Source organism: Homo sapiens, chromosome 14, assembly GCF_000001405.40.
Source record: "Homo sapiens chromosome 14, GRCh38.p14 Primary Assembly".
NCBI lineage: Eukaryota > Metazoa > Chordata > Mammalia > Primates > Hominidae > Homo > Homo sapiens.
In genome coordinates, this window is record NC_000014.9 from 103907700 (window position 1) to 104184307 (window position 276608).

General features: G+C 50.1%; 6 protein-coding genes, 1 long non-coding RNA gene, 2 other non-coding genes and 1 pseudogene across 38 annotated transcripts, besides 17 other annotated features; 6 read left to right on the forward strand and 4 right to left on the reverse strand.

Annotated features, from left to right (window-relative positions):
• Positions 3087 to 3587: an enhancer, noted in NCBI's record as "H3K4me1 hESC enhancer chr14:104377123-104377623 (GRCh37/hg19 assembly coordinates)". NCBI's record gives its function as "activates a minimal SCP1, AML or CMV promoter by ChIP-STARR-seq in naive H9 embryonic stem cells {active_cell/tissue: H9 hESC(naive)}" and the evidence as "EXISTENCE:reporter gene assay evidence [ECO:0000049][PMID:30033119]".
• On the reverse strand, positions 4589 to 13830 carry ATP5MJ (ATP synthase membrane subunit j). 2 transcript variants are annotated; one of them, NM_001127393.2, is made up of 5 exons: positions 13771 to 13830; positions 13241 to 13509; positions 7367 to 7490; positions 6262 to 6285; positions 4589 to 4995 (listed from the first exon to the last, which is right to left on the reverse strand). In NM_001127393.2, the coding sequence occupies exons 2-5, from the start codon at positions 13289 to 13291 to the stop codon at positions 4967 to 4969; spliced, it is 228 nt and encodes a 75-aa protein (NP_001120865.1). In that variant the 5' UTR covers positions 13292 to 13509; positions 13771 to 13830; the 3' UTR covers positions 4589 to 4966. The 2 variants fall into 2 exon arrangements, with proteins under 2 accessions (NP_001120865.1, NP_004885.1); NM_004894.3 differs by lacking the exon at positions 13241 to 13509.
• Positions 13485 to 14160: an enhancer, noted in NCBI's record as "H3K27ac-H3K4me1 hESC enhancer chr14:104387521-104388196 (GRCh37/hg19 assembly coordinates)". NCBI's record gives its function as "activates a minimal SCP1, AML or CMV promoter by ChIP-STARR-seq in naive H9 embryonic stem cells {active_cell/tissue: H9 hESC(naive)}" and the evidence as "EXISTENCE:reporter gene assay evidence [ECO:0000049][PMID:30033119]".
• Positions 13795 to 13967: a silencer, noted in NCBI's record as "fragment chr14:104387831-104388003 (GRCh37/hg19 assembly coordinates)". NCBI's record gives its function as "represses an EF-1alpha promoter that drives an FKBP-Casp9 reporter gene in an ReSE screen in K562 erythroleukemia cells {active_cell/tissue: K562}" and the evidence as "EXISTENCE:reporter gene assay evidence [ECO:0000049][PMID:32094911]".
• Positions 13854 to 14023: a silencer, noted in NCBI's record as "silent region_6183". NCBI's record gives its function as "represses an Ori minimal core promoter by ATAC-STARR-seq in GM12878 lymphoblastoid cells {active_cell/tissue: GM12878}" and the evidence as "EXISTENCE:reporter gene assay evidence [ECO:0000049][PMID:35858748]".
• TDRD9 (tudor domain containing 9) lies at positions 20757 to 144968 on the forward strand. Of its 12 annotated transcripts, XM_006720019.4 has the most exons (37): positions 20757 to 21025; positions 47965 to 48071; positions 55380 to 55477; positions 57634 to 57855; positions 59010 to 59132; positions 62842 to 62922; positions 67690 to 67854; positions 78518 to 78621; positions 83461 to 83525; positions 86633 to 86687; positions 86820 to 86904; positions 88051 to 88108; positions 90925 to 91029; positions 96539 to 96636; positions 97575 to 97706; positions 98690 to 98855; positions 98947 to 99010; positions 99083 to 99146; positions 99461 to 99505; positions 100714 to 100767; positions 107026 to 107142; positions 108282 to 108389; positions 110393 to 110493; positions 114458 to 114631; positions 116870 to 116981; positions 117865 to 118077; positions 118348 to 118437; positions 118980 to 119240; positions 123409 to 123564; positions 124318 to 124388; positions 126261 to 126370; positions 127261 to 127357; positions 132497 to 132635; positions 134370 to 134488; positions 141909 to 141981; positions 142166 to 142238; positions 144282 to 144968. In XM_006720019.4, exons 1-36 carry the CDS (start codon positions 20811 to 20813, stop codon positions 142208 to 142210), a joined length of 4092 nt encoding a protein of 1363 aa, XP_006720082.1. In that variant the 5' UTR covers positions 20757 to 20810; the 3' UTR covers positions 142211 to 142238; positions 144282 to 144968. The 12 variants fall into 12 exon arrangements, with proteins under 12 accessions (XP_006720082.1, NP_694591.2, XP_005267366.1 ...); NM_153046.3 differs by lacking the exon at positions 142166 to 142238; XM_011536398.4 differs by lacking the exons at positions 20757 to 21025; positions 142166 to 142238 and adding an exon at positions 24137 to 24254.
• On the reverse strand, positions 32727 to 34830 carry RD3L (RD3 like). The gene is made up of 3 exons (NM_001257268.2): positions 34393 to 34830; positions 33698 to 34003; positions 32727 to 33404 (listed from the first exon to the last, which is right to left on the reverse strand). Exons 2-3 carry the CDS (start codon positions 33994 to 33996, stop codon positions 33107 to 33109), a joined length of 597 nt encoding a protein of 198 aa, NP_001244197.1. The 5' UTR covers positions 33997 to 34003; positions 34393 to 34830; the 3' UTR covers positions 32727 to 33106.
• RN7SL634P (RNA, 7SL, cytoplasmic 634, pseudogene) lies at positions 105943 to 106234 on the forward strand (annotated as a pseudogene).
• Positions 109198 to 110397: an enhancer, noted in NCBI's record as "BRD4-independent group 4 enhancer chr14:104483234-104484433 (GRCh37/hg19 assembly coordinates)". NCBI's record gives its function as "activates an origin of replication core promoter dependent on BRD2, P300/CBP, MED14 and CDK7 cofactors, and independent of BRD4, by STARR-seq in HCT116 cells {active_cell/tissue: HCT116}" and the evidence as "EXISTENCE:reporter gene assay evidence [ECO:0000049][PMID:35650434]".
• Positions 144969 to 173153: 28185 nt separating the features above from the next.
• Positions 173154 to 175996, forward strand: LOC124903408 (uncharacterized). Its single transcript, XM_047432050.1, has 2 exons — positions 173154 to 173929; positions 175161 to 175996. Exons 1-2 carry the CDS (start codon positions 173154 to 173156, stop codon positions 175234 to 175236), a joined length of 852 nt encoding a protein of 283 aa, XP_047288006.1. The 3' UTR covers positions 175237 to 175996.
• Positions 175997 to 178000: 2004 nt separating this feature from the next.
• Positions 178001 to 207883, forward strand: ASPG (asparaginase). Of its 17 annotated transcripts, none has more exons than NM_001080464.3 (16): positions 178001 to 178153; positions 184934 to 185042; positions 185792 to 185903; positions 187832 to 187957; positions 189855 to 189938; positions 191154 to 191280; positions 195864 to 195976; positions 196605 to 196787; positions 196923 to 197036; positions 197629 to 197751; positions 199100 to 199195; positions 199483 to 199646; positions 201530 to 201616; positions 203803 to 203902; positions 204221 to 204301; positions 204825 to 207883. In NM_001080464.3, the coding sequence occupies exons 1-16, from the start codon at positions 178072 to 178074 to the stop codon at positions 204843 to 204845; spliced, it is 1722 nt and encodes a 573-aa protein (NP_001073933.2). In that variant the 5' UTR covers positions 178001 to 178071; the 3' UTR covers positions 204846 to 207883. The 17 variants fall into 17 exon arrangements, with proteins under 17 accessions (NP_001073933.2, XP_047287312.1, XP_005267647.1 ...); XM_047431356.1 differs by lacking the exon at positions 203803 to 203902 and adding an exon at positions 200699 to 200795 and having other exon boundaries at positions 204825 to 205596; XM_005267590.5 differs by having other exon boundaries at positions 204807 to 205010.
• A 1822-nt stretch (positions 207884 to 209705) lies between these two features.
• Positions 209706 to 209815, forward strand: MIR203A (microRNA 203a). Its single transcript, NR_029620.1, has one exon. It is a non-coding gene; the product is annotated as a microRNA 203a (primary transcript).
• MIR203B (microRNA 203b) lies at positions 209719 to 209804 on the reverse strand. The gene has a single exon (NR_039859.1). It is a non-coding gene; the product is annotated as a microRNA 203b (primary transcript).
• Positions 226799 to 227298: an enhancer, noted in NCBI's record as "H3K4me1 hESC enhancer chr14:104600835-104601334 (GRCh37/hg19 assembly coordinates)". NCBI's record gives its function as "activates a minimal SCP1, AML or CMV promoter by ChIP-STARR-seq in primed H9 embryonic stem cells {active_cell/tissue: H9 hESC(primed)}" and the evidence as "EXISTENCE:reporter gene assay evidence [ECO:0000049][PMID:30033119]".
• On the reverse strand, positions 227084 to 230930 carry KIF26A-DT (KIF26A divergent transcript). Its single transcript, NR_158217.1, has 3 exons — positions 229831 to 230930; positions 229168 to 229543; positions 227084 to 227473 (listed from the first exon to the last, which is right to left on the reverse strand). It is a non-coding gene; the product is annotated as a KIF26A divergent transcript (long non-coding RNA).
• Positions 227907 to 228480: an enhancer, noted in NCBI's record as "H3K4me1 hESC enhancer chr14:104601943-104602516 (GRCh37/hg19 assembly coordinates)". NCBI's record gives its function as "activates a minimal SCP1, AML or CMV promoter by ChIP-STARR-seq in naive H9 embryonic stem cells {active_cell/tissue: H9 hESC(naive)}" and the evidence as "EXISTENCE:reporter gene assay evidence [ECO:0000049][PMID:30033119]".
• Positions 228767 to 229478: an enhancer, noted in NCBI's record as "H3K27ac-H3K4me1 hESC enhancer chr14:104602803-104603514 (GRCh37/hg19 assembly coordinates)". NCBI's record gives its function as "activates a minimal SCP1, AML or CMV promoter by ChIP-STARR-seq in naive H9 embryonic stem cells {active_cell/tissue: H9 hESC(naive)}" and the evidence as "EXISTENCE:reporter gene assay evidence [ECO:0000049][PMID:30033119]".
• Positions 229479 to 230190: an enhancer, noted in NCBI's record as "H3K27ac-H3K4me1 hESC enhancer chr14:104603515-104604226 (GRCh37/hg19 assembly coordinates)". NCBI's record gives its function as "activates a minimal SCP1, AML or CMV promoter by ChIP-STARR-seq in naive H9 embryonic stem cells {active_cell/tissue: H9 hESC(naive)}" and the evidence as "EXISTENCE:reporter gene assay evidence [ECO:0000049][PMID:30033119]".
• Positions 229887 to 230056: a silencer, noted in NCBI's record as "silent region_6184". NCBI's record gives its function as "represses an Ori minimal core promoter by ATAC-STARR-seq in GM12878 lymphoblastoid cells {active_cell/tissue: GM12878}" and the evidence as "EXISTENCE:reporter gene assay evidence [ECO:0000049][PMID:35858748]".
• KIF26A (kinesin family member 26A) lies at positions 230888 to 273195 on the forward strand. Of its 2 annotated transcripts, NM_015656.2 has the most exons (15): positions 230888 to 231065; positions 231344 to 231589; positions 244316 to 244762; positions 250056 to 250243; positions 259160 to 259349; positions 264024 to 264236; positions 264876 to 264969; positions 265278 to 265540; positions 265631 to 265814; positions 266007 to 266169; positions 266449 to 266611; positions 267283 to 270199; positions 270851 to 271056; positions 271537 to 271687; positions 271910 to 273195. In NM_015656.2, the coding sequence occupies exons 1-15, from the start codon at positions 231024 to 231026 to the stop codon at positions 272089 to 272091; spliced, it is 5649 nt and encodes a 1882-aa protein (NP_056471.1). In that variant the 5' UTR covers positions 230888 to 231023; the 3' UTR covers positions 272092 to 273195. The 2 variants fall into 2 exon arrangements, with proteins under 2 accessions (NP_056471.1, XP_011534943.1); XM_011536641.3 differs by lacking the exons at positions 230888 to 231065; positions 231344 to 231589; positions 250056 to 250243 and having other exon boundaries at positions 244695 to 244762.
• Positions 240946 to 241461: an enhancer, noted in NCBI's record as "H3K27ac-H3K4me1 hESC enhancer chr14:104614982-104615497 (GRCh37/hg19 assembly coordinates)". NCBI's record gives its function as "activates a minimal SCP1, AML or CMV promoter by ChIP-STARR-seq in primed H9 embryonic stem cells {active_cell/tissue: H9 hESC(primed)}" and the evidence as "EXISTENCE:reporter gene assay evidence [ECO:0000049][PMID:30033119]".
• Positions 243523 to 244036: an enhancer, noted in NCBI's record as "H3K4me1 hESC enhancer chr14:104617559-104618072 (GRCh37/hg19 assembly coordinates)". NCBI's record gives its function as "activates a minimal SCP1, AML or CMV promoter by ChIP-STARR-seq in naive H9 embryonic stem cells {active_cell/tissue: H9 hESC(naive)}" and the evidence as "EXISTENCE:reporter gene assay evidence [ECO:0000049][PMID:30033119]".
• Positions 246582 to 247082: an enhancer, noted in NCBI's record as "H3K4me1 hESC enhancer chr14:104620618-104621118 (GRCh37/hg19 assembly coordinates)". NCBI's record gives its function as "activates a minimal SCP1, AML or CMV promoter by ChIP-STARR-seq in naive H9 embryonic stem cells {active_cell/tissue: H9 hESC(naive)}" and the evidence as "EXISTENCE:reporter gene assay evidence [ECO:0000049][PMID:30033119]".
• Positions 247083 to 247583: an enhancer, noted in NCBI's record as "H3K4me1 hESC enhancer chr14:104621119-104621619 (GRCh37/hg19 assembly coordinates)". NCBI's record gives its function as "activates a minimal SCP1, AML or CMV promoter by ChIP-STARR-seq in naive and primed H9 embryonic stem cells {active_cell/tissue: H9 hESC(naive and primed)}" and the evidence as "EXISTENCE:reporter gene assay evidence [ECO:0000049][PMID:30033119]".
• Positions 261151 to 261863: an enhancer, noted in NCBI's record as "H3K27ac-H3K4me1 hESC enhancer chr14:104635187-104635899 (GRCh37/hg19 assembly coordinates)". NCBI's record gives its function as "activates a minimal SCP1, AML or CMV promoter by ChIP-STARR-seq in primed H9 embryonic stem cells {active_cell/tissue: H9 hESC(primed)}" and the evidence as "EXISTENCE:reporter gene assay evidence [ECO:0000049][PMID:30033119]".
• Positions 264005 to 264718: an enhancer, noted in NCBI's record as "H3K27ac-H3K4me1 hESC enhancer chr14:104638041-104638754 (GRCh37/hg19 assembly coordinates)". NCBI's record gives its function as "activates a minimal SCP1, AML or CMV promoter by ChIP-STARR-seq in naive H9 embryonic stem cells {active_cell/tissue: H9 hESC(naive)}" and the evidence as "EXISTENCE:reporter gene assay evidence [ECO:0000049][PMID:30033119]".
• Positions 271497 to 272031: an enhancer, noted in NCBI's record as "H3K27ac-H3K4me1 hESC enhancer chr14:104645533-104646067 (GRCh37/hg19 assembly coordinates)". NCBI's record gives its function as "activates a minimal SCP1, AML or CMV promoter by ChIP-STARR-seq in primed H9 embryonic stem cells {active_cell/tissue: H9 hESC(primed)}" and the evidence as "EXISTENCE:reporter gene assay evidence [ECO:0000049][PMID:30033119]".
• Positions 273196 to 276608: the final 3413 nt, after the last annotated feature.

The following is a 276608-nucleotide window of genomic DNA, read 5'->3' on the forward strand; positions in this document are numbered from 1 at the left end:
GCTGGGCGTGGTGGCGCATGCCTGTAATCCCAGCTACTCGGGAGGCTGAAAGGAGAATCGCTTGAACCCGGGAGGTGGAGGTTGTGGTGAGCTGAGATCGCACTATTGCACTCCAGCCTGGGCAACAAGAGCCATAAAGATGGCAGAAAAGACTGAATGTATTACCATATTTGAAAAGAAAAAAAGGCTGGGCGAGGTGGCTCACGCCTGTAATTCCAACACTTTGGGAGGCCGAGGCGGGCGGATCACGAGGTCAGGAGATCGAGACCATCCTGGCTAACACAGTGAAACCCTGTCTCTAATAAAAATACAAAAAATTAGCCACGCGTGGTGGCGGGCGCCTGTAGTTCCAGCTATTCGGGAGGCTGAGGCAGGAGAATGGTGTGAAACCGGGAGGCAGAGCTTGCAGTGAGCCGAGACTGCGCCACTGCACTCCAGCCTGGGCAAGAGAGCAAGACTCCATCTCAAAAAAAAAAAAAAAGAAAAAAAAGAAAAAAAAGCAGATCAGGAAGACAGCATGGAAACATTTATAACCATGAACATTTCAGTCCTGAGTTGTAGTTTTAAAAATGTTTTTATAACCATAAAAAATTCAGTCTGGAGTTGTAAATTTAGTTTAAAAAGTAAGGTTTTTTTGGGGGGGAGGGGCAAGGTCTCACTCTGCCACCTGGAATGCACAACCCTAGCTCACTGCAGCCTTGGTTACCCAGGCTCAAACGATCCTCCCACCTCAGCCTCCTGAGTAGCTTGGATTACAGGCGTGAGCTGTCACAGCCAGCTAATTTTAAAATTTACTTGTAGAGACAGGGTTCTGCCATGTTGCCCAGGCTGGTCTCAAACTCCTGGCCTCAAGCAATCCTCCGGCCTAGGCCTCCCAAAGTGCTGGAATTACAGGCATAAGCCACTGTGCCTGGTTTAAAAAATAAGTTTTTATTCCTAACTAAATGAGAGTTTTCTGACATTTTCCCTCTAGACTTAGGTGTTCATTAACTCTGGCCTATATTACATCATTCTTTAAGAGGGAAAACAAGTGAAAAAGCTGAGACTTCCTTTGTAGTAAGAGACATCAGGGGAGCGGTTGTTGTGAAGAGTGGTGATGAGACAGTCACTGTCTGACAGAGCCGCCCGCAGAGTCGTTACCTTCATTTCCTGGGGCTGCACAGTGCCAGCTTCTCAAACAGGTATTATAATACTAACACAGGCTTCCATCACATGGCTTTTTTTTTAAAGTATTTTTAAAAACTTTTTATTGGGAAAAGTTAAAATGTATGCAGAGTGAATTCTGTAATGCACTTCTAGACGTCCACCCCCTACCCTCTACACAATTACCGATCTCATCCCATCTAGAGACTCCGTCCCCCCAATCTGTTTTGACTGGCTAGTATTTGCTGGTGTATCTTAAAGTACATCCTAGGTATCATTTCACACCTACATAATTGCGCCTGCATTTCTTTCTTTTTTCTTTTTGAGACAGAGTCTCTGTCGCCCAGGCTGGAGTGCAATGGCACGATCTCGGCTCACTGCAACCTCCGCCTCCTGGGTTCAAGCAATTCTTATGCCTCAGCCTCCCAAGTAGCTGTGATTACAGGTGCGTGCCACCACGCCTGGCTAGTTTTTGTATTTTTAGTAGAGACACGGTTTCACCATGTTGGCCAGGCTGGTCTTGAACCCCTGACCTCAGATGATCCACTGTGCCCGGCCTGCACCTCCATTTCTAAAACCAAAGAAATTTTCTTTAATAACTACAATACCACTATTGTGGTGGTGATCACCTAATAAGATTAACACTTCAACATCACTTAACACCCAGTCCACGTTCACATTTCTCTGTACGTACCAGAAATGCCTCTTGGTGGCTGGTTTGTCTGAAGGGTGGAAGCAGGGTCCGTGCTCAGAGCTGGCTGTTGAGCAGGTGCTGTGCTTGCTCCAAGGCCCGTGTGCAGCGAGGCCTGATGCTGGCGCCCGTCAGACGGTTCCTAACAGCACAGACGTCCAGGATTGTGTCTGCCAAGCACTGGCACTGTGTGTCTGCAGGTCTGTTCTCTAGCCTCTGTGTTCAGGGAGTGAAGAGAACGTGTGCTAACCACCGCCGCATCCCCGACGGCAACGCACGCCCAGCACAGGTGAAGGAGCTCTCTGAAGCCACGCTGTGGTCCGAGTCCCGATTCTGAAGCGGGTCAGATTTTGAATCCTGGCCAACCAGTTAACTAGTTGGTTTGTTAGCCAGGTAGTTATCCTCTAGTACAAACTACTTATCCTGTCTGGGCATCCATTTCTTCAGCTGTGAAATGGGGTGATGGTATGGGCTCACGGGTTATTGTGCAGATAAAAATGAAGCAGACTACGGCCTGGCACCCCGGAACTCGGGATCCGTTAGCTTGACAGAGACAACTCCCTTGAGGGTGGCAGGAAGCACACCCTCCAAAGCCTCTGGTTGGGGTGCGTGTACCCCTGGGATACAGTGACAATCAAGAAGAAACACCATGCCTTCTCCTAGAGTCTCATCTGAGGCTAACTTAGAGCACGTTGTTTAAAATGACACCTTCAGCTGCCTGTGAGCCACTTCCTCTCCTCCCAGCCTTTGTCGTTACTCTGCAGCACAGCTGAGCACTGCATTAAGTCAGAGCAGCACGAATGCGTAGGCTTTGGGACAAAAAGCCTCTGGGATTCCTTCCTGAACTGGCCCTGCCCACTCCCGTGGCTCTCTGTGCATACCTCTTGCCCATTGGCACCGCCCTCCAAATGCTCCTTTCAACAGATCCTCCTGGCCCCGTGCTCCTCGCCCACGGGGAAGCCCAGGTGACATTCTCTAGCTCCACCTACAGGCTGCCTTCGGGACAAGACCTGGTTGTTTCCAAAACCCCGAGGGATTCAGTGTGTGAGTGAGTTCTGGGATAGCAAATGCAATTATTTTTTGTTTTCTTTTTGAGACAGGGTCTCGTTCTGTCGCCCATGCTGGAATGCAGTGGTGTGATCTTGGCTCACTGCAGTCTCGACCTAAGCTCAAACAATCCTCAAGCATCAGCCTCCCCAGTAGCTGGGATTACAGGCGCACACCGCTACGCCTGGATAATTTTTGTTATTTTTTGTAGAGATGGGGTTTCGCCATGTTGCCCAGGCTGATCTCAAACTCCTGGGTTCAAGCGATCTGCCCGCCTCAGCCTCCCAAAGTGCAGGCGTGAGCCACTGGGCCCAACCTACCCTGGTAATTTGCCAAAGGAAGCCTTAAGTAGTAAAGGGAGAAGAGGAATGGCCCAGCCTTTGTGGGGAAGCCCTCCTGGGTCAGACACATCAATCTCTGCTTCCGGGGGTGAGGTGGGGGGTGGGGGTGGGGAGGGCAGCTCCCATCCGTCCTCACCTCCCTTTGGAGGAGAGTTCAGGTTCTGGGGGTTCAAGTCCTAGCCCCAGTGCTTGCTAACTGCGACATCTGTAGCGTGTTACTGCCTCTCAGCCTGTTTCCTGTTCTGAAAGTCAGGGCCTGTACTGATGCCTCACTAGGTTCTAAGGTGGACTAAATGCACTAAGATGCGTGACACAGGGCTGGAGCCTGGTGCCAGTGCAGTGGATGTGAAGGCTGTGATAGGGCAGGCCTGGGTTCTTTGTATCATTAGAAATTTTCCAGCTGGGGTCCTGGCATCCGCATGTCCTGGATGCTTGTTAGACATACAAGTTCTTGGGCTCCTTCCTACAGCAGTGCAATCAGAACACTGGGGCCCAGCTGGCTGTTAGGGCCTTCCAGGTGATTCTAATGCACTCTCAAGCCTGAGCAGCTGGGCAGATGGATAATTTTAAAGGTAGGGCCTTTCTGTACCACAGCAGATTCATCTTCTGGAGGCAGAAGAGAACAAAATACGTTCGCAGGAAAAATGTGATTCCTGTGTCAGAACCAAACCCTCTGAATCTCACACGACCTGACGCTGACTTCCACTGATGCTGTGTAATGCTTTCCTGCAAACTTCTCACACAGCCCAACAACCCTGAGGCTGTTGGAGGAAGCCATGACAGGTTTTGGTTGTCTTACAAAAGAAACTGAGGCTCAGAGAGATCTCCGTCATCTGTTGGACATCTACCATGGGCCAGACCTAATGAGGCTAAATGCCAGAGACACAGATGATAAACAGGATGGTCTCAAGAGGACAGGACACCCAGGGTGCAGCCACCACCCCCATTCCACAGCTGCTCTCCTACCCACCTGCAGAGTGCCAGATTTCAAACTGGACTCACTTTTACCCCCATGCTTGCTGCTTTAGAATCTTTTTAGCGCACAATTTAGGGATCTTGGTAATTGTCTTAGATGGAGACAAATATTATGCAGTATGCATTTGATACTAGCCTAACTAGAATCAATTGGCTTTTTTTTTCAATTGGCTTATTATGTACTTTGCCTTGTGATTATTTCCTGATGCAATATTCTCCTACAGCTTATAATTTCAACTACTATGTCATTGAATGCTACCTTATTTCTAAAGGACTTCATAGTTTAAATCTTTCTCTTATTTATCCTCATAATAACTGTAAGTTAGAGCTTACATAATTAACATCTCCATTTTCCAAATAAGAAAACAAGAGGCTCAGAGAGGCCACAAGATAAGTAGCAGGATCAAGTTTAATAAACGTTTATTGAGCAGTAGAATACAAGTGAGTGCCTGGATCCTGATCACCAAGTCCTGTACAACTGAGGTAATTATTTCACAATGATGGGTGGCTCAGTGAGATTCTGATTGCATGCGCTGCATGACAAATTATCTACTCAGAGTATGCCTGACACGCCGGAGGGGCTGAGGGGGAACACACTGAAAGCAGTACCAGGTAGCAGTGCATCTCACAGATCCATTTATTCATGCCATGAAGTAAACGGTACTTATACAAGTGTACAGTGACGTTCCACGCTCCCCATCTAACACGGCTTGCTGAAATTTACAGGCAGACTGACGTTTTCTTTCACATGTACTCCAAGTAAATCTGGTTAGTGATGACCAGGAGCAGGCGCTGAAGCTTTTGAAAGAGATGCATATATAAATATGATTTAAGAAGGAAGGAACAAGTTGGATGTAATTTATTAAACAAGTATCAAAAGAAGTTGATCAACAGTCCAAAAAGATAAATGACACCTTTCAATACTATTGAAAAGTAGGATTATTTCTATATGAAACACCCAGAGTGCTTAAGGGTTCATGTAATGACAGCAGACAGGCAGTGGTCACCCACAGCGCAAAGAGAGAGGCAGGGAAACACCTCCTCCTCAAACTCATGTAGCCAGTCCTGGGTTTGTGTAACATTCAAATGGCTACAGTTTCATTGTCACTCTGGCATAAATTTATAAGGCGCTTTCTTTCAAAATACATTAAAGGCCAGGCGCAGTGGCTCACGCCTGTAATCCCAACACTTTGGGAGGCCAAGGCAGGTGGATCACCTGAGGTAGGAGTTTGAAACCAGCCGGCCAACCCCATCTCTACTAAAAATACAAAAAATTAGCCGGGTATGGTGGCGGGCACCTGTAATCCCAGCTACTTGGGAGGCTAAGGCAGGAGAATTGCTTGAACCTGGAAGGCGGAGGTTGCAGTGAGCCAAGATTGTGCCACTGCACTCCAGCCTGGGCAACACAGCGAGACTCTGTCTCAAAAAAAAAAAAACCCAAAAAACAAAACCAAACCATTAAAAACACATCATTACGGGTAGGCTGAGGCGGGTGGATCACAAGGTCAGGAGATCCAGACCATCCTGGCTATGTGAAACCCTATCTCTACTAAAAATACAAAACATTAGCCAGGCGTGGCGGCAGGTGCCTGTAGTCCCAGCTACTCAGAAGGCTGAGGCAGGAGAACGGCATGAACCTGGGAGGCGGAGCTTGCAGTGAGCTGAGATCGCAGCACTGCAGTCCAGCCTGGGCGACAGAGCGAGGCTCCGTCTCAAAAAACAATAAACAAAATAAAACGACATCATTAGGGAACTTCTAGGACAGCATGCTTGCACAGCTCACTTGTGCTTCCCTATTGGTGATGATATCGACTACCTCTAATTAATCCATTCCTCTATTACTCCTGGAAGTTTTACTTGATCCACTTGACTATAAAAAGCAGAAATTCAGAATTCTCTTTCCCAGCAGGCATAGCAAACTTCAAGCTGTGAAGCATTTCAACTGCACCTTACATATATACTGAACTGTGTTTCGATTTCAATTGAGAACAACGATATACCTTGTCCTGAAAAGACATGATGCTGTTTTCCATTCCCAACCATTTTCAGAAGCAAAAATCTTACCTTTCAAAGCCTTACTTCTTTTATCTAAAATAAAAGGAAGGAAAAAAAAGCAGTCATATCAATGCTTTACAAAAATGCCTTTGTCAAAATTAACATTTAGCTGAAGGCATTGTAGCTTAGGTAAAGCAATTCAGGAAGCTTTCAGAAAATGTCTTATAGCCAAGAAATGGTAAAATTCCTACCAAAGATGTTCTATGAACAGCTAACAGCCCTTTCAAATTTGCAGGGCTCCTTACCTTCTACAATGTCCTAAACTTTAGTCTTGCAGCATAAAGTTTTCTCTTTTCTCTTTGTAATCAATGGCTTAGTAACATGTGATTGGGCCACACTGCTCTGCTCTACTGAGAACCAAGTGGTTATTCCTCCCCTCCAAATTTTTTTACAAACAAATTTCAAATATTCAGAACAGTTGAAAAGGTGCAATGAAATACCACATACCATGAACCCATACCTTAAATATTTTAGCCTTCATCTCTTAAAACGAATGTAATACCACTTTCACACCTAAGAAAACTCACAATTCTGATATTAAAGTCTTGTTCAAAGTTCCCCAATTGGGCCAGGTGTTGTGGCTCACGCTTGTTAATTCCAGCACTTTGGGAAGCCAAGATTGGAGGACTGCTTGAGCCCAGGAGTTCAAGACCAGCCTGGGTAACATGGCAAAACCCCATCTCTACAAAAAAAAAAAGTACAAAAAAAAAATTAGCTAGGTGTGGTGGTGTTGGGCATAGTGACGGGCACCTGTGGTCCTAGCTACTTGGCAGGCTGAGGTGGGAGAATCACCTGAAATCACCTGAGCCTAGGAGGTGGAGGCTGCAGTGAACCATGATCGTGCCATTGCACTCCAGCCTGGGCGTCAGAGTGAGAGACTGTCTCCAAAAAAAAAAAAAAAAAAAAGAAAAGAAAAGAAAAAAAAAATTCCCCACTGTCCCCAAATGTCTTTTATAGCTGACATGTGCTCCCTGTATTTTTTACGAAGGACTGTAGGTAGCTCTAATGTTCATACCTAGTTAGAACCCATAGTTCCTTTACAATGTGAATTGTGATTCTTTTTGAAAATAATTTTCTTCCTGACCTCAGAAAAATCAAACATAAGGAAACGTACCAGCAGCCCGGATTTTATAAACGATGAAGCCCATCAGCCCCATTCCTATCCAAATCTCCTGGTAAACTTTGGTGTAGTAGGGCTTCATGGGGATCCATATGTTTTTAATAATACTTTGAAGCATCTGAAAATGAACACAGTGATTAAAAATTAGAATGATGATTGCTTTAAACCTAACTGGTAAAAGATTTTAATTTGTTAAGTTCAACCCCATTTCCCATGACTGCTAGGGAGCCTCGCCTGTGTCAGATGTCAGACCCGTTCTGCACTCACAGGGGACTCACACCTCTTTTTTTTTTAAGGTGGAGTCTCACTCTGTCACCCAGGCTGGAGTGCAGTGGCACAATCTTGGCTCACTGCAACCTCTGACTCCCAGGTTCAAGTGATTCTCCTGCCTCAGCCTCCCGAGTAGCTGGGACTACAGATGCGTGCCACCACGCCTGGCTAATTTTTGTATTTTTAGTAGAGAGAGGGTTTTGCCATGTTGGCCAGGCTGGTCTCGAACTCCTGAGTGCAGGCGATCTGCCTTGCTTTGGCCTCCCAAAGTGCTGAGATTATAGGTGTGAGCCACTGTGCCTGGCCATTTTTTTTTTTTTTTTTTAAAGCAGAGATGGGGTTTTACCACATTGGTCAGGCTGGTCTCAAACTCCTGACCTCAAGTGATCTGCCCACCTTGGCCTCCCAAAGTGCTAGGATTACGGTGTGAGCCACAGGGCCCGGCCTGGGACTCATGCTTTCCACAGCTCTTCCAACTCAACCCATCCCCAGGGCCCCCTCCTCCCACCTTTGGCCATCCTAGCCACTTCTCCTTCCTTACATCACAGAGCTCATCCAGCACCTCTCCCACCCTGATGCCATGCCCTGAACTGCACATGACTCTAATGTCTAAATCGAAAAATTAGTATCTTCTCATCGTCATGTAATGAATGTCGCATTCGAAGCTGAAAAAGAATATGGCCAGGGCATGGTGATTTCCTTGTGAAACTAATGCCAGGCTCAGCACACTCTGATCAGCTGTATCTCCATCTTGAAGTCTATTGCTAAATACAAAACAGATGACATAAGACAACGAGGTCACTTCATAATAACTGCCAATTAAGATAGAACTTATTTAATCAATAAAGGTAGTTACTTAATGAATTACTGAATTTGATTGGGAAAAGCCATTAAATTCCAAACTTACAGTTTGCTTGTATGTGCAGGTCTCAAAATAATGCTTTTTGTTACTTTTACAATTTACTCTCTACTATAGACCGCAAATTAGATGCCCTCATTTTCATTTTAATATGCTTTTTAACATCTGAAGTGGTCCATTAAACTACAGTCAAATAGCTGTCAGGAGTGACTAGATCTAAGCACTTCTCATTTCACTTGGAAACTGCTTTGGTTGGGTGTGGTGGCTCATGCCTGTAATCCCAGCGCTTTGGGAGGCTGATGTGGGAGGGTCACTTGAGTCCAGGAGCTCGAGACTAATTTGGGTAACATAGGGAGACCCCGTCTCTACAAAACATAAAAAATTAACCAGGTGTGGTGGTGCTTGCCTGGCTAATTTTTTATGTTAGTCACAGCTATTGGAAGACTGAGGTGGGAAGACTGCTTGAGCTTGGGTGGTTGAAGATGCAGTAAGCCATGATCACACCACTGCACTGCAGCCTGGGTGACAAAGTGAGACTCTGTCTCAAAAAAGAAAGAAAGAACTGCGCGTTGGCTGCGGCTGTAATGCTGCCTCCACCCCTCCCTCCCTCCACCCACTCACTGCTCCTTTCACATCACTGCTCAGGATCCAAAGAATCCGAATGCTCGGCAGTGTGCTCCCTTTCCCACACTGCGCAGCTGTGTGTGTCAGCTTTACCGCACTGAATCCTTCACAAGCCCAACCTAGTCAAAGGTCAAATGGCGGCCCTCAAATCACTGAAACCCGGATCGTGTGGTCATTTATTCACTTGGCAAATGTGCACTGAGCATGTACTAGGTGCCAGACATTGTTTTAGGAGCTGAGAAACAATAAAGGGTCAGGATATCTGGGAGAGGAATCCTCGGCATTGGCAGAGACTCCGAGGTCAGAATGAACTCGGAGAGCTGGAAGGAATAGGGAGGCCACAGTGCCAGATTCAAATCCTGGCTGTCACTTACTAGCTAACTTAAACCGCTTAAGTTTTCTCATCTGTAAAACAGGGATAAAAACAGGATCCACCTCAAGGGGTTGTTATGGAGAATAACATAGAATAACTCTATGTCAAATGTTGAGTGTCTGGTACTGTATATTAAATGCTTGTTACATAAAATACCATGGCTGGACTATGGGAAGGAAGATGGGCCATGTCATTTAAGGGCCTTGGAGGCTAGCATAGAATTTAGCTTTTATTCTAAAACTGTTCTCTAAATTTAACAACTTTTTTTTTTTTTGCTTTAGGGTTTTTTTGTTTCCCGTTTTGACAATATGAAGAAAATTCAGTTTAGAATCTGGAACTGGCCTGGATGGGATTCGAGGGCAGCTGGTGGGGGCTGCAGAGCCCCTTCGATTCCTCCCCCACCGTGGGAGCTAAGCTACTGGACAGAGGAGCACCAACAGGGCACCGAACCAGGAACTAAGTTAGTGTCTTGAGTCAGGCAAGAATGGGGAGGCCAGGCCGGAGCTACAGCAGGGACTGCCCTGATTGTGGTTAGTTCTGTCTCTAGCCCTTTAACAGCATTTTAAAAGTGCTTTTCGTACTTACTTCCTACACTGCTTCCCACTCCTATAAAGTGGGTACTTGGAGAAAGCTCCTATAAAGCGGGTACTCGGATCCCGCAGCAGGTTAGCAGGACTGCACTCACACCAAATCTGTACGTCATGCTCCTGATGACGAGAACCTACCTCCAACACCTGCTTTCCTGCTCTTCCCTATGAGAGGACTTATTTAGGCAAGGATGGTCGTGAGGGTGGCCTGAGGTCTGACCTTGCAGGATGCGACTGTGTCCTTCTCCTGGAACACCTTGCAGATAGTCCGCCCTCAAATTTCCTGTCCTCAAGCTACTCGAATGCTCTGACAGTGTGAGGTTCCAAGAAACGAACAGCCCTGCTTTGGGAATATGTCACAGATGATCCAAACAAGACCCAGAGGAGGTTTCTGGAAGCCCCAGACTAGGAGTTCAGAGGCATGGAGTGAATCCCTTGTCTCTCAGCAACGACTGGGAAGGAAGCATTCTACAGGACCGATGGGTTTGGAAGCCTGGGAATCCTGGGCTCCAACACCAGCTCTGCCTGGTCAGCTCTCAACTGTGGGCAAGTCCCTTTAGCTGTTGTTTCAGAGGTTTTTTTTTTTCTCTTTTTTGAGACGGAGTCTCGCTCTGTCACCCAGGCTGGAGTGCAGTGGCGGATCTCGGCTCATTGCAAGCTCCGCCTCCCGGGTTCACACCATTCTCCTGCCTCAGCCTCCCGAGTAGCTGGGACTACAGGTGCCCGCCACCACGCCTGGCTAATTTTTTGTATTTTTAGTAGAGACTTGGTTTCACTGTGTTAGTCAGGATGGTCTCGATCTCCTGACCTTGTGTTCTGCCCGCCTCGGCCTCCCAAAGTGCAGGGATTACAGGCGTGGGCCACCAGGCTCAACCCAGAGGTTTCTTTTTCTGTGAAACAGGGATACCTCCACCTGCCCCCAGAGGGCTGTCAATGCAATTCAAAGAGGAAACCAAGGCCGGGAGCGGTAGCTCACGCCTGTAATTCCAGCACTTTGGGGGTCCAAGGCAGGGAGATCAAGAGGTCAGGAGATCAAGACCATCCTGGCTAACACGGTGAAACCCCGTCTCTACTAAAAATACAAAAAATTAGCCGGGCGTGGTGGCGGGCGCCTGTAGTCCCAGCTACTCGGAAGGCCGAGGCAGGAGAATGGCGTGAACCCGGGAGGCGGAGCTTGCAGTGAGCCAAGATTGCACCACTGCACTCCAGCCTGGGTGACAGAGCGAGACTCCATCTCAAAAACAAAAACAAAGGAGAAACCTAAAGGACCCAGCCTAGTGCCTAGTGCCTGGTACGGAATAAAAATCCAGAGAATGGACTGGGCACGGTGGCTTACGCCTATAATCCCAGCATCTCGGGAGGCCAAGGTGGGCGGATCACTTAAGGTCAGTAGTTTGAGACCAGCCTGGCTAACATGGCGAAACCATCTCTACTAAAAATACAAAAACTAGCTGGGCATGGTGGTGGGCGCCTGTAATCCCAGCTACTCGGGAGGCTGAGGCAGGAGAATCGCTTGAACCCGGGAGGCGGAGCTTGCAGTGAGCCAAGATCGTGCCACTGCACTCCAGCCTGGGCAACAAGACACTCCCCCTTTATCTTAAAAAAAAAAAAAAAAAAAGAATTCAGTGACTGATCACAGCAGTAACAGAATTGATACAAATATCCAGTTCATGGCTATAATTAATACTAAGCCACTGGGACTCTAACAAGAAGGAAGGCTTAAAAAGACGCCCTCATTTAGGCCAGGTAGGGGCTTTGGACAGAACAAGGTAAGATGAGGGTCTATAAGGAAAAGGGCAAAGTAAACTGGGAGGGTACAATGACTACGGTAAGAAGGGACTAAAGAAACTGAGTCATGCTGACATTGTGCTCCGGGCCCAGGCACCCTGGTATGGTCTCCTTACAAAATTACCCTTAGTCCCCAGTGCAACAGGGGCCTGCTATTCAGTAGCTTGCAAATACCTTTCCCTTCCTTTCCCCTTGACTTCAGTTGCCATATTTGCCTGGACAAGTGACATGTTCCCAATACATAATAAAACGAGGGCCCCCCCTTTTTTTTTTTAGACAGAGTTTCAGTTGGTCATCAGGCTGGAGTGCAATGGTGCGATCGCGGCTCACTGCAACCTCCGCCTCCCGGGTGCAAGCGATTCTCCTGCCTCAGCCTCCCGAGTAGCTGGGACTACAAGAGGCCGCCACCACACCCAGCTAATTTTTGTATTTTTAGTAGAAACGGGGTTTCACCATGTTGGCCAGGATGGTCTCGGTCTCTTAACCTCGTGATCCGCCCGCCTCAGCCTCCCAAAGGGCTGGGATTACAGGCGTGAACCACCGCGTCCGGCCCCTACTTTTTTTTTTTTTTTGAGACAGTCTCGCTTTGTCACCCAGGCTGGAATGCAGTGACGCGATCTCGGCTCACTGCAACCTCCGCCTCCAGGGTTCAAGCGATTGTCCTGCCTCAGCCTCCTGAGTAGCTGGGAAGCTGGGACTACAGGCGCGTGCCACCACACTGGGCTAATTTTTTGTATTTTTGGTAAAGACGGGGTTTCACCGTGTTAGTCAGGATGGTCTCGATCTCTTGACCTCGTGATCCGCCCGCCTCGGCCTCCCAAAGTGCTGGGATTACAGGCGTGAGCCACCGCGCCCAGCTACATATTCCCAACACATAATAAAACGACAGCCCCTACTTTTTTTTTTTTTTTTTTTTTTAAGACGGAGTTTCACTCGGTCATCAGGCTGGAATGCAATGGCGCGATCTCGGCTCACTGCAACCTCCGCCTACCGAGTGCAAGCGATTCTCCTGCCTCAGCCTCCCGAGTAGCTGGGACTACAGGTGCCTGCCACCACACCCAGCTAATTTTTGTATTTTTAGTAGAGACGGCGTTTCACCATGTTGGTAAGGATGGTCTCGATCTCTTGACCTCGTGATCCGCCCGCCTCAGCCTCCCAAAGGGCTGGGATTACAGGCGTGAACCACCGCGCCCGGCCGGCCCCTTTCTTGAGTCCATTCTGCCCAGGCACATTTCCTAGCTGTGTGTGTCAGTTTTACAGCACCAGACCTTTTAAAAATCCATCTTATTCATAGGCCAAACGTGTGTCTACTGTATCCACTTAAGTCTGCAAAGTTTTGGCACATTACATTAAGGGCGAACTATTACCTGACACTGGAAATGGGAAATGTCTGACCCGCGAGTTCCATACAATTTCATTCAGCACCGTATGATCTCTTTTCAGCTTCCCTGTTGCCTCACCCAAGTTGTCATGTACAGCATAACGTGGAGGGCAGTGTGGCGCAAGGAAACTTGAGTTATAAAGGAGAGAAGGGACTGGATGTGGAGTCAGAGTTCTTGGCTTGGACTCTGGCTTCTCTAACTCTGCGTAGCCTCTGGGTTAGGCAGCTGAACCTCTCAAGGCCAAGGTACGCTCCCTGTCAAAACCGTGGGAGAATTCAGGTGCACTGAGCGCGTTAAGGCCAAGGAGGGAAACGCGGCGCAGGCCTAGGCGATGCTTCCCTCTGGCAACCGACCCTGGCCTACCTCCCTTCAGAGAAGGGAAAGCCGGGCAGAAAAGCAGGCGCGTGCCGGCGGAGGGGTGGAACCCCAAGATCAGCTGGGGCCAAGGCGGCTTCTCGCCCTCCCGCCCCCGCCGTCTCGCACCTCGGGAGCCAGGTCCAGGTCCCCGTACTCACCTTGGCGCAGGACAGACGGCTCAGAACGCACCACAAATCTGCAGCCAACTCGGAAAGGTCACCGAGCGCGCAGGCGCGCGCAGGGGATGCCGGGAAGGCGGAAGCAGCAGAGACGCCGCAAGGCCAGAGTGCCTCCCCAGCGGCGCCTCCGCACCACAGCGCCCCCGGCGGCCGCCTGGTGTCGCAGGCAAGAAGGGGCGGGGAGAGGGTGCGTTAGGGGTGTGCCCGCGTGTGTCACTGTGGGCTGGCTAATCCTCCACATCTTCCCACGACTGATGGGTTTCCTGGGACGCGGGACCTTCAACGCTGAAACTAGGAAAGTTCTAGACATACCGGGAGGGTTGGTTAACCTAAGAAAAGGGACCCTCTTTACTGTGACGTTAAAGACTAAGTCAAGTCTCCCATTTCAGTGGTGTGTCTTGTCCCTTTCTATTGTTAATTATTTAGCTCTGCATGTATAAAATATATATATTTGGAGACGGAGTCTCACTCTGTCGCCCACGCTGCAGTGCAGTGGCGCGATCTCGGCTCACTGCAACCTCCGCCTCCCGGGTTCAAGCGGTTCTCGTGCCTCAGCTTCCTGAATAGCTGGGATTACAGGCGCTGGTCACCAAGCCCAGCTAGTTTTTGTATTTTTAGCAAAGACGGGGTTTCACCATGTTGGCCAGGCTGGTCTTGAACTCCTGACCTCAGGTGATCCACCTGCCTCAGCCTCCCAAAGTGCTGGGATTACAGGCTTGAGCCACCGCGCCCGGCCTGCTCTGCATATTTTTATGTCTGTATTCTGTGCATATTCTTCTCAGCAGATAATATAAAACTTCCACAGGGGCTCCAGACACTGGGCTTAATAGTCTTAAAAATATATATATATATATATATTTTTTTTTTCAGAAATATTTTCCAGTAGAGAACTAGAAATCATAAAAGAAAAAAATTTAGCGAGCGGATCACCTGAGGTCAGGAGTTCAAGACCAGCCTGGCCGACATGGCGAAACCCCATCTCTACTAAAAATACAAAAATTAGCCGGGCTTGGTGGTGGGCGCCTGTAATCCCAACTGCTCAGGAAGCTGGGGCAGGAGAATCACTTGAACCCGGAGGGCAGGGGTTGCAGTGAGCCGAGATCTTTGCACTCCAGCCTGGGCGACAAGAGTGAAACGCCATCTCAAAAAAAAAAAAAAAAAAAAAAAAGCCAAATAAAAATTGGATGGAGGCTGGGCGCAGTGGCTCAGCACTTTGGGAGGCCTGTAATCTGTAATCTTAGCACTTTGGGAGGCCAAAGCAGGCAAACTGCTTGAGTTCAGGAGTTTGAGACCAGCCTGGCTAACATGGTGAAACCCCTTCTCTACTAAAAATACAAAAATTAGCTGGGTGTGGTGGTGGTGCGCACCTGTAATTCCAGGTACTTGGGAGGCTGAGGCAGGAGAATCGCTTGAACCCTGGAGGTGGAGGCTGCAGTGAGCTGAGATGGCGCCACTGTATTCCAGCTTGGGCGACAGAGCGAGACTCTGTCTCAAACAAACAAAACAAAAAATTGGATGGATTTGGCAGATTAGACAGTTAAAGAATAAACTGCAAGATCGAAGAAGCCATTCAGAAAATAAGAGGGATACAGCAGGAAAGATACCAATCATATGGGTAATTGGTATCTTAGAAGGAAATTAAAGAGGTGAGGCAGAAATATCTGAAGAGCTAATGGCTGAGAATTTTCCAAAAGTGATGAGAAAAAAATCATGCCAAAGATTCAAAAAGCCTTACAGAGGCCAGGCGCGGTGGCTTACGCCTGTAATCCCAGCACTTTAGGAGGCCAAGGCGGGCGGATCACCACACCATCCTGGCTAACACGGTGAAACCCCGTCTCTACCAAAAATACAAAAAAATTAGCTGGGTGTGGTGGTGGGTGCCTGTAGTCCCAGCTACTCCGGAGGCTGAGTGAGAGAATGGCGTGAGCCCGGGAGGCGGAGCTTGCAGTGAGCAGAGATGGCGCCACTGCACTCCAGCCAGGGAAACAGAGCAAGACTCCGTCTCAAAAACAAAAACAAAAAACAAAAAACAAACAAAAAGCCTTACAGAAACCAAGCAGGCAGATAAATAAAAATAAATCAATACCTTGAAATCTCACAATAAAGCCATAGAAAAGATAAAGATAAAATCTCAAAGAAAGTAACCACCAATCAAGAATTCTATACACAGGGAATTCTATACACAGGGAAATTGGCATTCAGAAAAGAAGGTAAAATAAAGACAGTTAAGGACAAACTAAGAGGAAATCGTGCTAGGCATGGTGGCTCATGCTTGTAATCCCAGCACTTTGGGAGGACTGCTTGAGCCCAGAATTTTGAGACCAGCCTGGCCAATGTATTAAGATCCCATCTTTAAAGGAAAAAAAAAAAGAGGAAATTATTAGGTTTTGAAGGGAAGGCAAGGGTTAAAGACAGACAAGACAGACACACACACACAGAGGGAGGGGGGGAGGGGAGAGGGGAGAGAGATGGTGGCTTCAACAGCAACACAGGTTTATTGCCAGCAAAAACCCGTGGAGCGGATAACCAGTTTAGTGCCCGAGCTCACTGCCGCTTCCAGGCTGGGGTAATTATAGGTCTGGGCTGGATGGGTCTGGGCAGTATGGCTTGCTGCCTGGCAGGATGTGATAAGGATGTTCCCGCAGTCAGGCAGTTGGGCAGGATGTTTCTTATGGTCAGAGCCCCCATGGAATGTTTCACTCCGACCAGGGTCTGTGAAATGGTGGGGGGTTTATAAAATGGTGCAGCTAGGACTGAAATAATCACAAGCAGATCCACAGTAAAATAAATGTTCATTATTCAGGCACAAGGAAAACGAGCTCAGATGTGTCAAGATAAAATAATAAAAGGCTCAAGATCCAGTTAAAATCATTTTTTTTCTTTTTTGAGATGGAGTCTTGCTGTGTCGCCCAGGCTGGAGTGCAGTGGTGCGATCTTTGAAAATGTAAAAGTGTTATTCCTCTCACACACACACACACACACACACACACACACAATGTTTTTTGGAAAACATAGTGACGTTTTAGAAAAATACACTGTTTAACATCAAACGGGTTTATCATTTTAAAATAAATAAGTAAAAACATTTCTCAGTTGTAATCCCTGATAGACATAACCCACATAAACAAAATCTCTTTAGGGTCCTCAGCAACTTTTAAGAGTGTAAAGGGGTTCTGAGACAGAACCAGGTTTGAGAACCACTGTCCTATAGTAAAAATGTTTTAGAGTTTTAGATTTATAATGACTTATAACACTGCTGAGGACGAGAACAAGCATTTAGGAAAAACTTAAGGAAGAACATCATGGAGAGCTGCTTCAAGACAGAGCTTCTGAACTTCCAACTAGACTTGAGATCAATAGACTTTGCTATGTTGCCCAGGCTGGTCTTGAACTGCTGGCCTCAAGTGATCCTCCCACCTTGACCTCTCAAAGTGTCAGAATTACAGGCGTGAGCCACTGTGCTCAGACCAAGAGAGTTTTAATGTCTTTAGTTTCAAATCCAAAACACCCTAAGAAACGCACATCTTAAAAAAAAAAAACAACCAAATGTTTCTTTTTTTTTTTTTTTTTTTTTTGAGATAGAGTCTTGCTCTGTCGCCCAGGCTGGAGCACAGTGGCGTGATCTTGGCTCACTGCAAGCTCTGCCTCCCGGGTTCACGCCATTCTCCTGCCTCAGCCTCCCAAGTAGCTGGGACTACAGGCGCCCGCCACCACGCCAGGCTAATTTTTTGTATTTTTAGTAGAGATGGTTTTTCACCGAGTTAGCCAGGATGGTGTCGATCTCCTGACCTCGTGATCCGCCCGCCTTAGCCCCCCAAAGTGCTGGGATTACCGGTGTGAGCCACTGCGCCCGGCCAAAAAAACCTAAATGTTTAAGGAAAGGGCCACTCCAGCAGATTTATTCAAAGTGCAGAATGTTGCATCTTGTGGTAGGAAGGCTGGAGAAGACAGCAAGCTACTTCGAGCACAGCTTCCTCTGCTTTGAGGAGAGTGCTGCTGAATGGCACCAACACCATTTGTAACTGCTCTCAGCTGTTAGTTTCCCCTTTTTGGTGGACGCTCAAATGCTCAGTGAATGCAAATATGCAAAACCTTCCCAAAATACCATGGCTCACTAGGGGTTCAGTGGCCTTCCCATGTGTTCTGGCCTAGATGTGACAAGTCCATGAAGATCTATCTGATGTCAAGCTGTTTCTTGTTTCTTTTTTCTTTTTTGAGACAGAGTCTTGCTCTGCCGCCCAGGCTGGAGTGCAGTGGTGCGATCTTGGCTCACTGCAACCTGCACCTCCTGGGTTCGAGCGATTCTCCTGCCTCAGCCTCCCGAGTAGCTGGGATTACAGGTGCGCGCCACTACACCCAGCTAATTTTTGTATTTTTAGTAGAGATGGGGTTTCATCATGTTGGTCAGGCTGGTCTTGAACTCCTGACCTCACGATCTGCCCACCTCAGCCTCCCAAAGTGCTGGGATTACAGTCGTGAGCCACCGCGCCCAGCCCAAGCTGTTTCTTTTAACTCTGAACTTTGGACAGCAATGCAAGGTGAACTTGACCAAGTGAGTTGGGAGCACCGAGAACTACTGAATCAAATGAAAGGTGCTCAAAGCCATTCAGTCTGTGATGATTCAGAATGTTAACTAGTGTTTGGTCAGGAAACACTATGGCAACTTTCCAAATTGGCAAATTTCCAAAGAAGCATCAAGAGAGTATCTTTGGATTGCAATTAAAAAAAAAATCAAAACTCAGAAGGATTAGCTAGTAGCCCAAAAGATCAAAGAATATAGAAAATGCCCCCCAGAAAATGTTTTTGAAAAGCATCTTCCACTTAAAATCGTATTCATTGTGACATCAACAAAGGATGACAGCACACGGTAACAGCAACATCCTAGAAAAACAGGCCAGGCGCGGTGGCTCACGCCTATGATCCCAGCATTTTGGGAGGCCGAGGCGGGCGGATCATGAGGTCAGGAGATTGAGACCTTCCTAGCCAACATGGTGAAACCCCGTCTCTACTAAAATACAAAAAATTAGCCAGCCATGGTGGTGCATGCTTGTAGTCCCAGCTACTCCGGAGGATGAGGCAGGAGAATTGCTTGAACCTGGGAGGCAGAGGTTGCAGTGAGCTATCGCGCCACTGCACTCCAGCCTGGTGACAGAGCAAGACTCCGTCTCAAAACAACAACAAAAAACAAAACAAAACAAGTGTGAGTTCTGGAGTTGCTTCAAGTGGTTTCAATATATTTTGTAAAATTTTGAATTATGTCCTAGCCTCCACATACAGTGTGAAGTTACAATATTTTCCAATCAATGCTGAATGACATACCATGAGTCTCAATTACTTTATGATTACCTTTTTTCTTATTTTTTGAAAAACATGACTGGGCATGGTGGTTCATGCTTGTAGTCTCAACACTTTGGGAGGCCAAGGGCTCCCAAACAGATTGCTTGAGCCCAGGAGCTTGAGACTGGCCTGGGCAACACAGCGAAACCCCTGTCTGTACTAAAAATATAAAAAATTAGCCGGTGTGGTGGTGGCGTGAGCCTGTAGTTCCAGCTATGCAGGAGGTTGTGGTGGGAGCATCACCTGAGCCCCCGAAGTTGAGGCTGCAGTGAGCCCTGATTGCAGCACGGCACTCCAGCCTCAGCGACAGGAGTGAGACCCTGCCTCAAAAGAAAAAAGAAAAGCAAGTTATTTCTTCCTGGCAAAGTGTGTTGAGGCACTTTTGGGAACCTGTCGTATTTGGCAGAGTCCTAATATGAGGTCTAGAGCTCATTATGCCAGGATTTGGAGCCAGAACTCCTGGCTTAGTATGATTATGGGTTCAATTTTTGAGACACCAATAGCTCAACCTACCTGCCTGATTTCTGTCTACAGTGTTTTCAAACCGCCCTCTTATTTGCCACTGCTTGGGCTTTACACTGCTGATTAGAGCCATGCTCTCGATACCGTCTCTGTATTTGTTCACATGGCTCTTTCCTGAGAGCCCACATGGGCCAGATAGATCCTGCCCTGGCCAGTGAGGGGGACACACCCCAGGCAGGTGGCCATGTCTCTCTTCTGACCCTCCCTTCCCTTGCACACGTGGCTGCCTTCCCGTGCATCCTTTGTTGATTTCTTCCCGCGGCTCCTTCTTTTGGGGAGTTTGCTAGGGCTCTGTTCTCCACCCTCACTCTTCTAGAGCTCGGCCGGGACCACCTCAGCCTGTATCTTTGGTCCATGTGATCGCCTGGACCTCCTGTCCGCACCTGTTTGTGTCCAGCTGTGAGTCTGACACCGCCGCCTGAGACACCGGTTTAGGAAGGAAGATGAATTCAGTTATGATCCGGCTGCAAAGAACTTCTCCCAGATCCTCACCTCAGCCATCAGGGCCGCCTGCCCTCCCCTATAACCCTGGGTGGTCCTCCGTCTGGCGCATTCCCCCGTATCCTGCAGGGGTCTGCCTGGCGTTACTTTCTCCGAGACCTTCCTGACCTTCTTCTTGCCCCTCTCCCCCCATATTAGGTGCAAGGATGTCCTGGTACGTCTGACCCACGAACGCAAATCCCTTCTCTGGTTTGCCTTCCATCTCCTCACCCTGAGGTGCTCAAGAAACGTATGTAGGGTCCCGGTCCGCTCAAAGCGCACAAACCTCCGAGGCAGCAGCCTCTAAATAGAGAGGCCAGGGAGTGACCGGAGGGCATTTTCTTGTACACACAGGGGTTGCCACGGAACTCCCGTGAAACAGACTCCCGGGCCAGCCGCGGCGCTCAAGCTTCCCCTGAGGTCCTAGAAAGGCTCACCCTGGGCTCGCTCGGGGCGGCGGCTCCCGGCAGGCCTAGCGCGGCGGGGCGGGGCCGGCGGCACGAGGACCAGGCAGCGCGGGCAGCACGCGCCCGGGCCGGAGCCCGCCCACAAGGGCGCGCGGCGCGTTCTGATTGGAAGGCCTCGAGCGGGGGCGGGGCTTCCAGGGTGCGCTTCCGCCGTCGCCTGTTCCCGCCGCGGAGACCCGGCAGTTGGGGGATGCCGACGCCTGGGCCTTGAGGATGCTGCGGAAGCTCACCATCGAGCAGATCAACGACTGGTTCACCATCGGCAAGACGGTGACCAATGTGGAGCTGCTGGGCGCGCCGCCCGCCTTCCCGGCAGGGGCGGCCAGGGAGGAGGTGCAGCGCCAGGACGTGGCCCCCGGCGCTGGTCCCGCGGCCCAGGCTCCGGCTCTGGCCCAAGCTCCGGCCCGGCCGGCCGCTGCGTTCGAAAGGTAGGACGCGGGCGGGGCGGAGGCGGCTGGAGGGCGGCCGGGCGAGGCCTGGCGACGAGGGCACGGGCCATCCAGATCCTTCTCGCGAGCCCGTGCCCTCTCGCGGGGCTCCAGGGACCCCTGACCGTCCAGGGCGAGTGGTCACTACACAACCCGACGCGCGGCCCAGAGCGGTGCCTGTAAGGAAGCTGAGCTAGAGGTTTTTTTTTTTTTTTTTTTTTCAGTTCTTAATGTTTAACAGACTAGTTTTTGAGGCACTCAGGTTTTCAGGATAACGGAGCGGAGGGCAGAGGTCCCATAGGCCCCTTCCCTCCCAGAGTTTCCCCTGTGAGCATCTGCGTAAGGTGTGGGTATTTGTGACAGTCGGCGAACCTGCATCGCTGCGTCTTCGTCACCCGGAGGCCATCGTTACAGGAGGGTTCACGCCTCGTACTGGACGTTCTGTGGGTTTGGACAAACGCCTAACGTCACGCATTACAGAGTTCACTGACCTACAGATCTTCTCGGCCCCACTGTTCCTGCCTCCCTTTCCCTACACCACGTGGAAACCACTGATTTTTTTACTGTCTCCATAATTTTGCTTTTCCATACTGTCATCTAGTTGGAATCACACAGTATGTGTAGCCTTTTTGATGGGTTTCTGTCACTTAGTATTAGTATGCATTTGGGGGTTCCTCCATGCCTTTCCATGGTTTGATAGCTTCTTTCCTTTTAGCACTGATTAATATTCCACTGTCTGGATGTACCACAGTTTATCTCCATTCACCTACTGAAGGAGAGCTTGGTTGCTTCCAAGTTCTCCCCCCACCCCCCGAGATGGAGTCTCACTTTGTTACCCAGGCTGGAGTGGAGTGGCGCCATCTCGCCTCACTGCAATCTCCCCCTCCTAGGTTCAAGCGATTCTCCTGCCTCAGCCTCCCGAGTAGCTGAGGCTACAGGCATATGCCACCACGCCTGGCTAATTTTTGTATTTTTAATAGAGACAGGGTTTCACCATGTTGGCCAGGCTAGTCTAGAACTCCTGACCTCAGGTGATCTGCCCACCTCAGCCTCCCAAAGTGCTGGGATTACAGGCGTGAGCCACTGCGCCCGGCCTGCTTCCAAGTTTTGGCAAGGTTTTTGTGTGGACATAAGTTTTCAACTCATTGGGTAAATACCAAGGAGTGCAAATGCTGAATCTTTGTTAAGTTTCACAGACTCCCTCCTCATCTCACTATTCTTTAAGTAGCTACCATCAGTTACTCTGTTCACTTGATTTGGGTGGAAATAAAAAGCAAGAGTATATCCTCTGTTTTTAGAGGAAAGACGTAGATTTGGTGAGTAGAAACACCTGCTCCCTCTTCTCGCTCTTTAAAAAGGCCCTGGGAGAAGTACTTCCAGCTTGGAGTATCTCCGTCACTCTTGCTCAGTCCCCAAGTCCAGCACGCTTTACAGTTGAGAAGGTGGTTTTGTTTTTCTTTTTCTTGGTTTTTTTTTTTTGAGACATAGTTTCGCTCTTGTTGCCCAGGCTGGAGTGCAGTGGCGCAATGTTGGCTCACCACAAACCTCCGCCTCCTGGGTTCAAGCGATTCTCCTGCCTTGGCCTCCCGAGTAGCTGGGATTACTGGCGTGTGCCACCACGCCCAGCTTATTTTGTATTTTTAGTAGAGACAGCATTTCACCTTGTTGGCCAGGTCGGTCTGACCTTGTGGTCCACCCATGTCGGCCTCCCAAAGTGCTGGGATTCCAGGTGTGAGTCACCGTGCCTGGCTTTATTTTTCTTTTTTAAAGTTACTCTTGTTTGTTAGTCTTGTCTGATTTGATGGATAGGCCCAGACTCTGGGTCAAGCTTTCGTGGGTTGCTTCAAGCCTTTGTAGAGTTCTTTCAAGTACACCTTTGGGATCTTTGGTAAATTTGGTTCTTAGAGGCATAGGGGGGACCGAGAGACCCCTTGTGCAACTTTGGAGTTGCTGTTTGTATGTTTGCACACTTTACTTCCTTGAGCTACTCTGGTAAATGATCCTGTGGGCCGCCTCCCCTACTTAATGGTCCATCACTTACTCCTTAGTTTTAACGGTGTGAACAGCATTGCTATTAAATAACCCATTGTAATATTGGAAGTAAATTATTATTGACCTTGTCAGAAAGTATAGATTTAAGTGCCATTTTAAGCACTAAGGACAAGTTTTTAAGATTTCTAGTCCTTCATGGACTGAGACTTTTATAAAATCAATAAAAATGAATTTTCAGAGCAATGAAATGAAAAAAGACAACATACTAATCGCAGTTAAAAAATTATTAGATTCAATCTGGGTGTGGTGGCTCCCACCTGTAATCCCAGCACTTTGGGAGTCCAAGGTGGGCAGATCATTTGAGGTCAGGAGTTCCAAGACCAGCCTGGCCAACATGGTGAAACCCTGTCTCTACCAAAAAAAAAAACAAAAATTTGCCCAGCATGGTGGTTTGTGCCTGCCGCCCCAGCTACTCAGGAGGCTGAGGTGGGAGAATTGCTTGAGTCCCTGAGGCAGAGGTTGCAGTAAGCTGAGATTGTGCCACTGCACTCCAGCCTGGGTGACAGAATGAGACCCTGTCTCAAAAAAAAAAAAAAAATTCAACATATGTAAAATTACTTTGTGAAATTGATGTAAACATTTTAACTTCTGTATTTAACCAGTGACAGGCAATGTTGGTCTATGAGTAGTGCTAGTTTTGATGAAATTCTTCTGGAAGTAGCTTCCTGGGCTCTAGGTGCATATGTATTCAATGCCAGAGTTTCCAGCACGTAGCAGGCACTCAGCTAAATATAGCTATATTATTGAATCCGCACAACAACACTTTGAGGTTGATGGCTTTATCATCAACTGATTCTTTCATGATTTTGTAGATGAAGCAATAGGTTTTGGTGGTAAAGTGACTTGCCCAACTTCCTGTAGCAAATGGTGGTGATGGGAAGAATGACTCCCCCAAAGATGTTCACTGGAACCTGTGACTATGTAATGTTACATGGTGAAAGAGATTTCGCAGCTGTAATTAAGGTTACAGATCATAGGACAGGAAGATTAGCTAGATTGTCTGAGTGGGCCCAGTCTGATCACATGAGCCCTTAAAAGCAGAGAACTTTCTCAGGCTGGAGTCAGATAAATTTGAAATGAGAGATTTGAAATATCATTGCTCGGAGGGGCCACATGGAAAGCATGAGAATGGAATATGGGCAGCTAGGAGCAAAGACTGGATCCCACTTGACAGCAGGTAAGGAAATGGGTACCTCAGTCCTACAATTGCAAGGGACTGAGTTTGCAAGGGACTGATCCTACAATTGCAAGGGCCTGGTTTTGGCCAACAACCTGAATGCACTGCCAGTAGGGAACGCAACTCTGCTAACACCTTGATTTAGCTTTAGGAAACCCTAAGCAGGGGATCCAGTTGAGTTCACCTGGACTTGTAATTAATTTGCCTTGTTTGAAACTGCTATGTTTTTGCGATTTGTTGAGGCAGCACTGCATTAGGGTACAAATCTGGTGGCAGAGCTGGGTTCGGATTGGGGTGAGCCGACCTGTGAACCCCGCACGGTGCCTGGCACATAGTGGATACTTGGATACTTGTTGAATGTTATTTTTCCCAGTGAAGGAGAGTGTTGAGTGAGGCATTGACATTAGTGAGAGAACATTTGACATAGGGGAGGGATGGCTTTTTTTCTTTTTGAGACGGAGTCTCGCTCTGTCGCCCAGGCTGGAGTGTAGTGGCGCCATCTCGGCTCACTGCAAGCTCTGCCTCCCGGGTTCACACCATTCTGCTGCCTCAGCCTCCTGAGTAGCTGGGACTACAGGCGCCCGCCACCACAGCCGGCTAATTTTTTGTATTTTTAGTAGAGACGGGGTTTCACCGTGTTAGCCAGGATGGTCTCGATCTCCTGGCCTCGTGATCTGCCTGCCTCGGCCTTCCAAAGTGCTGGGATTACAGGCGTGAGGTACTGCGCCCGGCCGGGAGGGATGGCTTTTATAAGCATAGGGTATTGCACAGTTAAAATGTATTTGTTAGAGATAGTCACTCAATGGTAAAATTAGTGTACACCAAGTCACTGCAGTCCGGTCTGAGAGAGTGTTGTTAAATCAGCTTAATGATTAAATCAGCTTAAATCAGCAGAAGAACATGGGCAATTTTTTTTTTAATCAGCTTAATGAGTAGTGACCACCAGCATTAAAAAATAAATAGAAAATGCCAGACTACATCATAGGTAGTTCAGACAAGAATTGCCGGAGATGGTGTGGGCGCCTGTGGGTCCCAGCATGAATCTTGCTCATGCTGAAGGTGAGTAACACCTTACTCACGATGAAGGTGTTGCCGGAGTGCCTGTGGGGAACAATTTATAAATTTTGTTTCCAGTGATTTTTACGGATTTCCCCATGTCTCCTCTTCCACATGGTACTGTATTTTACTCTTTGATGGTGATTATTCTTTCTGTTATCCTTACATTCTCGTGTCTTCACCTTGGCATATGAAGAAGAAAACCTCAGTGGCTGTGATATACCATTTTGAGCATTCTCCAGTGTGTAGCACCAGCTTTCCTGTGGATTGCAGCCCATGGCTGGGAGCCTTGCGTCACTCCCAGCTTCCTTCTGCCTTGTGTTTCTTTGTGCTTTCTGCCGTGTACTTTCCTGTCTTCACAGCTCACGTTAACTCCTGGCTCATGAAGATCTTACTTAATTCTCGCTTTTGTGTCTTTGACTGTTCAACACCTTATTAAAATGTTCTTTGTCTTTGGGAAGCCTTCATCATAGGAAGCTTTCAGATTTCCACTATCTGGTGATTACTTTCTTCTAGTTCCCTAATTTATTTTATTTTATTTCATTTTACTATTATTATTTTAAAAAATATTATTTAAAAAAACAGACAGGGTTTTGCCATGTTGCCCAGGCTTGTCTCAAACTCCTGAGCTCAAGCAATCTGCCTGCCTCGGCCTCCCAAAGTGCTGGGATTACAGGTGTGAGCCACCGCATCTGGCCCAGGTCCCTAAGTCTTGGTTTTTGCACTTGTCTCTTACTGAAGTTGAATGCCTGCTGTATTGGGCATTGTGTCAGGTGACACAGGAAATGAGCCGTCTCGGCCCTTCTGACAGATGGGGGAAGTTAAGATCAGAGAAGTTGAAGTTTACTTTGTCCTAAGTCCACATACCTATTATATTGTAGAATGGGTGTGTTGGACTCCAAGGCATGTTGCTTTTTTCTTTTTGTCTTGTTGCCTTTTGGTATTCAGGCCTCACATAGATGTTAGTGTATGACTCTGTAACTCTCCAAGAATTCCTATTTTCTGTTCACCCACAAAATCCACTTTTTTTTTTTCTTGCTCTGTCACCCAGGCTGGAGTGCAGTGCTGCTGTGCATAGCTCGCTGCAGCCTTGAACTCCTGTGCTCAAGCAATTTTCCTTCCTCAGTCTCCCAAGTAGCTGGGACTACAGGCACGTGCCAGCATGCCTGGCTAATTTATTTTTTGTAAAGATGGTGTCTCACTATGTTGCCTATGCTGGTGTCAAACTCCTGGGCTCAAGCAGTCCTCTCCTCTGGGCCTCCCAAAATGCTGGGATTATAGGAATGAGCCACTGCCCTGGCCAAAGTCCACATTTTTAAGACCTTTTGGTCGTTTAACAGATTTCATTTATTCAGTAATTTTCCCATTGATTAAAAAAGTGCTGGTGCATGTTCTCTGTATGTACTATGTGCAGCTGGAGTAGAGTGTTTGAAAGGGAGAGAATAGGTGTGGTCACGGAGCTAACAGGAGATCAAGAGGTATGTCCTAGCCGAGCACGGTGGCTCATGCCTGTAATCCCAGCACTTTGGGAGGCCGAGGCGGGTGGATCATGAAGTCAGGAGATGGAGACCATCCTGGCTAATACAGTGAAACCCCGTCTCTACTAAAAATACAAAAAATTAGCCGGGCGTGGTGGTGGGCGGGCGCCTGTAGTCCCCGCTACTCGGGAGGCTGAGGCAGGAGAATGGTGTGAACCCGGCAGGCGGAGCTTGCAGTGAGCTGAGATGGCGCCACTGCACTCCAGCCTGGGCGACAGAGGTGAGTGGATTGAAGTGGGGCAAGGACAGGAGCAGGGTGGTCAGGGAAGAATCTCTTGATGTCCTCTGTGATGGTTAACTTTGTGTGTCAACTTGGCTGGGTGACAGTGCCCAGATATTTGGTCAGACACTACTGTGGATGTTTTTTGAAGGTGTTTTTTAGATGAGACTAACATTGCAAATCTGTGGACTTTGGGTAAAGCAGTTGATGCTCCTTGAGGTAGGAGGGCCTCGTCCAGTCAGTTGAAGACCTGAATGCAGCGAAGACTGATTTTCCCTGACCAAGAAGAAACTGTGTCAGCCGACTGACTTTGGACTCGGACTGCAACCCTTTCCTGGGTCTCCAGCTAGCTGGCCTATCCTGCAGATTTTGGACTTGTACCTCTATAGCTATGGGAGCTAATTCCTTAAAATAAATTTCTTTCTCCACATCTTGTTGATTCTGTTTCTTTAGAGAACTATGACTGACACATCATTCAAGCAAGAGATAGGATGGTGGCTTAGACCAGGCAGGTAGCTGAGAGTGGAGGATGTGGGGTGTGGTAAGCAATGGTGGCATTTGGGACATGTTCTTAAGCTAGAGGCAAGGACTCTGTAGCTGGAGCAAGTGTAGGATGTGAGTGGGGGAGCAATCACAGGTGACACCAAGGTTTCTGGCCTAGCAAGTGACAGGTGTTGCCTTCAGGTAAGGAAGGCGAGACTGCACGAGGAATTAGTTTGTGGGGGGATACCAGGATTGATTTTGAACATGTTCACTTTAAAATGCCTGTTAGACAGCAGTACATGTAGGTGGTCTGGAGTTGAGGAAGGAAGTCTGGCAGAGCTAGACACTGGGAAGTTTAACTTCGAGAATGATGAGATCCCTTAACTAGGATGTATCCTAGTGAGTGGGTGTAGAGAGAAGGGCCCACCTGGGGTGCTTCAGTGTTTATAGGTGGATGAGTTGCAGTGAGAAAAGGAGACTGAGAACAAGTGGTCAGAGGGACACCAGGTGAGTGAGGCCCACTTTAATCAACAGCTTGCTTAGTGCCCTGCACACGCATATCTTAACACTTTCATGGGAATGATTTTGTATATTATTTTTCCCACATAAGAACTTATTAAGGGTACAGATTATCAGGGAATCTCCACCTCTTGGTGCAGTACCTGACATAGTAGGAACTCAGATATTTGTTTGAATGAATGACCTAGGAGGTCACAATAATAATAATAATTTTTTTTTACAAGAGGGAGGGCAGGGCATTTGGTGAGTAGATAAGTGTGGCAGAGTGATGTTACCTATTTACCATGTGAAAATGGAAGCAAGGTAATTACTGGTGATAATTATTATTTTCAGATGGGGTCTCCCTCTGTTGCCCCACATGGAATGCAGTGGCACAATAACGTTTCACTGCAGCCTTGACGTGGGCTCAAGTGATCCTCCCTTGATCCTCCCAACTCAGTCTCCTGAGTAGCTGGGACCACAGGTGCATGCTGCCATGCCTGACAAATTAAAAAAATGTTTTTGGAGACATGGGATTTCACTATGTTACCCAGGCTGGTCTCAAATTCCTGGGCTCAAGTGATCTTCCCACCTTGGCCTCCCAAAGTGCTAGGATTATGGGCATGAGCCACCATGCTCAACCTAGGAGACCCCAGTTATTGAATGCTTACAATATGTCATGTCCTTATTCTAGACATGGTGAGAGTTGCTTCCTCATGCAGTCCTGTCTTGATTGAATCATAAATCTCTGTCTTACTCCTCAAGCCATGGTGGATTTTCCTAAGGAGTGTATCAGAGTGTGTATATGGGTATACAATCAAACAATAAAAATCACAATATCCTGGCAAGTGTACGATAAAATATTTCCAGAATATGGGTGCTTCTCACAGTTTACATAGTCACCACTCTAGACCAAACCACTGCTGTCATCTCTTGCCTGGATTATTGCATAAACCTTCTATGTTTGGTCTCCTGACTTTTCAACCTTACTCCCCAGTAATCTAGCACCTAGAAGAATGCCTGGCATGATGTAGATGCTTAGTTAATATTTGTTGAATGATGGCCTGGCATAGTGGCTCATGCCTGTAATCCCAGTGCTTTGGGAAGCTGAGGTGGGAGGATCACTTGAGGCCGGGAATTCGAGACTAGCCTGGGCAACATAGGGAGACCCTGTCTCTACAAAATATTAAAAAATTAGCCGGGTGTTGTGGTGCCTGCCTGTAGTCCCAGCTACTTGGCAGGCTGACTCAGAAGGATCATTTGAAGCCAGGAGTTCAAGGCTGCAGTGAGCTATGATTGCACCACTGCACGCCTGGGCAACAGAGCAAGAGCCTGTCTCTTTAAAAACAATTGTTGAATGAACAAATTCTTGAGTAAACCTTCACACCTGAGGTTCTTTGAGCACATGTGTGATCTCCTGTGGCATCGACTGCTGTTAGGATAAAATTTCATCTGACTCTGCATCTAGGCTTGGCGAGCGTTCCTCCATTGGGCATCTCCTTGTCTGCTGCTCTCGCTGTGCTCTGGTCACATTGGCATTTTTTCTGTGTCTTGAAGATAGCAAGCTAATTCCCACCTTGCAGCTTCCACACTGACTCTTCTGTATTCAGTGCTTCCCGTCGCTCCCTTCCCATTGCAGGCTCCTTTCTTCATTTGGGACCCTGTTCAGATACCTCCTTAGAGGAGTTTCCTGTGACCTCCGTAGCTAAAGCAGCCCTCCCCTCCCTTCTTTCCCAGTCTCTCTAGTCTTTTAAACAACTTTTTAACCTTCTCCAAGTACTGAACTCCTGCCTCCATCCAGTCTTGTTTGTGATAGCCAAAACCCAGCCCTTCCAGTTACCTTTGGATTGTGATTGTGTTTTTGGCCCCTCCCCCATCCCAAGGGGGGACCAGAATGATTCTGAGATTTCTGGCTTGTAGAGTTGAGTACATGGGTGGTGCTGTCATTTACTGAGATAGAAAATACTAGTTGATGAAATGTTTGAAGAATTATGCTTTTAGAGGGTGTGTGTGTGTATTGGTACTAGCTGGTTCCTTTCTTGAATTCTGTTTGTTCCTTTAGAACACAAAAAATTCTCTATGACTTTGGTTTTGAACATGTTGATTTTCTTTTTTTTTTAATTTTCTTTTTTGAATGGAGTATACTGAAGGATGAACATGTTGATTTTAAGTTGCCTGTGAGCATCCAAGAGGAGGTGTCACAGGCAATTGGTTCTGTGCATTTGGAGCTCAGAGCTCAGTTGGGGAAGGGACACGGCAGCCTGGATGTGAATCTCCTCTCTGCCAATGAGCAAGCCATTGGACGTATCTGAGGCAGTTTGCTCATCTGTCATATGGGGATAGTATCACCTACTTTATAAGGTTACGATGAAATGAGAATGCACTCGTAGTGCTTAGTATGTGCCTGGTGTGTAAGAGAATTACTTTAATATTATTAAATGGATTGGGCTGGCTAGTAATGCTACCTCGAGAGCCTATTATATGTCGGGGATTGTGCAGAATGCTTTTATGTGGATTCATTTATTCTTTCTATTCCCTAGCTAAATATTGTAGCTCCTGAACGAATGCTGCTTTTTCTTGATAAAACACACCTGAAACATTCCAGTCGTCCCCTTCCCACCTGTGCCCCATATATGTGTGTGTGTGTGTGTGTGTGTGTGTGTGTGTATATATATATATATATATATATATATTTTTTTTTTTTTTTTGAGATGGTGTCTCGCTCTGTTGCGCAGGCTGGAGTGCAATGGCGTGATCTTGGCTCACTGCAACCTCTGCCTCCCGGGTTCATGCCATTCTCCTGCCTCAGCCTCCCAAGTAGCTGGGACTACAGGCGCCAGCTACCATGCCCAGCTAATTTTTATATTTTTAGTAGAGATGGGGTTTCTCTATGTTGGCCAGGATGGTCTCAATCTCTTGACCTTGTGATTCGCCCGCCTCGGCCTCCCAAAGTGCTGGGATTACAGGCGTGAGCCACCGTGCCCGGCCCCCCTTTATATTTTCAATCCTGATTCCTTTGCCAGCTTTAGGTATTATAAATAGCCTAGTGTATAAAAACATGGATCTGTCACTATTCAGGAAGTTATTTGTATTAAAATTTCTATTTGATTTATAGGTTTTCCAGAAATAACTACAGTTTTAAATGACGTATACCAATACCCTCACAGGATATGAGTATTAGGTTTGCCAACAACAAAGTGAGAGATGGAAACTCAAAACTTAATATATTTTTCCTTTCTTTTTTCAAGCTTGGGTGGAAAATTAATTAATTGCATGTGGGTGACTTAGAGTGGCTAGGATTCGTTTTCATCCTGAACTGTCCATAGCTGCTTCAGTCACCAGAAGCTTTTTGCCGGGAGTTATTTCTCCCTGTCTGAATACAGAGGATGACCCTCTCTTGGAAGTGGTATGGTGTTGTCCAGTGGCTGCTTGAGGAGCCTTGGAGAGTGAAGGAAATGATTTGCATCTCTTCATGGCATATATTTCCTGGTATGTATGGTGGGATGACCAATTCTAGTACCGGGCTTCATATACAAACTTCACGTTCTCCTTGTTTCTTTAAATGAAAATTTTGTTCTCACCATTAAGGCACTGATATTTTCTTAAAACTCACGTTTGCTACTTACTGTATTCACTGCACAATAAGCAGTTGTGTACTTTTCGGGGCATTTATCTCTCCCACACACAGTTTCCACTCTAGGAAATCTTACAGTGACTGAAGAAGCCAAAGGTAGTATGTAGGAAAACTGAAAATCTCAGAGCAGGAATGAGAGGTGTCTTTATTTTAAATCTGCTTGGGACTGTGTTTGTCCTGTTAAACCCTGATCAGGTGGGTTGCATTACGTGATTGGGATTTAAGACCAAATAGAGGTCAGTTGAAAATGGTACACAAGTTGGCCAAGAACGCAGGGAGAATAAAGTTAGGAGGGTTTTTTTTTTTTTTTTTTTTTTTTTTTGTGGTGTATATTTAGTTCTAGTCTTTTTGAAAAAAAGTGTTTTTTTTTTTTTTTTTTTTTGAGACAAGGTCTTTCTCTGTTGCCCAGATTGGAGTGCAGTGGTGTGATCATAGCTCACTGCAGCCTTTAACTCCTGGGCTCCAGTGAGCTTCCTGCTTCAACCTCCTGAGTAGCTGGGACTACAGGTATGTGCCACCACACCCAGCTAGTTCCAATTTTGATACGTATATTTTTTTCTTTTTAGATGAAAGAAAACCAGTAAATCTTCAAATATAAAGTTATAATTAGGTTCCTTGGACTTAACTTTAAGAATGAATTGTATCACTTTATAAAAAAAATCTGACTAATGTATAATTTCCTACTTTTAATAAAGTTATGAAAAGCCAGATTTTGTATATTAAATATTTTGCTATTTCACCAGAGTATAAGTTTAAATTATTCACCAACAGTGAATGTTTTTCTTTGAGAGTAGCAGCTACTCATGTTGCTAAATCAGTCTATTTATCTTTACTGATAGAGCTGAGTTTTATTACACGTTCCCTTAATGTTGAGCTTAAAAGTACTGTGATTAAAACCAAAGCTGAGCGTTGGGTTAAAGCCCTGCTTCATTTTTAAACTGCATGATATTTTTTCCCTCACCGCCCTTCTCCCCATCCCCTGCTGAGAATGATCGTATAATGGGATGTTGACTTCTCATTTCTGTTATGTTGTAAAGATAGGATTCGTATTAATAATTTATTTAATTCTATATGTAGCTTCATTGTAGAATAAAAGTCAAGGTTAATATCTAAGTTTTGTACAGAATTTGTCAGACTTCATACTAAAGTTGCTTTAGTTCCTGTGAGGTGGGTTTGAGGTATAAGAAAATACTGCAAACATTTTTTCAAAATACTTAGGAAACATTTTAGTTAAAAGCATACTATTCAATGAAAACATAGCATGTTTAGAGTGGTTAAAAAAAGAACACTATTTAAAACATAGGCTACATCCACAGGATACTGACCTTGTAACAAAGAAAAACTTGAAGTCACATCACTTTTTCTTATTCTTAATATTAGGAGTTCTAAGGTGTTCATAAAAACCCCTCTAGTTGTAAGTAACTTAACTAGATGGGTGATAATATGGTAGGTTCCATATTCTGTGTGAGAACACTGGGAACCTGTCCTTTGTGTTTTTGTCTACGTAACTGGAAATGGTGGGTATTTCATCTTTGTCTGCCCTCTTGGAGCTGTCACCTTGGATCACAGAAGGAGCAGAGCAGTCCATGCTCCCTGAGTCCTCCAGGTCCTCTTGCTCACTCCCTCTGTCAGAGCTGCTTAGGAAGTCTTTCAGAACTTGCTTGAAGATGTAGACTATTTCCCATGGCAGTACATCATTTTCTGCCAAAACTTCTCGAAATCTAGAGGGGAAATGGTAATGAATATTCAGTTTAGAACATTTTTTGTTATATCTCTTTATCTCCAAAATACAGCTTGAATAATGTATACAAGTTACCCACCTTTTGAGTATTTTGCATGTTGTTTTAAAATTATGCTTCTAGTAAAGAAATTTTAAATGTAATTTAAAACAATTGCTCACCAGACATCTACACAGTTAAAGAATTTACATGATAGAATACAGTTTCTAGTCAAAATATATGAGGAACTTGGACTTAGCAGTAGCAGGAATCATAAGAGAACATAGTATTTTTACCTGCTGAGAATAGTTCCAGTTTGGCAAGGTTGAACTTGTGAGCAAAGAACTTCAAGTTGTCTTTGTTCAGTCACTGGGATAGTTGTGTGGGGATTCTGGTAGTTTCTGAGCCAGTTGTAATCCACACCTGTTTTTTTCACTTTTTGTTCATTTTCGATTTCTTGTATTAATCTCTCTCGCTCCTTTAGGTGCCATTTTAATTCCCGAAGCAGAGTCTTTGTCACTATGTCTGAGCCAGGATAGTGTGTGGGTTTGTAGGAATCGTTTTTGGGCCATTTCATCCAGCCAAAAAGTGGCATTTTTAGCCTATGGAAATATTTTCACTTGTTTATTTGCTCAAAATGTTATGTTCTTCTGAGCAAATATTTGTTTCTTTACAATAAATTTGCCCGAAAAGTGCACGATTTTTTTTCACATTTAGCTATGCAGGTCAAAATAAGATTAGAACATGGATTAACGTCTTAATTTTTAACTAGGTCAGTGGCAGAAACCAAGCTTTGAAAATGCTTTTATGTAGCTTAGCAGAAATTAGATATACAAAGTCAGAGATAACATATAGACTGAATGATATCCGAAAATAACACTAACACTTGCTGTGAAAAGTTCTTAAGAGACTTAAAATATTAATGTCGGGGCAAGTGCTGCCTACAGATACTTTTGATTTATGTTTTGGACAGAAAAGGTTTAAAGCTTACCTGTTAAGTTGATGGGCTGATGTGATGTTGCCAAAGAGTTGACTGAAGTTGGTGACGAAGCTGTGTTTCACTGGGACGTATCTTGCTCTCCTAGGTGTGTCCTCTGTAGAAGGAATGCGCCACCTTATTTACCCACCGAAACTGTATTTGAAATAAATAACTTTCTGTGTTAGGAATGAGGCTGTGATGTCTTCATTTGGAGAGAATGCTCATTAATTCACCTTGTAAGTAAGCTAGAAGAAATGACAAAAATAACTGACTATTTAATCTTCACAAGTTATATAATGGTCTGCCTTTTCAATGTAGCTCAGTCTATTTGAAAAAAATGCCAGCAGCTATAGATGCTGGTCCTAAATGCATTCCGACATGTCTTTGGTAGTGAAACGAAGAATGGTCGTCTAAAGCACCATAGATGCGCTCCGAGCTAGAGTGAAGACTGTCGCGTGATGTGATGCTTTGCTGTGCATAGCTGTAGGTCACAGTTTAGTGCTGTATTTTTATGCCTGTAGAGCTCTAAAAATAGCCACGTTGCTTTTATTCTTCAGCTTAACTTTCAGGCCATTTGGAAGCCGGGTCACTGTCCCCTCTAGTGAAAACAGGAAAAATAGATTAGACTTGACTATTTGCAAAACATACATTCTGAGAAAACTCATTGTAATTGAGTGAAATAGGTAAAGAATGCTGATGTGAATTATAATTGTGAAATATTTAGCAAATGTTACATTTTGTATTCATTTTGGTTTTTTCAAAATAGTTAAATTTGTATATTTAAGCAAGTTGAAATGCTAGGGGACATAATAAACAGCTAGATAACTTTAAAATATACTTTATAATCTCTGAAAATATGGTAATAAGGCAGTAATTGGTTGTCAGGGAAAAATAGAGGCATAAGAACATACAAAATTCTAAACAAAATCTTATAATTCATCGTAGAAAAATCATTTTCGTGTTTTTTTTTTGGAGCTGAGGATGAAAAACTTATATTTACTATTTAGGTGCATATTGGTTTGTAATGGTCATTATTGTGCTATTTCTTTTTTCTTTCTTTCTTTTTTTTGAGACAGAGTCACGTTGTGTCACCCAGGCTGTAGTGCAGTGGCATGATCACGGCTCACTGTAGCCTCGACCTCCTGGGCTCAAGTGATCCTCCCACCTCAGCCCCCTGAATAGCCAGGACCATAGGTGCATGCCACCACAGGTGCATGCTACGGCATGCCTGGCTAGTTTAAAAAAATATATACACACGCACATATGTACATACATATATGTTTTATATATGTACATATGTGTATGTATTTTATATATGTACATATATGTATATATACACATAAGTATATATACGCATATGTATATGTATTATATATGTATATATAAATATACACACATATATAATACACACATATATACACACACACATACATTTCTTTTTTTTTTTTTTTTGTAGAAATAAGGTCTCCCTGTGTTGCCCAGGCTGGTCCGTAAACTGGGCTCAAGTAATCCACCTGCCTCAGCCTCCCAAAGTGCTGGGATTACAGGCATGAGCCACTGCGCTGGCCTGTGCTAATTTCCTATGCAAGTGTTTGTCTTTTGCTAAAGAGTAGATAGTATAAAAGGTCTTTTACTCCCCAGTTCTCTGTGAAACGACTGCATAGTGGTTTTCCCTTTTATAGTATTTGTTTCTTCTGTTGCTTTTCCTTTCAAGTGAGCCATGAAGAGTAGACGTTGTTTACATCAGACTTGCATGTCATGCATGACCCAGAGTGACGTGTGTGGCCACCCTACAGCTCCTGTTGCTTAGATGTTAGAAAAAGCCAGATGTCAGGACTGATTATTGTCAACTGGAAGGTTTTCACATGACATTGCATATACTGTTAGGAGAAGGAAAGGAGTAAAGTTTATGATGACAGAAGTGTCCTACCAAATTTTATACTAAAATTACAGCGAATCTTGCCGCATACTCCTTTGAATAACCTCCTTGTTACTGCATAAATTTTTTTCCTCTGAAATGGTAACAAAAATATCAGAACATATTGGATATGGAACTTAAGCCAAATTTCTGTTCAAGGCCCTCTGCAGTCTCACATTATCCCTCCTTCAAGGCCCTCTACAGTCTTACGTTATCCCTCCTTACCTGGCTTGCTTTCTTGCTCGACCCTAGAGCACACCTTTTGTTTCAGCCAGGCCACGTTGCCCCCTGACGCTTGCCATGCTTACTTCTGATCCTTCAGCTTTGGTTCAACTGTTTTTTCTCTTCTGAAAAGCTGCTTCTTTGTGTTTTTCATGTATCCACATAGTAATTCTCTTTTTCATGGACCAGCTCAAATACCAACTGATTTTTTCCTTCAACCTGAGGGTCAATGTGAACATCTTCCTTGGCCCTTCTTTTCCTTTGAACTCTGATTTTATTTATCTTCACTGTTAAACTTATAGAAAGACTGGTTTGGTCTGTGTTTCTGTTCTCTCTCCACCCCGCCCCCCACCCTTTTTTTTTTGAGATGGAGTCTTGCTCTGTCGCCCAGGCTGGAGTGCAGTGGCGTGATCTTGGCTCACTGCAACCTCTGCCTCCTGAGTTCAAGTGATTCTTGTGCCTCAGCCTCCCTCGTAGCTGGGATTACAGGCGTGCACCACCACACTCAGCTAATTTTTGTATTTTTAGTAGAGATGGGGTTTTGCCATGTTGGCCAGCTGGTCTTGAACTCCTGACTTCAAGTGATCTGTTCGTCTTGGCCTCCCAAAGTGCTGGGATTACAGGCGTGAGCCACCGTGCCCGGCTTCTTTTCCCTTTTTCCTAATGCTTTCCAATTAGATCCTGCTGTGTCCTCTACTGTAATTGCTGGCTTTCAGTCACTTAACAGATATCTATTGACTGTCTGCCAGGGCCTGAATAGTTAGGGGCTGGGGTGTAGCAGTGAACAAGAAAGACCTAGTTCCTACTCCCAAGGAGCCAGCCTCCAAATGTGAAGACAAATATAAGTACACAAATCAGTAAGGTAATTATAGATGGTCATAATCTATTAATATACTTGGAACACTTCTCCCACTTAGAACTGGAGGTCAGAGAAGACCTTTTTGGGTAGGAGGTATCCTTTTAACAGAGATTTAGAGATCAATGAGCTAGCCACTGGAAGAGCTTCTTGAAGGCAATCTTCCTTCTCCACTTACTTGTTTGACACCTTTCTTGCCATTGAAACCATTACCAAAGACCTTTTCAGAACTTTTCTTACCACCTTAACTCACATTGAGTATACCTTCCTTTGAAGTTAATTGTGTAAACCAATTTTTCTAGTACTTAGTGTGTGCTACTTGCCTTACAGATTTTATTTTGTCCTGTCTCCTGAGATTATCAGATTGAAGTAGAGACCCAAATAATTCTCTGATTACAGTATTTCTTCTACTGCTGTGTAGATAGAGAACATAAATATTTGTAAGCAAAGGTAAGGAAGTATCTTGGATTGTATTTATCTTACATTATAATGAGTTGAAAAAATGAATTGTTTCTGATGAATTGCAAACTTCCTAGGATATTTTGTGTGGACGACATAAAGCTTAAGCTGTTAGGTCCTTTGCTTTTTGGTCATTGTCATAGTTTTCTAGTTTACACCTTGTTAGCTAAGTATTAAATTTTATAAGACTTAAAATGAAATAGGACCGTATCATGCATAATATATGTGTGTCTATGTAAAATTTTAAGATCTGTAAGGAAGTACATAAAAAGAAAAGTTTAGAAAGACAAAATTTTGGAACCTTGAAAAGCAAGCTAAGGAGCCAGACATAACTTTTTATATATTACAATCAGGGCTGCTTTATATAGTATTCAACAGCACTTGATTGCAATCAAAGAAGGATTTTTCATTGTGGGAAGACTCATATCTTTCTGTTTTTTTTTTTCTTTTTTTGAGACAAGGTATTGCTCACCTAGGCTAGAGTACAGTGGCATGGTCATAGCTCACTGCAGCCTCAGCCTCCTGGGCTCAAGAGATTCTCCCACCTCAGCCTCTCAAGTAGCTGGGACTATAGGCACGTGCCACCATGCCTGACTAATTTTTAAATGTTTGGTGGAGACTGGGTCTCACTCACCATGTTGCCCAGGCTGGTCCTGAACTCCTGGGTACAAGCAATCCTCCCACCTCAGCCTCCCAGTGTGCTGGGATTATAGGCATGAGCCACTGTGCCCAACCTGTTTTTAATTCATTTTGCTACTGAATTAAAAGTTCTGGGTTATTGATTCATTTTTCTTAAGGTAAAAAGTACATTTCTGTGGAGTTGTTCATATTAAAAACTCTCAACAAACTAGAAATAGAAGGAAACTACTAGCATAATAAAAGCCATATGTGAAAAGCCCACAGCTAACATCATACTCAATGGAAGATTGAAAGCTTTTCCTCTAAGATCAGGAACAAGGTGAGGTTGCCGCCTTTCACCACTTTTACTTAACTTAGTACTAGAATTTCTAGCCAGAGCAATCAAGGAAGATTAAGAAATAAAATGCATCCAAATTACAAAGGAAGAAGTAACATTATCTCTGTTTGCAGATGATATAATTTTATATGTAGAAACCCCTAAAGATTCCACAAAAACCTGTCAGAACTAATAATTGAATTCAGCAAAGTAGCAGTCTACAAAGTTAACACACAAAATTCAGTCTCATTTCTATACCCTAACAATGAACAATCTAAAAAGGAAATTACAAAACTATTCTATTGGTAATAGCATCAAAAAGAATAAAATACTCAGGGATTAACCAAAGAAGTGAAAGTCTGGACAATGAGAAGTGCAAAACATTGCTGAAAGAAATTAAAAACATAAGTAAATGGAAATACATCCTCTATTCATGGATTGGAAGACAATATTGTTAAAATGTCAGTACTACACGATGTGATCTACAGATTCAATGCAATCTCTGCCAAAATCCTAATGACTTTTTTTTCATAAATGGAAAAATCCATCCTGAAATTCATATGGAATGTCAAGGAACCCTGAATAGTCAAAACAATCTTGAAAAAGAAGTACAAAGCTGGAAGACTCACATTTCCTGATTTTTAAATTACTACAAAGCTACAATCATCAAAACAGTATGGTATTGGCATAAAGACGCATAGACCAATGGAGTAGAGAGCCCAGAAATAAACCCTCACATACATGGTCAATAATTTTCAGTAAGGGTGCCAACACCAATTAAGGGGAAAAGGACAGTTTGTTTTTTTTGTTTGTTTGTTTGTTTTGTTTTTTTTGTTTTTTTGTTTTTTTTTGTTTTTTTAGATGGAGTCTCTCTCTGTCGCCCAGGCTGAAGTGCAGTGGCGATTTCTACTCACTGCAAGCTCTGTCCCCCAGGTTCATGCCATTCTCCTGCCTTAGCCTCCCGAGTAGCTGGGACTACAGGCGCCCGCCACCACGCCCGGCTAATTTTTTTGTATTTTTAGTAGAGATGGGGTTTCACCGTGTTTGCCAGATGGTCTGGATCTCCTGACCTCGTGATCCACCCGCCTTGGCCTCCCAAAGTGCTGGGATTACAGGCATGAGCCACCGTGCCTGGCCAGGACAGTCTTTTCAGCAAATGATGCTGAGAATAGTGGAAATCCACAGGCAAAAAAATGAAATTGGATTACTACTTTACACCATATACAAAAATTAAGTTGAAATGGATTAAAGCTCAAAAGTAAGACCTAAAACTGCAAAACCCTTAGGGGAAAACTGAGGGCACAAACTTCACATCGTATGTGGCAATAATTTCTTGGATATGACACCAAAGGCACAGGCAACAAAAGAAGAAAGACAAATTGGACTTGAAAGATTTGTATATCAAAAAACTGAACAGTAAAAAGGCAGCTCACAAGATGGAGAAATATTTGCAAATCATGTATCTGAAAAGGGATTAATACATAGAATGTATAGAGATTTCCCAAAATGCAACAAGAAAAAAACAGATTTTTATTTTTTTAAGAGGGAGGGTCTCACTCTGTTGCCTAGGCTGGAGTGCAGTGGTGCAATCATAGCTCACTGCAGTCTCGACCTCCTAGGCTTAAGGGATCCTTCTGCCTCAGCCTTCCAAGTAGTTGGGACTATAGGTGTGCAGCAGCGTGCCTGCTATTTTTTTTTTTTATTTTTTGTAGAGACAGGGTCTTACTATGTTGCTCAGGCTGGTCTTGAACTCCTGGTTTCAAGTGATCCTCCCACCTTCACCTCCCAAAGTGCTGGGAGTATAGGCATGAGTCATTGCACCCGGCAAAAAAGTTGATTCAAAATTGGCAAAACAGGAGTTGGTGAGGATGTGGAGAAATTGGAACCCCTGTGTACTGTTGGTGAGAATGTAAAATGGTGGGGCTGCTGTGGAAAACAGTATGGTGGATCTTCAAAAAATTAAAAATAGAATTACTATATGATCCAGCAATTTCACTTTTGGGTATATACCCAGAAAAGTTTAAAGGAAGACCTTGAAGAGATGTTTGTACACCTGTGTTCATAACATCATTATTCACAATAGCTAAAACGTGGAAGCAACCTGAGTGTCCATATCCATAGAAAGGAGTATTACTCAGCCTTGAAAAGGAAGAAAATTCTGACATACGCTCTGACATAGATGAACCTTGAGGACATTATGCTAAATAAGCCAGTCACAAAAGGACAGATACTTTAGCCAGGCACTATGGAGTGTGCCTGTAGTTCCTTCTACTTAGGAGGCTGAGATGGGAGGATTGCATGAGCCCAGAAGTTTAAGGCTGCAGTGAGCTATAATTGCACCACTGCACTCCAGCTTGGGCAACAGAGCAAGACCCTGTGACAGAGTGAGACTCCATCTCAAAAAAAAAAAAAAAAAAATCCTTGAAAGGACAAATACTCTGTGATTCCACTTATATGAGATTCCCTAAAGGAGTCAATATCATAGGGCCAGAAAGTAGAATGGTATTTGTTGGTGGCTAGGAATAGAGGGAAATGGGGAGTTATTGTTTAATGGGTACAGAGATTGTTTTACAAGATGAAGATTTCTGGAGATGGATGGTGGTGAAGGTTGCATAACATGAATGTATTTAATACCACTGAACTGTACACTTAAAAATAGTTAAGATGGAGGATACCTTTGTTGAAAGAATTGTGAATAGCATGATTCATTTCTAGCAGAGGCTAAGTTTAGGACAGCAGCTTCCATTGAGAAGTCTTTCTGTGTCATGAATAGCATTTTAATGACCTCTTGGCTCACATAAGCAAACAACAGGGATGTATCTGCTATGAAAATCCATGAAGCAGGGGTCTAGATGAGATTATATGATGATGTCTTGCAATGTGTAATTCATTTTGCTAGTAGAAGAATTCTTTGTAGAAGTTGGCAGATTGAAGTGTTTTTCAGGGGAGTAAATCCTCCAAACAAAAACAATCCAAAATATAGTCAGTTCAAGTCCTGATTTTAGTTCTACTTTGACCTCTGATTATAAACAATTTCATGTATGTTCTTACTGCTTCTGGTTATGCCACCCAGGGAGTCGTGCAATATGCATAACACAATGGTCAACCTCATATATTTGTGATTGCAACAATAACTTTGAAGGTTATGACTCATGAAGACACAGAAGCTCTAAACGCTGGCTTTGCCAATTTATTTTATTTTATTTTTGAAACAGGGTCTCACTCAGTCGCCCATGCTGGAGTGCCATGGCAGGATCTCGGCTCACTGCAACATCCGCCTCCCAGGTTCAAGTGATTCTCCTGCCTCAGCCTCCCGAGTAGCTGGGATTACAGGCGCCCGCCCCACCACTGCACCTGGCTAATTTTTGTATTTTTAGTAGAGACGGGGTTTCAACATTTTGGTCTCGAACTCCCGACCTCAGGTGATCCGCCCGCCTCGTCCTCCCAAAGTGCTGGGATTACAGGCATGAGCCACCATGCCCGGCCAGCTTTGCCAATTTAAACAAATCAGGCCCTGCCCTGCCCTGCCCTGCCCTCTTCTGTTTCCTTCCTTCCCTTTTTTTTTTTCTTTTGATGGGCCCTGCCCTCTTTCCTTCCTTCCTTTTTTTTTTTTTTTTTTGATGGAGTTTCGCTCTTGTTGCCCAGGCTGGAGTGCCGTGGCGCAATCTCAGCTCACCGCAACCTCCGCCTCCCAGGTTCAAGCGATTCTCCTGCCTCAGCCTCCCTAGTAGCTGGGATTATAGGCACGTGCCACCATGCCTGGCTAATTTTGTTATTTTTAGTAGAGACAGGGTTTCTCCATGTTGGTTAGGCTGGGCTTGAACTCCCGACCTCAGGTGATCCAACTGCCTCAGCCTCCCAAAGTGCTGGGATTACAGGCATGAGCCACCGCATACGGCCGGTTTCTATTTCATAATCAAATAAATGTCCCTTCTTCCACCACAATGATTAAACTATGTATTTGGTTCCAGGAGGTATTTTCTTTGTCAGTTATTGTGCTGAGCAATTTAATCTTGAATTTAGAAACTAATCTTCTTATGAAGAACACAGGAAGATGACGCCAGGTCTAGGACTTGGAAGTCTGCATTATGGAAGGATATGGAAATGTGACATTTGATCACGGGAGGTTAGAGAGAATGTTAGAGGTTCAGTCTAGTAAATAATGGACCAGATACACTATGTGAATGAAATATTGTGTACCTCATCTATTTGCTCATCAAACGCTTAGCAAAAACCGCATGTGTGAAATGTGTCAGAGTCAAAATGGAGTCATTAATGTTAAAACCCTGACGAACAGAGCCAGGGAAGGCCATGAAGAGAGGAGTCTCACACTTGTATGTTTTATAACAAAAAAGACTCTACAAAACCCACAACCTTGCACAAAGGCCATCACAACCTTTCTAAAAGAATATTTCTCCAAGGACATCTGCCCAGCCACTGCTTGACCAGCTTCAGACTAGCATCACCCTGTTTGTGATCTTTGTAGCCAAGGATAATTATTTCAGAACAATTGTGTACTACTAATTTTTCCCTTTAAAACCTTTGTCTTTCTTTACTTCCCTGAATACACAAATCATTTACTGTGCTATGTGTAATTCCCATCGCAATGCTTTATTCCCAAATAAAGATCTTTCCTTGTTAAAAAACCAACAAAAAAAATCCATCAATTTTTCAGAGAGTGCCCTAAACACAATTTTATATGCCTCACTGGTTGTTAGGTTATTCCTGCACTTGACTTTATCATTGTTTACTACTAGTAAAAAGCAGCATTGCCAAATAATCCCTGATTTTCCCCTAAAATGATGTTAAGCTTTTTGAAAAGTTCAGGTTAAACTTACTGTTGTTAGATTAATGTATTTGTTGCTTCCCTTTATCTGGAATGTGTCATTAGCTTTTTTATTTTAACCCCCTTTAATTCTTAATTCCATGACTTAAGGTTTGAGAGCTAAACACTGGGACTTCTGGATAACACACTGATAGTTTGCATAATTATAATCGGCATTGTACATAGAAAGGATATGGCTACCTTTTGTTAAATCTGCACTTTCTAAATATCAAAAAAGGGAAATGAAGTATAAATTTTTGTATAATCTGTTTGAAACATTTTATTTGCTTAATATTAGGGCTTTGCCCCTTTCCTGTAAGTCTCTTGGGATCCTGTGTAGAAGCTGTTCTCATTAAACACCAGTTAAGTCCATTCTCTGGTACTAGCTACTAATTCAGTTTTATATTCTACTTCACAATTTAAATAAACTGAAATATTTCTTTTTTTTTCTTTTTTCTTTTCTTTTTTTTGAGACGGAGTCTTGCTGTGTCGCCCAGGCTGGAGTGCAGTGGCGTGATCTCGGCTCACTGCAAGCTCCGCCTCCCGAGTTCACGCCGTTCTCCTGCCTCAGCCTCCGGAGTAGCTGGGACCACAGGCGCCCGCCACCATGCCAGGCTAATTTTTTTTGTATTTTTAGTAGAGACGGGGTTTCACCTTATTAGCCAGGGTGGTCTCGATCTCCTGACCTTGTGATCCGCCCGCCTCGGCCTCCCAAAGTGCTGGGATTACCGGCGTGAGCCACCATGCCCAGCCATAAAAGGAAATATTTTTTAAAAAAAGTAGTTAAGATGGCAAGTTTTATGTTATATATATACACGTATATATATATATGTATATACGTGTATATATGTGTATATATGTGTGTGCGTGTGTGTGTATATATATATATATATATATATATATATATTTTTTTTTTTTTTTTTTTTTTTTTTTTTTTTTTTTTTGAGGCAGAGTCTCGCTCGTTCGCCCAGGCTGGAGTGCAGTGGTGCGATCTCAGCTCACTGCAAGCTCCGCCTCCCGGGTTCACGCCAATCTTCCTGCCTCAGCTTCCCGAGTATCTGGGACTACAGGCGCCCGCCACCACCCCTGGCTAATTTTTTGTATTTTTAGTAGAGACGGGGTTTCACCGTGTTAGCCAGGATGGTCTTGATCTCTTGACCTCGTGATCCGCCCACCTCGGCCTCCCAAAGTGCTGGGATTACAGGCATGAGCCACTGTGCTCGGCCTTATGTTATATATATTTGCCACAATAAAAAGATTGAAAAAAATGCAGTTAATATTTAAGGAGAAACTGATATTGAATTTCTTTTTTTCAGTATTTTAATTAAAATACTACTGCATTTACCTTTTAAAGTTAAAAGTCACATTTCTATGCGTTTCATTCTTATCTTAGTGATTTATAGGAATTCTCTCTCTTTTTTTTTTTTTTTTTTTTTTTTTTAAAGACAGAGTCTCACTCTGTCGCCCAGGCTGGAGTGCAGTGGTGCGATCTTGGTGTACTGCAACCTCTGCCTCTAGGTTTCAGGCAAATTCTCCTGCCTCAGTCTCCCGAGTAGCTGGGATTACAGGTGCTCGCCACCACGTTGGGCTAAATTTTGTATTTTTAGTAGAGATGAGGTTTCACCATGTTGGCCAGGCTGGTCTCAAACTCCTGACCTCAGGTGATCCACCCGCCTCGACCTCCTAAAGTGCTAGGATTACAGGCGTGAGCCACCGTGCCCAGCCAGGAATTAAAGTTTTGCTGCAAATGTTTTCTTTCAGATGATCACCTGCTCCCCTTCACCTGGTCAGAGCCATGCTGTTAAACTAAAAGTCAGATATTGTTATTTCTCTCTCTGCTCAAAACCCATCTTATTCAGAACAAAAGCCAAAATCTTTATAATTACTCCCAGCTCCTCCCTGATACTTCCAGCTCTTCTCCATACCCTTCTGCTCCCTACCCTCCATTTCTCATCATCCTCTTCCCGCCCCCTCCTGTGGGAGCCACCCAGGCATCTTGACTCTCTCAGCTGCACCTGGTACACTGTTATTGTTGAGTGAATTAATGAGTAAATGTCAGGCAAACAGTAACCAGAGGAATGCTGATATTTTGGAACAGGTAAAAGTTGGCTTTGATGCAAACAGCATTTTATTAAAGTGTATTAGACAGGATTCTCCAGAGAAACAGGACTAATAAGATATATATAGATCTGTAAGAGGGGGAGATTGGTGATGACACTTGGTGCACGTGATTATGGAGGCTGAGACGTCTCACTATATACCTTCTGCAAGCTGGAGAAGAAGGAAAGTTGGTGGTGAAATTCAGTCTGAATTTGAAGGCCTGGGAACCAGGGTAACTGATGCTGTAACTCCCAATCCAAGACAAAGCCTGAGAACCTGGGATGGGAGATGGCTGGTGTGAATCTCGGAGCCTGAGGGTCTGAGAATCAGGAACTCTAGTGTCCCAGGGCAGGAGAGACTGGATGTCCCAGTTCAAAAAGAGAGTATTTACCCTTCCTTATCCTTTTTGTTCTGCCCGGGTGGACTCTCAGTGGACTCGGTAATGCCCATCCATGTTACTGAGGCAGGTCTTCTTTACTCAGCCTACTGATTCAAATGCTAACCTCTTCCTGAAACACCCTGACACAGCCAGAAAAAATGTTTTACCAGCTATCTGGGCATCCCTTGGCCCAGTCAAGTTGACATAAAATTAATCATTACATAAAGTTTGTCTCAAATTTCAAGAATCAGTATCATATAGTCTCTTTGACAACAGTGCATTTAAACCAGACACTGATGAGGAAAACATAGTTGATAGCATATAATACATATCACAATTGTCTTTTTTCACTTAATATTCTGGACATGTTTATCTATTGGCATGAATAGAGCCATGACACTTTCAAAATGATACACATTAACTAAGGTATGCCATTGTTTTAGCTTGTCCCCTGTTGGACATGTTTTTCAGGTTTTAATTATTACAAATATTATGAAAATATACCCTTCCTCCCTGGAATCCTTAATAGCGTCACCCGATTTTAATTTTGTCCACATCTCTAATCAGCATCTTACGTATCTATTATGTCTCCTTCACAAGAATGGTAGTTTCATGTGGGCAAGGACTTTGTTTTGTTTCCTGCTATATCTTTAGTGTTGGAGACAGTGCCTTTTGTGCAGTAGGTGTTCAGTAAGTATTTGCTAAACAAATGAATGTTTCCATGCATGTCTTTGCACGTGCTTCGTTTACATGTGCTGATGTTTAACAAAGATTCTGAGGAAAAGTTGGATTGTAGGAGACGTGTGTTTTAAGTTTTGGTTAGTTTTTAGTTTTTATTTGATTTATTTTTTTTGAGATGGAATGTGGCTCTGTTGCCCAGGCTGGAGTGCAGTGGCACCATCTTGGCTCACTGCAACCTCCGCCTCCTGGGTTTAAGTGATTCTGCTACCTTAGCCTCTCGAGTAGCTGGGATTACAGGGACCTGCCACCACACCCAGTTAATTTTTGTATTTTTAGTAGAGACAGGGTTTCACCATGTTGGCCAGGCTGGTCTTGAACTCCTGACCTCAAGTGATCCGCCCGCCTTGGTCTCCCAAAGTGCTGGGATTACAGGCGTGAGCCACTGTGCCTAGGCTGTTTATTTTTTTTTTGAAACAGGGTCTCGCTTTGTTGCCTAGGCTGGAGTGCAGTGGCATAATCTTGGCTCACTGCAACCTCCACTTCCTGACTCAAGGGATCCTCCAGCCCCAGCCTGCTGAGTAGCTGGGACCACAGGCATGAGCCCACACCCGGCTCATTTCTATATTTTTTATAGAGATGGGGTTTCACCATGTTGCCCAGGCTGGTCTCGAACTTCTGAGCACAAAGTGATCCAGCCGCCTTGGCCTCCCAAAGTGCTGGGATTACAGGTGTGAACCACCATGCCTGGCTGTTTTAAGTTTTAATTAGCTGATTTCAGCTACTCAGGAGGTTGAGGTGGGAGGATTGCTTGAACTTAGGAGGTTGAGGTTACAGTGAGCTATGATCACAGCACTGTACTCTAGCCTGGGTGACAGAGAGAGACCTTGCCTCAAAAAAATGATACTGCAAACTACCCTTCAGAATAAGTGGTCATACCCATTTACCATAAATGTATCTCTCCTCATAAATATTCTGAAAATATTTGCTCTTTTTGCCAATTTGATGGGTGAAAAAATGGTTTGTCATTGTTTTAATTTGCATCTGCCTGGTAACTGAGTTTGAGTGTATATTCATTTGTTTATTGACTATTTGCATTTTTTCCTGTGACTTAATGTGAAAAACTTGTCTAGTACACAAGGGTTTCTTGGCTTTTTGGAAATAGTATACTAACTTTTACTATTCTTTTCAGGTCACTCAGCCAAAGGAGCTCAGAAGTAGAGTATATTAACAAATACAGACAGCTCGAAGCACAAGAGCTTGATGTGTGTCGCAGTGTCCAACCAACCAGTGGGCCAGGTAAACAGGTCTCTTTAAATATTTTAGATAGGATGCATGAGTGGTTCACATGCTAAAATATTAGGTTCATAGTGCATGCCTGTAATTCCAGCTACTCAGGAGGCTGAGGTGGGAGGATCACTTAAGGCCAGGAATTTAACACTAGCCTGGGCAACATGGTGACACTCTGTCTCTACAAAAAATAAAAAAACTAGCTGGATGTGGTGGTGTACATCTGTAATCCCAGCTACTCGGGAGGCTGAGGTGAGAGGGTCACTTGAGGCTAGGAGTTCAGGTTCATCCTGGGCAACATACGGAGACCCTCTCTTTAAAAAAAAAAAAAAAAAAAAAAAAAAAAAAAAATATATATATATATATATATATATATATATATATATATAATTATTAGGCCAGGCGCAGTGGCTCATGCCTGTAATCCCAGCACTTTGGGAGGCCGAGGCAGGTGGATCACGAGGTCAGGAGATTGAGACCATCCTGACCAACAGGGTAAAACCCCGTCTCTACTAAAAATACAAAAATTAGCTGGGTGTGGTGGCGTGTGCCTGTAATCTCAGCTACATGGGAGGCTGAGGCAGGAGAATCACTTGAACCTGGGAGGCAGAGATTACAGTGAGCCAAGATCGTGCCACTGCATTCCAGCCTGGCAACAGAGTGAGACTCCGTCTCAAAAAAAAGAAAAAATTATTAGAAGCCTTTAAGAAATATAGTGGCGAATACAAAAATTAGCCGAGCATGGTGGTGCATGCCTGTAGTCCCAGCTACTGGAGAGGCTGAGGCAAGAGAATCGCTTGAACTGGGAGGCAGAGGTTGCAGTGAGCTGAGATCATCCTAAATAGTCTGTTCTTCGGAAGACTAATAATGGTTTCTTACCTTGCTATTAATTAAAACTACTTTTTTTTTTTTACAATAAAGATATTAAAATGACATTTTAAACAATGCAGAAATGTATAAAATAAAAAAGTAAAAGGTCCTTCTTAAATTCCCAGTTCCCAAGAGTACAACTGTTCAGAGTTCACCGTTAGTTACTTTCTGTGAGTATGGAGTTTTTTTCTGAGCAAATTATCTTACTAGCACCAGGCCCTATTCATATGCTAGAAGTTATCTTTTGATTTTTTTTGCTTTATGAGAGGTCATCTGTCATAGATTTCTGCTAGTTCAGTTGAGAAGCTCTGCCTCCTGTCCTGCCATCCTGCGTATTAGTGTGCTCAGAGTCGGGCACAAATGTGGGTTCAAGTAACACTTTCTTTTTTAGCCTTTTAAAAAGTATGAAATACAGTCAATACATAATAGTAGATTAATCCTTATCATTCTTGGGATTGATTTAGGCTTCTTGACTATACCAATTAGTACCTTTTAATTAGTCTAGGAAAATTCTGAGCCATCATCTATGGCCCACTCTTTCATTTAGTTTTGTGTTTTTCATTTTTTTGGTCAGTGTGCTCTGTTCTGGTTAATTTCTGCTAGATCTATCACCTTAAGGTAAAAGCAGCCTTTGGTTGTTTGCCTCCCTTTCTGTGTTCTTGCCTCATCACAGGCTTTGGCCTGATGTCTCCTTGCTATTTCATCAGCCCTTTGGTGCTTTTAAGGAGAGGTTTGTGTATTTCATCTAACATCTTTAGTTGATCTCAGGAAGGAGATTTGTCTGAACAACCCAGTGTATTAACAGAAGTGAGCATTCACAGTGTATGTTATCTCTGGTCCAATTTCTACTTATGCTAAGAAAAGTACAAAGTTGTACGTATAAGAATGTTTATTGAATTGTTACTTAATCTATGGGAAGTCTTAAGAATCTCCTATATGCCAGTGAACAGAGGATTGGTGACTTTGGTCTTTTGTACAAAGGAAGAGTACTGTGCAGCTTTGGAGGTAGGAAGTAGCCGTATGTGTTATTGTGGAAAGAGAGCCATCATCTAATACTTCTGTTTGGAAAGCACATTAGTTAGTTTATAGATGACTCTGTGTGATGTGATCCTTCTTGTCACACTCACGTACTGGCCCAGGGGCACAGGCAGCAGCCCGGCACACCCTGCGTGCTGGGCCTGTAGCGTGCCGGATGGATTACCACTCTTTAGGACTAGCTAGATTACAAATGAATGCCTGAAACTCGAAGTGTCTGTTCTCATACTTTTAAGTTCATATGTGAAACTCTCTTTGCTTTCTTTATGCATGGTATCATAATATATTTGGGGCTTTTCTCTGGGCAGTCGGATCAACTATGGCTTTGGCTATTTATGGAGGTTTGGGCTACTTAGCCACTGACATTTATCAAGGTGTGTTCCAGGGACTGTATGAGACAGCGAGAATATGACAAGTAAAAAAGACTTTAACTCTGATCATCTCTGATCATTGTAGAGATGATCATTTAGTCATCCAGTTACACAAATAAATGCTTTTTGGAAATAAGTTATCTGAAAGCCAGCTCTATGGGGGTGTAAAACAAGGATTTGACTTGGGCTGTGGTGTCAGGAAAGTAACAGTTGAGCTTTGATCTGAAGGGTGAGTGGACCTTACTGAGGCAGTGTGGGGGTGCAGGGAGGGAAATGTGTGCAGAGGCCTTGTGCTGGGAGGAAGCCTGGTATTCCAGCCCTGAAAGAGGGGCCAGTGCTGCTAGGGAGTAGACAGTGGGTGTGGGAGGGCTGGGCAGGGTCAGCTGGAGGCTAATAGCCTCCTAAAGAGGTCCATGTTCTAATCCCCAGGACCTGTGAATATATCACCTTCATGGTAAAGGGGTCTTTGCAGATGCAAATTAAGGATCTTGAGATGGGAAGATTTTCCAGGTGGGCCTAATGTCATCACAGGGTTTTTCCTAGAGGGAAGCAGGAAGATCAGTCAGTAGTAGATGTGACAACAGAAGTCATAGGTTGGAGTGATACAAGGAAGAGGCCATGAGCCAATGCAGGCAGCTTCTCCATGGCTGATAAGGCAAGGGAATAGATTCTTCTTTACAGAGCCTCCGGAAGGATCCAGCAGCCATGCCAACACCTTGTCCTTCTCATCTTTGAACCTCTGCTTCCAGAACTGTAAGAGAATAAATGCATGTTTTAAGCCACTAAGTTTGAGGTAAAATGTGACAGCAGCAGTAAAAAACTAACACACTTGTATTGGATGAGGTTGGATGAGATAGGCAAGACTAGTAATAGGGCCTGTGGGCTGTAACGAAGAGTTTTGGTCTTAATACTCAGAGCAGTGGGAAGGTATGAAAGTTTCCATGCTTTTCTTGGGATGACTGTGAAGGGAGGAAGAGGGTGTCATGTGTTTAGATTTGTGTTTTACAAAAAGTGCTTTGGTCATATTTTTGAGAGTTGATTGGAGGGGGCCAGAGTGGACCTGAGGAGAATTGGAGGCATTGTCCTAGTCCAGGTGAGACTTGATGGTGTCTTTGACAGAGGATGGCAGTGGAGGAGGAGAGCCAGTTGAAGGACAAACCGGACAGGAATTGGTGATGCCTTGGACACAGGGTGAGGGAGGAGGCCACAGGAGGCAGAGAGGTGCTGTCCACTTCTTTTTCCTTGAGATGAGGTCTTGCTATGTTGCCCAGGTAGGCCTTGAACTCCTAGACTCAAGTGATCCTCCAGCCTCAGCTTCCTGAATAGCTGGGACTGTAAACATGTCACCGTCATGTCTGCTAAATGTTTTGAAGTGTTGAAGTGCCTCTGGAGCACTGAAGAAGTAAGGTCAGGTTATCGTGTGTGTGTGTGTGTGTGTGTGTGTATGTATACATACACACACACACACACAGACACAAAGCTATTTCTATGTCTATTTCTATTAAAACCATGAGATTACACTGATGCCTCTAATTCCAGTCCAGTGCCACAGGTTTCAGCATGAACATTTTGTTATATCCAGTTATAAAATAATTTGATTCAAAACACTTTTGATTTTGGCCTGATACAGGTGTTATTTCACTTATAAGTATTAAAAATTATTTCTAAATAGAAATCCAAGGACACCCATTCAGTGAATTTCTATCGATTACAGTAGAATCATTTTACATGGTTAAAGATTAATCATTTTTTAAAAACTGAGATTTATTTGCATTGATAAATGAAATCTTTCCTTACAGTGTGAGCCTAGTTCTAGGTTGTCGACTCCTGAAGGGTTCTGTTGCTTTCACACAACAATTTGAATTTGTCCTGGGATACAGTCTTTAGATTGTAGTTAAATTCCACAGTGCTGCCTCCTTTTAAATGTGGTGATATATTTAGTGGCTGTTTTCATCCTCCTTTTAGCTTTTCTTCTGGTTTTAAGAGAATGGCCTATGTGGAATGTCTAATAACCGAAAGAGAAACATTATTCTTCCTTCAAGTTAATTTTGTATTCAGAATACTAGTCCATATTTGGAGAAAGTCATATATAATTATCTATTTGGAAGATTTAATTTTATGGTTACATCAGTAATCCAGTAATTAAAATTATTTTCTGTAATATATAGTGTGTAGATTTGAAGATAAGTCTTAAGTTCACCATGTGAACTGACATACTTACCAGTTAAAATTCCTTACATGCTGTTTAGAACCTCTAGGTGCTGAACTTTTTGGTTAGATTTCATATTTGGTTGATGGTGATATAGTGATATGTCTTAGTGAAGAGAACTAGCAATTTTTATGGCTTCCAGTTTTCCCCAGTTCATGTAAAACATTGTGTTGTTAATCATGTAGGATAAAGAGACAGCAAGAAAATAAGAATAGTCAATTTTAAGGTTGAGCTGGTCCTCATGCCGTTTTTGGATTTTTGCTTTGTTGTATGTAGTTTGTTGATTTGCCTTAAATTATCCGTGATGGATTTCCTTCTTATTCTGTTGCTGATGCAAAGGTGCGAGAGCCACACAGCTGGGAACATTTCTGCTGTTTGGTTTCCTGTCTGCCCTTTGGCAGTGTACGCGGAGGCAGGACTTGATTTGTGCTGGGTCTGCTTCAGCCAGTGACCTAAAAATGTCAGCTTGTGTTTTGCGTTACATGGAGAAGGGGCTATGGTATAGACAGTACCGTTAGGACTTCTGGCATTTTTTCTTGTAAAATTTCTGTCTTTAAGTAGCAGTCTTCAAAATGCATGTAATCAAGTAATGTAAGCCAATATTGTCTAAGTAACAGGGCTTGTTTAGCGGCATGTGAGCCAGGGCTTGAAGTCTTTTAGCAAAACGAACGTGGCTGCAGCCTTTTTCGTCTTTCTAAAAGAATCTTTGTCACCTTCTTTCCCCTTTGAGTAGCTCTTCCTCAGCTTCTTACTCCCACCCTGTTCCTCACTAGAATACTTGCCTCTCCCTTTGTCTGCATGCTGTGTCTGGGCTCAGGGCCTTCTTTCTCTCAGTCCAGTTCACAAGGGCCATGGGGATTCTCTTCCCCTTCTTTCATTATGTTCAAGAAGGCCTAGGTATATTAACTGGGAAAACAAGAAGGCATCAGTAATTACCATAGCACTGAGAAGAGGAATGGAAGGAAAGTGAGACGTGATAATGGAAAGAAAATCCCTGTTTTAGTAAACTTGGCAATCACTAGTTAGGCTGATTAGAAGATTAAAAAGCCATAGGTCAGGCGTGGTGGCTCATGCCTGTAATCTCAGCAATTTGAGAGGCCGAGATCAGGAGTTCAAGACCAGCCTGACCAACATGGTGAAACCCCATCTCTACTAAAAATACAAAAATTAGCCGGGTGTGGTGGTGGGCACCTGTAATCCCAGCTACTCAGGAGGCTGAGGGAGGAGAATCGCTTGAACCCAGGAGGCAGAGGTTGCAGTGAGCCGAGATCGCGCCACTGCACTCCAGCCTGGGGGACAGAGCAAGACTCTGTCCAGAAAAAGAAAAAAGAAAAAGAAAAAAGGAAAAAAAAAAAAGCCATATCGGCAGGACAGCTTTCCTGAGTTAGGGGTCACTAATATTTTAGGAAGAACATACTCACAAAGAAGCTATTTTTGCTTTGAGAAAGTATGACAGATCTGGTTCCTCTGTTTATATAATTGAGAACAGGGACCACGTAACTTTGATTCAAATGTGGGAAAATAGCCACATTTTAATTACATGTTATTAGACCAGTTAGGAAAATGGGAATATATGTAGGGAAAAGATGTAGGAAAACAAGAGAGAAGCCTGGTTGTGTGTTTTATTAGGAAAGGCCGAGGGTGACACAGCAGGAGATGCTGGTCAGAAACAAGGGGCTGATAGGAAGGGAAGGTGAGTCGTGGGGTAAGGGAATGAGTGCGGTGCTAAATTTGGCTAAGAGTTTATTTTGGAAGTAAAACTTATTTCCCAGCAAAAGTTTGTCTTCCGTGAGTTTTGATGATTTGCCAGTTTGTCAAGTGATGACCAGAGGTTTAGAATTTGTAGTGCAGCCAGAGAGCAGGGCATGTTTTTACAAGAGGGCAGAGAAGTGTGCCTGGTCAGAGCTCTGTGTCATGTATCCTGAGCAGAGGCAAGCTGCCTGCTTTCCTGATACCTGTATTTCATAAATTGTTTGATTTATTTATTGCTATCACTGATGTATTTTAGTAGCAGGGAATGCACACTTAAATTGATGCATTCTGTTGAAATTTCAAGGAAAAGTTTTCTCTTTAACTGTTTTGGTACCACTGAATCAGCAATGAGTGCGTGTTTTACAGGCCTGTTTTAGAAGGCAGTGCTGAGCTTGCAATATTGGTGGCTGTGATGGAGGGATAGAATGTTCTCAGTTTGCTTTTATACAAGATTAATAGTGGGCTGCTAAGGGAAGTTTCTTAAGAAATTAAACTTTTTATTTTAGATTCGGGGGTGCATGTTCAGGTTTGTTACAAGAGTATATTGGGTGATGCTGAGGTTTGGGCTTCCACTGATCCCATCACCTGTATAGTGAACACAGTACCCAGTAGGAAGTTTTTCAGCCCTTGCCCCTCCCTCCCTCTTCTTCTTGGAGTCCCTAGTGTCTGTTATTCCCATCTTTATGTTCGTGTGTACCCAAGGTTTAGCTCCCAGTTGTGAGAACATTTAATATTTGGTTTTCTGTTTCTGTGTTAATTTGCTTAGATGGCCTCCAGCTACATCCATGTTGCTTGCTGCAAAGGACATGATTTCATTCTTTTTTATGGCTGCATATTATTCCATGGTGTATATGTACCATGTTTTCTTTATCCAATCCACCATTGATGGATACCTATGTTCGTTCCATGTCTTTGGTATTGCCCTGATGGCAGTTTTAGCCTGTAGAAAATGTATTTTTGTATTTGAGTGTGTGTGTGTGTGTGTGTGTGTGTGTATGCTGTATCTATAGATTAGAACATTGAGTTATCTTTTTCCAGATAAGAAATGGCATTGTATTTGTTTGTTTTGCCTTAATCCAGGTCCAAGGCCATCTTTGGCTAAATTAAGCAGTGTGACATGCATCCCAGGGACAACTTATAAATATCCTGATTTGCCTATAAGTCGATACAAGGAAGAGGTAAAATTGTTTTGTTATACTGTAATTTTGCTGTTTGAATACATGTCTGAGGCCCAATACTTTTGGTTTCTAATTTGAAAGTTACCAGTTGCCAGGTGAACACTTCTGTGGTGTACAAGGTTCTGTGGTGGATAAGAGGAGGGTGTGCTCAGGCCAACCTGCAGATGATTTTGTGTAGTAACCATATCGATGGCTTTTCTTTTGATCTGTGCTTTAATTTCTTTAGTCTTCGCCTGAGTACATCTTCTAACATTTAGTTTATCTAGTCTTTCCTTCCTCAAAATATCTGCAAGTAAACACTTAGTCTTCCCCAGGAGAGCTTCTTGTTTAAATAAACTCACTGCTAAATGTTTTTATGAAGCAAATGACATACCCTAGCATTTCCACTGGGTTTTCTTTACAGCGTTGGCCCTTTCTCTGCCTGTTGATTAATGTAATCAATCATTGACATACCATTGTATTAACAATGCCAGGCAGATGTAACAGTAGGACGATTAAGTTCCTAATTACTTGCGTGTTATTAAGCATCGTTAAGAGTAAGCGTATCGGAACCTTTATTAACTGGAAGAAGGAGTTACAGATAAAACTAGAAATGTTTCAAATTTAATTTTTACTTTGCTTTAGAGTAAATCATGCAACTAAAAATTAGAGGCCAGTATTCAAATTAATTTGTATTTCCTGACCATATCAATTGTTAGAAGGATAAGAGCTTAAATAAGTTTAGAGTGGAGGTCGGGGAGTTCTGGAGGAGGAATTTGAGTGGAGTTTTAAAAATGCTGCATATAATCTGTAAGTGGAAAAGTGGAAGTTACTTGTTTCCAAATATGTCTGGAGGTGGGAGGATCACTTGAGGCCAGGAGTTCCAGACCAGCCTGGGCAACATAGCAAGACCTCATCTCTACAAAACACACCCCCCAAAATTAGTGGAATATGGTGGCACGTGCCTGTGGTCCTGGCTTGGGATGCTGAGGTGGCAGGATGGCTTGAGCTTAGGAGGTCAAAGCTGCAGTGAGCCATGATTGTGCCACTGCACTCCAGCCTGGGTGACAGAGCTAGAGCCTGTGTCTAAAAATAAATAAACAGATATTTAATAGATAAAAATATGTCTGAAGAATTTAAGATGACATTTTAAAACCACTTGAATGTAGTAACAGCTCTTTTTCTCATGTTCAGTAGAATTATTTGCAGATTCATTACAAAATGTTAATAGAAACTTGGGAAGAGTCATAGAAATCTAATTTTACATTTTCATTTTTACAGAAGCAGTTGAGACCCAGGAAGCTGGAGTTAACCTGGCCTGGTTTTTCCACAGCTATCACTAGTTACTATTTTTTTTGTTGTTGTTTTTGTTTTTTTGTTTGTTTGTTTTGAGATGGAGGCTTGCTCTGTCGCCAGGCTGGAGTGCAGTGGCACGATCTTGGCTCACTGCAACCTCTGTCTCCAGGGTTCAAGCAATTCTCCTGCTTCAACCTCCCAAGTAGCTGGGACTACAGGCGCGCTACCATGCCCAGCTAATTTTTGTATTTTTAGTAGAAGCAGGGTTTCACCATATTGGCCAGAATGGTCTCGATCTCTTGACCTCGTGATCCGCCCGCCTTGGCCTCCCAGAGTGCTGGGATTGCAGATGTGAGCCACCTGTGCCCAGCCACTAATTACTGTTAAATAGGTAGTAGAGTTGCATTTAAGTGTGGCAACCGTTTGTCGCCTCCTTGCTCTCTTGTGTTGTGTTTAGAATGGTTAATTAATAACTTTAAGCAATTTGGGAAATTGCTGGTAATCCCAGCAATTTGGGAGGCTGAGGCAGGCGGATCACTTGATGTCAGGAGTTCAAGACCAGCCTGGCCAACACGGTGAAAGAAACCCTGTCTCTACCAGAAATACAAAAATTAGCTGGGTGTGGTGGTACACGCCTGTAGTCCCAGCTACTTGAGAGGCTGAGGCATGAGAATCGTTTGAACTCAGGAGACAGAGGTTGCAGTGAGCCGAGATTGCGCCCCTGCACTCCAGGCTGGGCAACAGAGCGAGACTCCATCTCAAACAAAACAAAACAAAACTTTAAGATGAAAGAAAAATAAATCCTGAAAGACTTCTTAATATAGGTGATACTTTACATTGCCATTTTGTGCTGATTTTGAAAGAATTTTTTAAATTTCTAGGTTGTGTCTTTGATAGAAAGTAATTCCGTGGTGATTATCCATGGGGCCACGGGAAGCGGTAAAAGCACTCAGCTCCCGCAGTATATCTTGGACCACTACGTTCAGCGCTCCGCCTACTGCAGCATTGTGGTCACCCAGCCCCGGAAGATAGGGGCAAGCAGCATCGCCAGGTGGATCAGTAAAGAGCGTGCCTGGACCCTGGGAGGTGTGGTGGGCTACCAGGTGAGACTGGGAGGGAGGGAGGGACTAAGAGAGCCAGCTGTCTCTCTATTCCTTAATTTTATTAAGTTTTTTTCTGTGTAAGTTGATAGTATGTGACCATTTTCTGCTGAAAATTAGTTGTGTCTCATGCCTGTAATCCCAGCACTTTGGGAGACCGAGGCAGGCGGATCACATTAGGTCGGGAGTTTGAGAGCAGCCTGGCCAACATGGTGAAACTCCGTCTCTACTAAAAATACAAAAATTAGCCGGATGTGGTGGTGCATGCCTGTAGTCCCAGCTACTCGGGAGGCTGTGGCAGGAGAATTGCTTGAACCCGGGAGGCAGAGGTTGCAGTGAGCCAAGCTTGCGCCACTGCACTCCAGCATGGGCAACAGAGTGAGACTCTGTCTCAAAACAAAAAACAAACAAACAAACAAAAAAAGAAACCAGCTGCTTATAGAAGAGAACTGTGGCATAATTTTAAAAAGCAGTGAAACAGAATTTCTTGAAAATAAGGCTGGGCATGGCGGCTCACGCCTGTAATCCCAGCACTTTGGGAGGCTGAGGCGGGCAGATCACTTGAGGTCAGAAGTTTGAGACCAGCCTGGCCAACATGGTGAAACCCCCTCTCTACTAAAAATACAAAAATTAGCCAGGCATGATGGCACATGCCTGTGATTCCAGCTACTCAGGAGGCTGGGGTATGAGAATTGCTTGAACCCGGGAGGCAGAGGTTGCAGTGAGCTGAGATCATGCCACTGCACTCCAACTTGGGTGACAAAGTGAGACTCTGTTTCGAAAAGAAAAAAAGAATTTCTTGAAAATAAATTGTAATTTCTTTCCAGTTGAATAGGAAAGCAGTAAGAATTCTCATGCTTATGGCTTTTATAATTTTATCTTTTTAATTATATCTGTAATCTAGAAGATGTCTTGATACACAATTGTTTTAACATAAAAATGTTATAGCAGTGTGATTAGATGAGCCAACCCCTGCCGCCCTCCCCCCAAAAAAGAAGAAAATAATTGACTTGAGAATGTCACTTTTAATTTGGAGCCTGTGTATCTTTCGAAATACCTTAATTTTTCATTCCCTTTCTTACCCCCATTATATTAATAAAATGGACATAACTTTTTTTTTCTCTTTTTTCCTTTCCTTTTTCCTTCTCCAATTTTAGGTAGGGCTAGAGAAAATAGCAACAGAGGACACCAGGCTAATTTATATGACAACTGGAGTCCTGCTTCAGAAAATAGTTAGTGCCAAGAGTTTGATGGAATTCACACATATCATCATTGATGAAGTAAGTGATGTCATCTACTTGTAAAGGTCATATTTATCTCTCTTAAAAAAACTCTCAGAGTATTGTGAACCCTGTCTTTGTGCCTGTCTCAGCTTTCTTTATTTTTTCCTTCCCCTTTACTTTCTGGACTTTTCTCAGTAAGGATGGAATGTTTTTTGATTTTGTTTATATTTTAAACATGAGTTTTTTGGTGGGGAATGTTGTGTTTGAATAACTTTCCCAAGAACTTTGGTACTGGTTCTTAAACTCTTGTGTTTTAAACCTTATCAGTAATTCTGTTTGGGAAGCTTGACTTATTTCTAGAGGAATTAGACACATCAGCAAATAAATAGGATTTGTGAGAGGTTGTGAGACAAGGGTAGGGTGTTTAATAGAGTCTGAAATCAAACCATTTGGGCAACGGGCTCATGCCTGTAATCCCGATACTCTGGGAGGCCAAGGTGGGTGGATCACTTGAGGTCAGGAGTTCGAGACCAACCTGGCCAACATGGTGAAACCCATCTCTACTAAAAATACAAAAAAAAAAAAAAAAAAAAAAAAAAGATTAGCTGGGTGCGGTGGCACACACCTATAGTCCCAGCTACTTGAGAGGCTGAGGTGGGAGAATAACTTGAACCTGGGAGATGGAGGTTGCAGTGAGCTGAGTTTGTGCCACTGCCCTTCAGCCTGGGCAACAGAGTGAGACTGCGTTGGAAAACAACAATAACAACCAAAAGGATAAACCCATTTGGGCAACTGTTTAGGGTAGTGTCTCTGCACTCTATTTTGATGCATGGGATAACGAATAATACAACATATACTCCAGGCAAAGCTGAGTCAGTGCGTTTGTGATCTTATGTACAGGCACTTGGTTTTAAATTATTGTAGGGCATTTGGTGGGAGAGTAGGAGAGGGTGAAAATGATCTACTGTTTCTTACAAAATAGGGTGATATATAATACGGTTCAGAATTTTTCTTTATGACTTATGGTAGTTTTGAATATCTTTATAGTAGGTAGAGACAAATTCAGATTTAATAGATAATATGCCAAAAGATGGCATTATGAAGGTTGTAATAGTTATTCATTGGGCTTTTTAGTATAATTGAGCCCACTTTACATAAAAGGAAACTAAAGTTTAAGGAAGTTCAGTGCTCAGGCCACAAGTAATTAGTGATGTTGCTGGGTTCATCCCTGGGTAGTTTACTCTAGAGGCTGTGGTGCTGGTGCCTACATTTATTTTCTGTGTGTCTGACATATTTCTCTGCCTACGTGGCCTTTGCACACCCATACTTGAGTGACACAGATAAATCCATCAATGCTGTGTTACTGACTATATCCTTTTCTCAAGCTCTGCCTTAATAGCTGAGCAAAAGTTAGCTCCTCTCTTCGAGAGCTTGCCCTACTGGGGAGCGGTAACCAACAGAAGACCATCGCGCCATCACGGCAGCTTCCTGCTCTGCCTCTGTCTGGTGCGGTGTCAGCACCTTGTAGATGCCCCAGGGATTATTTGCTTCATAAATGAATGGACTGGATTCAACTACCTGAAGTTTTAGGTTTACATATAGTATCGTTTGCATTATCTGGGATTATTTGAATTTCAAAACAAATACAAGAACAAAAGTTGAAGATAGCCAGCCAGTTTAAAATGGAATAATGTTTTAAACTTTCCAGCTCTTAAGGATAAAGTAGCTTGGGCCGGGCACGGTGGCTCACACCTGTAATCCCAGCACTTTGGGAGGCCGAGGTGGGCGGATCACGAGGATTTGTGAGATCAGGAGATCGAGACCATCCTGGCTAACATGGTGAAACCCCATCTCTACTAAAAATACAAAAAATTAGCCGGGCGTGGTGGCGGGCGCCTGTAGTCCCAGCTACTCAGGAGGCTGAGGCAGGAGAATGGCGTGAACCCGGGAGGCAGAGGTTGCAGTGAGCTGAGATTGCGCCACTGCACTCCAGCCTGGGCGACAGAGTGAGACTCTGTCTCAAAAAAAAAGAATAAAGTAGCTTGGCCGGGTGCGGTGGCTCACGCCTATAATCTCAGCACTTTGGGAGGCCGAGGTGGGCGGATCACCAGGTCAGGAGATTGAGACCATCTTGGCTAACACGATGAAACCCCGTCTCTACTAAAAATACAAAAAATTAGCCGGGCATGGTGGCGGGCACCTGTAGTCCCAGCTACTCGGGAGGCTGAGGCCGGAGAATGGCGTGAACCCGGGAGGCGGAGCTTGCAGTGAGCGGAGATCGCGTCACTGCACTCCAGCCTGGGCTACAGAATAAGACTCTGTGTAAAAAAAAAAAAGCAAAAAAAAAACCCCCCAAAAAAAACTAGCTTTAAGCAAATCATTCATTCAATAAACTTTTTTTTTTTTTTTGAGTACTGCTATGGAAAAGGTGCCTCCTAAGGGGCTGAGGTTATAAAGATGAGTACTAGGGAGACCCATCTGCTGATGTGTGTATGTTTATGTGTTAGAAAGGCTGGTGTAGGGATCCTGGAGCCAGTGGGTTGCGGGGCAGAGGGAAGATGATGGGTGTGTGAACTCAGAAGAGACTGCCACAAGCTGAGGAGAGCTCACTTTGGGGCTTTTTGCTGATGATAGCCTTGATTTTTCTTCTCAAGTAAAAGAGAGGATGTTTGTGCTGAGGAAATGTTCTGAAGTCAAGTGACAGCATGAGATTTATGATGATGTTAAATACCTTTTAGCTACTGATTTTTGTTTTTCTTTTCTCTATGCTACTTCTCTAGACATCTCCTTCAGTGGGAAGTTCAGAAGATAGTAGGGCCTGGAATAGAATTACTTACAGAATAAATCCTTACACCTCTTACACTGAGGAAAGGAGAACTCCCTCTTTGAAACTTAGTAATTATCTCTCCACTTCGGCTGAGAAATGTCCCAGAATAGAATCTTACCGTCCCCTTGTACATTGATGTTTCCTAAGTTCTAGAGTAACTGGCTTCTTTAGAACAGTAGCAGGCTGCCTAGCCCTTGGGTGCTAGCTGGTTCTGGGGTGGGGCGGGGTGGGGGGGCTGTGGGTCCTGGGGTGGCTCTGACTGTGAGGTCTCTGTCTGAGGAGGGCTGCAAGGTCTGTCTGAGGTGCTGCCTCCCTGACTGCTGTCCCCGAGTGTCAGTGCTACTGACCTCGGGTCCTAACCTTGCTCTGGTTTACCTGTTTGTGACTGACCCAGCTTTTCCAGGACCAGCCCTTGCCCACCCTTGTGAGCTGCAGTTATGCACATCATGGAATGTGTCCTGTAGGGGTCACATGGCTCCCGGTCAGTGTTAGACTGGCACATCTTCTTCCCTGTGCTTGCTTGCTCAGATGACAGTGTACCTGCAGGCCTGGCAGGGGTTGTGGCAAGGAGGGGCCATGGGAGGCTGGCCCAGTGGTTCTCTGTGCTTGAGGTAGGTGGAGAGGTTTCTGGTTGTCACAGTGACCTTGGGCACAGTTGGCAGTAAATGAGCAGGGGCGAGGGTGCAGAACATTACTCTGCCGTCTCTCAGGGGGCCCTAAGGAGAAACACTGGGGGCCGTGACTGAGTGGGTGGTCTGTGGTCTGTTGGCCGATGCTCTTTGCTTCCTCTTAACCAGGAGTGATACTAGCCCCCTGAGGAACTGCATTTAGCAGAGAGAACTGGTTTAGTCCCCAGTCCCCCAGTGGTGCCTTTCTGTCAGCAGTGTCATGTGTGTTGCCTGATGCCATGTGGGGGGTGCCCCCTTTTTTATTTTGTAGGTACACGAACGAACAGAAGAAATGGATTTCCTGCTATTGGTAGTCCGCAAACTCTTAAGAACAAATTCACGTTTTGTGAAGGTAAATTTGATTTCATGAGTAACAGACATATTTAGGATTAAGATTCATTGTTTAGTTTTGTTTCTCTCTATAGTCTGTTGGTGTCTATAGAGCATTCTGGGACCCCGGACAGATACTAAAATCTGAGGATCCTCAAGTGCCTTATATGAAATGGCATAGTAAAGTATTTGCATGTAGCCTATGCACATCTTCCCATATGCTCTAAGTCACCTCTAGGTTATCTACAATACTGAATATAATGTAAATGCCATGTAAATAGTTGCTATACTCTATTTTTTAAATTTGTATTTTTATTTTTTCTGAATATTTTTGATTTTCAGTTGGTTGAATCTGCAAATGCAGAATCTGGATACAGAGGGCTGACTGTATTTTTTTTTTTTGAGACGGAGTCTAGCTCTGTCGCCCAGGCTGGAGTGCAGTGGCGTGATCTCGGCTCACTGCAAGCTCCGCCTCCTGGGTTCATGCCATTCTCCTGCCTCAGCCTCCCAAGTAGCTGGGACTACAGGCACCCACCACCAAGCCCAGCTAATTTTTTGTATTTTTAGTAGAGGCGGGGTTTCATCGTGTTAGCCAGGATGGTCTTGATCTCCTGACCTCGTGATCCGCCCGCCTTGGCCTCCCAAATTGCTGGGATTACAGGTGTGAGCCACCGCGCCTGGCCCAGGGCTGTTTGTTTGTTTGTTTACTTATTTATTTATTTTGAGATGGAGTCTCACTCTGTTGCCCAGGGTGGAGTGCAGTGGTGCGATCTCAGCTCACTGCCACCTCCGCCTCCCAGGTTCAAGCAATTCTCATGCCTCAGCCTCTTGAGTAGCTGGGACTACAGGCACCCACCACCATGCCAGGCTAATTTTTTTTTTGTAGTTTTTGGTATAGATGGGGTTTTGCACCAGGCTGGTCTTGAACTCCTGACCTCAACTGATTTGCTTGCTTTGGTCTTCCAAAGGGCTGTGATTACAGATGTGAGCCACTGCACTTGGCCGGGCTGACTGTATTTTAACAGAAACATTTGAAACTGATGACGCTTAAAATTCATGATCATGTGTAGTACACCAGATCTTGCCAGGAAGCCAACTAAGGGGCATTCTTTTATGAACAGAGTACGGATACTTTTTGGTTATTATGTTGCCTTAAACTCTCATATTTTCTCCAGGCTGCAGAAAATGGTCTAGTTGACTATAATGACATGCTGGGTTTTGAGCTTTGCTTTTGGTTGAATAAGTACCACAGTTTAAAGGTATGTGAATGAAGCTGGGTGGTACAGTGGCTCACGCCTGTAATCCCAGCAGTTTGGGGGGCAAAGGTGGGCAGATTGCTTGAGCCCAAGGAGATCAAGACCAGCCTGGGCAACATGGTGAAACCCCATCTCTACAAAAAATACAAAAACTAGCTGGACATAGTGGTGTGTGTCTGTGGTCCCAGCTACTTGGGAGGCTGACGGAGGATTGCTTGAGCCTGGGAGGTCCAGGCTGCAGTGAACTGTGATTGCGCCACTGCACTCCAGCCTGGGTAACAGATGAGACCCTGTCTCAAGAATTAGCCGGGCGTGGTGGCGGGCGCCTGTAATCCCAGCTACTTGGGAGGCTGAGGCAGGAGAATTGCTTGAAGCCGGGAAGCGGAGGTTGCAGTGAGCCGAGATTGTGCCACTGCACTCCAGCCTGGGCAACAGAGAGAGACTGCATTTAAAAAAAAAAACAAAAACAAAACAAAAAGTAAGTGAATGAATCTGCAGTCCCTGTGTTCGAAATAGCACCAAAGTGCATTGAAATTTGAGAACAGAGTATGTACTAGTATTTGAGAGACGTAAGTAGAGTTAACTGAAAGTTGATGGGAATGATAAATATCATTTACTTCTTATTTGAACAAAAAGGAAGAAGGTGTGAACTAGGCCAAAATGGCGAAGGGTTTAGAATAATTGTGCAGTCTAAATAAGTCTACTCATAGGTCGACCTTAACCCAGCTGTGCTAAGCAGAGGTCTGTGGGAAACAGCTTGATAAAAGGCCGCATGGTTGGGTTATTCAGTTATTCTATGATGGGGCTGCTTTGGAAAGCAGTTGCTTTCTAAACCATAAAGCATTTTGTCTTCAAGTGTTTATTTGTTGAGGAAAACATTTCTCTTTCTCTTTCCCATGTCCCCAGGTGGGGAAGCTTCTGCCTTAGGATGTTCATATTTTCACTGGGTGGGTGCTGAATGAATGGAACTCGACACTTGCAATCAGTTGTCTTATTGCTTGAGGTGACTATGAAATGAATGAGAGAATTTGGCTATTTCAGTCCTTTTTGGAATCTTAACCAAGCTGCCATTGAAGATTATTCACATTGAGACCTTTCTTGAATGTCATTTAAGACTCTTCTTTTTTACTCAAGTCAGAATAATGAGTTGGTTACACATTTTTTAGTTTTCAATGGTAAAAAGAGTTAGACAAGTGTTAGTGGATTAACAAAACCCTACACTGATGGACATGTTGGTAAGGAATTTGGTACTTATAAGTTGTAAGATATGGTTGGTCAGTTTCACTGTGTTCATGATTTATTAACAAATACGTGAAGCAGCATATTTTCTCGATATAGAAACTTATATGGTACATGTAGTTGGGCCAAGAAATTAGACACCATATTCTAGGTGGTTTTGTAAGAGGTTTTTAAAAAACTCTCAAAAAATCTGTATCAGCTTTTAAAGAGAGTGCCGCTGTCAAGAGGACCTGGGTGTGGGGCACGGGCACATGGGCTTTAAGGCCTCCCCTTTCCTCTCCCCCCAACCTTTAGGTCCCTGTGGTTCCCCCGACCTGGCTTCCTCTCACTGCCTCCTCTATACCATCCTCCAGCCACTGACCTTGTTGTCACCTCTTGCTGACTGGACTCAGCTCAGGCCCACTCCAGACAGGCAGTTGTCTTGGGTGTCTGCTGACTTGCCTGTTTGGAGAAGAGGCAGAGGGCTGCCGGGGAGGGTGGATGAGGGAGGCTGGTGGCCAGGCTGAGTCCTGCTTGCTCCCTGCATTCCAGGCTTGGCCTCTTGTTTGCAGGCTGCACTCTGTGTCCTGCAGTTCACTGGCCTCGTCGTTCCTTAAAACCCAGTTTAGAGATCATTTATGGTGACTGGGGTGTGTCCCTTAGGAGCCTCTCTTCCACTCCAAGTGGCTTCTGAGAGCATTCTTTTTAACTTCAGACATCTCAAAATGAGTTTTAGTCTGTACAGTTTTTACCATTTGTATCTCATTCCAAAGGGGAAAATACAGATGTTTTCTTTACTCAATAACTGCAACAACAATGCTTATATGAAATGTTTACTTTTTGGCTGGGTGTGGTGGCTCATGCCTGTAATCCCAGCACTTTGGGAGGCCGAGGTGGGCAGATCGCCTGAGCTCACAAGTGTGAGACTGGCCTGGGCAACATGGCGAAACCCTGCCTCTACAAAAAACAGTCACAAAAATTAGCCAGGTGTGGTGGTGCACACATGTAGTCCTACCTACCTCAGAGGCTGAGGTGAGAGGATCACTGAAGCCCAGGAGGCTGAGGTTGCAGTGAGCTGACATCACACCACTGCACTCCAGCCTGGGTGGTAGAGCCAGAACTTGTCTCAAAAATAAAAAAGTTTACTTTTTGGCTAGGATTTCCTCTTAGATACCTCTACTTGCGATGTACAGTAGGTGGTGAGCAGCCAGCCGGACTGCTGTGCCCACTCCCCACGTAGCATTATGGAGACTGCTGAGCTGGGAGACCCTCCATAATCAGCCACTTTCTCCTGGCACGTCTCGGGCTGTATGCACTGCTCCTGTCATTCATGGCTGAGTTTCTTAAGGATATCATTTCATATTTGCTTTTTGACAAAACTGGAAGCTGCAGTCAGTCATCTTGCCCCAGTCTGGGGTTGTTCCTCTGCTCCTGCACCACTGTCGTCCTGGGACTTCTCCAGTTTCTTGAGTTGGAGCTAGAGTTTTCTAGATCCCGTTTTCTTTGCTGGCTTACTCTGTCATTTCTCTGGAACACATCATAGAGTAACTTATTCTTTTTAATTTATTTTTTATTTTTGTTTTTAGAAACAGGATCTTGCTCTGTTGCCCAGGCTAGAGTGCAGTGGTGTGATCATAGATCACTGCAGCCTCGACCTCCTTGGCTCCAGTGATCCTCCCACCTCAGCCTCTTGAGTAGCTGGGACTACAAGAGGGCACCATCATGCCCAGCTATTTTTAAATTTTTTGTAATGATGGGGTCTTGCTATGTTGCCCAGGCTGGTTTTAAACTCTTGGCCCAAGATTACAGGCATGAGCCACGGCACCTGGCCTTACTCTTTTTTTAAAATTTATTTTTAATTAATTAATTTATTTTTTTGTAGAGACAGTGGTCTCATGTTGTTGCTCAGGCTGGTCTTGTACTCCTGGGCTCAAGTGGTCCTCCTGCCTCAGCCTCCCAAAGTGCTGGGATTATAGGTGTGAGCCACAGTATCTTTGTTTACCTGGGCCTTATTCTTTTTTAAAATTAGTCTCCTGATGCAAAGTTTTCTTTCAGAAAAATGGTTTTAATTTACCCTTATTGGAGATGAAATTTATCATTTGAAAAGGTACTCGAAGAGAAATAGTAAAAGTTGGTATCTCTGAACATTGTTTAAACTACAATAATTACACTAGAGATTAAATCAGGGTGGTCTGTTTAAAGTCTCAAAAGTTGTTAGATAAGGAGTGAAGCAGAAGAAAAGCCTGCAGTTTTAGAAGTATTTAATTTGTGATGATTCTCATTGTTTTATTTGAATGTTTTCTCTTACTCTGTAGGTGGTCCTGATGTCGGCTACCATCAGCTGTAAAGAGTTTGCAGACTACTTTGCTGTTCCTGTTCAAAACAAGATGAATCCTGCATATATTTTTGAAGTGGAAGGCAAGCCCCATTCAGTTGAAGAGTATTATCTTAATGATTTGGAGCACATTCATCATAGCAAGGTATGTTAGAATGTGCTGTTTCTTTTATAGTGAGCGTACTCTTGTATTGGATCAAACCTGCATTCATCACCTATGATTGTAAGGCCCTGCGAGAAAATTATTATTTTAAAATTGATGCATACTAAGTGTACATATTTATGGAGTATAGTGTGGTATTTTGATACATAGGTATAATGTGTCATGATCAAGTCAAGGTAATTAGCAAATCCATCATCTCCAACATTTATCATTGTTAATTATCTTTAACATTTATCTTTGTGGTGGGAACATTTAAAATCCTCTCTTCTAGCTATTTGAAAATAAACGATAAGTTTTTGTCAACTGTAGTCACCCCACGGTGCTCTAGAACACGAAAACTGGGCGTAGTGGTGGGGGTCTGTAGTTCCAGCCATAGTGGGACCCTCATCTCTCTTTAAAAAGGACACTAGAAGTTATTTCTTATCTAGCTATAATTTTCTGTCCATTAACCAACCTCTTCCTATTTCCCCCCCTTCCCAGCCTCTAGTAACTTCTTTTCTACTTTCTCCTTCCGTGAGATCAGCCTTCTTAGCGTCCAAATTTGAATGAGAATGTGTGGTATTTATCTTTCTGTGCCTGACTTATTTCACTAACTTCACTCAGCCATGTTGCCCAGAATGATAGGATTTTATTCTTTTTTCATGGCTGAGTAGTATTTAATTGTGTGTATATACTATATTTTCTTTATCCATTCATCTCTTTTTTTTCTTTTTTTTTTTCGAGACAGAGTCTTGCTCTGTTGCCTAGGCTGGAGTGCAGTGGCGCGATCTCAGCTCACTGCAAGCTCTGCCTTCCAGGTTCACACCATTCTCCTGCCTCAGCCTCCCAAATAGCTAGGACTACAGGCGTCCGCCACCATGCCTGGCTAATTTTTTGTATTTTTAGTAGAGACGGGGTTTCACTGTGGTCTCAATCCCCTGACCTCATGATCCGCCCGCCTCAGCCTCCCAAAGTGCTGGGATTACAGGCATGAGCCACCGCGCCTGGCCTATCCATTCATCTCTTAATGTACACCTAGGTTGATTCCATATCTTGGCTATGGTGAATAATGCTGCAGTAAACGTGAGAGTGGAGCTATCTCTTCAGCATATTGTTTTTCTTTCCTTTGGAAATATACCCAGTAGTAGGATGGCTAGGCCATATGGTAGTTCTGTTTTTAGTTTTTTTGAGGATCCTCCATACTGTTTTCCATAAACGCTATACTAATTGACATTCCTACCAACAGTATACAAGAGTTCCCCTTTCTTTGCATTTTTGCCAGCATTTGTCATATTTTGTCTTTTATTTTTACTTATTTATTTTAGAGATAGGGTTTTGCTCTGTCACCCAGGCTGGAGTGCAGTGGCACTATCATAGTTCACTGAAACCTTGAAGTCCTGGGCTCAAGCGGTCCTCCTGCCTCAGCCTCCCAAAGTGCTGGGATTACATGTGTGAATCACTGCACCCAGCCTTTATTTGTCTTTTGATAATAGCTATTCTGGCACATGTGAGATAATATCTCAATATGGTTTGGATTTGCATTTCCGTGACAATTGGTGATACTGAGCATTTTTTCCTGTATTAGCCAGTAGTATGCCTTCTGTTTAGAAAAGTCTTTTCAGCTCACTTATTTGCCCATTAAAAAAATTGGATTGTTTGGGCCTGGCGCGGTGGCTTATGTCTGTAATCCCAGCACTTTGGGAGGCCGAGGCCGGTGGATCACCAGGTCAGGAGATCGAGACCATCCTGGCTAACACGGTGAAACCCCGTCTCTACTAAAAATAACCAAAAAATTAGCCGGGCGTGGCGGCAGGTGCCTGTAGTCCCAGCTACTCGGGAAGCTGAGGCAGGAGAATGGCATGAACCCGGGAGGCGGAGCTTGCAGTGAGCCAAGATTGCACCACTGCACTCCAGCCTGGGTGACAGAGAGAGACTCCATCTCAAAAAAAAAAAAAAAAAAAAAAAAAAAAAAATTGGATTGTTTTTTGCTGTTGAGCTCCTTGTATATTCTGGGTATTAATCCCTTGTCAGATGAATAGTTTGCAAATGTTTCCCCCCATTCACTCAGTTGATTTCTTTCTTTTTTTTTTTTTTTTTGCTATGCAGAAGCTTGTTAGTTTGATATAATCCTATTTGTCTACTTTTGCTTTTGCTGTCTGTGCTTTTGAGGTCTTAGCCATCAAATCTTTGTACAAATATATGTCCTGAAGCATTTTCCCTATGTTTTCTGCTAATAGCTTCATAGTTTCAGGATTTAGTTTAAGTCTTAAATCCATTTTGAGTTGATTTTTGTGTATATTGAGAGAGAGGGGTTTAGTTTTATTTTTCTGCATCTGGATATCCAGTGTTCCCAGCACCATTTATTGAAGAGACTGTTCTTTCTCCAGTGAATGTTCTTGATGCCTTTCTTAAAAATCAGTTGGCTGTAAATATGTTATTTTATTTCTGGGTTCTTTATTCTGTTCCATTGATCATCTGTGTGTCTGTTTTTATGCCAATATCATGCTGTTTTGGTTACCATTGCTTTGTAGTATATTTTGAAGTTAGGTAATGTGATGCCTCTTGCTTTGTTCACTTTGCCCAGGATTGCTTTGGCTTGTGAGATCTTTTTTGGTTCCATATGAATTTTAGGATTTTTTTTTTGATTTCTGTGAAGAATGTCATTGGTATTTTGATTGAAATTGTATGAATCTGTACATCACTTTGGGTAGTATAGTCATTTTAATAGTATAAATTCTTCCAATTCATGGCAAGGCACAGTGGCTCACACCTGTAATCTCAGCACTTTGGGAGGCCAAGGTGGGCCGATCACTTGAGCCCAGGAGTTTGAGAAAGAAAGCATAGGGAAAATGCTTCAGGACATCTATTTGTAGTTAACATTTACTTAGTAACACTTAAAAAAACCTACTAACTAAACTTCACTTTATTTGGTTTGACTGTATTTTCCATAATGTCCTTTATTCTGGGATCCCGTCCGGGATGCTACATTAGGTTTGGTCGCGATGTTTCCTTAGGCTCCTCTTGGCTGTGGTAGTTTCTCAGACTTTCCTCATTTTTTAAGACTTTGACGATTTGAAGAGTACTGGTCTTTGACTGATGTTTTTCTCATGGTTAAACTGAGGTTATTGGTTTTGGGGAGGAAGACCACAGGCTGAGGTGCCATTTTTGTCACATATCAAGGGTATACACTATCAACATGACCTTTACTGGTTGTCTTAAGTCTGTTTAATGTTTTTTTTAATTAAAAAATTTAAATTCACACATAATAATTCATGGGGTACATAGTGATGTGATACATACAATGCATGGTGATGAGCTCAGTGTAACTAGCATATCTATTGTATCAAACATTTTTTTGTGTGTGTGTTGGGAACATTCAGTAGCCTCCTATAGCTATTTGAAATTACATATTGTTGTTATCTGTAGAACACTGGAGCTTCCTCCTCCTATCTGGCTGTCCTTTTGTATCCTTTAACAAATCTCCCTATTGCCTCCTCCTTTCCCCTACCCTTCCCAGCCTCTAGTATCTTCTGCTCTACTCTTTACTTCTATTAAACTGTTTTTTAGCTTCCACATGAGAACATGTGGTATTTAACTTTCTGTTCCTGGCTTATTTCACTTAACATAATGTCCTCCAGTTTCATCCATGTTGTTGCAAATGACAGGATTTCACAGTTTTTATGGCTGAATAATACTCCATTGTGTATATATTCTCCATTTTCTTTCTCCATCTGTTGTACACCTAGGTTGATTCCATATCTTGGCTATTGTGAATAGCATTTAACACTGTTATGAAGGAATACCTCAGTCTGGGTAATTTATAAAAGAAAGAGGTTTATTTGGCTCACAGTTCTGCAGGCTATACAAGAACCATGGCACTGGCCTCTGCTCAGGGAGCTGGTGTGTGCAGAGATCACATGGTGAGACTGGAAGAAGGTGGGTGTGCCAGGCTTTTTGTAACAGTCACCTCTCAGGGGGAACTCTGGTAGGAACCAATAACAGTGAGAACTCAGTCTCCCCAAGGGAGGGCATTAATCTATTCATGAGGCATCCGCCCCCATGTCCCACACACCTGCTATTAGGCCCCACCTCCAACACTGGAATCAAATGTCAACATGAGATTTGGAGGGGACAAACTATAGCACTGATGACACAGACTTTGATCACTGGAAAGGTTGTGTTTGCCAGGTTTCTCCATTATGCATTACTGCCTCCTTTCCACATTGTACTCTTGAGAAACAAGTTGCCAGGTGAGGCTCTATTCAAGGTAGGGAGGAGGTAGCACTTACATTTACAACATTTAAACAATTTGCATTTTCTGACTCTTTTTTTTTTTTTTCTTTGAGATTGGGTCTTGCTCTGTTACCTAGGCCGGAGTGCATTGGTGCGATCATAGCTCACTGTAACCTTGAACTCCTTGGCTCAAGAGATTCTCCCATCTCAGCCTTCCAAGAAGCTATGACTACAGATGCATACCACCATGCTTGGCTAATTAAAAAAAATTTTTTTGTGGAGATAGGGTCTTGCTATGTTGTCCAGGCTGATCTTGAACTCCTGTCTGTAGGGACCAGCCCCACAGGGTCGGTGGGTTTTTCTCCCCGTGTGCAGAGATGAGAGATTGTAGAAATAAAGACACAAGACAAAGAGATAAAAGAAAAGACAGCTGGGCCTGGGGGACCACTACCACCAAGACGCAGAGACCAGTAGTGGCCCCGAATGCCAGGCTGCGCTGATATTTATTGGATACAAGACAAAGGGGCAGGGTAAGGAGTGTGAGCCATCTCCAATGATAGGTAAGGTCATGTGGGTCACGTGTCGACTGGACAGGGGGCCCTTCCCTGCCTGGCAGCCAAGGCAGAGAGAGAGAGGAGAGAGAGAGGGAGAGACAGCTTATGCTATTATTTCTGCTTATCAGAGACTTTTAGTACTTTCACTAACTTGCCACTGCTATCTAAAAGGCAGAGCCAGGTGTACAGGATGGAACATGAAAGCAGACTAGGAGTGTGACCACTGAAGCACAGCATCACAGGGAGACGGTTAGGCCTCCGGATAACTGCGGGCGGGCCTAACTGATGTCAAGCCCTCCACAAGAGGTGGAGGAGCAGAGTCTTCTCTAAACTACCCCAGGGAAAGGGAGACTCCCTTTCCCGGTCTGCTGAGTAGCGGGTGTTTTTCCTTGACACTGACGCTACCACTAGACCACGGCTAGACCATGGTCCGCTTGGCAACGGGCGTCTTCCCAGATGCTGGCATTACTGCTAGACCAAGGAGCCCTCTGGTGGCCCTGTCCGGGCATAACAGAAGGCTCGCACTCTTGTCTTCTGGTCACTTCTCACTATGTCCCCTCAGCTCCTGTCTCTGTATGGCCTGGTTTTTCCTAGGTTATGATTGTAGAGCGAGAATTATTATAATATTGGAATAAAGAGTAATTACTACAAACTAATGATTAATGATATTCATACATAATCATATCTAAGATCTATATCTAGTATAACTATTCTTATTTTATATATTTTATTATACTGGAACAGCTCGTGCCCTCGGTCTCTTGCCTCGGCACCTGGGTGGCTTGCCGCCCACACCTGTCCTCAAGTGATCCTCTTGCTTTGGTCTCCTAAAGTGCTGGGATTACAGGCATGAGCCATCATGCCTGGCCTCTGACTAGTTTGAAATGTGAGAGTGATGATGGTTTACCAGTCTTCTTTCCAGCTGGCTGAAGTCTAATTAATTCCTATTGATGTTCATTGTGTATTTTCTGTCAGAGCTCACAACACTTAGATGCTTCCTTGTGGACCCGCTGAGGAGCTGGATCAGGCCTTGCCACTTGCTGTCTGAGCCCGTGTGGTCAAGACAACCCAGCTTCTAGGCACCCAGGGCCCCCTTGCCTCATGGGTGGGTTATGTTCAATAGAATAGAGAATGTCCAGCTTTAGCAAGATTTATCCAACGTCTTGTTTTTGGTACCTGATAGGTGCTCAGTAAATATTTCAGTGAATGAATATGCAACACTTAGCTGTATACAGATGTTCCTTGACTTGTAATGGGGTTATGCCCTGATAAAACCATTGTGAGTTGAAATCATTAAGTTGAAAATGCATTTAATACACCTGTCCTCCTAGCCTACCTTGAATGAGTTCAGAACACTTATTTAGCCTATAGTTGGGCAAAATCACCAAATACAAGGCCTATTTTATAATAAAGTGTTGAATATCTTATGTAACTTATTGAATACTGCACTAAAAGTAAAAAGCAGAGTGGTTTCATATCACTGTAAAGTCTAAAAATATAAGTTAAATCATTGTAAATCAGGGACAGTCTGTGTTAATTTTGAGCTTATAAAAATGGTGTTGTTTTGTATAGATCCTATTATACAGCTTCAGAATCAGAGGACCTTGGTTAAAATTTCAGTTGTGTTACTGTCAGTACTCTTGTCATGTTACCTCACCACACTGTCTGCTGTTACAAGGGAGACTTGTCATGTTACCTCACCACACTGTCTGCTGTTACAAGGGAGAAGCCCCCTTTCTTCATGGAGCACCAGCCGCGCCTCCTGGGTTTCATGTCTCATCCTTCTTACCTTCTTAGGGACCTCATCTGATCTACTGTTTCCCCCTCCCCATTGTCACCATTAGTGTCTCCTTCTCTGCTGTCATTTTCTTGTCCACACTGAAACATAACTGAAGCTCTTTCACCTTTGCGAACACCCACCTTAGGTCTCAGGCTGCTCTCCAGCCGTTGCTGGCCTGTGGACTCTCTCATTCTCTACTTTTCTACCTCCCGCAGGCAATTCATTTATTGCAGGGTGGTGTCCCCTGTTGCCACTCAGACTGCACCTGCCAGGGTCCCTAGTGACCTCCTTGTCGTTAGGAGAGCTCTAGGTAAGTCCTAGACTTACCTGGCCTTTCTGCAATATTTGACACTGTTGGCCACTTCGATTCTTGAAACTCACCCTCTCTTTGGGTTCTGTGGTGGCATCCTGGTTTTTCTGTTACCAGATCTGGCTGTTCCCTTTCAGTGTCCTTTGGAGAGTCCTTTTCATCCTTTATATTCAGCTTCTTAAAAAATTGTGAAAGAGGCCAGGCGTGGTGGCTCATGCCTGTAATCCCAGCACTTTGGGAGGCCGAGGCAGGCGGATCACCTGAGGTTGGGTGTTCGAGACCAGCCTAACACGGAGAAACCCCAACTCTACTAAAAATACAAAATTAGCCAGGTGTGGTGGCACACGCCTGTAATCCCAGCTACTCAGGAGGCTGAGGCAGGAGAATTGCTTGAATCCAGGCGGTAGAGGTTGCGGTGAGCCAAGATCACGCCCTTGCACTCCAGCCTGGACAACAAGAGCGAAACTCCGTTTCAAAAAACAAAACAAAACAAAATTATAAAGAACACACTTAGAAAAAGGGTTACATAAAATGTAAATGTGTACTGTAATGAAATTGTGAAATGATCAACAACCCAGGTCCAGTAGTAGAGCATGCCCCCCGCCCCACCTGGACTCGCTGTGGGTCACTTTTTTTTTTTTTTTTTTTTTTTTTGAGACAGAGCCTTGTTCTGTCATCCAGGCTGGAGTGCAGTGGCGCGATCTCAGCTCATTGTAACCTCTGCCTCCCAGGATTGAGTGATTTTCCTGCCTCAGTCTCCCGAGTAGCTGGGATTACAGGTGTGTGCCCCATGCCCGGTTAATTTTTGTATTTTTAGTAGAGATGGGGTTTCACCATGTTGGCCAGGCTGGTCTTGAACTCCTGACCTCAAATGATCCACCCGGCTCGACCTCCCAAAGTGCTAGGATTACAGGCATGAGCCACCGTGCCCAGCCTAAAAGTCAACTTTTATAAATTATTTGGAAACTAGCTGACTTAATTTACTCTAAGTAAAAATTGGAAAAAAAATTTGCCCCTGTGATTGGCTTCTCTGATCACCTGAAGACTTCTTTTGATTTGTCCTCAACAAAATCAGATGCAATATTCTGCACATAGTGTTTAACAAGTAAAATTATTAATTAAAAAAGCTTCTTACTCTGGGTGAAAAAAACCCAGTATCGCTATAAAATAGATTTTTCAGAAATTTAGAGACATCTGTTGTGCTGGATACTGTAGAAAGATGCTTGTGTAGTTGTGGCCTCAGCTTGGGGAAAGCTGGGCAGTCACACCCATAGTAAATTAGTACCAGTAGAGTGGGGCACTGCTGAAAAGATACCCAAAAATGTGGAAGCCACTTTGGAACTGAGTAACAAGGCAGAGGATGGAACAGTTTGGAGGGCCTAGAAGGAGACAGGAAAATGTGGGAAAGTTTGGAACTTCCTAGAGACTTGTTGAATGGCTTTGAACAAAATGCTGATAGTGATATGGAGAATGAAATCCAGGCTGAGGTGGTTTCAGATGGAGATGAGGAACTTGTTGGGGACTGGAGTAAAGGTGACTCTTGTTATGTTTTAGCAAAGAGACTGGTGGCATTTTGCCCTGCCCTAGAGATTTGTGGAAGTTTGAACTTGAACGAGATGATTTAGAGTATCTGGTGGAAGAAATTTCTAAGCAGCAAGGCATTCAAGAGGTGTCTTGGATGCTGTTAAAGGCATTCAGTTTTAAAAGGGAAACAGAGCATAAAAGTTTGGAAAATTTGCAGCCTGACAATGCAATAGAAAAGAAAATCCCATTTTCTGAGGAGAAGTTCAAGTCAGCTGCATAAATTTGCATAAGTAGTGAGGAGCTAAATGTTAATCTCCAAGACAATGGGGAAAATGTCTCCAGGGCATGTCAGAGGTCTTCACGGCAGCCCCTCACATCACAGGCCTGGAGGCCTAGGAGGAAAAAGTGGTTTCGTGGGCCAGGCTTAGGGCCCCCGTGCTGTGTGCAGCCTAGGGACTTGGTGCCCTGTGTCCCAGCCGCTCCAGTTATGGCTGAAAGAGGCCAACAAAGAGCTCATGCCGTGTCTTCAGAGGGTGCAAGCCTCAAGCCTTGGCAGCCCCCACATGTTGTTAAGCCTGTGGGTGCACAGAAGTCAAGAATTGGGGTTTGGGAACCTCTGCCTACTTTTCAGAGAATGTGTAGAAATGCCTGGATGTCAGGGTAGAAGTTTGCTGCAGGGGCGGAGCTCTCATGGAGAACCTCTGCTAGGGCAGAGCAGAAGGAAATGTGGGGTTCAGGCCTCCACACAGACTCCAACTGGGGCACCACCTAATGGAGCTGTGAGAAGAGGGCCATTGTCTTCCAGACCCCAGAATGATAGATCCACCGACAGCTTGTACCACGCACCTGGAAAAGCTACAGACATTCAATGCCAGCCCATGAAAGCAGCTGGGAGGGAGGCTGTACTCTGCAAAGCCACAGGGGTGGAGCTTCCCAAGACCATGGGAACCCAGCTCTTGCATCAGTGTGACTTGGATGTGAGACATAGAGTCAAAGATCATTTTGGAGCTTTAAGATTTGACTGCCCTGCTGGATTTCAGACTTGCTTGGGACCTGTAGCCCCTTTATTTTGGCCAATTTCTCCCATTTGGAAAGGCTATATTTACCCAATACCTGTACCCCCATTGTATCTAGGAAGTAACTAATTTGCTTTGAGACTTGGGACTATGGACTTTTGAGTTAATGCTGAAATGAGTTAAGACTTTGTGGGGACTGTTGGGAAGGCATGATTGTGTTTTTAAATGTGAGGACATGAGATTTGGGAGGGGCCAGAGGCAGAATGATATGGTTTAGCTGTGTCCCCACCGAAATCTCATTTTGAAATCTCACCTGTTATGGGAGGGACCCAGTGGGAGGTAATTGAATCATGGGGGTAGGTCCTTCCTGTGCTGTTCTTATGATAGTGAGTAAGTCTCATGAAATCCGATGGTTCTGTAAGGGAGAGTTTCCATGCACAAGCTCTCTCTGTCTTCCACCATGATTGTGAGGCTTCCCCAGCCATGTGGAACTGTAAGTCCAGTAAACCTCTTTCTTTTGTAAATTGCCCAGTCTTGGGTATGTCTTTATCAGCAGCATGAAGATGGACTAATGCACAGCCTGACTTGGGGAGTTTGCCGCTTGTGGTTGGTGCCTAGTGTTTGGTAGCGGTGCCTGAGGGGCAAGTTTACATTATCTGGTCTTGGTGTCTTTGCTTTAATAGACAATTAAAAGTAGTAGAGGAACCCGTAAACCTTGGTAGACGGATACCTCATCATGAGGTTATGTTATCACCACACATTGGTAGATACGGATGTGACGTTACAGTTTTCTGGTACTTTTGATATACAAGGTTACTTTTCACACGTGAAATCTTAGGGAAGTCTTAGGGCTCTTTGAGGTGGGGGTTTGACAGAGGGGAAGGGCATTGGCTTTGAGATCAGGAACTCCTCCTGGGTTCCATAGACATTTGGTGTGACTTAATCGATGTCTTCAAAGTAGACATCCTGCCAAACACACTGCCTGTGCATGTCTGGGCTCTCTGAGCCATTCTTGCTCTGGTGACTAGGCGAGGAGATTGATGAGTATGGCACTTTATGTGTCCACTGTCCTGAGCAGTACTTGGCACACAGCACGTGTTCAGACATTGCTGTCAATAAAAACCAAGAACTTTTATTTAGAGAGTTTGTTACAGTGTTGTACTAATGGTGAGAGCCAGTCCCATCCAACGCCAGGTTTCTTCTGTAATCCTGTTTTCGTATTGCGACTTTTTTCTTTCACTGTTTTTAGCTCTCTCCTCATCTCCTGGAGGAACCGGTGATAACTAAGGATATATATGAAGTTGCTGTCTCTCTCATTCAGATGTTTGATGACTTGGATATGAAGGAGAGTGGGTAAGAGATACTTCAGTTGGTAATGCACTTTAATGTATATGTGATTTAAAAAATTATTCATTTGGAAACGTTTTAGTGTTTTTATAAGAAGGTATAACTATAGGTACTTTTTTAGTAGTTACTGTATATATTTTAAAATCAGGTTAGTATTTTGGAATTTTTTTAACTGGAAATATCTATTTTAAATAATTAAAGCCATGCTGAGTGCAGTGTTAGGACTGATAGTTTTAAAAGCTAGGATTTATAGCCTGAAAATAGTTTTTCCAGACATATAGGGGTCTTATCACTCTTAATGCTGGGGTAAAACTTTAAATCCTACATTAGTAGAAACTGTTGAAACTTTCTTTGCATTTGTTTTCATTTACTATAAAGACATATTCTTGACCCTAAGCAATCTCCTTCTGTAATCCAGATGTTCATTCATTTAGCTGGTTCTTTGAAAATTGGAACATTTTCCCTGAGGAACAGTTTTAGGTTATAAGTGGTGACTAGAGTTTATAATTTTAAAAATATGGCTGGGCGCGGTGGCTCATGCCTGTAATCCCAGCACTTTGGGAGGCCGAGGTCGGGGGATCACAAGGTCAGGAGATCAAAACCATCCTGGCCAACATGGTGAAACCCTGTCTCTACTAAAATACAAAAAATTAGCTGGGCATGGTGGTGCGCACCTGTAGTCCCAGCTACTCTGGAGGCTGAGGCAGAGGAATCGCTTGAACCTGGGAGGCAGAGGTTGCAGTAAGCTGAGATCGTGCCACTGCACTCCAGCCTGGTGACAGAGCAAGACTCCATCTCAAAAAATATATACACACACACACACACACACACACACACACACACACACACCATATGATTGAGCCTTTACAGCACTAATTTTACTACATCTGTCTCCATAGTTTTGCCTTTTCCAGGATGTCATGTAGTTGGGAATTATACAGTATGTATCCTTTTCATGTTGTCTTCTTCTACTTAGTAATATGTATTTAGTTCCCCTTATGTCTTTTCATGGCTTAGATAGCTCATTTCTTTTTAGCGCTAAATTCCATTGTCTGGATGTACCTTGTTCATTCATCTTCCAAATTTCCTGCTATGTTCTGCTTTAGCTGTGTCCCATTAGTTCTGCTATGTTGTGTCTTCATTTTCATTCATCTCAGAGTATTTTCTGATTTCCATTTTGATTTTTTCTTTGGCTTATTGGTTTTTAGGAGTGTGTTGTTTAATTTGCACATATTTGTGAATTTCCCCCAATTTTTCCTGTTACACATTTTGAATTTCATTCTATTGTGGTTGGAGAACATATTTTATATTTTTTCTGTTCTTTTAAATTTATGGAGGTTTGTTGCATGCCTAGCATGTAGACTGTTCTGGAGAATATTACACGTGCACTTGAGAATAATGTCACTCATTGTTTTTAGATGGAGTGTTCTATAGATGTCTTTTAGGTATGGTTGACTTACCATATTGTTCAGGTCTTCTACTTCTTGATCTTCTGCCTGGTTGCTCTATATATTATCGAAAATGAGATATTGATGTCCTCAGCAGTTGTTATTGAATTGCCTATTTCTTCAATCTTTTCTGTCAGTTTTTGCTTTATGTATTTTGGTTCTCTGTTGCTAGATGCATATATGTTTATACCTGTTACATCTTCCTGATTGATTCACCCATTTATCATTATAAAATGCACCTCTTATCTCTCGTAACACTTAATTTTAAGACCTATTTTGTGTATTAGTATAGCCATTTCACTTTTCTGTAGTTGCTGTTTGCATGACACATATTTTTTCATTCTTTTACTTTCAGTCTACTTAGTGTCTTTGCATTTAAAGTGTATCTCCTGTAGACAACATATTCTGAGTGGGATATTTTTTTTTTTTAAAGATTGAGTCTTGCTCTGTCACCAGGCTGGAGTGCAGTGGTGTGATCTCAGCTCACTGCAACCTCTGCCTCCTGGGTTCAAGCGATTCTCCTGTCTCAGCCTCCCGAATAGCTGGGACTACAGGCATGTGTCGCCATGTCCAGCTAATTTTTGTATTTTTAGTAGAGACAGGGTTTCACCATGTTGGCCAGGATGGTCTTGATCTCTTGACCTCGTGATGCGCCCGCCTCGGCCTCCCAAAGTGCTGGGATTATAGGTGTGACACCGCGCCTGGCCTGTATTTTTAAAATTAGTCTAACAATCTCTGCCTTTTGATTGGGCTGTTTAATCCATTTATGTTGTTTAATCCATTTACATTTAATTTTGTCACTGATATAGTTGAATTTATGTTGGCCATTTTGCTTTTTGCTTTCTGGATGTCTCATATTCTTTTTGTTCCTCTGTTTCTCTTTTACTGCTTTCTTTTGCATTTAACACATATTTTGCAGTGTAGCATTTTACTTTTTTTTTTTTTTTTTGAGACAAGGTCTCACTGTGTTGAGCAGGCTGGGTACAGTGGAGTGATCATGGCTCACAGCAGCCTCGACCTCATTGGCTCAATTGATCCTCCCACCTCAGCCTTGTGAGTAGCTGGGACTTAGAGGTGCGTGCCACCACACCCTGCTGATTTTTGTATCCGGTTACTTTTAAAATCACCTAAGAAGGAAGGAGGCAAAATATGTATTTACAGTATCTTTTGTTATTAACTAATTACCTTTACCAGTTCTCTTTCTTTGTTCATGTGGATTTGAAATACTCTCTGGGGTCGGCTGTTTTCAGCACAAAAAAACTTCCTTTAGTATTTCTAGTAAGGTGGGTCTGCTAGATACTCTCATTTTTTTATCTGGGACAGTCTTTATTTAGTCTTCATTATTGAGAGTTTTACTGAATACAGGAATCTTGATCGACAGTTGTTTTCTCTTTGAGCACTTTGAATATGTCATCCCACTGCTTTCTGGCTTCCATTGTTTCTTCTGAGAATTCAGCTGTTAATCTTACTGGGGTTTTCTTTGCATGTGGCATGTCATTATCCTCTTGCTGCTTGCAAGATTTCACCTTGTCTTTGAATTTCATTATGGCTTTTATGACTTCCTGTAGGACTGGGACAATAATTGAGCCTTTAATAGGCATTTTCATCTTTCTTTTAAGCCACCTGCTTTTGGATGCATGGTAATACCATTGAATTTCATGAGTCCATTGACTACTAAACTGAGCTCCTTGGCAGGAGGCCATGCTGTGCAGGAAATAATGGAAGCGAGAAAGGCATCTTTAGGTCCATGGATGGGGGTATGACAGGAGCTTTAGGTGCAGAGAAGGCAGACCTGAATCCAGAATAGGATCTGTATCTATTTCCATGAGGGCAAATCAGTATCTTTTTCATGATGGAATCAACCTGTCATCAGCTGGCTGGGCTGGTCCCCCAGGGAATGGTGCCATATTTGGGACTTGGCACTGGCCCTTGCTGTTGTGTGGTTGGCATCCAGCAGTGGTAGCAGCCGGATGAGTCTCATCTCAGGAAAGTGCATGGTGTTGAGTTTGTGTGTAAGCCTTCATCCCTGCTACCTGTCCACTCTGTGCGTTTTCCAACCCTGGAGGGACTGGAGAAGGAGGCTGGGTCACGTCCACAGGCAGGGCCTCTTGCCCGTCTGGTGACTGAAAGCCTTCTCCACTGTGGCTGCCTTATGGGCATTTCTTGGTACCTCTCCATCAGATCTCCTTATTATCAGTCTTGCCATTTCCACATCCCTGACCAGCTGACCAAGCTATTAGCCTCTGCCTATTGATTGGGGTGAACCCAACCTCATGGCCATGTCTCCTTCCACCCAAAGCGGTACCACCAGATGGACGGCCTCACCTCTGCTAACTGGGAAGAGCTCCCTTCCCCACTCACTGTGTGTGAGCCTCTCCTCTGGGTGGGGCTGTGATGCAGCAGATGTTCGCCCCTGGTTGTTGCCAGCATCCCATGCAGGCCCATCTACAAACCAAGGCTGTGTTTTTCATGGTAGTGGCTGCCGCCTGAGGTCATAGGTGTGGCTCACCCTCATAGGGAGAGATGGAGGAGCAGCAGGAGCAGTGACCATGGATGCTGAGCTGCCTGTGCTGCAGTGACTGGTTTACCCCTCACACCCCTTTCTCCTTTGTAGTGACTGTTCCCAGGCATTGCCTGGATTGCCACTGCATGGCTTTTCCATGGCTCCCTCCTCACCTCCCATTACTTCCCCAGAGAGGCCCTTCCCAGCCAGCCCTCCTGAGAGCACTCCATACATGCACCTCCCTTAGCACTGCTTACTGTGTTTCCCTGTGTGTCTCTTTAGGTCTTATTGCTAAATTGAAGGTGCCTTGTCTGTTTTCTTGTTTCCTGTCTGTCTCTCCAGTTAGAATGTAAGCTCCAAAGAGCAAGGAGCTTGTCTTCTTGTTACTGCTGTATCTTACACAGAGGAGGGCCTGGCATGTAGGAAGGGCTCACAGGTTCATGGAAGAATGAAAGTTCTAAATTCACACAAAAGTAAATATATTGACAATAGCAAGGAGGCAAGTAGATGATTTGAGATTTTGGTCTGTACAAATCCTTTCTAATAGTTTGGACTCATGAACATTTAAATTTTGCTTGTAGTTATTTTAAATGTTTTTTACTTTGAAGTTCTTGATTACAATAACTAAATTTCAAGGAAAACTTCTGCAGATAGTAAGTTTTGATAGGAGAAAGTATTGGGAGTCAAAAGGCTTAAGTCCCCTGAATGACCATGGGGCCTTGGATGTTTTCTCATCTTTTTGGGCTTCGTGTTTTCTTATGTAAAATAAGGAACATTACATTGGATGACCTGTAAGAGCCTTTCAGGATTAAAAGCCTGTAATATTAGGATTTTAGAGAAGCAATAGCTGTTATTAGCCTTCATTAATATTTGTGCACATCACATTTTTAACAGGAACAAGGCTTGGTCGGGGGCCCAGTTTGTGTTGGAGCGAAGCAGTGTGTTGGTGTTTTTGCCAGGTAAGAACATCATAATTTTGTGACTTGGAATCATAATACTCTGGAGAGAGGCTAAGTTTGTGCCTAACACAGATTATGAAAGATGGTATTCTCCATAGGACTTTATTCTTTTTACACTTTGAGTATGTGAACAAATGTAACTTTCAGTTTGGCTTTTTATTGTAACCCTTGCATTTCTTTTTTTTTTCCTTTTCCTTTTCCTTTTTCTAGATGGAGTCTTGCTCTGTTGCTAGGCTGGAGTGCAGTGGCACGATCTTGGCTCACTGCAACCTCTGCCTCCCCGGTTCCAGTGATTCTCCTGCCTCAGCTTCCCGAGTAGCTGGGACTACAGGTGCACGCCACCACGCCCGGCTTATTTTTGTATTTTTAGTAGAGATGAGCTTTCACCATGTTGGCCAGGATGGTCTCGATCTCTTGACCTTGTGATCTGCCCGCTGTGGCCTCCCAAAGTGCTGGAATTACAGATGTGAGCCACTGTGCCCGGCCAACCCTTGTATTTCTAAAAAAGATTTCTTATTAATAATTAAGAGTTCAATTTTTTTTTTTTTTTGGAGACAGAGTCTCACTCTGTTGCCCAGGCAGGGGTACAGTGGCAAAATCTTAGCTCACTGCAACCTCTGCCTCCTGGGTTCAAGTGATTCTCCTGCCTAAGCCTCCGAAGTAGCTGGGATTACAGACACGCGCCACCATGCTTGTCTAGAGTTCAGCTTTTTGAAGGCAGTTTTGCCACCTTCGAAATTTCCAGTAAAATATTTGGCTTTGTGAAATTTGCATTTTACATATGTCGTTATAAATGTGAGGTAACTGTCATCAGTTTGCATTGAAAGCTTATTTAGTAATAGTAAAACACACTGTTATTATAACACCGTGAGAATCATCAGGGTAATCCTTGAGTTCCCTTCTCAGTGTTTGAGAAAACAGACTTTTAAAATACCTTTCTGAAAAGATGAATTTATGTTAAATTGTACTTTTTCAAAATTACTTGATGTTTAATTCAAGTGGTATAGCTTGATGAAACATTATGACAATAATTCAAATATTTTCTGTTGTAATATATAGAGCATAAACAGATTTGTTCTTAAAATAATGGAGAATGAAAAACATGCAATGAAAGTAGCTTACTTAATTTTGGAATGCAACATATGAGTTTCAAACTTTTGTCATGTTTTGCTTAGCTGATAAGGATTTGTTTACATGCAGGGAACAACCATGAGCTGACAGTGGGGTGGTGTTGCATGTGCCTTGGTGAATATTTATCAGATGACTTCTGTGTGCATCATATTGTATTAAGGGGAAAACATCACCCAAGTAGAGCCATGTTGATACTGGCTTAAGAACACCTAACATGGGCCGGGCACAGTGCTCACGCCTGGAATCCCAGCACTTTGGGAGGCCGAGGCTTAAGAACACCTAACACGGACGGGCGTGGGGGCTCATGCCTGGAATCCCAGCACTTTGGGAGGCTGAGGTGGGTGGATCACGAGGTCAGGAGATCGAGACCATCCTGGCTAACATGGTGAAACCTCATCTTTACTGAAAATACAAAAAAAATTAGCCGGGCATGGTGGCGGGCACCTGTGGTCCCAGCTATTCGGAAGGCTGAGGCAGGAGAATGGCATGAACCTGGGAGGCGGAGCTTGCAGTGAGCCGAGATCACGCCACTGCACTCCAGCCTGGGAGAAAGAGCGAGACTCCATCTCAAAAAAAAAAAAAAAAAAAAAGAATACCTAACATGAGATAAATACTCTATTTTATTTATTTTTTAAGAAAGGGTCTTGCTGTGTTCCCCAGGCTGGAGTACAGTGGTGTGACCCCGATCACTGCAGCCTCTACCTTCTGGGCTGAAGTGATATTTCCACCTCAGCCTCCCAAGTAGCTGGGACTGCAGGCATGCACCCCCATGCCTGGCCAAATTTTTTTTTTTTTGGTATCTTTTTGTGGAGACGGTTTAACTAGCTTGCACAGGCTAGTCTCGAACTGCTAGGCTCAAGTGATCTCCATGAAGTGATCCACCTGCCTCAGCCTCCCAAAGTGTTGGGATTGCAGGTGTGAGCCACTGCTCCTGGCTGGTAAATACTTTTTACCTGCTAAACATTGCCTGAAGAAAATATTTATAAGTGATATTTTACATTTAGGGTTACTGTCCTTTTAATATGTTCATGTGAATTCAAGTTTGATAGATGTTTATGTGTCAATTGATCTTTTGTGAACAGTTCTATAGTAGTTTTCCAGGACTGCTGTAACAAAGTGCCACAAGCTAAATGCCTTAAAAGAACAGTCATTTATTCTCTCCCTGTTTTGGAGGCTAGATGTTCAAAATCGAGTTGTCAGCAGGGCCATGCTCTTTCTGAGCCTCTTCCTCTTTCCAGCTCCTGGTAGTGGCCGTCAGTCCCTAGTGCTCCTTGACCTGTGGCTACATCACTCCTGTCTCTGTTGTCACATGGCATTCTCTGTTTGTGCCTCTTCCCTTCTTGTATGGATACCAGTCATTTTGGATTAAGGGCTCACCCCATTCCAGTATAACTTCATCTTAACTAATTACATCTGCAATGACTCTATTTCCAAATAACACCACCTTCCGCATTCTGGGGTTAGGACTTCAATACGTCTTTTTAGGGGACACAGTTCAACCCATAACAGACTCAGATTTGAGAATCAGGATGAGGCAAAAGCACCTGCTAGCTTAGCTTTCAGCAAACAGGACGGAGGCCTGATGGAAATGGTTTAGCACATCCTCATGACCAAAACTTTACAAATGTTATTTTTTGATTGTAAAGATTTTGCATGCTCATTATAGAAAATTTAGAAAATCTGGGGGTAAAAAAGGAATACAAAAATTACTCATATAGCTAACACCCACAGGGAGTCACTGCTGTGTAAAGGAAAACTGGAATAATAGGGTTTTTCCCTATATTTTTGAGTTACTACTAATCAATGTCACTGTGTACTTTTACTTGTGTTTCTGGCATATTTAGGCAAAGAGGATAAAGAAGTCAAATAAATTGGTAGGGCCTTCTTTGAAAGATATGCCATTTTAATTTAAAGGTTGGTTTCTAGCAGTAAATACAAACATGTTTATTTCCCTCCTCCACTTTTTTCTTCCCTAGGTCTGGGTGAAATAAATTATATGCATGAACTTCTCACAAGCCTGGTTCATAAAAGGTATGTTGAAAATGATACAGCTGTATTCTTCTAAGCCATTGCATTGTTTCTGCCTTAAATTATCTCAGTATTTATTTTTGTATCTCATGTATATCTATTCTTTATGGAGATTTTATTTTAGTAATTTCTTAGGTTGCAGGTCTATCCACTCCATTCAAGTGTGGCTTTAGAAGAACAGAATAATGTCTTTTTAAGTCCAGTCCCTGGGTACAGAAAGGTAGGAAAACTGGGAAGACAAGTTCTAAGCACTTTAGGTAAATTTTCCTTAGAGACTCTACTCATGAAAAATATTTTCTGGGTGTCGTGGCTCATGCGTGTGTTTCCAGCACTGTGAGAGGCTGAGGTGGGTGAATCATTTGAGCTCAGGAATTTGAGACCAGCCTCATGGCGAAACCCCATCTCTACAAAAAATATAAAAATTACCTGAGTGCAGTGGCATGCACCTGTAGTCCCAGCTACTTGGGAGGCTGAGGTGGGAGACTTGTGCCTGGGAGGTGGAGGCTGCAGTGACCCGAGATCACACTGGTGCACTCCAGCCTGGGTGACAGAACAAGACTGTCTCAAAACAAAAAAAAAAAAGAAAAAAAAATCACATTTCAGCAGTGTGTTCTGTAGTTAGTGGTTACTCACTTAAACAAATATTTACCTAATGAGCCAGGTATGTTGTTTAGTTTTGTGTTTTATTTTGTAAATCAGTTTGCTAAAAAGCTAAGATTTTTTGTTTTCTCAATTCAGGAATTCTGGTGCCTTTTAATTCTTCTTTAGCATTTCTTTAACTTTGGGACTGTTCTCGTGTCCTTGAAACCACTCTGGTGACTCTGGTTAGAAGCCATATTCTAGGTCCTGCTTCAGGAGGATTTCTTTATCTCAGATTATGTGTGAATGATGGAGTTGTTTTAACAAGACCCTTCTAGAGCTGCTTGAGGTGATCAGGGGGCCTGAGTTGACAACGTCGCCCCCCTTGATTGCTTTGGAATCTCTAGGAGCAGCCTTGGGTGGTATTCTAGGGCAAGTACAGGCAACAACCCTTCTTCTAGAAACCTGGTTGTGCCCCTGGGCAATTCCAGGACCCCTCTCCACCCCACCAAAGTTACCACACCAGAAGTCAGGAATAGCTCCCTTTGCCCGTGTCTTGTCTGCCTGTGTTAAAGCCTTTGCTGTGTTGTATGTGGCTGGTTTCCATTCATCAGGGGCTTCTTGATCAATTGTGATGTGTATAAAATAGAAAAATGGCTAATTTTGAAACCTGAGTTCAGTATTTACATTCAGAAGCTTTAAAATAATTTTTGCATTTTTGTAAACTTTGCCTAATGATGTTCGGAATATAGTAGGAATGTCAGCTTTTTTCTTTGATGTTTAACAGATTATTCTGTCCACCAATATTGCAGAGAGTTCTGTCACAGTTCCAGATGTCAAATATGGTAAGATACTTCTCCGTTTACCTCCTGGCATTAGCTGTAGTGCCATATTTATTGGCTTATTCACCTCACTCAGGAATTGTTCTTCTCTTCCTTCCCATCTCCTCCCGTTTTGGAACACAGAATTGAGAAAAGTAGGTTTACGTAGTTTCTCCCATACTCTCAGTTCACCACCACCTCCTCTGAGTGTACCTGTTTCATCCTTTAGGGCAAGCTGGCTCGTCGGAAGTGTTTGGGGTGTTCCACTGGGCCTTGTGGGAAACAGCTTCGGGGCTGCCAGGTGGAGTTCTGTGACTGGAGGGAGGCAGATGTGGGGAGGAGCTCAGGCCATCTCAGCTCTGAAGGTTGCTTGGCAGGACACCATGTCAACTCTGGAGCAGCCCACTTTGTCATCTCATCTTCCACATATGTGTCTGTAATTACTTTGTGAGATTGCTTCATCAATGAGTTTTCTAAATTCATTAATTTATATTTGAAAACCTAACACATGTGTCGGGCACTGTTCTCAGTGCTGGCAGTACAGTGGTGAGTAAGACAAAGTCCAGTCCTCATGGCTGCTACGTTCTGGTGGGAGAGAGAGATGCTTAGCAGGTAAAAAGGTTTTATAATTTCAGGTACAGGTCAATGTTGTGTAGGAAAATAAATCAGGGGAAGGGGTACAGTTATTGGGAAAAATGATCTTTCAGATAGGATCTTTCAGATAGGAATTACCTCTTTGAGGAAGTGACATTTTAATAGAGACCTGGATTAAATGAGGAGCGAGCTATGCAAAAAGGTGGCTGGGGTGTAGGGAACGGGTTTGAGGAGCAGCACACGGCCAGTGTGGCTGGAATGGGTAAACCAGGGCAGATGATAATGAGCAGGTGTTTTGTCTTTGTACCAGCGAAATAGCAGTAAGCAAAATAGACAAAAAGCCTTTGTTCTCATGACACATTCGGGGTGGGTAGATAAGTACAGATATGGAGTAAGTTACATGATGGTGAGTGTATGAAGAAAAAGGGGTTATTGGGTAGGGAGTGTCAGGGAAGCACCATTGAGATTGCAGGTGGAGTGATCAGGGAATGTGACAAGTCACATCCTGAAGGAGGTTAGGGAGGGAGTCGGGTCCATACCTGGCAAAAGAGTGTTTGGGGTAGGAGAAGGCAAGAGTGTGCTTGATGGTTGTGAAACAGCACCATCAAGCAAGGAGGCCAGGGCAGCTGGACCAGTGTGAACGAAGGGGAAACGAGCCAGAAGAGAGGCCTGGGGGTAGCAGGGGCCATGCAGGGCCCATAGGACCTGGTACAACCTTGCTGTGCTGGGCAAGATGGAAAATCGTTGGTAGGTTTTGAAAACAGAAATGACATAACCTGAAGTTCACTTAACAGGATTTCTCTGGGAATAGACTAGAATGAGGCAAAGGAGAGAAAAGGAAGAGACTTAGGAGGGTGTCACAAGAATCTAGGCGACAATGGGTGGTGCTTAGAAAAGGACAGCAGCGGTAGGGGACAGGAGGTGGGGGTAGATCCCAGGGAGATTCTGAAGGCAGAGCTGGGGAGGATGTGCTGAGGTCTCTGATGGAGAAATTGTGAGAGACACATTTGGTCGGCCTCTAGACATGTGGCCTGAGAGACTGGGAGGATGGAGGCTCCTGCGAGATGGTGAAGGCTGTGGAAGGAGCAGGGTGGGGCAGGTGAGGAGCTGGGATTCGGGCTGAGACGTGCTAGATGTTCAGGTGGAGGTGTCATGGAAGCATCTGGCTGTGTGAGCCTGGAGACCAGGGCCAGGGAGCAGCTGGCGGGGGCGTCAGCCCGTGACTGGCGTTGGAAGGCAGGAACCTGGCCAAGCTCTTCTGGGAGTGCACAGAGGGAGGGTGGCCCCGGTGTGTAAAGGTGGGCAGTAAGAGCAGAGGGGCCTCCAGGGCAGTGGGAAGAAAGCCAGTGAACACAGAGGCCTAGACACCCAGTGGGAAAAGGGTCTTGAGGGGATGGAGTGGAGGAGTGCATCAGATGCCCATGGCGGGTCAAGGAGGACCTCCCAACGGGGCTGTTGTCAGTGACCTTGACAAGAGCAGCTTTGGTGGAAGCAAGCGTCTGCTTGGAGTGGGCTCAAGAAAGGATGGGAAGAAATGAACAAAGAACCGGTGGCGGCACACAACACTCCACAGGTGCTTTGCTGTAGGGGAGCAGAGGAAATGGGGCAGTAAGTGAAGGGGTGGCCCAAGGGAGTGAGTGTTGCTGATGGGAGATCCCCAGTGCTTTGCCTGTGTGAGGGGGAAAGGTGTGGTGGAGGGGAGGAGGCAGGCCACAGATGAGGATACTAAAGCGCAGAGACACTCGGCAGCTTATCCAGCCAGGCACACCCACATGCACACTTCTACCCACCCACCCACCCACGCGTACAGATGCACAGATACACACACCCATCCAGACACACACATACCCAGACACCCAGATCCACCCACAGGCACACACAGACGCGGGATTTGAATTCTGGCAGTCCCTTGCATCAGCTGCTCTTCTGTACTGCTGTTGTAATGATGCTCTTTTGGAGAACGTTACTCTTTCGGGTGCAGTCCAGGTAGGCCTTTTTATGACACGTTGGGTCTTACGGGTTATGCATTCTTTACACCTAGAGACTCCCTGTACTCAGCAAGAAAGGATGGGACCAGCAACTCCCCATCCTGGGCGGGAGTGGTCGGTGCGTGGCCAAACGTTTCTGCCTGTTCACTAATTCTTAAGGCTGCATGTTTCAAATGGCTTTATCACTATGCATTGTGATTTATTATGCAATGATCTCTTATTAGCATGGTGTTTACAGTCCTTTTTTTTAAATGGCAGTTATAGATTTTTGTTTGACTAGAACTTTGGTCTGTGATGAAGATACAAATTATCAGAGTCTGCGATTGAGTTGGGCTTCTAAAACCAGCTGTAATCAGAGAAAAGGTAAGACATTTGTGTTAAAGCACAATAATGAGTCATTGGTGACACAGTGGCACATTCAGGTGCTTTTTTTTTTTTTTTCTCTGAGACGGAGTCTTGCTCTGTCGCCCAGGCTGGAAGGCAGTGGCGCGATCTCGGTTCACTGCAAGCTCCGCTTCCCGGGTTCTTGCCATTCTCCTGCCTCAGCCTCCCGAGTTGCTGGGACTACAGGCGCCTGCCACCACGCCTGGCTAATTTTTTGTATTTTTTAGTAGAGACGGGGTTTCGCCGTGTTAGCCAGGATGGTCTTGATCTCCTGACTTTGTGATCCACCCGCTTCAGCCTCCCAAAGTGCTGGGATTACAGGCGTGAGCCACCGTGCCCGGCCATTCAGATGCTTTTCTAAAAAATTCATTTTTTGCACTTTTTACTTAGATATTTCCTTTCTTGGAACGAGTTTTAAGTTTTTAGCAATGGCTTCTCATATTGTCAGAGTGTCCATTTAAATCCATGCTTCTCCTCTCTTCTAATGTATGAGGTCTTTGTACATAATGGATAAACCCCATCATCCTGACACTATGTTTTTTTCTTAAAGTTAAGTTAAAAAATTATTGGTGAAGAACTATGGACACCAAGTGGATCACTTCAGTAATTTTTGATGATTTGATTTCTGTTTAACTTTGATCTTCCTAGGGTTAGTTTTCCTAAAGTGGTTCTGCAGAGAGTTCTGGATTTGCTGCATCAGCCACATGTATCACTGGGCAGAGATGAGGGTGTGTGGGGTCACTTTTGGGGTCTTGGGATGCTTCAACTACAGTGGAGGTATATTCATGACATACCTGGGACAGGTTAAGATCACCTGTGGCAAGAACTGATTTTACAGGACAGCATTCTCAGTGCAGACTGAGAAGTGGCTTTTTTTTTTGTTTGTTTTTTAGAAAACCTTTTGGGAAGGGTAGATAAAAGACCATTTCAAGAATACTAAAATACTAAATACACCCCCCAAAATAATAAAGGCAACATTGATTGAATATTTACCATATGCCAGACATTCTTCTAAGTATTTATTAACTCATTTAATCTTCCTAACAACCCTGTGAGGTAACGTACATGGTGTGTTAATTAAGATTTCCCATTTCTTAGTGAAGCAGTTAGCTGAGAGGCACAGAAATAGTAACTTGCTCAAGGTTATAGTAGGAAGTGGTGGGAATGAGGTTTGAACCCAGAAATCTGGCTTTGGTCTACATTCTTAACCTTTTTGTTATATCACCTCTCCTGAAATGACTTGCCTAGAGAGGGGTTAAGAGAATGACTAAGCAGCTGTTAAAATAGGGTCACAGAGGCCAGGTGCGGTGACTTACACCTGTAATCCCAGCACTTTGGGAGACTGAGGCGGGTAGATGCCTGAGCTTAGGAGTTCGAGACCGGCCTGGACAACATGGCAAAACTCTGTCTCTACCAAAAACACAAAAAATTAGCTGGGTGTGGTGGCTCATACCTGTGGTCCCAGCTACTCAGGAGAGTGAAGTGGGAGGATCACTTGAGCCTGGGAGGTAGAGGTTGAAGTGAGCTGAGATCGCACACACTGTACTCCAGCCTAGGTGACAGAATGAGAGCCCCGTCTCAAAAAAAAAAAAAAAAAAAAAAGTCACAGAGGTTCTCATCACTTTGGAAAAAACTTAAGTATTGTTATAAAGTGAAGAGAAAAAAGGATATTAAACTGTAAACACCTCACTATGTTTAACCACCTCTCCCCTCAAACTTTCTAAAAAACTATGCTTAAAAAATGACTAGAAATAGCTGGGTGTGGTGGCTTGTGCCTGTAATCCCAGCACTTCGGGAGGCTGAGGCTGGTGGATCATTTGAGGTCAGGAGTTCAAGACCAGCCTGGCCAACATGGTGAAACCCTGTCTCTACTAAAAATACAAAAATTTGCTGAGTGTGGTGGCACACACCTGTAATCCCAACTACTTGGGAGGCTGAGTTACGAGAATTGCTTGAACCTGGGAGGTGGAGGTTGCAGTGAGCCTAGATCACGCCACTGCACTCCAGCCTGGGCAACAGAGCAAGACTGTGTCTCAAAAAAAACAAAAACCTCAATAAAAAGTGACTAGAAATAAATATACAAAGATGTTAAAAGTGATTATCTTTGGGTCAGTCTTGGGATTATAGGAGTTTTGTCTACCTTTTTGTATATTCAAAATTTCTATAATTAGATATTTATTATAAAATTTCTTCCTCTATAAGATATTGCAAAAATAGCACATAGAATCCTTTGAATCCTTCTCTTATCTTCCCCTGGAGTAGGACATCTTTATAAGTACAGTCAACCAGGAAATTGACATAGTGTAACACTGTTAGACTATACACCTTGTTTCACAATTTTACCTGTACTGTGTGTATGGTTCTGTGCAGTTTGATCCCATGTGTAAGTTTGTGTAACCACTACTATGATCAGAGCACAGAACTGTCCTGTCCCACTGCTATGCAGGGGTGGCCCTGTGCTGCCCCCTTGCAGCCATACCTGCCCCTAACACTCTGTCTGTCAACTGGTGACCCGTCTTCATCTCTGCAGCTTCGTAATTTCCGGGATGTTAGATAAATGGAATCATACAGTATGTAACCTTTTGAAATTAGCTTTTTCCACTTACCATAGTGTTCTTAGGAGCCATCTAAGCCAATACAAGCTGCACGTAGCAGTGGCTCATTCCTTTTTATTACTAAGTAGTACTCCACTGAACATTTACCTGTTTAAGGACATTTGAGGTTTTTCCAATTCTTGCCGTGTAAATAAAACAGCTGTGAATATTCATGTACAGGTTTTTGTGTGGCCATAAGTTTTCATTTCTCTGGTATAAAAACCCAAGAATATAGTTACTGGGTCATGTGGTAAATCTATGTTTAGTTTCTTTTGTTTTGTTTTGACACGGAGTCTCACTCTGTCGCTGGGCTGGAGTGCAACGACGTGATCTCGGCTCACTGCAACCTTCACCTTCTGGGTTTAAGCAATTCTCCTGCCTCAGCCTCCCGAGTAGCTGGGACTACAGGCATGCCCCACCACGCCCAGCTAATTTTTGTATTTTTAGTAGAGATGGGGTTTCACCATGTTGGCCAGGACGGTCTCCATCTCTTGACCTCGTGATCTGCCTGCCTAGGCTTCCCAAAGTGCTGGGATTACAGGCATGAGCCACTGTGCCCGGCCTATGTTTAGTTTTATAAGGAACTACTGTAAACTCTTTCCATGGTGGCTGTGTCATTTTACATTCCATGAGCAATGTGTGAGATCTGTTTTTTCCGTATCTTTGCCAGCACCACTGTTAAAAGAAAAATTTTGGCCAGACACAGTGGCTCATGCCTGTAATCCCAGCACTTTGGGAGGGTGAGGTGGGCAGACTGCTTGAGCCCAGGAGTTTGAGATCAGCTTGGGCAACATGGCAAAACCCTATCTCTATAAAAAATACAAAAATTAGTCAACCATGATGGCATGCGCCTGTACTCCCAGCTACTCAGTAGGGTGAGGTGGGAGGATAGATTGAGCCTGGGAGGTCAATGCAGTTGAGCCATGATTGCGCCACTGCACTCCAGCCTGGGTGACAGAGTGAGATGCTGTTTCAAAAAAAAAAAAAAAAAAAAGAAAAAAATTTTAGACAAATTAAATTTAACAGAGTTTTAAAGAACAATTTGCAAATTGGTCTGCCCCTGAACTGGAAGAGGTTTAGAGAGACTCTGGTGCTGTTGCGTGGTCAAGGAAGATTTATGAACAGAAAAAGGAAAGTGACGTGTAGAAAATGGAAGTGAGGTACAGAAATGGCCGAATTGACTACACCTGGGCATTGGTCCTCTTTGAATGTGGTTTGAGCAGTTGGTTGCCTTTGATTGGCTGAAACCCGGTGATTGGCATAAGAGTGGGTTATAGTCTTTTTACATATCTAGTTAGGTTATAGTTTACTATATGCAGAGAGACTTTTAGGCTGAACTTAAAATATGTAAGGAGGCATCTTTAGGCTAACCTTTTTTCTTTTCTTTTCTTTTTTTTTTTTCTTTTTGAGACAGAGTCTTGATCTATTGCCAGGCTGGAGTGCAGTGGCGTGATCTCGGCTCACTGCAGTCTCCACCTCCCAGGTTCAAGCAGTTCTCTGCTTCAGCCTCCCAGGTAGCTGGGACTACAGGCGCGCACCCCTATGCCTGTCTAATTTTTGTATTTTTAGTAGAGACAGGGTTTCACCATGTTGGCCAGGATGGTCTCCATCTCTTTACCTCGTGATCTGCCCGCCTCGGCCTCCCAAAGTGCTGGGATTACAGGTGTAGGCTAAACTTAATTTAACAACTTTCCCTTTTGGTCAACCTGTCAAGATTAAGAGGTTGACCAAAACCTTAGGCATTGATGTCACTTTGTCACCATTGTAAATGTGTTTATTTGGTCTCAGATCTCCCTGGGAAGAGATTGAGATTGGCTCAATCTCTTGAGCCAAGAGATTGAGACAGTGAGTTTTGTCAGGTGGGAACAAGGACTTTAAGTTATTTTTTTATAAGGGTTAGAGTAGCGGGGACCTCTTTATGTTGGGATTTTTTATTTTTATTAGTAGGAGAAAAAGACAACTTGGTCTGTTTTAGCATCTATCTTATGCCTTAATAAACAAAAGACAAAGGGTAGATTTAGATAAAAAATTTTAATAGTACCTTTGTTAATCCATAATCAGTCAGAAACAAAACATTGGTTCACCCCTCTTGACCTACATCATAGGTTAAAGAAAACATTGCCAAGAGGCCTTCACCCTTCTAGATAGATATCTTTTGTTAGGATCTAGATCCCCATAGGTGGGGAAAGAATGCTTTTTGGGTTGCCCCATTTCTTTTAAAGCTGCATTTTAAGACTCCCTCCTACCCCTCCCTTCACTCTCTCTCCTTGGACTATTTTATTATGTGTTAGGATAAAAGAGTTGCTACTTCATAGGTGATAGAGTCACAAGAGAGTAGTAGTTTGTGTCATGGTCTCTGTGGGCCAGCCTTGGTTCTGAACCTTCTGCTTGTTCCTCACTCGGTCACGTAATGCGGTGTGGCTGACAGCTGGGAGGGTGCTTTGCAGTGGGGCAAGGAGCTGTGGGAAGCACAGGGTGCTGAGACAGCTCCTCGATGGCATTGTAGGGCCTGTCGCCAACCTCGTGACTTTCTGTTATGTACTGTGCATTTTCAAGAAGGGTGTACTTGGTTTCTGTTGCATATTGGGCCAAGGTTGTTTTCTTCAGAAATATGCATTGGATTTTATAATATTGGTCACTGAATAGAAGTCAGCATTTAGTCTTGTTCTATTTATTCTAATTTTTTAGGATAGTCATTCTTATTTAGAATAATGTTTAAAATAATAACTTATTAAGAATACACTAATGTATTCTAAAGTTTTTACTGACATAGTCTGGTGGAAGATACTTAAGGCTTTGCTTAATTAATATTTAATGACTGTTTAAAAAGATACCTTCATGCTGATGTTAAAGTAATTAATGCCAAACACTGTTTGCACATCTCTCCTTTGAAGGCCGTGCTGGACGAGTGTCTAGAGGGTACTGTTACCGGCTGGTACACAAGGATTTCTGGGACAACTCCATCCCTGATCATGTTGTTCCTGAGATGTTGGTAATTCACTTTGGTCATTGTCAAAGTTTATTTATTTATTTATTTATTTATTTATTTATTTATGAGACGGAGTCTTGCACTGTTGTCTGGACTGGAGTGCACTGGCATGATCTTGGCTCACTGCAATCTGCCTCCCGGGTTTACGCGATTCTGCTGCCTCAGCCTCCCAAGTAGCTGGGATTACAGGCACACACCACCACGCCCAGCTAATTTTTTGTATTTTTAGTAGAGACAGGGTTTCACTGTGTTGGCCAGACTGATCTCGAACTCCTGACCTCGTGATCCGCCCGCCTTGGCCTCCCAAAGTGTCAAAGTTAATTTTTTGTAGATAGTTTTGCCAAATAGTCTAAGTGATATAATTTCTAGTGTCATCTAATTTTGATTCCAGAAAAATCCTTGTCTTGCCACATTCCCCCTCACTCACAATCTGGGCTCACTATTGATTACACATCAGGCTACTGTCTAGGGCGTTACCCACATTTTACAGTTTTAATGAGAGGATGTTTTCTGGTATCTATGGGCTCTATAATAGGATTGTCTTTAAATGCTGCTGTTTTCTATGTCCCTTTATAATGAGTAATTGTGGGATCAGCTTTTTTTCCTTCCTCTTTTCTGTGTCTCTCCCCTTCCTTTGTCCTCCTTCTTTTTTTTCTTCTTTCCCTCTCCCTGCTTTCTTGCTCTCCCACTTTTCAGTCCCTCTTTTCCTTCTCTTTTTTCTTCCTTCTCTCTCCCCATCTTTTTATTTTTCCATCTCTTTCTCTCCTGTTCTTTCTTCTTCTCTCTCCCTTCTCTTCTCTCCCTCCCTCAATCCTCTCCATTTTTCTTTCTTCTCTCCTCTCCTTCTCTCCTCCTCTTTCCCTCTGAAGCACTGGTTATGTGAATCGGCTAACTGATTTAGTTATGTTATTATTTCTAATCTCAGGCTTGTTTCTTTTCAGCGTTGTCCATTAGGAAGCACGATCTTGAAAGTGAAATTACTTGACATGGGTGAGCCGAGAGCTCTGCTGGCCACTGCCCTTTCCCCGCCTGGTCTGAGTGACATTGAGCGCACCATCCTTCTACTAAAGGAGGTAGGACTGCCTGCTGGTTAGTACTGTTGGCATCTGTAGAGCTGTGTTCTACTGTGGCTCCCTCAGTCTGTGCCTCACTTTCCCACTAACTCTGATCCTCCCGCCTCACTTTCCCGCTAACTCTGTTCCTCCTGCCTCACTTTCCCGCTAACTCTGTTCCTCCTGCCTCACTTTCCCGCTAACTCTGTTCCTCAGCCTCCTTCTGGCTTGCTTCATCCATTCCTGGAAACCCTGCTCTTCCTACTTGGGATTCTTTGACTGCACACCTGACTCATACTCTGCTCTTTGAACTTGTAACCGAGGCCTTGGTACAAGCTGTATCCTAGTGTACATACTGTGCTGGGGCTGTGGACGTTCTGCTTCTGACCTTCGAAGTTGAGGATGCTTCTGGTGTTTTACCTTCTTTATTATGATTGATTGATTGATTAACTGGGTCTTGCTCTGTTGCCTAGGCTGGAGCGCAGTGATGCAATCATGGCTTACTGCAGCCTCAAACACTGGGCTCAAGTGACCCTCCCACTGTGGCCTCCCAAGTAGCTGAGACTGAGGTGTGAGCCACCACACTTGGCTGCCTTTAAATATGATACCTCCTTGGGTTTCTATGAAATACACTGTGTCAAGTTAAGGAAGTTTTTCCCCATACATAGTTCAGTAAGGTTTTGTTGACAGTGACAGCTGGGAGATCCTTCACTTAGTACTGTGCATGCCATATTTGTTCAAGAGTGAGGTGAGTAGAATTCTGTGAAAGTCCTTTAGTGTTACCTCCCAGGATCATACTTTTAAAAAAAAAGTAAAATGTGTTCTAAGTTTCAAGGGAAAATTTAAAAAGTTTTTTTTGGTAACATATCAACCTTTCATAAATTGACTTAGAATGTTATTCACCAAAATTAGGTCTTTGTTTCCTGTTTTGGACTCTCCACCTTAAGGGGAAGAAGTATGAGTAAGTCAGTGCTTGATAATAACACTAATTTTATTTTATAAAGGTTGGAGCACTTGCAGTGAGTGGGCAGAGAGAAGATGAAAACCCCCATGATGGTGAATTGACCTTCTTAGGAAGAGTTTTAGCCCAACTTCCTGTAAATCAGCAACTTGGTAAACTCATAGTCCTTGGACATGTATTTGGATGTCTAGATGAATGTCTTATTATAGGTAAGTGTGAGAACAAATAAATGCTAATGGGAAGTTTATATAACACCACTCTCACAATCTTACATTCTTCTTGTTTATTTTTTATGGTTAGCGGCAGCTCTTTCTTTGAAGAATTTTTTTGCAATGCCTTTCCGGCAGCATCTCGATGGATATAGGTACTGAACATTCATATTTTAAAGTGTCACTGTATTTTAATGGTATTGAATGACACTGTTATCTGTTTATAGGAACAAAGTGAATTTCTCTGGCAGTAGCAAGAGTGACTGTATTGCACTTGTTGAGGCATTTAAAGTAAGTTTTCTGTTGTGTAAACCATGAAAGCAGCTACCACAGATTGTTAGTACATTTTCATACCACAAACATATGAGGTAGAGACAGACAATGTTTTATCTAGTGAAAGTATTATCAGGGTTATTGGTGTCCAGTGTTAAATTAACCGTGCTGGAAGAAGTGAGTGAGGTGGAAGTCCAATTTTATGAAATTGATTGAAAAAATTAAATTTGTAAATTTTTATGTTGTAAATTTTCAGGTTTGTTGAAATTGTACTTAAAAAAAATTCAGTGAGCCAACACATTATTTTGAAAGTTTGGATCCTTTATTTTCAGACATGGAAGGCTTGCAGACAGACAGGGGAGCTGCGGTACCCGAAGGTTGGTGAGCCCTTTCCTGCTGCTTTCTAGATGGCTGGGAGTAATGAGAGAAGGACTCTGTCTTGGTACAGTCATAGCGTGTGAATCATGACGGTGCCACCTGCGGCTGGAGTCGAGGTCACTGTCAGTGCTCGCACGGCTGTCCCAAGAGTGGCAGGCCATAATCTCCGCAGACTGGTCCTTTTGCTTCCATCGCTTCTCGGGAGGCCGCTTGCTCTCAGGCCTGTGCTGGAGCTGTGCTGCTTGTTTCATGGCTCCACATTGTACTGATCTTGCCATGGTGTCTGCAGCCTCTTTGGCTGTATTTCATAGCTGTGGGTACTGGGTTGGACGTGTCAGTTCAAAATTGAGGGCCATGTGGCTGCTGTTTCTGTTTTCAGCTCTTTTAGATAACGGGCTTAAAAGAAATGTAATCTGTTACCCTCCATTTTATTGTTTTTTTTTTTTGGTCAGGCTTTGCTGTTCTTCTAAACTTATTTGGTTCAACAGACTGTTTACAGGTCTGCCGTTTCTGTGTGGAGATTTGCTGTGCTTAGATATATCTCTACCAATACATATATGAGTTAGGTGTTTAAAGTCTTTTTTTTTTTTGAGACGGAGTCTCGGTCTGTCGCCCAGGCTGGAGTGCAGTGGCACGATCTTGGCTCACTGCAAGCTCTGTCTCCTGGGCTAACACCATTCTCCTGCTTCAGCCTCCCGAGCAGCTGGGACCACAGGTGCCCGCCACCACACCCAGCTACTTTTTTTGTATTTTTTAGTAGAGATGGGGTTTCACTGTGTTAGCTAGGGTGGTCTCGATCTCCTGACCTTGTGATCTGCCCGCCTCGGCCTCCCAAAGTGGTGGGATTACAGGCGTGAACCACCGCGCCTGGCTTAAAGTCTTTTAAAGGCTCAGCTGTAGTATTTTTCTTGTTGGTATATAATTTGTCAGACATCTTTTTTCAAGATAATCAAGTTATGTCTACCTTTAATTTTTGAGACAGGTGAACTCAGAAGAGTTTCTGTATTGTGTTTATGGTTGAGTATTACGCTCTCTGGCTTCAATGTAAAATTGGATGTACCTGGAGAGGGAGTGCCACTGTCAACTTGAGTAGCTCAGTAATTTACATTCATCATTAAATTTTTGGATGAAATATGTATTAAAGTAGCTAAATTCAGCTCTAATTTATTACCTTAATATTGAGTATTCTGCTTTTATATATTTAAAGGATGAACTTAATTGGGGACGGTTAAATTACATTCAAATCAAGAGAATTAGAGAGGTAAGTTAAGTTTTTTGACCAAATGGATGCAAATAAAGTTGACTTATGAAATATTTATTAAATGACAACAATATTTATTAAGTACGTGGGTAGTAATGAGTATTCCAAGAAGTGTATTTCCTGCCTGTTTCCAGCTTTAGTAGGAGTGTCTCTTGTGTTTTCACCTTTCAGTAGAACTACTTGGGTTTCTAATAAATACTCCTTTTCCAGTTAAGGAATGTATTTCCCCTATGTATACTTTAATGAGGAATGGTTGTGTCATCTTGTTGTATGTCTTTTCAGTATATGTCAGGATAAAGAGATTGGGTGTCGTGGCTCACACCTGTAGTCCCAGCTTCTGGGAAAGCTGAGGTGAGAGGTTTGCATGAGCCTGGGAGGCAGAGGCTTCAGTGAGCCGTGATCGCACCAATATATTCTAGCCTGGGTGACAGAGCGAGAGCCTGTCTTGAAAAAGAAAAAGATAAACATATGGTATTTTAATTTTTTACCCACTAATACAATCTTACATTGCTTAATGACAGGAATACATTCTGAGAAATGAGTAATTACATGGTTTTATCCTTGTGCAAACAGCATAGAACATACTTACACAGACCTAGATGGTATGGCCCACTACACGCCTAGGCTGTATAGTGTAGCCTATGGCTTCTAGGCTGCAAACCTGTACAGCATGTGACTGTATTGAACACTGTAGGCAATTACAACAAAATGGTAAGTATTTCTGTACCTAAACATAACTAAACATAGAAAAGGTGCGGTAAAAATATGGTTATAAAACAGGGTTTCCCAACACCTGGGCCATATTCTCCTTTTGAGAATATAACTAATACCAGATCTCAGGTGGAGCAGTTTCATCCTGAAACCATCCCCATCTACTCCGGCCTGTGGGAAAATTGTCTTTCATGAAACTGGTCCCTGGTGCTAAAAAGGTTAGGGATCACTGGTATAAAAGATAAAAATGGCATACCAATATAGGGAGCTTATGGTGAATGCAGATTGCAGGACTGGAAGTGGTTCTGGGTGAGTCAGTGAGTGAGTGGTGAGGGAATGTGAAGGCCCAGGACACCACTGCACATGACTGTAGACTATAAACAGTGCAGACTTGGGCTACACTAAGTTCATAAAAATTTTTAAAAAATTAATTGTAGCTTAATATAACTTTTTTTAACTTGATAAACTTTTTAATTAAAAAAAATTTTTGGCTCATATTAACACTTAGCTTAAAACACAAACATTGTACAGCTATGCAAAAATATTTTCTTTCTTTATATCCTTATTCTATAAGTTTTTATCTATTTCCTTATTTATTTGGTTTTTGAGCTAGGATCTCACTCTGTTGCCCAGGCTGGAGTGCAATGGCATGATCACAGCTCATAGAAGCCTTGACTTCCTGGGCTCAAGCAATTCTCCTGCCTCAGCCTCTGCAGTAGCTGGAACTACAGGCATATGTCACCACTCGTAATTTGTTTTTTCTTTCTTTCTTTTTTTTTTTTTTTTGAGATGGAGTCTTGCCCTGTCACCCAGGGTGGAGTGCAATGGCACAGTCTCGGCTCACTGTAACCTCTGCCTCCCGGGTTCAAACAATTCTCCTGCCTCAGCCTCCCGAGTAGCTGGGATTACAGGTGTGCGTCACCACGCTTGGCTACTTTTTTGTATTTTTAGTAGAGACAGGGTTTCACCATGTTGGCCAGGCTGGTCTTGAACTCCTGACCTTGTGATCTGCCTGCCTTGGCCTCTCAAAGTGTTGGGATTACAGGTGTGAGCCACTGTGCCTGTCCTAATTTTTTTTATTCTTTTATTTTTTTGTAGAGACAGGGTGTCACTTTGTAGCCCAGACTGGTTTTATCTATTTTAAAAAATAATTTTTATTTGTTAAACTTTTTTGTTAAAAACTAAGACACACATACACATTAGCCTAGGCGTACACAGAGTCAGGATCATCAGTATCACTGTCTTCCGCCTCCACATCTTGTCCACTGGAAGGTCATCAGGGGCAGTAACACATGGAGCTATCATCTCTTACAGTATAATAGTGCCTTCTCCTGGATACCTCCTGAAGGATACCTGCCTGAGACTGTTTTATAATTAACTTTGTTTGTTTCCTTTTTTTTTTTTTTTGCTACTTCTTTCAAGACATGTGAAGTTAATTTAAAAAAAAAATAGGAGTATATACTCTGAAATAATGATGGTATAGTATGATAAATCCATAAGCCAGTAACATAGTTACTATCATTATCAAGTACAGTCATCCCTTGGTATTCACTGGAGGGTTGGTTTCAGGACCCCTGTATACCAAAATTCACGAATACTCAAGTCTTACAGTTGGCCCTGTGGCGCCCATGTGAATAGTCGGCCTTCCATATACTCGGGCTTGCATCCCTCGAATACTGTATTTTTGATCCACATTTGGTTGAGAAAAACCTGCATATAAGTGGGCCCTCGCTGTTCAACCCCATGTTGTTCAGGGGTGAACTGAAATGTACTGTATGTGTTGTATGTGCTAGACTTTCATATGATTGGCAGCACAGTAGGTTTGTTTACACCAGCATCACTGCAGACACGTGAGTAAACGTGTTGCCCTACAACAGCTATGACGTGACCAGGCAACAGGAATTTTCTAGCTCTGTGACGGTCTTATGGGTCCACAGTTCTATACGTGTCCATGGTCAACTGAGACACTGCTATGTGGTGCATGACTTATACATGAATACATGATGGATTTCCCACTGTTGACCCAGCCACGTGTTCTTAGAATAAACTCTGCTTGTTTGTAATGTTTTCTCCCAAAACATTGCTCGGTTCTGATTGCCAATATTTTCTCTAGAATTTTTGCCTCTATATTTATAAGTGAAATTGGCCTCTGGTTTACGTGTGTGTGTGTGCATGTGTGCGCACATGCATGCACAATACTATGAGATGTTGTTATTGATACCACCCTGGTAGGATGAACATCTTTCTGTACCCAGGAACCATTTTAATCAACAGTTTAATAACTAGAAATGTATTTCTTACATATTTGATAGAACACATTCAAAAACACCTTTGGGATTAGTGCCTTTTTGAGGGATCAATTTTAAAAAAAATTTCAATACCCCTGGTAGTTACTGATCCATTCTGGATTCTAATTCTTCTGGAGTCATTTTTGATGAGTTACGTTTTTTCATTCAGGTACCCATTTAATCCAGATCATGAAGTTTATTGATGTATAGTTACACGTAATTTTCTTAATTTCAAATTCATGTCAACTGGTAACACCTTTCTTGTTCTTATTGTTGTGTATTTGTGTACTCTCATTGTTTCTTGATTATATTTGTATATTCAGGGAGTCCCCAAGACCATCCTCAGGTTCACTGATTGGCTAGAAGGACTCACAGAAGTAGAAAAGCTGTTATGCTTATGCTTATGATTTATTTTAGCCAAAGGATATGGATTAAAATCAGCAAAGGTTAAAAAAAAAAAGTGCATGGGAGGAGCCCTGGAGAGACCAGGTGCAGGCTACCAGGTGTCCTTTCCCAGTAGAGTCTTATGGACAGTGATTAATTCTCTCAGCAACAGTGTGCGATGACAGGCATGAAGTATTGCAACCAGGAAGCTCACCTGAGCCTTGGTGTCCTGGGTTTTTATTGAGCACTGGTTATGTAGGCCTAGAGTACCCATGTGACTGACTTTAGTTACTCAGTCTTCAGTCCCTCCAGAGGAAACTGTTACCCTCATGGCCCAAGGCCCCACCGTCAATCATATTCTAGCGTGAACTCTTTTGTGTGGCCCAAGGCCCCAGGTCAGCATGCATACTCTTATCCAGGAGGGTAAGAGTCCCTGGAGGCTTGGCAATGACCTTTCAGGAGCTGGGCCAGGGCCAAGCCTTTCTCTGGAATGTGCATGGTCTGGACAGCCAGGCCTGCTGGATTACTCCTTTACTGCAGAGTCTGCAAGATGCTTCCTTTGTGTTATTGTATTTTCAGAGAGCTTACTCTTAGTTTCATTTGTCAGTTTTCTTGTGTATGTTTTTTGGGAGGGAAGGAGTAGGTGTGGGATTCTAAATCATTGCTTTTTTTTTTTTTCCATTAATTTAGTTCTCCTTTGACTTTTAGTTTACTTCAGTCTTTCTGAAATTAGTATTTATTATTAATAATAATATTTTCAGTCTTTCTAATTAAAAGCATTTAAAGCTATGAATTTTATTATGAGCAGCTTTAGCCACCACATCCTATTGATTTTTGACATTCCTGTCTATAATTTCTTTTAGTGTTGGTTTCCTCTCTGACTAAAGAGTTTATTTTTATTTTTTAGAGACAGGGTCTTTGTCTCCCAGACTGGAATGCAGTGGCATAACCATAGCTCACTGCAGCCTCAAACTCCTGTGCTTAAGCAATCCTCCTGCCTCAGCCTCCTAAAGCTCTGAGAGGTGTGAACCACCGTGCCCAGCCCTGAAATGTTTTTAAATATCTTTTTGTTGTTGTTCATTTCTGATTTTATTGCATTTTAGTATAGAGAGTGGCATAGTCTTGGTTTTTACTTAGTTCACTTACATGTGATTACAGTCACATGAAACAGTTCCATCCCTCAGGGGTACAGAGGCGAGCATCTGAGTGTGCTCTCCCTTGCTTCCCATGTCCCAGGCTTTTCCTCCCTCCACAGAGATAGTGGCTGCTGAGTTTTTCTGTCCTTTCAATTCTTTTTAGTTGTTATTCCCCCCAGTTATGTTCACACTTGTGACTGTATTCTTTTTGTAATTGAGATACTTTTGTGGTGACTTAATTTATGATCAGTTCATAGGTATTTGGAGTTGTGTATTTTCATGTGTGTACATTAAAGTTTGACATTTTGTGTGAAACAGTTTTTATTACAACTGGATATTGATTTTATTTTCCTGTTCGGAGGGACTATTTGGCCATAGGTCACTTACTTTGTTTTTAATCACAAAAGCCGTACATGTTCATGGCAGAGGCTGGGACGTGTTTCAAGGATCTAAAGCAAGGCTGTGGTCATGGCTCTCTGCTATTCTGACCTCTGGGTGGGCACAGTTATGCGTTTGCATTGGTTCCCATCTCAGGGGTGTGTGTTTATAAACAGATCAGGGAGCATATATGATTTTGTATTCTGGTATTTTCTCTAAGTGTTATATTGTTCATCCTTAACATTACTTATTAATTAATTTCTAAGAAGATGATTCTTGCCAGGCATGGTGGCACACGCCTGTATTGCCGGTTGTTTGGGAGGCTGAGGCTGGAGGATCACTTGAGCGTAGGAGTTCTGGGCTGTAGTGCGCCATGCTGATTGGGTGTTGCATTAAACGCAACACTGATGTGGTAACCTCTTGGGAGCCAGGGACCACTGTGTTGCCTAAGGAGGGGTGAACCAGCCAAGTTGGAGCAGGTCAAAACTCCTGTGTTGATCCGTGTGGGATTGTGCCTGTGAATAGCCACTGCACTGTCTAGCCTGGGCAATATAGCAAGATCTTGCCTCTAAAAATAAATTTTAGGCCAGGCATGGTGGCTCACGCCTGTCATCCCAGCACCTTGGGGGGCCGAGGCAGGCGGATCATGAGGTCAGGAGATTGAGACCATCCTGGCTAACACGGTGAAACCCTGTCTCTACTAAAAATACAAAAAATTAGCTGGGCGTGGTGGTGGGTACCTGTAGGCCCAGCTACTCGGGAAGCTGAAGCAGGAGAATGGCGTGAACCTCGGAGGCAGAGCTTGCAGTGAACCAAGCTGTGATCGCGCCACTGCACTCCAGCCTGGACAACAGAGCGAGACTGTCTCAAAAAAAAAAAAAAAAAAAGATAATAATAATAAAAATTTTTAAGAGATTATTTCTTTTTTTTTTTGGAGACAGAATCTTACTCTGCCACCCAGGCTGTAGTACAGTGACACAATCTTGGCTCACTGCAACCGCTGCCCTCCAGTCTCAGGTGATCCTCCCATCTCAGCCTCCCAAGTAGCTGGGACTACAGGTCTGCGCCACCACGCCCAGCTAACTTTGTATTTTTTTTGTAGAGACTGGGTTTCGCCATGTTGCCCGGGCTGGTTTCAAACTCCTGAGTTCAAGTGATCTCCCAACCTTGGCCTCCCAAAGTGCTGGGATTAGAGGTGTGAGTCACCGTGCACAGCCAAAAGATGATTCTTAATTAGCTGCAGTGTTTCATTCTGTAGCTGTGTTTATACTTTACCCGTTGTGCACTTATTTTCTAGTGTTTTCACTGCTCTGATGACATATGTACCTTTGAGACATCAGATTTCAATGTATTTTTCTTAGGTGGCTGAATTATATGAAGAATTGAAGACTAGAATCTCACAGTTCAACATGCATGTTGATTCTCGGCGACCTGTCATGGACCAAGAGTATATATATAAGCAGCGATTCATCCTACAGGTGTGCTGAAGTTTCCTGGATATTTTTTTTCCTGATTCTTTCTGCTTACAAGGTCTTGTGGTCGAGAAACTGCTTATTCCTGCTTTCTGATACAAACCAAACCTCAAAGGAGATTTTAGGTCCATAGTGTTCATACTGCGTTTGGGAACCAGGAAACATTCTTCTTTCATAGTTTGCATTATTTGTTGAGTTGATGATTCACCTAGAGAGTATTTATTGTTTATTTATTAATATTTAATGGATTCAGACCCATTTCTAATTTCCAGGGGAGTGTTTCTATAGAGTACCTGTGTTATCACTGCTTCAGGAGAGATCCTTTTGTTTTAGCTTTTAAGAAAGTGAAGTGCTCTTTATATCGTTCAGTGTATATAGCTATTCCCCTACACTGAAAATATTATTTTAACTTTGGAGGCCATGGATTCAAATTACTAGTAGTTAGCTGGAATGTAGCGAGTGAGAAGTGTGTCCTGGCCAGTGGAGACTGCCTCTGCTGTAGGGTTTCCTAGAAGGGTTGGCTGATGCATACGGAATCAGGTTTGAGGTAGATGCCTATAAACCGGGTGTGCTGGAAATGTGCGAGTGTTTTCCTGGATGTAAAATTGCTCTAAGGCTGGGGGAGTCTTTGGTGGGTGTGTTTCAAACTGGTATGTTTTTATTGAAGAAGGGACTCTTTGCAGAGTGCATTTTAGAGGTGAATAGTGGATGCCAGCCTGCTGCCCTAAATCTGAGTGCTCCAATTGGAGTTTTATCTGAACATCTGAGAGTACCTTGCACATAGATGTGTGTGGGGAGAAGTGGAGAAAGTTGGCCGACCTTGGGGCTTTGTGTGTAGGATGGTTTATGTCCTTGTTCAACTTGCCACTGTTTCCCAAGCCTCATTCTGAGAAGTACTCAAGCTCTTTTGAAGAAAGATGTTTCTGTTAGGTGAAAAAAGTGTTTATTTTTTAGTGTTTCTGTTAGATGAAATTACCAGAATTGTGACTTTCTGCTTGGTTGGTGAAAGGTCTAGTTTTCCATACAAACGATAACCATCTTTTACATTTATGGATGTCATATCATGCTGGGTTGAGATTAGTATATTGGTGAGAATAACTGATAAAATAATGCTGTTACTTCATGAAAATAAATTTCTTTTTCAGGTTGTATTGGCAGGTGCTTTCTATCCAAATTACTTTACTTTTGGACAGCCGGATGAGGAGATGGCGGTGAGGGAGCTGGCTGGCAAGGACCCCAAGACAACTGTCGTGGTAGGTGCTGGGGGCAGGCCGTCCTCTCTGGGGTGTGGTGGGGCAGAACATTTTTGTTCTCTAATTGTTTCTATTCTTGTGAGTCCTAAGTGAATTTTCCCCTGGCGTGAATATTAGGCTTGTTTGGCCTTTTCAGGTGTATCTAGGCTTGTTTGGCCTTTTCATGTGTATCTACTTGTCCCTCAGTCTCTTGCCTCCTTTTACAGACCTGGCCTTATAAGGAAGCCTTGAGAGTTTATACGTTCAAGGTCAATGCTGATTTGATCATGTGCTATTTTGAAGGATTTAAGGCACTTACAAGTTTAAGAACATTTTCTTAATTCACAACTTCATTTCATACAAAATAAAATGTTATTGGTTGGCAGCTGAGTGCTGTGGCTTAAGCCAGTGACCCCCCGACCTGGATGCCCAACAGAACTACCTGGAGAGTGCTTATTTTATTTATATTCGTTGAAATTCAGATCTGAAGGCTCTGCGAGATCTGAGCTAGAAAGTATGCCCTAGAAATCAGCATTCAAGTAGTGTGTACTTTGGGCATATCTAATGATCAGCCACAGGCCCTGACCATTGAATCAGCGTTTGCAACCCAGTTGTTTAAAGCCCAGCAGCAGGGAGACTCACACTGGAAGAAAGCTGAGACTGGACTGTTTTGGATCACTTGGTTCCAGTATGTGCCTGTATCTGATAAGGCGGGGTGAGAAGCGCTTGAAGTTCCTTCGTGTCATATCGTAAGGGCTCAGTCATTGCCAGATTTTATCCTGGTTATTGTTACACCACCACTGTTAGTCCTGAAGAAATAAATAGCTCATAAGGAAAGGGCGCAGATGACTTGAGATTACAACTGGAGGTCTTTGATGAGCACCAAAAGGAGCTGGTGCTCTGGAGATGAGAGAGGCAGCTGAGATACACTTGATACCCGTGGAAGGGACTTTAAAAGGAAGTCATTAGTTTTTTATAGCTACTGAGGATCATTTGATTGGCACCTCTGCTCCTGCTGGCCATCAGGTTTGACTAAGCTCTTTGCTTGGCTTCCTCTCTCACCCCTCTGCCCCTTCGTGGTTTTCTTCCCTCAGCTGTGCGCAAGAGGAAGGGTTCTATAGGTCTCTTCCTCAGACGTCTAGTAGCTATGCCTGCATCCCTCGACCACAGAGAGCCTAGTCTGGGGGCCCAAAATTACCTAGTGTGTACATCATAAAAGCTCAATAATAGCTGGCTTTACTTAGCACTTGAGAGGCTGTGTGTTAGGTACTTTTCATTCTTCTCTGAGCCTCACTCCACCCTTTGAGTTGGGGATTTCTCATGTCATTCTTATTTCATGATGTGGCAGTTGGGTCTCAGGGTAACTCTGTAACTTGCCTAAGGAGACACGCGGATTCAGGGAGTGAGGAGACAGGATCTAACTGGATCTGAGCCCCAGCCCATGCCTTCACTTACATGCCTTCTGTCACGGAGCCCCGTGCAGAGCTGCGCTGGCACAGGAGTTGTCCTGGTCCAGAAGAAAGTATGGAGTGCTTTGCAGAAACCCAGCATGGTACCTTGAGAGTTTATACATTAAAAGTCACTGCCAATTTGATCATGTGCTATTTGGTCTTTCCACTGTGGTGATGAGGAAATACATATTCCTCTCATTAGTTAGACATTTTCCTTTAAAGTTTACATTCCCATTATTCCTTATGTAGAAATATGTTTTGAAAAGAAGTATTTAGTAAGCTTGATTATTTTAAGGGAAAACAGAAGTAAACAAATCTTAATTTTGCTGTATTAGACTTACACCATTTTAACAGGGTTAGAATTAGCCTTTATTTAACATATTTATTATAGAACTTAGTTAGAATTTAAAAGTCTTTAAATGCACTGATCTGTAGAGTTTATATATTATGGTTAAAGATAGTAAACTATGTTTTTAGAAACTAAAACAGTGTGCAGCAGCTTTGAGCTTGTGAATGTTGAAACTATTTTGTTAGCTCTAGTAATCTGCTCTGATTTTGTGTTATATTTTACAGTTGAAACACATTCCTCCCTATGGATTTCTTTACTATAAACAACTACAGTCTCTCTTTAGACAGTGTGGTCAAGTCAAATCCATTGTATTTGATGGTGCAAAGTAAGTATATTTTTGTAATCAACTGCAATTATGAAGGAGGCATAATGATTCAAATGTTTCCAGACGCTGATTGTTAAAACGGAGTGCCCATGGAAATGGGTCCTCCTATGGGCTGCTGCAATTGGCTTTCAGAATGTAGCTTTGGTTTATCTTATGGTCAGAAGCAATTTGTCTTCTCTTTCTGCTAAGTGACCTCCTAAAGGAACTAAGCTGCTGGTTAGTGGTCAAGCATGGTCACTCCAAGAAGGCTCAGTAACTCAGTGTGATGCTAAGGCGGATTCTCTTAAAGTGATCTTCACTTTCACGCACTGGTCTGAGATTTTCTCAGTGAGTCATTAGTAAGAGTTATTTTGTGGGCCATGAAGGTGATCCAAAATAGAGTGTATCTGCTTATAGTTGTCTAAAGCAGATATGTTTTGAATATTTTTGGAAGGCAAACATTGTAAAAACTCAATTTGGCTCTACTTACTGCATGTAAGGAACAAATGTGTGTTTTGGAGCATCACTGAGTTTTTATTTCTAACAGGAAATGTTTATGTACCAAAAAGCCTAAAGTAGGATTTTTAATTTTTAAAGTTAGAAATTTTTTCCAGTGTTCTGTGAATGTTGTATAAATTTTTATTTAACTTTACAAAGCTTTGTAAATAAGAACAAACACTTTTTCTTTAATGTCCAGTTCACTCAAGTTGAACATTAAGTCCATTTTCAATTTGGGGTAATTCCCTCCGGCATTTTAAGTTCCATTTCTATGATTAATATATTGATTTTCTTTGTAGGCCTGTAAATGCTTCATGAGGCAAACACACAACTCCCTAATAAGCAAAACCTTCCTAAGTGCTTTGAACAACTCTTAGAGAATTAATTAAACTTGTAGTGTCTGAACTTTTCTTAAATATTCTGATGTAAATTATAGTAAGATTCTTAGTCACATATATAAAGTAACTTACTTAAAGCTGGAATCACACAGCTAAACTCATTCCTGAATAGTGTGCGTCTGCTTACCTGGGTGAGCTTCCAGTTCTGCATGGATGCTCCTTTGACTGATTTGAGTGGTCAGAAGGCTTGGCTCCCAGAAGATTGCAGCATCTTTGTTCCCTCTTCTTTACAACTGGATTGGGTTCTGTGTTTGTTGCCTGTTCTTCTTGCCTGGGACTTTTTTTTGTTTTATTATTTTTATTTATTTATTTTTGAGACAGAGTCTTGCTCTGTCATCAGGCTGGAGTGCAGTGGCACAATCTCGGCTCACTGCAACCTCCGCCTCCCATTGCCTGGGACCTTTTTTATAGGTGTTTATATCTTTTGCATTCCTCATATTTCCAGCTCTCAAGTCATAATACAAATGTCATACCAATTTTTTGGGGGAAGTAACAGTATTCTTTCTGTACCAGTACCAGTTCTTGGGATTCAAGTATTTAAAGGCAAAGGAAGTTACAGTGATTGAAAGAATAAGAAGTGTATTTCTTTTGGCATAGAGCAGGGGTGACTTCATGTAGACTCTGTGAGGTGCCAAGGGCGCATGGGCAGATGGGCACAGGTGGTACCTGGGCATATCATGTTCTCCCATAAGAAGCTTTCAACTTCGTGGTAGGAGTGGAGAGTCAAATTAGTTTCACAGACATTTGCCTGCTGTGAGATGTCATGGGAAAGGCCTAGAAGGTCAGAAGAAGACATTCTATCTGAGGCCCAATATTAGAGCAGTAACATTAATTTGAGACTTCCTCGGGTAGACGTCGGAGGGTTGTGAGGCCTCGGGCTGGTGCAGTGGCCAGTGCAGAGGTGGTGCAGTAGGGTCAGGTGGTTTTCCAGCAGGAGGCAGTCATTAGCTGATCTTGACAGGGGAAAGCTGAGACTGTGCACACATAGCTGGTAGCCGTTTGGGCAGAGCTGCTCCGTGTCAGATGGAGTCTGTTTTGTGGAGGTCAGGTGCTGACTTTGAGACAGTCTTCTGGCAGACTGATGAGTGTGAACATGACTAGGTGGGCACTTGGAGACCTTTGAGTGGTCTGTCCGGAACTGTGTTTTATGGAACTTACTCAGGGATAAGCGGAAGGTCAAGGTAAGAGGAGTAGAAGCCGGCCTGGAGTCTTTGCAGTAGTCCAAAGCAGAGGTACTGAGATGTGCAGCCAGTATGGTGCTGTTGGACATGAAAAGGAGCCAACAGACGGGAAGGAGGATGTCTTGGATTTGCCTGGTGATTGCATGTGGGGGGCAAAGAAGTGAGAGGAGCCCAAGAGCATCCGGCTTTCCAGCCTGGATGCTGGGGAGGATGCAGCTTCGAGGAGAAGACGCTGAGGTCTGGAGTTTAAAATTACTTCTACGGAGTCTTAGGAGAGACTCTAAAGAAGGGAGATAAAGCAGAAGGGCATGAATCAGGCAGTGGGTGGAAGGAAAATGCGTGCATTTATGAGTGAAGAGGATGGGGCGTGAAGGAGAGCGGAGGAGGCGGAGCGGGTCAGGGTTGATTCATGTACCTGCTCCACACACCTCCCCTGCTGGGCGTCTTTCCAAACTGCTCAAGGTGTACATTTCCAGGAGAGAGCTCATTACAGGACGATTTTTATAGTAGAGGAAGGGGCCCAGGTCTGTTTTTGTGGCTCTGTGATGATGTGGGGACCCAGGGGCATTAGAACTTGCATGCATAGCAAGGTAAACTTGATGCTGTCTTCCTTCTGCCTGGCACATCCAGCAGGCACCTTTTGCTCCATGCCTGCTCCTCATGCCCCAGAGTGGGGCTGGAATGGGACACCGAAATATGGGCTGGGGCAAGAGAGGGCATTTATCAATATTACTTGGTGTTTTATTCTGTTCTCTCGGTGCTATAAAGAAATACCTGAAACTGGGTAATTTATAAAGAAAAGAGGTTTAATTGGCTCATGGTTCTGCAGGCTGTATAGGCTGCTGCTTCTGGGGAGGCCTCAGGAAACTTACAATCATGGTGAAAGGCAAAGGGAAGCTGGCATTTCTTACATGGCTGGAGCGAAAGGAAGAGAGCAAAGGGGAGGTGCTTGTAAACAACCAGATCTCGTGAGAACTCACAAGAACAGCAAGGGGGAAATCGCGCTCACAATCCGGTCACCTCCCACCAGGCCCCTCCTCCAATATTGGAGATTACAATTCGACATGAGATTTGGGCAGGGACACAGATCTAAACCATATCACTTGGCAATCAATTTATATCACTTGGCAATCAATTTATATCACTTGGCAATCAATGGTTTTGGCCCAGGCGCTGTGGCTCAGTCCTGTAATCTCAGCACTTTGGGAGGCTGAGATGGGCAGATCATGAGGTAAGGAGATTGAGACCATCCGGGCCAACATGGTGAAACCCTGTCTCTACTAAAAATACAAAAATTAGCTGGACGTGGTGGCACACGCCTGCAGTCCCAGCTACTCGGGAGGCTGAAGCAGGAGAATCTCTTGAATCTGGGAGGCGGAGGTTGCAGTGAGCCAAGATGACATCCCTGCACTGGCGACAGAGCGAGACTCCATCTCAAAAAAATAAATAAATAAATAAAAATAAATTTAATGCTTTTTTTGAAGGGGAATTACAAAGATCACTGAGCTATATACATTTGTGTGGTTTTCTGTATCTGTTTTATTTTATGATAGTAAAGAAAGACATTCTGTTATAATCATGAAAATTCTTTTGCAATTATGAAAGTAATTATGAAGTAAGATTTCTTTGCCCCAAATTCCATGTGACTTTAGTGTTTATTCTGCATTATATTATACAAGGATGATACTTGGTTTTGGTTTAATGACATGTCATTATAACTTTTATTTCTCTTCAATTAATAATTTTCCATTGGAGAAATTAATACATGTTATTGATTAATTATAAATTGAAGAGTTACTGGCATTTTGAGGAGAGATGTGACAGAATTTCTGTCTTGAGAGAAATGAATATGCAGTTTTTAAACAGATGCCTGATAAATTTATTTTTAAATTTACATTTGTGGAACAGAGCCTTTGTGGAATTCTCACGAAATCCAACAGAGAGATTTAAAACCCTTCCTGCAGTATATATGGCAATTAAGATGTCTCAACTAAAAGTTTCACTTGAACTCAGCGTTCATTCTGCAGAGGAAATTGAAGGGAAGGTGCAAGGCATGAACGTCTCAAAGCTCAGGAACACAAGGTATTTTCGGGAGGGAGGTGGCAGACAGGCCGTGCCTGCTTTCACATTCTCAGGTGCTATTTTTACATGACCGTTGATCTGGCATTGCTTCAGATCATGGTAAAAGCACTGGCTTGGCTGGGTGTGGGGGCTCACGCCACTCATCCAGCACTTTGCGAGGCCGAGGCAGGCAGATCACTTGAGCCCAGGAGTTTGAGACCAGCCTCGCCAACATGATGAAACCCTGTCTGTACTGACAATACAAAAATTAGCCGGGCATGGTCGCACACACCTTTAATCCCACCTACTCGGGAGGCTGAGGCAGGAGAATTGCTTGAACCCAGGAGGCGGAGGTTACAGTCAGCCGAGATTGCACCACTGCACTCCAGCCTGGGCGACAGAACAAGACGCTGTCTTAAAAAATAAATAAATAAATAAATAAATAAATAAATAAAAAAGCACTGGCTTTGTGGTTGAGTGGAGCTGCTGTTGAATCCTGGTTGCATCATCTCCTCACTGTGTGCACTTGGGCACATTACCTAACCTCTCTGAACCTCAGTTTTTTTTCTGTTTAATAGAAATGATACCAGCCGGGTGAGGTGGCTCATGCCTGTAATCCTTGCATTTTGGGAGACCGAGGCGGGAGGATCACTTGAGGTCAGGAGTTCAAAACGAGCCTGGCCGACATGGTGAAACCCCGTCTCTACCAAAAATACAAAAAAATTAGCCGGGTGTGGTGGCGGGCACCTATAATCCCAGCTATGTGGAAGGCTGATGCAGGACAATCAATTAAACCCAGGAGGCAGAGGTTGCAGTGATGAGCTGAGATCACGCCACTGCACTCCACCCTGGGCGACAGAGCGAGACTCCGTCTCAAAAAAAAAAAAAAAAAAAAAAAAAAAAAAGGATACCTATGGTGTAAGGCTGTTGAGAGGATTGAGTGATATCATTGATGTAATTTTTAGTTAAATAGTAGGGATTAAATCTAATGTTAATTTCCTGTCTTCCTAGATAGGATTATGCATTTTGTTTTGCAAATTCTCTTTTTAAGTAATGTGGAATATTTTTTGTCTTCAACACAGCAGTCAGTGGGACATAATGGAGATGCAGCTGGGAGCACCTAGTTGCTTACCAGTGTAAGCTGCCCTTCCTTGCCAAATGGCATCTTTCCCTCCCGCCCAGAGAGTGGTACAGGGCCAGGGCTGTCTGTAGGGCTGGTCAGCCCAGGGCAGGAGCACTTGCTGCATGCAGCTGTCATAACCCTGGTGGATCTTCTTCTCTTGGACCAAACTGAGTCACCCATGGTATTTGTGACAGACTGCTTGCCTTTTGGCCATATCCCCATAGTCACCTATGTGGGAAGTCTCATTTATTATTTCTTAATTGTAGAGTTTTCAGTTCTGGGAGGAACTTAACAGGAATCTGAGGAGTTGGTGGAGGAAGGCAAATCTGTTCCATCTGGTTTCACCCAGTGTGTGACTTTTGGTTTCTGAGAGTTTGGGAGTGTAGTGGGTTCAGTCCTTCATGTAGAGAAGGCCTGTCCTGCTCTAGTGAGGTCAGACTCCACTTACTTTTGTAATCGAATGCTGGGGAGTCACTCATTGCCTGAGTCACTCATTAAAAATAGGTCTGGAGATTGGGAAAAGAGTTGGATCAAGATCTTTCTTATAATTCTTTCTCTTCATTTTAGAATAAAGTATTAGGAAATTTTTATTTTCTGTCAAATTTGTCTTTTGTATTCCAGAAGTTTAGCATTTACTATCTTATTGCCTTTAAGGGAAAATGATATTTTTGGGGTTTATTGGAAAGTCATGTGTGTGTTTTCTAACATAGCATTGAGCCAAGCGTGGATTCTTATAGTTTTCTAAAGGTCAAGGTGCACATTTGAAAACACAAGTTAGGAAACACTGCAGATAATTCTAAATCTCAGACCTTGAAAGTCTAAATTGATAATTTATTTATCTTGATAATACCTTGAAAGTAGATATTCTCTGAGAGTCTTGGCCTTCACAATTATATACTACTTGGAGGGTAGTATATAATTTTTGGGATGTGTACCCCTTCCAGAGCTCTTCAAAAAGCCAGCAGAAATTCATGTTTGAGATGAAATCAAATTTGTCATCTCTGGCTTAGGTATTTTATTGAAATGTTCTTTTCTTGTAGAAATATTAGAATAGTTCAAGTGATAATTTCACATATGTAAATGTGTTTTCTTTGTAAAACTTGATTTTTATTTTAATAAAAATTCGTATTATGTAGGGTGAATGTGGACTTCCAGAAGCAGACGGTAGATCCTATGCAAGTCTCCTTTAACACATCAGACAGGTCCCAGACAGTTACAGATCTCCTTCTAACTATTGATGTCACAGAGGTAAGGATGAAGTAATTGAGCTTTTCCTTCTTCTTAATCTAAAATCATCATGTTGTATACAGGAAGTTTACACACACACACACACACACACACACACACACACACACACAGAACTTGTGCACCTTGGTAATCTTGTTAATGTGGGTGAGTTTGAATTATCACTCTACTTGTTAAATTGAAATATGACTAAAATGGAAATTGAAACATACTTATTCTAGAATCAAAGTTAATTTTTAAAATATCAAGTACATTTAAAATGCTGAAATAAATCAGATTTAACAAGATACATGTTAGAGGAAAAAAAAGTGTGTATATTTTTGAAACAAAGTCTTGCTGTGTTGCCCAGGCTGGAGTGCAGTGGCACGATCTCTGTTCACTGCAACCTCTGCCTTCTGGGTTCAAGCGATTCCCCTGCCTCAGCCTCCTGAGTAGCTGGGATTACAGGTGTGTGCCACCATGCCCGGGTAATTTTTGTGCTTTTGGTAGAGACGGGGTTTTACCACATTGGCCAGGCTGGTCTCGAACTCCTAATCTCTAGTGATCTGCCCACCTCTGCCTCCCAAAGTGCTGGCATTACAGGCGTGAGCCACTGTGCCCCGCCGAAATGCTTATATGACCTCAGAACCTTTATTTATGTAAGAATGAGTCTTGTACCGCCAAGAAAAGGATATATTCCACACATTTCCTTACCTTAGTTCACCAGGGGACCCCCTCTTTTTGTCTCATAAACACCTGTTAAAAACCTGTAAATACTTATGTTCCGAGGATTAACGCTGGTGAGGTGTCGTACAGCACAGGGTGTCAGCCCTATGATTCAAGCTCATTTTCCTCCTTACAAAAGTCCTTTCTAGATTTCATCTCTTCTCCTCCTCTTCCTTTTTAGGTGGTTGAAGTGGGACACTTTTGGGGATACAGGATTGATGAAAACAACTCAGAGATTCTGAAAAAGCTTACTGCTGAAATCAACCAACTGACGCTGGTGCCCTTGCCCACTCACCCACATCCAGACTTGGTCTGTCTGGCACCTTTTGCTGATTTTGATAAACAACGCTACTTTAGAGCTCAAGTCCTTTATGTTTCTGGAAATTCTGCTGAGGTAGGTTTTTCTGTAACAAGTCACTGGAAGGGAAATGAGACAGACAGACGTACAGCAGTTTATCAAATATCTTTTATAATTGTAGGTGGAAATTAAAATAATTGCAGTTAGCAAAGTAGTCTGTTTCCCTCATTGATATGTGGATTTAAGCTCAGGTCACTCCAAGAATTCTATAATTATAGGATTAGAGCAGACTGCTGCATTGCTATTGCTCAGGTAGGGCATTGTTTTTGACCCCGTCGTAAAGTGTATACTTGCTTTATTTTCTAGGTATTCTTTGTAGATTATGGCAATAAGTCTCATGTAGATCTACATCTTTTGATGGAGATTCCCTGTCAATTTCTTGAACTTCCTTTCCAGGTAAGGTAGAGAAGACTCTAGGGAATGAATGCTGCATGCTGGACAGGATTCCTGGGTGGATTCCTGGGTCATATGGTGCCCTGCCTCGGCTTACAGCTAGGGGAGCCAAGGCCCAGGACAGGGAGGGACTTGCTTTGTCACAATAGCCAAATTTGGTTTCTGCTCTTCCAAAAATACATGAAAGGATTCAGATTTAGCAAAAAAAGTTGTTTTAATCCAGTAGTATCTTCTAATACTGTTTCTGAGTTTTCTGGTTATGTTGAAACCAGACAGACTTTTTAGGTAGGCCACAGACATAGTCACACATGCCCTTACCATCAGTATGAAGACAATCTAAAAATTATTCTAAATATTTCTTATTGTTGTTAAAAAGCAAACCAAGTTTCTTTAGGAAATTCTCACTACCCCAACATTAGTTTTATTGGGACTTTTATGAGAATATTATTGAAGGTACATGAACAAGGTCTGTTTTCAGTGGTATTTGGGATGAGTGTTTTGCTTATTTATAAAGCTGTTTGAGCTGTGCCCTTCTGTCCTTGTAGGCTTTGGAATTTAAGATTTGCAAAATGAGACCATCAGCAAAGTCTCTTGTTTGTGGCAAGCACTGGAGTGACGGGGCCAGCCAGTGGTTCGCCTCTCTGGTGAGCGGCTGCACCCTCCTTGTGAAGGTCTTCTCTGTGGTGCACAGCGTCCTGCACGTGGATGTGTACCAGTACTCAGGGGTCCAGGATGCCATCAACATAAGAGACGTCCTCATCCAGCAGGGCTATGCCGAGCTCACGGAGGAGTCCTACGAGTCCAAGGTGTGTGCTTTCGCCGTTGCTGGAGCACGCGTTTGTGTGAGAGAGAACGGGGCAGGCTTTCCTTCCTCTGTGGACCCTGAGATAGGAGGAGGCGGACAGTGTTCCTCTTCACCATTTGGTTTGCTGTACTTGTGTTAAGACTGGTGGCACCAATTTAAATGTCTTCTAGCTTTCTCTGAGACTAAAGTATGGTGGCTGGGTATTGTTTTTGTTGGTGAGTATTGTATTTGTTTGTCTCCTATTTAGCTTATTTTTAAAAATTATTTATTTATTTATTTAACATATTTTTTAGTAGAGATAGGGTCTCCCTGTGTTGCCCAGGTTGGTCTCAAACTCCTGGGCTTAAGGGATCCTCCTGCCTCAGCCTCCCAGAGTACTTCCAGGTGTGAGCCACTGCACCCAGCCTCCTATTCAGCTTTTTATCTTCTTAGGATAGATTTGAAAATGTTCTATATATGTGGGGAGTTTTAAAAATGGATTCCAAGATTTATCTCCCTAATGGAAGTAGTTAATAAAATATTTCAAATATTTCAAGCATTTCAAAACTTCTTTCAACTGTTTCTTTGAAAATCAGTGTTAGAGTTATTTTTCACGATTTAAAGGTTTGAGAGGCCACTTCTTTTTCCTTTTTTAGTTGCCACATAATCATTGTACATATTTATGGGATATAGAGTCATATTTTGATATGTGTATATAATGTATAATGATCAAGTGAGGGTAATTAGCAAATCTGTCACCTCAGACATTTATTATTTCTTTGTGTTGTAAACATTCAAGAACTTTCTTCTAGCTTTTTGAAAATATACCTTATAGTTAACCATATTTACCCCACAGTGCTGCAGAACGCAAGAACCTATTCCTCCAATCTAGCTGTAATTTTGTTTGTTAACCAACTTCTCTCTATTCTCCCCTTCCTGTCTTACCCAGCGTCTAATACCCACAATCCTCCTCTCTACTTCCATTATTTCAATTTTTTTTTAGCTCTTACTCATAAATGAGAACATGTCATATTTATATTTCTGTGCCTGACTTATTTTACTTAACATACCATCCTCCAGGCTCATCCACGTTGCCAAGAATGACAGGATTTTTTCTTTTTGTAGCTGAATGGTATTTTATTCTGTATATACTGCATTTTCAGTATCCATTCATCTGTTGACGGACACCTAGGTTGGTTCTGTATCTTGACTATTGTGACCACTGCTGCAGTAATCACGGGGTACAGGTATCTCTGATGTACTGATTTCCTTTCCTTTGGATAAATATCCAGTAGTGGGATTGCCAGATTGTATGTTCGTACTGTTTTTAGTTTTTTGAGTAACCTTCACACTGTTTTCAATAAAGACTGTATTAATTTACCTTCCCACCAACAGTGTATAAGAGTTCCCTTTTCTCAGCATCCTTACCAGCATTTATTTTTTGTCTTTTTGATAATAGCCATTCTAACTGGGGTGAGATGCTATCTCTCACGATGGTTTTGATTTGAATTTCCCTGATAATTAGTGATGTTGATCATTTTTCATATATTTGTTGGTTATTTGTATGTCTTCTTTTGAGAAATGTCTGTTCAGATGCTTTGCCCACTTTTTAATTGGATTATTTGCTTTTTTGCTGTTTGAGTTCCTTGTGTATTCTGGATGTTATTCCTTTGTCAGATGAGTAGTTTGCAAATATTTTCTCCCATTCTACAGGTTGTCTCTTCATTTTGTTGATTGTTTCCTGTACTATGCAGAAGGTTTTTAGTGTAATATAGTTCCATTTGTCTATTTTTGTTGCCTCTGCTTTTTGAAGTCTTGGCCATAAAATCCTTGCCTAGATCAGTGTACTAAAGTATTTCTCCTTGTTTTCTTCTAGTAGTTTTTTATAGTTTTAGGTCTTACATTTAAGTCTTTAACCCATTTTGAGTTGATTTTTGTATATGTCAAGAGATAGGGGTTTAGTGTTATTCTTCTGCATTTAGATGTCCAGTTTTCCCAGCACCATCTATTGAAGAGACTCTCCTTTCCCCAATGAATGTTCTTGGAGCCTTTGTTGAAAATCAGTTGCCTGTAAATGCGTGGCTTTATTTCTGGGTTCTCTATTCTGTTCCATTGGTCATCTGTGTGTCTGTTTTTATGCCAGTATAATGCTGGTTTGGTTACCGTAGCTTTGTAGTGTATTTCTAAGTCAGGTACTGCGATGTCTCTTGCTTTGTTCTTTTTGCTTAGGATTGCTTTGGCTTTTGGGGTATTTTTTGGTTCCATATGAACTTTAGGATTGTTTTTTCTATTTCTGTGAAGAATGTCATTGGTATTTTGATTGGAGTTGCATTGAATCTGTAGCTCGCTTTGGATAGTATGGTCATTTTAACAATATAAATTCTTCCAATTCATAAACATGAGATGTCTTAATCATTTGTGTCCTCTTCAATTGCTTTAATTGATATTTTGTAGTTTTCATTATAGAGATCATTCACCTCCTTGGTTAAATATATTCCTCGGTATTTTATTTTTGTAGGTATTGTAAATGGGATTGCTTTCTTGATATCTTTTTTAGCTAGTTATTGGTGTATAGAAATGCTACTGATTTTTGTATACTGATTTCTGTATCCTGCAACTTTTCTGAATTCATTTATCAGCTCTAAAAGCTTTTTGGTGGAGTCTTTAGGTTTTTCTATATATAAGATCATGTTATCTGCAAAGAGGGACATTTTGACTTTCTCTTTTCTAATTTGGATGCCCTTTCTTTCTTCCTCTTGCCTAATTTCTCTGGCTAGGACTTCCAGTACTGTGTTGAATATAAATGGTAAAATTGGGCATCCTTGTGTTGTTCTTGTTCTTAGAGGAAAAGATGGCAGTTTTCCCCTCTTCAGTATGGTGTTTGCTGTGGGTTTGTCATGTATGGCCTTTCTTGCGTTGAGATATGTTCCTTCTATACCCAATTTGCTGAGAATTTTTTTATCTTAAAGTAATGCTGAATTTTATCAAGTGCTTTTTCTGCATCTGTTGAGATGATCAGAGAGGCCACTTTTGAAGCTCATGTTGAAGGTCTTTTACTTCTGTTATTTCTGCTGGGGATGAAGAATACTGGGTATCAGGAAGGGACAGTCTAGCAAAATGTTAGCCAGAGTGCTGGCTAAATTCTGTATTTAATTTATATAAAAACACTTCAGGGAATTATGTTAATATTTCCAGTGTAAAACCAAAATTTTACATACAAAAAAGTCCTGTAAAAATGTTTCTTTCTTGCAAACGATAGTAAGAGAAGAAAAAAGAAAATTAAAAAAACTGTAGACCAGGTGCAGTGGCTCACATCTGTAATCCCAGCATTTTGGGAGGCCCAGGTGGGCAGATCACCTGAGGTCAGGAGTTCGAGACCAGCCTGACCAACACGGTGAAATCCCATCTCTACTAAAAATACAAAATTAGCTGGGCATGGTGGTGGGCACCTGTAATCATACTACTCAGGAGGCTGAGGCAGGAGAATTGCTTGAACCTGGGAGGTGGAGGTTGTAGTGAGCTGAGATTGCGCCATTGCACTCCAGCCTGGGCGACAAGAGTGAGACTCCGTCTCAAAGCAAACGAACAAACAAAAACCCCAAAAAACTGTAAAAAATGTTTATTTCTCTTAAATTCTCTAATGGGTAAAATGTTGCAAAGGCTGTCGGATTTCTTTTGTTTGAAGAAATAAGATTGTAAATCCTGTCATATTTCTTTTGTTTGAATCTTAAAATGAACTTGATAAAATTATTTCCCTATACTTTAATCAATGACTTCCAAAATCATCATTCTCAGTAAACTATCGCAAGGACAAAAAACCAAACACCGCATGTTCTCACTCATAGGTGGGAATTGAACAATGAGAACGCATGGACACAGGAAGGGGAACATCACACACTGGGGACTGTTGTGGGGTGAGGGGAGAGGGGAGGGATAGCATCAGGAGATATACCTAATGCTAAATGACGAGTTAATGGGTGCAGCACACCAGCATGGCACATGTATACATATGTAACTAACCTGCACATTGTGCACATGTACCCTAAAACTTAAAGTGTAATAATAATAAAATAAAAATTAATGACATAGAAATCAGAGTAACACTGTGCCTATGAAATATTTTGATTAGTTTGGAAGAAAGTCCTTGTAATATTTTCTTTTAACAAAACAAACTTTTCTTGTTTGTTCAGCAAAGCCATGAAGTTCTCAAGGGCCTCTTTTCCAAGTCAGTAGAAAACATGACAGATGGCTCTGTGCCCTTTCCCATGAAAGACGACGAGAAATATCTCATCCGGATTTTGTTAGAGAGCTTTTCTACCAATAAACTGGGTACTCCAAACTGTAAGGTGATTGTAGGAGTTTTAAAATGTAATTTAAAAGCTTAGTATCATTTTACATTTATGTGCTAGGAGTTGTAGTCAGTAGTCATGGTGGTTTTTTCTTTTCTGGCTTTTAATGCTGTTACTTTTCTCACAATTGATCCTCTTATAATAATAAGAAAAAACCCTGGGGTTTAGTGTTTAGTGGGGTTTAGAGAGAAGCTTTGACTAGTTTTTTTTTTTTTTTTTTTTTTTTAAACCCTCCTGACGTGTGCTTTTTTTGTCGGACTAAAGGAAGCACAGCGTGTGGGTTCAGAGAACTGGTGCCAGCCTTGGACTCCCTGGCTGGCTGTTAGAGCCGGTGCTGCCCGCCTGCTTGGAGAGGAGGGCTGGCCAGGGTGTCTCCTTGTTCAGGGACTCCACTTGTGTTTCCCCAGCCTCTGGTTGTGTGGTCTCAGGTCTACCTGTGCAACTGGGTTGGTCTGCTGCAATTGAAATAATAGTATTTTCACTAAATTGTCAATGATTCCTTTTTTGTTGTCCAAAGGCTTTCTTAACCATATATATCAAGGAATGTTAGTGAAATTGTTGAAGAGAATGAGTTACATCCCAGAAAAATACCTTCTTTAAGGCACTTTTTCTTAACTGAATCATAAAGACATTATGAATGAGATGTCTTTTTTTTTTCCTTTAAAGAATGAGCTGACTTTTGAGTTTTAAAAATTCATGTTAAGTGTTATCTTGCTTATTGGTAACACTTCCTATATTTTGTGCACGCAGGCAGAACTTCACGGGCCTTTTAACCCTTATGAACTAAAGTGCCATAGTTTGACCAGAATATCCAAATTCAGGTATGATTAACTTAAGTTTTCCATGAATTTTTTTTCTCTGCTTTTCTGTTTATAGATCTCATCAGAAAATAATGTATCTTTATATCTAAACTGTTGGAATGTGTTATCTTTTCTTTTCTTTTCTTTTCTTTTTTTTTGAGACAGAGTCTCATTCTGTCATTCAGGCTGGAGTGCAGTGGCGCAATCTTGGCTCACTGCAACCTCCGCCTCCCAGATTCAAGCAATTCTCCTGCCTCAGCCTCCTGAGTAGCTGGGATTACAGGCACGTGCCACCACACCTGGCTAATTTTTGTATTTTTAGTACAGACGGGGTTTCACCACGTTGGTCAGGCTGGTCTCAAACTCCTGACCCTGTGATCCACCTGCCTCGGCCTCCCAAAGTGCTGGGATTACAGGCGTGAGCCACCATGCCCGGCCGGAATGTTATCTTTTCTAACTTCTCATTTCTCTCCCAGCTCCTGATTTGAGGTAGTCTCTCTCTCACACACGTGAAAGCCATTCTATGTAAGACATTTTTGAGTATCTTTTATCAAAGACTACATTTTTTTCTGTTCTTGTTACAATTGTTATTCAGCAAAGCTGTGAGAGCCCACTGTATGCCAGGAGCAGTGTGTGGTTTGGGGCAAACTGTAGTGAACAAGAAACAGTTGTTTGTCTTCATGAAAATTATGGATGCAGTTGGCGGGTGGGGGGCATAGAGGAAGCCGGTAACTACAATATAGGGTGATAGGGCTCTTGATAAGGGCACAGAACATCATGAAAGCATCTAGGGGGCCCAGCCACCCTTGAAAGATCATGGAGCTTTTCCAGAGAAATCTGAGGCCTGGCGGATACAGAGGCGTCAGCCAAGGTGCAGGTGTTGGAGGAAGAGAGGGGAGGTGGGATGAGGGTGGCTCCACTGGCAAGTGCATAGGCCTGAGTTTGAGAGTTTGCACGTGTAACTCGAGTAAGTTTAGTAAGATTGGAGAATTGGGTGGGGGGAAGGGAGGTGCCAAGCTTGTGGTAGACGAGGGCAAACTTTGTAGACTTCATTCTGAAAGGGCCGTGAACCTTACTATGTGCATTTTAAAATGATGCCTTTGGGTAAGTCTTGTCTTCTCAAAATGTCTTCCGGGGAGCACATTGGAAATGCAGATGCCCAGGTCCCCTAGGGCCTTCCAAATGAGCCTGCATTTTCACAAGGCCTCTGGCGATCTGCCTGTGCTTACAGTCTCAGGAGCCCCAGTGTGAAGCCGGCATTGGATTTCAGAGTAGAAAGATCCTCAGGCAGTATTGTGCTTCTGAGGCTGGTCCCTGCTGTAACCCAGGGTGGGAATATGGGAAACTGAGTCCCTGGCAGGAGATACAGAAACAGCTTCACCAGCACTTTCACCTGCTGGAAGCAGCAGGATGGAGCTGCATTAGAGTCAGTGCTGAAGGGAAGAGGAAGAATTAAGGGTGCCCTTGCTGGGGCTGCAGCAGGCTTCTGCTGAGGGGTGACAGAGGAACTGTGGGGTGGACCACACTCAGTTCCCTCTGCCAGGATGCAGGTGATGGCCCTTATGAGTTGACAGTGCAGGACAGAGGGTCTCGAGTGGAGGTGGAGGTTCGGGCATCCCCAGCGTGTGCGTGGTTCCTAAGCCAAGGAGTGGTCGGGATCATGCACGAGGGAGTGGAGAGAGAAGAGGGCTGAGGACCAGCTTGAGGACTCCTGTGTGAAGAGGTGGTCCAGTAAAAGGAGATGTGCAGGAGAGTGGGGGGTTAAATATTTCTTCCCGTCTATCATTGCAGTTGCCCGTTTGTATTTTTGAAATGGGTTGCTTGTGGGTTGGCATAGCACATTGCCTGGTTAGTGGATCAGTCACCCCATCTCCTGGTGCTCCTGCCTTTTAGGTGTGTTTGGATTGAGAAGGAGAGCATCAACTCTGTCATTATCAGTGACGCCCCTGAAGACCTTCACCAGAGAATGCTGGTTGCAGCTTCCCTTTCCATCAATGCGACTGGTAATTTAAAGATCCTGTTTATTCCTTGTCCTCTCTTTTTTCTTTTCCTTGACTTCAGCTACTAGGAACAACTTATCCTATAATTGGTGAACAAGTCTACACTATGTACTATTCTTTTTTTTTCTTTTTTTTTTTTTTTGAGACAGAGTCTTGCTCTGTCGCCCAGGCTAGAGTGCAGTGGCGCGATCTCGGCTCACTGCAAGCTCCACCTCCTGGGTTCACACCATTCTCCTGCCTCAGCCTCCCGAGTAGCTGGGACTACAAGCACCTGCCACCATGCCTGGCTAATTTTTTGTATTTTTAGTAGAGATGGGGTTTCACTGTGTTAGCCAGGATAGTCTTGATCTCCTGACCTCGTGATCCACCCGCCTTGGCCTCCCAAAGTACTGGGATTACAGGCGTGAGCCACCGCGCCCAGCTTACGTGCTGTTCTTTTAGGCCATTTTCTGACTGCTTTGGCTGGTGCGAGGTTACGCGGTGGAGCATTCTCACTTTTCCTTTTATACAAGGATGTGGGAAGTATTAATAATTGACTCCTGGATCTTTCATTCATTCCACCCTGCTTGGCTACAGAGTAGAATACATCCAAGCTCTTGGCCCTGGGAAAAATCCAATAGCCTGATTAGGGGAAAGAGATGCAAAGAGTAACCAAATAGGAGTTATCCCCAAGTGGGGTAAAAGCTTACGCATCATAGCGTAGTGTCTCTCTGTAGGGTACTGTGGAAACAGAGAACAGGGAGTGTGCGTTACTATTGGGGTGGGCCTGTGGGGACTGGACAGACTCAGCAGAGGAGGGGATACCTGCAGATGAGTAGGAGCGGGCCGGGAGGGAACGCTGCCCTGAGCAGCGTGAGTTAATGCCCGATGTTGATTTAGCATGACTTGAACAGGATCTACGATGCTGCTGAGAGAAACCTCTCTGATGCCTCATATCCCTGGCCTCCCGGCTCTCCTCAGCATGTTATTCGCACCGGTGATAGAGTTAAGGTACGGGCATCCCTCTTGTCTATAGGCTTTGTAAAATAAGAACCTGGGCGGGAAAAAACGGGTGCCTCTCCTTGCTCCTTTTGGAAAGAAAGCCTTTATGGAAGCTAGCCATGGCACGTCTCGCTGCTTGGGGTGAAGCCTGTATTGTTATTGATTTATTTATGCTTGGGCTGATTTTGAAAGAAGCTCAGAAAGCTTGTAAAGGTACACACTGTGTCACATAGGAGCTTGAGGCAAAAAAGGGGTAAAATAAATTAAAAATGGAGCTAGGAATGAGGCTCAAAATAAATGTCATGGTGATGGACATCCCATTGTTAATGGGTGGTGAATGTGATTCCAAGTTTTCTGGTGACCAGTTGTCGACAAGAACCCGTCAGTCCCCCTTCTTGTGGTAACCATGACATCAGAAGGCAGATTGCCCAGCAGATTGTAGCTCTTGTTAATGCCACGATTAAGCCAGGATTTCTCCCAGAGACTTTGATAGAGAGGAGTGTGTGATGCCATGAGCAGAGCTCTTAAAGGCACCCTCACAGTGGGGGCTGCTGCCGTGTAAGGTTTTGTTTGCAGACTAGGGATTGACAGAGCATTCTCTGTGGGGAAAGCACTAACATAGGTTTTAGTGGAGCAGTGGGTGGGGGTGGCTAGAAAAGGAGTAATATTTGGGCTTTAGGAACTCACATTCTGCTGGGCAGGATGGAAATGGCCATGACGAGATTGCAGTAGAGGCCTGGTAGCACTTCAAGAGTCGGGGGCATGGAAAGTTACCCTTTTCTTCTTTTCTAGTCAGCTGGTGAGCATGGAGGGGTGGTCCATAGACCTAGAGGGCTAAGTTCAGTCAAGGCAGGTGGAAGGGCCCCACCGTTTACTCAGTCCTTTTTGCCATTACACTTGTTCAGAATCTGACAGTGCAATCTCAAAATGTGTAGTGCTTTTTTTTTTAGTTGTAAGAATATTTTTTTCATTAAAATATGTGCTACTTAGAAAAAGCTGAATGGGAAAAATTAACACATTTTTAAATTTATAGATTTAAATTTAAATAGTATACTTATTTTAAATTTGTATATACATATTTTTATTTAAGATTCTTGTTATACTGTATTCTTTTCCCACAAATACCAGGTTTTTCATATTATGATATCTTTGTAAATATCCATTTTGATAATTGTATCATATATCACTGAATGGGCATATGATGGCTTACAAAAATACCGCCCTGTTTTAATTATACATGCACTTGTTTCTGAGCGGCTCTTGTCTGAAAGGATTGAATATGCCTTTAATTGTTGAAATGTGACCTAATTTTGCAATGATGATGCAGTAAATCCCTCTGTAAGTTCAGGCGTCTTGGAGCCTCGGTGGGGAGACAGATGTGCAGGAACCACACGTGGCAGTGGGATGATCTCATGAGCAAATAGCACGCTGTGCACCTGCAGGCCTGAGGCTTGGCTAGTGCAGAAGCAGGTCCCTTCCTCTCATGGCACTTTGGACGCCCTGCTTGCCTTTTTAACTAGACAAAGCTCCTGCTTCACCTCTTTTAAACACCAGCTTTTGAGGATTTGAATGATATAGTGTGTTATTTTCACAACTCCAGAGTGCAAGCGTTTAGGTTGTAGACATTCAAGAAATACTGACATACTTGGTATTTAAAACACCATCTTTCTAGAAAAAGCACAAGCTTAATAGGAAAAGGTTATATATAACAATACACAGTGCTTTGCTGATTATATTCATTTTGTTGAATTAACTGAAATGTGCCAGATTTGGGACGGTTTATGTGACAGTGTGCGTAAGACTAGTTGTCTTTGAATCCACAGGCTTAACTAGGTGATTATCGGAAAGGTAGCAGGGGGGCCTGGTTGATTTTCCTCCAAACTCTGCCTGCCTCTGAGTAGTTGTATAAGCTTGGTTTTGTTGTTGTTTTTTATTTTGTTGTTGTTTTTTGAGACAGGGTCTCACTCTGTCTCTAAGGTTGGAGTTTTTTTTTTTTAATTTGTTGAGTGAGTAACAACTGTTTTTGAGAAACTTTGAAAGATGACAGCTGTTTGATTTGGGATGAGCATTCTCCTTTCCTTTCACTTTAAATATGCAGTCTTCTGCAGCGAGCAGGAGGGGGGTCTTCAGTACAGAACTGGCCCAGGGGTCCCAGCACTGTGTCTTAGGTGTGTTCCGGAGGGGAGCTGTCCTCCAAAGCCCACAGCTCCTGCGAGCCGCTGCCCCGCCATGCGCCCATGCCCGTTTGCTTCCTTTTGTGAGCCACCTCTCTAATGCGCACCCGCATGGGACTCGTCTCCTGTTCGGGTGGCGTCTGGCTGCTGCACTAGAGGCTGTCCTGGCCCCCCTTGTTAAACGCGAAGCTTGCAGTCTCTGGGTAAAGTCTGTTCTCCCTCCACATGTGTCACTGTCCTGTCACAACTGATTCAACTTTACGACTAAGTGATAATTTTTTACCACCTCTAACATACTCTTTGTACAATAGTGGCAGGAAAGGAAGATGAGCAGAAAACTTAATTTTATCTTGATTTTCAATTTAAAAAGGGGAAGGAGATATGTGTTATGCCCCATTCATAAGCAGAGACATCTAAGTGGAGGCCACTGTCCCCTTCTTTGCCAACTGGCTGTGGACTGACCTAGCTGCCATTTGTCTCCTCTCCTTTGTTCTTTCTGCCATGTGACCTTCACTTGTAGTTGGCCCCTCCATAACTCAGGGTGACTGAGCCTTGGTGCCAGCTTTCCTCTTCCCTTCATCGTGGAGCTGATCCACCACACATCTGTCCCCGGAGTGCGTCACTCCTCTTGCTGCCCCTGTCCTCGAGGTGTTTTCCCTGAACAGTTGGAGTAGTTGATGGTGTCAGCCTGGATTCAGTGGCATCATCATTGTGTACCTTGTGGAGCCCGCCTCCCTGGGTGAGCAGAATGCTCCATGGTAGCAGAGCCTGGCACCTCCAGGATGGGAGCAGACATCTGAGAACACGCTCTTATTGGTGTAGTGACAAGAACACTGTACTCACCTCCTTCCCTTGGTTCTTGGAGCCAGGTTTTGCTACTGGGGAGACTGCCAAATGCTGGCCATGGTTTAGAGGCTAAGTCACGTGTTGAGGGCAGTGCTGTAACCCTGGGAAGATGGTGCTTCTGAACAGGCATGAGAGGGTGGGGGGATCTTTAAACAACAACAACAAGAAGTTCTATCAATTAAAACCTAAAAATTAATATCTACACTTATATGTACCCACAAAAATTAAACAAACAAAAAATTGAATGAGGGTGGATTAAAAGAAGACTCTCACTGTTTAACTGGGTTTTCTGGCTACTGTGGCTAAAAACAAGCTACCCCAAAACTTCAGTGGGCTACAGCAACCTTCTTTGCCTCTGTGGGTGAGGAACTATGTCAGGGTACACAGGGATGGCTTGTTGTGTTCCCAATGTTGGGGCCTCCAGCTGAAGGATTTGGAGGCTGGTGGGTGTCCAGGCTCACATCTGGTGGTTGCTGCTTGCCAGAGACCTCAGTTGCTCTCAGTGAGGACTTCCACAAGTGATCTGTCTGTAGGCTAGTTTGGGTGTCCTCAGCATGGTGGGTTGGTGCTGAGGGTCCTGAGAATGAGCCAGGTGGCAGCTGTCCCTGTTTTTTTGTTTGTTTTTTTGAGTTGGAGTCTCACTCTGTCACCCAGCCTGGAGTGCAGTGGTGCCATCTCAGCTCACTGCAACCTCTGCCTCCAAGTGATCCTCCCACTTCTGCCTCCCAGGTAGCTGAGATTACAGGTGTGCACCACCACACCTGGCTAATTTTTGTATTTTTAGTAGAGAAGGGGTTTCGCCCTGTTGGCCAGGCTTGTCTCAAACTCTTGGCCTCAAGTGATCTGCCCACTTCAGCCTCCCAAAGTGCTGGGATTACAGGCGTGAGCCACCGTGCCCAGTATATTAGTTCATTCTCACACTGCTAATAAAGACATACCCGAGACTGGGTAAATTATAAAGGAAAGAGGTTTAATTGACTCACAGTTCTGCACGACTAGGGAGGCTTCAGGAAACTTACAGTCATGGTGGAAGGGAAAGCAAACACGTTCTTCTTCACATGGTGGCAGCAAGGAGAAGTGCCGAGCAAAAGGGGGAAAAGAAAAGCCCCTTACGAAACCATGAGATTTCATGAGAATTCACTCACCATCACGAGAACAGCATGAGGTTAACCACCCTCATGATTAACTGCCTTCCAGAGGGTCCCTCCCATGACACGTGGGGATTATTTAGGATGAGATTTGGGTGGAGACACAAAGCTTAACCATATCACCTGGCCTGTGTCACCTTTTGTAATCTAGCTGCAGAAGCCACACAGCGTGAGTTTTACTGTAGTCACAGTCACAGCTAGACCACTGTGGCTTCTAGGTCCCACTGTAATTCACAGTGTGGTTGGAAACTACTGAGACGCCTTAGGCAAGGGAGTAACATTGTATTTGTTTTGAAAAGCTACTCCTGTGTGCTATATGGAGAAAAGATTGGAAGAGGCAGGAGTAAGAGATGGGGAATTGGTCGGAAAGTTGTTACCAAGTCCAGGTGAGAAATGGCAGTGGCTTGGACCAGGCTGTTGGCCGCAGCCATGGAGAGGCTATTAGGGAGTGATAAAGGTGACAGGACGTGCCAGTGGTCAGAGGAGGGTGGTGATAAAACTGGGATACAAAACTTTGTAAGTGTGCACCATTGTTTTAGGATGAGAAGGTGGAACATTTTTTTAGGCTTTTACTAAGTGCTAGACTTGTTTGACAGGTCATAAATATGTACATAGCCCTTTCTCCAGAAATCTCCCTAATAAGAATTTAACCCATGGAAAGAATTCGAAGGCAAGGGAAAAAAAAACCCATTCATGATAAAATATTCTTTTCATTATCTTATCTACCACATTAGAAACTTAATAAAGTATTAATACAAATTATTAAGTATTAATAAAAATACTGAATTTACTATTCTTATAACTATATTTTATAACTATATTTTGATTGTGAAAACTGGCAGAAAAATGCACAAGTGAAATTAATTGCTGTACTAGGGCTGGCAGAATTTAGGATAATTTTATCGGTCAATTTTTACATGCTAAAACATATACTTTAACAATTCTGAAATAATGGACTCTTCTGAAAACATTCCATTTAGGATTGATCAGAATGGCAAGTACTATACTGGAGTCCTTTGTGGTTTGGGGTGGAATCCAGCTACAGGGGCTTCCATACTGCCCGAGCACGACATGGAGCTTGCGTTTGACGTTCAATTCAGCGTGGAGGATGTCGTCGAGGTAAGGGTAGTGCAGCATCACGGCACCACAACCCTGTCTCTCTCTGGTTTTGCTTACCTGACAGTGAGTGCAGGGTCTGCTGTGGAGCTCGCGGTGCAGACACACACCTCTGGTCCTGGAGATGTGCACGTTCCTTGTCCCTCCTGGAGTCACCCTCCAGGAGGACCGCTCCTTAACTTGCCAGTTTGATGTATCTTTCCTGTGAAAAGTAACTTCCTGATGGTGCTCTCTGAGTCTCTCATTTGGTGTCTCCTGGCATAAGCTTTTCTGGGCAATCAGCTAAACCACGGGGCTGTAGGGCTGCTGTGGGTCTCATTCCAAGTCAGGAAGTGGAACATCCTTGCTAGTTCTTACTGGGAAAGGAGGACACAAGGTCCTGCCCCTCTGCCCTTCTCCCGGCCTGGTGACCATGCTGAGCAGAGGGCTGGGTCAGCGTGAGTGCAGAGCTGAGCTGCTTGCAGCATTGTCTGGGCACCGCACTAGCTCTGGGGTGAGGTGGCAAGGCAGACAGGGAAACTGTGTAGCAAGTACACAAAGTATTTGTATGTCATTTGAATCTAATAATAGAAATGTGGGCTCGTATTTGTGTACATTAAAAAAGATCTTTCATCGTTATAGTAATTTATTTTTATTGCATTTTACAAAGTGGGAAGACCAAAACTGATCCTTTACCACAAATAGTTTGAGAAATGCTACTTTCTAAGTACTCAGTCGCCTTTCTTTCTTAGAAGTTCCATGAGACGGGTGAGGTTAACATAACCACACTGAAGGGCCGGGGGAAAGGAGGAGCTGCAGAGACAGCTGCCGATGCTCCGGGGGCAGGTATCAGTGTTGTCTCTGCAACTGTTAAGTCATAATTGCCTGGTCACAAGAAGGGGCTTATGGGCTTGAAAATACTCCTTAAGCCATAGACCTAATGGGAAAATGTAAAACTATTAAAGTGCTACAAGCAAATTCAGGAAATCTGTGTGACTTTGGGTGTGGCATGAGTTTATAAATACAACACCCAAAGCACAATCTGTGAAGGGGAAATTGATACGTTTGAATTTATCAAAATTAAAAACTTTTGTTCCGCAAAAGACCCTCTTCAGAGGAAGAAAAGACAAAGTGCACACCAGGAGAAAATAGTTACAGGTTACATATCTGATGAAGGACTTGTATCCACAATATGTAAGGCACTCTTAAAACTCAATTATAAGAAAACAAGCAACAGAATTAAAATACGGATGACAGTAAACCCATGAAAAGATGCTCAGCATCATATGTCATTAGGAAAATGCAAATTGAGACTTCCATGAGATAGCACCACCTACTTACTGGAATGGCTGAAATCCAAAACCTGACAGTAACCAGCAATGGCAAGGAGGTGGTGCAGGGGGACCGGGGACCTTTTGTTCATTGCTGGTGGGAATGCAGATTAGTACCACTATTTTAGAAGACAGTTTCATATGAAGTTAAGCCTGCATCTACCATATGACCCAGGAATCCCATCTGTAGGTATTTATTCAAGAGATTTGAAAACTAGCATCCACATAGAGCTTGTATGTGAATATCAATTGCAGCTTGAGTCATAATTGCTAAAAACTGGGAGCAGTCAAGATGCCTTCAGCAGGCGAGTGGATAAACCATACTGATGACAGAGAATACTAACTCTGAATGCTATGAATTCTCTAACGGGATGAAATTCAGTTACGACGGAGCCTTATGAGTGTTTATGTTGCTGTTCATTTACAGGTTAATATTCTCAGGGCTGCTATTAACAAGCTAGTCTGTGATGGACCAAATGGATGCAAGTGTCTTGGGCCAGAGAGAGTTGCGCAGCTTCAAGACATTGCCCGTCAGAAGCTTTTAGGGTAAGCTGTGTGATGACGCGGGCTTCTTTTCTTCCCAGTCAACTTTCTCAGCTGCCTTGATCATGGCTGTTTTGAATTGTGTAGGCAATGTGACATATTGATCACCTGAAGTGGAGTGCCAGTGCTGGAGGCAGCACTGGGAGGCATCAGAATGTAGGCACGCCCTTCCTGTGGAGAGCAGCACCCTTGTCCTGTGTGTGTGTGTCCCTTGAAGGGACAGCGTGGGCAGGGCATGGGAAGCCACAGTGGGTAATGTGTCACCCACCATTCCTAGTGGTGGGTGTCTTAGGGATTGGGGGAGTCCGGCTTGTAGGATTGGGCCTTACAGAGCTGGGCCTCTCTTGAACCTCTCTGCAGGGGAGGTTGGAGAAGGAGCATTCTGACCTGACTTCCCTGTTTCTCACCTCCTGCTGGACTCTCCATGGGACAAACCAAACCAGAATGCAGACACAAAAGGCTCCTGTTGGTGTAGCCCATGAGCCCAAGGCAGCTTGAGGGCCCCGGGAAGGCCAAGAAGAGTGGGAGTGGTCATGGAGGAGAAACCAGCATTCCACCTACCCAGTCCTGTGCTCCTGCCCCAGAGCCAGTCTCCCTGGGAAGGGCCCGGTCCTTCCTTGCCTGACAGTGTCCTGTGCTGGCTGGGACCTGGACCTCTGTGAAAGCAGGTGGCATCTGGTATCACGGTGACACTTCTCTCCTTCCTATGCCTTTTGGGTTGGTTTCTTTTAGTTTAATAAGCATTTTTTAAAAAGCTATATATAGCTGTCTTAGAAATGGTGAGAAAGGCCAGTTTTAGTTTTCTCTCTTCATTTTCTTTTATATAAAAATATTTTTAATATTTATTTATTTATTTTTAGAGACAGAGTCTCACCCTCTTGCTCAAGCTGAGTGCAGTGGTGCGAGCATGGTTCACTGCAGCTCCAACTCCTTGGCACACATGATCTTCCCACCTCAGCCTCCCTAGTAGCAGGGGCTACAGGTGTGCACCACCACACCTGGCTAATTTTTAAATTTTTTACATAGATGAGGTCTTGCTATGTTGCCCAAGCTGGTAATTTTTTTTTTTTTTTTGAGAATGGAGTCTTGCTCTGTCACCCAGGCTGGAGTGCGATGGCACGATTGCAGCTCACTGCAACCTCCACCTCCCGGGTTCAAGCGATTCTCCTGCCTCAGCATCCAAGTAGCTGGGATTACAGGCACCCACCACCATGCCCAGCTAATTTTTATATTTTTAGTAGAGACAGGATTTCACCATGTTGGTCAGGTGAACTCCTGACCTCAGGCGATCCACCCGCTTCAGCCTCCCAAAGTGCTGGGATTACAGGTGTGAGCCACCATGCCTGGCCAGTAAAAATATTTTTATGTAAAATGTGGGTTGAAGTTTAAGTACACAGGTATATGCCCATGTGGCCAGCACCGAGGTCAGAGCCCCGGTGCTCCTTAGGGTGTGCGGGTGTGGTTGTAGCCACCATCACTCCCTGCCCCCAAAACAAGGGTAACTGTATCCTGCCTTATTATGCCATAGGTAGTAGGTATTGGTTTGTTTGTTTTAACAATTCAATAACTCTAGTGAATTTATAGTTGTGCAGTCTGTCAACACAACCTAGCTCTTCAGCATTTCTGTCATCCAGAGAAGTTTACTCATAAGTATTGTCGGGAAAGGCAGTCTCATGCAGGCAGCCTTTGATCCCCTCTCTGCTGTCTGAGAACAGGCCTTGGGCCTGAAACGCTTCCTTCCCATAAGATTAAGGGTCCTCACAGCCTGTGGGGGGCTCGTCGCCATGTGTGGGAAGATCTTTCCTTGATTCCGGCTCTGCCCTGCTTAAGCCTGTGTGTCATACGGTACCTGGTCAATCCCACCACTGCAGGGATGGGACAGGGCTCTCCTGCTGCCACATAAGAGAGGGGCCTGCAGGCCTGCCTTGTCTTCCGGGAGGTACCCGCTGGCCACAGGGACCGCTGCCAGTCACTAGAGCTGATCCTGTCCTGTTGCCTCCCTCTGTAAGTAAAGGTTCGTTCCAGCCAGGGTCTGACTGTGTGTTTTCCTTGGCGACTCCAAGACAAGATGCAGGGGTGCCCTGACTTCTCCTGGCAGCAGGCAGCAGATGCCACCTGCTTGACTAATATATTAAAACAGAATGTGTCATTGTTTGTACAACCCCATAAATTTACTAAAACTAATCAATTATGTTCCTAAAGTTGATGACTTTTAGGATATGTAAAGTACACCTCAGTAAAGCTGTGTTGAGGATCGAAAGTTCCCCCTGTCCATTTACACGCAGTCTTGTTCCCACCCCAGCCCAGGTACCACTGATCTGCTTTCTGTTTATATATTTGCCTTCTCTGACATTTTTATATATGTGGAATCACATTTTAATTTTAAAATCTGGCTTCTTTCACTTAGCTTAGTACTTTTGAGGTTTATCCATACTGTATCATGTTCCTTTTTACTAAATAATATTTCATTGTTTGTTATGCCACTTTTTTAATCCATTCACCAGTTGATAAAATATTTGGATTATTTCCAGTATTTGGCCATTATGAAGAAAGCTGCTATGAATAGTCACATACAGTCTTTTTGTGAACATGTATTTTTCTCTCGGGAAGATATCTATGAGTGGAGTTGGTAGGTTGTATTGGTAGGTTTATGTTAATCTTTTAAGAAAAGGCCAGGGCCAGACGTATTGGCTTACGCCTGTAATCCCAGCACTTCGGGAGGCTGAGGTGGGCAGATCACCTGAGGTCAGGAGTTCCAGACCAGCCTGGCCAACATGGTAAAACCCTGTCTCTACTAAAAACACAAAAATTAGTAGGGCATGGTGACACACGCCTGTAATCCCAGCTACTTGAGAGGCTGAGGCAGGAGAATTGCTTGAACCCAGGAGGCGGAGGTTGCAGTGAGCCAAGATCACGCCATTGCACTCCAGCCTGGGTGACAACAGCGAAACTCTATCAGGAAAAAAAAAAAAAAGGAAATAGCCAAACTGTTTTCCAAAATAGCTGTACAATGTTACATTTCTACCAGCAACATAGGCTGGCTCTGGCTTCTCCACATTCTCACCAGCACGAGGCACCGGCACGTGTTGTTACTGCAGTCAGTCTGGTGAGTATGGTAGTATCTCATTGTAGCATTAATTTTCGTTTCCTTAATGACTAATGATGTAGAGCAACTTTTTATATTCCTCTTAGCCAGTCATTTATCCTTTTTTTTTTTTTTTTGGTGAAATGTCTGTTCAGATCTTTTGCCCATTTTTAAATTTGTCTTTTCATTATTGAGTTGTAGAAATTGTTTTTAAATTTTAGATACACGTCTTTTATTGGTTAAGTAATTTGCGATTAGTTTCACCATTGTGTAGCTTGTCTTCTTATTTTAATGATGTCTTCCAAAGAACACAAATTTTTAATTTTGATGAAATCTACTTGCTGTGGTTTGAATGTGATATGTTTGAAACCTAATACCCAATGCAACAGTGTTGGAAGGCTGGGCATAATAAGGGGTTGACTGGACTCATGTCATCATTGTGAGAGAGGGTTAGTTATCAAGAGAGTATGGATTGTTGTAAAGTGGGTCTGCCCCGGTGCCTCTTCCTGTCTCAAGTACTCACTTGCCCCTCTGCCATGTCATGATGCAGCAAGAAGGCCCTGGCCAGGTGCTAGAGCCATGCTCCCGCACTTCCCAGCTCCAGAACTGTGAGAAATCAAGTTCTTATCTTTGTAAGTGACCCACTCTCTGGTCTTCAGTTATAACAGGGGAAAATGGACTAAGACACTACTTTATCTTTTTTTTGAGACGGAGTCTTGCTCTGTCGCCCAGGCTGGAGTACAGTGGTGCAGTCTCGACTCACTGCAGCCTCCACCTCCTGGGTTCAAGCGATTCTCCTGCCTCAGCCTCCCGAGTAGCTGGGATTACAGGCACACGCCACCAAGCCCAGCTGATTTTTGTATTTTTAGTAGAGATGGGGTTTCACCATGTTGGCCAGAATGATCTCGATCTCTTGACGTCGTGATCTGCCCGCCTCAGCCTCTCAAAGTGCTGGGATTACAGGGGTGAGCCACCGCGCCTGGCCTACTTTATCTTTTTAAAAAATGAATTATGTTTTCGGTGCTATATCTTAAAAAATCCTTGTTAAACTGAAGGTCACAATCATTTTCTCTCTTTTTGTAATTTTTTATGTTTAGGTTTTTGATCCATTTTGAGATGATTTTGTATGTGGTATGTGATACAAGAGCCTAAAGTCATTTTTTGCATATGAACATCTAGTGGTGATGACATCATTTACTGAAAAGCTATACTTTTACCATTGAATTGCCTTGGTACCTTGGTCAAAAATGAATTGGCCATAAATGTAAAGATTTATTACTGGGTTTTCTGTTTTGTTCAATTACTTTATATCTATCTTTGTACCAGTGCTATACTGTCTTAATTGCTGTAGCATTAGTCCTCCTGTTTTATTCTTTTTCTTTTTCTTTTTTTTTGAGACAGAGTCTTGCTCTGTTGCCCAGGCTGGAGTGCAGTGGCGTGATCTCGGCTCACTGCAAGCTCCGCCCCCCGGGTTCATGCCATTCTCCTGCCTCAGCCTCCTGAGTAGCTGGGACTACAGGTGCCCGCCACCACACCTGGCTAATTTTTTTGTATTTTTAGTAGAGACGGGGTTTCACTGTGTTCGCCAGGATGGTCTCGATCTCCTGACTTTGTGATCCGCCCACCTCGGCCTCCCAAAGTGCTGGGATTACAGGCGTGAGCCACCGCACCTGGCCTGCTCTTTTTCAAAATTATTTTTACTCTTTTATATTCTTTTCCTTTCCATGCAAATTTTTGGATCAGCTTGTCAGTTTGTATAAAAATCCTTGTTGGAATTGTGGTAGGGATTGTGTGGAACCTGTGAGTCAGTTTGGGGAGAATTGCCATCCTAACAGTAGTGAGCCATCCAGTCCATGAAGATGGAGTGTCTGTTCATTTGGGTATTCTCTAATTTCTCTTAATACTGTTTTAGAATTTTCAGTGTGCAGGTCTTGCACTTTAGTTGTTTCTAAATATTTTAGTTCTTTTAATGCTATTGTGAATAAAATTGTTTTCTTAATTTTGTTTTTGAATTTTTTTTAGAAAGGAACAGTTGATTTTTATATATTGGTCTTTTATCCTGTGACCTTGTTAAACTTCTGTATTCTAGTAGTTGTTTGTAGATTCCTTAGGATTTCCTACATACAAGATCATTATTATTATGAAAGCTTTCTTTCTCTAGTAATGCTTCTTGTTTTAAGGCCTATTTTGTCTGATATTAATATAGCTACCCCAGCTCTCTTTAGCTACCATTTGTGAGCTTTTTCTATCCTTTTACTTACAGTATATTTGCAGTTTTGAATTTTTTCAAATATTTTTTTCTGCCTCGTGCCCGCTCTCTTCTCCCCTAGGGAGACATTGCTTTGCACGTCTGTCAGTGCGCTGGTGTTAAACGCGTGCTGACACGGTCGATACGGCCTCACTGGTCTTTGAGGCTCTGGTCACTCTTCTTCAGTCTCTTTCCTTTTTGTGCTTCAGATTGGTTAATTTCTGTTGATCTGTCCTAAGGTTACTGATCCTTTATTATTTCATCTCAGGTCGACGTGGATGCGGTACAGAGAATTTTCCATTTCAGTCATTGTACTTTTCAGCTCTAGGATTTCTGTTGTTTCTTTGGTAGTTTTTAATTTTTATTGAGATTATCCCTGATTCATTGTTATCCTATTTTTAAAAAACTTCTTGGCACCTGTTCACAGTGGCTGCCTTGAGGTCTTTGAGTGCTGAACCCACAGCTGGCCACACACTCAGCCTCTACTGGCTGCTCTTCTGTGTGTGGGCCACACATTCCTGTGTCTTTGATGTCTCCTAATTTTTTTGTTGGAAATTGGGTACTTTAGATAATGTACTGGAGCAGTTCCCCCAGAGCTGCTGTTTTTGGGTTTTGTGGTTTTGTTTGTTTCACTTTAGAAAAGTGCCTAGTCTTAACCTGTAAGTCCATCCCCTGTGATGTGAGGTCACTGATGTCTGGGTTCTGCTGTTTTGTTATGTTTTTAATTTTAATTTTTATAGAAACAAGGTCTCACTTTGTTGCCTAAGCTGGAGTGCAGTGATGTGATCATAGCTCACTGCAGCCTTGAACTCCTGGGCTCTGGCGATCCTCCTGCCTCAGTCTCCCAAGTAGGTAGGGCTACAGGCATATGTGACCACGCCCAGCTCGTTTTGTTTTCTTTATTCTTATTTTTATTTTTTAGCCTGGCTTCCTAGGTGTTGTCCTTGTATCTGATCTGCACAGCTTAGTGCTTAGCCAGTGATCAATCAAAAGTTGTCTTTAAATACTGCCCTGAAGGCTTCTGCCCTTTGCCATTGGAGCTAAGTATGGGTTGAAAAGTGCACTCCAAGTTCAGGCACTTTTTGATTCTTCCCTGGCCTCTATTTTTCTCAGGGCTTCCCAGGTTTTTCCCACGTGTGTGCACCCCTCCATCAGTCAGGGATGTGTGGAGGGCCTGCTCCCCCTCTGTGGCACTCTCCTTTCCAGAGTCTCCCTTTTACCTCCTGAATAGTCTGGTCTGCTGCTGGCCCCAAGCAGGATGTGGCGTGAGGCTGGAAAGCTATGGGCTTTCCCCATCTGTTTCCTTCATTGCTGTTTTTACTGACAATGCTCCAAGTCAAGGTGTGAGGATTTTTCCCCCTCTGATCCAGATCACATAGCCTTTATGGCCCTGGGAGTGCTGTGGTGCTGGGTTCAGGGGCAGGTGTATGGGGTGGGAGCGGCTCCCTACCCCAGCAAGAACTCCACATACTCCACTGTTCTCACCTGGAGCTGGCAGTTTGTCATGAATGAATGCTTCTCAACTTGTTGTTTGCCTTTGCCTTTGGTTAATTTCCAGAGCCTTCAAATGGTTGTTGTTGGTATGTATGTATGTATGTATGTATGTGTGTGTGTGTGTGTGTGTGTGTGTATGTATGTATGTATGTATACAGTTTTGCCTTGTTTTATAGTTTTTTAGTGGGGAGAGGCTCTGCAGAACTCTTTACTCCCTCATTGTTCAAATTCCCTATCTTTTTAAGCTGATGATATTTCCAACTTGTCATGATTGCTTGAGAGCTAATGGTACAAAATGTCCTGTTACATTTCAGAGAACTTGACTCATTCATGTGGTGTGCAGTGCTGGTTGCTAAGGGAACATAGAGACAAGACTAGGTCTTACAGATCTGTCACACTCCATTTCTTTCTGCTTTTGAATATGCCATAGATTAAAATATTTTCTGATCATAACTGCATAAATGTTGACCTTTAAACAGTTTATTCTAGTTCCAATTCTGTGGGAAGCATATAGGATTTAAATCTTTAAAAAAATCACAGCAGTGTTTTCAGTTACTAATATATAATTAAGATAATTTCTTTTTTTTTTAAATTAGTTTGTTCTGTCAGTCAAAACCAAGGGAGAAGATTGTTCCCAAGTGGCATGAAAAGCCCTACGAGTGGAATCAGGTGAGTGGGACGCAGGCTGCTACATGAGCAGAGGCCACGTGGAGGAGGGGACAGGCCCTGGGCAGACCCAGGGTTCAGAGCCAGGGCTGGCCGAGGGTCTGAGAGGCAGAGACAGGAGGCAAAGTGGATGGCTTTGGGGGCCAGCTGGCAAATGTCTCAGACCAGACAGGCTGTTTCTGCACAGTGTCTTCTATGTGATGTCCCGGCAAAGAGTCAGACACCAGGATAACTCACTGCCTGTGAGTTGGGAAAAAAAGGTATGAGGGTCTGGATTGAACCTTCCTGCTCTTGTTGGTCTTTGTGAAATGCACCTTGGCTGTTCCTTCCATGTGGCTGGCTTGGTGGCTTTCGGGCTGTACTGGTTGTTGTCTTTGTCTGCTTGAGCTGCTGTCACAGTGCCACCACGGGTAGGGGCTTAGGAACAGCAGACATTTGTTCTCACAGCTCTGGAGGCTGGAAGTCCTAGGGAAGGTGCCAGTTTGTGGGTCCTTGTGAGGACCTCTGAGGGACATCTGCAGATGGCCACCTTCTCACTGTGCCCTCACGTGAAAGAGAGACGTCCTCTCTTAGGGCACAAATCCCATCCTTGGGGTCCCACCCTTGTGACCTCATCTAACCCTTATCACCTCCCAGAGGCCCCATCTCCAAATAACATCACAGTGGGGGTTCGGGCTTCAGTGAAGGAATTTTCAGGGGCCACAGTTGAGTCATGAAGAAGGACAAAGCCCTTCATAGGCTCCCTGGTACTTCCTGTCTGTAGGGCTAGAAATGGAATAAAATGTGATTTCAGAGAAAGGAGCCCAAAGGAGTTTGGAGATTTAATTCCAGAGCCAGGGATATCTCTAGATACAAAGCAGCAGGGGCAGTCTTCCCCTCCCCTTTGACGATCTAAGTGAGGCTCTGCCTTGGAGGACTGTGTCCCATCCTGCGCCTCAAGGTTGCTCCTGCTGTGAGGCTCGCCTGCTCCCCCTGTGCCCTGTGCCTAGGTCCCTCTTTAGAGACCCCAAGGCTGATCCTGGCAGCCGGCCCCATTGTGTGCAGAGCTCCATGGGCAAGGAGAGGGGCGGCCACACCAGCCCCCATGGCCATCAGGCTCGGTTGGAGTGTCTGAGGGTGACGAACTAGCAGGACTTTGTTTGAAAACAGAATTTCACTTTGAGGTTAGTATGTTTTAGAAAATTTCAGTGTCTTCAAGACCTGTAATGCAATTACCATCCACATTTACATAGGCATGCATGGGAGATTTCTCAGTAAAGCTTGCCATAGTATTAATCATGAATTTATTTATTTGCAGCTTTTATTTTAGATTCAAGGGGTACATGTGCAGCTTTTGTTACTTGGGTAGGTGGCATAATGCTGAGGTTTGAGGTACAATTAATCCCATCACCCAGGTACTAAGCATAGTACCCAATAGGTAGCTTTTCAATCCTTGCCTCCCTCCCCCATCTAGTGGTCCCCGGTGTTTCTTGTTCCCATCTTATGTCCATGAGTACTCAATGTTTAGCTCCACTTTTAGGTGAGAACAGGCAGTATTTGGTTTTCTGTTCCAGCATCAATTCGCTTAAGGTAATGGCCTCCAGCTGCATCCCGATTGCACAATTTCATTCTTTTTAATGGCTGTGTAGTATTCCATGGTATGTGTGTACCACATCTTCTCTATCCAGTCCACTGTTGATGGCCACCTGGGTTGATTCCATGTCTTTGCTATTGTGAATAGTGCTGTGGTGAATATGTAAATGCATGTGTCTTTTTGGTAGAACAATTTGTTTTCTTTTGGACATATACTCAAGTAATGGAATTGCTGGATCAAATGGTAGTTCCGTTTTAAGACCTTTGAGAAATCTCCAAACTGCTTTCCACAGTGGCTGAACTAAGTTGTATTCCCACCAATGGTGTATAAGCATTCTCTTTTCTCTGCAGCCTTGCCAACATCTGTTGTTTTTTTGACTTTTTAATAATAGCTATTCTGACTGGTGTGAGATGGTATTTTGTGGTTTTGATTTGCACTTCTCTGATGATTACTGATGTGTGGAGCATTTTTAAATGTTTTTGGCCCTTCAGTGTCTTCTTTTGAGAAGCGTTCATGTCTTTTGTCCATCTTTAATGGGGTTATTTAAACATGAAATTAAAAATGAATTATCAAACCTATAGTATGAAGTGTGAGAGTAGAGAAGTGTTCTGTAAATATTTTTGGAGAACTGAATTATACTTTGTGCATCCTGGATGTTAATGCATGTGTATTTTATGTCTGGAAAAGCCCTGTCACAGAGCCTGACTGGTCCGCTTGTCTACCCCATTAGGTTGATCCAAAGCTGGTCATGGAGCAGGCCGACCGTGAGAGCAGCAGAGGGAAGAACACCTTTCTCTACCAGCTCCACAAACTGGTTGTGCTCGGCACCTGAGCATGTCCACAGGTGGCCTCCAGCACACCCCTCAGGAAGCTGTGGAGGCTGGATTCCAGGCTCCCTCCGCAGACTGACTTTCCTCTGTGTCTGGGTGTTACAGTCTGTGCCCACTGCATCCTAAAGGCCTTTTCTTTCTTCTTTTCTCTTTGGGTGATAGTCAGAGAGTGGTGTTTTTGTTCAGGTGGGAAGGATTGGAAACTCTAGTCTTTTCTAGAAACAGAAAATCACTGTATTAAATATTTTGGAAAGATTGTTCTGAAAGAAGTCTGTTTGGATAAAGAGCTGTATTTTGCTTTAAATTTATTAAGGTAAATATAAGTAGTTAATCTTAGATGTAAGGTTCCAGAATGTGCTTACATATTCTGTTCTGTTACAGTGATTTAAACCAGTAGTATAGGAAAAAACTTAAAAAAACAAAAAAACCATGTAGTATTTTCTGATTTTTTTTTCCATGAGGGAAAATATCTAATTTTTATAAGACTAAGTTGAGTTATACTTCTTGGTTCACATTTTGGAAATCAGAGATTACAGATTACATGGCCATAGCTTATCTGTGTTAAAACAATAAAAGCATTAAATGAAGTTTCTGTTTCTGACAGTTTTTAGTCAGAGGAGATTAAGATGTATTTAGTTCCAAAAAATCTGAAATTGTACAACTGATACAGGGATACAGACCTCTTTTAAAAGCTCAACTCACATCAGTCAGGGTTTGGTCAGAAGAACAGAGCTGTTGTAAATACAGCAGTGAAAGACGCCAGTGAGCTCGCACGTGAGAGGGAAGTTGTAGGATCAGAGAAATGCTCTGCTTAAACTGACTTGTCCCAGATGGACAATTTGAAGATGGTGAGGAAACAGGAGAAGCGTGTGCATGGGCATCAACTTGGGATCATAAACGGGAGCTTGTGTGGGGTCTTGGAAGCCGTCACATCTTGGGGAGCATTGGCGCTGTGCTGGGCCTCTGTGGGTTCGCTGGCCAGCAGCGGGAAGCTGGCAGATGCCAAGCGGGAAGACCACCAAGCAGCTGTGGTGGCTGGGCAGCACTGCACCCCTGTCACTGGGCCACTGTCCTGGCCTTCTGGGGAATGTGCTTCCCAGCCTTAGGGAGTAAGTGGTCATACCAAGTTGGCACACATGGAGGGCTCTTGGAAGGTTTTGAGCACGTCCAAAACTTGGTTCCGCTTTAAAGTGAAGGTTTTGCCCGTCGTCAGAAAGCCCTCTGAGAAAGCCTCCGGGGAGGGCAGCAGACACTTTGATTGGCTTTTCTCTTTGCTCTGCCGACCTATGAGTACTTAGTCCATGTGGGCAAGGTTACCAAATGTGTGGCCTTAGCAGTAGGGGACACTCACAACAGTCAAGCACTCATTCTGTTCGTTTTTTAACCAGACTTTTAGTAAGTGACTAAAAATTTAGGCCAGGTGCAGTAGCTCACACTTGTAATCCTAGCACTTTGGGAGGCCGAGGTGGGAGGATTGCCTGAGCCCAGGAGTTCAAGGCTGCAGTGAGCTGTGATTGTACCCCTGCGCTACATCCTGGGCAATAGGGCAAGACTCTGTCTCAAAAAACAAAAACAAAAAAATTTAAGTAGTACCAAGAGGCTTGTTTAAAAACAAAAACACCCAACTCTCAAAGGAAACCATACTAACTCTTCCCTATATTTTTCTGGAATTGCTTTCATCTTGCTGAGGAATGTTTTTGTTCTGCTTTTTCATGGTTGCCATCTTAGCCATCAGCTGTTGAGCAGCAGATGAATATTGGCTCCTTCCCACTGTTCTGCACCTCCTTTGCTATCTCTACGCACGGTCACAGCAATATCACTGGCCAGGTCAGTCATTGTGCTTTATAACGTGGATTTTGTAGATAGCAAAGAAAATTATCTTCTGTAAAACCAAGTGGTGCACTTCGACTGCATTGCCTTCCTTATCTATCTTAAGAGGGTACTTGCCTTGTTTGTTTGCAAAATTCTCCTCATATTTAAATACATAATAATGTTCTTAGTATAATAATACATGTCCATGACATAAGATGAAGACATTTGAAAAGGGTCTCTAGTGAAGTCTCTTTCATGCCCAGCCCAAGTGCTCCTCGGAGGCAGTCGTTGTTTCATCCTGGTGCATCCCGTCAGCACGCCCTGTGTTCCACACACTGTCACGGACGCTGAAGATCCACTCCGAGCAAAGTGGCCCAGGTTTCACTGCACTCAGGGAGCAGTGGGTAGAGGCAGATGGTGGTCAAATGCGTCAGGCGACAGAGTGAGAGCTGTCAAGCGGCAGGACAGGAGCGTGCACACTTGTTTTTGCTTTGTGGGCCATGTGGTTGCTGCTGCTGCTGTTCAGCTTTGTGTTGAAGCTCAGGAGTAGCCATAAACAAACGAGCAGGGCTGTGTGCCCGCAAAACCTGATTTATGAGAACAGGCATCAGACTTGAGCTTGGGTCTTAGCTGCTGATCCTGTGATGGGGGGAAGTACAGGGAGTGACACTGCTTTAGAGAAGCAGCTGGGGACAGCCTTTCCCATGTGACATTCAAGCAGAGGCCCGGCCCAGGCTGCACTGGAATAGCTGGGAGGAGATGCGTGAGGCTCCAAGGAGGCAGCAGGCCTGGTGCGTGTGAGGAGCCACCAGGCAGCCCGTGCGGCTGGCACAGAGTGTGGAGGGTACTGGTGGTCAGGCTGGAGAGCAGCCAGGCCAGGTGGGCCACACGCAGGTTTTGGGGTTTACTCTGAGTGAGGTGGGGAGCTCCTGGAGGGTTTTGAACAAGGGAGTGTCATGCCTTGATGACGTTTTGAGAAAGATTATTCTGGCTGCTGCATGGGGCATAGGGTGCAAAACCAGCACAGTTAAGTCCAGGAAGAAACACTGGCGTGCAGCAGGGGTGGGAGCAGTGGAAGGGCAGGGTGGCCAGACAGAATGTGCACCAGAGAGACAGCAGAGTGACCAGAGGCAGGCGTGGCACCACGGCTCAGAGGAGAAGGTTCTTGGAGGCACCATGGTGGTGGGCAGAGTGTTGACCCCCTCCCTGGACATAGTCTGGGGCTGTGTCCATGTCCAAACCCCCACAACTCCCTATAAATGGGACCGTATTTGGGAAAAGGGTTTTTGCCAGTGTGACTGAGTTAAGGATCTCAAAATGAGGTGATTGTCCTGGATTTAAGATGGGACCTGAAGCCAATGACAAATGTCCCGATAGAGGAGAAGGCCAGTGAAGGCAGAGGCTGAGATTGCAGCAATGTGGCCACAGCCACGGAAGACCTGGGGCTGCTGGAGGCTGGGAGAGGCCAGGCCAGGCTCTCTCCAGTGCCTTCGGAGAGAATGTGGGCCCTGGATGCCTTGGTGTGAGAATTCTGGCCTCCAGAACTGTGAGAATCCATTTCTGTTGTAAGCCCCCTGTTTGTGCTTATGTGTCCTGGTGGCCCCAGGAAGAGAATCCAGCCAGTGTCTTCGGGGTCCTTTCGGAGCTCCTTTCTTCATATATGGGCACAAGCCTCTTCATTTTCATGAGTCGTTGCATACTGCACATGCTGATCTCTACCTTGACTTTTCACTGATTGTTGTGGATTGCACTGCTAGATCCTGCACAAAGAGGTGCCTCATTCTTTTTAAGTGCTTCATGGTTATATCATTTTGTTCATGTTTCATAATTAATGACACCCCTGCAACGGGCATTTGGATAGTTTCTAGTCTTACTATTATACACAGTGTTGCAGTGGATGTCCTTGTACACCTGTCATTTCACATGTGTATAATTTATTATAGAATAAATTCCTAGGATTGGGATTACTGAGTCAGAGGGCATTTAGTAAATCACTCCCTTCCTAGATGTTGCCACATTGCTCTCCATAGAGCACACGCTCCCCCCAGCACTATAGGACAGTCCGTACCCAGACTCTCACCCTCCGAGTTAGGACAGTGTTGGACACTTGGGAGATGCCCTTTCTCTCTGGCAGGTGAGTAGTCTTGAGTTTCTCCTTATGAGTGGCCTGAGCATCCTCAGATGCTGAGGACCATTGGCTTCTCCTTGTATGTGAACTGTTTGTATCTTTTGCCAGGCTTTCTTTGTGTTAAAATTGATCTTGTTATGTAGTTTAGTTTATGAATTTTTATGCCGTCTCAAAAAGTGTCTCCCCTAGTTTGAGATTATTAGAATTCTCTCCCATATTTACTTCTAGTACTCTTATGGTTTGATTTTGTACATAAAATTTACTGAGGTAAAATTTACATACAAGGATTGCAAAGGTTGCCTACTAGGTGTTCTTTCAGAATTTCCATAGTTTTAGCTTTTATATTTAGGGCTGTGACCCATTTCAAGTTTTATTTTTAATTTTTTGCTTATTTTGTTTTTTTGGGGGGAGGGGGATCAGCGGTGATGAGAGGTTGATTTGCTTTTCCATACATTTTTTGAGAAGAATATACTCTGACCCTAAATTCAATTACCTTGAAAACTTTGTAAAAAATCAGCTGACCATATAGGGTCACAATTGGATTCTCTTATGTTACACTGGTTTATATGTCTGTCCTTAAAACAGTAATGCCATACAATACAATATTGATTATTGCAGCTTAAAATGCTAAGCCTTGAAATAAGATTGTGGAAGTCTTCCAAATTTGTTTCTTTCAAAATGGTTTTAGTATTCTAGATCTTTACCTTGCCATATAAAGTTTGGGCTCAGCCTGTGAATTTTTACAAAAATGCCAGCTGGAATTCCAATTGAGATTGTGTTGAGTCTGTGACTATTCAGGGAGCACATCTTGAAAACTGATGAACAAGGTATCTTTCACCATTTACTTAACTCTTCTTTAGCCTTCTCTTACTACTGTTTTATTCCTAGGTATTTCGTGTTTTTGCTATTGTAAAAGTTATTTTCTTTTGGCATTATGGAAATTTTCAAACATACAGTAAAGTTAATTTTACAGTGAACATCAATATATTCACTACCTAGATTTTACATTACCACTTTACTTGTTTTATCACTTATTTATCAATTCCTCTATTCTTCAGTCCATCTTTTTGATGCATTTCAAAGTAAACTTGACAGCATTACACTTCCCCTAAATACTTCAGCATACATATTAACCGCAGTGTTTTCTTTTTTTTGTGACACGTATATGCGTTGAAACATGTAAATCTTAAGTTTATCCAGTGAGTACTGGTGAATGGAACCAAACCCCAAGATACAGGACGTTATCATCACCTGGAAAATTCTCTCATCTCCCTTCCTAGGCAGCCTCTCACTCACAGATAAGCACCCACAGTTCCGAGTATTTTCTCCACAGATTAGCTTTGCCTGTTCTAGAACTTCAGTTAACATATTATTTTTTAAAAGTTGATTAACACACCTCATTGTTTTAAGGCAGTTTTAGTTTTACAGAAAAATTGAGCATATAGTACCGAGAGTTCCCCTGTGCCTCTCTCTTCTCTCTCCTCCACACAGTTCCCCTATTACTAACATCTTGTGTTAATGTGGTACGTTTGTTACAGTTGATGAACCGACATTGATACATTGTTAACTAAAGCACACAGTTTACATCCTCAGGGTTTACTCTGTGTTTTACCTTCTGTGGATTTTGACAGATGCCCGACGTGACATGTCTACCATTACAGTATCATACAGAATAGTTTCATTGCTCTAAAAATCTTCTGTGTGCCACCTGTTTATCCTGCCCCCCATTCCCTTCCCATTGGCCACCACTCATCTTTTTACTGTCTCCAGAGTTTTACCCTTTTCGAAGGAATGACATATATTAATAGTTCAAATCATATAGTATGGAACCTTTTCAGACTGGCTTCTTTCCCTTAGCAATGTGTATTTAAGGTTCCTCCATATCTTTTCAAGGCTCACTAACTCATTTTTATTGCTGAATAATATTCCAGCAATAAAAATTATGGATGCTAATTGGCTACTTGCATTTATGGATATTAATGGGCTACTTGGCTATTTCCAGTTTTTGGCAATTTGAATAAATCTGCTATAAATATTTGTGTGCAAGTTTTTGCATAGACATTGGCCTTCAGCTCATTTGGGTAAATACTGAGGAATGCAATTGCTGGATCCTAGGGTAAGAGTGTGTTTAGCTTTGTAAGAGACTGTCATACTCTCTTCAAAGTGGCTGTACCATTTCGTATTCCCACCAGCAGTGGATGAGGATTCCTTTTGCTTCATGTCCTCATCAGCGTTTAGTGTGAGTGTTTTGGATTTTTGCCATCCTAATAGATGTGTAGTGGTATTTTATTATTGTTTTAATTTGCACTTTTCTAATGACATGTGATGTTGAGCATCTTTTCATATGATTGTTTGCCATCTGTATATATTCTTTGATGAGGTGTCTATTCAGATCTTTTCCCCATTTGAACTGGGTTGTTTGTCTTCTTGTTGAGTTTTAATTAAGAGTTCTTTGTATATTTTGAAACAATCTTTATCAGATTTTTTTTTGCAAATATTTTCTCCCAGTATGTGGCTTTTCATTCTCTTTATGCCTTTCACAGAGCAGATGTTTTTTCATTTTTTTTTTTTTTTTTTTTTTTGAAAGAGAGTCTCACTCTGTGGCCCAGGCTGGAGTGCAGTCGCATGATCTTGGCTCACTGCAACCTCCGCCTCCCGGGTTCAAGCAATTCTCCTGCCTCAGCCTCCCGAGTAGCTGGGACTACAGGCGCCCACCACCACACCCAGCTAATGTTTTTGTATTTTTAGTAGAGATGGGGTTTCACCATGTTGGCCAGGCTGGTCTCAAACTCCCGACCGCAAGTGATCCGCCTGCCTCAACCTCCCAAAGTGCTGGGATTACAGGTGTGAGCCACTGCACCTGGCTGATATTTTTAATTTCAATAATTCCCAAGTTAACATGTTTTTCTTTTATAGGTCATGGTTTTTGGTGGTAAAACTAAAAACTTATCAAATCCAAGGTCACACAGGTCCTATGTTTTCTTCTAGAAGTTTTATGGTTTGTCATTTTACACTAAGGTCTATGATCCATTTTGAGTTAATTTTGTAGAAGGTGTAAGGTCTCCGTCTAGATGGATTTTTCTGTATGTGGACGGCCAGTTGTTTCAGCACCGTTGGTTGAAGAGACTGTCTTTTCTCCATTGAATTGCCTTTTGCTCCTTTGTCAAAGATCAATTGACTATATTTGTGTGGACATGTTTTTGGGGCCTCTATTATGTTGCATTTGTCTGTTTGTCTATTTTTCACCAATACCACACAGTGTTGATTATGGTAGCTTTATAGTAAGTCTTGAAGTTGGGTAATGTTGATCTTTTCTTCAGTACTGTGTTGGCTTTCCTGGGTCTTTTTACTCGCTACATAAATTTTGAAATCAGTTTAATATCACGAAATATTTTTGTTGGGATTCTGTTGAATCTGTAGATCACCTTGGGAAGAACTAACATCTTAATAATATTGGGTCTTCCTATCCCAGAAAGTAGAATATCACTTCATTTCCGTAGATCTTTGGTATCTTTCGTCAGAGTTTTGTGATTTTCTGCATATAGATCTTATACATATTTTATTATATTTATACCTAAGTATTTCTCTTTTTTTGGTGCTAATGCAAATGGTACTGTGTTTTAAATTTCAAATTTCAGTTGTTCATTGCTGTAATATAGGAAAGCAATGGACTTTTGTATATTAACCTTGTATCCTGCAACTTTGCTATAATCCCTTATTCATTCCAGGAGGATTTTTCAAAGTAGATTCTTTGGGATTTTCTATGTAAACAATCATACCATCTGCGAACAAAGATAGTTTTACTTTTTATTTCCTTTTCTTGTCTTACTGTATTAGCCAGGACTTCCAGTACAATGTAGAATAGGAGTGGTGAAAGGAGATATCCTTGCCTTATTTCTGGCTTAGCGGTAAAGATTTCAGTCATTCTTCATTGAGGTTGAATATGATGTTGGTTATGGGTTTTTCATAAATGACCTTTCTTATATTAAGGAAATTCCCTTTTATTCCTAGTTTGCTGAGAGTTTTTAAAGTCATGGGTGGGTTTTGGATTTTGTGGAATGCTTTTTTTGCACCTATTGATATGATTGTATGATTTTTCTTCTTTGGCCTTGCTGATGTGATGGTTTACATTAATTGATTTTTGGATGATGAAATAGCTTGCATAACTGTAATAAGTCCCACTTGGTTGTGGTGTATAATTTTTAAAAACATTGTTGGATTCTATTTGCTCATCTTTGTTTTATTCGCTACTCTTTGTTGAAGATCTTGTTGAGGATTTTTACATCTAGGATCATGAGAGATACTTATCTGTAATTTTCCTTTCTGGTGAAGTCTTTATCTGGTTTTGGTATTAGGGTAATGGTGGCCTTCTAGAATGAATTTGAAAATATTCCTTCTGCTTCTATTTTCTGGAAGAGATTGTAGATAATTGGTATGCTTTCTTCCCTAAATGTTTGGTTGAATTCACCAGTGAAACCATCTGGGCCTAGTGCTTTCTTTTTTGTAAAGTTATTTAGTATTGATTCAGTTTTTTAGTAGATGTAGGCATATTCAGATGATCTGTTTCTCATTGTGTTAGTTTTTGTAGACTATGTCTTTCAAGGAATTGGTTTATTTCATCTTAGGTATCAAACTTCTAGGCATATAGTTGCAAATAATATTTTTTAATTTCCCTTTTAATGCCCATGAGATCAATAGTGATGGCCCTTCTTTATTTTCTGTTATTAGTAATTGATATTTCTTGACTCTTCTTGGTTAGCCTGGCTAGAGTTTTATAAATTTTATTGATCTTTTCAAAGAACAAGTTTTTGGTTTGATCAATTTTAGTTTTACCTGTCTTCGGTCTTATGATTTCTACTCTAATTTTTATTTCTTTTTTTTTCCTGCTTGCTTTAGGTTTATATTGCTCCTCTTTTCTGTAATTGCCTAAGATGGAAGTTCAAATTCTTTTCTAATATATATATTTAATTTTATAAATTTCCTTTTGAGTACTACTTTTGCCACATGCCATAAATTTTGAAAAGTTGTATTTTAATTTGCGTTTAGTTAAAAATATTTTAAGGTTTTTCTTAAGCCTTGTTTTTTGACCCATGTGTTATTTAGAAATACATTTTTAAATATCCAAATATGGGATTTTTAGCCATCTTTTTGTTATTGATTTCACTGTAGTCTGAGAGTGTACTTTCTATGATTTCTATTAAATTTATTAAAGTGTTTTATGTCCCAGAATGTTGTCTACCTTGGTGAATGTTCCATGTAGCTTGGAAAGAATGTGTATTCTGCTCTTGTTGGATGAAGCATTCTGTAGGTGTTGATTAGATCCAGTTGATTGATGATGCTGTTCAGTTCAACGGTATCCTCACTGAAATTTCACCTGCCAGTCTGTCAATTACTAATGCATGTTGAGGTCTCCAGCTATAATAGTGGATTAGTCTATTTCTCCTTGCATTTCCCTCAGTTTTTGCCTCTTGTATTTGGACACTGTTGTTAGGCACATGCACATTTGGGGTTGTTACGTCTTCTTGGAGAATTGACCCCTTTATCATTAGGTAATGCCCCTCTCTAGGCCTTCTAATGTCCTTAGTTCTGAAGTCTGCTTGTCTGAAATTAATATAGCTACTCCAGCTTTCTTCTGATTTGTGTGTTAGCATGATGTATCTTTCTCCATCTTTTTACTTAGTTTTAAATTGAGGTGAAATTGATATAATTTGATTAACCACTTTAAAATGTGTAATTCAGGCATTTATTGTATTTGCAATGTTCTGGAACACTCTGTAGTTTAAAAATGTTTTCATTATCCAAAAAGGCACCTTATTAAGTAAGTACTTACCAGTTAAGTAACCATTTTCCCTTTTCCCTTCCCTTTCCCCCATACCCTGGTAACAATTTATATGCCTTCTGTCCCTATGGATTTACCTATTCTGGATACATCATATACAAGGAATCATACAGTAGGTGACCATTTGTGTCTGGCTGCCCTGACTTCACGTAATGTTGTCGAGTTTATCCACGTTACAGCGTGTATCAGTGGCTTGATCCTTTATTTAGGTGGATAATATCCTGTTGGATGTGGATGCCACAGTTGGTTTATTTACTCCTCTGTTGATGGACATTTGGATTGTTTCAGACTCTGGGCTATTATGAATAATAGTGCTATAAACATTTGTGTACAGGTTTTGGTGTGTACATGTTTTTTCATTTCTCTTGGGTGTATACCTAGGAGGAAGATTGGTAGGCCATGTGGTAACTCTATACTTAACTTTTGGAGGAGACACCAAACCGGCTGCACCATTTTACATTCCCCCCAGCAGTGTCTGAGGATTCCCATGTCTCTACAGCTTTGACAGCACTTCTTAGTTTCCCCCTTTTTTAAAAAATTAAAGCCATCCTAATGGGTATGCATATATTATTGTGGTTTTCATTTGCATTTCCCTAATCCCCAGTGATGATGATCATCTTTCATGTGCTTGTTGGCTACTTGTGTATCTTCTATTGAGAAATATCTGTTCAAGTCCTGTGACTATTTTTTTTTTTTTGAGACAGAGTTTCACTCTGTCACCCAGACTAGAGTGCAGTGGCACAGTCACAGCTCACTGTAGCCTCAATCTCCTGGGCTCAAGTGATCCTCTCCTCTCAGCCTCCAGAGTACCTAGGGCTACAGGTGTGCACCACCATGCCTGGCTGATTTTTTTTTCTTTTTGGTAGAGACCAGGTCTTGCTGTGTTGCCCAGGCTGGTCTCAACCCCCTGAGCTCAGGCAATCTTCCTGCCTCAGCCTCCCAAAGTGCTGGAATTACAGGTGTGTGAACAACCACACCTGGCCCTAGTGGCTATTTTTAAATTGAGTTGTCTTCTTGTTGAGTGCTAGGAGTGCTGTATACATTCCGGATATTATACTCTTATCAGATATGTGATTTACAAATATTTTCTCCCATTCTGTGAGAATCCTCCCACCAAAGTCCAGGAACAGACAGCCCCACTACCAAATGTTCTGTGAAACATTAAAGAAGAATTAACTCCAATCCTGCTCAAACTCTTCCAAAAAATGAACAGAAGGGACACTTCCTAACACATTCTGTGAGGCCAGCACTACCCTGATACCAAAGCCAAAGATACTGCAAGAAAACTACAGACCGATATATATATATATATATATATATATATATATATATAATATACATTTATATATATTTATATTTATATTTTGAGACAGAGTCTTACTCTGTTGCCCAGGCTGGAGTGCAGTGGCACGATCTTGGCTTACTTCAACCTCTGCCTCCCAGGTTCAAGCAATTCTGCTTCGGCCTCCTGAGTAGCTGGGACTACAGGTACGTGTCACCACACCCAGCTAATTTTTGTATTTTTAGTAGAGACGAGGTTTCACCATGTTGGCCAGGCTGGTCTTGAACTCCTGATCTGTGATCCACCTGCTTTGGCCTCTGAAATTGCTGGGATTACAGGCATGAGCCACTGCGTCCGGCCAAACCGATACTTTTATGAATGTAAATTCACAAATCCTTAGCAAAATGCTAGCAACCAAATCCAACAGCACATTAGAAGGATTATACACCACAGCCACGTGGTGTGTGCTGCCCTAAAGTCTGTACGCCGTCACTCCAGTGGGGGACAGAATCCTGCCTCTCGTCTTTTGATGTCCATCTTTAGAAACCCTTCCCTGCCAGGAGACAAGGGAGTATGTGGAGGTCTGGGTGCTGGGACTTCCTGAAGTGTCCAGAACCACTAAGATGTTTGATTTCTTTATTTGGCCGGATGCTTTTTCTTGGTGGTGGTAATAACTTAGCAGTGAAGTTGTGGAAGAGTGAGTACCACAGCTTTCTTTAGAGATTAATACTAGCCAGTGAGAAGAACTCAGTGGTGCAGAACCTGGTATTTTTGAAGCCAGATCCTTCACACTGTTTTCCTTCTTAAAAAAAAAAAAACAGCTTTATTGAGATATAATTCATATACCATATAATTCACCTATTTAAAAGTGTCCTGTCCAGTGATTTTAGTATGTTCACAGTGTTCTGCAGCCATCTCCACAATCAACGTTAGAGCATTTTCATCACTCGAGAAAGAATCTCTGGAACCATTTGAGGTCATCCCAGTTTCTCCCTACTCCACGCTTTCCCCGCCCCAGCCTCACCCTTGTCCCCAGGCAATCACTTATCTGCTTTGTCTTTGTATTTTGCCTGTTCTGTCTCTATATACATGCCTGTTCTGGACGTCCCGCCCCTTGTAATTATATATTATCTGTTGACCAACATCTTTCCCCGTTGGACTCCCTGCAACCGCCCAAGCTCTGGTAACCGCCATTCTACTCTGTCTGCCTATGAGATCAGCTGTTGTAGGTTCCGCATGTGAGTGAGATCATGCAGGATTTGTCTCTCTGTGCCTATTTCATCCAACTTAATGTTCTCCACATTCATCCATGGTGTCACAAATGACAAGATTTCCTTCTTTTTATGTATGCTTATTGTTTTTCTGTAGAGTGAACCCCATCTCCTGCCAGGCACTGACTGGCAGGTTTAGTGTTTTTGTTGGTTTTGTTTTGCCAAGGGAGTGGGAGGCAGGTGGTCCACTGGGCCTCAGCTTGTCTCCTTGTCTTCAGCTCTGCTGAAGGGCACTTCACCACCTTGTCCTCGGTACTTGGTGCAACCCTCTTATGGCTTACCCAGGAGGTAGATACAGCCCCGTCGTTGATATCATTCCTAGTAAACGCAGTTGGTAGAAAACACAAAATACAGCAGACAATGATAACATGTATTATAGAAAGCTGAAGAATTACATTTAATGGTGACATTGAAAACGGTTAGAATTTATCTGGGGAAAAGTAAGCTTGACAGGAATAATCCTAAAACCACAGCCAGTGACAGTGGTTACTGTCTAAAAATGGAGAGAACAGCCATCTTTGTAAAATTTGACCCAGGAAAATAATGGCTCCCAAAGATAATCCGTACACAGATGCTCTCACCAAAAAACACATAGGCAGAACTTGCCTCCCCAAAGCTTGTCTGGAAGATAATTAACCTGATGAAAAATCTTTTAGGAAATTTTAAAAAGAAAATATAAAAAGTAGAAACTACTTTGTTTAGAAAATTGAGCAAAGAAGTATACTGACTTGGTGAAATTCATTTAAGAAAATACTTTTTCAGTGAAAATTCATCATTCGTATAATGCTGATTAATATGTTTTAAACTTAAGTGGGCGGATCACCTGAGGCCAGGAGTTCAAGACCAGCCTGACCAACATGGAGAAACCCTGTCTCTATTAAAAATACAAAATTAGCCGGGTGTGGTGGCACATACCTGTAATCCCAGCTACTTGGGAGGCTGAGACAGGAGAATCGCTTGAACCTGGGAGGCAGAGCTTGTGGTGAGCCGAGATTACACGCCATTGCACTCCAGCCTGAGCAACAAGAGTGAAACTCCATCTCAAAAAAAAAAAAAAAAAAAAGAGAAAAAATGTTTTAAACTCACACTTTGTCAGAAATGGCAGGTGTATTAGTCTGTTCTCGCACTGCTATAAAGAACTACCTGAGACTGGGTAATTAAGAAAAGAGGTTTAATTGACTCAATTCTGCCAGCTGCACAGAAAGCATGGCTGGGGAGGCCTCAGGAAACTTACAGTCATGGTAGAAGGGCAAAGGGGATGCAAGCACCTTCTTCACATGGAGGAGCAGGAGAGAGAGAGTGAAGGGGGAGGTGCTACACACTTTTAAACAACCAGATCTTATAAGAACTCACTATCACAAGAACAGCAAGGGGGAAATCTGCCCCCATGATCCAATCACTTCCCATCAGGTCCCTCTCCCAACACTGGGGATTACAATTCAACATGAGATTTGGATGGGGACACAGAGCCAAACCATATCATTCTGCCCCTGGCCCCTCTCACATCCCATGTCCTTCTCACATTTCAAAACCAATTATGCCTTCCCAAAAGTCCTTCAAAGTCTTAACTCATTCCAACTTTAACTCAAAAGTCCAAGTCCAAAATCTCATCTGAGACAAGGCGAATCTCTTCCACCTATGAGCCTGTAAAATAAAAAACAAGTTAGTTGCTTCCAAGATGCAATGTGAGTACAGGGATTGGTTAAATGCTCCCATTCCAAAAGGGAGAAATTGGCCAAAACAGGGGCTACAGGCTCTATGCAGGTCTGAAACCCAGCAGGTCAGTCATTAAATTCCTAAAGCTCCAAAATGATTGATTCTTTTTACTCCATGTCTCACATGCAGGCCATACTGATGCAAAGGGTGGGTTCCCAAGGCCTTGGGCCGCTCTGCCTCTGTGGCTCTGCAGGGTACAGCACCTGCAGCTGCTTTCACAGCCTGGCATTGAGTGCCTGTCGCTTGTCCAGGCACATGGTGCAAACTGTTGGTGGATCTACCATTCTGGGTTCTGGCAGATGGGGACACTCTTCTCACAGCTCCACTAGGGCAGTGCCCCAGTGGGGACCGCGTCTGGAGGCTCCAACCCCACATTTCCCCTTTGCACTGCCCTAGTAGGTTCTCCGTGAGGGCTTCACCCCTGCAGCACACCTCTACCTAGACATGCAGGCATTTGCATACATCCTCTGAAATCTAGACAGAAGATCCCAAACCTCAATTCTTGACTTCTGTGCACCTACAGGCTGCATGGGAGCCCAGGCTGACTTCTGCCTGGACATCCAGGTGTTCCCATACATTCTCTGAAATCTAAGTGGAGGCTCCCAACCCTCAACTCTTGTCTTCTGCGTACCCACATGCCCAACACCACGTGGAACCCACCAAAGCTTGGGGCTTGCACCCTCTGAAGCAATGGCCAGAGCTGTACCTTGGCCCCTTTTAGCCATGGCTGGAGCTGAGAGTGTCGGGGACACAGGGTGCCATGGCCTGAGGCTGCACAGAGCAGTGGGGCCCTGGATCTGGCCCACAAAACCATTTTTCCCTCCTAGTCCTCCAGGCCTGTGATGGGGGGTGCGGCAGTGAAGGTCTCTGAAGTGCCCTGGAGGCATTTTTCCCATTGTCTTGGCTATTAATTAACATTTGGCTCATCTTATGCAAATTTCTGCAGCCTTGACTTTTTCCCCAGGAAATTTTTTTTGCTGCATAATGAGGCTGCAAAATTTCCAAACTTTTATGCTCTGCTTCCCTTTTAAATGTAAGTTCTAGTTTCAGGTCATTTCTTTGTTTATGAAAATGAGTATAGGCTTTTAGAAGCAGCCAGGCCACATCTTGAATGCTTTGCTGCTTAGAAATTTCTTCCAGATACCCTAAATCATTTCTCTCAAGTTCAAAGTTCCACAGATCTCTAGAGCAGGGACATGATGCCACTGGTCTCTTTGCTAAAGCATAGCAAGAGTGACCTTTACTCCAGTTCTCAGTAAGTTCCTCATCTCCATCTGACACCACCTCAGCCTGGACTTCACTGTCCATATAACTATCAGCATTTTGGTTACAACCATTCAACAAGTCTCTAGGAAGTTCCAAACGCTCCCTCATCTTTCTGTTTTCTTCTGAGGCCTCCAAACTGTTCCAACCTCTGCCCGTTACCCACTTCCATCCAAAGTTGCTTCCTTATTTTCAGGCATCTTTATTGCACTGCCCCACTTCTCTGGTACCAGTTTTCTGTATTCATTTGTTCTCACACTGCTCTAAAGACATACCTGGAACTGGGTAATTTATTGATAATAGACATTTAATTGGCCCATGGTTCTGCAGGCTGTACAGGAAGCATGGCTGGGGAGATCTCAGGAAACTTAGAATCATAGAGAAAGGTGAAGGGGAAGCAGGTACAATCTTCACATGGTGGAGCAGAAGAGAGAGGGTGAAGGGGGAGGTGCTACATCCTTTTAAACAACCAGATCTAGTGAGAACTCACTATCACGAGAACAGCAAGGGGGAATCCACCCCCAGGATCCAATCACCTCCCACCAGGTCCCTCCCCCAACATTAGGGATTACTGTGCAACATGAGATTTGGGTGGGGACACAGAGCCAAACCATATCAACAGGGTTGTGATTTTGGAGTCAGGGTGCCTTGTAGATGGAGTTTCCTAATTTCGAATTGCTGCCTCTTCTCTTATTCTTCACCCTGCAGCCATAGGTTTTTTCTCAATGCACCTCTGAGCAGCAGCAGGTGTACGAGGCCTCTAGTCAAGCCTGGATGTGCTCCTGCAGCTGTCTTGTGAACTTCACCTGTAGCCAGAATCATTGGCCAAGCCCCATGTAGATGCCGTGGGAAAATCATATGTGGCTATCAGCGGATACTGAAAAGGGATCCATTTGAGGTTCAGCACCCATTCCTAACTTAAAAGAAGAAATAAAACATGTAAAATAGAAATAGGAAAAAGCTACAGTAGTTTTTGCATTGCATGGAGGGCCAGCATCATAAAAATGGTGGTTCTGCAAGCCGAAACTGTGCAGAGCAATCCTACTGAGAAGCAGCTGCTCCATCACCTGTGAAGCAGTACAGTAAAAACTCCCACTGTTTGTTATTGGTTACAAATGTGTAGAGAAATGAAAAGAGCAGTAAAACTAATGTATTTAGCACACTGTGATTTGAAACACTAGAAACATTGGGATTAAAGCATTTTGTCTCTTTCTAAAGTCCCGTCAATAGTAGTTTAAACAGCACTTGCCGCCACTGCCTCTTCCTACAACTTCCGCTTCTGGGCTTCTGGCCGAGCATCTTCTCCGGGGCCTGTTGAGTTGCCACGCTCCTTTCTAGTTGGATCGGCTTCCAACACTGTATCATTTGCACATCCCGTGTTGCAAAATGCCTCCCAGAGTTCCTTTCATTTGCGGTTTTTTGCTGGCGTCACACCCCCGAGGCTGTCTTCATCCTTCTCGTCACAACTGTTTGCTCATTGTGAAGATTAATACTGAGTGTCAACTTGATTGGATTGAAGGATGCAGAGTATTGATCCTGGGTGTGTCTGTGAGGGTGTTGCCAAAGGAGACTCACATTGAATCAGCGGATTGGGAGAGGCAGACCCACCCTCCATCTGGGTGGGCACCATCTCATCAGCTGCCAGCGTGGCTAAAGTAAAGCAGGCAGAAGAAAGTGGAATGAGAGAGACTTACTGTCTTCCAGCCTTCATCTTTCTCCCGTGTTGGATGTTCCAAGTTCTTTAGCTTTTGGGCTCTTGGACTTACACCAGCGGTTTGCCAGGGACTCTTGGGCCTCTGGTCACAGACAAGGCTGCACTGTTGTCTTCCCTGCTTTGAGGGTTTTGGGACTCGGACTGGCTTCCTGGCTCCTCAGCTTGCAGACGGCCTATTGTGGGACTTCACCTTGTGATTGTGGGAGTCAATACTCCTTAATAAACTCCCCTTTGTATATACGTACATCCTATTAGTTCTGTCCCTTTAGAGCACCTTAATACACTCATTTACGCAGACAGGCTGCCCCCTCTCAGCCTCTCTGGCTGCACCGCTGGAGCCCCTGGTTGGCAGCAGCGTCCACGTTCCCTCCCTCAGCTGTTTTCTCTGTGACCTCACTTAGGTTTCATTCAAATGTCACTTCCAGGGTTGTCACATTTCATTTCTTTGCTGCATTTTCACCTTTGTGGGTTGGTTCCCTCTTTCCATTTTCATAAACTGTCGTGTGGGCTTATCACTGGGAGGCAAGGAGGCAACAAACTTTTCTGTGTGAGCTGAATAACAGGTGCTCAGTGATCAATTCCTGATGGGCTTTGAAAGAAGTGTCGGGATGGGTTCCTGATCTGATGCACACCTGTGATTTGCACATTTGTGGGTTGAAGAGTTGGCAGCACAGTTTACTCTTCGTGCGGTTTCTCACGGTTGTATGCCAGGGAGACCGGTACTTGAATTGTGCTGTTGGGGGGGGGGGCTTTGTTACTGAACTATGGTAACAGAAATGCGTGCATATCACAGCTGTGTAAAGTAAGGACTACCCATACTGAAATGTGATGAAAATCAAAAAATAATGGTAAACGTTCTTTTAAGTGGCAAAACATTAAAGCCATTTCAGTTAAAATTAGAAACTGGTCAGGGATGTGTACTCTTCCTGTTACTTAACAATCACTTGAAGGCCCGAAATTATAATGAGAAAAGAAAGATGAAATAACCGACGTAACATTAGACAAGAAGAGAGAAAGCTCTTTTTGCTGCTCTGATGTGTACACGTGTTGAGGATACCCAAGTCCACCCCAGGTTCAGTAATTCACCAGGACTTGTAGGACTTAGCATGCAGTTGTGCTCATGGGTGAGATTTACTATCGTGAAAGGATGCAGAGAAAATCACAGGGAAAAGACACGGGATGAAGTCCAGAGAAAATCAGGTCCTCTGCTGGGGGAGTCACACAGGACATTCTTAGTTTGTCCACAGCATGTTGTGATAATGTGGGTGAAGTGTGTGTGCCAGGGAAGCTCATCAGAATCTCAGTGCCCATGTTTTTATTGGGGACTGGTCATGTAGGAACCCTCTGCCTAGCATGTGCCAAAATTACAGACTCCCAGTTCAGTGTAGACCACATTGTTTGTTCAAATAGTTGAGGCACAGTGAGACACCCATGTCAGAGAATGGTGGGAACCCTCCTAAAATTCAGGCTCCCGGCTGCCAATCAAGGGCCAACTTTGGAAGCAGACCTTTCTAAGGAGTGCAATCTTGGGCTTGCTGTGTGAATTCTTTTTCTGCATAACCTAGAAGACCCCCTGCTATAATAACATATTTTGCTAAGGCTTCTGGATATAAGCTAAAGATACAAAAGCCATGGGCTTCTCCGCTGTGGCAATAAGAACCTAGCAATGGAGAAAACATTCTGTGTGGCCAGGCGCGGTGGCTCATGCCTGTAATCCCAGCACTTTGGGAGGCCGAGGTGGGTGGATCACGAGGGCAGGGGATCAAGACCATCCTGGCTAACACGGTGAAACCCCATCTCTACTAAAAATACAAAAAATTAGCCAGGCGTTGTTGCGGGCACCTGTAGTCCCGGCTACTCGGGAGCCTGAGGCAGGAGAATGGCGTGAACCTGGGAGGCGGAGCTTGCGGTGAGCCAAGATTGCCATATGGAGTTTTAATGCTTATGTACTCAAATATGTTTGTATCTTTTTACATGGCTTCTGATTTTCCAATCTAGGTTAATATTACCTAAAATGTGCATACAGTAGAATTCTATTCTTAGGCATTTATTCATCTCCACAAATTTTAAGATACTTTTTATCCAATTCCCAAAAGACACTGTTGAGATTCACTGCACTCCAGCTTGGGCAACAGAGCGAGACTCCATCTCAAAAAAACAAGCAAACAAAACAAAACAAAAGACATTCTATGTATGTGGTGAAAAAAAATAAGATGTTTTAGAATAAAGGTGTAGGACCTATCCCTAAGTGAAGAAAACTGAGATCTTATTGAAAGACATAAAATTGGCCAGGTGCAGTGGCTCACGCCTGTAATCCCAGCACTTTGGGAGGCCGAGGTGGGCAGATCACCTGAGGTCAGGAGTTCGAGACCAGCCTGGCCTGACGTGGTGAAACCCCATCTCTACTGAAAATACAAAAATTAGCTGGGTGTGGTGACATGAGCCTGTAATCCCAGCTACTCAGGAGGCAGAGGCAGGAGAATTGCTTGAACCCAGGAGATGGAGGTTGCAGTGAGCTGAGATTGCACCACTGCACTCCAGCCTGGATGTCAAGAGCGAAACTCTGTTTCAAAAAAAAAAAAAAAAAAAAAAAAAAGACGTAAAATCCAGATGGCTGAAAAAGCGCAGCTGAGAAGATTTCATATAACTTTTGTCAACTCTCCCAAGTTAATACGAAAATGTAATTCCAATTAGAATCTCAACAGTGTCTTTTGGGAATTGGATAAAAAGTATCTTAAAATTTGTGGAGATGAATAAATGCCTAAGAATAGAATTCTACTGTATGCACATTTTAGGTAATATTAACCTAGATTGGAAAATCAGAAGCCATGTAAAAAGATACAAACATATTTGAATACATAAGCATTAAAACTCCATATGGCAAAAGATACCCATGTTTGGCGATATAACATTTTAAAAACCTCATATAGCAAAAGATACCATAACCAATCAGTGGATAGGTTAGATTGCATAGATTGATGTAAACAACAAAGGGTTAATATGTATACACAAAAACCTTTTTAAAAATTGTCAGGCAAGGCTGGGAGTGGTGGCTCACACTTGTATTCCCAGCACTTTGGGAGGCCAAAGCAGGAGAATTGCTTGAAGTCAGGAGTTCAAGATCACAGTAAGACCTGATCTCTTTCTCTCTCCCTCTTTTTTTTTTTTTTTTAAGATGGAGTCTCACTCTGTCACCCAGGCTGGAGTGCAGTGGTGTGATCTCGGCTCACTGCAACCTCTGCCTCCCGGGTTCAAGTGATTCTTGTGCCTCAGCCTCCTGAGTAGCTGGGATTATAGGTGCCCACCACCACGCCTGGCTAATTTTTGTATTTTTTTTTAGTACAGATGGGGTTTCACCATGTTGGCTAGGCTGGTCTCGAACTCCTGACCTCAAGTGATCTGCCTGCGTTGGTCTCCCAAAGTGCTGGGATTACATGTGTGAGTCACCGTGCCCGACTGAGACCTGATGTCTTAAAAAAAAAAAAAAAAAGTTACAGGTGGTGAGTGCCTGTAGTCCCAGTACCTCAGGAGGCTGAGGCGGGAGGATTGCTTGAGCCCAAGAGTTTGAGGCTGCAGTGAGCCATGAATACACCACTGCATTCTAACCTGAGTGACAGCAAGACTCTGAGAAATAAAATTTTAAAAAATTGTCAGGGAAGAGCACAAGAGTCAAACAGGAAACCACGACAATGATATGAATAACTGTCCAAATGACTAACACGTGAAAATGCTCAAATTCCTTAGTAGTAAGGGAATCATAAATCAGTGAGCTTTATAGACTGGCAAGATTTTAAAAAGAGCTGTATGGCTTGTTGTTGGGGAGGTGGAGGGAAGAAATACTTGCATATTGCTGGTAAATGTATGAAGTCTTAAAGTTTCTTTTGGAAGTCAATCTGGCAACATCTGGGAAAATTAAAAACAGGCATATCCTTTGACTTAGATATGTCAGGACAACTGTACAGTGTAATAACTGAACACTAGAAATGATGAATGTCACACAAAAGGAAACGGTAAACATGTTATAGCAGTCAATGTCAAGAAATACCGTGCAGCCATGTGAAGAGTGAGGTGAGAGTTACAGCTGTTGGCCTGAAAAGATGTCCACAAGATACGGCAAGTGAGAAAGAAAGATGCAAAAGTGTGCGTAATATCTTCCTAAAAATCAGTAACCAGGCTGGGTGCAATGGCTCACACCTGTAATCCCAGTACTTTGGGAGGCTGAGGTAGGCAGATCACTTGAGGTCAGGAGTTCAAGGCCAGCCCAGCCAACATGGTGAAACCCCATCCCTACTAAAAATACAAAAAATTAGCTGGGCATGGTGGCACGTGCCTGTAATCCCAGCTACTTGGGAGGATGAGGCAGGAAAATCACTTGAACCCGGGAGGTGGAGGTTGCAGTGAGCCGCGATTGTGCCACTGCACTCCAGCCTGGGCAACAGAGTAAGACTGTGGAAAAAAAAAATTCAGTAACCAGAAAACGCACATAGATGTATCTGTGTAAGTGTGTATGTGCTTGTGCATGTCGGGATGGGATTAAGAGCACAGAGAACAACGTGGAAGGATGTTCTAGATAATGACCTCGGTCATCCAAGGTGGGAGATGATGGAACTGGGTGGTAATGAGGGTAAAGGGAGAGAGGGAGCCATGGATAGATGGGAACACGATTATGCCAATGCATGCATCTGATCACACTTACTCACCAAAAATACATAAATCCATGAGTTGTTATCTGTGGCAGAATTTATACTGTTTTTCCCCCTTTTCTGTTCTGTAACAGAACCTGGTTCTCTTGAGAAGGCAGCAGTGTGTTTACCTACGAGATTACGTTTCCCAGCATCTCTTGCAGCTAGGCATGGCCATGTGGCTAGTTCTGACCAATGAGATGAAAGCAGGAAGTGGTTAAAGCCTCCTCCCTTAAAAGGGAGACAGGTTACCGCTGGGCCCTTTCATTCCTTTAGATGTCTTCCTGCTTCCCTGGAGTGCACACATGATGGCTGGTGCTTGAGCAGCCATCTTCAACTTTGAGGGGACCTTAAGAATGGAAACCATTGACAAACAATGGCAGAATCTGGGTTCCTCTCAACCATAGAGCCATCCCACCAGCCTGGACTGCCTACCTGGAGACTTCTTTTATGTGGGAGAGAAATTAACTTTTTAAAGCCTCTGTTAGGTTTGGTCTGTGTTATAAGCAGCCATAGTTCCTGTTTAAAACAGTATGTACTAAAAAACCCAAGAAGTCAAAAGAATACACATTCAATCACAAAGTGCTAAGCTGCAGATGGAGTATTAAAAGTGGGAATTAAGAGACCACAGTAAATGAGGTATCCTAGACCGCATGTGGTCGTGTATATTTGCTTCCAGGCTATTTATTCAGAATTGCCTAAGCTCAAAGTAACTTAACCAAAACCTACTTTCTACTCTGAAAAGTTCAGGCTTGCTTCCATTTAGAAGCACAGGCAGTATCTCAATAATCGGAATTCAGGTAACAAAGCATTTATTAAGCATCTTCTCTCTCCACCATAAAGTAACCACTCTAAGGAAGACAGAAGATGTACATGACCCAGTTCCTGATGCCACGTTAAGACTCACTGAGAAACTAGGGCACAGTAGCAAATGCTGTAATGAAATACTGGGGCGAGGAAGTACTACGGCCTTTAGGCAGGTTCTTGATTATTCTCTGGATTCACTTTTGTATTTGGAAGATCTTAGTACATTCATTTGAAAAGGCTTTTTAAGCAAGAGAAAGATGCCATTATAACCTCAGAGAAGTGCAGTCGTGTGTCACTTGACAGGGATACGTTCTGAGAACTGTGCCATTAGGCGATTTTGTTGTGTGAACGTCATGGAGTACACTTAGACAAACCTAGATGGTACAGCGTATGACACACCTAGGCTATCTGGTGGAGCCTATTCCTCTACTAAGAACCTCTGCAGCATGTGACTACCGAATACTGGAGGCAATTTTGTTTGTTTGTTTGTTTGTTTTTGAGAGGGAGTCTCGCACTTTCGCCCAGGCTGGAGTGCAGTGGTGCAATCTTGGCTCACTGCAAGATCTGCCTCCTGGGTTCACGCCGTTCTCCTGCCTCAGCCTCCTGAGTAACTGAGACTACAGGTGCCCACCACCATGCAAGGCTAATTTTTTATATTTTTAGTAGAGACGGGGCTTCACCATGTTAGCCAGGATGATCTTGATCTCCTGACCTCATGATCCACCCGCCTTGGCCTCCCAAAGTGCTGGGATTACAGGTGTGAGCCACCGTGCCCGGCCTACTGTAGGCAATTGTAACACATTGGTAAGTATCTAAACATGGAAAAGTACAAGAAAAATATAGTATCATCTTATGGAACCACTGTCCTCTAGGTGGTCTGTTGACCAGAATGTCATGATGTGGCACATGGCAGTAGTATAATGCGGAAATCTGACTGGCAAAGACTTTAGGGGAGTCTCTCAGGTTAGACTGTGTTTCTGAAGATCTGTAATTAGAAAGGGGCATAGAATCACTTACATAATATTTTCTGCTTAAATTGTATTTTATAATGAGATCCTTATACGTGGGCTTTAGTAAACCCGTTCAAGACTAGGGGATGTTTTTTCCCCTCGTAAATTGAGAAATGTCACTGAGAACAGCACTGCCATCTAGCCCGTTTCTCTCAGAACTGCAGGTTTTGCCTCTGCAGCTTTTGACTTTGTAGGCAAAAGGTGAAGTTTCTCCTGCAGCTTTTGACTTTGTAGGCAAAAGGTGAAGTTTCTCTAAATACTAGCTCGCAAACTATCAATAGAAGCAAATACCTGAGAACTGAAGAAAACCCCCAACAATTGGAAACATCGATGAGAAATAATGGCAAGTTAAGAAAGCATAGCTTCTTCCAACTTTGTGAGGCATATTTAGAAAGAATTTGGAAAAGGTGGAAGGGTGGGATGGGGGTGAGGGATGAGAAATTACCTATTGGGTAGAATGTATACTTTTATTAGAGTGACAGTTACATTAAAAGTCCAGACTTTACTAGGCAACATATCCATGTAACAAGACTGCATCTGTACCCCCTAAATCTATCAAACAAAAGTTTAAAAAGACACTGGGCATGGTGGTTCATGCCTGTAATCCCAGCACTTTGGGAGGCCAAGGCAGGAGGATGGCTTGAGCCTGGGAGTTTGAGACCAGTCTGGGCAATACAGTGAGACCCCCATCTGCAGAAAAATAAAATCGCCAGGTGTGGTGGTGTGTGCCTGTAGTCCCAGCTACTTGGGAGGCTGAGGTGGGAGGATTGCTTGAGCCCAGGAGTTTGAGGCTGCAGTGAGCTATGATCGTGCCACTGCACTCCAACCTGGGTGACAGAGTGAGACCTTGTCTCAAAAAAATGAAAAAGAGAAAGTATGCTTACATTTGCCCATCCTAGCTACACATGTAAGCCTGAGTAATATGAACCAATGGAGAAATAAACAAGTTCTAATAACATTCTCAGAGTTTGCTTACAAGAAAAAGAGTTTGGAGAACTGTTAGATTAAGAGTTTTGTTGTTACTGCTCATTTAGGTTCATTGTAACAACTTTTGATTTGGGATGGTATAAGACTAAAGGATAGTTTAGGGTAAGAAATAGAACTTCAGCATTGATAGTCTGTGTTCCCTCCTCCTTTTTTCACATAGCTGTAGATTAGAGATTCTTGTTTCCCCTTTAAAATTGTTTGAGGCATAATTTGCAGAGAAATGTACAGATCTGAATTATAGTGCAGATATAGCATTGATGAATTGATACACCCATGTGACCACACCGCTGCTAGGATAACAGTATTTCCATCACCACAGGAAGTTCCCATAGATACAACCGCCCTTCTGATTACTTTCACTATAGATTTGTTTTGTTTTGAGACAGTGTCTTGTTCTGTTACCCAGACTGGAGTGCAGTGGCGTGATCTCGGCTCACTGCAGCCTCCGCCTCCCAGGTTCAAGCAATTCTCCAGCTTCAGCCTCCCAAGTAGCTGGGGCTACAGGCTCATGCCACCATGCCTGGCTAATTTTTGTATTTTTAGTAGAGACAAGGTTTCACCATGTTGGTCAGGCTGGTCTCAAACTCCTGACCCCAAGTGATCTGCCTGCCTTGGCCCCCAAAAATGCTGGGATTACAGGCGTGAGCCACCGTGACCAGCCTATAGATTAGTTTTGATTGTTGTAAAAGTTCATGTAAATGGAATCCTACAGTATGTAATGTTTTGTATCAGGCTGCTTTTGCTCAATATAATGTTTGTTTGAGGTTTATTTATGTTATAGCAGCACAAAACAGACCAAGATACACGTTTAAGTCAATAATTTGTTCTTTTGTTTTCTATTGTATAAATATACCAGTTTCTTGGCTGGGCATGGTGGCTTATGCCTGTAATCCCAGCACTTTGGGAAGCTAAGGTGAGTGGGTCACCTGAGGGCAGGAGTTCGAGACCAGCCTGGCCAACATGGTGAAACCTCGTCTCTCCTAAAAATACAAAAATTAGCCAGACGTGGTGGTGATCGGCCCCTGTAATCACAGCTACTCCGGAGGCTGAGGTAGGAGAACTGCTTGAACCCAGGAGGCAGAGGTTGCAATGAGCTGAGATTGTGCCACTGCACTGCAGCCTGGGCGACAGAGCAAGACTCCATCTCAAACCACGCACACACACACACACACACACACACACACACACACACACACACTTTATTCTTTGTTCGTCTACTGATGGGCATTGGATTGTTTTCACTTTTTACCTATTATGAATAAAATTTCTGTGAACAAGTCTGTAGATAGATTTTTGTTTCTCTTGGGTAAATACCGAGGAGTTGTGGGATTACTGGGTCATTGAGCAGGTGGTCGTTTAATCTTGTAAGAAACTACCAAATTTTCTAAAGCGGTTGTAATACTTACATTCCGTGCTAGTTGGAGCTTTTCTCTCTCAGCCCTCAATCCATCCTTCTTTCGTCTGGCGTCCTGGAGCTAGACTGTAAACATTTCTTCTTTCCCAGCTGATGCAATGTTAGGCGTTGCCGGCAGAGGGCACTGGAGGGACACTGCAGGAGGAGCGGAACTACTCTTCCTGTTTCTGGTGCTGCTTGCCAGCAGGTGGCCTCCCAGCACCTCTCAGCAATAAGCAGTTTCCTGCCTCCAGGCCCAGCCTTTGCACCTCTGGCCATTCCGTGGCCTCAGCCACTCTCTCTCCGAAGAGGTCTGAGTCTCATTCTGGGTGTGGGAGCAGGGCTGTTCCAAGTTTCTTCCTCCCATGGGTGTTGTCCTTGATCCTAGAGGCTGCTGCACATCTTCTCTTCCTATGTTCTTTAGACATGTTTCTGCCCTTCTCAGTAGTTAATTCCCTTTAACTGAACATTTATTTTTATTTTTTTAGCGACAGGGTCTTGCTCTGTCGCCCAGGCTGGAGTCCAGTGGTGTGATTCACTTCCTGGGTTCAAGCGATCCTCCTGCCTCAGCCCCCTGAGTAGCTGGGACCACAGGTGTGCACCACCACACCCAGCTAGTTTTTAATTTTTGTAGAGAAAAATTTTCTCTGCCTTGGCCTCCTGGTGCTAAGTTTACAGGCATGAGCCACCACACCTGGTCCCCTAATTTTTTGTGTTAAAATTTGCCCATATCTTCCTTTGTGAAGTATCTGCTTAAATCTTGTGCCCCGTTTGGGGGGAGTTGTTTGTATTTTTATTGAGTTGTAGGAGTTCTTTTGTGAGAATGCAAATCCTTTGTCTGGTATATGTCTTGTGAACATTTTCTTCTAGTCTATCCTTGCCTGCTCACTTTTTTTATTGTGGTAGAAAACATAAAAATGTACCATCTTAACTATTTTTAAGTGCACCGTTCAGTCGTGCACCGTTAAGTATATTCACATTGTTGTGAAAGGGATCCTGGAACTTTTTCATCTTGCACATCTGAAACTCTGCACCTATGAAGCAACTTCTCAGTCCCTCCTCTTCTCAGCCCTGGCAACCATCATTCCACTTCTGTTTCTATATGTTTGGCTCCTCATAGAGTCAGTCTGTTTTGTGCTGCTGTAACAGAATACCTGAGACTGGGTAATTTATAAACGACAGATTTATTTCTCACAGTTCTGGAGGCTGGGAAGTCCAAGATCAAGGAGCTGGCATCTGGCGTCTGGTGAGGATCTGGGCTTCTGCTTGCAAGATGGCACCTTGAAGTCTGTGTTCTCATGTGGCAGACGGGTAAAAAAGACCAAACTCCCTCAGTTAGGTCGTTTTATAGTGGCATTAACTCATTCACGAGGGCACACCCTCATGACCTAAACATCTCCTAAAAGGCCCCACTTCCAAACACAGTTGCATTGGGGATTAAGTTTCCAACAAGTGAGTTTTGGGGGATACATTCAGACCTCAGCATCTAGTACCCCATATAAGTGGGATCCTATTGATAGAAGGTCTCTGATTTACGAAGTTTGAACTAAATGATTTTTTGACTTATGATGGGTTTATTAGAACATAATCCCATTGCAAACATCTGTATTTGTCTTTCTGTGATTGGCTTATTTCACTTAGCATACCCTATGTTGTAGCCTGTGGCAGGATTTCCTTCCTTTTCTTTTTTTTTTTTTTTCCTGAGACAGAGTCTTGCTCTGTCGCCCAGGCTGGAGTGCAGTGGTGCGATCGCTGCTCACTGCAAGCTCTGCCTCCCGGGTTCACGACATTCTCCTGCCTCAGCCTCCTGAGTAGCTAGGACTACAGGCGTCCGTCACCACGCCCGGCTAATTTTTTTGTATTTTTAGTAGAGATGGGGTTTCACTTTGTTAGCCAGGATGGTCTCGATCTCCTGACCTCGTGATCCGCCTGCCTCGGCCTCCCAAAGTGCTGGTATTACAGGCGTGAGCCACCACGCCTGGCCGATTTCCTTCCTTTTCTATGGAGATACCACTTTGCTTATCCACTCATCTGTGGATGCACACAGGTTGCTTCCACCTCTTGGCTTTTGTGAGCAGTACTGTTATGAACGTGGGTGTGAAAACATCTTTTTGAGACCTTCCTTTCCAATCTTTGGTCTCTGTTCTCAAATGGAATTGCTGGACGCTATGGTAGTTCTAATTTTAATTTATTGAGAAGCCTCTACTGTTTCCCATAGTGGCTGTATCATTTTATAACCCCACCAGCAGTGCACCAGAATTCCAATGTCTCCACATCCTTGCAAACACTTATTTTCTGTTTTTTTTTTTTTTTTGATAGTAGCCATCCCAAAGGGTGAGTGGGGACACCACGTGGCTTTGCTTTGCATGTCCCTGATAATTAGTGATGTTGAGCATTTCTCGTATGCTTCTTGGCCAAGTGTATATCATCTTTGGAGAAATGTCTGTTCAAGTCCTTTGCCCTTATTTATTTATGAGACGGGCTCGGTCTATTACCAGGCTGGAGTGCAGTGGTGCGATCATAGCTCATAGAGTGACCCTTCAGTGCTTTCCCACACTCCCCTGGGGTCCAACCTTCTGCCGAAGATGCCCCAGCTCTCTGCAGTTCCCTGCCCAGGCCCCAAGACTCCTTTCCCTGTCGGAAAGTTTCTTAGGCTTCCTCTCTCTGGGGTCCCCACACACCTCTGTTCCCCTCCAGCACACTGGCCCAGGCCGGGCCAGCCTGCTTCAACACAGTGTCAGGAACTCCTGTGGTGTCCACAAGCCCAGTGCCAGCGCTTGCCTGCCGTGGGACGCACTGTGTGCCTCAGGCCCCTCACTCGCCAAATAGGACAGTTATCCTCTGCCTCGGTGTGGTCACAGGGGTGAAATGTGCCTGGATTTGCAGGGTGGCTGCAACAGCGCCTGGCCCATAGGCAGTACCATGAAGACTCACAGTGTAGGGCAACAGACGACGCCTGAGCGGCTGAAGAAGGTGGGCTCCCAGGGCCTCCCTGCCCAGGCCTGCTGCCACGGCCAGAACCCAGGGGGGCACCGTGTACCTCGCCAGTGGCCTCAGCACTGCGCCTTGCCTCCAGGAGTCTTGGCTTGTTTGTGTGGAGCTGGGGACTGGGAGAGCAGAGCTTGTGACCTGAGGCCCCCCAGCCTCAGGGTGGAGGTGACCACCCTGGACCAAGGCCTGCCCCAGTTAGTGGCTGAGGACAGACAGGAGTACGTGTGGCATTCCTGCGGCCCCTTGCTCGGCACCCAGGCACTTCCTCCTGCCCCTCTGCCTCTGGAAGGCCAGCCATGGCATGGCCACGGGGGCCTGCCACCTGGCACCTCCCCAACACAATACATAAATGAGTGGGTGTGGCTGTTCCAAGAAAACTGTGTTTACACACACAGGTGCGCCAGGCCTGGCCGTCGAGCCCTGGTTTGCCGGCCTTTGTTCGAGACCAGTGGTTCCCAAATGTGCACCTGTATCAGCATCACCCAGAGCGGGGTCAGAGTCTGGACTCCTGGGCCCCACGCGGAGTTGTTGTCAGGGGCCTGGGCTTTGCATTTCCACAGGTTCCAGGTGCTGCTGCTGGAGCGGAGGCCACGCTCTGAGCACCCTGCTCTAGAAGAAGAGATGCAGAAAAGACAGGCAGGGCTGCAGAAAAGGTAGGCAGGGCTGTAGGGTGGTCCGGACCACCGGGCACTGTCAAATGGCAGATGTCCCTCCGCTCTGCTCTGGGTGGGGCTGGGGCCGGAGTGGATTTTATAAACACTCTGGGAGGGTCCCACCCAGAACTCTCCTGCGCTGTGTGGAAGGAGGGCCACTGGGGAGGGTGTAGATGGGAAGTGAGAGAGAAGAGGGGACGAGGAGACCCCTGGGTGGCCAAGGAAACACTTTTCTGAACAATCAAAAATAAAGGAGGGGCAGGCAGAACGTGGGGACTTGGCTGGGGCTGCCTAGGTTCCCTGGACTCACCTCCTGGCACTACACTGCCTGGGGAGCCAGGGGGCCAGGAGCCAGGGAGCGACTGGCACACCCCACACCTTCCTAACCCAGCCCCTGGTGGGGAGCCCTTCCTTCAGCAGCAGGCAGCACAGCGATGGCCAAGTGTCCCTCCAGGGGGACAGACGTTTGCCCCTCCACGCCACTCACCCGGGGTGAGGCCGCAGCACCCTCCACCTTGCTCCACCGTGGCCAGCTTCTGGCCTCCCCTCACCAAGCCCCGGGACTTCACGTGAAGATCACTTACTGGCCTTCTCCCCTCGCGGTCCTGGGTTCTCTCCTCCTCCTGGCCTCTGAGGCCAGAATGCTGAGGCTCAGACTAGGGCCTTTGTCTCTGCTGACACCTCGCTGCTGTCACGACTTTGTGGTCCCTGTGCCACTGACTGCAGGACGCGCAGCTGAGTCTCCTTGGACCTGCCCAGGTGGCCCCCAAGCAGGATGTGTCCAACACACCTTGCTTCCCTCTGCCTGGCCCCAGGCCCCACTCTGGCCCCTGCTTTCTCAGTAAGGACATCCCCACTCCGTGGCTGCTCTGGCCAAAGACAGGAGAGTCACCCTTTCTCTTCGGCGCGTACCCCTCAAGCTCCAGCTTGTGCTCCCAGCACTCCCACCTTGCACTTCCCCATCCCCAGCTCCTCCCCACCCTGCCCAAAGCCCTCCTGAACCCATTCTTGTCTCAGTCTCCGCACATAGCAGCCAGAGATTAAAACAAACCAGCCCAACCCTCGGTGGGGCTGGTGTTCACCTTTGGGGTTAAATTGAAAGTCCTTGCGTGGCACCACAGTCACTCAGCGGGCATCCCCTCCCTCTGAGTGCTCTCGCCCCACTGACCTGGGCACTGTGGGGCCATGCTCACTCCTGCCTCGGGCCTCAGCACCTGTCCCTTCCTGGCAGCCTGTCCCGCCTGGCATGCTGGCTTTGCTCCAATGCCAACCCTTCGGAGAGGCCTTCCCTGGCCACCCTGTTGTAAACAGCACTGCCTGTCTCCGTGTTCCCTGAGTGTTCCTCCAGGCACTGTCACTGCCAGACGCTGGTATTTTTGTCTACTATGGCCCCCACCCTGGCTGGTACACTCAGAAGGACGGGCTGCGTCCCCTGTGCCTAGAGAGGCATCTGGCACAGAGCCAGCCTTCAACATATATTGCATGAAAGATTCCGTCCAAGGACGCTGTAGATGTAGGTGGACGCAGACAAAAGCAAAGCAGGACAGTGGATTCGTCCAAAGACCGGCAGTGTCTTCAGGTGAAGCTGCAGCGTCGAGTCCTGGTGCTTGCAAGGTTTCAGCAGCAGAAACCTGATGGGGCTCCTTGCACCTGGGAGAAAAGCCACTCCAGTGAGGATTATTGCCAGTGAAGGCTGCCCTGGCCCCAGACAAGTTTTCCTAGAATTTATGGTAGCAGGCGGGTTGTTAAAGGATGATTCCCGAAAGGGCCAGACATGGTGCTCACAGGGATGCAGGGTGAGCATGCGTCGAAGAGCTTCCCTAGCCCAGGCAGCTGTGAGGACCAGCTCAGAAGAGAAGTCCTGAAACAGACACTTACAGATGAGGAATATTGACATGATTGTGCAAATGGACCTGAAACTGGATTTTCAGGGGGCTGTGATGGGCTGGATTGTCTCCCTTAGATTCTAATGTTCAAGTCCCCCACACCCCAGTGTCTTAGAATGCAACTGTATTTGGAGGTAGACTTTAAAGAGATGGTTGAATTAAAATGAGGCCCCAAATTCAATCTGACTGGTATGTCTATAAAAAGAGAAAGTCTGGACATCTGGAGATACATCAGGGATGCGTGACTGCTCAGAGGAAAGACCCTGTGAGGCACAGCAAGAAGGCACCATCTGCTTGCCCAGGAGACACCAACCTGTGACACCCTGACCTTAGACTTCCACCCCCAAGAACTGTGAGAGGTAGACCTCCTTGCACTGTAAATCACTCGTTCTGTTACTGCAGTCCCAGAAAACTAACACAGACCTTTGCTGGGCAGAATGCCTTTGCTTCTCTGCAGACAAGATTACTTTTGCACTATTGCACTGTTGTTATCAAAATAATTATATGGGGCTGGGCATGGCGGCTCACACCTGTAATCCCAACACTTAGGGAGGCTGAGGTGGGTGGAGTACCTGAGGTCAGGAGTTCAAGACCAGCCTGGCCAACATGGTGAAACCCCGTCTCTACTAAAAATACAAAAAAAAAAAAAGAAAAAAAAATTAGCCTGGTGTGGTGTGCACCTGCAATCCCAGCTATTCGGGGAGGGGGCTGAGACAAGACAATTGCTTGAACCTGGGAGGCACAGGTTGCAGTGAGCCAAGATCTTGCTACTGCCCTCCAGGCAACAGAATAATAATAATTTTTATTATGGAATCAGTGTCAAATGCTGGTGCCTTCTGGGGGCAACACACAGTTTCCCACCAAAGTGCATCAGTGCCCCAGGCAGTCAAGGTGCCAGGAGACGAGGAGGCCGCGGATCTTCTGTCCACCTGGGAGCAAGCCTGCAGCTTGGGACCCTCCTGGGACCCTGCACCCGCCAGTGCCCTGCCCTCCTGGGCTCTCATGGGAGTGAAGGAGGGTGGGCTCTGTAGGAGTTAAAGAAAGAGGAAAGAAACATGAAAAGCGGCTCAACAAAGGCAGGTTTATTTTGGAGAATAAACCTGAAAGGGACTTCTGGCCGATTTTGGTCAGGAGCCATCTCTCCTACAGACTAAGGATCTTTAAGGGTTTAGGAAGTGGGGAGCTTATCGCAGGCTCGGAATGTTTCTATGTGAGGGAAAGTTTATTGCGGGCTTGGAATGTCTCTGGTCGGAGGGGAGGTTATCTCGAGGTTGGCATGTTTCTGATTGGAGATGTTATTTGTGGTTTACGGTCGTGCTGACATTAGCTATTGGGCTGATGTGTTTTGGGCTGGATTTAGGCAGCTTTTTAATCAAAGGGAACCTAAAATGGCGGTGTTTGTCCAAGAAGGCCATACTCCTGCTCTGTCCCGCTCCAGCCCTTGGGGGCCCCTCGGGCTCTTCTCTTGGATGGTGTGTGAATGGGCACATGTGGAGGGGCTGGTCCAGCTCTGCCTGCCTCTGGCCATCCAAAGGAGGGACAGCAGGGCCTGGGCAGCAATGCCGGCCTTGGAGCCCCGGGGCTGTGGAGGCTGCTTGACAGGACACGGAGCCCCCTCTGTGCTCAGGTCGTGGAGGGCCTCGGGCACTACGGTCTGCCAGGCACCACATGTCACAGCTACTCAAACACCCAGGGCCGCCACGGAGGGCCAATGGCCGCAGGATGGCTCAGGACCCGCCCCACCCCTGTCGCTGCCTTTCTGGCTGCCCCCTAGTCCCTGGACAGGCGCTCCCCAGCCCCAAGCAGGCCCCAGCCAATCTCCTGCCCAGGCAGGAGCTCCCCCTGCCGCCCTCACAGACCTCACCTCTTCCTACACGTTTCCAAGGCCGCGCCCCGCCCCGCACCCCGCCAGGCCCCGCCCCGCACCCCGCCAGGCCCCGCCCCGCACCCCGCCAGGCCCCGCCCCGCACCCCGCCAGGCCCCGCCCCCACCCCGCCAGGCCCCGCCTCTCTCTCCGACCCTGGACAGTCCCCGGGACCCACCCCGCCCCCAGGTCCTGCCCCCGCCCGCCTCCGCGGGGCCTCCCACCCTCCCGGGCAGACTCCACTCCCGCCCCCTCCCCGTGGGTGCCCCCGCCGGCCCCGCCCTCCCAGGCTGCCCCCGGCGCCCCGGGCCTCCTCCGCGCAGTCCCTGAGTCCCGCAGGCCCTGCGTCCCCGCTGCACACCCCCGTCCACTCCCGTGGTCCCCGGTCCGGCATGGCGCGCGCGGTGGGGCCCGAGCGGAGGCTGCTGGCCGTCTACACCGGCGGCACCATTGGCATGCGGAGTGAGCTCGGCGGTGAGTCCGAGACCCTGGGCGGGGTAGGCCTCTGGACCTGGCCGCGACCGGGAGCCTCGGACCCTCCTGCACCCACGGGGGTCGTTGGGGAGTCAAATCCGCGCCTGGATGGGGGGTGCGGGCTGAGGTCGCTCTCCTCCGGTTCCGGCCACCGGCGTCCCCACGCATGGAGCCCCGACCTGGACAGAGGAGATTGCGGTGGGTTCTCGCCGTCGCGGTGCTCCCGGGAGCGCCCTGCGACCCTGGGGCCAGGCCCCCTGTGCTGCCGCTGCGCCCCTGAGGGCCAGCGTCCTGAAGTCCTGGAATATGGGGCGGGAGGGCCCCAGGGCATTGGCCTGCCGCTCCTGCTCTGGACACAGAAGGCTTAGGAGGCTGCCCTGGAGAAGGCTTAGGAGGCTGCGAGGACCCCTCAACTGCGACACCCAGGAGGGTGTCCCCGTCCCCTGGGGTCCTGGTCAGGCAGCAGTGGTTGGCACGATACTGGGGCTACCTGGCATCTGCGGGGACGCACGTGTTCACACCCGAGGTGGCCTCAGAGCCCTGCTTCCTCTGCCCCTGTGTGGACCTGGTTGACCAGAGACCAGCGATTGCGTCTGGACTGAGTTCTGCCTGGGTGGGGTCAGGGCCTGGGACAGGCACCGAGCTCTGTGGTACTCCAGCACAGTGCTGCCAGCCTGGGCTGGGCACAGGAAGGATGGTAGCTTGGGGAGCCTGAGGCCACCGGGATGGGGAGAGGACGGTTGCACTGGAGCCTCCAGAATGCCTGGGTGTTCCCCAGGAGGGCAGGACACTGCCTGGGGCCCCCAGATGGGCTCTGCTGTGATGTGGGGCCTCCCTTGGGGCCAGGACAGCCCCCTCGCCCCGTCTTGAACCTGTTTGCGACCCTCCATGGGCCACTGCCTGCCTTTCCCTCAGGAGCCCTTTCCACTCCTCCTCCTCCCACTCCCTGCTGCCCTGGCCCCTCCCCACACTCCTGCTTGTGTCCAGCGCAGCTCTCTCTCCTGGGACGGCTGGGACCCTCTCCGGCTCTGCCAGAGCCCAGGGCCTCCCCTGGCATGACCAGAACATTCTCTTGTCCCTTGCCCATCTGCCAACCACTTCCCCGCCCCTCCTATCCCCACCCCCTCTCACGGCCTGTTCCCTGGCAGCTGCCCCTCCTGGCCACCCCTTTCTGCTGAAGTGGCTGCTCAGAAGCCACCAGCACTCTGTCGGTGCTCTCAGATTCCACCCACCACACTGTGGCCGGTGCAGACCCCTCTGGAGGCCCACTCTGCGCCCAGCCCAGGAGACAAAGCCTAGTGGGGCTCGTCCACGAGGGACTCAGGTCCCCAAGAACGTGGCTGTCCAGGCTGCCGGGAGCCTCCTCTGCACTTCTCCTTCTGCCTGTGAATGGAACAAAGTCATTCACAGCTTGGCAAACGCCCCTGTGTGACACTCCACTGACACAGAGTGACACAATTCCTGTGCTTGGCCCTCACAAGCTAGAGAGAGAGGCTGCCATTGAAGGGATGGCATGCATTAAGGAGCTAGTCCCAGGGGCAGGATCTGCCAGGGCCCTGTAGGGGCTGTGGGCTGATAACAGGGTCTGAGCTGGGTGTGTGGATGGTGTGGAGTTTGGAGGCAGCCCAGGGAGGGCTTCTCTGAGGACACAAGGCCTGCAGGACAAAGATGGGAGAGGGCCAGGCCAGGAGCAGCCCTGCAAGGTGCAGGAAAGAGGAGTGGGGAGCCCAGCAGGGCCGGAGCCTGCCAGAGCTGCCCCCGAGTGGGGACAGGACCTGGGGACTCTGTGTGGGGCCTCGTCCGACGCCCCTGACGCTACCCCTTCAGGCTTGGAGTGTGGCCAACTGCAGTTTCGTTGAGCTCAACATGTAGTTCTTGAGTGGTCCGAGCTGCAGGGGCAGGTGGACTCTGTAACCCCACCACACACCCGTCTCGCTTGGCCCCCGCGTGCTCGCCGCAGCAGCCTGTGGGTGCACTCACACGCGTGCACCGCATTTCTGAAAGAGGCTGTGAGGTCCTGTGTCTGGGTGGGAAACAAGAGACTTGGAGGCTGGAAATTGGGTGTGGGGCGTCAGTCTTCAGACCTGAAGCAGCCTTCTGAGATCCCTTGGTGCTCTGTGCACTGGGGTCCTGGCTTCTGCTCAGCAGCCCGTCCTCGTGTGGCTGCGAGGTCACCCCCAGCTGTTGCTAGCTGACCCATGTGGGGCATCCACTTCCAGGAACCTGCAGGAATGGGCTCCCCCAACCCCTCGTGAGGTTGGAGCAGCCAGACTGTCAGGCGTCAATGATTTACTCCCTCCACACTGCTGACGTGGGCTCTGGCCTTCCCTGGGGAGGTGAGAGGGGAGTGGTGGCTTTGCCCTAGTAAAGCTGTTTGATTGTCGCTGTTGGAACGGCTTCTGCGCCTGCTGGTAAACAGTGACCTGTGGGTGGAACGCTGCACACCTGGAGCCCTGCCAGAGTTCAGGGAGGGCAGAGGTGATGCCAGTGGGGACGCCCCTTGACCCATCCCTTCTCTGAGTTCATTGAAGCTATCACAGGTCAAGGGGCATAGCGAATCCAAACACGGCTGATAACCCCAAGCCCAAGCTGGCATCAGTGGCCACGTTCTGTACACCCGAGAAACTTGAAGACTTCCTATGTCAAACTGGGAACCCCACCTGCTTGCCGGCCTGTCCCAAAGTCCCTCCTGAGCCCGGCTCCTTGCAGGCACAGCAGGGAGGGCAGAGATCTGGGGCCAGGCAGCTGAGAGAAGCTCCCTGCCCGGTGACCACACGGGTCCCAGCAGTCGAGAGTGTCAGTGGAGTGATGCCCATGGCTTCTTGGTTACTGCAGTGGCGTCTGTGCCCTTGGCCTGGACCTCCTTCCTGAATGGGTGCTACACGTTCACAAGTTTCTAAGCCTAAGCTTGACTTCGCTGGTGACAGTGGGGCCCATTGTCTTAGAGAGCAAAGCCTCCTTTCCAGGTGTTTGGCAGGGGGCTGAGGAGTTTCCAAGTCACCAGCAAACTCAGGCACCTGCCTGGATGGGCCAAGGAAGAGGTTCCAGGCAGGGCTGGAGGGTTCAGATTCTGCAGCCCTTGAAGCTTTTGGAGGGCCCTCATTGAGAAAAGTAATACAAGTTACAAAATCATAGTTAGGTGTGAAAGCCGGTGTTTGTTTATTTTTTATTTATTTTTATTTTTTTGAGATGGAGTCTCACTCTGTCGCCCAGACTGGAGTGCAGTGGCGCGATCTCAGCTCACTGCAAGCTCTGCCTCCCGGGTTCACACCATTCTCCTGCCTCAGCCTCCCGAGTAGCTGGGACTACAGGCGCCCGCCACCGTGCCCGGCTGAAAGCTGGTGTTTATTTAAAATAACAAAAGAAATTGCCCCAGCTGACTGGGCGCGGTGGCTCACACCTGTAATCCCAGCACTTTGGGAGGCTGAGGTGGGTGGATCACTTGAGATCGGGAGTTCAAGACCAGCCATGGACAACATGGTGAAACCCTGTCTCTACTAAAAATACAAAAAAAAAATTAGCCAGATGTGGTGGCAGATGCCTGTGGTCCCAGCTACTGGGGAGGCTGAGGCATGAGAATCGCTTGAACCCAGGAGGTGGAGGTTGCAGTGAGCCGAGATCTCGCCACTGCACTCCAGCCTGAGTGACAGAGTGAGACCCTGTCTCAAACAAACAAAAAAAACTGATGCCACTACATACCTGTTAGAATGGCTGCTGACGTACAACACATTGACTGCGGGGTGAGTGCTGGAGCCCCAGAGTTGGAAAGTGGTCCACTCGCAGGTTGGTAAGAAAACTTTACTGGCGACAGTATAGGTTTGAAAAAGGAACGTTTGGCCAGACATGGTGGCTCAGGCCTGTAATTCCAACACTTTGGGAGGCCAAGGCGGGTGGTTCACTTGCCTTGCTAACATGGCGAAACCCCGTCTCTACTAAAAATAAAAAATTAGCTAGGTGTGGTGGTGCATGCCTGTAATCCCGGCTACTCGGGAGGCTAAGGCAGGAGAATTGCTTGAGCCGGGTGGGTGGAGGTTGCAGTGAGTCGAGATGGCATCACTGTACTCCAGCCTGGGCAACAGAGTGAGACTCTGCCTCAAAAAAAAAAAAAAAAAAAAAAAAAAAGGAAGAAAGGAGAAGAAAAAGAAAAAAGAAAGAAATTGGCCAGGCTGGTTTTGAACTCCTGGGCTCAAATGATCTTCCTGCATCAGCCTCCCAAAATTCTGGGATTACAGGTGTGAGCCATAAAAACCACTGCAAAAGCACATATGGAGTGTTTTGCTTGAGAGAAGAGGACACCAAGAGAGTTTAGTCTTGTCTTTGGCTGATTTCGCCTGTGGTGCCCACACATGCCCCCAGCAGGGACAGCAGGGCCCATATCCACGCCTACCACTCTGCAGCATTCCTGGAAGTTTCTGGAAGCTGTTCCCCCACATGAGTCAGCAGCAGCTGGAGGTGACCTTGCACAACGTGAGCATGTCCCACAAAACCAAACCAGATATGCCCCCTCCACCTTTCCCATAAGGCACCCCAGCTTCACCCGCCGTGATGAGTGGAGAGTGACTTTTTGTTTCCTGTGGCCACTGTGCCGGGCGGCTGAACATCACAGAAGTTCGTTCTGGGTTCTGGAGGCCGAGGCCTGAGAGGGGTTTCCCCGGGCTGAGCCAAGGTGCTGCAGGGCACCGCTCCGTCCTGACGCTCTGCGGGAGGAGCCACCCCTGCCACCTCCAGTGTCTGGTGGCTGCTGCAATCCTTGGCTTGTGGCCGCATCACTCCAGTCATCCAGGCCAGCATCTCCAAGGGCCGCTCTGCCCTGTCGTCATATGGCCTTCCCCTCCCCGTGCCCTGTGGCCTTCCACCTGTGAGGAAACACGAGAGGGCGTTTAGGGCCCACCTGGATTGTCCAGGGCCACCTCCCGCCCCATGACCCCTAATATCACATCCGTAAAGACACTTCCATATGAAGTGACACCCACAGGTACCGGGGATTGGGATGTGGACATCTTTTTAATTTTTATGTATTTATTTAATTTTTTGAGACAGTCTCATTCTGTCACCCAGGCTGGAGTGCAGTGGTGCGATCTTGGCTCACTGCAACCTCCGCCTGCCAGATTCAAGTGATTCTCCCGCCTCAACCTCCCAAGTAGCTGGGATTACAGGCACCTGCCATCATGACCAGTTAATTTTTGTATTATTCGTAAAGACAGGGTTTCACCATGTTGACCAGGCTGGTCTTGAATTCCAGACCTCAAGCAATCTGACACCTCGGCCACCCAAAGTGCTGGGATTCCAGGCCTGAGGCACTGCGCCCGGCCCTGGGATGCGGACATCTAGGATGCTTTTTCAACCCACCATACATGAGACAGGGACACTTGGACACCGGTGTGGGGTGGACCCTGAGCCCCCTGGATGCCCAGGGTCTGAGGTTGGGTCCTTGGGGTTCACAAGGCTGGTGAATCCAGACCTTTGTTCCGGCAGCCCGTGTCCTGGCTGTGCTCTGGGCGCCTCGGAGGGCAGACGGGCAGACAAACATGTGCGGGCTCCGCCTCCCCCGTCTGCTGGCTGAGCCCTACTGGCGGGGTGATTTTGTCAGCGGCTGCACCTCAGCCGGCCTGCATCTTCCAGTCCTCTGGCAAACGTCCCCGGGGCTCCACAGGCCTTTGTGTAAGGCCAGAGGAGGATCACGGGTGCCATAAACCTTCACGGGGCCAAGGGCTGGTGTCCCGGGGCTGGTGACTTAACAGGCAGAGATGTGGAGACCAGGGTGAGCCCAGCAGTGGAGGGCGATGTCAGGGAGGGGTGCGGCTGGAGGGATATTAGAGGGGGCTGCTTTAACTTGCCAAGTTTGGGGTTAATTTGTGAGCCAGTGATAGGCGATGGGTACAGCTGCAGAGGGCGAGGGGGGAAAGCAGGTGACCATGGCTGGGATCTGCAGGATAGGATGGGGCATTGCTGCTGGGGGAGGGAAGGGAGGGCCGGGAGGGAGCTTTGGGACTTGCTGGAGGCCCTGGAGGGGTGGCTGAGGGGTCAGGGCTTTATACTGAGCAGCTGGCCCCAGGGAATGAGTGGTGTGGCCAGGTCTCCATTTAAGGGACAGAACTGAGATGCAGAGGCTGCAGGAAGGTGGCAGAGTTGCTGGGGGTGGGACCAGCCCGTCTGTGCACTTGCTGTGTGCTAGGCCCTCCAGGTCGGGGAGCTGGGGAAGGGGACCTGGGCTGGACCCTGAGGGAGTCACACAGTCCGTGCCCTTTGGGAGCTCGAGGGCCAGTGAGGGAGAATGTGGGAATAGCACTACAGCCTGGGCATCTGGGAGGGCTTCCTGGGGGTGGTGTCCCAATCTGGGCCTTGAGGCACCTACTGGGTGAGAAGTGGGGACGAGGCAGGACTTCCAGGCAGAGCCCACAGTATATCCACAGTGAGGCAAAGGCTGAGCCCCGTGGGCCTTGGTGGGGAGTGTGGACTAAGCATTTGGAGAAGGAGGTGGGAGCAGGGGCAGGGCCTGGGTGGAGCAGCTAGAGACCTGGGCAGAGCTCCTGGGGCCGTCCAGGTGCGAAATGAGGAATCACCACGGGCTCCAAGGCAGGAAGCCATGGCTTCCAAACGCGGGTCAGCCGCCTGCCCTCTGAGGGGTCCCAGGGGCAGCCATAGCCCTTCCTCCCAGCCTCTGACTGTCATAAGACCGGAGCCCCATCCCACCAGCTCTGGTCCTGCCCCTCAGTGAGGGAGGAGGCGGCCATGGCTGTCAGCCCCTGACCCCAGCATCCACCTGGACTCTGCCTGCAGTGCTTGTGCCCGGGACGGGCCTGGCTGCCATCCTGAGGACACTGCCCATGTTCCATGACGAGGAGCACGCCCGAGCCCGCGGCCTCTCTGAGGACACCCTGGTGCTACCGTGAGTGTGGGCTCCTCCCAGTCCCGGACAGGGCATGGCTGCTGAGGGGCACCGATCCTGAGGCTGGGCACTGCTGGCCAGGCCCACGTGAGCCATTTGCTCACCCCTGTCTCTAACATCCCCTCAGCTTACAGGGCTTTAGGACTGACCAGCAGTCGCCTTCCACCAGAGCCTGAACCTCTGAGGGTGCCCCGTGCCTGGTCCCACCTTCCCTCCCCACCCTCCTCCCACACCCCCAGCCAGGCTGCTTCGGCAAGTGTGATGAGGGCGCCCCGTCTAGGGATCCTGTATATCAGGAGCCAGCTGGCCCAGGTGGCCTTGCCCCCAGCATAGAGGTCCTTCCATTTCTCAGCTCTGGGCCCAGCTCCCTGATGTCCCCCACAGCTGGGGGTGAGCTGGGAGTTGCCCTCGTGGTGGCTGACCACCACAGCCGCCACAGGCGAGCCTCCTGCAAGCATCCTCTCCTGCCTGGGGATGGCTGGTCCCAGCCCCCCTCTTCGAGCTGGTGTGGGAAGAAGACTGCTGGGAGTGGCCCATCCTGACCTACGTCCTTGCCTCTGTGGGGAGCTCCAGGTGGAAGGGGGGCCGGGCCCCGTACCTGGGATGCTGAGAACTTGCTATGTGCGGAGCCCTTGGCGTAGGGGCCCCAGCTCTGCCAGAGGGGAACAGAGCGGGTCAGGGCATTTAGAGCAGGAGGAGGTGCAGAGCGGGAGCCTGCTGTTCCGCCTCCTGCTGTTTCTGTCCCGCAGCCCGGCCAGCCGCAACCAGAGGATTCTCTACACCGTGCTGGAGTGCCAGCCCCTCTTCGACTCCAGTGACATGACCATCGCTGAGTGGGTTTGCCTTGCCCAGACCATCAAGGTAGTGGGGCTGGGGAATGCTGGGTGGGGCTGTGGTGTGTGGGTGGGGCTGAGGTGTGTGGGTGGGGCTGTGGTGTGTGGGTGGGGCTGTGGAGAGTGGGCAGGGCTGTTGGGTGTGAGTGGGGCTAGGGAGCACGGGTGGGAATGGGGAGTGTGGGTGGGGCTTGGAGTGTGGGCGGGGCTGTGGAGTGTGGGTGGGGCTGTGGAGAGTGGGTGAGGCTGTGGAGTGTGGGTGGGGCTGTGGGTGTGGGGTGGGCTGTGTTGTGTGGGCAGGGCTGTGTTTTGTGGGTGGGGCTGTGTTGTGAGTGGGGCTGTAGGGTGTGGGTGGGGCTATGAGTGTGGGCGGGGCTGTGGGTATGGGCGGGGCTGGTGGATGGGCAGTGGCCGGCAGAAACACTCTGGGACGGGTGAGGAGCTGCAGGGTCTGGGGTGGAGTCGGCCTGCCCAGCCTGGGGCCTGGGAGCATCTGGGAATGGCAGCTTCAGGAAAGGGCAGGGTCCACGTGTCAGAGCTGCGGGCAAGGCTCTGAGTTCCTCTCCCCCATGCAAGCTGGGGGTGGGCGTATAGGGCCAAGTCGACTTCCCAGATGAGGACACAACGGGAACAGTTGTCTTAGCCTGTCCCAGTTAGTATCTGGGGCGCGGTGTGTGGTGTGTGATGCTACCTCGAGGGCCAGCAAGCTCCTTGTGCGTGGCTGGTGACCTGCTCACTGCCCTCTGTCCGTCCCCGCCCAGTTGGAGTCTTAGTGGATTTAGTGGAGTCTTGGTTGGAGTCTTAGTGGACCACAGCACCTCTCAAAGACTCTTGTGGTTTACAGCGACCTGTGTGCTCCCCCTGCAGGCAGAACCACCCCCCGCCCCATCAGCTTTTCTTCTCCCTTCTCCCCCATCACAACACGCTCCCATGTTACCGGAGCTGCCTCCCCTAGTAGGGGGCCTCCTGCCCGCTCCAGTCCCAATTCTCACCTGCTTCCCTTACGAACCCCCTGCTCCCCTGAGTGGGAACATCTAGGCTTCCCCTTCCCAGCAGCAGGGTGGCAGGCAGCACCACCCAGGACAGGACCCTCCATTTGTAGCCGGCAGCCCTCACCGGGCAAGGCGTGACTGCTTTTTGAGGCCCACGAAGCTGCCCTGCGGTCCTTGCTGCAGGGAGCAGCCCTGGGCAGCCTCACAAAGGCCTTCTCGGCTCAGGTGGCCCAGCCTGCCGTCTTGCCGCGAGTGGCCAGCAGAGGGCGCCCTTCCCCTCCTTGGCCTCCGCTCCTCTGCAGTTCCCAGGCCTACGGGGCTTGGTCTTTTAATGGCCCCCCGGGCAGGCCCAGGCTTCGTATGGAGCCCTGGGCTCTCGGAACGGTGCCCTGGCAGCCGCAGCCTGGGCCAGCCACCCTCCAGGGGGTGGTGGCCGGAGGACGTCCCTGCATGGCCAGCTTCACTGCTGCCCTTCGGTGTCCTGCCCGGCCGCCCAGGTCCAGATCCAGGCAACCTCCAGGATCACCTGCTGGTTCCCGGCCATGGCTGTGCCTTGACCCTGCAGGCGTCCTTGTGCCCACCGTTGTGTTCTTGCCTGACCCGCGGTCTGGGCTTCGAGGCTCGTGCACCACCACAGCCCCCTGCTGCCATGGAGAGGCGCTCTCCCGCCCTTGGGGAGTGTGCAGAGGCCCCTTGGAGGGACTCATTCTCGAGTGCTCTGAGGGGAGCCTCAGCGTGGTGGGTGCACCCGAGTGGCATGGAAGCCTCGGGGCAGGGAGAGCGTGGGAGTCCCAGGACTCCACGCCAGGGGCTAATCTTCCAGAGAGGGACTTCCAGGCCAGGGTCCCACGGGTGCCTCCCCTGAGTCCTCCTCTCTGCATCCGGACCCTTTCCCCCATGCTGCAACCTCCCCCACACCTGCTTGCGAGGGGCTGGCCTGCCTGAGCATGCGCCCCTCCTGCAGAGGCACTACGAGCAGTACCACGGCTTTGTGGTCATCCACGGCACCGACACCATGGCCTTTGCTGCCTCGATGCTGTCCTTCATGCTGGAGAACCTGCAGAAGACTGTCATCCTCACTGGGGCCCAGGTAATCCCAGGGGCCCGGGGCTCCTAGGAACAGGGGCTTCCTGAGGCCACAGGGCAAGTCAGCGCTGTGGGCGGCCGCTGCGGGACCCCGGGCTTCCTGCTCAGCCCAGCAGCTCCTGAGGTGGCTGCTGCAGGGCCCGTGCTGGGGCTCGCAAATGCTCAGGTCCTGCCCGGGTGCCAGCACCACCTGCCCCGCAGGAGGGGGGTCATCTCCTGCTGGTGGCCCTGGGAGCTGTGAGGCCCTGGAGCACCCAGAGCCAGGCCCACCTCGGCCCTGGGGGTGCCAGGCATCCCTTCCTCTCCTCCCGATGCTTCCTTGCGGCTGCTGCCCACCTCTCCATCTGGCGCATCAGGGTGGCCGCGCACAGAGCCGCACCAGGAGGCCCCGGCCATGTCCCTGCCTTTGTCCCTCTCTTTGCTCCGCCCACTGTGGGTCTAGGCGATGCCATCCTGGGGGCCCTGGCACACGATTTCCCTGCCTCTCTCACCCTAACCCAGCACAAATCCCATAAGCCAAGGCCAGTAGAGTGTTCTGGAAAACTGGATTTGAGGGGATGTGGCAGGGGAGGTTGGCTAGAAGCTGACTAGGGGTCCATGTTGCCTGCGGGTGGCAGTGGGCACCTGAACCCCTTGGGATCCTTTCCCACGGCTGAGGCTAAGGTCTTGTATGGGAAACCGGTACCTGTGTCCCTTTGAGCTTGGTGGCAGTTCCAGAAAGCTCCATGGAGGCCCTCTTAGGAGGTCTGCGGGGAGCAGTCCGGGGAGGTGGCTCAGCCACCCCACTCTGCTTGCCTGGCGCCGTCTCCCTTGTCCCTCCAGAGTCTCCCCAGGGCCCACTGCACACACCTGTTAGCGGTGGAGCAGTGCCTCCCGCCCCAGAACTCGAGAAGGAGGGACAGGGCTCCAGCTGGTTCTCCTCTTCCCAGACCTTCCCGAGCCCTGGGGGAGCAGAACATCCCGTGGACCTCTCTAGGGGATCAAGGGCACAGTTATGAGCACCGCAGGACCCACGAACGTTCACATGCATGTTGTCCTCACTCTGATGTTGGCCTGTGCCGGGACATCCTTATCCCTGTTATACCTGTGGGGAAACTGAGGCTTACAGGCTAGGGGCTCACCCACAGCCACGTACCACGTGAGGGCTGAGCCAGGGAGCACCCAGGACCCAGGACTGCCACCCCCTGCCAGGGCTCTCTCCCTCCAGAGCCTCTGACTGACCACTTCCCGGCCGCCTCCTCCTGAAAACCCTGGCCTCTGCACCGCCACCTGCGCCCTCCTGGGACGCGCTGTTCAGTCAACCATAGCACAGTCGCCCATGCTAGACACAGGCAGCTGTGGGAGGAGCTGTACTGTGCCTGGCATCCCGAGGCAGTTCCTTTCTGTCACAGCCCACCCACCCCTCACCCCCACCACCCTCCTTCCAGCCCATAGTTCTGCTGGGGTAGCGAGGGAGCTGGGCAGGGCAGCTGCGGTGGGAGGCCTGTGATGCGTTCTCCAGTATGGGGACCGGCTGGCCCCTGCTGCCAGCACTGGGCTCTTGGACCTGTAGAGGGAGCTGGTGGGTGGGTTGAGGCCCTGGGTGCAGGCTGGCATGGTCTGCAGCCACAGCTGTTGGTGGGTGGGTTGAGGCCCTGGGTGCAGGCTGGCATCGTCTGCAGGGACAGCTGTTGTTGGCGGCCTTGGAGACAGGCTTACTGCCCAGCTCCTCTGAGTGCCCCGTTCCCCCAAGGCACCCATCTCCAGGCTGCCTGCTGCAGTCCAAGCCCGCCTGTCCTTCTCTTTCCCACACCCGCCTGGGGCTCCTGGGCTGGGCCTGGGGGTTTACCTGGAGAGATGAGCCAGACATCCCAGGCTTCTGGGCTTCCCAGGCCTCAGCTACTCCGTGGCCTCTCCCCCAGGTGCCCATCCATGCCCTGTGGAGCGACGGCCGTGAGAACCTGCTGGGGGCACTGCTCATGGCTGGCCAGTATGTGATCCCAGAGGTACCTGCCTGGTGCACGTGGAGGCGGGGCAGGTGGGGTGGGGGCAGGAGCCCAGACAGCAGCCAGGAAACAAAGTCCCCCCAGCCCCTCCCCAGACGCCACTGCCAATAGCTGGGTGCACTGTCTTCTAGATCTTATGTTGTGGATATTTACATTAGAGGTACGTATGGAAGTTCTACGTTAGAGATACGTATGGAGGTTCTGCGTTAGAGATGCATATGGAGGTTCTACGTTAGAGATACGTATGGAGGTTCTGCGTTAGAGATGCGTATGGAGGTTCTGCGTTAGAGATGCGTATGGAGGTTCTGTGTTAGAGATGCGTATGGAGGTTCTGCGTTAGAGATGCGTATGGAGGTTCTGCGTTAGAGATGCGTATGGAGGTTCTGCGTTAGAGATGCGTATGGAGGTTTTGCGTTAGAGATGCGTATGGAGGTTTTGCGTTAGAGATGCGTATGGAGGTTCTGCGTTAGAGATGCGTATGGAGGTTCTCCGTTAGAGATACGTATGGAGGTTCTGCGTTAGAGATACGTATGGAGGTTCTGCGTTAGAGATGCGTATGGAGGTTTTACGTTAGAGATACGTATGGAGGTTTTACATTAGAGATAGGTATGGAAGTTTCTATAAAAACAGGTTGCAGCCAGCAGGGCTCTGAAGGGTGTCACTTTCCCTCCCCCATGTCTTTCCCTGTTTCCTGTGGCGTCCCAGGAAGGAGTGTGCAAAGATCTCCCCCACCCTGGGGCAGTGGCTTTACCCAAGGCTCTTGAGCAGCTTGACTAGAGCCCCCACACGGGCTCCTGAGCAGGGGCCTCAGGGACTCCCATTCACCGTGGGCAGGGGCCTCCAGCAGCTGTGCTCGCTGCACCTTTGGGATGAGTTCCCAGGGCTCTGTAAGAAGCAGGGTTGGGGGCAGTGGGCAGGTGGGAAGGGAAGGAAGTACGGTACCCTCCTGCCACCCAGCCACTTGCACGCCCCAGGCCCTGGGGTCCCCAGGCCCCTGCAGGCTCCGGTTAGCCCACGGGTAGGTGGCAGGGCAGGAAAGGGCCCGAGAGGGGCAGTACCTGCTCCCAGGAAGGTCTCTGCCTGCGGTGGGTGGGGTTACAGTCCCACCTCCCCCTGGGTCTGGGCACCTCATTGATGGCAGGGAGGAAGCTGGAGGGCAGATGGGTCGGGGACAGGGTGGCCGCTGCTCTGAACTCTGTCGCTCCGTTCCCGCAGGTCTGCCTTTTCTTCCAGAATCAGCTGTTTCGGGGCAACCGGGCAACCAAGGTAGACGCTCGGAGGTTCGCAGCTTTCTGCTCCCCGAACCTGCTGCCTCTGGCCACAGTGGGTGCTGACATCACAAGTAAGCCCCGCAGGAGCAGGGCCAGGTGCCTGCCCAGTGCTGGTGCTGGGCGAGGGGCTGCTGCAGGGAGCTCGTGGCTGGGACTCGGCAGAGTTTGAGAGCACCATGCTTGGTTCTGACTTGCCCTGGCTTGGTTCTGCCCTGGGCTGTGGAGAAGCCAGGGCTGCGTGGACAGGGCTGCTGCGTGGCCACAGAGGTGGGGGCCTCCTCAGGTCCCTGCAGGCTCAGAGGCGGGAGGCCTGGAAGAGAGGTTTGGGGCATCTGGCCCTCATGTGTCCTGCCCAACCACTCGCCCCAGGCCTAGGAGGTCCCCAGTGACCACCTGGCTCTGCCACACCTCTGTGTGCCGTAGCCTCGTCCCCAGGAGTTTCAGGGAGTCTTTCTGTCCTCTGGTTCCGGCGGGCAGCCCAGCCATCCTTGTGGGGCTGACTCGAGCGATCCTGTGTCCTGAGGCTTCCCCCTGGGGGGGCCAAGCCCGCCCCCTGGCCCTGGCTGTAGGAGCAGCCTTGGAGCTTGTTCTCAGAGACTGGTGCCCTGCCAGGCCTCACCTGAGACGCAGGGCCACTCCAGTGGCCTGCCCGGAAGTCACTCCCTGGCCTACCGTCGCTCCGTCTGGGGTGTGCTCCTGCTGAGGGAGCCCCTGCTTCCTGGACTCTACCCGGCCCCTGCCTGTTCCAGGTCCACGGCCAGCATGGCCAGTCCTGACCCCACGCCAGCACCCCTCCCTGAGGCAGCGGGAGCATCCCCTCCCTCCTGGGAGATGCATCCTGCCTGCCCTGGCCCCCTGCTGTTTCAAGGCAGCCCCAAACCTGCCCTGTGTCTCATCCTGACTGACTGAGGTGGGGTCCAGCCCCGGGGAGGCTCCAGGGCTTGGCAGCACTGGCCTTCCTTTGGGGGCATTTGACACCTCACCCGGGGCTGGGTGGGGCTGCCTGCCCAGGACCAAAGCAGCTGTTCCTGTCTGGGCGGGTGGGGTGGAGGCGCCCCCTCACCCACACTGGGCTTCTGTCCAGGCCTGGGCCATGGCGGGCTGGTGGGTCAAGCCCACAAGGTCACTGGACGCCTGGGGAGGCCCTTCCTAGGGAATCTCCCGGTGCGGCAGAGGCTCCCCACTCCCCCATTTTAAGGAGGAGCAGACCCTCCTGGAGAAAGGGTTGGGCTATGGGCTGCTGGGGCACAGCTTCCTGGAAGAATCCCCAGACACAGGCAAGGACCCTGGGGAGCTTCAGGGCCTGGCATGAGGGGGCCCTGGGAAGGGTCTGGCAGGGCAGGGGCCTTCCTGGAGCATCTACCAGAAGTCGGGGGACAGGAGGGGCTCTGGGCATGTCTGGCTGTGGGGCCGTCAGCAGAAGCGGGTGGAGGCAGCGTCTTTGGATCTCAAGACAAGGCCTGTGTGTGGGAGTCCGGGCTCGGTGGCTGACTTGCTTGTTGCCCCAGGGCCCCTCAGCAGGACAGGACAGAGGAAACTGCCTGGTTCTACAGGTGAGAAACGGAGGCAGAGAGAGGCAGGCTCCCACAGGGAGGCACCGACTCAAGCCTGTGCGCTGTCTCCTGTCCTGGGCTCACACCCCGTCCCTTCTTCCTGCTGTTCCCTCCTGTCCTGGGCTCACACCCTGTCCCTTCTTCCTGCTGCTCCCTGGAGCACCTTCTAGGGAGTGTGAGGCCCAGAACACATCAGTGTGTCTACTGTGTGTGCAGCACACCGGGTCTCAGGGGCTTGGGCAGGGGCCCACTTGCTCACCGAGGGCCAGGGCAGCCCTCAAGGCTTCTTGGAGGAGGTGGCTTGTGAGCTGGTGCTGGTAGGGTACTGGCTTGCTTGCCCATGCTGGATGCTGGCACTCGGCCCCTCCAGCCCAGGGAGAAGGAGCAGCAAGAGGTGTGGGTGGTGCCCTGCAGGCCCGGCTCCCCCATGGGGCCTGATTCACACCTTATCTGGGGCTCAGGAGTGGAGCTTCTGCTGGTGGGTGGACCCCGCCCCAACAGTGCACAGAGGACCGTGCTCTGGATTCCAGGGACTCCGCCAGCACCGGGTGCTAAGCCCGGGCAGGCCACGAGGCTCAAGACACACCGGCCTCAGGCCCAGGGCCGTGGGGCAGCTCCTGGGCGCAGCACTAAGGCTGGTCTGGGTGGGAGGCTGCCCTGGCCCCAGCCCCCCACCCCTGAGTGTTTCCCACGTGCGTGTGGGTGTGGGAAACTGATGCCGGGCTGCCGGGCCGGTTCTGGCACCCAGTGTTGAGAAACCTCAGGCCTTGCCCAGGGCGTGGCTGCTGGGGCCCCTGGGGAGGGGCACAGGTTGGCAGTGTGCACCCTCAGCCTCTCTGAGCCAGCTGGGGGTAGCAATGCCGGCCTGGGCCCGGGTGCCAGCTGCCAGCACCCTGTCGAGGGCTTGTCCTGGGCTTTTTACCCACTGTCTGGGAAGTGAGGGGCTGGGCTGGTCCGGGAGTCATGGGCGGGCTTGGTGCTCCTGTCCACAGTCGGCTCGGCGCCAAGGGGTGGGGGGATGCGTGGGAGGCTGGAGGAGGCCCTGCTGGCCCTGTCCTTTCCATGTGTCTCAGGAGACCACACTGTCACCCCCAGGCAAATCCTGCACCCTTACCCTTCTGTGCTGAGCCCTGACCCCGGCCCACTCTGCTGGGGCCCTTGGAGCAGAGGAGGGTGGAGAAGGGGATATGGCTGTGGGGTCAGGCCAGGCCTGTCACTCACCAGCCATGGGTCCTTACGCTGGGTCACCCCAAAGCAGAGCCCCAGAGCCCTCCTCTGTGCACTGGGAGAAGCCACCTCCCTCCCAGACGTGACCCAGCCACCCCAGCTGTGCCGCATCCAGCTTTGAGGCCGCAGACTACACCCTTCGGCTCCTGTGCTGAGCTCCCGTATCTGTAGAACAGGGCCATAGCCCCTCTTGGGGGTAAGGGGCTGAGCCTGCAGGCCTCACCTGGCCATGGAGCCACCAGCGCTCCTCTCTGCCCCCGGGTGTGGGGTCACGATTCCCCTGGCCTCTAGCAGGCCTGGGCAGGAAGGACTGGGATCCCAAGGGTGGCATCCACAGACTCTCAGGAGGCGGGAGGTCAGTGCGGGGTGGGTGTGGGCCCTCTTTGTCTCTGTGTAGCCCCCTCTCAGCCATAACTCTTTGCCAGTGGCAGCGGTGCCCCCTCCTTTCCTGTGCTGATGCCTTATCTGCTTGTCCGGCTGAGACACACGCCCTCAGTTAAAGGGCATCTCACGCTGCCATCATGTGGGGCTGACTGATGCTGTGGGCTCTGGTGGGGGTGGAAGACTCACTGCTGGGGGCTCCGCTCCCCCCTCTCTCATCCCCAGCACCCCACATCTCCCCCCTTCAGCTCCACCATGCCAGGAAAGTCCTTTTTATCGCATGCAAGCTGCTCTAGCGGAAGCGGCCGGAGACATGTGGGTGACATCTCCCTGTGGGCAGGAGGAAGAGCCCTGTGCGGGGGTCCTCCTGCCCAGGTTCCTGTCCCAGCACCGTGCCGGGCTCTCCAGGCGCCCAGGCCCTTCCCCACCCCTGGGCCTCGGTTTTCCTGGGCTGGGCTCTCCAGCCTCCAGGGTGTTTACTGCCCTGGGCAGCTCTGACACCTCACAGTGTGGTGGGAGTCCCCAGTGTCCAGCCCTGCTCTGCTGGAGGCTGCCATGAGTGTGGAGAGGGGCAGAGGGAATGGACCTCAGCCTTGGCGCTGGCCTCTGAGGGTTTGGGGGCCGGGCCTGTGGCATCAGCCTCCCACCCCCACCCACATGGAGCGGGAAAGTCGGCAGAACCCTGGGGGCTCAATTGCTGCCAGAGTGGCGGCCTTCAGCTCGAGGACAAGCATGTCCTCTGGGGAGCCCCTCTGCATGGACGGGTTCAAGGGGCACTGACCCCAAATAGCCATCCCTCCCCACTTCACCTGGGGCCTGCACCTCCACCATCACCCACCCTGGGTGTGGGGAGGGGGTGATGGGCACACATTAGGATTTTGGGGTGAACTGGATGGAGGCCTTCTCTCCCCAGAGGTGAGGGGTCCGAAAGTCCATTTGTTCGCTCATTCAACCACTGACCCGGTGGGCAGTGGGCACAGTGGGTGCCTGGCAAGGGGCAGAGGAGGCTGGCTGGTTCGACGATGCTGCCCCATGCCTGTAACCCAGCGCAGTGACTGCTGGTGGCTCCCCAGCTGGGCATGCCTGCCCTCCTCGCCTCTGCGCTCGCCTGACGCCCCCATGCGGCCTGCAAGACACAGCCGGGCCTCCATCTCTGCAGGACCCTCCTGCCCCTCGCCTGGCCAGCGGAGTTTCCCTGGGCTTCACCCTTGAGACTGTGTTGCCCATTGCTCGGCCATCGGTCTCTCGCTGGCCAACGAGTGCCTCCTCCCACAGCCCCGTGCACGCTGCGGAGCCTGGCACAGGCCGGACTGCGCGGAAGCCCGGGAGGATTTGCCTGCGGGAGAGGAGGCAGGGCGAGGGGGCTGAGCCGCGAAGGCTCAGGGCTCTGAAAACAAGGGAGGAGGCGGCCTGTGCAGAGGGCCAGGCACTGGGCTGGGGTCTCGGCTGGCAGGAGGCCTGAAGGCACCACACAGGCCCTTCCCTGTCCTCAGTCAACAGGGAGCTGGTGCGGAAGGTGGACGGGAAGGCTGGGCTGGTGGTGCACAGCAGCATGGAGCAGGACGTGGGCCTGCTGCGCCTCTACCCTGGGATCCCTGCCGCCCTGGTAGGGACCGCCCCGGCCATCCTGCCCCTGCAGCCCTGAGCCCCAGCCCTCTGCAGCTCCCACGGCCCTCAGGCTCCCTGGGGCCCTCACCAGCCAGTGCAGACCCCGCGTGGACCTGAGATGTCTGCAGTGTGGCCCCACCAGCCCCAGGCCCTGTCCCCTGTCCTCCGTCGTGGTGCTTTCCAGCCTCTCGGGGAGTGGGCAGGGTTGGGGCGCGGCTCACAGCCAGAACGGGGTCCTCCATGCTTTTCTAGAGGCAGCGTCCTCCCGCAGATTCCAGCTGGCTGGGAGCCGCCCCTGCTGTGCTGGACAAGGGTGTTTGCTCTGGGGCCTCTGATGGCCTTCTTGGCTCCTCTCCCACCTCTCTGAAGTGTTTCCACGGCGTTCTGCCACACAAAGCCTTCGTCCCTACAGACAGGGCGACCCTTTGGGAGAATGTGGGGGGAGCAGCCCCCTCCAGGTGCCAGCAGCCATGCACGTCTGCCAGGAGCCCCACTGTCCCGGGAGCAGAGCAGGCACCAGCTGCCCCTGGCTTGGGGTCCCTCTCCTTGGGAGGGCATGGGGCGAGTCTCAGTGGTGCTGAGGGCAGAGACCCTCACCATCCAGCCCCCACCCCACCGCCCCACAGGTTCGGGCCTTCTTGCAGCCTCCCCTGAAGGGCGTGGTCATGGAGACCTTCGGTTCAGGGAACGGACCCACCAAGCCCGACCTGCTGCAGGAGCTGCGGGTGGCCACCGAGCGCGGCCTGGTCATCGTCAACTGTACCCACTGCCTCCAGGGGGCTGTGACCACAGACTATGCAGCTGGCATGGTAGTGCCGGGAGATCAGGGCCTAGCGGGGAAGGGGACAGCCTGAGGGCCTGGCAGAGGTGGGCTCTGACCCACCCCTCATGGGCTGGGGGCCGTGGTGAGTCGCCCTTCCTGCCCACACGCCCCCTCCTCACAGGCCATGGCGGGAGCCGGCGTCATCTCAGGCTTCGACATGACATCGGAGGCCGCCCTGGCCAAGCTATCGTATGTGCTGGGCCAGCCAGGGCTGAGCCTGGATGTCAGGAAGGAGGTGCGGGCGCTCTCGGGCTGTGGGCAACCCTCGGTGTGCACAAGCATGTCAGTTGGCTCCCAGGGGCATGTCTGGGGCGATGCCGGAAGAGCCTGGGGGCCGGTCCAGGGTGTGTCCTGTTTGGGAAGGGGAGGGATGTGGCTCCCTATAGTGGGGAAGGGCAGCTCTGGGCCCAGGCTCCCCACAGCCCTCACTGGACTCCCAGCCCAGGCTCCGCCTGTCCTTGTGCCTTCTCAGACTGCATGGAGACCTGAGGCTCCCCTAACTGTCGCCAGGAAATCCTCTCCTGCTCTCCACTCTTCCTCGAGGGTGGGGTTCAGACACAGCTGGCCCCAGACCCTTGGGTTGCCAGCCTCTGGGGCTGGACGGAGGCTTTTGGGGCCCCTGGAGACCCTGAGCTGGTAGGGCCAGGGAGTGGGGCTGGCCTTGGGAGGGGACCCAGCCCGCTCTGGCCCGAGGGATGAAGCACACACGGCCGAGGCTCAGGCCAAGGGCAACCCCTGACTGTGCCCGGGTAGCCCGACCCTCCAGGCTGTCCTGGGCTGCCCATCCAGCCCTGGCAGAGCCACTTCACCTCTGTTCTCTCCACCAGCTGCTGACCAAGGACCTTCGGGGGGAGATGACGCCACCCTCGGTGGAAGAGCGCCGGCCCTCACTGCAGGGCAACACGCTGGGCGGTGGGGTCTCCTGGCTCCTCAGTCTGAGCGGCAGCCAGGTAATGGCGTGGGACACGGGCCTGAGTGGCAGCTGGGGACTGTGCACCCTCTTGGTCACCCTGGGATGCACCAGGCAGGCACGAGCCCCTGTAGCCATCACTCGAGCCCAAACAGTTAGGCACACCCGGGTTCTGGGGCCCAGGAGGAGGGTTTGGGGTCTGCAGCAAGGAAGGTTTGCAGGGTCTATAAGGCAGGAGGCAGGAAGGGCCAGGCGGTGGGCACACAGCAGGGAGGCCTTCTGACTGGCGGCGCTGCCTTAGTGCGGGGCTGCCTCGGGAGCTGCCTGTCCAGAAGAAGGGCGGGTGAGTGGGGGCGGTGCTTGCTCTGGGCTCTCCCAGGCTCTGAGCACCAGGGGTTCCAGGTGAGGAACCCGGAGGTGAGGGCCAGCCTTTGAGCACGTCCCCTGCACAACTGAGGTGCCCAGACCTAGGAAGGGGGGCTTTCGAGGCCTGGGGTCTGCAGGGGGATGGGGCCTCCCTGGACCCCGCAACATGCCCCCTTGGCTGCTGGGCCAAACATCCAGGCCTGACATGGGGCCTGGCAGGCCAGACAGCCTTGCTCCCCACTGTGTGGGGTCCTGCCCCGGCCTCAGTGCCTCGGTTTCCCCCTACAGGGATGGACCTGTCTTGTGAGCCATGTGCTGGAACTGCCACTTGCTGGGGCGGGTGATGGGCAGATGGAAAGGACTGGCGTGCATGGCCTGTTATTAGGGTGGCTGCATAGGGCCTGAATGCTGTAGGGAGGCAGGCCAGAGGCAGCAGCCTTGTCACCAGGCCACGTTGTACCCGCTGGGTGTGGTGGCACCTGTGGGGCCTCTGCCAGGACCGCTGGGTGTGGTGGCCCCTGTGGGGCCTCTGCCAGGACCGCGGCCTTTTGGCGTCTTGGGGAGCTCCTGGTGCCCGGTGCTGGGGGCAGGTGGCTCTTCTGGGAAGGTGCAGCCGTGGGAACAGGGCCTTCCTTCCAGGGGAGGGGTCTGGCTCTGCTTCCCACGCTCTCCTTATGTGGGTGACCATTCCGTCCCGACGGCGGTGGGAGCAGACGGGGGAGTCTGGGAGGGTGGGTAGCAGGTACTGGCCACACACCCGTTGGGGACAGGGCTGGATGGTGGTCTCGTGGCCTGGCCTTAGCTCCAGGGGAAGGGGTCCTAGGTGGGCCTGGATGGGGTGGGGTGGTGAGGCTCAACCCCAGGCCTTCCGATGTGGCAGCTCAGGTTCCTTCTCACCCACGCCCTGGGATCTGCGGGCCCTTGTGTGGGGGCTGGCAGGGGTCATACAGCACCGGGGACTGCCAGTTCCACCAGATGCCAAAGGGAGGCGTGGGTCCCAGGGTGCCGCCTTCCCCACCTAGGAGGCAGATGCCCTGCGGAATGCCCTGGTGCCCAGCCTGGCCTGTGCTGCTGCCCACGCCGGTGACGTGGAGGCGCTGCAGGCGCTTGTGGAGCTGGTGAGCCTCCCCCACCCTGGGGGCCCAGCCCCAGCCACGCCTGGCCTGGGGGCTCTGAACCCTGTAGGCAGGACGGCCTTTCATCCACCCACTGACCACACTAAGCCCTTGTCAGCCAGACTGGGCAGCAGGACTGTCCTGCCAGCTTGTCAGGTCTCACTGAGGCTTTGAGGGTGGGCGCAGGGGCTGTGCTGGGCCCTACCCTCAGAGGGACCCCACCCTCCCCATGGCCTACCTGGCCCCGCCTGGGTCTCCCTCAGGGGTCGCATGTCCTTGTGTTACTCCAGGGCAGTGACCTGGGCCTGGTGGACTTTAACGGCCAAACCCCACTGCACGCGGCCGCCCGGGGAGGCCACACAGAGGCAGTCACCATGCTGCTGCAGAGAGGTGTGGACGTGAACACCCGGGACACGGATGGCTTCAGCCCGCTGCTGCTGGCCGTGCGGGGCAGGTAATGGAGCTAGGGCTGCACAGAGCTGCCTTGGACAGGTGGGCGCAGAGAGGCTGTGGGCTCCTGCACTCAAACAGCCTCCCGGGGCTGGGCTGGGAGAGGTGGAGGACACCTGCTTCCTAAAGGCTGCCCCCGCAGCCCGGGGCCCAGTAAGACCCCGGCCCAGAGTTCCTAGAAAACAAAAATGTTGTGGACAAAGCTGGGAGGACACGGTGCATCTCTGTGCACCTGTGGGTATGGGGGGCTGGGGTGGAGGTGGGGCAGAAGGTCCTGGCCCAGCAGCCAGACGCGGTCAATAAAAAGCAGGCTACGTGGCAGCAGATCTGGGGCTGTGACAGGCAACTCGGGCCCTGGAGGACAGGCCCAGCCTGTGCGTGTGGGGGTCCCCTGCCCCACCAAGCAAGCCCTGGCTGGTGTCTCTTCCCAAAGTCCAGAGCAGCAGCAGAGACGGAGTGTGTGCCTGTGCCCCTGCGTGGGGGGCGGGGCCAGCACTGGTGGGATCTGCGTCCCGTCTCCCCTTCCTACTCTTTATTGCCCCAGCCTGGGAAGGCCAACGACCTGTCTGCTGGTGCCGCTGCCCGGACCCATGGGCTGCTCAGAGATCCCAGGGCCCCTGGGGATTCCTCCCTGTGGGTGGGAGGACTTGGCCTGCAGGACCCTGGGTTCTTTTCGGGGAGGGAGTGCTCAGGAGTCCCATGGAGAGAAGGCCGGGGTGTCTGAGCCTGGGGTCATGTGACCCTGACGTGTTCAGTTGTGGGTTCCCCTCCCCAGCGGTGAAGCGGTGAGCCCTGGGGTGGGGTGTGGCACCTTTTGTGAAGTGGGTGACTGGGGTAGAAGGTTCTTTCCAGCCTCCTGTGATCATTGACAGGGTGCTCAAAAGAATAGGAGAGAACAGGGTGGTGGACAGGAGGGGGCGGGGCTGTGAGGGTCCCCCCGAGCAGGGCTGGGGTGATCCGGACTGGAGCTTCTAGACTGGGCGTCCTTGGGTGTGGGTGGGTGGCGCGGAGACGAGCTCACACAGTCCCGCCCCCTCGTCTCCTCCTGACTCACAGGACCAGGCTCACAGCACGCCCCCAACCGGTCTCCCAGCCTCGCTCCGCTGCCAGGCTCCCTGAGGCCGCCTGCCTGGCCCTGCTGTGCCTGAGTGGGGTATGGGGAGGCCACTGCCTCATACCTATTCCCAGGCTCCCTAAATGGGGTGATGGGGGGATCTGTGGTGCTTTGCAGGGGTGGGGGCACGGCCAGCGATTATGGCACAGTCTTTAGGTCACCCTGTACAATGGGCTGTGTGGCCTCCGGCCTCGGGCCTTTGTGCCTCTGCTCCTCCTTGCTAGAGCCCCGACCCCACCCCCACAGACTCCACTGTCCGGGTGCCCTGCCCCCACTCCTACCCAAGGGCAGTCGGCCGGATTGATTCAGTGTCCCCTGCGCCTGGCTGAGGAGGTCACCACGGGGTGTGATCAGCGTTTGGGTGTGCAGTGGGGCCGGTCAGCTCATGTAAGGCTGTCCTCTGAAATGGGCTGTCCCCTTGGAATGGGTTGGGGAGACTGCCCTGGGAGGAGCTATTCTGCTAGCACCAACTAATGCCCTCCCCTGGGTGCTGGGTGCGGGGCTGCCACAGAGTTGACCCCACCCCTTGCAGACCTCAGCTGCCCTAAGAAGGAGTACTGGACAAATGGAGGTGGTGGGATCCCGGGATGATGTCACATGGGCCTAGGCAGAGGATGGGGGGATGGGCCCTTGTCTGAGGCTAGGGCTGTGGGGTCTTGGGCCGGCCGGTCCCCGTCCCTGTGCACAGGACATGAGCTCTGCTGGCTCCTGAGTGAGGTGCAGCGGGGCTGGGCTGGCCAGGGCAGAAGGTCAGCATGCTCATTCTCACACAGGCATCCGGGTGTCATTGGGTTGCTGCGGGAAGCCGGGGCCTCCCTGTCCACCCAGGAGCTGGAGGAAGCAGGGACGGAGCTGTGCAGGTGAGTGCAGCTAGAGCACCTGCTCTTCCAGGGATGTGGGGGACACAGCTTGGGGAAGCGAAGCCAGACCTGCTGGGAGGGACAAGTGAGTCAGGGTGTGGGGGCTTTCAGAGGCGAGGCCCGCTGACCTCAGTGTGCACCAACCTGGCTGATGGGAAGAGGTGTCTACCCTGGACCATGTCATGGGGCAGGGGAAGGAGTTGTTCTCAGCTGAGCGAACAGTCCAGCAAGGGTGTCTCTGTGTGCACATGTGTGCATGTGTGTATGCATGTGTGTGGGTGCATGTGTGTGTGTGTGGTGGGCTTGAGGAGGGGTATGGGAATTGGTTGTCGGGTGTGAGAGGGGCTGGGGTGTGGACTGGGGGGTGGCTGGGGCTGCATTTGGGGAGGTTGGGGCAGGTGGGGCACAGAGGAGCTGAAGCCCCTGGCAGGTGACAGGTCTCGTGAGCTCTGTTCTCCCCAGCGTGGTTCCTGTCCTGGGATAAACTGACCTAGGCCCCGCCTCCACCTGCTGGCCGCATGGCACCAGTGGCCAGTGTGCCTTCCGATCTCATGCTGCCGAGTGACCACCGAGGCAGGCTCAGGCCTTCTGACATCATGTTGTTGTTGGGGAGACTGAGGCGCAGGGAGGCCTTCGGCGAGGGTGTCGGTTGTGGGTGGAGGTGGGCCAGGGATGCAGGGATCCTCCTCTGTCCGCCACAGCCAGAATCGCTGCCCCCCACCCCATGCCTTGTGCCTGGTGACTTGGCGCTGCCTCCTGTGCCCAGCCTGGGCTGCCCGAGGCCAGGACGACTCCGAGGGACCCAAAAAGGAGAGTCGGAGGCAGGAGACCTGGGCCGGGTGCAGGTGGTGGCTGGGGTGGGGGTGCTGTGAGTGGTGGGGTCTGTGCGCCTGTAAGTCCAGAGTCCCAGGCTTGGGGAGTGGGTGATGGCGGGGGCTCGGCTCACTGGCTGGGAGGGGGTGGGTGCAGGCGCCTGCCCAGCAGGAGGAGGACTAGCAGCTCTGGCTTCTCCTCTGGGACCGGCCCACAACCCCTGGTCTTGCTTTTGAAGGGACTTCCGGGGTGACTTGGTCAAGATTTGCACTCCAGACAGGCCTTGCTGGCTCCATTGACAGATGGGGAAACTGAGGCAGTAGTCAGGTCCTGTGGGAGCTGGGACCAGAACCCTGGTCCAGGACTCTGCTTGGAAGTGGCCTGGCCAGCCTGAGCTGCTGGCTGGACTTGAGCCCCTCGGCTAGGCCTTCCTAGGGGCCGGTGTGTGTGTGGGGCTTGGCCTCTTGGAGCAGGTCCAGGAGGGGCCAGTGAGGCCATCCAGCAGATTCGCTGCAGAGATTACCCAGTGCCACTGCAGGGCTGCTGCTGTTTCCTGGGTAGGCGCAGAGTCCCTAAGGGCCCTCCAGAGGAGGGGGCAGCCCCTTCCTCACCAGGCCACTTCCCCCAGCCCCTGCACACCATGGGTGGGTGGAGCCTTCCCTGCCGGGTCCCCACCTGGCCTGCTCCTGGCCTCCCCAGGTGGCGAGTGAGTTCTTCCCAGGAGGGTGGCAGGGTGAGGAGGAGCTGGTGAGGGCCTGGCAGGTGCTCCCCACTCCAGGGCAGGTGGGCCCAGACCCCTGTCCCAGCCAGGACCCCCCCATGCAGTCTGCCGGGGTCCAGGGCCAACCGTTATCCTGGGTTGCCTCCTGTGTCCCCCTCTCTGAACCACTGGGCTGCCTCAAACTTTCCTTCCACCTTTGCGGACCCCGCCCCGGGAAGAGCGGTGTGTTGTGTAACACGAAACTGGCGTGGGCTGCTCGGCAGGTGGGCGTGCATATGTGTGTGCAAAGGCGCATGTGCTCATGTGTGTGTGCACATATGCTCGTGTGTGTGTGCATGTGTAGGTGTGTGCTTGTGTGCTCCTGTGTGTGTACATGTATGCTGCTGTGTATGCTGCTGTGTGTGCATGTGTGTTCATGTATGTTTGCGCATGTGTACCCGACTTGAGTCGCAGTCCCACCCACTGGGTGAAACCAGGCTCCAGGCTGCCCGATGGCCCCCAGTGACTCCTGCCCCAGGACCAGGTCGCTGCTGGGTCAGCTGTTTGGGGCTGGCTTTGTAAGAGCGTCCAGGCCACCTGGGGGACAGGCACGTGGGCAGATGGACAGGTGCCCAGCAGGCCCCAACAACTCCTCCTCTGCCCCCACCCCCAGGCTGGCATACAGGGCCGACCTCGAAGGCCTGCAGGTGTGGTGGCAGGCAGGGGCTGACCTGGGGCAGCCGGGCTATGACGGGCACAGCGCCCTGCACGTCGTGAGTGCCCCCACCCCCTGCACCCTCTCCAAAGGCTGCCACCTCCAGGAAGGACACCTGGACAATTCACCAGCTCACTGCTCTGCCCCTCCCCGCTCTGCCCCTCCCCCAAATGCCTGGCCCTCCCCATGCAGGACCCGCACAGACTGGGTCCCCTTCCCGGGGCTCTGAGTGGTGGGGGTGACGAGAGTGGAGGAGCTGCTGGGGCCCTGTGTGTGTGGGCTGGGGACAGGGGAGGGCATCCTGGGGATGGGGATCCTTGGGCCAGGCTGCTAGTCAGTGGCCCCAAGGCAGCCCCTCCCCACTGCTTCCCCATAGGCAGAGGCAGCCGGGAACCTGGCAGTGGTGGCCTTTCTACAGAGCCTGGAGGGTGCGGTTGGTGCCCAGGCCCCATGCCCAGTAAGTCCCCACCCCAGGCGGGGCTGACACCCCCCAGTGAGCTTCTAGTGCAGGGCTGGATCCTGGCTCGGGGGGGCGTAATCAAGGGGAACAGAACCGGAGGAGGCTGAGATGGGTCCCAGCCAGTTTAGGGTCTGCAGAGCCCCTCCTGGGGATGTCCAGGGTGGAACACAGTTTAGAGGTGAGGAGAAGGAGAAAGGAGCAGTCAGGGAGGGCTTCCTGAAGGAACTGACCAGACTTGAGCACTGAGGGCCCAGCCAGGGCTCAGCATCCCCTTACCCACCCCTGCCCCTGCGCCCTGCCCCACCGGGACCCCCTAGGCTGGGTGCTTCCGCTTGTCTCCCAGGCCAGTTCCCAGCTGACACCCCCATTCCCACTTGGTTGTGTGGCCCTCCCATAGTCTCAAGCTGGGTTTGCTCAGGCTCTTGGGCTGTGCCGTACAGACGGGGTGCCTGGGCTTGTCTCTCTGCCCTGCCTTCGCACTCTACCTGGGTGTCCTTCTCAGGAGCCCTCATGTTTTCAGGAAGTGCTGCCTGGTGTCTAACCTGAAGGCGTCCTGCTGCAGTATAAGCCATTCCTTCCTCCCATGACCTGCTGGAGGGGTCTCAGGCATGACCCCACTGCTGGGGCTGCTTCCCAGCCTGCTCTCATGTAAAGCCTGAAGGCCTTTGTTGGGCAGGACGGCAATAAAGTCTCTGACATCCCCTCACCAGGTCTGTACAGCCTGGCTCTGAGAGGCTCTGTCTGGGTCCGGGACTGTGGATGTGTGTGGGGAGTCAGGCCCAGGCTCTGTGGGGTCTCTGCGGGGGTCACTTGGCCCATCCTTCCGGGGGCAGCTGTGCGTGTGAGCTGGGCAGGGTGGGGTGCATGGACGTGACTTGGCCAAGTGGTCCTTTCCCAGCTGCCACTCCCCCTTCCTGCCACCCTGCCTTTGCCCAGGCTGGTCCCTCCTCCAGACACCCTCTGCCCATCTCCTTACCTCCTGCGCCTTCATTCTGGAGCTTGAAGTCCCCTCCCCCAGGCAGCCCTCCAACCCCTGGATGAGCATGCTGCCCCTGCTTAACTCTTTAGTCCTCACAGTCCCGTCCCAGTTGCTGTCTGGTTTTCTGTCACCCCAGTATCGCTGCACCCGGCCCCCCTCTCAGGCCAGGGCCACACCAGGGCTCCATAGGGCTGCGGAAGCCTGTGAGTGTCAAGGGGGCTTCACACTCTGGTGGTGAGCCCCTGGGGACCATTCCAGCCCCTGCTCTGCCTGAAGCTCCTGATGCAGCCTCCACCGTGAGCCAGGCCACCCTGTAAGGGAAGAGGTGAGCTGTGCCTGCCTGGTTGCACAGCCTGGGCAGGTGGGCGGGTGGGGCGGGCCCTGCTGCTGCCCGGTGGGGGTGGTGCTCCAAGGCCAAGGGCAGCCTCGTGCCTTCTTTCAGCTGGGGCTGAAATCGGGGGTGTGGACCCCTGGCCCCCATCATGTGTGCATGCACTGGCCTGGGATGGCCAGGGACTCCCTGCTGCTGCCCCCAGCCCCTGACCCCTTCTTGCTGGGTGTGAGGAGCATGGGGGCTGCCTCCCTCCAGGCCTCTCTACCTGCCCAGGTGACGGTTCCTTTTGTCCCTCTGTTTGGCTGGCCTCTGGACTGGAGCCCCAGGAGGGCAAAAGCATGACCCCAGAGCTGGCCCTTGGCACCTGGGCATACCCCAGGCTCCTCAGCCTGGTTCCCAAGCCTGGCTGGTACTGCCGCTGGCATCCTTGCTGTCCTCACCCCGACACAGGTGTGCCTGGGCCTTGCACAACAAGGTGACGCCATGCGAGCGTGGCAGGGCCGGGGAAGCCTTTGCTCCTCACCCTGGTGAGGCCCATGAGGGGCTGCAGGTGGAGGGAGGGTGGCACCGGGCCCCAGAGCCAGGAGCCCCTGCTGTCCCCGGATGGCCGAGACCCTTGGAGGGCCTTGGGAGAGGCGGTGGGGCATCTGGACAAATGCCTGGTGCAGGTGAGAAGGGGTGGGACTACCTCCGGCATCCCTGGGCTGAGCCCACCTGGTCTCCCCGGTTGCTCCTGCACACGGCAGTGCCCACCTGCTTCCCTCAGCTCCTGAGGGGCTGGGCAGAGCCTGTTGCTCACGCCACCCCACTCAGTGCTGCTCCGGGTTGTGAAAGCTGCAGGTGGCTCACGTTAGCCCACATGGCAGCACCCTCCCAGAGCAGGTGCCAACCTGCCAGTGTAGACACACCGACTGATGCCGGGGGTGAGTGTCCTGTAGTGTAGAAACGCCCACTCATCCTGCTTGTCCCGCAGAGAGCATTTGTCAAGCTGGCCTTTCTCCAACTGGGTCACTGATGGAGTTCGGCAGAGACGGCTTGGGGGCCACGGGCTGGGCAGATGGGGAGAGCTCCTCACAAGGCTGGGCAGCCAGACCCCCATTGTCAGTCCCCTCCAAACCCTCGTGGGATGTAGGGCCCTACCACAGGGAGCCCCGGGACTGGGCCAGTGTCTCAGGAGGCTGTGAAGAGTCATAGGCTTGAGTCTGGGAGCTTTCTCGGGGGCCGTTTTGTGCCCCTTGGGGAGAGGCCAGAGGGGCCCTGGGTAAGGGGACTCCTCTAGAATCACCCAGAAGTGGCAGGAGGTGCAGGGCCACTGCTCGGGGCTCCCTGGGCTCTGAGCTGGGCAGTGACCTGGCCCCAAGGCCTCTGGCTCTCTGGCGTGCAGTGGGAACAGCCGGGACAGACAGGCTTGGAGCGTTCGTGTCCTGCGCCGCGTTGGTGTGTTTCGTCCCCACTGTGCCTGTAGGAGGGCACCGGGTCCCCGTCTATCCTACTTCATGGCTGAGGAAGCTAAGGCACAGAGTGGCCCCGTCCTGCGCCCAGGGCTCTGCGTTGGCACAGGGCAGAGCTGGGCTGTGAATCAGGGCCGCCTTGTCTCTTGCTGTGGTGTGAGGCTGTGGGAGACTCAGGAATGAGGCACAGCCAGGTGCCCAGTGCCCGTGGGACCCGCCTCCCCACAGTGGGGTGGCGCCGCTCACACCTGGTAATTTCACGCTGGGGGAGGCCTTGGTTCCTATAGCCCATCTCGAATCACCTGGATCCCAGGGCTATCTCTGGGGAACATCTCCTCTCCATCACGACTACTGTCTTTTTCACCAGCATTTTCTATCCTAAAATCAGACTCCTCAGCTGAGGGCCCTCCAGGACCGCCCTTCCCCAGCTGGAGGTAACCAGATTTCTCGTGTATGCTAGGAAGTTCCCCTTCTGGTCACACCTCAATATTTCCTGCTGCTGGTGGGAACTGCAGGTGCTTGTACTTGTCACCTTCTCCCCGTCCTCTCTCGTCAGTTCCCTTGGATGCTGGACACGGGAGCCACCTGGGCGAGGGGAGCCCATCCAAGTGGCTGTGCGTCGGGAAGAGTCTGCCCAGGACTGGGCTAGACCAGAACTTAGAATTAAGGAGTGGTGGCCAGGCTTGGTGGCTCACACCTGCAATCCCAGCACTTTGGGAGGCCGAGGCGGGTGGATAGCTTGAGCCTAGGAGTTTGAGAACAGCCAACATGGCGAAACTCTGTCTCTTAAAAAATAAATAAAAACATTAGCCAGGTGTGGTGGTTTGTGTCTGTGGTCCCAGCTACTTGGGAGGCTGAGGTGGGAGAATCGCTTGAACTGGGAAGATGGAGGTTGCAGCGAGCCAAGATCGCACCACTGCACTCCAGCCTGGGCAACACAGCAAGACTAGGTCTCAAAAAAAAAGAAAAAAAAAAAGAAAAGAAGAGAGGTGGGTTCTTCTTGCCCATGCAGTTGTGTTGGGGGAGGAGCTCCCAAGCTCCTGTTCTTGATCTCAAGCTCCCCTATGCCCACTTCCATCCCCACCCCCATGCCGCAGCCCCTCGGACTCCACACCCAGGCACTGAGACCCACAGATGCAGCGATGGCAAGGCCTGTCATCCCTTCTCTACCACCAAGAGCTGTGCAATCCCCAGAAGTCACTGTCCCTCCCTGAGCCTCAGTTTCCCCAACTGCAAAATGAAAATAACAAAACCTTTCTGATTCCCTTTCCAGGGTGGCTGCGGTGGTTGAGCCACACGCGGCCCATGTGGAAATGTCTGGGGGGTCCCTCAGATCTGGTGGCTGTGTTCTGGTCTGGGGCTCACCTTGGCTCCTGAGCACTTGGCTCCTGGCTGGCTGGGCGGGTGGTGGGATGGCGTGTCACCGCCCTGCACTGGAATGAATGGTCACCACCCTGCTGCCCAACCCCATACAGACACACTAATGGCTCCAGACTTGGGGCAAGTGCTGAAGGGGGCTCTAGGGTATTTCCTAGAGCCTGAGCCCTCCCCTCAGCTGCCATGTTCTGCTGAAGCAGAGTCCCTGGGAGGCGCCACTGGTCAGGCCTGGACACCTCCAGGTGACTAAGTGGGTAGGACCGGCAGGGCCAGCTGCGCCAGGACGTTCGGGGCTGGGCTGTGAGTGGGGGGAGCGAGGCTCAGGCCCTTGCTGCGTGAGGGGGTAGGGCGTCCCTCCCCCCGCGTGGGAAATGAGGAGGCAGGTACGGGGCTACCCCTGTGGGCTGCGGGGTGGGGGTTCAGGGTCTGAGAAGCAGAAACCTCCCTCCCTCCAGTTTCACTTTCTCTTTACCCCTCCCCTTCCCCCTCCCACGAAGTTCCCTTTGAAGTGAGAGGGGCTGGGGTGGGTGTGTCCAGCCCAGCCCCCACACCCACCGGAGAGCTAGCGCGGCCCTGGGCTCCTGTCGGGCGCTGGTCCTCACCTGTTCCGGCCACCCTGGGCCTCGACCCGGCCAAGGTGGAGCCCCGGGCCCTCCGTGCGCCCGAGCACCCCCGGCCCAGACGAGACGGTTCGGGCGTGGCCCGGCGGGGACCCAGAACCCGGGAGGCCAGGTGCGCCCAGGCCAGGCGCTGGAGGCTGGGGCGCCGGATGGGGCGGGGCGGCCGCTGAGTCAGGGCCACCCCCGCGCGGGCGCGCGGAGCAGGTCCCCGGGCCGTGGAGGATCAGTCGCGGGACCTATGGGCCCGGGAGCCGCCCCGCCCGGAAAAACCGGTCGGGCCAGCGCGGCGCGGGCACATTCCGGCGCCGGGAAGGGCGGCTGCGCCGCATAAAAGGCGCCGCCGCGCTGGCCACCGCCGCTCGGAGCTCAGCCGCCCTGCCACGCGGGGCCCGCGGGACGAGGGGACGCCGGGGCCAGCGAGGACGCGGCGGGGCTGGGCTTGGCGGCTGGGATCCCCCAGCGCCAGGCGAGGGCGTCTAAGGCGTCCGGTACGGCGTCGGGGCCGGGTGGCTGCAGCAGGGCAGGGGGTGCGCGACCAGCGGGGATCTGGGCGCAGGGGCCGGTCCCCGGGATCCGCAGGCGACGCGGGCGGTCCCAAGGGCGTCGGGGGCTCCTCTCTCCGCAGCTCGGCGAACCGACGGTGTTGGGGACTCGCGCGCTGGGTCCAGTGGTTCTTAACAGTTCAACAGTTCTGTAGCGCAATTGTGAAATGTTTAGGACCACTAGACCCGGCGGGCGCGGCGACAGCGACGGAGCGTCCCACGCGCGGCCTGGAGTCAGAGTCACAGTCAGGGGTGCGCCGGCGACCAATCCAGGGGAGCCCACGGACCGGCTCCGCGCTCCAGGTCGGCCGCCCCATGCGCCGCGCCCCGCAGTCCCCAGGGCCTGGCTGGCTCCACCTGCTGCCAGGGAAGACCCTCGGCCGGAGAGCCAAGTGCTGCTGGGAGGTGGCCGGGCGTGGCCGGGCTGTGCTGTGGGAACCGCTGGGTGGGGGCGCGCTGGGTTGCCCACGCTCCTGGCGCGCTGCCGGCCTGGAGACGCCGCCGCCGCCCTCTTGCACCCCGAGGGCCCGCACCTCGAAACTCCGTGGAATTCCCAGCGAGGAACTGGCGGTGGGCCCGTAGGGTTGAGGAGCGCTCCTTGCCCTGGGCTTCCTGGGAGCTGCCCATCAGGCTGCCGGCAGCCGCACCCTGCTGGGCGGCCGATGGTTCCCGCTGCCGGCTCCCCGGAGCGTCTCCACTCACTGAGGCCTTAGGGAGCGCTGCGCGGCTCCTACGAGTGCGCGCTAAACTCGTGAAGGACCTCGAGGCACAGGAACTGGGGGTGGGGAGGAAGTTTGCAGACTACACCCAGGTAGAGGAGAAGCGGCGCCCATGATGACAGGTGCCTTCGCCGGAGCCTCCCTGGAACCTCGTGGTAGCTAGCGCCCACAGGAGAGGTGTGCGCGTCAATCTGCGTGTGAAGCCCCGGGCGGCCCTGGGAGGGACTCAGCAAAGGGTCGAATCTGTCCCCACCTCCAGCCAGGGGCCGGGGTCTTCTGCCTGGTGCTGCCTGGCCTGCTGTGTCCTCTGGGGTGGAGGGTCCCCCTCCAGTCCCCACCTCCTCACCCAGTGTTTAGAGAGCTGCGGGGAGTCCTGGGAGATGGGTCAGACAGGCCTGGGTTTGAGGCCTGCTAGGGTGGCCTTGGGCCAGTCACCTGCCCTCTCTGAGCCCGACCTGCACACATAGGGGGTTGATGTGAGGAGACAGGAGGTGACTGTGGAGGGCTGTTCCAGAAGAGGGCCAGCAGCAGGACAGCAAGGTCCCCTGGCCACCCAGGTGGGGGGAGTGGAGTTCCCGGGAGAGCATCCACCACTGGCCAGTGCCTCCTCTGTTGCTCAGCAAATGCCATTGTGGCCACCTCTCAGGATCTGGCTTCAGAGCTTGGGGCCGTGGGAGCGCCCAGTGGGTCTGTGGCATCGGAGGGGTTGGAGTGTCTTCCCCAGCTGCTGCCTGCTGACCACCGCAGCCCCCTGTAGCCATTTCATTTTACAAGCACGTTCCCCCGTGCCCTCTGCATGGGCCCTCAGCCCTCAGCAGCCCCGTGAGAGGGGCTGAGGCTCAGGTGGGAGATGGCGGCTGTGTCCCTGTTCTGCGGCTTGGAGGCATTCTGTCCGGTGTGCGTCTGTACAATTTAGACTGATGACAATAAACATGTTCCAAAGCATCGCTGTGTCCCTGGGGTGCTTGTCCTTTTCCCCCAGGCCTCAGCGTGGTTTCTCCCTTGAAAGCAAGCCAGCCTTTTCCTTCTAATCTCAGAGAAGCAGAAATGAGGATGGTTGGTGGAGGGGCAGTGGCCTGGTCCTTACCCAAGACCCTCCCTCAACTCTGCCTCTGGCACTTTGGTCTCCAGGGAAGCCCCCAGCCTCTGCCACCAGCTTTCTCGTTGCAGTGACCTCCCCTGGGCCACTGGGCCAGACCCCCTCCCTCGGGTTTGAGCTGCACTGCCTCAAGGAGCCAGGCTGGGGAAAGGGCTTGGCTCCCAGGGGCCCCACTTTCAGGGGCTCCAGCCTGCTCCCACTCCCCCCACTCACCACAACACTGCTCCCTTGGCTGGCTCCCACTCATTCCCGCTGGAGCCTGTAGGCTGGCCCTGGGGACCTGGCCAGGAGAATGGGCAAGGTGGGAGGGTTGAGGGATTGAAGAGACAGAGGCACCTTCCTCCACCCTCCCTGCCTCTGGCACAGGGGACCGAGAGTCTGTCGTGCATTCAAACCCCAGCTCTATGCCTACAAGCAAGTGACCTTGGCAAGTCCCTTATCCCCTCGGAGGACCTGTTTCTTCCTTCTGTAGGATGACGTGGAGCTCGCTGGAGGTTCCCCTGACATGATGCAGCACACTTCCTGAGTGCTCAGCAGGGCAGAGCTCAAGCTGTCACTGGAGCTGATGTGGTGGGAGGGCCAGTGGGGGATCCTTGAAGAGGCCGAATTTCAGCCAGGGCCTCGGAGGACCAATGGAAGGCCTCAGGTGGCAATGAGGTGTGGTCTTACAACAGGCCCCTACTTGGTCCCTGGGGACACCAGGAGGACAGGCCCCTACTTTGCTGAGACTAGACCTGTGCTTCCTGGCACCCCAGCCCCTCCACTCCGGCCTCTCCAGCCTCTGCCCCTGACCCAGGTGGAGGATGGCTCCTCGGGGTCCATTCCTTCAGCCATGGAATTCCTGAAGGGAAGCTGGGCACGTGGGGCTCCTGGGCTGCTGGTGGAGACACATGCCACCTCTACACAGGGGAGTGTGAACAGAGGCAGATGCAACTTCTGGGTGGAACTGGGGCACTGTGGTGCTGAGACGTGCCGACTGTGCTGCTGGAGGGCCACGCCGGGGCAGGGCAAAGCATCCCTGCATGAGGCCGACCCACCTGTCCAGGTGTGCCTGCGTGTTTCCTGATTTGGCACCGAAACGTTCTTGGAATCTTCTGAGTCTGGGGCAAACTGGGACTGCTGATCACCCTACGTGGGACCAGCTCATGTACACGCTGCCCTACCCACTTGGACAGCTGAACAGCTTGTCTTTTCCACAAGAGAAAGGAACCTTCTGCCTTTTAAAGCCAGTGTTATTTTGGTCTCTGTTAAAGTAGCTAAACCAGTATGTGAAGGCAGGGGTTCTGACTCACTGCAGAGGCCCAGGCTCAGTGAGTAGGATGGGTGGCAGGGATCTGGGTCTTCACCAAGTTCCCAGGCGAGCCTGATAAATGCCCAAGGCTGACAGCAGCTGTCTTAGGCGAGAGACCTCAGGAAGAGAGACAGGCTGGGGGAAGGGGAGACAGGTCCTGAATCTGCAGCTATGGGTGGTGCCTGGCCTCTACTCCCTGGGAGCAGGAGCCTAGAGTAGAATTTGCATCTTAGCCTCTCTGTCCTTCCCCAGAGGAGTCCATAGCGCCCGCTGAACAGGTAACCTGCCAGGCCAGGGTCTGGGGGTGCCCACTCGAGGCTCATGGAATCTAATTGTATATGCAGGTCTCAGGCCATTTGTGCTGCTGTAACAAAACCTCTGAGATGGATAATTTATAAGGAACCACGAGAAATTTATTTCTTCGGATCTGGAGGCTGGAAGTCTAAGATCAAGGTGCTGGCAGGTTCAATAGCTTGTGAGGTCTCAGTCTCTGCTTCCAAGTTGGTGCCTTGCGTGGGTGCTCTGGAGGGGAGGGACACCATGTCCTCACACGACAGAAGGGATGAACAGCAGAAAGGATGGGAAGGGCAAACTCGCCCCCTCATGCCCTTTTATAAGGCACAAATCCTACCCATGAGGGTGGAGCACTCATGGCCTCCTCAGCTGCTGAAGGCATCAGCTCTTCATCCTGTTGCACTGGGGATGAAGTTTCAACATGAATTTTGGAGGGTCACAAGCACTCAAGCCATGGCAACATATTTGCAGTTGAGAATCATCAGAGGGAGGACAGATGATGGCTCCTTCCTGGGTGACTAGATAAGCCCCATGGGACAGCACATCTGTCACAGGGCTGTGGGGTCACTGTGACTGGCTTTCTGAGTATCTTTCCGTGGTTCTGAGGCTGCCCGGGGAGCAAAGTTGTGCTGGGAGGGCACACATACAAGCTGAGTTGCCTTGAGCCCGCCAGTCTTTGTCGGGGGTGTCACTATTTTTCTTGGGTTTATTGAAATGCCACTGACCTACAGTAAAGTGCACAGGTTTACAGTGTACAATTTGATGACTCTTGACATATATATGCACATCTGTGAAACCATGACCACAGTCAAGATGATAAACCGTTGACCAAACACAGCTACCTGCAGGGTTCATCCAGCCCTTGGTGATCCCTCTTTACTTCCCCAACTCCTCCCACCCCTGGAGTTTTCTTTGTTGGAAAGAACTCCAAATTCAACTTATTTCCTAGATATAGGAACATTCAGCATATCTATTTCTTCTTGAGTGAGTTTTAGTGATTGTTTCTTTTACAGGATTTATTTAATCTAATGTTGAATTTATTGGTATAAAGTTATGCATACTATTCCATTATTATCTTTGAATATCTGTAGACTGTGGTGATGAACCATTTCTCATTCTTAATATTAATTATGTGTTTTCTCTTTTTTTCTTGATCCATCTGGATAGAGGTTTATAATTTTTATCAATTTTGGGAAAGAACCAGCTTTTGGTTTTATTGATTTTCTCTATTGTTTTTCTGTTTTCTATCTCAATGATTTCCACTCTGATCTTTATTATTTCCTTTCTTCTCCTGACTTTGACTTTTATTTGCTCCCTTTTTCTAGTTTCTTTTTTAAATGTTTTATTTATTTGACATATAAAATTGTATATATTTATCATGTACAACATGTTGTTTTGATATACATATAATTATGGAATGCCTAAATCAAGCTAATCAATATATGCATTACTTTACCTACTTATCTTTTTTTGTGGTGAGAACACTTTCTTAGCAATTTTCAAAAGTACAATACATTGTTATTAACTATAGTTACCATGTTATACAATAGATCTCTAGAACCTATTCCTCCTAACTGAAATTTTGAATCATTTGACCAACACCTCCTCAACTTCTTTTTCTTAAGGTAGAAGCTGAGGTCACTGATGACCTTTCATCTTTTCTAATGTAGTCATTTTATTGCTATAATTTCCGTCTAAGCACTGCTTTAGCTCCATTATACAAATGTAGATGTAGTGTGCTTTCAGGTTCATTCACTTTAAGATACTTGCTAATTCCCGTTTTGAATTTTTCTTTGACATTTGGATTATTTAGAATTCCCTTCCCTTACCTTCTCTTCCCTCCCCTCCCCTCCCTCCTTCTTTCTTTCTCTTTCTTTCTTTCTTTCTTTCTTTCTTTCTTTCTTTCTTTCTTTCTTTCTTTCTTTCTCTCTCTCCCTCTCTCTCTTTCTTTCTTTCCTTCTTTCTTTCTTTCCTTCCTTCTTTCTTTCTTCTTTTCTTTCTTTTTCTTTTCTTTTCTTTCTTTTTTTGACGAGTCTGAGTCTGTTTCCCACATTGGAGTGCAGTGGCACGATCTCCACTCACCACAACTTCTACCTGCCAGGCTCAAGCAATCCTTCCACCTCAGCCCCTGAAGTAGCTGGGACTACAGGTGTGTGCCACCATGCCTGGCTAATTTTTGTAGTTTTTGTAGACATGGGGTTTTGTCATGTTACCCAGGCTGGTCTCAAACTCCTGGGCTCAGGTGATACACCAGCCTTGGCCTCCCAAAGTGCTGGGATTATAGGCATGAGCTGCCACACCTGGCCTGGGAGTGTATAATTTTTAGTTTCAAAATATTTGGGAATTTTCATAGTCTGTTTCTGATATTGATTTCTAATTTAATTCCATCATAGTCAGAAACCATACTCTGTATTACTTGAGTCCTATTAAGTTTATTGGACTTGTTTTATGGCCCATAATATGTTTTATTTTGGTAAATGTACTGAAAAATAATGTGTATTTTGCTGTCATTGGGGGCACTGTTCTACAAATGTCAACTAGGTTAAGTTGGTTGATAGTGTTGTTCAAGCCCACTGTATCCTTACAATTTTGTGTCTAGCTGTTTTATCAATTACTGAGAGAGGACTGTTAAAGTCTCCAACTATAACTATGGATTTGCCATTTCTCCTTTCAGTTCTATTCATTTTTGCTTCATGTGTTTCTGGACCTCTGTTATATGGTGAATAAACATTGATAATTCTTATGTCCTCTTCTTGAAATAAGCCTTTTACCATTATGAAATTGCTTTCTTTTTTTTTTTTTTTTTTTTTTCTGAGGCAGAGTCTCTCTCTGTTGCCCAGGCTGGAGTGCAGTGGCACGATCTCAGCTCACTGCAACCTCTGCCTCCCGGGTTCATGCCATTTTCCGGCCTCAGCCTCCCGAGTAGCTGGGACTATAGGTGCCCGCCACCACGCCCAGCTAATTTTTTTGTATTTTTAGTAGAGATGGGGTTTCACCATGTTAGCCAGGATGGTCTTGATCTCCTGACCTCATGATCTGCCTGCCTCAGCCTCCCAAAGTGCTGGGATTACAGGCATGAGCCACTGTGCCTGGCCTGAAATTGCTTTCTTTATCCTTGATTATATTCTTTGCTCTGAAATTTCTTTTCTTTTACTACATTAAAGTTGTTCCAGTGTCTTCTGGCTTGCATTATTTCTGATGAGAACAATGCTGTCATTCTTATCTTTGTTCATTTGCATTTAATATGCCTTTTTGTTATTAACATAGGCATTCCAGCTTTCTTTCGATTAGTGTTAATGTGTTTCTTTTTGTATCCTTTTACATTTAACCTATTTCTCTTTTTACATTTAAGCATTTTTTTTGTAGGTAGCACATAGTTGGATCTTATTTTTTTATTTGGTCAGACAATCTCTGTCTTTTAATTGAGATATTTAGACCATTTACATTTACTGTGATTATTTACACATTTGAATTTTGATCTGTCATCTTGCTCTTTGTTTTCTTTCTGTCCTATTCATTTTTTTGTTCTCCATTTATTTATTTTTTTGCCTTCTTTTGGATTGATGGACTATTTTATGATTCAAATTTATACTCTTTGTTGTCTTATTAGCTACAACTCTTTGATATGTTTTTTCATTGTTTGCTTTAGGACTTACATATACATCTTTAACTTATCATATTCCATTTTAAAATAATATTAATTTATGTACAGTGTAAAAAATTATGTATAGTATTAGAATCTTGCAGCCTTATAGATACATAACAGTACACTTCCATTTCTCCCTCCCAGGCTTTGTGCTATTGTTATTCTTCATTTTATTTCTATATATGTTCTAAGCCCTACAATATAGTGAATTTTTTCTTTAGTCAGTTATCTCTTAAAGAGATGTAAAAATGAGAGAAAAAAGATTTTATTTTATTTTATTTAGTTTTTGAGATGAAGTCTCACAATTTCAGGCAGGCTGGAGTACAGCGGTGTGATCTTGGCTCACCGAAACCTCCACCTCCCGGGTTCAAGCGATTCTCCTGCCTCAGCTTCCTAAGTAGCTAAGACTACAGTTGCGCACAACCATGCCCAGCTAATTCTTGTATTTTTAGTAGTGATGGGGTTTTGCTATGTTGGCCAGGCTGGTCTTGAACTCCTGACCTCAGGTGATCCACCCGCCTCGGCCTCCCAAAGTGCTGAGATTACAGGTGTGAGCCCCACGCCTGGACAAAATATTTTATTTTTGCCAGCATGTTTACCATTTCTGGCGCTCCTTTGTGTTGATCCAGATTTCCATTTGGTATAATTTGCTTTATGCCTGTAAGACTTCTTTAACATTTCTGGTAGTGCAGGTCTGCTGTTGATAAATTATTCACCTTTTCAACGTCTGAAAAAGTCTTAATTTTGCCTGTGGTTTTGAAACATATTTTCATTGGCCATGGAATTCTAGATCAAAAGTGTCTTTTTCTTTCACTGCATTAAACTTGTTCCAGTGTCTTCTGGCTTGCATTATTTCTGATGAGAACAATGCTGTCATTCTTATCTTTGTTCGTTGCATTCAATATGCCTCTCCTCTACCACGTAGTTAAGATTTTATCACTTGTTTTCAGAAATCTCATTATGTGCCTTGATGTTTTCTTCATGTTTCTTGTGCTTGAGGTTCATTGAGATTCTTGGATGTGTGAGTTTACGGTTTTCACCAAATTCTGAAAGTTTTCAGCCATTATTTCTTTAAATATTGTGCACAAACCCCTATTCCTTTTCTGGCATTTTCATTACATATATATCAGGCCACTTAAAGTTGTCCCAAAGATCACTGTAGCTCTGTTCATTTTTAAAAATAGTTTTTTTGGGTTTTCTTGTTTCATTTTGAATAGTTCCTATTGCTATCCAAATAACTACTTCTTCTGCAGTGTCTAATTTGCTATTAATTCTATCCAGTGTAATTTTCATCCTGGACATTATATTCTCCATCTGTGGAAGTTTAATTAGGTCTGTTTTATAACTTCTCAATGTTTCCATATCCTCTTGAACATATTAAAATATAGTTATAAAAACAGATTTAATGTTCTTGTCTATTAATTACATCATCTGCTTCATTTTTGGGTTCTACAGATAGGTTTTTTTCTTCTCATCATGTATTTTTCTGTTTCTTTGCATGCCTGGTAATTTTTGTTGGTTGTCAAACATTGTGAATTTTACATTGTTGGGTGCTGGATAATTTCATTTCCTATAAATATTTGTGAGCTTTGTTCGGGGACATGGTTAAATTACTTGCAAATGGCTTGATCCTTTTGAGGCTTGCTTTTAGCTCTGTTAAGTGGGACCAGTTCAGCCTTTATTATGGGACTAATTTTTCCCCAACAATGAGGCAACCTTTCTGAGTAGTCTACCTCATGTCTTCTAAATGATAAGATTTTTCCTTCTGGTTGGTGGGAACAGAAACTATTCACACCATGGGTTAATTTTTTTTTTAATTTAAAAAATTTTGATGAAATACATAATGTAAAATTTACCATTTTATCCATTTTTAAGTGTACAGTTCATGGCATTAAGTACACTCACATGGTTGTGCAACCACCTGCTACCAGCTAGCTCTGTAACTTTTCATCTTCCCAAACTGCAACTCTCTACCTCGCAAACAATAACTCCTCATTTCCCCTTCCCCAGCCCCTGGCGACCATCATTCTCCTTTCTGTCTCTATGAATTTGATGACTCTAGGGACCTCATCTAAATGGAATCCTGTGGTATGCATCCTTTTGTGACTGGCTTATTTCACTTAGCATAGCAACTTCAAGGTTCATCCGTGTTGTGCTGTGTCAGAATTTTCTTCCTTTTTAAGGCTGAGTAATATTCCATTGTATGGCTATACCACATTTTGTTTATTCATCTACTGGCAGACACTTGGGTTGCTTCCATCTGTTGGCTGCTGTGAATAATGCTGCTATGAACATAGGTACACAAACATCTGCTTTAGCTCCCAGAATGGTGTGGAATGTGGGCAGCTTTCCCTCAGCTCCTTTTAGGTGGTTTTATCCAAAGCCATGGGTAATTTATGGATCCTCATGAGTTGATCCATACTCAGCTGAAGATTCAAGGGGCACTCTCTGCAGATCTCCAGAGCTAAGCTTTTGTGCAAACTCTATTCTGCATTCTCTAGCCACCTTGGTCCTACCAGACTCAACTGTGTCTCCTCTGTTTAGGGGCACCTGTGGGCCCCTCCTGGGTCCTCCCTTCTCATGCTGAGGCCTGTCCTCTCTCCAGGCTGGGGCGGTCAGGGCTCGCCTTTGTTTTCCTGCTCTCAGGGATCACTCTCCTGTCCTGCCTGATAGACAATGTCTATAAACTGGTGTTTCATATGCTTTTTCCAATGTTTAAGTTATTTCTGGTGGGAGTGTAAATCTGGTCTCTGTTACTTTATCTTGGCTCAGAGTGAAAGTCCTTACCCATCTCCTTATTACCCCAAGAACACTGGCTCATACTCCTACCTGTGGACTGTTGACATTTTTTTTAACCACATTCCTTTTCCTGAGACATTTGTGGTTGTCTCCAGCGCCTGCCAATGTTGTTGCAGGTACGCCCTGGTGGCCTCTGCCACACCCTCTGTTAGGCCTTCATTTGGAACCAGAGCTCTGCCAGACTCCTCACACCACCTGCTGCATTCTCCTGGGGGCTCAGACGTACCAACTGGCTCAGGGATGGGACGTGTGCTCACCCATCATAAGCAAGTTGTATATATATGTACCATTTCATATACTCACACAGCTTCCCTGAAGGCTTGGGGTCAGCAGAAGTACCATGCAGGAGAGGTATCTTTAGAAGTGTCCGCTTGATGATGTCTGAGTAATACAGCCAACTCAGACCCTTTTTTTTTTCTTCTTGAGACGGCATCTCACTCTGTCGCCCAGGCTGGAGTGCAGTGGCACCATCTCGGCTCACTGCAAGCTCCGCCTCCTGGGTTCACGCCATTCTCCTGCCTCAGCCTCCCGAGTAGCTGGGACTACAGGCGCTCGCCACCACGCCTGGCTATTTTTTTGTATTTTTAGTAGAGACGGGGTTTCACCGTGTTAGCCAGGATGGTCTTGATCTCCCGACCTCGTGATCCGCCTGCCTCGGCCTCCCAAAGTGCTGGGATTACAGGCGTGAGCCACTGCGCCTGGCCCAACTCAGTCCCTTCTGAGGGAACTCTCCAGGTATTTCTCTCCCCCACCTCACTCCCTGCCAGCCTTCCTTTAGTTCCAGTTAAAATTTTGCCCAAATCATCCTCCTGACTGAATAGTTTATTGGAAAGACATGCCAATACACAGGTTAAGCAACGCTCCATAGCTAAGGTAGCACAGAGGAGGACATTTTGCAGTCTGGCTTATTTAGTCTTTACATTTATTAATTTTTTTTTTTGAGATGGAGTCTCACTCTGTCACCCAGGCTGGAGTGCAGTGGCACGATCTCAGCTCACTGCAACCTCTGCCTCCCAGGTTCAAGCGATTCTCCTGGTTCAGCCTCTCGAGTAGCTGGGATTACAAGTGGGCGCCACCACTCCCAGCTAGTTTTTGTATTTTTAGTAGAGACAGCGTTTCACTGTGTTGGCCAGGCTGGTCTTGAACTCCTGACCTCAGGTGATCCACCTGCCTCGGCCTCCCAAAGTGTTATTTAGACTTTATTAATACTCCTTCTTGCCTCCTAGTAGACACATGTAAGGATTTAATTTTCCTTTGAGAACCACTTTGGTCTCAGACCACACATGGTGATATGTGGTATTCACTGACTCGCTTTCTTTACAATTTCCATTGAGACCTCTTCTAGGAATTACTCAGAAGTATATATCTACATATTTAAATTAAACAAATAATTACTTTAAAATGAAATTTAAACAGTATATAATTTAAGAAGTCAAATGCTCGTCAATGTTGGAAGAAAAACAGAAGCCTCCTGCCCCACCTATTCCTACCCCAAGTTCCACTTCTTGGCAGTGACCTCTTTTAGCTGCTTCTCCTATTTACTTCTGTATTCCAAATAACCCACTTTTCCTGCAATTTTTACTTTTCAGTTTTATGTCCTTTCTAGGGATCTACTATGGAAGCTGAAGATTTTATATCACTCTGACCATTTTCTCTGTCCACGCTACTCCTATCCTTCTTATAGCTTGGTCACAATGTTTGATTAAATCAGCATTCAGAGTTCACATTAGGATTGTGAGCTATGTAAAGATCATTCACAGCTGAGCGTTTCAGCATCTGTGATCACAGTTCTTTTCCGATATAGCTTTAAACTTAAACATGGTTTTATTTTAAAATTGGCGTAATTATTTTTTGTATTATGAATAATTCCCATGCTCTTTGATTTTTTTTTTTTTTTTGAGATGGGATCTTGCTCTGTTACCCAGGCTAGAGTATAGTGATGTGATTTTTAGCTCACTGCAAGCTCAAACTCCTGGGCTTAAGCAATCCTCTGGCCTCAGCCTCCTGAGCAGCTGAGACTACAGGCCCACATTACCATGCCTGACTAATTTTAGTCCCTTCCCTTCCCTTCCCTTCCCTTCCCTTCCCCTCCCTTCCCCTCCCTTCCCTTCCCCTCCCCTGCCCTCCCCTTCCCTTCCTTCTTTCTTTCTGTAGAGTCAAGGTGTTACTATGTTGCCCAGGGTGGTCTTGAACTCCTGGCCACAAGTGACCCTTCTGCCTCATTCTCCCAAAGTACTGAGATTACAGGCATAAGCCACTATGCCCAGCCCCATGCTCTTTGATAGAAGTTTAAATTTCTTCTAAATGTGTTAAAATACATGAAGTAATCTAATTCCTTCCTTTTTTTCCTTCTCTCTACCTGTAGAGAGTGCTTAATGCTTGCTCCAATATGAACCCGTTGGGACTGCCGTTCAGTGGACATCCTTGATCTCCATTCACCACTTTCTTGGGTTAGCTCCCATCTCCTTGATTCCACATCCTCTTTTTCCTTGGTTTAGTTTCTTGCTGTGGGGGAGCCCATTATCCAAGAACTTAAAGAAAGAGAAAAATCAAAGGCAAACCTTTTTGTCTTTACTTTTATGCTAAGCTGATATTAATAGTTTAGCTGGGTATAGAATTCTAGACAGGGAATCATTTTCCCTCAGTTTTGGACACTGAAATCCATCATCTTCTAGTTTTCATTGTTTCCATTGAGAAGTCAGATGTCAGTTGGCTTCCTGATCCATCCTCCTCCTCTCACCCCCAGAAGCTTTTAGTATCTTCTGTTTTTTCCTGGTGTTATTTTGAAATTTCAAGATGTTGGCCTTTTCTTCCCCGCTTTCTTGTGCTGGCCATTGAAGATTTCTAGCTCTTGGTTCTGGGCAAATGTTTTGGCATTATTCCTTCACTCATATTTTTTCTATCCTTCTCAGGAACTCCTGTGATTCAGATGCTGAATTTCCTAACTCTGTAATTCAAAAAATGCTCCCATCTTATTTTCCAACTCTTTTTTCTTTACTTTCTGGGAGGTTTCCTTAATTTTATCTTTCACCCTCTTTCTTGAATTTTATTTGTTATTATATTTTTATTTTCCAAGTGCTTTTTAAAGTGTCCTCTGAATTGCATCTGCACTTAAGTTCATGGAAGTCAATATTTTCTTTCTCTGAGGAAATTCCACGGTCATGCTCAGGACTAGTTGTGGAGATGCCATATCCTGTTAGGCCCTGGGTGGCAGCTCCTGAAGTGTGTGGTGTCTTTGGTGTGGTTAATGGTGTTGCCTGGACCCCAGGGTCTGAGGGAGTGGCACTCTCAGCATTCCCATCTTCACTGATTCAGCACCTCACTCTGTGTGGTGCATCAATGCTCTACACTCTCGTGTAAGCCATATTCACACACACACACACACACACACACACACACACACACACACACACAGCCTCTACTCATGAGGCTGCCTTCATGCCCAGCCCTGGTCCCTGGGGATCCGGAGCTGAGGGAGGCTGGGGGTTTTGTATGAGGTTCACCCCCAGGCTCTTCAGGAAGCAGCGGGGCCACTTCTGGCATGGTGGCGGGGCTGTCTAGGCAATGCACCTGTGCTAAGGGGTTTCTCAAAGTTTTGCAGATTGCACCTTCAGCCAAAGTGCCTGGGGACTCGGTAAGACTCCTGACCCAGGTGTTCTTCTTCCCCGGTCACTGCCTATCCTCAAGCTGGAGGCTGAGCCCAGCCTACAAGGAGTAGAGGGAGAAGAGGCAGGAACAGGAGGGGAGAAGGAAGTCAGGGGTATGGGGTTAGATGCGCCAAGGCCTGTTAGGTGGAGTGGGGGCACTGGTGAGGCCACAGGGCTGGCCTCATGGGCCTTGAAGGTGAGCCCTGGGCTCCATGCCCTGGTGCACCCTTCACTGTCTCTGGGCCTCAGTTTTCCTATCTGCATAAAAGGGGAACTGGACCAAGAGAGTGCTTTAATCGTCCTCTGGCCACAAACTGTGGCCAAAGTGTGCCATCTGCTGGCCACAAGTGACAGTGTCCCCATTCGAGATGTGGCTGAGGGAGGTAGAGACTCTGGAGTCCTGCCAGGGCTTGGGTATTGTGGGCATGGAGGGAGGTTCAGGCAGCCAGATCCCGTGTTGGAGGGGAGAGGGGAGCCAAGCACGGCGGGAAAAGATCCAGGCTGCGGGCCTTGCAGGCTGGGCTTGGGGCCAGGGCTCTCCACCCTGGTGGGGAGGGCACTGGCTGGAAGGTTTGGAGGCCACTTGGTGCTACACACGTCCTCCCAGGAAACAGAGAAGGTGCAGGTAGGTCAGGAATGCTTCCACCTGGGCCCAGGAAGAGTCCTCAGGCTGGGGCAGCTGGGCGCCGCACACTGGCTTGCAGGTCCCATGAGGTCAACCTGGCTGACTTAGGGCTGGGCTGTGGGAACCCGGGCAAGGCATCCTGAGGGTGGGGTCTGGCACTGCAGCCTCGAGGTGCAGTGTGGTGGGGGGTGAGAGGAGCCAGGGTGGGGCCAGTGAGGTGGCCAGAGCAGAATATAGGGTGGGGGCATGGCAGGGCCGGGAAAGGCTGGGATAGGAAGGACAGGAGCCCCTCTGCAGGGGGAATGCAGCAGGACCTGGTGGCACAGAGAACAAGCCTGGGGTTCATGCATTCCTTTATTTCTTCCACAAATGTGAATGAGCTTCAGTGCTGTGCCAGGTGCTCAACCAAACATTTCCTGCCCTCATGGAGCTGATATTCTAAAGGGGATGAAGGACAATAAACTAGACAAGTAAGAAACATCTAAGTCAGCTCCTGGTAAGTGCTAAGGAGGGAGAGGAAACATGGGCAAAGCTGCAGGATGCAGGAAGGGCCTGACATTTTAGGTAAGGTGGGCAGGGAACACTTTGCTTAGAAAAGGCCTGGTGGCTCACGCCTATAACCCCAGCACTTTGGGAAGCTGAGGCAGGAGGATTGCTTGAGCCCAGGAGTTCGAGACCAGCCTGGGCAACATAGTGAAACCTGGTCTCTACAAAAAAATCAATAAGTTATCTCAGAGTGGAGGTGCGTGCCTGTGGTCCCAGCTACTCAGGAGGCTGAGGTGGGAGGATCGGTTGAGTCTGGGAGGTCGAGGCTGCAGTGAGCTGTGATTGCGCCACTGCACTCCAGCCTGGGCGAAAGAGCAAGACCCTATTTCAAAAAAGAAAAGACCTGGAGAAAGTCAGGCATGTGGATGTCTGGGGGAAGAGCCCCCTGGCAGTGGGAACAGTGGAGCAAACGCTCAAATGGGGGTGACTGCACGTTTGGGAACAGCGAGGAGGCCCTTGGGGCTGGAGCAGAATGCGTAGGGGGTGCAGAGCGGGAGGAGACGGGTCAGTCAGCCAGGGCCGAGAAGTGGAAGGAGCCCACCGCCTTCTTAAAGGCTCACCTGGCGGCTGTGGTGAAGCAGGCATGGCATTGCAGAACCCCCTCCAGGGGCTGACATTCCATTAGGGTGGTAGGGACAGGAGATCCTGATGGATGGGCTGCGGGGGCCGTGAGCAAGCAGGAGTCAAGGACGACTCCAGGATGACTGAATTGAAAGAGTGAATGAGCGAGGCCGGGCGTGGTGGCTCACGCCTGTAATCCCAGCACTTTGGGAGGCCAAGGCGGGCGGATCACGAGGTCAGGAGATTGAGACCATCCTGGCTGACACGGTGAAACTCCATGTCTACTAAAAATACAAAAAATTAGCCGGGCATGGTGGTGGGCGCCTGTAATCCCAGCTACTCAGGAGGCTGAGGCAGGAGAACGGCGTGAACCCAGGAGGCGGAGGTTGCAGTGAGCTGAGATTGTGCCACTGCACTCCAGCCTGGGAGACAGAGCAAGACTCCAAAAAAAAAAAAAAAAAAAGAAAGAGTGAATGAGCAAATGAGTGATGGAGAGCTTGACACCCCAGGACACTCCCCCATCCCCCTTCCCCTCGCCTGCAGAAGCCCCCTCCTGGTGCTGGCCAAGGTGCTGAAGCCGCGTCCTAGGCTGTCCCTCTGTGCTGGACCTGGGGCTCCTCTGGCACAGGGTGAGGTCTGTGGAGCCATCAGCTGTTGACCAGCGAGCATCCCCAGTCTCTCCCTACTCAGCAAACCCTTAGCCAGGATCCGTGGGATCCTGGCTGGGCTCCCAGACCTCAGTTCAGAGCTGACCACCCTTGTTCGTGCTCCATCCTGGCTCCGAGGCCAGGGCTGGGGTCCCTTGCTCTGCAGCTGGGCCCTGGGGGAAGAGGGAAGGAGGCTGTAAACACAGGGCTTAGGAGCACAGACTCCTGGGGCGAAACCTGGAGACTGACCTCCCCACTCTGGGCCTCATTTCCTCATCTGTAAAACGGCGATCATACAATACCCGTGCCTAGCACTGTTGGGCAGATTAAATGAGTGGATGTTACCAAGTGCGTAAGACAGAGCCTGGTCCGGAGAACAGGTGGGTGTCAGCTAAACCCCATGGCCGGCCACCCTCCCCCAAGCACTCAGACACCCTCTGAAGAACTGGTGCAGTGACCACCTGAAGCCTGCCCTTGGTGCTGAGGACGAGGGGCCTCGCTTTACTAGGAGGCCCTGCCCTGAGCCGGGGTCGGCCTCCCTTGTGGCTGCCTTCCTGAGGCACCCTCTCTCCTGCACCCCAGACATGGTCCTGGCCTCCAGGAGGGATAGGTGAGCAGGGAGCCCAGGGAGCTGGTCAATCCTGGGAACGTGTGGGGAGTGTCCCGAGGCCTCCTTGAGGAGAAGGGTTTTTTCCATCCCCCTCAACTCTTGGAGAGGATGAGGGTCTGTCTGATGCCAGGTGTGATCCTAGGGCCATGGGCCTTGTATAATTTTATTGTGGACAGTTTAGGCCCTGTAACCCTTCCTTATCTCTTTATTAAATGCTAAACAGGATGGTTAAAAACCCCACAAAAGTCAAAACCGTGCAGAGGGGTGTAAAATGGAAGTGAAACCTCTCCCGAACCCCACTCCTACTCTCTCTCCAGAGGCAACAATCGTTACCTGTTGCTTGTGTCTGTCCCAGGAAAGGTCCCCGCCTTCATAAGCATAAACCTTCTCTGCAAAGGCCAACGGGGCTGTGCCGCACACTGCGTGCCCGTCCCTGTCCCGGGTCCACCTGCCGTCCATCCACTGTCGCCAAGGATGAAGAGACGATTGGCCATTCCTACCCAGCCGGTTTCCACTACTAAAGACACCTCTGGCAAGTGTTCAGTTTCCGTGGGAGCGTGTCTGGGGTGCCTCCCAGCTCTTGCCCTGCACACTGAAGGGACGTGGATGGGGGTGGGGTGGGCTCTGGAGGGACTGGTCTGCCTCCGGGTACCGTCCACCTCGTCACACATGAAGACACGAAGGTGCGGAGAGGTGGGGGGCGGGGCTCTTGACCAGCACCAGCAGGCTGGGGAGAGATGGCGGTATGGAGGGCCCTGGGCTCCAAGCACCCAGGGAAGGAATCTGAGCACTCAAGCCCCATGTCCTCCTCCCTCCCTGAAACATTGCTGCGTGTGGTCTGAATGGAAGCCGAGTTCCGGCAATTAATCCCATCAGAGGGGCCCTGCTGAATGGTAGGAGGTTTTTTTCTGTTTTGCTCCCTTGGTCTAGATTTCCCTGGGGACAGCTCTGACCAGCCGCCGCGTGCCTGGTAAATTAAATGTTAAAAAAAATCCCCACAATGACTTTAATCAATCCACTGACATGGCGGGTGGCCTCCCAGAAGCCCTTGGTCCGCTGAAGGGAGCCCCCCCCTCCCCGCCCCAGGCTCAGGGTCTTGGATGAGACAGGATGGGGGAAGAGGACAGTCTTCCCCAGTCCCCTTCCTGTGGGGGAGGGAGGAGGGTGGGTGGTCCCCAGAGTGTCCTCCTGGAGAGGGACAGAGAGAAAGGGGGGACTCTGGCCCCCTTTATAACTTGCCCTGATCCCAGGCCAGGAGTGATGGTGGACGCAGGGAGGGGGCAGCTCTTCCCCGCCTCTCTCCTGACCAGAAGCCTGGGTGAGTACAGAGCAGGTGGTCACGATCGGCCATGTGGTCAGCAAATCCAGCGTTTATGGTGATTCTGTTGGAGACAAATGGCAGTGCTGGGCTCTGGGTTGGAGTCAGGTTGAGACAACGTCCTTCAGCCTCCACTGGGGGGAGTCAGGGGAAGGACCGGGGGAGCAGGACGGCCTTGCGGCGCCGCCGGAGCAGTGGGGTTGTGGGGCGTGGCCATGGTCCTTCCCAGGGGAGAGTAGAGGAGTGCAGGGGGCAGAGAGCACAGAAAGTCTAGCCCAGCCTTAGCACCCCAGCCAGGCCATAGGTGCGCGCTGGCGCCGCTGAAAACGTTCTCCTTCCCTCGCCTGTCCACCTTCCAGGTCCTGCTCAAGGCGCCTAATATCCCCTGGGCAGGGTCCCTGACACTTCCTTAACTCCCAAAGACCTTCCGCGTGGGCCTAGCGCATTTAGGCGAACCTCTCTGCCTGCTTGATCCTCTCCCTTCCTCCCTCAAGCCAGGCATCTCACCCACTTGCGCGCGAGGCTGGGGCAGCCCACAGGAGGAGCGCGGGACCCGGGCTTGAGTTTGCACCCAGGCAGAGCGCCCACCCCCGCCCCTAGCTTCGGACCCTGAAAGTAAAGTCGTCGTGCCCGGCAGCCAGCCCGAATCTTCCAGCCCTCAGGGAGTCGGGGTCGGGGCAGGGAAGGCCACGGGTGGCGGCACAATCGGGATCCTGGAGTGGAGGCGCAGACTGCGGGTCCCGCTGCGCACGCTCCGTGGTCCGGTTGGGGTGGGCCTTGGAGGTCCATAGGCCAAGGTTGAACGGGGGCTCTGGAGCGTGGGCGGGGTGGAGTGCACAGGTCACTGGGCTCTGAGCGTTTCCATGGGCCAGGACCCCAACGCGCCGTGTCCTCAGGACAGATTGGAGGGGGAAGGGGCTGCGATTATGCCCCAGTCGGAAGGGTTTTACAGCAGCCGCGCTGCCCTCTCCCTGCCGGATACCCGGCAGTAGACACCGACGTCTGGGGGCTAGCGAGGCAGGTGGGCGCGGACCGCGACCCGATTCTGGCTTCCAACCTCCGCCCAGTGGCGCGCGGGGCCGTCGCCCCACACCTCCAGTCCGCGTGGCTGGTGTCTGGCTCGCCGCCGGGGCGGAAGGGGCGCTGTCGGCGCAGGCGGGCGGGGCCGGAGCGCGGGGGCGCGCGGCGCGGAGCGAGCGCAGGGCTCGGGGGCGCGGGGCGCGGAGGACCGGGGGCTTGACGGGCGGCCCTGCGCGGTGCGGGGCGCGGCGGCGGCGGGCGCGCGGCCAGTGAACGCGCGGGCGGGGCGGCGGTGGCGGGAGGCACTAGGGGCCGCTCCCCGCGCTTCCCTCTTCCATGGCGCTGCCCCAGCCGCCCGAGCCGCCCCGCGGCGCGCCCCGCAAGGCTCCCAGCCTGCTGGAGATGGGGGCGCTCTGCCTGGACTCGGAGATCATCCTGGGCTTCACCAGCCACCTCCTGCGGCGACGAGGCAAGGTGAGGGCTGTCGGGAGGGGGGCGGGCGGCGTAGGCGCCGTCCCGTTACTTTGCCGCGCGGCTCGCGCGGCCGGGGGTGCTGCGCCGGGAAGGAGACGGCAGGTCCGGAGCCGCGTCCCGCAGCCCGGGCTGGGACTCGCTGCCGCACTTTCCCCCATTAGCGTTGTCCAAGTCTCCCTCTGCCTTCAAGGCTGTGTCCCAACCGGACCCACCCGGAGGCTGTGGCTAGGGCGGAGAGCGCAGCGCAGGGATTCTCGGGCTCACCTTGCGCCTTGCTAGGATGGGCGAAGTAGGGGGTCGGGGCCCCTGACTGATCGTGAGCCCCCGAGGTGACTCCAGCCTTGTGCACCCCGTGTTCTGCGGATATGGGATGTGAGCTTGTGCTTCCCGAAGCGCCGCGGCGGTAGAAGCGCTGAAGTTGCGGGTGTGGCTGGCCAGGGGCGCAGGACCGGTGCTCCCGACCGCTGCGTGCTTCTGTGTTGCGTGTGTGGGTGGGGGGACGGGATATAGAGAGTGTGTGTCCCGGAGCAGTGGAGCGGCGGGAGGCGGTGCTGTCTGCCGGCAGTGCGGGGTGGGGTTTGGGTGTTGTCCTCAGTACCCAGATCCAGATGTGGGCTGACGCCCGTTTTCATTCTCCAGGCTGCGAAGAGACGGGTAGGGGAAGCGCTTCCGGCCCCCCAGGCTGGGTGGAAAGCGACTGCAGGCTTACGGATCTCAGAAAGAGTGGAGAGCCCCTGCCACTTTATTCCATACCCCCTTGCGTTTTCGAACCCCTAAGGTCATCAACGACCCGGAAAGCCGGGAGGGGATCACCCACCCCACTTTCTGGGGAGTGCGTGCGTGGGCGGGGAGGCTTATCCAAGTAAAAGGGGGTGGGCAAAACGGAAAGGGTCACTTTGACGTACTGAGTCTCTGCGAAGGCCTCACCGTATGTGCCGGCAGCCGCGTGTCCTGGTCTCCGCCGGGTCACGACCTTCGGAGTTTCCGAGTGCGCCTCAGGCCTGGGACGCGCGGCGCTGTCTCCCCAGTCTCGGAGCCGTGTGCGCAGCGGCCGGCAGGGGGCACTCGCGTCACGGGGAGCCCGCCCGCCGCGCCCGCCTGGCTTGACCCGGGCTTTGGGGCTGACCCGGAGCCTGGCCCGGAGCTGCCTGCGGCCGCGGATGCCGGCGACATTTGGGGCCCGGCTAGGCACAGAGCAACTGGTCGCCAGGGAAGGGCGGGGGGGCGGCCTCCCAGCCGGAGACAAACAAGCAATTAATTCCGGAGCTGAGTTCCCATCTGCCAGGCCTGCTGACAACAGGTCCGGCGCACGCCCGCAGGACCTCCCGCTTCCCGGGCGGCACGGCGCGCACACCCACTTGCGGGCACACGCGCGGCTGTAAAGACACGTGCCGTTCGCAGACGCGCCGAGGCACAGATACGCCGGCGCGGTCGCTGCCCGGCTCGAGGCGCACACCGCGGCGACACTAACCCACGCGCGACAGTTAGACCTAAAGTGGCCCGCGACACGCAGAGTACGCTGGGCTTGCTGGAAAGGCGCCTGGGAGTCTCGGGGCCGGGGTCCCGCCCCTTCCTCGGCCCACCTCGCCGTGGGCCTTGGGCAAGAGCGTCCCCTCCGCAGCCTCAGTTTTCCCGCCTGTAGAGGGAGGGGCGTCGGCGCCTCCTGGGAGACGCGCAGCCCTGGTGTCCCGGGAGAGGGGCGGGAGGCGCATGCGCGCGCGCAACTAGATCCTCGCCGCCGCCCCCAGCGCCCCTCCCCGGGGCAGGGACTCACCTAACAGGTTGGGGTCCTTGGAGTGCGCGGGGCCGCGTGGGGAAGCGGGGACCCTACCCCCCCCACGCGCCGCCCAGCACTGGGCAAGGGCGGGGCACTCTCTGGGCTCCCGCCCCTCGCCGCCCGCCCCGGGAGCCCGAGCCCCGCCCTTCCCCGGCCCCGCCCTCGCCTCCCGAGCGCGCCCACCGGAGCCACCGCGCTCCTCGCGACACTCGCAGGCTCTGCGAACTTCCGAGCGGCTGGGCCGGGCCATGGGGGCGCCTCGGGGCCGGATCACGTAGCCGCGGCGCCCCCGGAGAGCCAGCGTGGCCGGGAGCGCCTGCCGGGCTCTTCCCGCGCCCCGGCCATGGTCGGCCGCGGCGTCCCTCTGTGCGCTGCGCAGCCCGCGGTACGCGCGGCCCGGCCTGGAGAGGGAGGCGGGCGGCGGGGGCCCGGGACGGCGAAGATACTCGCGGTGTGCGCTGGATCCCTGGGGGCCGGGCCTCCTGCTGAGGGTAGCGGACCCGCAGGCGGGACCTCCGGGGATGGAGGGAGTGGGTGAGCGCCAGGGTCGTGCCCAGGGCTCCTAACTTTGGCAAGAGCGTCACGCTGGGGCAGGGCGCGCAGGGGTCTGGATCCGACGGACGTCCCAGGCTCACTGTCCGCTTCCGCCCCCACACCCTGCAGGTGGCCGAGGGCGGCCCGGCCCGCGAGCCGCCGCCGCTGCTGGAGGTGTCCCCCCGAAAGAGGCTACCCGCCGGGCCCGACCAGGACCCATGCGGCAGCCGCCCTGCTCCCGAAGGCGCCGGGGCCGGCCCAGAGCAGGGCCACTCGGCCGGCGGAGGCGGCTGGTGCCGCCACTGCCACACGAAGCTGGTGGAGCTCAAGCGACAGGCGTGGAAGCTGGTCAGCGGGCCCGGGACCACCCTCCGGGTAAGTGACACTTCCTTAGGCCGACCCCTCCGAGCAGGGCCACGCCGAACTTGGGTAGAACTTGGGGCTTGGAGGGAAGCAGGGTTCCACTCCTTCCCTGCTGCTGTTTCCACAAAGAGTTATCAGCCAGGACTTCCCTTCTGCGGGCCTCAGTTTCCCGGTCTGTAACACCATGTGTGAGCTAGGGAGCTCAGCCCGAGGGGCCCTGCTGCCTCGGATGGGAGGGGCCTGGGCTGGCGTTCCTCCCCCAGCCCAGATGTCCCACAGCTGGAACGCAGGTTTGTGTGGGAGGAGGAGGGGAGAGAGCGGATGGCAGGGACTCCACCCAGGGCGGGACAGCTCCAGCCCTACCAGCAGGGAGAGGTTATTTGGTGCATTGTGGCCCTTGGGGCACCTGGGCCCCCAGCCAGGTGTCTGGAAATTACATACCTGGGGCCGGGGGGCCTGGCAGGTGAAAGGGTGGGCCACAGCAGCTGGGGGGTCCCTGCCTACTCCTCTCCCAGCCTCAAGGATAAGAACTGTTGTCCCATACCTCCTGGGATAGACTGAGGCAGTGGCCGCCCATGGGGAATTGAGTCGGGGCCCTCTGGGTTCCCCAGGCTCCAGCCCCAGGGGCAGGTGCTTGCAGGGGAGGGGTTCTCCTGGATTTCCAGCCAGTGGGCCTGCCGGCTTTGGAGGGAGCAGGGACCATTGTTCCAGGAACAATGCATGCTGGAAGTTTGCAAAGGCTGGGGGCGGGTGGGGGTCTCCAGAGGAAGCCCGCTGCCGGGCCTTCAGCCTTTATGAAAGAGTTCCTGGGAAGTCCGCATAATCCCCATTGAATCTAAATATAGTTCTCTAAGGGCTGTGGGGGTTGGAGTGAGCTGAGACCCTGACTGCCCTGTCTGGGGCAGGGCAGGGTGGGGCAGGGTACCAGTCTGGTTTCTGTCCTGGGCACCGTCTCCGGGCTCTCTGGAGTCTCGGCGAGGGATAGGATTGCTGTAGCCTCTCTCTGGCTCAGGCCAGGCGCCTGTGGGCCTGTCCTGGGGTGGGGCTGGACCCGCCCTGTCCTCTGCTCTGGACAGGCTGCAGCCTTGGCCATACTCTGTGCCCCAGTGGCCTGTATCTAGTTTAAAAGGTAGCAGGAGACCCTTGAGGGCCCCCTGGAGAGGGCCAGCCAGAGCTAAAGGCCCATCTTGCTGCCCCATTAGGGGAAACACGCCAGAGACAGGAGGGGCATTAAGATTGAGCTGGTCTCCTCATTCTTGGAGTGGGCTTGGACTGCTGATGCTGCCTGGCCCTGGGGCCATGGTCCTGGCATGGACTCGTGGAGGGGAGGGGGCTCCTGGTCACGGGCAGGCCAGGGGTCCTAGTGGAGAGGGCTGCAGGTGATACTAGTCCCTGGTGGATTCTAGGTTCCTCATCTAGGGGGGTGTCTTGGTCTCTTCTGGCAGACAGGTCTTCAGGGGAGCCCCAGACCACCCATCTCCAGCCTCCCCTGAGCTTGGCCTTTGACACTGGAAACTCCTCTTGAGTGCCAGCTGGGGGCTCCCCCTTCCCTAGCTGGCGCTGGCACTCAGCACACCGGGGTCCCGGGCTGGTCTCAGCCAGGGCTTTGTTCTGCTCTGGGCCCCCTTCTTCTGCTTTGTGGTCTCCTCTGTCACCTGGGGCCTGTTGTGAAGTGCTGTCCCACCTGCAGGGTGCTGTGCCCCCGGGAGAGAAGACCCCATCCTCCACTGTCTCTCCACAGGGCATGGGGGGCTGCACCTGCCATCCTGGGGCCTTACGGGTGTCATTGTCCTGTCCCCTGTGCGGGCCTGGGCTGTCCCCAGAGTCCCAGCAAAATTGCAGCCTGCAGCCCTGGCCTGGCCCGCTGGGCCCAGATGTGTGGACATGGCTGCTTCTGTGTTTGGGTTGGGAGGGAAATCTCTGGGGTGGCCAGGGAGACCCCAGTGTGCTCCCCGGAGTCTGGTGCACTGTCCAGTGGGCCCTGGCCTCTGCTCTGTAAGGCCAACGTGGCAAGGGGTATTTAGGGTTGGTGTTCTAGGATTTCCCCAGGGGCCCGTTTCGTATTTTTTAGGGGAGAGATGAGCTTCCTTGAGGATAGCTGTTTACAGGGAACTTCACAATCATCCATCTGTCTCATGCTTGGATCTTCAGAAGCCCAGAGAAGTGGAGAGACTTGCTGGGACCCGGCCTGGCTATTAGAGGCCCTCGCCTCCGGGCTTCCTGCCTGTCTCCGTTGTAGAGGGAGGCGTAGAGGGTCGGGGCCCAGCCTGCCAGGGTCTCCCTGCCTGTCTCCGTTGTAGAGGGAGGCGTAGAGGGTCGGGGCCCAGCCTGCCAGGGTCTCCCTGCCTGTCTCCGTTGTAGAGGGAGGCGTAGAGGGTCGGGGCCCAGCCTGCCGGGGTCTCCCTGCCTGTCTCCGTTGTAGAGGGAGGCGTAGAGGGTCGGGCCCAGCCTGCCAGGGTCTCCTTGAATGTGTTGCTCTTTAGCAACACCCGATGCCTGCATGGTCCTGCCTATGCTCATCCCCTGCTGGGCCCTTGCCCACCCTCCTGCCAGGAGGCAGCTCCCCTGAGCAGGTTCCCGAGAGTTCTTGGCCACTGTTTCCTGCTCTGCGACATGGGACCGTCTTTGTGCCCATTGCATAGGTACGTAGAGCAGTGCCCGGAAGGGATGCACTCTCACCTTGGCAGCTGCTGCTGCTGTTTGCTGAGTTAGGGACTCCGAGTCCCTGGGGCTGTTGGAGCCCAGGTTCCCGGCCTACCTCTCCCTTGCTGTGTGCTCTTGTCTGCCTGAGCCTGTCTCAGTTCCCTTGTCTGGGCAGTGAGGGTGACCATGGTCCCCTATCTGGGGACCTCATCCCTGTGGCATGGATAAGACTGTGCCCTCCCCACCTTTCTGAGCTCTGGTGCCCCGTCTGGGGCCGTAGGGGAGGGGGACATTGTCTTCCTGCCCCTGTTGGAGCCCCAGGGGATTGTCTTTCCTGATCTGAGAAGGGTGCTTGGCCCTGGGTGTGGAGGGGAAGCCCCATGATGGGACTCTGGCCGTGGCTCCTGCTCCTCACTGTGTCCCCACACTGTGCCCTCTGCTCTCACCAGGGTCCTCAGGCCTTGTCTCCGGGCTGACTACTTCAGGACCCCCATGGCCTGGAGCGGCCCCCTGTGGCCTGGCCTCCTGTGGCCTCCAGGGACCTTTCTCTAATGGGCTGCTCTGTCTGCCCTGCCATAGATGCTGTCCTCATCCCAAGACCCCCTGGCCTCCCTGGGCTGGAGGCCCCTCAGTGTCCCTGCTCTGGCCTCAGGGGCCCCTTCTCAGGTGCCCCCAACTCTGAGATGTCCCTGTGGGAGGTTGCAGCCTGGTGCCTCCCATTCAGCAGGCAAAGCTGGGGCCTCCCTCTTTCTCCACATCTAAGGCCCCCCTCGCTTCCCCATGCTCACCCACCACCGCAAACTGTTGTGGCAGACCTCTTCCCTCTCCCTGACCCCAGTCCTGGTTTCCCCCACAAGCAGGAGCTCTGCCAGGTCAGGCATGGGGTCCGGGTCACCTGGAGGTGTTTGTTGAATGACTGAATGACCAGGCTTTTCCTCCCACACCCCACTTGCTGGTGGTCACCCCCGGGACTGCTGGGGCTGGATTCCGGCTATCCGCCCCTCAAAATGACAGTTCCCATGGAGGATGACCATCCCCCTCCCCCACAAAGGATGGTTCCCTGCTTCAAGGAGAGGGTCCCTGCTTGGGGATCCATTCCAGCTGCTGACAGACACGTCATGTGAGGTGTTGACTCCTCCTGAGACCCCGTGACATTTGAAGCGTCAGTACCGGTGCTGAATTGATTATCGCCCCCGATGGGGAAAATGATCAATTCTCATTTAGCTCCCGTGCATCTCTTGCTTATCCAGGCAGGGGCCTCATCCTTATGCCCCCAAGAGCTCCAGAACCACTGTTGGTGCCGCCTGCTGGTGCCACGCAGCTGAACAGTGAGGGAAGCTGCCCATCGAGGCTGTGGCTCTGGACTCTCCTCCCGGCGAAGCTCCGGGTGGCCCCTGTGTACAGGGAATCAGTTGTCATGGTCTGAGGCTGGGAGCCCTCCTACCGCTCTGTGTGGCTTGGCGAGTCCTGTTTCTCCTTGGACGCTGCTCATGGGCTTCTGTTTGCTTCTCCTGTTGCCTCTCTGGTTTGACTGGAGGTGACTCCTGCCAGCTTTTCGTTCCTCCTGCCAGCTTTTCGTTCCTCCTCTGTCACTTGTCCGAGGAAGCCCTCTTAGCCCCCTGGATGGATGGGGGCATCTCTGTCTCCACAGCCCCCAGGCCTGTGATTTGGGGGTCCCAGGTCTGTTGCCCCCAAATAGGCAATGGTCCTGGGAGGGTAGGAGCTGCGCCCGAGTGGTCCCATGACGGATGCTCGCCACTTGTGGTCAGAGCCCCTGGGCCCCCAGACTTGGGGCTGCCACCTTCCCTCGCTGCTTGGAGCCTGGCCCGGCTTCCACTGCTGCCAGGGCCACCTTTGTGCCTGGCAGTGGCACCCGCCTCGGGGATCCGCAGGGTGGGGTGCCTGGCATCAGCAGCATTCCCAGCTGAGCCCAGGTGTCACAGGCTTTGGTGGCAGCCTGGGGAGGTGTGAGGGGGCACGGCTCCCTGGCTGGCAGGCGGGGCACTGGCTAACTCTACCAGGAAGGGCTCTGCTCGGGAGGCCGTGGAGCTCGGAGCTCCCAGTTACTGTTGGGGAGGGAGCCTGGGGAAGGGCCGGGAGGGAGGAAGCCTGGGTGGGCCCAGCCTCGCTGTGCAGCCTCTGTGGGACCTGGGCTTTCTCTTCCCTGGACAGGCGGTGCTGCCTCCGGGATTCCCTGTGGTTCAGCATGTGATGGGTGGAGGGCACGTCCTTGTGCTCGTCTTGTCTCTCTTGCTTCTTTGGGGTCCCAGGGGTTGAGGATGGGCATTTGGGGGAGGACTTGAGCTTGAGGGATGTGAACCATTGTCCTCTGAACACCAGCCAGAAGCAGAGATGGAGCCCTAGCGGCTTCCGGGGTACAAGCTTTATGTCGGGGCAGGGACGTGCTCTGGGGGAGTCTGGCCGTGGTCACATGTGGGCTGGGTGGGGATGGGATTGTGGCCGCTGGCCTCACTGCCTCTCTGCTGCCAGGTAGAGGACAGGGAAGGAGGGGGACTGCAGGCTACCCCCAAACCTTCAGCTGCTCAGAGTCCTGCTGGAGGGGCTTGTGAGGGTTTGGAGTGGGCTAAGGGAATGGGACTGGGGCCTTCCCAAAGCTCCCTTAAGTACCCTGGAAGGATCTCTTATTTGGGAATCAGAAGAGCTGGTTTTTCCCTTAAGTAACAAAGAAAGTCTAGTTCTTCTCTTCCTTTGCCTGCTAGGAAGCTCACAGCAAATGTGCTGCTCAGCTCTGGGCCGCGTGGGACTTTTCTTCTGCTCTAATGGGAACGGGTCATTCTTTTTGTTCCAGTTATGACTGACTGTAGTTGCATGGTTTTGTTTTTAGCTTATATTTTGTAGTTCCTGCGAGCCACCGCACAATCTTTGTGCAAGACAGTGTGGGCTATGAGTAAATAAGTAAGAGTAAAAGTGGACTGACCGTGCCTTGGTCGTGTCTGCTTCAGCCTGTTCATCTGGTCCATGGAAGCGGAGCTTGTGCTGTTGGGGGGAGTGGCTGTCAGCTGGGCTTTCCCTGGTTCCTGGTGGCAGCCAGGCTGGGTGGTCTGGCCTCTGGAAGTCCTGGCCCAGGAATGGGCAGCCCTCGTCAGCCTCTGAGCTCTGCACCCACGCTGCTCCCTTCCTGCTGGGGTGAACACTGTGCTTGGTGAGACTTTCTCAGGGCAGGCTCTGGAGGCTGCCACCCCCACCACGGTGTGTCCTTGTCCTGCGGGGCCTCAGTTTCCCGCCTGTGAACAGTCCTTGGGCTGCGTCGTCACTGTTGCTTCTTCCGGCGCTCAGGGTCACTTTTCCTTCCAGTGTCACAGTGTCTCCGTTTCGTTCACGGGCGTGCCCTGGCCATAGCTGCCTCTCCAGGATGGAGTCTTCTAGGCAGGACCCGTGGGCTGGGGTGGCCCGAGGCCCTCCGCAGGGCTGCACTGTGCTCCGTGGAGACTCCCCAGCCCACCTGTCCCCGACCCCAGCAGCATCCCAGGCCTCAGCTGTAGGGCTGGGGATGGGTGGGTGGCCCAGCCCGGTGCCCGGGGCTGATGGCAATGTGTAGTCCCGCCTGGCCCGGCGCCAGGTCACTCAGCTCAGCGCGCTGCATTGGACCTGGGATGGTCGTGCTTGCGTCCCTCCTGCGCTGGCCTCTGACCCCATGTGATGGGTGTTGCCTGAGCTTTGGCCTCTGTTTCTGGCGGAGGTGCCGCATGCTGGCCCTTGCCTGGTGCCCTCAGGGAGCTCTTCCTAAATGTCCTGTCCCCATCTTCCCTCCCCAGCTCATAGCTTCGGTTCACGGCTGTAGCCCGGCTCTGCCCTCAAAACCCTCACCCCTGCCGCCAACGTGGCCTCCACAAAGCCCTCGTCCTCCAGCCGCTTGACCTAGCCTGTGGGGGCTGCCCTGAGCAAGGCTGAAAGGCCCCTCCTGCTCTCGTCCCTAGGGCCCCCTCTCCCCGACCCCCGCAAATTTGCCTTCACCAGGAAGAAGTGTCAGGCGACCTGGCTCCAAGCTTTATCTTCCACGCCTGGCTCTCCATCTTTTTCTCCTGAGGGTGGGACTGGGGCCACCCCATCAGCCCAGAGGCTCCCCAAGATGGGGCCAGCAGGGCAGTGGCAAGGGTGCGTCTCTGGGCCCTGGAGTCACCCAGGTCTGAGTTGGAACCCCAGCTCTGCGACCCTGGTGGTGTGGCCTGAGGCAGGTGTCTCAGTCTCTCTGAGCCTCAGTCTATAAAGGGGTCACAGACTCCTGGTAGCCAGTGAACAGGGTGGTTGTTTTTGGGGGTGGGTGGCCCCTAGGGCTGTGCAGGGAGGCCTGGGGTACCTGGCAGGGGAGTGTCTGGGTGTTGGGATGGTGCCAGGGGCCCAGCTTGCCTGCTGGGTGATTGGGAGAAGGCTCGTCCTGGTCCTGCCCAACTTCCTGGCTGCATTTGGTGTTGTGGGAGGGGCTGTAGCTTGTGGGGCATGGGGTCCCTGCCCTCTATAGATGCCCTAGAGGCCTGTGGGGAGAGGGTCCTGAGGGCGGAGGCCAGGAGGTCTGAACTCATCCCTGTGCCTACCGAGTGGTGGGAAGAGCATGGAGGGCTTGGGCCTGAGGAGCCGGGCAGCGGGTATGCAGAGGGTGGCGACCACCGCAGATCCTCTGTGCCTGCTGCTGCCCCACGTGGTGGGGAAGAAGTGGGGGCAGCCACAGAGCCAGGCTGTCCCTGGCTTCTCCTTCTCCACTGTGTTTCCATAAGCAAACTGCTGTGACCATGGGGAGGGCCCTGGGAAGGTGCAGTCCCGGCATCCGGACGGCTCCTGGGGCGGCAGTGTTTGATCTCAGAGTTAAACCAAGGAGACGGGGTGAGGGTCTCCAAGGGGTGGGCATGTGAAAAGCCCCGAGATGGGCCTGGCTGGAGCTCACGTGGAGACCGCCACGGGGCAGGCCAGGTGACAGGAGGCGGGCGCTCTGGGGGCTGTGTTTGGAGTGGAGCTGTGCTCCAGCCCTGGGATCCTGGGCACTCTTGGCAGCCTCGTAGGAGGGGCTGGTGGTGTGGACAGTCCTGTGGCCCCTCACATGCAGAGGTTTCCGGGTTTCTGCCCAGGGATGCCTGGGGCCGCTGGGAGGCAGGGGCCTGATTTGAAACCGAGTCCACGGGGCCCCTTGGTTCACCCGGTGACTGCAGCCTACATGGAGTTGGATTGAGTGTGCAGGTGACCCCCAGGCCCCTGCAGTGCACTGAGCATGCCTCTGAGCATTGGGGCTCCTGATGAGCCTGCCCCTCTGCCACCCCACCTCGCCGGGGCCATCCTTGCCTGTCTGGCCTTTAACCACCCATAACCCCAGATCCCAGTCATGGCATGCGATGGAGGACAGGGGAGGCCATTGAGGGGATGAGGGTCTCAATGAGCTTGTCTGTGCCCCGAGCTGCCCAGCTGGACTGGCGCCTGGCACAGGCCCTTGGGGATGGCGTGCCGGCCAGTGCTGGGTGGACTGGGTTGTGTCCCCGCTCCCTCCCCTCCCAGCAGAGGAGGAAGGGGGTAGGAGGCCTTCAGAGCTGCAGACCCACAGGATGGGAATGGTCCCTGGAGTCCTGGCTGGCAGACCAGGGAGGGTCTGGGCCTTTGGAGAGGTGCCCAGCTGGGCAGGAGGGGCACCGGGGCAGCCAGGTGTGGCCAGCCAGTTTCCAGACTGGAGCACCGAGCCCGCTCCTTGCCCCCCGCCCTGATGGGCTGCACCAGACGTGGAAATGTCCTGGACAGCAGGACCTGCGAGGGCTGCTGCCTGGCCGGGGGTCCCTTCCTGGACCTGTTGTCAGCTCCGGAAACAGCGGCTGCTCGGGGTTGCAGCCCAGCACGCTTTGTTTGGGAAGGAAAGGGAGGGCAAGATCTGGAGGTCATGGCCCATGGGGTCCTTTTGAGGGCTGCCCGCACACGCATGCCTCACTGCGTGGGTCGGGGAGGGGCTTCGGGGCCTAGTTACCCTCCCAGCGGCCCTGCCAGTGGGTGCCAGAGCTCCTTTGTGGAGACGGGTGATGGGGACTCAGGGAGGGCCCCGTATGGCTGAGGTCTGGGGGTCTGATGGCGTGGCGTCTCTGAACTGGGAGCAGGACTCCCCTCGCTGTCCCAGGGTGGCCTTACCTGGCGGGGAGGTTTGATCAGCTGTTCTTTCCCATGGGCAGTGGCTTGGCTGGAGTGGGGAGACTTCTCTCCTGCAGTGACGGGGAGCGGGGAGTCCCCGGTAAAGTCCCCCGGGCCTCACACGCAGGAGAAAATGGAAGGATTACTTAAAGCAACTCGGAGACCCCAGAAACAAAATAAAGAACAAAGTCATGATTTGTAAGTAGGGGGGAGACTCCCTAAAACCCAGGCGCGCAATGGGTGGGCTATGTTTGATGCTAAATTGAATCAAATGAAGAAAAACATTTTCCAAATGCAAGTAAAGTATCTGTGTAATTAGACCATAAAGAGAAAATTAAAAGTCATATTTCGCAGTGGAGTAATTACTGTCTTCCTCAAGACACCAGGCTGTGGAGGCCTGGGTGACAGGCGGGCCTGCTGGCTGGGGCTTTGAGGAGTTCAGATTCCTGAAATTGGGGGGCAGTAACCCGTTGGGGGCTTGGGCCAGAGGACCCCGTGAGCTGCCGGGATGGCTGGGAGAGGAGGCCTGGTCCCACTGCCCAGCCTGTGCAGAGGTTGGAAGGTGCAGGAAGTGGCCACAGAGCAGGATTTGTTGTTGTTGGCGGTGGGGGCTGTGCGTGGCCGGGGAGGGGGAGGGGGAGGGGAGGGGCAGGGCTGCAGGGCTGGGCGGCTTTTGTCTCTCTGAGGGCTGCGTCTGGGGTCTGCTGTGCGGGGAGCAGTCAGTGGTGTGGGAGACCCTCGCCTTCACCTTCTGGGGCCCAAGATGCCCATCCCTGGGAGCCACCCATGTCAGCAGCGGCCTCCCTGAGCCCCTCCCTGGAGCCCTGAGTGCTGGTCCCGTGTGCTGAGTGGGGTGCCGAGTTCTCCTCTTGTCTTAGCTGGACAGTGTGCTGGGCCCCAGGCTGGTCCTGCAAATAGGAGGTCTCGGGTCCTCTGGGCTGGGCTGTGTGGCTCTGAGTGGCCCCGGCAAGCAGCCCTGTGGTTCTGTTCTACCCGAGCAGTCTGTGCCCTGGCCCCTATGCTGTGCCAGCCTGGTGCAGCCTGGCTGGTGTGATGGCTCAGTGGTGGGGGCGATGGCGCCTGGTCCCATCCAGTGTCTTGCTGTGTTGCCCTAGGCCGGTCTCGCATAAGTGACTAGGGTTGGAGAGATGGCCCCTGCCCTGTGCCTTGAATTCCTGGGGCCTTGGGTGGGCCTCTCAGTGCCCCCCATGGAGCCTGCTGGGTCGGGGTTGGGTGGTGAGAGTCCCTGAGAGGAGGGCCTCGTGGCCCGTCCTGGGGAGGGGTGCGTGGCCCACTCGTGGGCTTTCGCTGTGGGGCCCGGCCTCCAGGATGCTGGCTGGCACCTGGGCTGCTGGGGGAAGGTACCCTGGCCCAGATGCCTGGGCCGCCGCTGTTGCTGAGCAGGTGACCAGCAGCCTCGGCTTGTCCCCAGTGGGGGCTTCAGCTTGATGGGCCCCCCTCCAGCACTGGCCCCCAACACCTGGGACTTGGATGCCCGGAGCTCCGAGGCCTGGATAGGGCTGGGGCCTCCCTGGCAGCTGCTGTCTGAATTCCTGATGGCAAAGCTGGGTGGGGGCTTGGGTGGGGGCCACTTTGGCTTCCTGTCCCCTTTTCCCTGTTGCCCCTCTGCCTGGCCAGCCCGTGGTGGGTGGTGCATTCTCAGGTCGATCCGGGCTTCCTCCCTCCCCTGCCCTCCACTCTCCTTCCTGCCTCCTGCTGTGCAGCCCTGGAGAGAAGGGCAGGGTGGGCTTCCCAAGGCCTGAGGTCGCTGGACGGGCAGAGGCTGCCTGGCCTGTCTGGAGGCTCCAGAACGGCGAGCTGGGGGCCGGGCTGCCTGTCAGGTTGGGTTAATAGCTCCAGCAGGCGGGGACTTCCTTCCCCTTCACACGGGGCCACCAGGGCAGCCTCCTGCTGAGTGGAAAATCAGCATAATCTGAGCCTGACTGGAAAACAGGCCCTGTCTGCCCTCAGCCTGTGCAGGGGCCAGTTCTGGGTTCTACATGTAGACCTGTGTGCCCACTGGCCGCATCAGCAGAGCTAAGCGGGGCTCCTGCAGTGTCTGCTCTGGTAGGGCCCTCCCCCTCCTGGTCCCCCTCCCCGTCCCCCTCCCCCTCCTCCTCCTCCCCCTTCCCCTTCTCCTCCTTCCCCTCCTCATCCCCCTCCCCCACCCCCTCCTCCTCCTCCTCCTCCCCCTCCTCCTTCTCTGCAGGGCTCCTTGTGGCTGACCTCAGCGAATCTCCGAAGCAGCAGGAGGGAGGGGCATTGGCTAATCGGGACCAGACGCGCCAGGCACTTCAGAGGCTCTGCAGGCCCTGGGTTGGAGGAAATCCAGGCCTCTGGAGTGGCCCATAAATCAGGCAGCTGGGCCTGATGGGGGTCGCCTTTTCATGCGACCTGCCTGGGACTGTGGGGAGTGTGAGGTGGTCCTGGGGGAACATGATTGCCGCACATGCTTGGCTGGCACCGGCCACCCTGGACCACAGCTGTTACCACTGTGAGCCTCCAGGGCATCTGTGGACAAGGGCCCAGCCAGCCAAGGGCAGGCTCAAGGAATGTGGGTGGGGTGACTAAGACACCCCCTCCCCGGGATAATGGGCCTCAGCTTCCTCATCTGAGAAATGGGCACGTTTGAGAAGGCTGCAGTGCCTTTTGTGGCCAACAGGGTGGCTGCATTGGAGTCCGGTCTTGCCTGGAATCCCTTGAGGCAACATGGCCAGCCATCGAGCCAGGGACTGCCTGGGGCCAGGTTTCGGGTGGTGGGAAAGTTGGGGGCTGGTGGAGGACCCCTGTCGGGTGGTGTTCGGAAAGCCCTAGGTGGTCACAGCCACAGCAGCGCTGGGCTGGTGCTGTCCTGGGGGTTGCCCGGGCTGGGTGCCCTATAGCTGAGACACCCCTTGGGGAGGGGGTGCAGACGCAGAGGGCCTGGCCCCCTCCCCAGAGAGCAGGACAGACACTGGTCCTGACTCTGGCCCTGACTGTTGCAGAGTGGTCCCAAGGAGGGGCAAGGCCAGAGCCTGGTGGGGTGGTGAGGGACACGGGTGGGCCCCAGAGAGGAGTAAGCCTCTTGGTCGATTCCCTCCCAGTGAGCTTTGCTCTGTGGCTTGTCTCCTTCTTGCTCCTCCTCCTCTTCCTGGAAGATGTCACTGCCTCCAGGAAGCCTTCCCTGACTCTGAGGCTGGGTGAGGCGCATCCTCCTCTGGGTTCTTCTGGCTCTTGTTTTTAGCCGTTTCTAGAACCCAGTCTCAGGGTTCTAGAGAAACCTGTGTGTCCCCCCAGTTCAGGGAAGGGGGCAGTCACCAAACAGGGTGCATCCCAGCGTACAGCTCAGACCTGGGTGGGGGAGCTGGTGGAGTGTGCGGCGGGGGGTGGGGCCCTGGGCTGTACCCGATCCTGCGGCTCTTGCGCCCCTTCGGTGAGCTCATGTGCCCTCTAGGAGCGTCTCCGAGGGAGGCCTTCGCTTCTGTTGACACCTTTACAGCAGCACTGATTTGATTTTCCACCTGCCCCACCGGGGCTGGAGACCTGAAGAGGAAGGGAGAGGGTCTCCTGCCCCTGGCTCTGCCTTGAGTGAGTGTGGGTGAGGGAGGCCCTCGTGGCTCTGAAGAGACGTTGCTTTTAAGGGGCCCTGCTTCTTGCCAGTCTCCTGCGTGTCCCCGGCCAGGCGGCCTTAGCTGACAGTGGTCCGGTTGTCCGGGAGCCGCAAACCTGCCTTGTTAGCCGCAGGCCGGGGCGCTTAATGACGGCTGGGGAAGGTGGACAGTTAACAAGGACATTGTGAGCCTCACGATGAAGCCCGATCATTATTTTCCTGCTGGGCTTGTGTGGGTGAAAGTGTTTGGGCTTATTAATCTGTTACGGATGGTGCGGTGGCCAGGCGGGAGCTCGCAGCGTCATGGACGGTGAGAGTGCTGGTGGGCTCTGGGTGCCGGCCCTCCCTCCCCAGGCACTGACCCTGCCTTTGTCCCTTGCTGTCCTCAGGATCCTTGCCTCTCTGCCCTGCTTCTCGACAAGCTACCAGCACCTGGGGCCCTGCCAGCCTGTCGCCCAGAGGCCGAGCGCCGCTGTGACGTCTGCGCCACACACCTGCAGCAGCTCACACGGGAGGCCATGCACCTGCTGCAGGCCCCTGCCAGCCATGAGGACCTTGACGCCCCCCATGGAGGCCCCAGCCTCGCACCCCCCAGCACCACGACCAGCTCGAGGGACACGCCAGGACCAGCGGGTCCTGCAGGGAGGCAGCCAGGACGAGCTGGGCCAGACAGGACCAAGGGGCTGGCCTGGTCCCCCGGGCCCAGTGTCCAGGTGTCTGTAGCACCTGCGGGTCTTGGAGGGGCGCTGAGCACGGTCACCATCCAGGCCCAGCAGTGCCTGGAGGGCATGTGGAGTGTCTCGCGGGTCAACAGCTTCCTCCCGCCGGCGTGCCTGGTGAGTGTCTTGCTCAGCGGATGGGAGCTGCTGGCCTCCTTGTCAGAACTGGGCTTCCTTCGGGGGTCTCTGTCCACGTTGAGTGCCCTGCAGTAAGGCTTCCCTGAAGGGAGGGGACGGCGGGCATGGGGGTTCCTGACACTCCTGAGGCCCCACATCAGATGCACCCTTGATGGTGCACAGCAGCTGTTCTCAGGTCCCTGCCTGACTCAGGGAATACCTTCTCTGGGAGCACGTGCCCCTCCCTGTCTGTCTTTTGAGACTGGGGCTGAGGGCCCACCAGTGCCCAGCACAGGGCTTGGCGATGCACAGGGCACCGTGTGTAGATCGGGGCTCACGAGGCAGATGGAGTAGGAGGGCCCTTGTGGCAGAGCGAGGGCCTGTGTGGAGGCCTGGGGGTGTGAGGCGTCCATGGACGTCGGGCGGGGGACCGGCAGTTGCAATTGCTGGAGATGCGTTGCCTGCCCCTGTGGCACCCTGGGGGCAGAGGGACATGTGGGTGGCTGTGAAGAGCCGTGTTTCTGCCTGGTACACTGTCTAGTCACCACACAGCGACCAGCACAAGCTCGCCCTTCTCCCTTGGTCTCCAGGCCTGGTGGTGTTTCCAGGGGCAGACAGAGGTGCAGAGACCCCGTAGTCTCTGGGGCAACATTGGCCACTGATCCTAAGGCCAGGCAGACCCTGCCCTTGCCTTCTGGGCTTTCGGCCTCCCTGTGACTGGTGAGGTGGCCTGTCTGGACATCAAGATCCTGCCCCAGCTGGGGGCTGGCCTTGGCACTAGCTGCCCTGGCAGTGGCTGCTGGGCTGGTCCTTCTGAGGCTGCTGGGCTGCCCTAGGGGTCGAGGTACGCCGAGGCTCACTGGAGGAACTTCTGGACACCCCCCGGGTCCCAGCTGGTGTGATGGTTCCCCTGTGGCCTTGGCACCTACACCCTTCCACCTGTGAACTCTGTGGTGAGGCCGAGGAGAGGGAGCCCCACCCTTGCCACGAGGTGCCTCCTGGCCCCAGAGCTGAACCCCACCCTTGCCATGAGGTGCCTCCTGGCCCCAGAGCCGAACCCCACCCTTGCCATGAGGTGCCTCCTGGCCCCAGAGCCGAACCCCACCCTTGCCACGAGGTGCCTCCTGGCCCCAGAGCCGAACCCCACCCTTGCCATGAGGTGCCTCCTGGCCCCAGAGCTGGGCATCCTGGGAGGGGTGGGCGGGGATGGTGCTGGGGGCTGCAGCAGGTGAGCTGGGCAGCATCCTGGAGGAGGTCTCATTGAGCTGGGCCTGTGTGGAAGCATCAGGGGCTGGGCCTGAAACCCAGGATGGTGGGCACAGGCACCTCCGTCTCCTGCTGTCTCCCTGGGCCACTTGGCCTCACTGCACCCTGCCCGTGGCTGAGGGTCCCAGCGGGTGGGGGTGGAGAAGATCGCAGGCCCCTTGCTGGGCAGCCCTGCTGGTGGATGGCACACCATGAACATTTAGGCACCCTCTCCCAGCGTTATGTGCACATTGATCGTGGCCAGGGTGGGTGGGAATGGATTTATAATTAGACAGCAGTCCGGGCGATCGATAGGGAGATTATTAGAACCATAAATAGAACTTTAGGATTCAGATGAGGTAATTTCCCCTGAACCAGGGCATCGATCATTAGCGTGGCCCTGGAATGTTAATGGTGCCTGTTAGACTCTAGAGTTAAATACTTGTGGAGAGATGCGCTGCAAATCTCCACCACAGACCGTCAACCACCCCTGGGTCGAATGAGATTGTTCCAAGGCAAACACTGATCTGGGGCCAGCGGGTGGGACGGGGGTGCTGCAGCCCCCTCTGTTACACGATGTGGAGAGGAGGGGCAGGGACCAGCCATGGCACTTTGGCCTCGGCCGAGGCTTGGCAGGGGATGCTGAACGTTACTGGGTCTGGCCAGAAGGCTGGTCCTTGGAGGGGTGGTGGGTGGCCCAGGGCTCCCAGGGCCTCCTGCGGCCACAGGTGGGGCCTGGAACATCCCACATCTTGAGCATCCAGAGACTCCTGGGCTATGGAGCCGCCGGGCAGGGCTGTCCAGCGGTTCTTCCCGGACTGTTGGGCCGGGGCAGCGCTGCCGTTGCAGAGGGCAGAAGCTGCCCACGGAGCCTGGCCCTGTGCCTGTGCCCCACGCCTCCTGCCCTGAGAGCTCTGGACAGTGGTCATGGGGCCCACCCCAGTGCCCTGCCTGCACCACCAGAGGCTGCCATGGTCTGGGACATGCTGCGAACCGTGGCCCATTTCACGCTATGAACTGAGCTGCGAGACCGAGGCTCTGGCCTTCAGAGCCCACAGTGGGTTGCAAGTGGCACCGTGGCCCTCCACAGAGGGGCGGCCCGGTGGGCAGTGTGGGGTGCTGGAGGTGTTGACGGTGGCCCTGAGGAGCGGGGGTGCCTCCATACATGGAGATTGGGTGGCACCGGCTTGGGGGCTCCTGCCACCGCTGTGCTGGGCTGCAGGGGCCCTGGAGGGTGTCCCGTGGTCCTCACGGCTGAGATGGGCCAGGCAGGGGCAGATCTTTGAACTCAGGGCTGTCCAGGCCCTAGGGCCCTTTGAGTGACGAGGCTGGAGCTTCGCGTGGGTGGGCGAGTCCGCCCCATGGGGCTCTGCAGGGTGGCGCACATCCACACCCGTGCAGGGGTGACACTGGTGACAGAGTTCGGCTCTGAGCCTCCCTGGCCGCTCCTCAGCCCCTCCTCCTCCCTTTCTCCCCCACTTCTCAGCACAAAATAGCACCCAGTGAGGTGTTTATCTGGGGGGCTGGTGTCTTTCACGGGCCAGAACCTTACAGATGCGTTTGGGCCTGGAGGGCTCCTAAGAAGAGAGTTAGCTTGGCATTTCCTAAACTGTGCTCCACGGAACCCTGGTGTTCCCCGAGGTTGCAGGTGCTCTCTGCTGGCCGCCTGGTGCCTGCTGTGGTTAGGAAGCTCCCCGTGGGGTGGGTCCCGTGCGGCTATGCTTGGGGCCCTTGGCTCTGCGCCCCTCGGCCTCACGCTCCCCTCTCTCCTGCCTTTCCTTCCGTTTGCTGCTGTGGCACCTCCATCACATGCTCTGTCTGGCCGCCCGCCCCCCCTCTCTTCTGCCCCCGTGTTGTGGTCTTCCCTCTCGCCGTCCTCCCCTGCCCCCGGCTCTCGCTTTGCCAGACGGCTTCTTTTGGCATGCCCGGGCTCTGCTTCCGGCAGGAATTGGCAGTGGCCGTCCCGGCGGATGGGGCGGTGTCCCGGCAGCGCGTGGGACGGTGGAGCCGAGGCGCGTGCCGGACTCCTGAGACAGGTCAGTGTGGGGAGGCCCAGCTGGCCGCAGGCCTGTACCGTTGCTGGGCGGGGCCGGAACCTTCTGGCCGGAGGTGGAGTGGCTGGCCTGAGATGGGGGAGGGCTCGGGCCCTGTGGGAAGAGGGTGGAGGGGCCGGGTGGGCTGTGGTGTAGCAGCTCTGTCCCTGCTGCAGCCCCTCCAGCCTCGGTGCCCCTGTCCAGTGGGGGAGGCAGGGTGTCCTGGTGCCTCACTGGACACTGTGATTGGGCCTGGCCCAGGATGCCAAATGTGGCCCCACGGTGGTGCCATCGCGACGAGCCACCTGTGGGTGCCACGCTGGCTGTGGGTGGTGCGGCCCCGGCCCCCAGGAGAACTGGCCCTGGGTGCTGACTGCCATGCCCAGGGGTGCTCAACCAGACCCGGCTCTGCTCCAGGGGCTCAGGACCTGCTGTTAATGTTGTAACTTTAAAGATCACTCTTTCCTGTCTGCTCAGCAAAGGAGTTTAGGCTTTTGATAGGGAGCACATACATTAAGTGATAAAATAGAATTCACACTTGAGGTGAGGGAGTGGCTGGGAGAAGGAGAGGGCTGGCCGGGCTGGGTTCAGAGGGATGTACAGGAGTTCCTGGCCTGCAGGCTGCTGGTGGGGTGTGGTGTGCTGGCGCAATGTCCAGTGAGCTGTTCCAGGTCCCAGGTTCGCCCTTTTCTGCTACTGGGCATTCCTTCTGGAAGCCCCGGAGGAGTGGCTGGTGCCTAGGGCCCAGGGGGCACCCAGCTTCCATCCAGCCTAAGTCTTGGGGCTCCCTGTGAACTTCCTTTCGCAGACATGGTTCTGTTCCAGGTCCCGGGAGGGGCCTGGAAGCTGGTACCGGCCATGGGTTGGGCAGGGTGAGCCGGCCATGGGTTGGGCAGGGTGAGCCCTCCATGGTGGTGAGGAGGGATACTGTCTGGGATGGCAGGGCCTCTGTCTGGAGTGTCCCTCCTGGGTCCCGGGGCGGCTTGTTCTGCTGACGTGCCGTGCCTGGCCTCTGGCCTGTGCCACTTGGGACACCCTGAGGACGCTGGGCCTTCCAGACCAGCCCACGTCCCCTCAGCACGGGGACCCCAGTCCTCTGCTAGCCTGGGTACAAAGGACGCCTCGGGCAGTGGTTATCGACTGGACACTTGGGGCCGAATGACGCTTGGCACCTGGGTGACCGTGACCTGACCAGGCCACGGTGCCCAAGGGGGTCCTTGGAGAGCTTGGGGCACTGGGCCCTTGGGGAAGGGGCCGGGGCGAGGGGTGGCCAGGCTGAAGCAGGCTGCCTTCCCTGCCTTGCCTGGGGTTGCATCCCCCCACGCCGCCCAGGACCAGGTTTGGCCTGAGGGTTCGGGGTCCCACGTGTCTGGGAATGGAACGTGCGGAGGTGGAGCTCACGTTTGCTGGGCTGTCCCGGGCGTTTAATTACGTTTGTGCTTCATTATGAGGAGGCCTCCCTTTCTGGGATTTATTTGAGCTAATGAGTTGGAAATGCCAGGGTAGTATTTCAGATGAGGGAGCGCCACACATCACCGTACGTGGGGCAATTAGTGTTCCTGCCAAATAGTTATCGTGGTTTCTTCTCTAATTACGCCGCTGGGTGCTCCCAGGAGGCTCAGGGGTGAGAGGGTGGGGGGTCTGTGTCCATCGGTCTTGACCAGTGTGGTCGCTGCGATTCTGGAGTTTGATGGGGGAGAGGCGGAAAGTCTGGCTTCTGGACCACCATCTGCCTCCCTCTCTGCCTCCAAGGAGTCCTGCTGGGGCAGACCGCCCACACACCCCGAGCTGGGAACGTGACCTCACGGCCCAGGCAGGCCTTCCCCACTGGCCTCTCTGCCAGCCCTGATTTCTGGGGCCTTCCCGGCTTCACAGGCTGGGCCCTGGGGGTGCAGAGCCCCCAGGAATGTGCTGGGCTCTGGGGTGCCCAGGCCTGTCTCTCCCACTCCGGGTGCCAGGGGGCAGTGGTGTCTCTGCCCTTGCGTTCCTTATACGCACTCTCTCCTTCCCTCCAGGCCGAGGCAGCGGTGGCGGCCGTGGCGGTGGCAGACACGGTCCGAGAATGCCCCCCCGTGGCCGGCCCTGATGGCTTGTCGAAGGCCTGGGGCCGTGGTGGAGTCTGCACGTCAGCCCTGGTCACCCCCACCCCGGGCTCGGTGGGGGGCTCCACAGGCCCCTCAGCTGCAGCCTCCTTCTTCATAAGGTATGTCCTGGGGCTTCCTGGGCAGCCTTGTGGGCAGGGCCCCATGGCCCCGGCTGTGGGCCCCTGGGGACCTATGGGCCGTTCTTGGGGGACCTCGGGCATGCTTGCTGCTGAGACGAGTGGATGGGGAGCTGCTCCGACCACAGCTGCTGAGCCGCTCACAGCCTGCCGGCCTCTCGGGCCCCATGCCCGATGTTGGGGGGCATCTCATCCTCGGGGGAGCACTGCCAAGGAGGGGCTCTGTGGCCAGGACCCTGCCTGAGTTGGAGCCTGGTCCCTGCCTCTTCTGAGCTGTGCAATCTTGGGCAAATCAACTAACCTCTCTGTGCCTCAGTTTCCTCCCGTCAGCTGGGCTCTTCCTCATAGGAGTCGCTGTGACTGCAGCAAGAAAATGTCTGTGAAGCCTGGAGAATGTGGCCCGGAGTGGGGCAGCTCAGCTGTGGACATTGGGGGCTGCCCGGGGGAGGCGCAGGCTGGGGCCACGGAGAGGACAAGGCTGGCCTTCAGGCAGCACAAGGGGAGGGGCAGCAGGGCTTGAGCGGGTGCCCACGGTGCCAGCCGGGCTTGTGGTTGGCAGGTCCAGCTCCACCAGGAGCATCCCACATTGGGGGACCATGTCTGACATCACTTGGTTGCTTTCCCAGGCCCCGAGCTCGGGGTGCCTGGTTTCTCTGCTCTCCCCCCTGCTGATCCCCACCACTGCCAGAATGCCAGGCCTGAGGCCCTGCAGGCACCAGGTCCTTGCCGACTGGTGGTGTGGATGGGGTGGGCCAGGCAGAGGGAACAGGAGAGCAGAGGTGGGGAGGGGGAGTTGGCATGGAGGGGCGTGGTGTGGGAGCCTCCACTGGGCCCTTCCCGGCAGGGCCTTTGGTCCTGGGACCCGTGGCAGAGCCTCCTCTCATCCTGATGGTGTAAGGATGCGGATTACAGGATGTAATTGCCATAATGCCTGGTAATGGCAGGCCCAGCCGCGGGTCAGTGTCCCATTAGCAGCCCCACGCGGGTGCTGATAAGCTTGAACATGCATCACACCCAGCGGCCAGAGACGAGGGCGTCTTATCAGCGCCGGCCCTGGGGACCGTGTGGTCTGATTGCAGAGTGACGGGGCATATGATTAGGGCATTGTCGCACGCCGTGTGCCGGGCTGAGGGCTGATGAGCACACCATCGCGTTGGAGCACAGCCAGACCGCGCACGTGACCAGTGTGGCCTCAGCGCCACCCCAATTAGGTGCCGAGAGCACGGCTGGCTGGGACCCTGGTGGGAGCAGATGGGGGTCTTGCCCATCCTGCTCTGGGGTCCCCCGTGTGTGGGACAGCCCACCCCGTCACAACCGGCCTAGTCCTGAATTAAAGGGCCTGTGCGGCTGTTCTGGGCACAGCCCTGTGGCCGTGCTCCTTTGGGTCCTGTTTGGCAGGAGGATTTGAAACGTGGAGACTTCCAGAAAAGAAAGAATAGCTCCAGTGCTCAGAGCTCCCCCGGTCCCTGATGCTAAGCCCCCTGGTGCCAAGGAGGGTTCCTGACACTGGGAAGTAAGGGTAGGGTGTCGGCCCCCAGGCCGGTGCGTTGGTGACCTGGAGCCCAGCAGAGCGGCCCTGGCTGCCTTTTGTTTGGGAGCCGAGGCCGGTGCCGCTTGCCAGCCGCGCTGCCTGCTGACCTTGGGAAGTTACCATAGAAACCAGCGCATCGGGCTGGGGACCCAGAGGCGGTTCTCCCAAGGCGGGGGCGCTGCCGGCTGCCATTACTTCCAGCCTGTTAGGCACCCTGGGTCTCAGCGGCTTCTGCGAGGCCACTGCAGGTGGCAGGTCGTGGTTCAGGTTGTGGCGGGGGACATCCTGGCAGGTGGGCCCTGTCGGTGGATGCCTGACGTGGGCTGGGGTCGGTGGTGGGTGACCTCCTCTGTGGGGCTGCAGTACCCTGAACCCTCAGGGGTGAGATCAGAGGGGGTGTCCACTCCTGGGTTTTGTGGGTGTGGGGCTGTGGCTCTGAGTGGGGACGAGTCCACCAGGAGACAGTGGAGCTTCAGCCCCCGCCCCAGGGGTCTTGGGCACGTGCTGAGGGTACCTTCTGTGCTCCCACCTCCACCCTCGAAGAGGACCTGGGAGGGAGTGGCACTGACCCCAGCCCCTGCTCTGCCCTTGGGAAGTTTCCAGTCTGGAGGGACCGAGGGGCACCTCTGTGGAGGCAGCCTTAGATGGCAGCACGGGACCCGTGTAGCAGTCAGGGCAGAGTGGCCTCTCAGGGAGCGGGCTTTGAGGGTTGAGTAGGAGTCTGGCAGGCAGCATTGCCAAGTGGAGACGGAATGGGGTGGAGGTCAGGAGTTTGAGTTTTTGAATCCCGTGGGCCTGGGGAGTCTCAGCTCTGCTGCTGCCCACAAGCACCCCCCAGCCGGATTAGGGCACCAGCCTCAGGCTGCCCCCTGATCCTTTCAGTGGCCTCTGGGCTCCTTATGTCCACACAGGGAAGCTGGGATGTGGAGTGATCCCATGGGTGCCCGGGTACCCGAGTTTCGTTAATGCTAACAGGGGCATAGATAGAGCAGGGGCTGAGCCCCATGCCCTCACCCCCTGGGTGGGGCCTGGGGAAGCTGCAGGGATTGAGGCAGCGCAGCTGTGACAGAGCTTGGCATGCTGGCCCAGCAAGTGTTCGGGAGGGTGGGGCGCGTGGGCCGGGTGGCCCCGGGGTTAGGAGTTCTCCGAAGGCTCTGGTGACCCCCAGGGTTAGGAGTTCCCTGAAGGTTCTGGCAACTCTGATGACGCTGTCTGAGGCCCCGCTGGTTTGTGCCGGCGCTGGGAGCCTCTGCAGTGCCTCCTCTGAGGTACTTCCGTCATCATACTCTCACCTGCTCGCTGCCATGCTGGTATGGGGGTCCCCTCCAAGACCCCAAATCAAATGTCTTTGAGAAAACTGCTAAGGGAGGTTGCTTCCATTGGGTGGGGAGCACCTCATGGCACTTGCAGGTACCCAGGCCCCCCACTCCCCACCCCACTGTGGCCTCAGCAGAGCCCCCGTGTCAGCCTGGATGCCCAGGCCCATGGACGGTCAGGCTGGCACCCAGCAGAAGTGCAGCGCCTGCGGGGAGAGTGCGCTGCCCGAGGCTTAGCTGGGGACCCACATGGAAGGCACTGTCTGGAGAGGTGTCCCCACCTGTCTTCTGGCCTGTGGGTGAAAATCCAGGACACAGGAAGTGTGGACCACAGCAGGGCTGGGAGTTGGAGGGGCTGATGCCTCAGTCTCCAGCTGCCTCCAGCTGGGGTCCAGGGTCCCCTTCGCAGGTCTGCAGGACCCAGCTGGGGTCCCCCGATGCCTGCCCTGGTTCCTTGGTGGGGCAGGTCCGGCAGGTGGCAGGTGCCCCTGGGGTGAGGTGGGGGTAGGGAGGGTGGGGCTCCGTCCACCAGCCTCGCACGGCCCAGTGTGGAAGCTCTGGGTTGGCCATAAGTGATTCCTGCACGCGACAGAACAGGCTCGTGTGTCTCCTTGGGGTAATTAAGGGCCTCACCATCAAGGCCAACTGCCTGTGAAATTACCCTCTTGTTTGGAAGCGGTGATTTTTCTCTGTAAAAAGGAAAATATTTCCTTTTCTGTTGACATGAATCGATGGCCAGGGCCAATGAGCCCAGGCAAGGCTGTGGGATTGCAGCAAGACACCTGGTGGCTCTGGGGGCCGTTCAGGTGCCCGCTGTCTCGTTCATCCTCGCTCACGCGTGTTCTGAGCTTCTTCTGTGAGCATCTGCCCCCAGACCCCCTGCTGGCAGGGACATAGCTGTGTAAACTGGTGTCTCACGGCAGGGGGTAGTTGCTATAGAAGCAGGAGGCGCAGGGGCTGGGGACACCCATCTCAGGGCATCAGGGCAGGCTTCCTGGAGGAGGTGTCCTGTGAGGATGGGGGCTGTTTATGCAGGTGAAGTTCCTGCTTTTCTGAGTCTTCCCTTCAGAGTCAAACCCCTCAGACTTGCCCACTGAGGGCCGCCGCTCCCTGGCAGTGTTGGGTGTGGGCAGTGTCTGCTGTGGCCTGGGGGAGACAAACCCCACTGCTCAGAAAGTAAGTTCCTGCCTCCACAGGGCCGTGGGCCCTCAAGGGCTGTTGAACCCAAGCGTGGTAGCCAGATGGGGGCTGCTGTGTCTGATGGTCGTTTCCATGGGGGCCTGAATTTCATCAAAGGAGAAAGTGCTCGTTCTGGGGCCTCGTTAATGCAGTGGCAGGTCTTTGAGTCATACCAGTGAGGTAAGCCCGTAAAAGCAGGCACCGGGAGGGCCCAGCAGGCTGGGGTGCAGCCTGTTGGCGATGGGCCCCAGGAGGAGGAGGCGCCTCAAGTTAGGTCAGATTGTGGGGTGGAGATGTGGGGCGAACAACCTTCCAGACTTCCAGGGCTGATGGAACCACAGAGGACGCCCGGTCCCAGCCTCTGTCTAGGCGGCCTGGGCCCTGGGTGTGCCCGCTGTGGCCCAGGCATACCTGAGATCTGTGCTGCGGACGCTGCTCCTGGGAGGGTCACTGGAGGGGCAGAGCCCTTGTGTGGCCGACGGGGCAAAGGGCCAGCCTGGTTTTGGCCTCTGCAGACCTAAGGCTCCAGCCTCAATCTCCCTCTGGCCTCTCCAAGTGCTGCTCCAGTCTCCAGTGCTTGCCCGGCCTCCGCGTCCCCTGGAAGCTTGGGGGTGTGGGTGCCGATGCCCTATTGCCCACAGCCTTGGGTTGCAGCTGGTACCTTGACCCTGCCCAGCCTTGGGAGGGGCTGCAGGGGAGGGTGGAGGAGCTGGCTCTGGGTGGGCGTGACCTCTCCCCATCCACTTGAGGCCGAGCCAACACCCTCCAGTGAGGGCTGGTGCTGGGCGTCCCCCACATCCATTTCCAGAGGAGGAAAGGGGTCCAGGGAGGCTCCCTGTCCCTTATAGGGGCCACCGTGGGGACCGTCCTCAGCCCTGCCTGTCCAGGTAGGGTGGGGGGCTTCCCACCTGCACCTGCAGGGCCCTGCCCTTCCCCCCGCCCCGCCCCAAGAAACCTGGGGTCCCAGCCTTGGAGCAGCACCAGGCAGCAGGGTGGGGTAGCCCTGTCCCAGTCCTGCCTGCTAGATGCGGATGTTTTCCAAAGCGGGGCCGCAGCTTCTTCCCTTGCAGGCAGCTGGCGGGAAGCTGAGGTGTAACCCAAGGTCGTGGGGTGGGGGGTCTGGAACAGGAGGCTGAGGCTGGGGTGGTGGGCAGGCAGGAAGAACCCCAAGAGCAGACACTGGTGAAATCCAAGCCTCCTCCCACCTGTGCCCCCAAATGGGCAGATGCAGCCCTGCCTGCCTGCCTCTGGCCTCGCCCAGGCCCCTGCCCAGTCTCCCTGCCCGCTATGGGGGCTCACTTTGAGGTTTGGGTTGTGGCTCTGCCCTCTGCGCTTCCCAGCGTTCCCCTCTGCCCGGGCTTCTTGCCCTGTGGACAGACGCACAGACACACAGACAGCGTGGGCGAGTGTGTCGGCCTCCATCCTGTCCCTGATCTGCTGTGTGAGTGATCTTTGGGCGACGAGGGCACAAGGGCCTCTTCCTTGCAGGGCAGTTGTGAGGTTTACAGAGACGAGGCTTAGGCACGGTATTGGGTAAATGCTGGCGATGCTGGGTGAGGTCCAGGGGTCTCAGGCACACAGGCCCGGGCCCCACGATGCAGGTGCCATTGCCTCCCCTTGCAGGCCTCCCTGCCGCGTTGGGCCCCACCCTGTGTGGCTCAGCTACCAGAGGGTCACGAACCTGGGACCCCAGTGACCCCGGAACCCCGAGCATGCGCGGCACGGGGCGGCCATGGGCCCCGACCCCTGCTCTGACTCACACCTGCATCCTGGGGCCCAGGCCCGTGTGCCTGAGACCCCTGGACCTCACCCGGCATCGCCAGCATTTACCCAATACCGTGCCAGCTGTGGGCAAGGAACCCAAGTCCCCGAGGCGGCGGGTGGGCTTCCCACACCTGGAACTACCGGGGCTTCTCCTGGGTAGCCGTGGGTTTGGTTCCTGGGATTCTTCCTCCTGGCATCCCCCGGCTCCACGTCTTGCCTGGGTGGCTGCAGGCACCGCCCACCACTGCCCTACTAAGGACTCCACCATGTGTCATAGATTACTTTTACTTTCCACGATGACACCTCACTAGGAGGAAAGCCGTCCCTGGGGTCTCTTAAGAGACAGCTCCTATTCAAAATGAAAGAAATTAAGCAAAACGCCAGCGCTGCAGCCGCCGCAGTGGGGGCAGCGAGAGGCCGGGCCCGGCTCTGGGGTGCAGGTCCTTCCACACTGGGGTCAGTTTTAGGGAGTCAAGATAGACGTGAGAGGCCGAGGGCTGTGGGGGGGGCGTGGGGCATGTTAGGGGACAGAGGAGCCCAGGGTGGGTCGGGGGAGCGCCGGTGGTCAGCGTTCACCACACCCTTCGCCGGGTGGCATCCTGGCCTCTGGCCCGCGTGGGAGCGCCTCCTGTTGGGAGGTGGTGACACCCAGTGTGTGTGTTCGTTCACCCCTGTGGCGTCCTGGTGTCCCTGTGCTGGTGGGTCCATGATCCGGGGTAGGGGCTCTGGGTGCCTGCAGCACAAAATGTGCTGGGAGGGTGTGGGGCCCTGCAGAGGTGGGGTGGGTGGGCCACAGAGAAGCCACCCCAGGGAATGAGTAGGTGTGGCCCAGTGATGGGACCTGGGAACACATCCCCAGCAGCAGGGTTAGCACAGCCAGGGCTCAGAGGCGCGGCGGGCCTGTACTCTGTGTGTGTGCCTGTCTGCGTGTGTATGTGTGTGCTCTGTGTGTGTATGTGTGTGAGTGTGTGTGCGTGTCTGTGTGTGTGCGCGTGTCTGTGTGTGTGCGCGTGTCTGTGTGTGCATCTCTGTGTGTGTGTCTGCATTTCTCTTTCTCTGTGTATCCTTGTCTCTGTGTGAGTGTCTGAGTATGTGTGTGTGTCTCTGAGTGTCTGTGTGCCTGTGTCTCTCTGTATATGTGTCTCTGTGTCTTTATGTGTCTGTCTCTGTGTGTGTCTCTATGTCTCTCCGTGTTTCTGTATGCATATGTGTCTCTATGTGTGCGTCTCTGTGTGTGTTTCTGTATGCGTGCACGTGTCTCTGGGTGTGCCTCTGTGTGTGTCTGTATGTGTATGTGTGTCTGTGTGTCTCTGTGTTTCTGTATGCATGTGTGTGTTTCTATGTGTGTGTGTCTCTGTGTGTGTGTCTCTGCATGTATATGTCTCTGTGTGTTTCTGTATGCATGTGTGTATCTCTATGCATGTGTCTGTGTTTCTGTATGCATGTGTGTGTCTGTGTCTCTGCATGTGTTTCTGTGTGCATGTGTGTCTCTGTCTCCATATGCATGTGTGTGTCTGTATCTCTATGCATGTGTGTGTCTCTGTATGCATGTGTGTCTGTGTGTCTCTATGCATGTGTGCGTCTGTGTGTCTGTATCATGTGTGCGTCTGTGTGTCCCTGTGTGCATGTGTCTCTGTGTCTGTATGCATATGTGTTCTGTGTGTCTCTGTATGCGTGTGTGTCTGTCTCTGTGTGTGTTTCTGTATGCGTGTGTGTGTGGGCCTCTGTGTATGTTTCCATGTGCATGTGTGTCTGTGTGTCTCTGTATGCATGTGTGTATCTTTGTGTCTATGCGTGTGTGTGTGTCTGTGTGTTTCTGTATGCATGTGTGTGTCTGTGTGTCTATGCATGTGTGTGTCTCTGTCTCTGTATGCATGTGTGTGTCTGTGTTTCTGTATGCATGTGTGTGTATCTGTGTTTCTGTATGCATATGTGTGACTGTGTGTCTCTGTCTCTGTGCATATGTGTGTCTGTGTGTTTCTGTATGCATATGTGTGTCTGTGTTTCTGTATGCATGTGTGTGACTGTGTCTCTGTGTCTCTGTGTGCATATGTGTGTCTGTGTGTTTCTGTGTGCATGTGTGTGTTTCTGTGTGTGTCTGTGTGTGTCTCTGTAGGGTGTGCGTGTCGAGGTCCCCTGGGAGTCCACCCCAGTGGCTCCCAAGCATGCACTGGCCTCCCCTGGAGGGTGTGTTAAACCCAAGCGTCAGCCTCTCCCCTGGAGGTCCTGTGGTCCGGGGGCTTTGGGAGACTCTGCACCTTCTGGGAGTTCCCTGGGGGCACTGTGGGTGCAGGAATCCCCCACCCCTGGCGGTGCTGGGGCAAGGCTGAGCCTCAGGGTGGGCTTTGGGGTGGGGAGGCGCTCGCCCTGGCTGAGGGGCAGGGTGGCAGCGGGGGCACTTCCCAGCAGCCCTGAGTGACGAGGGTGGCAGGGGCCCAGGAGCTGGGCAGTGGCTCCAGGATGGCTCTAGGGCCTTGGTGATCGGCAAGGGGCAAGGCAGCCTCACCTGGGGCCTGGGGCTTGGGGTGTGGTAATCTCGACAGCAGGATTAATTGAGCCCTTCCTGTATGTGGTCACTGTGCTGGGTGCCTTGAGTGTGTCAGTCCATTAGGGCCACACAGAGGCCTCCATTGTCACCTCATCCGACTTTGGAGATGTAGAAACTGAGGCATAGGCAGGCCAGGTGGATGTGCCCAGGTCACAGCTGTGCATGGCTGCCCACAGCCTGGGCATCGGGTGGGAGCAGCTTTCACTGTCCGACCCCCGGCAGCGGCTGCAGGTGGGGGATGAGGGCACACCCCTTGGTGGGGGGATGGCATTCAGTGCAGAGCACAGGGAGGGGCGCTCAGCCTGTGTGGGTCTGGACCCTGTCACAAGCTTGGTGTGAATGCTGGGCAGAGTCCCTGGGGCAGGGACGCCATGGAGGCCCCAGCCTGAACCGTCCACTGTAGAAATGAAGTGCAGGCCTCCCAGCCACATTTTGGACTGGGTTTCCTGGGATGGTGGCTGATGAAGTCCCAGGGTGGGATCGCCTGGTGACTCGCAGGCGGGTGACAGGAACAGCTGCTGTCACCCACCACTGATCCTGCCTCTGCCTCTCCTCCCCAGGGCTATGCAGAAGCTCAGCCTGGCCTCCAAGAGGAAGAAGCCCCACCCGCCACCGCCTCCAGCCACCCGCGGCACCTCCACCTACCCCACCGACTTCAGCGGGGTCCTGCAGCTGTGGCCGCCCCCGGCGCCCCCCTGCCTGCTCAGGGCCGCCTCCAAGACCAAGGACAACCCTGGCAGCATCGGGAAGGTAGACGCAGCCCCGAGTTCGGGGCCCTGGGTGGGGAGGCCAGAGGCGTCTGAGAAGACGCAGGAGGGGTGAGGGAGTGGAGGGGCTGCCACTTCCTTCTCTGGGTTGGATAAGGGTGGTCAGTGGGGTGCCATGGGGAGACTGAGGCCCAGGTGGCAGCAGGGAGCCTGGGAGCCTGTGCTGGGCTGGGACTGCCGGGATGGGAGGGGAGTGGCGTGTCCTAGGGGTCCCAGGGGCATGTACTAGGTTCAGCGTGGGGCGGGACAGCCAGGTCACGGGGCTCCCAGGGACTAAGGTTGGGTTTGATCCAGGGAAGCCCCTTGCGTAGGCTCCACTGAGACGCAGCCCTGAGGGGGCTGGGGGCAGGAGGGGACTCTCTGCTCTCCAGAGTCACCGTGTGCAGGCGGGCCCCTGCCATGGGAAAGCGGGATGCGTGATGGGTTGATTCTGGCGCCGCGCTCCACATGGGAAGACTGCCGCCTGTGGAGGGCACAGGGCCTCCATCAGTGATGGGACAGGCTGGCTCCTGGCTGTCCCTGGAGCTCTGAGCCTGGGGCCTGTGGCTTGCTGGTTGTGCCATCCGAGTCTCGGAGAAATACCTGCCCTGGCTGGACGTGGCCCTGCCTTGTGCTGGGAGCTGGCAGTGCCTGGTTCGTGGGCCCATTGAGTCAGGTGGGCTCTTTGTGCCCATGGAGGGTGGGAAGCCAGTCACACAGCTCTGTGTGTGCCCCCGGTGGCTTTTTCCTGCCCCTCGGCCTGCTCTGCAGCCAGCCCCCTCCCGCCCAGCACCCCGAAAGCACTGCCTGGTGCCTCCAGGCCCGGGAGGCTCTGTGCCCCACATGGGCCATCAGGCTCCGTGCCCCTCTGGACTTGGACCACGATTCCCAGGGGTTCAGCTCTCCAGGGGACAAGGTCTGGAGGGGACGCTGTGCCCACGTTGGAGACCCCCTGGCAGAAGGCCCCTGTCCCTGGGCCTGGGGGTGCCACAGGCCTCTCCCACTGCCCTAGCTGTACTGGGTCTAGGGTGCCAGGAGCACCCCTCGCAGTCCTGGTGAGAGCCTGCTTGACCTTTACAGCTCTGTAGTCCTGGAGGGGCCTCCTGGGCAGCCACACCTTGGGATTTTGTTAGAGCTCGGGAGGTGCCAGGCTCGTGGGAGGGTTTGGAACATGCTGGCTACGGGGAAGGGCTGTAAGTGACTGTGTGTCTGGCCACGCCCTCAGTGGTGCAGTTGCTGGGGGCTGTGCCCCCTGCCCGCCCGGTGATGTAGCGAGCATTGTACTTGCAGCCCCTGGAACGCTAATTTCGTGACTTGAGCCCTCCAACCTCTCCAGGGCAGCCCTGGCCTGAATTGACGGTGGCTACTGGTCTGGGGCAGTGGTGGGTCCCTAGGGAGGGCCGCCGTGGGGCATAGGGGCTCTGGGGCGGCCTGTGGGGCAGACCTGACAGCTCTTACCATCTTCATAGGCCATGGCGGGTCCGGGTGGGGGCATCAGGCAGTTGGCACCTTGGAGCTGCATGGGTGTCCAGAGGGGAGTGTGTGGTGAGACCACCAGGAGCCTCCCGATCTCCCTGACTCTGGGTCTCCACCCCGAGCACCCCACCAGTTGCCAGGGTTTGAATGGATCGCTTGTCCCTCTGGGCACTGGTTTCCGTTTGTGGTAAGGAGGGCTTGGCGGGCATCTGGCATCTCTGTCCTCCGGAGGCGACATTCTGCATCCAAGGCCCGGGGGCAGGGGAAGCTGTGTGGCCTGGATCAGGGACTTGTCATTGCTCCGCTGGGGTTGGGGCAAGGCCCCTGCCTGGGGTGAGGCGGGGGTGGTGGGTGAAGCAGAGTTGGGGGACTAGGCCGGGGGTCACTGCCTCCCTGGAAATCTCTTTGCCTAGCACTGCTGGGGGTCTGCGGGGAACAAGGGGGCTCCTGATCTCTGTGCGTGTGCCCGGCACGGGCTGTTTCTCCACAGTCCCCTGGGATGCGAGGCCAGTGGCATCAGCCTGTGTTTTGGGCCCAGGCCTGGCTGGCTGGGGCACCCTGGGTCCTCCCCACCCTCAACAGTCTCCTTGAGACAGGGCAGGTGGGTGCTGGGGCCAGGCTGCCGCTGCCCTGGCCACGTGGGCTGCAGAGCTGTGCCGAGAGCTCAGGAGGACGCCGAGGTCAGGTGTGGGCGGTGGTGGGCAGGCAGCATCCAGGTTCCCCGCCCAGCCTGGGATCGGGGCCCTGGCTCTGGCCTGGGCCTGGCACTCAGCCTGTTTGTGCCATCCAGTTGGGGCGGGGGGCAGAGGAGTCAGCAGCTCCTTCAGGAGCCCGCAACACTTTTCCCAGCGCCCCGCGTTTCTTAGGGGACAGCTTCTGCCCCACTTCCTCCTGGGGGCAGCCTTGGCCGGGCTTCTCCCTTCTCTCCATGGCAGTCACACCCCCACCCTGCTCCGGAGTGCTCAGTGCTTCCCCAGCAACAAGGAGCCCTGGGTCACCAGCCTTCCAGCCCCTCCACCCTGCACACCCCCCAGCTCCCCGGGTGTTATTAGCACTAATGTCACATAGTCAGAAATGCCGCCTGAAAGGCGTTTAATATTGTCACAGAAAAGAAGTTAGATTACGTTCAATTTCTGACATTAATGTGCTACTTAAGATAATTCATCACAGTGTGGTATAAAAAAGACATCCCTGTCTGGGTGGGTGCTGAGCAGCGCCCTTCCCCCTCCCTGCCTGGGCTACCTCTTCAGAGCTGGAAGCCCTTTTTTAATGCAAAATGTGTTTTTTCTCTCCCAGGCAGCTATTCCGTGGGGCTTTGTAATATCTGAACATTTAGGGGAGAGGCTTGCTGTGCCTTTTCCTGCAAAGACCCTGTCATTTCCCTGCAGTAATGACAGGGTTCTCTTTCGGCAGACAATGGCCTGCGCTGGGACCAGGGCAGTGTGGGGCAGGCTAGATGGGCGGTGCCCCCACTGTGGGCTGCTCCATCCCCTCCCTGGGGAGGCCCACACCCCCCTTCCTCCTGGTTGTGAGCCCGCTCTGCGATTAATGCCGCTGGTGGAAAGGGTGGCCGGCAGACGTAGAGAGCCAAACCGTGAGCCTCTCCACGCCACTCCTTCCCGCTAGGAAGTCTCTCAAATCTGCAGAGCCCATTTGGCTCCTGAAGTGGTGAGGAGTTCACACTGGAAAAAAAATTGCCAAAAATTACCGGGAAGTGCACGTTTTCGTCTGCTTTGTGGTGGCGTCTGGAAATGAAATAGTTTTGATCACGTCGTCGGGGGAATAAAAGAATCGATTCTTGCCTAATGGAGCCCAGGTTCTGAGTAGTACAATAGAAAAGTGTTTCTTCATGCTGCTCCCCGGAGAGCGGGCACTCCCGACTCCAGCGGCTTGCATATCAATGTGCCCCATGCCCAGGGGGAGTAGGTGCCGCCTGGTGCGAACTACCCATGGTAAACCAATTTTGCCGGCGTTATGTATCTGTCACTTACAATTAAATCCGTGAAAAATATTGGCTCTGAAATGAGTCTCGGGTAATTTGATTTACGCTGTAGTGGAGAAATCAGAGATTTCAGCGCAGAGTGGACTGTGGTGTCCTCCAGCAGGAAATGGGGCCTGTCTCTGGCTCTGCGTTGGAGCCCTGGTTCAGGGTGGCCCTCGTGTGCGCAGCCTCTGCCGGGTCAGAGCCGCCGCCTCCTGGCATCGACGCACCAGACCCACCTGTGTGGGGTGTCCCTGCTGTGGATGGGTTTCGGAGTGTTTGCAGTGATTGCTCTGGGCTCCGGCATCCTGGGTCCTGCCCCTCCCCGGCGTCTGCCCCCTCTCAGGGTACTGGGGCTGGTGTCAGGGTCTTCCCGAGTCCGGTGCCTGTATGTGGCCCAGTTTGAGATCTGTGTGTGTGCTTTGGAGACGCCATTGCTTCTGCCCAGCACCAGGGCTGCCTGGTTCCCTGCTGGCTCGGGAGGTCAGTCTGGAAGCCCAACCCACCCTCAGCCTGCCCCCCAGCCTCAGTCTCCCCAAGCCTGCAGTGGGGCCGGTGAGGCCGAGGCGTCAGAATTTGTATCTTCCCCTGGATGGGATCCTTCTTATCTTGCCCGTCCCCGTTTGCATTCGAATGGGCTTCCCCCTGCTTTCTGCTGACTCTAGTCCGGCAGGCCACAGGGTGCCAGGGTTCGGTTCCCTCAGCTGGCCAGGGTCGGAGGCAGCCATGCCCCTGGATGGCTCCCCTGACAGCGCCAGCCCTCTGCGGCTCTCACACCTCTGTGGGGCAGTTCATTCCCTTATCTTGCAAGTGCTCCCCCTCAGCCTGGGGAGCAGCCTGCGAGGGCTGGGCCAGGGGGCCATGCTCCTCCCTCCTGCCCTCTCCTGGACTGAGCTGCTCTGCAGGACCTGAGCGGCTGTCCTCTTCTCACGGAGGCGCCCGGAGCCCGCCGCCCCCTCATTCTCTGTGCCGCACATTCGGTGCTGACAGGCTGTGCACCGGCCTTGCCTCTCCCTGGCCCTCACCTTCTCCCTGCTCTGCTGACCTCATATGGGATCTGCTCTCGCCTGGAGCAGGGGCGCGGTGTCCACATTCCTGCGGTGGGGGTGCCAGTGTGAGGCCTGGCCCGCTGTCCCCACCTGAGCTGGGCCCCTCCTGCCCTGTAATTAGTGGCCGGCTGGGCGGAGGCAGCTTCTCAGGTGCCGCCCACCTCTGCCCCAGGTGAAGGTTATGCTGCGGATCTGGCCCGCACAGGGGGCCCAGCGCTCGGCCGAGGCCATGTCCTTCCTGAAGGTGGACCCTCGGAAGAAGCAGGTGATCCTCTACGATCCCGCCGCCGGTCCCCCAGGCAGCGCAGGCCCCCGGCGAGCCGCCACTGCTGCAGTTCCCAAGATGTTTGCCTTCGATGCCGTCTTCCCCCAGGACTCCGAGCAGGTACGGGCAGGCGGACTGGGCGTCCTCCCGGAGACCCGGAGCCGGGCTGCTGGCTCAGCACATGGGTCCGATCTGCGCCCGCTTCTCCGTGCAGGGCGCAGAGGAAGCGTGAGCGAGGGGCCCGCTGCCTGCGGCGCCTGCCTGCTTACCTCCCTCATCGTCCTGGCCAGCGTCCTTGGGTGTCTCCATCCGCCCCTGCCGAGGCTCTGGGCCAAGTCCACAGGGAAAGGCCTGGTTTTCCGGAGCCCGCCCTCCCGGGAAGCTTTCCGAGCAGCTGTTGGGCTCTGGGCTCTGGGGGCGCCCGGTGCTCCCTGCCCATGCTGAGCCGTGCACCGTGTGGCTGCGTGTGCGTCTCTCTGCGCGTGGTGGTCTGCCCCTGCGCCCGGCGGCTGGACTTCTGGGCTTTGCGGGTGTGTGTCTGCACGTGTCTGGCCAGTCCCTCCTACGTGTGTCCTGGGTCCTGTTCATGTGTGTTCTGTGCTTTCCGTGTGCACATGGGATCTGTCCTTGGTCCCAGGTGTGCAGCCCAATCTCCTTGTGGGTCGACTGCCTGCATGTGCCAGGACAGACCGGCCTCAGGCCCACAGACGTGGCAGAAGGAAGGGGCCACAGCCCTGCCTGATTCTCTTGCCCCCCTAGGCCGAAGTCTGCTCGGGGACCGTGGCCGACGTGCTCCAGTCGGTGGTCAGTGGGGCTGATGGCTGCATTTTTTCCTTTGGCCACATGAGCCTGGGTAAGCACCCTTGCCCCACCCTAGATGGGTCCTGCTGGCCACCCCCTCCCATCCTCATCACGGTGGTTGCTGGCAGCTTCTGATGGGAAAGGAGGCTGGTCCTACACATGGGCCGTGGTGGGCATATGGGGTGAGGGGCTTGTGGAGAGGAAGCTGAACCCCTGCCGAACTGAAAGGCAGAGGGCTTAGGATGGATCCAAAGAGGCCCCTGAGATCTCGGTGCCCCTGGTTGGCCCCCGGGGACGCCAGTAGCCATAAAGGCTCCTTGCGTGGTGTGTGGTGGGGCCTGACGCCTGCGTGGCCCCCAGGCAAGTCGTACACCATGATCGGGAAGGACAGCTCACCCCAGAGCCTGGGCATCGTGCCCTGCGCCATCTCCTGGCTCTTCAGGCTCATCGAGGAGCGCAGGGAGAGGACGGGCACCCGCTTCTCCGTCCGGGTCTCAGCCGTGGAGGTGTGCGGGCGCGACCAGAGCCTGCGGGACCTGCTGGCCGAGGTGGCCCCTGGCAGCCTCCAGGACACCCAGTCTCCGGGAGTGTACCTGCGGGAGGACCCCGTGTGTGGGGCGCAGGTGCGCCTGCCTACTGTCCCACCTTGGGGGAGGGGGGCTGCACTTGGCCCTGAGCCACTGAAGACGCCGCTGCCTCTGCCTTTCCTGCAGCTCCAGAACCAAAGCGAGCTGCGGGCACCCACGGCCGAGAAGGCGGCTTTCTACCTGGATGCGGCCCTGGCGGCCCGCAGCACCAGCCGAGCGGGCTGTGGCGAGGACGCCCGACGCAGCTCCCACATGTTGTTCACGCTGCACGTCTACCAGTACCGCATGGAGAAGTGCGGCCGGGGAGGAAGTAGGTGCCACACCCGCACTCCCGGGCCCCTGTGGGATGCGTGTCAGCAGAGACCCAGGCACAGGGGCCTGTCATCCAGTGGCTCCTGGGGATGTCCCTGGGGTTGTCCCCAGCTTGGGCCTGGGGTGGGGATGTGGAGCAGGATCTGGGGGCCCCTGGCTACACCATCATTTGCTTGCCTTGTGGTTCCAGTGTCCGGAGGCCGCAGCCGCCTGCACCTCATCGACCTGGGCAGCTGTGAGGCGGCGGCTGGCAGGGCCGGGGAGGCTGCTGGGGGTCCCCTGTGTCTGTCCCTGTCGGCCCTGGGCAGCGTCATCTTGGCCCTGGTCAACGGAGCCAAGCATGTGCCGTATCGGTGAGTGTAGGGCCTGGGCAGGTGCCGACCAGGGTGGCCCCTTGGTGACCTGGTAAATCCGTGTCTGGTGTGCCCGGTGCTGCTGTGGCCCCCAGCTCCTCAGGGCTTTGCTCCTCCACCACCTGACAGGCCTCGCTGCCCGTGGGCTGCCTGGGGCCCCACGCTGGGCTGGTGCCGGAGCTGGGTGGGAACCAGACTGATCCCAGGGCTGCCCTTGGCCAGCCTGTCCCCGAAGCTCCCTTCCCAAGGCCTTGGCATCTGAACCGCCTCGACCCGCAGGGACCACAGGCTCACCATGCTGCTGCGTGAATCCCTGGCCACCGCTGGCTGCCGCACCACCATGATCGCCCACGTGTCGGATGCGCCAGCCCAGCACGCAGAGACACTCAGCACCGTGCAGCTCGCCGCCCGCATCCACCGCCTGCGCAGGAAGAAGGCCAAGGTGCTCCCCACCTCCTGCCCGCCCCATCTCGGGGCCGTCTCGGCTCCTGTGTCCACTGCAGGCCTCTGCTGGCCTGGTTGGGGTGGGGGTCAGCAGGTGGCCTGGAGCCTGGGTAGATGTCCTATGTGTTCTGATGTCATGAGGCTATGCCCATGTGGCCCTCCCTGGGGGGTGGGGAGCCCAGCCTGAGGTCCCTGGCTGCAGTGGGCAGAATCGGGGCTTGCTGTATGTGGCTTGTGGTGGCCTCACTCCAGCCTGCTGCCCCCGCACAGGCCCTGGGGTGCTCAGGAGAGCCGCACCACCTCTGCAGGGGCTTCCTAGGGACCCCTCTCTGGGGCTGGAGGGTGGAGTTTGGGGCACTCTGGGGTTACACGGCCCTTGGTGTGAGTCCTGGCCACTGGCCTGGGCACACATGCTTGTCTTTTGAGCTTCCCGTTCCCTCCCAGCGCGGGGTGACACCGTTTTCCTTGTAAAGTTGCTAAGAATGGTCACTTAAGTTCTTCCCCTGAGACTCAGTTCCGCTCCCAGCGTTTGGTGGGACATGGTTGGTGGTGCCTGCTGTAGTTTTCATCACAGTGACCGCAGCATTGGCCCTGTGCTCTGGGGAGGGTCGGGGAAGCGGGGGCGTGTAGGGGAGACTGGGCTCGGCAGCTCCACTTTTCTTCCCCCAGTACGCCTCCAGCTCCTCTGGCGGGGAGAGCTCCTGTGAGGAAGGCCGGGCCCGTCGGCCCCCGCACCTGCGGCCCTTCCACCCACGCACTGTGGCCCTGGACCCCGACCGCACGCCTCCCTGCCTGCCCGGTGACCCCGATTACTCCTCCAGCAGCGAGCAGTCCTGTGACACGGTCATCTACGTGGGGCCCGGTGGGGCGGCGCTGTCAGACCGGGAGCTCACCGACAACGAAGGTCCGCCTGACTTCGTGCCCATCATCCCTGCCCTGAGCCGCCACCGGCCCTCCAAGGGTCCCCGAGACGCAGACCACTTCCGCTGCAGCACCTTCGCGGAGCTGCAGGAGCGGCTGGAATGCATGGACGGCAACGAGGGTCCCTCAGGAGGTCCAGGTGGCACCGACGGAGCTCAGGCCAGCCCCGCCCGAGGGGGCCGGAAGCCCTCGCCACCAGAGGCTGCATCCCCCAGGAAGGCCGTGGGCACCCCGATGGCTGCCAGCACCCCTCGAGGCAGTTCTGGTCCAGACACCCACCAGGGTACCCCTGAGCCCTGCAAGGCCATTGTCTGGGGTGACCAGAGAGAGGACAGCAGCGCTTGGCCTGAGCTGCTGGTCCCGGAAAAGGCTGCAGTGAGTGGAGGCAGGAGGCCACTGCCCAGCCCGGCTCCCCCACCTCCTCAGTTGCTGGAAGCCTGCAGAGCCCCAGAAGAGCCTGGGGGAGGGGGCACTGATGGAGTGGCACGGACCCCTCCCGTGGGCATGAGTGGGCAGGTGGCTGGGTCCCCGATGCTTCCTGGGGCCACCTGCCCCCGCCTGGCTGCTGGCAGTCGCTGTCCGGAGCGGGGCCTGCTCACCACCACAGTGACCCTGCAGCGGCCAGTGGAGCTCAACGGCGAGGACGAGCTGGTGTTCACGGTGGTGGAGGAGCTGTCCCTGGGGGCGCTTGCCGGAGCTGGGCGGCCCACCAGCCTGGCTAGCTTCGACAGTGACTGCTCCCTGCGGGCCCTGGCCTCGGGGTCCCGGCCAGTCAGCATCATCAGCAGCATCAATGATGAGTTTGACGCCTACACCTCTCAGGCCCCTGAGGGGGGGCCCCTGGAGGGGGCAGCCTGGGCCGGCAGCAGTCACGGCTCCTCCATCAGCTCCTGGCTCAGCGAGGTCAGCGTCTGCACTGCCGACAGCCGTGACCCCACGCCGCAGCCCCGCTTCAGCCCCGACTCGCTGGCAGGGCTTGACCCTGGGGGCCCCCCTGCCCTGGATGGTTCCCTGGGGGATGGAAGCTCTGGGTTCCTGGGGCCAGACAGACCTGACAGTCCTGGGCCAACCTGGGGTCCGTGCCCTGGGGAAGTGGCTGCAGTGGCCCCATCCCGACCCGGCAGGGAGCCCCAGGCCGGGCCCTCGCGGTGGGCATCCGCAGCCCAGACCATCCACTCCAGCCTCCCCCGGAAACCGAGGACTGCCTCTGCCACCACCCGTGTGGGCTGTGCTCGCCTGGGCCAGAGCCCACCTGGCCGTGGAGGCCTGTTTGAGGACCCATGGCTGCTCCGGGTAGGGGAGTGTGATACCCAGGCAGCTTCTGCTGGCAGGGCCCCCAGCCCCACACTTGGCTCCCCCCGGCTGCCTGAGGCCCAGGTGATGCTAGCCTGTGCCCAGAGAGTGGTGGACGGGTGTGAGGTGGCAGCCAGGGCGGCCCGCAGGCCAGAGGCTGTGGCTCGGATCCCACCGCTGCGGAGGGGTGCCACCACGCTGGGTGTGACAACGCCAGCTGTGTCCTGGGGAGATGCTCCCACGGAGGTGGTGGCCTGCTCGGGGAGCCTGAAGGCCTCCCCCACCAGCAAGAAGGGTCTGGCTCCCAAGGCGGGCTTCCTCCCGAGGCCCAGTGGGGCGGCCCCCCCGGCCCCACCCACGCGGAAGTCCAGCCTGGAGCAGAGGAGCAGCCCGGCCTCGGCCCCTCCGCATGCTGTGAACCCGGCGCGGGTCGGGGCTGCTGCTGTCCTTCGAGGGGAGGAGGAGCCCAGACCCAGCAGCCGGGCTGACCACTCTGTCCCCAGGGCCACGTCCAGCCTGAAGGCCCGGGCCAGCAAGGTAGAAGCAGCACACCGTCTTGCCGGACACGCGTCTCTGGAGCGGTACGAAGGCCTGGCGCACAGCAGCAGCAAGGGCCGGGAAGCCCCTGGGCGGCCTCCCCGGGCTGTACCCAAGCTGGGTGTGCCACCCTCCAGCCCCACACACGGTCCAGCTCCCGCCTGTAGGAGCGGCGCAGCCAAGGCTGTGGGGGCCCCCAAGCCCCCTGTTGGTGGAGGCAAGGGCCGTGGCCTAGTGGCTGGTGGGTCGCGGGCTCTGGGGCCTTCGGTGAAGCTGTCTACGGCCTCTGTGACGGGCAGGAGCCCTGGCGGCCCTGTGGCCGGTCCCAGAGCAGCCCCACGGGCCGGGCCCAGTGTCGGGGCGAAGGCTGGCCGGGGTACCGTCATGGGCACAAAGCAGGCGCTCCGGGCTGCTCACAGCCGCGTCCATGAGCTGTCAGCCAGTGGAGCCCCGGGCCGAGGTGGCTCCTCGTGGGGCTCGGCGGACTCAGACAGCGGCCATGACAGCGGCGTGAACGTGGGGGAGGAGCGGCCACCCACGGGCCCGGCCCTGCCCTCCCCCTACAGCAAGGTGACCGCCCCACGGCGGCCCCAGCGCTACAGCAGCGGCCATGGCAGCGACAACAGCAGCGTGCTGAGTGGAGAGCTGCCGCCCGCCATGGGCCGCACCGCCCTTTTCCACCACAGCGGTGGCAGCAGTGGCTATGAGAGCCTGCGGCGCGACAGCGAGGCCACCGGCAGCGCCTCCTCCGCCCCTGACTCCATGAGCGAGAGTGGGGCTGCCTCCCCAGGCGCCCGCACCCGCAGCCTCAAGTCCCCCAAGAAGAGGGCCACAGGTGGGTGCAGAGGTGCACAGCCCTCTACAGTTTACGGGCTTTCTGTGTGTAGATGTGCACAGCCCTCTACAGTTTACAGGGCCAGGAGATGCTGGACAGATGGGCACAGCCTTCAAGGTCCCAGACCCACACAGCCGTGGACGGTTTACAGACTCGCCTGGGGCTTTTTGTGTGTGGAGGTGCACGGCCCTCTGCAGTTTATAAACCCCCTGTACTTGCCCTTCTCTGGCCCCACCCTGCCCTGGGGGGCTGATCCTGGTCTGTGTCTGGGTGAGCACAAGGGCAGCCCTGCACAGGTCGCCAGGCTGGGGCACTGGACTCGGGTTTGGGTCCCGGGCCTCGTGCCTCCCTGGCGAGTGTCGAGCTGCCTGGAAGGCCCCCGCCAGGGCTGCCCCAAGGGACAGAACTGCTCAGGTCATGGCAGGGAAAGTGGGAGGCCCTGGTGGTGGTGGGGGCGCCCTTGAGAGCTGTGGGCCTGGCTTGGGGTCGGCTTCCTCCCTGCCCTGGGCAGAGCGCCAGCCTGAGGATTCCTGGACTGGATCCCGAAGGCCTCCCTGTCAGGACTCGGGCCGGCTCCGCAGCGTCCCCGCAGGGGCTGTGCTTGGGCTGGGCCCCGCCTCTGTTCACCCTGTGCCCGGCTCTCCGTTCCAGGTCTGCAGCGGCGGCGCCTGATTCCCGCCCCACTGCCCGACACCACTGCCCTGGGCCGTAAGCCCAGCCTCCCCGGGCAGTGGGTGGACCTGCCCCCGCCCCTGGCTGGCTCCCTGAAGGAGCCGTTCGAGATCAAGGTGTACGAGATCGATGACGTGGAGCGCCTTCAGCGGCCCCGCCCCACCCCGAGGGAGGCCCCCACCCAGGTAGGGCCTTTGGTGGGCTGGGGTCTATGACCCCTGGTGGGGAGCCTGCCGCGGATGGCAGAGTGAGCCATTTGATGGGCTCGCCAGGCCTCTGGGGGTGTGGCTGGGCAGCCCCTGACCTCACTTTCTGTCCACGTTCCTCCCAGGACGCAAAGGTAGGAGCGGCCCTGCCCAGCCCAAGCCTGTTGCAGCTCCGACACTCCCCTTGGGCAGTGGGTGGGTGGCTGGGGGGTCCTGAGGCCACTGCTGCTGTCCGCTGGAATTCTCCCCTGTCGTGGGGAGGGTGGTCCTAGAGCCGAGCCAGGACCCAGACGGGCATGGGTGGGCTGCCCCAGGTCCGCCCCCTGCCCGCCCTTGGAGCCCCACTGTGTGCCTGCCAAGGCCTGGCAGGTGAAGGGAGGCGGGGGCCACATCAGGGCTGCTTGGGGGTCTCTGGGGAGAGGGTCCCATGCCTGAGCCCCCGCCCGCCCTGCCTCCCAGGGTCTGGCGTGCGTCAGTACAAGGCTGCGGCTGGCGGAGCGCAGGCAGCAGCGGCTGCGGGAGGTGCAGGCCAAGCACAAGCACCTGTGTGAGGAGCTGGCCGAGACCCAGGGCCGGCTGATGCTGGAGCCTGGCCGCTGGCTGGAGCAGTGTGAGTCCCGCCCGCCCACGGACCCAGCCCGGCCCACCGTGTGCCCTGACAGCTGCCCTCCCCTCCCAGAGCCCTGTTGCTCTCCTGTACCTCGTGGTGGGAAGGCTGGAAGGCAGGGTCGGCCGGGCCAAGATGCCTTTCCTGGGGCCTCTGGGGGGCCAGGTGGCTGCCCCCAGCCTCGGGCCTGACGCAGGTGCCCCTCCCCTCTCCTCCCCTCCCCAGTTGAGGTGGACCCGGAGCTGGAGCCCGAGTCGGCCGAGTACCTGGCGGCCCTGGAGCGAGCCACGGCGGCCCTGGAGCAGTGCGTGAACCTGTGCAAGGCGCACGTCATGATGGTCACCTGCTTCGACATCAGCGTTGCAGCCAGTGCTGCCATCCCGGGGCCGCAGGAGGTGGACGTCTGAGGCTGGGCGCCGGACAAGAGGAGGGGGCGTGCAGCGGGCTGGAGGACGGGACGTGGGACGGAGCGAGGATGTGGTGGGGGCTGCGGGGGGAGGATGCGGAGGGGTTTCTGTGCAGGACGGGAGTCTCAGAGAGGAGACGGAGTGTGGGGGAGGGAGGGCCGGCCACGCGGTGGACAGAGCGAGGGTGCCAGGGTGACCAGAAGACCGTCACCACCCGACAGCAACGCAAGTGCCTTTGACCTTGATTTGGACTTTTCTCCCTTTTGCATTTGGTGCTACAGACTTGAGACACCAGCAGAAGTTGTGTTCAGCCCGGCCCCGCTGCGCCTGTCCGGGCCGGGGCTGGCGCCGGTTGTGTTTGTGTCCACCTTGCCTTCTTTGCAGCCAAGCAGTTTTTGTGGAGTGGAGTGGGACTTACCTGCACGCCCCAGGGGTCTTTCAGGATTCAGGATGACTTTTCTTTTACAATGGTTTCCTCTCGGCAGAGCCCGGGTTGTGGGGGATCTGTGTGGGGTTCTCAACGCAGATCCATCCTGGGGTCTCCCGGGCAGGGATGGCTGACCTCGAGTCCCCTCCCTTCCCGAGAACCCGCTCTGTCCCGAGGGCAGCTAACAAGGGCTGAGCCCCAGGTACAGGTTGCCTCTTCCACGGCAGGAATTTTTACCAAAACCACAAGCAAAAAACAAAACAGACCACCACGACCAACAACAAAGATGGGGGGTAGGGTTTTGTAAAGGTTCTGTTAGGTTCATATTTTTATATCATTTTGCCCATAAATGCGGAATTTGCCGTGGGAATTTGAAGACAAATGATCTATGTTTTTATGGTTTTCTAGGGAAGGTGTTCTGGGGGCCGGGCTCTCTCCAGCTGTGGGAGGCCTGCTCCCTCTGGGGGGCACCCTGGGCAGGGTGGGGGGGCCTTGGGAGGCGCTTCTTGCCAAATGCAGACGAGGGGTGAGCCTGCCAGCGTTTGCGACGTCCCCGCACGACAGGCTCATACTTTCTGAGGATCGTGCATAGCATAGGACGTCTGAACCTTTGTACAAATGTGTAGATGACATCTTGCTACAGCTTTTATTTGTGAATTAAAGATGCATCGATGGTTCCCACGGCTGCCGAGTTCACTGGGCGTCGGCAGACTCCTCACGCCCTGGTGTGCCGCCCTCTGAGGGTCCCTGGGGTGACGGGCAGTAAGCGTGGGAAGGACACATCCACGGGGACCCAGGGCTTCGGGTGCTGTGCCAGGGCCTGCCTTGCAGCCCCTGTGGGGCCCACGGTGCCATGAGGGCCCTTCAGAGAAGGTGGAACACGACAGAGCTGGGATTCAAGCCCACGCTTCCTTTCTGATCTGCTTTCTTGTTGACTCTGCTGAGATCTTAGGGTCCCGAGGCTGGGGCAGGGAGCCAGGCTTGGGGGCTGGGCTGGCGGGAAACAGCCCTGTGTAAGCGGCCCCTGGCTCCCTTGTCTCTGGGTTATGCTGTGTGGGGAAGTCGAGGCAGGAGTGATGGCAGCATTTCCCTCCCAGAGTCTTCTTGCCATCCTCTGCCCTCTGCCTACCTTTGCTCATGGGCTCAGGACCCCCGAACCACAAGAGCCCCCTCCCGGGGCAGCCTGGATGGAGGCTCTTCCCTGGAGGACTCAGGCCTGGGTCTGTCTTGACCCCAGTTTGCTGGGCTTTCCCGTGGTCAGAGGCCCCAGACCCTTTGGGGGATCCCCAGCCCTTTGACTGCTGTGAGCTCATGGCCTCACCTGACCTGTACATGTGCCCTCTGGGGCCACCTTAGCTGTTGCTCTGGTTGCCTCCTGGCCTCTTCGGAGTCCTATCTGCTTCTCATTTGGTAGGTCCCCAGCGGAACTAGTTTGCTTCCTTAAGCCTGTTACTCTGTCCCCATGCCAGTACCCCCCGCCTGCCTGGCCTGCGAAGGTTGTGTCTGGGCACCTGCCCCTTTCTGCGGCTTTGCACTGGCTTCCAGCTGCTCCACTCCACCTTCAACCCGAGGTCCTGGCCATGAGGCCCCACCATCCCCCGTGCTGTGATCCCCTGCCCAGAGGCTGGCTGTGCAGCCCCTCCCTCCCTTGGGGACTCCCCCTGTCCCCGGCTAGGTGCCCCTCCCTGGCTCCAGGCGGGGGATGGTGGGGCCCCTCCTTGGTGGAGGCTCCTAGGCCTCTCTGCCATGGCACGTCACACCTTGTGCGGTCTCTGCCTGTCTCCCGGCCTGGCGGGGTCTGAGTCATCACCTTCCCCGATCCTGGGCACAGGGATAGGCCCAGCAGGGCTGAGGAGACACTGGCTGAAGAAGGAATAAAAGAATACGTGAATGACAGCATCCCCTTAAAGAGGCTCCGGCTGCGGTGGAAGCAGGTCCAGGACAGCTCTGAGCCGTCTGCAGAGAGCCTCCCGCCGGCCCTGCACTGTGGTCCCACACAGACACAGTCCTTCGTGTGGCCACAGGGCCCCCCAGGTCAGGCCACAGGGTCACCCGCACCCAGGCCCCTAGTGTCCATCGCAGGTGGCCCTTGGGACTCCAGCCTCTGGGATTGGGGTTGCAGGCCAGCCTGGGAGGCTGCTGGGGCCCCTGATCCTCCAGCCCCAGCCCTGCTTTTGTTGGAGGCCAGCGCTGCGTCCCAGCAGAAACTCAGACTAATGTGGAGGGCAGGGTTGTTCCCGAGAAGCCGAGGGCCACGCATGCCGGCTCTGTGCTGGGTTTGGAGAACTTGGCGAGGGGGTCGGGTCCGGGTGGGGTGTGATGGAGCTTGGGGTGTGGAGGGGTGATCCTCTCAGGACCCTGCTCTCAGGAGAGCCTGAGAAGCCCACCAGGCCTGTGTCCTGGAAACCTGGTGCAGCTGGCTGTGACCCCTGACCTGCACAGAGGCACTGGCCAGGCACTCTGTCCATGGGATCCAGGACAGTGCTGGGGTCTGAGTGGGGTTGGGTGGGTCAGGGTACCTCATTCTCAGGGACCGGGGTGATGCTGGTCCCAGGAGGGAGGCTGGGGAGCTGCCCTAGAGCCCAGACCACTGCGGGGTGCCGGCTCTTGCTCCCTTCTTGCCCTGTACCTGCTCACCTGCAGGGGATGGGTGGGTGCTGAGGCGTGTCTGGGTGGGTCCCTTTCTTTCATAGAGCACACCCTGCCCCCTCCCCATCCCTCTGTCATTGGAGGGGTCCAGAGCCTGCTTCTTGCTGGGGAGCCTGGTCCTCCCTCCCTGGACCTGGGTCCTCCCTGCCTGGACCCCGGTCCTCGCTGCCTGGACCCCGGTCCTCCCTGCCTGGACCCCCGTCCTCCCTGTCTGGACCCCGGTCCTCCTGCCTGCCGGGCTGGCGTGGCTGGGGCCTTGGGGATGGTGGCCTTTGGGCAGGCCAGGCCGGGCCCATTTCCCACAGTTCAGGCCTGGCTCTCAGAGGGCAGTGCCTGTTTTACAGGACGTGGAATCCACTGTCTTGGGGCCAGCCCAGGAGCTGGGGCGGCCTTTCATCTGGGACATCAAAGCCCTCAGCCCTGTCATTAGGGGCTGGAAAGCTGGCTGGGGAGCGGCCCAAGTAGGAGTCACCCATTTTATGGATGGGAAAGCGGCAGCCGCCCCGGACCCAGCTCTTTGACTGAAACTGAAGCTAAGGCAGCGGCACCAATGCAGCCTGCAGGGAGCCTCCACCTCCTGCTTCCGGGACATTTGGGGAAACTGAGGCCCTGAGAGGGCAAAGGAGCCTCCACCTCCTGCTTCCGGGACACTTGGGGAAACTGAGGCCCTGAGAGGGCAAGGGAGCCTCTGCCTCCTGCTTCCGGGACATTTGGGGAAACTGCGGCCCTGAGAGGGCAAGGGCTGCTTGAGCCTCCAGCAGGTGTTCCTTGAGGATTAGGGGGGCGGATTTGGAGTGTGCAGGGGCAGGATGGGAGGGGCTCACAGGGGAGGGTCAGGGTCAGCTGAGGTGGGGAGAAATGGCAGCCTACGGGGAGCCACGCAGCTGCTGATGGTGGATGGCCAGGGCTGAGGCGGGTTTGGGGTTAGGGGAGTGGGCGCAGGAAAGGATCTTGCTGGGCTGTGCCGGGCACTGGCAAGGTCCTCCCAGGTGGTGTCTCTTGTAGCCTCTGAGGCTGGCCTGGCACCTGGCCAGCCTGCCCCTGCCATGGAGTGAGGTGCCCACCTGACTCACCCAGTAAGTCCAGGCCTGCCCTGACGGCCCTGCCCACACCAGCCCTAGCACGGGAGGCCACGTTGTGGGGTGGGGTGACCAGGGGCAGGGGGTCATGAGGTGGCTAAGAGGAGGCCAGAGCTGGGTGGGCTGGGCAGGCCAGTGGGACAGGAGCTGAGCTACATGGCCTGGGGGGCCCGCAGAGCCGCTCCACAGTCCGCCCTGCTCGCAGAGTGGCGGAGGGTCCGTGAGCCACGGTCTGATTTCCCGGGGCCCCGCCAGGCTGTCTGCCCCGCTCCTTGCTGGAGGGCGGGGGGGTTCCCTATTCCAAGGACTGGGATCCGCAGGAGGCGGAAGAGCAGAGGCCCCTCATCCCTGGACTCTAGGGT

What these genes read in the sequence shown, in the direction of transcription:
- ATP5MJ (NM_001127393.2), bottom strand. Translation starts at nt 13,291, where the DNA reads ATGAAATTGTATGGAACTCGCGGGTCAGACATTTCCCATTTCCAGTGT. An exon ending in TTATAAAATCCGGGCTGCTG is followed by an intron (nt 6,286 to 7,366) that starts GTACGTTTCCTT and finishes CTTTTATTTTAG; the next exon opens with ATAAAAGAAGTAAGGCTTTG. An exon ending in AAGAAGTAAGGCTTTGAAAG is followed by an intron (nt 4,996 to 6,261) that starts GTAAGATTTTTG and finishes CTCTTTCAAAAG; the next exon opens with CTTCAGCGCCTGCTCCTGGT.
- TDRD9 (NM_153046.3), top strand. Translation starts at nt 20,811, where the DNA reads ATGCTGCGGAAGCTCACCATCGAGCAGATCAACGACTGGTTCACCATC. An exon ending in TTGGATATGAAGGAGAGTGG is followed by an intron (nt 78,622 to 83,460) that starts GTAAGAGATACT and finishes CATTTTTAACAG; the next exon opens with GAACAAGGCTTGGTCGGGGG. An exon ending in AGGAGTCCTACGAGTCCAAG is followed by an intron (nt 119,241 to 123,408) that starts GTGTGTGCTTTC and finishes TTGTTTGTTCAG; the next exon opens with CAAAGCCATGAAGTTCTCAA.
- RD3L (NM_001257268.2), bottom strand. Translation starts at nt 33,996, where the DNA reads ATGCCACTTTTTGGCTGGATGAAATGGCCCAAAAACGATTCCTACAAA. An exon ending in ACTGGAACTATTCTCAGCAG is followed by an intron (nt 33,405 to 33,697) that starts GTAAAAATACTA and finishes TTTCCCCTCTAG; the next exon opens with ATTTCGAGAAGTTTTGGCAG.
- LOC124903408 (XM_047432050.1), top strand. Translation starts at nt 173,154, where the DNA reads ATGTGCCTGGATTTGCAGGGTGGCTGCAACAGCGCCTGGCCCATAGGC. An exon ending in CAGGCAGGGCTGCAGAAAAG is followed by an intron (nt 173,930 to 175,160) that starts GTAGGCAGGGCT and finishes CCTTCCTGGCAG; the next exon opens with CCTGTCCCGCCTGGCATGCT.
- ASPG (XM_017021265.1), top strand. Translation starts at nt 185,517, where the DNA reads ATGGCTGGTCCCAGCCCCCCTCTTCGAGCTGGTGTGGGAAGAAGACTG. An exon ending in CTGCTGGCCGTGCGGGGCAG is followed by an intron (nt 199,647 to 200,698) that starts GTAATGGAGCTA and finishes CCTGACTCACAG; the next exon opens with GACCAGGCTCACAGCACGCC. An exon ending in AGTGGGGCCGGTCAGCTCAT is followed by an intron (nt 201,144 to 201,529) that starts GTAAGGCTGTCC and finishes ATTCTCACACAG; the next exon opens with GCATCCGGGTGTCATTGGGT.
- KIF26A (NM_015656.2), top strand. Translation starts at nt 231,024, where the DNA reads ATGGTCGGCCGCGGCGTCCCTCTGTGCGCTGCGCAGCCCGCG. An exon ending in TGCGCAGGAAGAAGGCCAAG is followed by an intron (nt 266,612 to 267,282) that starts GTGCTCCCCACC and finishes TTCTTCCCCCAG; the next exon opens with TACGCCTCCAGCTCCTCTGG. An exon ending in CCCCAAGAAGAGGGCCACAG is followed by an intron (nt 270,200 to 270,850) that starts GTGGGTGCAGAG and finishes TCTCCGTTCCAG; the next exon opens with GTCTGCAGCGGCGGCGCCTG.